General features: G+C 37.8%; 6 protein-coding genes across 10 annotated transcripts; 5 read left to right on the top strand and 1 right to left on the bottom strand.

Moving 5' to 3' along the window:
- Positions 1 to 12,358: 12,358 nt before the first annotated feature.
- LOC113526232 (uncharacterized) lies at positions 12,359 to 16,381 on the bottom strand. 3 transcript variants are annotated; one of them, XM_026913102.3, is made up of 6 exons: positions 16,244 to 16,381; positions 14,738 to 14,895; positions 14,436 to 14,544; positions 13,523 to 13,574; positions 12,780 to 12,830; positions 12,359 to 12,647 (listed from the first exon to the last, which is right to left on the bottom strand). In XM_026913102.3, exons 2-6 carry the CDS (start codon positions 14,850 to 14,852, stop codon positions 12,591 to 12,593), a joined length of 384 nt encoding a protein of 127 aa, XP_026768903.3. In that variant the 5' UTR covers positions 14,853 to 14,895; positions 16,244 to 16,381; the 3' UTR covers positions 12,359 to 12,590. The 3 variants fall into 3 exon arrangements, with proteins under 3 accessions (XP_026768903.3, XP_026768901.3, XP_034160678.2); XM_026913100.3 differs by having other exon boundaries at positions 14,738 to 15,049; XM_034304787.2 differs by lacking the exon at positions 12,780 to 12,830 and having other exon boundaries at positions 14,738 to 15,049.
- A 32,073-nt stretch (positions 16,382 to 48,454) lies between these two features.
- Positions 48,455 to 57,193, top strand: LOC117596663 (nectin-3). The gene is made up of 7 exons (XM_053233859.1): positions 48,455 to 48,552; positions 52,637 to 52,978; positions 54,720 to 55,025; positions 55,262 to 55,370; positions 56,403 to 56,539; positions 56,954 to 57,065; positions 57,163 to 57,193. Exons 1-7 carry the CDS (start codon positions 48,495 to 48,497, stop codon positions 57,191 to 57,193), a joined length of 1,095 nt encoding a protein of 364 aa, XP_053089834.1. The 5' UTR covers positions 48,455 to 48,494.
- An 8,295-nt stretch (positions 57,194 to 65,488) lies between these two features.
- On the top strand, positions 65,489 to 73,703 carry LOC113524398 (nectin-3-like). 2 transcript variants are annotated; one of them, XM_053234056.1, is made up of 8 exons: positions 65,489 to 65,693; positions 66,958 to 67,167; positions 69,050 to 69,355; positions 69,592 to 69,700; positions 70,885 to 71,030; positions 72,857 to 72,968; positions 73,064 to 73,112; positions 73,205 to 73,703. In XM_053234056.1, exons 1-8 carry the CDS (start codon positions 65,630 to 65,632, stop codon positions 73,211 to 73,213), a joined length of 1,005 nt encoding a protein of 334 aa, XP_053090031.1. In that variant the 5' UTR covers positions 65,489 to 65,629; the 3' UTR covers positions 73,214 to 73,703. The 2 variants fall into 2 exon arrangements, with proteins under 2 accessions (XP_053090031.1, XP_053090030.1); XM_053234055.1 differs by having other exon boundaries at positions 65,493 to 65,693; positions 66,958 to 67,299.
- Positions 73,704 to 75,598: 1,895 nt separating this feature from the next.
- LOC113524408 (uncharacterized) lies at positions 75,599 to 92,433 on the top strand. The gene is given in 8 exon segments (XM_053234054.1): positions 75,599 to 75,969; positions 78,063 to 78,302; positions 78,305 to 78,391; positions 81,059 to 81,364; positions 81,601 to 81,709; positions 82,942 to 83,087; positions 83,484 to 83,595; positions 83,711 to 92,433. Coding segments are annotated over 8 exon segments (2,079 nt in total). The 5' UTR covers positions 75,599 to 75,923; the 3' UTR covers positions 84,744 to 92,433.
- An 18,414-nt stretch (positions 92,434 to 110,847) lies between these two features.
- Positions 110,848 to 174,136, top strand: fstl1b (follistatin-like 1b). Of its 2 annotated transcripts, XM_053233862.1 has the most exons (12): positions 110,848 to 110,986; positions 111,152 to 111,208; positions 113,511 to 113,546; positions 156,585 to 156,686; positions 158,575 to 158,704; positions 162,157 to 162,189; positions 163,316 to 163,446; positions 166,402 to 166,520; positions 167,665 to 167,777; positions 169,015 to 169,125; positions 170,023 to 170,114; positions 172,476 to 174,136. In XM_053233862.1, the coding sequence occupies exons 2-12, from the start codon at positions 111,152 to 111,154 to the stop codon at positions 172,515 to 172,517; spliced, it is 966 nt and encodes a 321-aa protein (XP_053089837.1). In that variant the 5' UTR covers positions 110,848 to 110,986; the 3' UTR covers positions 172,518 to 174,136. The 2 variants fall into 2 exon arrangements, with proteins under 2 accessions (XP_053089837.1, XP_026802955.1); XM_026947154.3 differs by lacking the exon at positions 113,511 to 113,546 and having other exon boundaries at positions 110,849 to 110,986.
- A 141-nt stretch (positions 174,137 to 174,277) lies between these two features.
- Positions 174,278 to 195,782, top strand: lrrc58b (leucine rich repeat containing 58b). Its single transcript, XM_026947142.3, has 4 exons — positions 174,278 to 176,106; positions 189,729 to 189,857; positions 190,714 to 190,991; positions 191,859 to 195,782. Exons 1-4 carry the CDS (start codon positions 175,649 to 175,651, stop codon positions 192,050 to 192,052), a joined length of 1,059 nt encoding a protein of 352 aa, XP_026802943.2. The 5' UTR covers positions 174,278 to 175,648; the 3' UTR covers positions 192,053 to 195,782.
- Positions 195,783 to 222,778: the final 26,996 nt, after the last annotated feature.

Here is a 222,778-nt window from a genome sequence, read left to right on the forward strand (position 1 = left end):
AGCCAACAGGAAGCATGCATTTTCCAGGAGAACCTGATCACATTTATCAGATTGTTTGATGCATAACGGGTAACTGCAATAAGACGTTGTTATCTGCTTTTGGGTTTTGTAATTAATCTTGACTAGCTATAGTGTCTGTCAGCCATTGCTCAATAGACTCAAGGTTATGCTGTGCACTATTTTAGTGAAGTGAAGTGACTTGTGGCCAAGTATGGTGACCCATACTAGGAATTTGTGCTCTGCATTTAACCCATCCAAGTGCACACACAGTAGTGAACACACACACACACACACACCGTGAACACACACCCGGAGCAGTGGGCAGCCTTTTTTTTTTTGCTGCGGTGCCCGGGGAGTAGTTGGGGGTTCGGTGCCTTGCTCAAGGGTCTCACCTCAGTCGTGGTATTGAGGGTGGGAGAGAGCGCTGGTCATTCACTCCCCCCACCTACAATCCCTGCCGGACCCGAGACTCGAACCCACAACATTCAGGTTCACCTTCGGGTTGCGAGTCCGACTCTCTATCCATTAGGCCACGACTGCCCCCATTTTAGCAGCCATGGGATGGTCCTGCTCTTTATAGTTTTATATAGCTGTGCTGTTAGGTGTAACCTGGGGGACAGGGTGTAAGAGGAGGAGGAAGGTGGTTCTGTGGGGAAAAAGAGATGTTCCAGAATAGCCATTACCTCCACCACCACCACCAACACCCCATGAAGACTATAATCAATCCTACCTCGCAGATGAGGTTCTTGCCATGGAGAAAAGACTCCGTAACCTGGAAAACAAGCTGCAAAACAACCTTTGCTGTGTTGTAAGTGCTGCAGAGTTGGCAATCTATGGCAGATGACTGAGCAGCTAAATTAGAAAGCATGAAACACTCACAGACATGGTCACTGATATCGAAATAAAACAGCTGGGGCAAAGAGTGCTATATTGTTCAAAAGGAATGACACGTACCTGGAGTCTTCAAAAAAAGAAGAAAGGGAACTGCTATGGGCCATCTTTAGGAACTACCACCCACATTTGACATGTCTTGAAGTCCGTGGATGAGCTGGTGAGGAATGGCACACTGGTGGAGGGGGCCTCTCTGCTGCAAAGAGGTACTGGAACAAAGCACAGCAACCTCCCGGGTGGAAAGACCGCAATCACCTTAGTCTCCAGGCCAGAGACCTGGCTTTCTCATTGTGTTCCAAAACAGCTCAAACCTCAGGCTAGGACATTAAATCTTCTACTTGTCATCTGAGGATAGGAGTACTCAGTCATAGTAGACACAGGTAGCAATTATTCATTGGTACAAGAAGCATTCTGGGAGTCAATTATAGAGGATAAAGGGAAGTGGGAGCCCAGCAGAGGACATATCTTCTTCGTTGCTAATGAGCAGTGTCAGGTTACAAAAGGCTTGGTCGAGCTTGACTGCATGCTGGATAATCACTACATTCAACAATCTTTGTACTTCATATTCAACCATGACTTGGCATTCCTAGTTATGGTCTTTCTCTACTTGTCATGGATCAACCTGGATTTCCTGAAGGTCACCCACAGCCTCCCGGGAGAGTATAGTGCCCACTCCCTGTAATGGATGACAAAAAGTATATCTAACCACACCTCTTGGCAAACATGTAGCTAAGTGGAAAGATTTGGTCAAATCAGTGGAAGGATAAGTAGGCAACGCAGATGCAGCTGGTAAGCTCTTAAAAGATTGGCCATCAGTGTCTAAGAAGGCAATAGATGGCATGCTAAAAAATGGCAACAGACAGTCTGAAGTGGGACTGACCCTCAACTTGAAAAACACAATCTGCTTCAGAGCTGCCCAGTCATCCTAGACCCATGTTTTGCAGAAATGGCATATGGACAGAATCAAGCAAAATAAAGGCAGTGCAGATCTTCCCTGTCTTGACAGACCATTCTGACAAGGATGTGCAGATTTTCTTAGGGTTAGCAGGCTGATATCACCAGTTCATCTTACAAGTTTCTGGGCATGGACAGAGAATGTAAGAGAGCATTTGAGGACATTAGGACAAATAGACACTGATAGCAGCTCCTGTCCTGATTGCACCTGACTTCATCGAACCTTTTCAGTTCTAGACTGATGCCAGTACTCTGGGCCTAGGGGCCATAACTTTGACTGGTTACAGTCTGTCTGTCTGTATGTCTGTTTACCTACTTATTTCATATCTGATTCATATCTCATGTAATAATCACAACTTTCCCAATAAAAGAACAGAGAAAATCAGAGCAACCTGAGAGGTCAGACACATTTGTTTGTAGGAAGACTGTTTGACACCATGCTGGAAATAAAATGAACATGTTCCATCAGTTGGCCTTTACACAATAAGTGACACTAACAGTCATGTTTCCTGTTCACCTCATAGCAGATACAGACACATTTTAATCTACATTTACTACTATCAATCTGTTGATCTGTCTGAGTGTGTGCATGCCTACACATGGGTTTGTGTGTGTGCATGTGTGTGTGTGTGTGCATGTGTGTGTGTGTGTGTGTGTGTGTTTATACTTCTGCAAAATAATTGCTAAGTAGTTTCTTTTACAGTATGGTGTGACCTTTTAATAAAACACAAATTATTAAAAGAGAAATGGTAAAACTGGCGTCAGTATAAAAGCCGGACCAACGTTAAATTATGGTAGTGCTGATTGCTCAGGATCCAAAATTGTAGCAGATAACAATGTTGTGGTGTTGACCGGTAAAAAAAAACAAAAAAAAAACAACTAAATATACAGTAAATTACCAAAAAAGTATAGCTTGACCACATTACTCTTTGACTTGATTTAACTTGCTTATTAAAGTACTGTAGGACTGTATGTCCGTGACAGTTTTCTGAGGAACAGCAGTGTTTACCACATCCTGAGGAGAGGGGTTTCACATGTTCTACCCCACCTACAGTGTTAACGCACAGTATATGATTTGCATTCAAGCCTTTTTGCTTCTATAATATTTTGTTAATGATATATTATTGTTTTATTGTTTTCTTGCATTCAGTAGAAGGAGACTAGCCTGTGTAGAGTAAAGTCAGTGGAGGCTGAGTTTGCCATCTCTGACCTAATTTCATGAATGTTAGAGGATTCAGTGTAGTGCTGTCTTTGCCTGGAGCTATTCTTTTACAAAAGTGCAAGACAAAGCAAATGAAACAGCACACACCACCTGTATCAGAATGGGTTAAATTAAAAAAAATAATAAATACACAATTGTATAATCCAACACATACAAAAAAAACTTTGACTAATTGCATATGTTGGTAGGCTCCATATTTGCTTGTTTTTATGACCTGCTGTCCCCTAGTGGCTCTCCTGCTACCTGAACACATGTAGGATATGAAGATCTGAACATACCTGTAGTAGCAATAATTGTGGCAAAAATAACAGGAGGTCAGGTAACACTCTCCAATATCAAGTGTTATGTGACAGCAAATGAATATTTAAAAAAAAATTACAACCATTGAACATAGTTCTGTACCTCCAAGATGCTGGAAGATGCTGGATTCTTTTGCTGAATATTTGCTTAAAATTGGTGATATTTTTGTGTAGGCTTCAACTATATAAATAAATTTTTGTATAATTAAAATAAAAAAATTAAGTTTATATTGGATATACTATATGTTAATGCAGTGTATGAGCAACATAAATGTTTTTTTTTGTATATAAATTGCATAAAAATAGTATTTAATAATAAATATTTAGAAAACCTTATCATCCTCATTAGATATTTTCTATTTTAGTCATGTAAAGCCACAACATTTCAAATATTTCAATATTTCATATACATTCAAAACACATGACAGACATTTACTCCTTTTTTAATTTTTTTATATTGTTTTTATTTTTTTAATGGGCATTTGACTGAATTATATTTGAGCAATTAAACTTAAATACAGAAATTTCACTTTTAACACAATGAAAACTTTAAAACAAGCATGCAAGAATCTGCTTCCTAAATGACAAATAGAGATTTCACTGTACGCTGTAGAGGCCAGTCAGTATATATGCCCTTTCAGTATGAGCATCACAGGGACTTTTCTTCAGTTTCTTTTGTAAAGCAGAGACAAACTGCACAGGATCTAAAATTTTAGCCAATAGCAATGTTACCTGAGATTGTCTTGGTGTAGACCTGTGAGAAAAAGGTAAATAAAGATAAAATAAAATAAAATAACAGTATAGCTTGACCTCATGACAGTTTGAGTTGATTTAAATGCTCAGTGAGCGTAAGTGAAAGGGTGTGAGTTGGGTGAGTGTGTGGGTTAATGCTGAGAAACTTACACAGGAAGTTATTGTGCCACTGTGATGGTGAAAATCTTTATGTGCCTTTGCGTTGTTACACGGATAACAAAAGAAATACTATTGTAAGTTCATTTTTACAGAAATCTTTAATGAATATATGTTAGAAAACCACAGTACAAATGCCTTATTTATTTATTTATTTATTTTATTTTATTTTTTTTAATTTAATATTAGCTATATTAGCTGAAATGTTCGGGAAGACCAAAGATTACATTATTTTTAAGTTTATCCAAATCTTTGACAAATGATTACTCTCTGAGATACTTTTGTCCATTGCACTAGTAATCTGCTTATTAGAAATTATTTTTATTGATGATATATGAATATATGTATATATGTATATATATATATATATATATATATATATATATATATATGTGTGTGTGTGTGTGTATATATATATATATATATATATATATATATATATATATATATATATATATATATATATATATATATATATATATATATGTATATATATAGTATACACAATATAACCAGACATGCCTATATATTTATTCAAAGTAAGAACTCACAAGCTCTTCACCAGTTTCTCTTTGATTAGAGGTTCCTCTCTCTTCCCATTTCCTGTAATGAAAAATAAACAATGAATGAATTTCAATTTAATTCAATTAAATTCAATTTTATTTGTATAGTGCTTTTAACAATGGACATTTTCACAAACCAGCTTTACAGAAATATATAAATTCTGTATAATATATATAACAGCTTTATGTGGATGGACCAAACAAACCATCATGACCAAACAAACCATCATGTTAATACAGTCTAAAACACAAAATGAAAATCTTTTTCCTGTTCTGATAAAACTGTTACACCGTTTAAATCACTGGTATAATTTCTGTGTGCCTGTAGCATGAATGTGGTAAGTGCTAATTAAAAATGGGGAATGACAGATGTTGTTCTCAATCTCAACCCAGACAGGATTAAAAATTCTCTATGAAGACAAACACCAACTTTGACGACAAAAGAAAATTTTAACAGAAGTTTATTATGTTCTGTTATGCCTTCTCCCTTGACTACAACAAGTAAAAATTCACCTCAGCACACACAACATTACATATCATCTAATAATTAGCTTCATCTGGAACCTATTAGCCTAACACATTATATTTCAGTCACTGCAGCAGTATAATCATTTTGTTACTTTTGCTCTTTTTCATGATTTTTTTTTTAATTATTCTTTTGATTGAGGACTGATTCTGTTTTCTGAACTTGACTCTTATGCCTGAGTTTATACACAATCCCCAATGCGTAAAGATTGGGATTGTGTGAATAACCTGTATATTCCTGCGTACTTAGCGTACACTGCCCTGTGAAATTATTACCCTGTGTATTTATTGTAATTTTTTGCATTTATATCACACTGTTGTGTATTTGCATCATGCCGCTGAATTGTTAAGTATATATATATATATATATATATATATATATATATATAGGTCTGGAAGCAAGCAGCAACCTTTAAAAATATTTTACAGTTAAGTACAATTTGCTGACAACCAGCATAATACGTATTTACTGACATCTATTCAAGTTCAATCGATGTCTTGAATATAATCCTGTTACTGCAGAATTTGTGTAAAAAGGGTTTGCTAGCCAAACCCTGTTTTATGTTAATAATGTGAAAATACTTTACTTTTTACAAAGTTGGAGCTGCCAACTATACTTTGAATGTATCTAAACCTTTTCAATGTAATGCACAACACAAAATGCTTGCTTGTTCATTTTGATCATTGCTTAGTTTATTCAGCTATATCAGACACGTTTATCATATAAAAGTATCTACTCAAGACTGAAGTGGCATAGATTTTAACTGGTTAAAAATGACAAATTCATGTTCATAATTTATGTTTAAATTCTGTGGTCTTATAACCTAATACAAATTACTTACCTAATTCAGCTTACTTTAAGTATGTATACCAATCGGAAATTATAAATAAAATATCATACAGGCTGACAGGCTGCAGTATTCTAGTGAAATCTTCACTAATGATTATGTAATACACTCCTGAAAATTGACTGAAATAGAAAACTGGATTTAAAGAAGGGTTAAACCACAAAGAAGAGTAGATGGAAAGCTTGTTGAGAACAATGCAACAAAGAGAATATCATAATCCACCAATGTTCAAAAATGAATAATGAATAATTCTCATAATTTCTGATTAAAACACAAATACAATATCTTGAAGATGTCTGTAAATGAATCATTTGCTAATTTACTGTTTAAAAAGGACTTAAAATCTGATATTTAGAATGTAGTGGAAAAAAATATACCAAGGCAATATACCTAAAGAAAATACAGTATGTAGCTGCTTTTGCTTTCTTATTATGTATTATTTCTATCAAGGCCCAACTTAATTATAGTTATTTCATTAAAAGAAATCTCTGCATTAGCAGAGATATTGTTTTTTTTTTTAAAACAGAAATGCATATCAAATTTTTATCTCTTTTTAAATTTTAATAATTATTTTTACTGGAGGTAGTTGATCATATATTTTATAGTTTTGTAGCTTCATATGAGTTGGCATTCACAAATTCTTTCATATGTGTAAATGCATGATGTGGTAATGGTGTATCTGTTGTAATTGTGTTAAATGCTTGAGGGGTCTAAATGCTCAAGTTGCAAACAGGCCTTTATTGTTAATATAAAGAGTGTTCAAATGGAGCACGAAGGGTGATGACAAAACTGAGATAGCACAAGGGCTTACCACAGTTTTAACCTTGACCTAAAAAATGGTTCCACTGACGTTCCACTAGACCACACACAAGGTCACACTGTTGTCTCACATGTGAACACATCTGTGAAACAAAAACTCTTCCATCTATACTGTATGTGTGAAATTAGAAGATGTAAGATGGGCAGAGGTAATTTTGTATTTTAAATTAGAAACTCACTCAGGTTTGGTTTACAGCAAGAAGACCTTTCATCAGATGCTATTTCATTGGATGCTGTTGAAAGCAACATATTTAACATGTATTTAAAAAAATGTTCAAATACCTTCTATGATCAATATCCACTGCATGTCTAATGGAAAACATGAGTATAATCCTGCATCTGAAAGCTGTATATCAGATATCTGTAGTTTTCTTGGATTTTGAGGATCAACCTGCATCCTGTTTGATGTGTAGTTGATCACAGTTTGGTTTTTAACTGGGCTGTAGTTAAAAAGAAGATTCCCGTCTTTACGCCAACCAATGTCTATATTTCCACTAGAGAGAGTTCCATTGCAGTGTAAAATAACAGTTTCCCCCTTAACAGCAGTTCTGTTCGTCTGGTGTAGAATATTTCTCTCATATGTCTTGGTACAATCTGCAATTAAAAGTAAACTGATGCCAGATGTTGCCATGAATGTCAAAAGTTTCAACATAATAGATGGTAGTTTGCACTTTGAATAAGACTCTTCTCTGCGTTGACTCATGACAGAGCATGAATTAGTTACACAGACACATTAGCATATTAGTAACATGACTAATAAAATGACTACAGTGGTTCGACCTTTGACCTTCAAAGAGTTTAACTTGATTTATAAACCTGGGAAATATTGCAAAATAATAATTTATCCTTGTTTATGCTTTTTAAATATTTTCATGTTTGTTTTTACAAAGTTAATGTCAGTGCTAAATTTTCTGACCATAGTATACAATAAAATATGACAAAAACAAAAAATACCTGATTGTTTTTTATTTGCTTCATTGCTTAATTGATTTTAAGTTTGAATAATTGCTTAGTTCATGGTGCTTTATTAGACTTATGACAAAATAGGCAGATGAAATATCCACTTGATTAAAAATAACCAGTTCATGTTTAACCACAATGTTAAATTGCATGCCCTTATCACCCAATACAAATTAATCTTATTTAAGCAGGTAGACCAATCAGAACTCATAACCAAGTCATTCAGGCTGCACTATGCTAGTAATATCTTCATTAGTGAGCATGAAATACACCACTCGCTCAAATTCTCCAAGGCAATCACGTCAGACTCTCAGAAAGAGAAACAAGCCAGAACAAGTACTGAAAACTGAATACCTGCACAAGATAAAAGAAACCCAATGACTACCAAACACAGCATTCTGATCTGATGATGATGATGATGATAATGCTGTCAGTGTGATTAGAGACGAGGCTTACACGCTCTGTAGTGGCTGAATTGTTTTAAAACGGAGTTAAACCGCAGAGAAGAGCAAGCAGAAGTTGCAGTTGAGAAAAAAAGTTTAACAGATAGATAAGAATCTCCAAAATTGCATAATAATACTCATCATTTTTGACTAAACCACAAAACAAATTATTTGAGATATCTCTCTCAATTAATTATTTTGTTAATTCAACAGTACAAAAGGACTTTGAATCTGCTGTTTCTATGTGAATAAAATGTAGTGAAAATCATTAAAGAAATAAATAATACTACCATGTACTACTAATATATAAAGTACTATGTAGATGATTTTATGTGACAACATGATGAATTCTAAGTGTGACACACATACCTTCCAATCTGTAGATCCAAATGTTTTCTGTTTCTTAGTTAGTAGTTAATAGTAAAGATTATTTTGTAGGTCTTTATCCTGAATAGTCATATGACCAACATTTAGTGAGTAATATGTCCACAAGAATTTACAGCTACTTTTGCTTGCTTTATTGTATTGCTTCTTTCAAGGCCCAATTATATCATTTGTATGGTGGCCTGCAAAAACAATTCACATTGTGAAATTTTCTACTATAGTTCCGAAAATTACACACTTTCATGAACTGACATCTGCTTCTCTTTTGCATGTATTACAAGTAAAGTTGTAGCATTTTAAAATCTGGTTACTCTCAAAAGTGAAAAGGAGGAAATCGCATATAAAGAGACATTCTATTTCCACTGAAAGTCGTCCTGCCTTCCTCTACATTTATAAACTATTCTACTTATGGAAAAACAGTTGCCCAATTGTAATGAATTATAAGTTTTTGATTATCAGCATCATCCACACCAGTCTGTCTGATCACCCGAGGTAAAAGTGACTCATGACATTTAAACAGGAGAATCATCATCTTTTGACTTGACCGTTTCTGTTCATACTGAGTGTGTAAGCGCTCTTCTTTGTTTTGATGATGATCTGACAGTGCAAACACATGGCAGATATTTTAGTTGCTGGTATCTGAATAAGAACTAAAATTATTCCTCTTATTTACATTTAAATATCTTAGGAGTCTAAATGTTCACGTAGCAAACAAGCCTTTATTGTTTACAAAAACAAGTCTTTATAAAAACTGTTCAATCTGACCATGAAGGGTGATGTGGAAAATCAGACAGCACAAAGACAAACCACAGCTTTCAACCTTAACCTACTGGTGATGTTTAAATGAGCCACATGCCAGGTCACGCTGTACTCTCACATGTGAACACAACTGCAAAAAAAAAAAAAGTCCATATGTACAGAGTATGTTTATGATTAGAAGACCTAAGATGGACAGGGTTAATATTGTAAGTGAAGCTCCCTCACATTTGGCAAGAAGAGCTGAGTTCCTGTAATTTAAAGACAGTGTAAATCATAGCATAATAGTGATTATAATAATGATGAAATAATGCAGTTTTACTTTTACTTTGCTTATATATCATCCTGGCAGGTGGATTGGTAGGCGAGTGTGAGAATGTGTGTGCATGATGCGTTGTGATGGACTAGTGAGTCCACTCAAAGAGTGTCCCCACCTCAGACCTCACAATCAAGCATAGTACACAATGTTTGAAACAGGGGGTATCAAACTAAAAAGACTTTATCAAAACTTATGCATAAAAATTGCTAAACCAACTTTATATTTCTACATGTCCAAAACAGTTTTCTGAGTGACATCATTGTTTACCACATCCTGAGAAGAAGAGTTTCACATGCACTCTATCAGTTACTGCATTAAAGCACAGTATATGATCTGCACTAGCGGCTTATTGCTCATATATTTTATTAATGATAAATTGTTTGCTTGCAATTTATGGAGAATTTTGTGGAGAGATTTTGCTATTTTTGACCTCCGTAGGGAGCCTGTGGTCTTTCATGGATTTCATGAATAATAATGTCCCATGAAAATGTATTTGCCCCCTTCTTGATGTCTTCTATTTTTGTATATCTGACACACTTCAAACAAAATTTTATTGAAGACAAAGACAACCTAAGTAAACACAAAATACTTTTTTAAACAATCATTTCATTTATTGAAAGAAAAAGGTTATGCAACACCAATATCACCCATGAGAAAAAAAATCCCCCCTTGAACTTAGCAACTGGTTGTGCCACCTTAAGCAGTAATGATTGAACTAGATGCTTCAGAAAAATGGAGATCAGTCTTTCACATTGCTATGGAGGAATTCTTTTCTTTGCAGAATTGCTTTAATTCAGCCGCAATTAAATTCAGTTTAAGGTCCTGCCACAGCATTTTACTGGGGTTGAAGTCTGGACTAGGTCACATTAAAACCTTTTTTAGCCATTCAGAGGTAGATTTGCTCTTGTTCTTCAGATTGCTGTCTTGCTGCATAACCCAACTGTACTTGAGCTTCAGATCTCTTCAGATTGATGATTGGACCTTCTCCTTCAGGATTTTCTGGTATAGAACAAGATTCATGGTTTTGTCAGTTATGGTGCTCAGGCCCTGAAGCAGCTTAACAACCCCACACCATCACACTACCACTACCATATCTGACCTTCGGTTCCTTAGATGTTCTGCTGGGTTCTCTTGTGAGGATGAGTCATCAATACGTCCTTTGAGAAACTTTGGTAGGCCAGGAAGTTTTCTCCATAGGAAATAACAGCTCTCACTGTGGCTTGATGGAGTCCCACAGCCTTAGACATGGCTTTGTAATGCTTTCCAGACTGATATATTCAATTTCTTTTGATATCTAGAATTTCATATGATTGTGGCATAGTGTGCTTCTTGTTGAGACTTTTTAGCCTACTTCACACTGCTGGAAAGGTTCTGTTTTAGTGATGTTTAGGTTCAAAAGGGTTGACAGTAATCAAGCCTAAGTGTCTAGTCTAATTGAACCCAACTGTCAATTACATTTGGTTAATAGGTAATTTGAGTAGCTAAGGGGGCATTTACTTTTTCACACAGGGCCAATTTGTGTTGGATAGCTTTTTTTCATCAGTAATTTAAAAAAATCTAATCCAATAATTTAAAAAATATATCTTGTGTTTACTCAGGTTTTCTTTGTCTTATATTAAATTTTGTTTGAAGATCTGAAACCATGAAGTGTACAAAACTAGCAGAAATCAGGAAGGGGGCAAATACTTTTTCACAGCACTTTAGATGATCAGTGTACTGATGGTTTTACCTGGTGCTGTTCTTTTACAAATGTAGTACACCACACAATGAGGCAGCACACACCACCTGTCTCAGATGGGATTCAGAAATAGGCCACCTGGTGAAATATACAGAATCATGTAATACAGTGCATATAATAACTTTGGCTAATTGTTCATGTTGTTTTTCCCACTGTTTGTTGATTTTTATGATCTACTGTCCCCTAGTGGCTCTCCTGCAACCTGAACATGTAGAATATGAAGATCTAAACATATGGATAGTAGCAAAATGCACATCACAAAATACAACATTTGAATGTAGTCCTGACCCTCCAAGAGGGCACTGGAGTCTTTTGCTGAATATTTGCTTAAAAGGGGTGATATTTATGTTTTAATCTACACTGTATATACTGTATGTAAACTATTTTATTCTTAAAAATGTAGTTTATATTGGATTATGTGCTACTGTATACCTTGACACAGTGTATGTACTATTTCATCATTATTAGATCTCTCCTGTTTAAAAAACTAGTAAAAATAGTATTTAATATTCTACTTTTAAAATAACTTAGAAAACCAGAGCACCCAGACTCACTAGATAGTTTCTATTTTAGGTATGTAAAGCCACAACATTACAGTTTTTCCACTAATCTAATTAAGGGATGCTTCATTTCAAATATTTTAAGTCTATCAATAGATGTGACTGAGACATTTATTCCTTTTTATTTTTTATTTTACAAATTCATTTTAAATAAACATTTGACTAATAATTTCAGCAGCTAAACATAAATACAGAGATTCATCTTTTAACACAGTTATTAAAACAGTTGTATAAAATACAAGAATCTAATTCCTAAAGAACATGCAAAGGTTTTAAAATCCAGATTTCACTGTACATTAAAAAGACCCGTCACATTATTTACCCTGTCAATATGAATGTTATAGAAATGTTTCTGCAGAAGGAGGTGATGGTGACCCTGTAAAGCAGTAACGGATGTTGCTCAGGATTCAAAGCTGTAGCCAATGGCAAAGTTATTTGAGCTTGTCATGGTGTAGACCTGTAAAAAAAGTATAATAATAATAATAATAATAATAATAATAATAATAATAATAATAATAAAACCATATAGTTTGGCTACATCGTAATTTGAGTTGATTAGCTCAGGGTAGGTTCATGGTGGGAAACTTACACAGGTTGTTATTGTCTCACTGTGATGGACAGAATCTTTACATGCCTTTGCCTAGTTACGCAAATAAGAAAATAAATAATACTCTAAGTTAATTTCATTGACCATTTCATTGACCACCAGTAATCATTAATGGACATGTTAGAAAACATATGTTCATTAATGAGAAAATTAATGAACTGAGATTCTCGTTAGCCCAATAACTCAAGAACAACTGATTGAATGTTTATAGTATTTATATGAAATTATCATTGTAACCAGCAAATGAACTGATTAGACTTTGGAATTGATCCAAAAAGGGTCAAGGTCACAGCAAGGTCAAATGGCAGAAATAGGTTTTTCTTTAGTAGCTGAGGCCCAAAGATTTTTTTTGGGAGGCCCAAAAGTTTACATTATTTACAAATCCTTTCTAAATTTATAAATGATGAAACTTGCCAGTTAAAGTAGAGTTGATCAAAATATCACACTGAATTCATCAGCTAATAAAGGACATTTTGATATGTGCATACAGTTCCAATTTTAGCACATGAATGAAAAGAAGGTAACACTCAATTATGTCTCAGTATAGAAGAAAGTAAAACATTATTACTCAAATTTTTAAATTTTCAAAACTCAGTTTTTGCCATCAATCAAAGTTTCTCCATTACCATGAGATTAATTTAAATATACCAGTATATAGTATTCCTAATATTAATATTAACCCACCATTCACATGCGTACATATTTATGTTAAAAAAAGAACTTACAAGCTCATCGCCAGTTTCAGTTCGATCAGAGGCTGCTCTTTCTTTCTGTTTCCTGTAATCGAAATCCAAATTGTCTACTCAATGAATCTTTTTTTCCAGTCCTGATCAAGCTGTGATAATGTTAATGTAATCCCTGTGTGTAAATTGCATTTATGTGCTAATTACTAATGAAAATGGGGTAACCACAGATGTTGGAAATTTGAAATGGAGAACAGGATTAAAAAATTCTGTATATGGACCAACACTGACTTTGAGGGCAGGGCAAAAGAAAATTCTAACTGAAATGTATTATGAATTGTTATGACTTCTGCCATAAATTCACCTCAGCATAGAACTAGTTTCAGCCTAACACATTCAATTTCAGTTTTTGTGGCAGTATGATGATTTTGTCTTTTCTTCCTATTTTGTATTATTATTATTATTATTATTATTATTATTATTATCGACAACAAAAACAACAACAACAACAATAATAATAATAATAATAATAGTAATAATAATAATAATGATTCTGTTTCCTGAATTTGAATCTTATGCCTGGGATTATAGACATCCCCAATGCGTAAGGATTGGGATTGTGTGTATAACCTATATATTCCTGTATACTTAGTGTACACTGTCCTGTGTATTTATTATCCTGCTCATTATTGCCTTGTATTTTTTTGCACTAATATATATTAATGTATATTTGTCCTTAATGTAGTAATTTGTATCATGTTGCTGTATTGTTAAGTGCTGAAACTTTGTGCTCTGCTCTTCAGGTAATGTTGTTTCACAACAGTTTATATATTTTGAAAAGATGAATGCAATATATACTATATACTATTTATTATTTAATGGTTAAATAAAAACTATGTTATTTAGAATGCATTAAAATGGTGAACTTTTTATAAAACCTCTGGTGGTCACTCACCTGTGAAAACACACAGCACAGAAGATGAAGAGACCCACTGCGACACATGCTGTGGTTACTGAGAAAACTATGTAGAATGGCCTTCCTTGTTGTAGTGAGTGTTCACTCACTGTGTTGCCAAAAGATTAAAAATACAAATACAATACAAAATGAAGAGTAATCTGTATTCTCATAAAATATTATATATGCTGTAATTAATCATTTAAAAAAAAGATCACTCATTAGATGCTATATGATGCCATTTCATGTGATGATACTGAAAAAGACATATTAAATGCTTATTTAAAACAACAATTCATTACCTTCTATGATCAATATCCACTGCATGTTTAATGGAAAACATGAGTATAATCCTGCATCTGAAAGCTGTATATCAGATATCTGTAGTTTTCTTGGATTTCGGGGATCAGCCTGCATCCTGCTTGATGTGTAGTTGGTCACAGTTTGGTTTATAACTGGGCTGTAGATAAAAAGAACATTCCCGTCTTTACGCCAACCAATATCTTTATGTTCACCAGTCAGAGTTCCATTGCAGTGTAAAATAACAGTTTCCCCCTTAACAGCAGTTCTGTTCATCTGGTGTAGAATATTTCTCTCATATGTCTTGATATGATCTGTAAGAATAAAAAGTGAAGTCATCTTTGATACTGTCTTAACATTTAAGTTATTAAGGTATACATTAGTATCAGAGTGGTTTACCTTTTTTTGTTGAGGAATTCACAGTATTTATACAAGCTGATGTTCATATTAATGCCACTAATACTGATATGTTAGATGGCAGTGAGAATTTTGCATAAATACTACAGTACTGCAGAACTAATCATGGAAAAACTATATTACTGTGAGCACAAACATGCTAGATTTTAAATTAATAATAATGAAATAATTTTTTTTAAAAATTAGTTACATAACCGCTACAGTAATGTGAATAATGAAACTGCTGAAAGGATCATTATCTACACTGTGGTCCAATCCAGAAGCTATTTGTCTGTTTGTGCATGCGGACAGTATAATACATAACGCTACATTTAATTTGTATATGTGGATCATATTTGAATTATGTTATTGATTTATATTTAATGATGCATAATATTCACTTAATTTGTCACCTTACCTTAGCTACAAAAGTCTAAAATCTATAGCAGTGTATTCATAGAAAACTGAAAAGTATTGCACTTTACAATTAGACCAAATTGCTGACAACCAGAATATGGTTGCTGATAACCAGAACACAATATTATCTGACAACTAGTTAGTTTGTACAGCAGAAAATAGATGCCTCATGTTTCAACTATACAGTAATTCTGTTCATGTAGAATTTAAGTCAAAACAAATAAAGAATTTGGTATATATACCTAATTGCTACATTCTAGCCAAAGGCTGTTTAATGTTAATCTAAATAATGTGGAAATACTTTCATTTCTTTTTGCTACGTTGGTTTTGCCAATTATACTTCTAAACTTTAGGACTCTTGATTTTCTGTTAATTTGTGATAATCACTTTGTTTATTCAGCTATATCTGACACATTCATAGATAAAAATATTGACTGAGCACTAAAATAATTTTAGATTAAAAATACAAAAGTTATGTTTAACTGCATTGTTAAATTCCTGTGCTGTTATCACCTAATAAGAATTAAATTTTATTGAAGTATATGTACCAATCGGACATTATAACCAAAATGTCATTTAGGCTATGCTGTGCTAGTAAAAAGTTATTAATAAGTGTGACATACACTTCTCACATAAATACTCGCCAGACCCTCAGTTAGCTAAACACACTAAAACAAGTATTGAAAACTGAATACCTGCACAAGATAACAGAAACATGATGATCACCAAATACAGCATTCTAATCTGATGATGATGATGATGATGATGCTGTCAGTTTGATTAAAGACGAGGCTTTCATACTATAGTGGCTAAAGTAGAAGACTGGCTGTAAAAGATGGCTGGCTTTAGAGTTAAACCGCAGAGGAAGTGGAAGCAGAAGTTGAGAAAAAAGTGCAATAGAGAGCAGATAAGAATTCATGTGTCCAAAATGAATAATAATTCTCATACTTTTTGTTTAAACCTGCAATTACCAATGTGTTTGTTGAATGGGCTGTTTAAATAACATGATCTTTGTAGGCAGAGGCCAAGGCAAGATTAGAAAGTAACCTAAATAAAAATATTACTACATCATTTTGGTAAAATATATTTATGTAGAGATTTATTCAGTAACTGCTTTATCCTGGTCAGGGTTATGGTGGATCCTAGGGAAATCCCAGGAACACTGAGCTTAAGGTGGGAGAATTCACACTGACTGGGAAGCTAGTCCATTGCAGAGTTAAAGCAGAGATGTCAAATTACATTTCTGGCACATTTAGCTGTACAGACTTCTGACTGATTTTCCATTTTAATTAGGGTATCTTTGTGTTTGTAGAAACCAGGATATTGCTTTTTCAACTTAGAGTTGTAGATGAAATTTTTCATCTTTGCTTCATGAGAGTAACTAATCACATAGTGAGGAATATCAAACAAGGATCATTTTTAACTTTTTATAACTTCTTATGATTATTTAATCCGCCAATCATGTAGCAGCAGTGCAATGCATAAAATCATGCAGATACAGACCAAGAGCTTCAGTTAATGCTCACATCAAACATCAGAATGGGGAAAAATGCGATGACTATGACTGCGGCATGGTTGTTGGTGACTGGCTGGTTCTCCAGGGACCTCAAATGCAAGCAAGCAATAATATATCATTAATAAAATGTTATATATACAACAAGCCTCTATTGTAGATCATATACTGTGCTTTAACACTAGAGGTGGGGTAGTGCATGAGGGGGAGAGGCCCTCTCTCCTCAGGATGTGGTAAACACTGCTGTTACTCAGAAGACTGCCATGGACATACAGCACTACAGCAGTTGAATGTTGGTCTGGCTTTTATACTGAGGACTGTTACTAATTTTATCTTTTTTTTATCTTATCTAATTTTATCTTTAATCTAATCTTTTATATCAAAGAAAATCATAAAATCCATCCATAAAATCATGCAGATACAGGTCAAGAGCTTCATTTAATGTTCACATCAAACATCAGAATTAGAAAAATGGTGCAAAAAAATATCCAAAGACCAGGTAATATTTTTCTAATCTTCAACTGCCCAGTTTCAGTAAGTCTTTGCCCACTGTAGCCTTAGATTCCTGTTCTTGGCTGACAGAAATGAAAACTAATGTTGTCCTCATTTTCCTCTGACCTCTCTTATCAACAAGCCATTTCCACCCACAGAACTGACGCTAACTGGATAGTTTTCCCAGGAGATCAGCAGTTTCTAAAATACTAAAACTAGTAGTTATGCCTCCGCACACACCACCACAGCCCGTGTTCGATTCCCGGGCAGGGAACCGACCCCAGCCACTGGGGCTGCACAAGACAGTGCACTCCCAGTGCCGGTTCCAAGCCCGGACAAAATTGGGGAGGGCTGTGTCAGGAAGGGCATCAGGAGTAAAAACTGTGCCAAATAAAATATGCAGACCAGTGATCTGCTGTGGCAACCCCTAACAGGAGCAGCCAAAAGAAGAACAACAACACTGTTTGCTTGCATTTAATGGATGTACAGGCCATGTGAGAGCAGTTGATTTTGCCATCTTGGACCTTCATTGTCTTTTATCAGTTTCATAAATAATAGATAATAGGTATCAGTGTAGTGATGTCTTTGCCTGGAGCTATTCTTTTACAAAAGCACAATACAAATAAAGCAGCACATACCACCTGTATCAGACTGGATACAAAAATAGACCACCTGGTAAAATAGAAAACAGATAAAATAGATTTTTTGCATATGTTGGTTGTCTCTGTATCTCTTCATTTTTTATGATCTGCTAACCCCTAGTGGCTTTGCTTCTGCCTGAGCATATGTAGGATGTGAAAATAGCAAAAAATAACATGTAGGAGGTCAGGTAATACTCTATTAAGTAAGTGCTATGTGACAGCAAAGGCATATAAAAAATTACAGCCTTTGAACATAGTACTGAACCTTTTTCAACATTATTATATCGTCTGTGTATTATATCTTCTATGTCATATTTAATTCTTAGAAAACCATATCAGCCAGACTCATTGACAGTTTCTATTTTAGTCATGTAAAATGACAGGACTGCAGTTTTTCCACTAACCTAATTAAGCATTTTTTTAAAAAACTTTATTCCTTTTAGTTTTTTTTAAAATAAGCATTTGACTGATTTGTATTTGAGCAACAAATATACGTCAAACCTGCTTCCTAAAGGTTTTAACCAAATTTAATTATCCAGATTTCACTGTACAGTAAAAAGGCCAGTCAGTTTATAAGCCCTGTGAACATGAGCCTCATAGAAACATTTCAGTGGAAGGAAGTGATGGTGACTCTGTAATGCAGAAAAACATGTTGCTCAGTTGTAGCCAATGGCAACATTATTTGAGTTTGTCATGATGTAGACCTGTGAAAAAAATCAAAAGTAAAATAGTATAAAACAGTATATCTTATCATATATTTTATTTTTATATGACGTATATTACATGTATATATATTACATATATTTAAGCATATCTTGAGTACATCATAATTTGAGTTGATTGACTCAGTGAGAGTAAATGAAAGGTGGGAGTTGTGTAACTCGGTGGGTTCGTGGTGGGAAACTTACACAGGAAGTTATTGTCTCACTGTGAGGGAGAGAATCTTCTTTTGCCTTTACACAGATAAGAAAAGAAACAATAATGTATGTTCATTTTTACATGAATCTTTAATGAATCTATTAAAAACCCACAATAGCAAAGGTTTTTATAGGTTTTTATATCTTTAAATTAGTTGTAATCTTCAGGCTGTATTTATGAAACCCTTTTAAATTTAATAAACAATGAAACTTGACACATAAATTTTTAACAAAAATTTGCATCACATCTGATTGCCACTCACACTGGAGAATCCTTCCAAAAATGCTAAATAAACATCATCTTACAGAAAACTTCATCAACAATTTTACATGTTCTTTATTAAACAGTAGCATGTTATTTAATCTTTTTATTATTTGATTTGACTTAGATTATGTGGACTGTCCACCATACAAGGTCCTGTGTGAACTTAATATAGAAAAATAACGTATTAGAACAAGCACATTAATATAAACATGTGATATGTCAGAGCTGCTTTTACAGAAAATTAATCAACACCTTCTGACCAACCAGAATCAAAAATTTAACAGCACTTTGATGTAAAGTTGTTTTTATTTTAAAAAGTCTTGCCTTAGACGTTTGTGTCTCCTGAATTACTACATCAGTACAAAAGAGCAAGGTCTGTAGAGAAACTAAGGCAGGTTCTCTAAAAGACAAAAATGACCATCTGATTTCCTCATAACACTGCGCAGTATAGTCATATTTTAGATGTGGAAAAAGTCCTTTTTGTTATCTAATGGAATTTTTTTTTTTTACAATAAGATTTTTACAAAGTACTGTATGTTAAAATATCTGTTAAGTGAAATCTTACAAGATCATTGCCAGTGTCCGTTTGATCAGAGGCTCCTTTCTTTTCCCATTTTCTGTAATGAAAAAGTTTTATTCTATTATTTGCAGTGTAACATGAGTTGACTTAACAAAATAAAGTGGCTTACAAACAGTTGTTCTTGTTCCAGTCCTGATAAAGCTGTGACACTTTAAATCACTGTTGTAGTTCCTGAGTGCATGTAGCATTAATATGTTAATTACTAATGAAAAAGGAGCATGACAACTTCTTGTTACCTTTGTTCTTCTTGCTGTTTTTAATATGGTTTTTGATTGTATTTGTACTAATTCTATACACTTTACTAACTATGTACTAATTCTATATACTAATGAATTAATGTGGTTGTATATATGGTATTTAGTCGTTGAAAGGTCAAAAAACTTAGATGTTGTTTAGAATGCATTAAGGAGGTAAACTTTTTCTAAAAGTGTTGAGGTGGTCACTCACCTGTGAAGACACACGGCACAGAAGATAAAGAGACATGCTGCGACACACACTGTGATTACAGAGAAAACTATGTAGAATGGCCTTGCTTTGTGGAGTTGTAGTTCACTCTCTGTGATGGCAAAAGATTAAAAATACAAACAGAAAAATAATCTGAATTAATCAATAAATGACTTCTAAATAAAAAATGTTATATGATGCTATTTAAGTTGATTCTATTAAAAATAACATATTAAAAACTAATTACAAACCATTATATATATCTTCTATGGTCAAAATCCACTGAATATTTAATGGAAAACATGAGTATAATCCTGCATCTGAAAGCTGTACATCAGATATCTGTAGTTTTCTTGGATTTTGAGGATCAACCTGCATCCTGCTTGAAGTGTAATTGATCACAGTTTGGTTTTTAACTGGGCTGTAGTTAAAAAGAACATTCCCGTCTTTACGCCAACCAATATCTTTAAGTCCACTTGTCAGAATTCCATTGCAGTGTAAAATAACAGTTTCCCCCTTAAAAGCAGTTCTGTTCATCTGGTGTAGAATATTTCTCTCATATGACTTGGTACAATCTGCAATTAAAAACACAAACAAACAAAAACCAAAAACCAAAAAAAACAAACAAACAAAAACCAGAGAAGTCAGACTTTGAGAGTGTTTTTTTTTGAGGATTTAACAGTTTATGTAAACTGATGCCAGATGTTACCATAAGTGAATTAGTTACACAGACACATTAGCATATTAGTAACATGACTAATAAAATGACTACAGTGGTTCGACCTTCGACCTTCAAAGAGTCGAACCTGATTTATAACAATGGGAAATATTGCAAAATAATAATTTATCCTTGTTTATGCTTTTTAAATATTTTCATGTTACAATAAAATATGACAAAAACAAAAAAATGCCTGATTGTTTTTTATTTGCTTCATTGATTAATTGATTTGTACTTTATTACACTCATGACAAATTAGGCGGATAAAATATCCACTTGATTAAAAATATCCAGTTCATATTTAACCACAATGTTAAATTGCATGCCCTTATCACCCAATACAAATTAATCTTATTTAAGTAGGTAGACCAATCAGAACTCATAACCAAGTCATTCAGGTTTATATACCTTCTATGGTCAAAATCCACTGAATATTTAATGGAAAACATGAGTATAATCCTGCATCTGAAAGCTGTATATCAGATATCTGTAGTTTTCTTGGATTTCGAGGATCAACCTGCATCCTGCTTGATATGTAGTCGATCACACTTTGGTTTATAACTGGGCTGTAGTTAAAAAGAACATTCCCGTCTTTACGCCAACCAATGTCTTAATCCAACCAATTAATCTTAGTTAATTGCGTAGACCAATCAGAACTCATAACCAAGTGATATAAATGTCATTCAGGCTGCACTATGCTAGTAAAATCGTCATTAATGAGCATAATATACACCGCTCGCTCAAATACTCCAACATAATTATGTCAGACTCTCAGAGAGAGAAACAAGCCAGAACAGTTACTGAAAACTGAATACCTGCACAAGATAAAAGAAACCCGATGACCACCAAACACAGCATTCTGATCTGATGTTGATGATGATGATGATAATGCTGTCAGTGTGATTAGAGACGAGGCTTACACTCTCTGTAGCGGCTGAAATGGAAGAATGGTGTTAAAACAGAGTTAAACCGCAGAGAAGAGCAAGTGGAAGTGGCAGTTGAGAAAAAAGCGCAACAGAGAGTAGATAAAAATTCATCAAACTCCAAAAGTGGATAATAATACTCGTCATTTTTTACTAAATCACAAACACAAATTATTTCAAATATCTCTTTCAATGATTTATTCTATTAATAAATGATACTAGGATATACTACTATATAATGTACAATATAGATTGTTTTATATAAAAACATAAAGCATTCTTAGTGACAGGCCTAGCTACCAATCTGTAGGTTCAAAAAAATCTTCTATTAAACATGAACCTCATCATCCTCTCTTTACTAAACTGATGTCTTTTCACACCAACACTGGTGATATACAGAATGTGTACTGAAAGCTCTCTTCTCTGTTTTGACAGCATATGCACATGGCAGACATTTTATCAGCCAGTTTCTCATTACAAACTGAAGCGATTAAGCTTTCTATTTAAATGTTGCAAACAGGCCTTCACTGGAGCCCTGCGATTCAGCTTCAGACCTCAAAATTAAGCATAGTACACAATGTTTCAGGTAGTTTCAGACTAAAGTTCTTCATCAGCTGTGCAAGCAAATTGCTTTTGAGGCTGTAGGTGTTAACCCCCTTCACTCACCACCACCTCCACCACCAGCCTTATCTATCTTAATGGGAGAGTAAGGAGTGAGTGAGAGAGGGAAAGAGAGATAGAGAAAGAGAAGAAAACCTCAACTAAACACAAGACACTTTGAGCTACGACACTTCTGCATAAGAATTGCCAGACCAGCATTGTATTTCTGTATTGCTGTGTGTCCATGACAGTTTCCTGAGTTACCACATCCTGAGGAGAGAGGGGTTTCAAATGCACTATATCAGTTAAAGTATATGTGTTAAAGCACAGTATATGATCCGCACTAGAGCTTTATTGTTTATATACTATTTTATTAATGATATATTATTGTTTGCTTGCATTGCTTGTGAGTAGAGTAGAGGTTGATTTTGCTATCTCTGACCTTCATAGGGAGCCTGTGGTATTTCATGGATTTCGAGAATGATACAATTCAATGAAAAATATTTGCCCCTGACTGATTTCTACTATTTTTGCAAGTCACACTTAATTGTTCTGCTCTTTAAACAAAATTTAATAATATAAAGACAACCTGAGTAAACACAAAATTCCAGTTATGTGAAGCAAAAAGGTTATATTTTATTTTCACCTATATTACCCATGTGAAAAAGTAATTACCCCTAAACCTAAAAACTGGCTGTGCTACCTTTAGCCGCAAAACTGCAGAAAACTGCAGCCAGATGCTACCGAAAACTGGTGATCACTTTCACATTGCTTTCAGCACACTTTGCAGAATTGCTTTAATTCAGCCATAATGGAGGGCTTTCAAGCATGAACTGTCCGTTTGAGGTACTGCTACAGCATCTCTGTGGGGTCCATCTCTTTGACTAGGCCACTCCAAAACCTTAATTTTGTTTCTTCTGAGCCATTCAGAGATGGATTTGCTCTTGTCATTTCGATTGTTGTCTTGCTGCTTAATCCAACTGAACTGCACTTCAGTTCATGGACTGATGGCCGGACATGCCCTCACTGTGGTTCCCTGAAGTCCCAGAGCCCTAGAAATAGCTTTGTAACCCTTTCCAGACAAGTACATTTCAATTAATTTTTTTCTTATCTCTTTTGGAATTTCTTTTGCTTACAGAATAGTGTGCTGCCTGCTGAGACCTTTTAGCCTACTTCGCACTGCTGGAAAGGTTTTATTTAAGTGAAGTTTAGATTTAACTGGGCCGACAGTAATCAAGTCTGGGTGTGTCTAGTCTAAGTGAGCCCAATTATCACTTACATTTGCTAGACTGAATAAACAAGGGGACAGTTACTTTTCACACAGGGCCAGTTGGTGTTGGATAACTTTTTTCCCTTCAGTCAGTGATCATTTAAAAACTGCATTTTGTGTTTACTCAGGTTGTCTTTCTCATACCTTAAAATTTGTGTATTTTTTGGTTCTCATACCTGAAATAATTAAGTGTAAAATAGATGCAAAAATAGAGTCAGGAAATCAGGAAGGGGCAAATACTTTTTCAAGACACACTAGATGATTTATTGTACTGATATTTTTGTTTTGAACTATTCTTTTACAGAAGTGCAAGACAAATAAAACTGCACACACCATCTATAGCAAATTGGATTAAAAGATAGACCACCTAATAAATATACAGAATCGTAATAAAATTGATAAAATAGCTTTGGCTAAATGCACACATTGTTTGTCCCCACGTTTGATTTTTTTTTTATGATCGAACATGCATGACTTTGCTTCCTAAAGGACACTGAGAGGTTTCAAAATCTAGATTTCATTGTACATCATAAAAACATTTTTTCAGAAGAATGTGATGGTGACTCTGTAAAGCTGCTCAGGATCCAATGTTGTAGCCAATGACACGGTTATTTGAGCATATCTCAGCTAGAGTTAATTTGCTCAGTGAGAGTGAACGCAAGAGTAGAAGTTGTGTAAGTGGTTTGGTACATGGTGAAAAACTTACACAGGAAGTTATCGCTTCACTATGAGAATCTTCTTTTGTCTTTAGACAGATATACTACTACTACTACTACTACTACTAATAATAATAATAATAATAATGTATGTTAGTTTTCACAGGAATCTTTAAGGAACATATGTTTGAAATACCTTATATTTTTATATTGGCTGGAATCTTTAGGAGACCCAAAGATTAGGCTATTCAGGAAACCTTTCTAAATATAAAAATAATGAATAATATAATTTATTGAATATTGTTTGGAAGCATATTCACTTCCATTTGCTAATTTACAAATGTTTAATGTTTAAATGTTTAAATGTTACTTATATTATTTATTAGTAATATTTCTAGCAGACAACAAATTTATAGTTTGTATAGTTATGTAATAAAATTTTCTCCAGTTCTTTGCAGTTCTTTATTTCATTAACAATAAGTATACAAAATTCCAGTATTTCTAATATAAAAATTTACCCAAACAATCACATGGCTATATATTTATGCTAAGTGAGAACTTATAAGTTCATTGTCAGTTTCAGTTTGATCAGAGCCTCCATTCTTTTTCCATTTCCTGTAATGAAAATTACATTTTATTTGCAGTGTAATGTAAATGGTCCAAATAACCATCATATTATTGCAGTCTAAAAGACAAAGTTGCTCACAAACTGCAGTGAATATTTTTCCAGTCCTGATAAAACTGTGATGCTGTTTAAATCACTGCTGTAATACCTGTGTGTATTTATCATTAATGCATCAGTGACTGATGAAAAGAAGGGGAATCACAGATATTGAAATTTGGTGCACTTATAAAGATTGCAGTCAAGAATAGGATTAAATGTTTTAGATGCTTACAAAAAGATCATTGTAACTGAAATTTACTATGTATTGTAAATATATATTCACCTCAGCACCACAACACCACACATCATCTGATTATTAGCTTCACCTGGGTTTTCACTCTTTGTGGCAGTATAATGCCTTTGTCACTTTTGCTCTTCTTCCTGTTTTTATTATATTTTGCTTTTATTTGGAATCATTTGATAGTTTTCTGAACTTGACTCTTATATTTTACACAACCCCAGTGTGTAAAGACTGGCATTGTGTATAAACTGCATATTCCTGCCTACTTAGTGGGCACTGTCCTGTTTTTTAATTGTCCTGTGTATTTATTCTCCGAGTATTTATTGTAAAATTTTTAAATCTGTTTGCCAGTATCTTCAATTAAAAACTCTTAACTGAGTGTTTATTGTCCTGTGCATTTACTAATCACATAGCGAGGAAAAAGGATCACTTTTAACTTTTTATAACTTCGTATGAGTTGTTATTTGCAAATTCTTACAAATGTGTAATAAGAGACTGTGATAATTGTGCATCTATTGTGAGGTGTATTAAATGTCTGAGGAGCCTCTTTTGTAAAGAGGCCTTACATGATAATAAACACTGTGCTTGAGCTGGGCATAGAGGGTGATGTGGAAATTCAAACAGCGCTAAGGCATACCACATTTTCTAACCTCGACCTCGTTATATACTGGTTATGTTCCAGTAACCTACACACAATGTTACACTGTACTCTCACATGTGAACAAAACTGCAAAAACACTTATACATCTATAAGTGTAAGATTCAAAGATGTAAGCTAGACAGGGGTTATACAGTGAGAGAAGAACCCTCCCATTTGGTTTCTGTAATTTAATGAAAATGTTAATCACAGCATTGCAAAGCTGTACACTTCTTTATAGATTTTTACCTGCTGTTTATACATTTGATCATTAAAACAAAATGTATTCATGCAGAGGAAAGTGATAGGCTTTAATATCTTTGCCTGAAAATAATCAGATCATATTTGGCTATAATTTTGATAAGCTTGGTATGGTATCGATGTTAAGGTGTCCACATAATAGAAAAAGAATATATTTTATGTACATAGTGCTTTTCAGTAAGCCAGAGATTAAATTTAATGCATATTTAATGCATAGACATAAACACATAACCATGAAACAACAGAACAGTGCAGTTTTGAGGAAGACAGAGGTTATATACACTTCCTGGCCACTTTAATAGGAACACCTGCTCATGCAATTATCAATCAAACAATCATGTAATAGCATAGCAATGCATATCATGCAGATACAGGTCAAAAGCTTCAGTTAATGTTCACATCAAACATCAGAATGGAAATAAATGGTGCAAAAAAAAAAAATCATCCAAAGCCCAGGTGATATTTTTCCAATCTTCAACTGTTCAGTTTTGGCGAGCCTGTGCCCACTGTAGCCTTCGATTCCTGTTCTCGGAGTGGACAGGAGTGGAGTCTGATGTGGTCTTCTGCTGTTGTAGCCGATCCACCACAAGATTCAATTTGCAGTGTGTTCTGAGATGCTCTTCTGCTCACCACAGTTGTACAGAGTGGATATTTGTGTTACCATAGCCTTCCTGTCAGCTTGAACCAATCTGGGCATTTTCTTCTGACCTCTCTTATCAACAAAGCATTTGAACCCATAGAACTGCCAGTCACCGGATAGTTTTGTTTTTCATTCCATTCTGAGTAACTCTAGAGACTTTTCTGTGGAAAATCCTGGGAGATCAGCACTTTCTGAAATACTCAAACCAGCCCATCGCCAGTCAATGATATCACATTTTCCCCACTTTCTGATGTAAAAGAACTGTTTCTGTATGATTTAATGCATTGTGCTACTGTCTCATTATTGATTAATTGAATATGAAAGATAAATTGTAAAACTGGCCTAAGTATAAAAACCAGACCAATATTAAATTACTGTAGTACTGTATGTCCGTGCCAGTTTTCTGAGGAACAGCAGTGTTTACCACATCCTGAGGAGAGAGGGGTTTCACATGCACTACCTCACCTACAGCATTAAAGCACAGAATATGATCTACAATAGGGGCATGTTGTTTAGATAATAGTTTGTTAATGATATATTATTGTTTGCTTGCATTTAATGGAAGGTGATCAGTCTGTGTAAAAAGCAAGTGGAGGTTGATTTTGCAGTCTCTGACCTTCATCATGAGCCTGTGGCCTTTCATCAGTTTCATGAATAATAGATGATTCAGTGTAGTGATGTCCTTGCTTGGAGTTATCCTTTTACAAAAGCACAAGACAAATAAAGCAGCACACTTTCATATGTTGGTGGTCTCAGTTTCTGTTCATCTTTATGATCTGCTGTCCCCTAGTGGCTCTCCTGCTTCCTGAACATATGTAGGATATGAAAATAACAAAAATAACATGAAAATGTCAGATAAAACTCAAGTAAGTGTTGTTTTAATTTTTTGTATTCTTTTATTTATTTATTTTTATTTTTATTTTTTTTTCAAATAAGCATTTGACTGAGTTATATTTAAGCAACAAATATACACTATGTGGTCAGAAGTTTGTGGACGTCTGAAAATCACACTCATATGTGCTTGCTGAAAATTCATCCTTTCCACATTTAGTCCCCCTTTCCTGTTACAATAACCTCCACTCTTCTGAGAAAGCTTTCCCTAGATTTTTGGTGCTTGGTTGTGGGGATTTGTGCTCATTCAGCCACAAGAGCATTAGTGAGGTCAGACCTTGGTTTGTGCACAGGGGTCGTGTCATGCTGGAAGTTTGGGCCTCTTAGTTCCAGTGAAGGGAATTTGTAAAGCTACAACATAAAAAGAATTGTGTGCTTCCAAATTTGTGGCAACGGTTTGAGGAAGACCCACATATGGGTGTGATGGTCAGGTGTCCACAAACTTTTGGCTGTATAGTGTACAAGAAATTGTTTCTTAAAGGTTTTAATAACCAGATTTCAGTGTACATGACAATGGTTACATCAGTTTAAATGCCCTGTCAGTATGAGCATCTTAGAAACATTTCTGTAGAAGGAAGTGATGGCGACTCTGTAAAGCAGAAACACATGTTGCTCAGGAGTGAAAGTTGTAGCCACTGGCAACATTATTCATGCTTGTCATAGTGTAGACCTGTGGAAAAGGAAAAGGAAAACAATAAAAAAGTATAAATTGAATACATCATAATTTGAGTTGATTGGCTCAGTGAGAGTAAATGAAAGATGGGAGTTGTGTAACTGGGTGGGTTCATGGTGGGAAACTTACACAGGAAGTTATCGTCTCACTGTGAGGGAGAGAATCTTCTTTTGCCTTTACACAGATAAGAAAAGAAACAATAATGTATGTTCATTTTTACATGAATCTTTTACATGAACATATTAGAAAACCACAATCGCAAGTTTAAAAAGTAAAAATGTAATCTTTCAGCCTTATTTATGAAACCTTTTTAAAGATAATAAATAATTAAACTTGCCAGGTAAATAAGAGTTTAATACAAATTTGCATCACATCTGATTGCCACTCACACTGGAGCATCTTTCTAAAAATGCTAAATAAACATCATCTTACAGAAAAGTTATACAGAACATTTTTCTTTGTTAAATGGTAGCAACTTATTTAGTCTTTTTATTATTTGGCTAAATTTTTATAAAACTTACCAGCTGATTTCCGTATAACAGTGGACAAGAGTATACTCATATTTTATATATCATATATATAGTATTTTATATATATGTTTATTTCCTTATTTTTGAAGTCATCTCTGGTTAAAAGAACTTACAAGCTCATGATTAGTGGCTCCGTTCTTTTCCCATTTTCTGTAAAGAAAATACATTTAAAAAAATTATTTTATTTGTAACGTGAATAGACTTTTCAGAACTTGTTGGCATGCACTGTCTTGAGTATTTATTGTATTTTTTGCCCCTGTATCACACTCAATACAGAATATTTGTACTTAATGTAGTCCTATGCTCCAGGGTTTGCAAGTTAAATAGATTAGAGACAATAAGAAACCCAGCTGACTTCAATTGTTAATTGAAAAATTAACAATTTTTAATTGTTAATTGAAAAAAATAAGAAATGTCCAGACTGGATCAAGCTGGCAGAAAGTCTATGGTAACTCAACAGTGGTCTGCAGAAAAGCATCTCAGAAAGCATAACACATCAGCTGTGGCTTTTTTTCTTTTTTTTTTTTTTACATAGTGCATTTAGTGGTGAAGGGGTCAAAACCAAGTATCCTGTTTAGAATACATTAAAGAGGTGAATTTTTTGTAAATTTATTGTAGTGGTCACTCACTTGTGAAGACACGCGGCACAGAAGATAAAGAGACACGCTGCGACACATGCTGTGATTACTGAGAACACTATGTAGAATAGCCTTCCTGTGCCGAGTTGTATTTCACTCTCTGTGTTGGCAAAAGATAAAAATACAATGAAAAGAGTGATCTGTATTAATCACTAAATGAATTATTTTAAAAAAACAATCTTTCATTAAATGCTATCTGATTCTATTTCATTTTATGCTATTCAAAACAACATATTAAACACTTATTAAAAACTTTATCTTTAAATACCTTCTATGGTCAATATCCACTGCATGTCTAATGGAAAACATGAGTATAATCCTGCATCTGAAAGCTGTACATCAGATATCTGTAGTTTTCTTGGATTTCGGGGATCAACCTGCATCCTCCTTGATGTGTAGTTGATCAGAATTCGGTTTTTAACTGGGCTGTAGTTAAAAAGAAGTTTCCCGTCTTTACGCCAACCAATATCTTTAAGTCCACTTGTCAGAGTTCCATTGCAGTGTAAAATAACAGTTTCCCCCTTAAAAGCAGTTCTGTTCATCTGGTGTAGAATATTTCTCTCATATGACTTGGTACAATCTGCAATGAAAAAACAAACAAACAAACAAACAAACAAAAAAAACAAACAAAAACAGAGAAGTCAGACTACAAGAGTGTTTTTTTTTTTTGAGGAATCCATGTATTTCTTTAAGCTGATGCCAGGTGGTGCCATGAAAGTCAAAAGTTTCAATATACTAGATGGCAGTTTGTTTTTCACATAAAACCACAGTACTCAAACTGAACATCGAGGTCATGTAAGACTGAACAAAAGACTCTTCTCTATGTCCACTCATGAAGACTGATAGCTAGCTACATAGACATGTTAGTAATATGAATATTGAAATTATGACTGGTTGGACCTTCAACTACAAGAGTCTAACTTGTTTAGTGCTGTATTTATAAAACTGGGAAATATTGCAAAAAAAAAAACAATAAAATAAAAAAATCCATGTTTAAGCTTTTTTTTCAATATTTTCATGTTTATATTTACAAAGTAAATTTTGTTGCCAAATTTTCTGTCCGTAGTGTACAATATAAAATGCCTGATTGTTTTTTTTTTTTTTTTGCTTCAGTGCCTAATTGATTTTAATTTTTCTTAGCTCTTTCTGCTTTATTAGACTAATGATAAAAGAGGCAAATAAAATATCCACTTAGCACCAAAATGTTCTGAATTAAAAATAACCAATTTATGTTTAACCACAATGTTAAATTGTGTGCCTTTAATACCGATTACAAATTAATCATATTTAAGAATGTTTACCAATCAGAAATCATAACCAAGTGACAGAAATGTCATTCAGGCTACACTATGCTAGTAAAATGGTCATCAATGAGCAAGAAATACACTTCTCACATAAATACTCCAACACAAGCACGTCAGACCCTCAGAGAGGGAAACACAGTAAAACAATGAATGAAAAACTGAATACCTGCACAAGATAAAAGACACCCGATGACCACCAAACACAGCATTCTGATATGATGATGATGATGACGATGATGATAATGATGATGATGATGATGATGCTGTCAGTGTGATTAGAGATGAGGATTACACACTCTGTAGTGGCTGGTACAGAAGAATGGTTTTAAAACAGAGTTAAACCACAGAGAAGAGCAAGCGGAAGTGGCAGTTGAGAAAAAAAAACTTTAACAGAGAGTATATCATAATTCATCAATGTCTGAAAATAAATAATAATTCTCACAATTTTTGACTAAAGCATAAACACACATTATTTAAGATATTGCTTTCAAAGATTTGAAAGTTGCAACAGGCCTTCATTGATAATTAAAAATTCAATCTGGCCATGAAGGGTAAAATGGAAATTCAGACAACACAAAGGCATACTACTCCTTTAAACCTTGACACTGTACTCACACATGTGAATGCAACAGCACAAAAATTTAAATTTGTACATATATATAGTATAATTGAGAAGAAAAAAGATGGACAGGATTATCAGTGAAATTATCAGTGAAAAACATGTTTGGTTTACGTGAATAGTAAGAGGCGCTAAGTTCCTGTAATTTAATGAAAATCTAAACCATATCATCACAAAGTAGTGTTTATAATAATGGTGATGTAATACAGGTTTACTTTTGCTTTACTTTATGCTTTTATTCTCAAATAGTACTTTGTTTCCTTTAATCAAGGCAACTGTTATTATTATACAGTATGTATATAACATGCTGGTAGGTGGATTGGCTATGCTAAAAGTGGCATAGGTGAATGTGTGTGCATGGTGCCCTGAGATGGACTGGAGACTCATTCAGAGTGTGTCCCTGCCTCACACCCCAAAATTAAGCATAGTACACAATGCTTTCAGAGAAATAGGCAGTTCCTGACAAAAGTCCTTTATCATCTGTGATGCAAAGTTCTGAGGCTATAGGAGGTGAATCTCTCTCTCTCTCTTTCTCTCTCTTTTAGATAGATCTTTACAACCTCAGGTCCCACACTAAACATAAGATGCTTTGAGTTTGAGAATACTTTTGCATAAGAATTGCTAAACAGAAATGTCCCCTATACATTAAGGTATACACTAAGGTAAGACCAGCACCTTTTAATAAATTTGCTATAAGAGAAATGGTGAATCTAGCCTCAATATAAACGCCAGACCAAAATTACATTTCTGATGTGCTGTATGTCCATGGCAGTTTCCTGAGTGACATAATTGTTTACCACATCCTAAGGAAAGGGGATTCACATGCACTACCTCAGCTACCATGTTAAAGCACAGCATATGATTTGCGCAAGAGGCTTATTGCTTATATAATATTTTGTTAATGATATACACTATATTGCCAAACGTATGTGGACACCTGACTATCACACCCATGTCTGCTTGTTGAAAATCCCAGTCCAGATGTAGTCCCCCTTTGTTGTTATAATAACCTCCACTCTTTTGGGAAGGTCTTCCACATTGTTTTTTTAAATGTGTCTGTGGGATTTGTGCTCATTCAGCCACAAAAGCAGTATTGAGGTCAGGCACTGATGTTGGGTGAGGAGGCCTGGGTGCAATCGGCGTTCCAGTTCATTCCAAAGATGTTGAGGTGGGGTTGAGGTCAGGGCTCTGTGCAGGACACTCAAGTTCTTCCACTCCAAACTTTGCAAACCATGTCGTCATGGAGCTCTCTTTGTGCACAGGTACACTGACATACTGAAACAGGTTTGGGCCTCTTAGCTCCAGTGAAGGCAAATTGTAATGCTACAGCAAGCAAAGACACTCTATACAATTGTGCACTTCCAACTTTCTGGCAACATTTTGGGGAAGAACTACATATACAGTTGAGGTCAAAAGTTTACATACCCCTTACAGAATCTGCAAAATGATTATTATTTTACCAAAATAAGACGGATCATACAAAATGCATGTTATTGTTTATTTAGTGCTGACCTGAATAAGATATTTCACATAAAAGATGTTTACATATAGTCCACAAGAGAAAATAATAGTTGAATTTATAAAAATGACCCCGTTCAAAAGTTTACATACCCTTGATTCTTAATACTGTGTTGTTACCTGAATGATCCACAGCTGTGTTTTTTTGTTTACTGATAGTTGTTCAAGAGTCCCTTGTTTGTCCTGAATAGTTAAACTGCCTGCTGTTCTTCAGAAAAATCCTTCAGGTCCCACAAATTCTTTGGTTTTCCAGCATTTTCTGTGTATTTGAACCCTTTCCAACAATGACTGTATGATTTTGAGATCCATCTTTTCACACTGAGGACAACTGAGGAACTCATATGCAACTATTACAGAAGGTTCAAATGCTCACAGATGCTCCAGAAGGAAAAACCATGCATTAAGAGCCAGGGGGTAAATTTAACTTATTTTGTCTTCTGGGAAACATGTAACTATCTTCTGTAGCCTCTGAAGGGCAGTACTAAATGAAAAAATACGATATTTAGGCAAAATAAGAAAAATGTACACATCTCCATTCTGTTCAAAAGTTTTCACCCCCCAGCTCTTAATGCATGTTTTTTCCTTCTGGAGCATCAGTGTGCATTTGAACCATCTGTAATAGTTGCATATGAGACCCTCAGTTGTCCTCAGTGTGAAAAGATGGATCTCAAAATCATATAGTCATTGAATTTGTGGGACCTGAAGGATTTTTCTGAAAAACAGCAGGCAGTTTAACTGTTCAGGACAAACAAGGGACTCTTGAACAACTATCAGTAAACAAAAAAACACAGCTGTGGATCATTCAGGTAACAACACAGTATTAAGAATCAAGGGTATGTAAACTTTTGAACGGGGTCATTTTTATAAATTCAACTATTATTTTCTCTTGTGGACTATATGTAAACATCTTTTATGTGAAATATCTTATTCAGGTCAGCACTAAATAAACAATAACATGCATTTTGTATGATCCGTCTTATTTTGGTAAAATAATAAACATTTTGCAGATTCTGTAAGGGGTATGTAAACTTTTGACCTCAACTGTAGGTGCCCAAGAGCTCCTAGTGCTGCGTAGAAACCCAGACGCTGCTGCCGTCCCCCTCGCAAACCCCTACTGCGGGGCCCAGCACTTTCTCACGAGATTGATGGCTGATGACCACGTCAAAGCCTTTCTGTACACCATTGAAAGGGCCGCCCAGAGGGAGGGCTGTCCAAAGGAGGACTGGCCCCACGCCCTCGCTCCCTTTCTCACGGGAGAGGCCCAACTGGCTTACCATGCCCTCACTGCCAAGAAAGCAGTGCAGTAATACGTGGTGAAGAGTGAGATCCTCCTGAGCTGTGGCCTCTCCCCTGCCAGCGTGGCGGCAGAGCTCCACAGGTGAAGCTACGACCCAAAGTCCACCCCGCGCAGCCAAATGGTTCAGCTGCTGCAGATCGCCAAGTGGTGGCTCCAGCCAGAGCGCCTTTCGGCCATCGAGGTCGTCGAGCAGGTCGTCATGGACCGCTTTCTTAGAGCTCTGCCGCCCGAAGAGAGAAAGGTGGTGGGTATGCAAGGAGCCTGCAACCCCTGAGAGATGCTGGAGACTCTGGAGCAAGCAGTAGCCACACTGGAGATCGGCAGGAGCGACCAACGGGAGTTCCCTTGACCTTCTCCAGCTAGATGTCTGGATCTGCACACCCAAGGGAAGGGGAAACCCAACCACAGCTGCCTACGGGACACCCCAGGATGTGTCCATGCCGATCGAGCCAGACCCCACCGCCCCGAGACACATAGAGAAGCCCTGGCTCACCAGATGCGCCCTTCATAAAGTGACCCTGCCCAGCCTGCCCACGGTTCCTGTCAAAGTTAATGGCAAATCAGTCTCAGCCCTCCTGGACTCCGGGAGCACGGTCACCCTGGCCCGATCCTCTTTCCTGATTCACCCCAAGCCAGCGGCTTCCTGACGGTTTCCTGTGTTCATAGGGACGTCAGGGAGGTCCCAGTGGGCCATGTTTCTGTCCTCCTGGTAGGCCTTATCCCTGAGTGCCCTGTACCCCTACTTCTGGGCTGAGACTGGCTGGGATTCTCTACTGCCAGAGCTTCATGGTCCACGAGGAAGAGGAGGACCAAGACAAGGCGGTCAAGGGATGGACGCCGAGGTTTGGGCCCTCTGACCCACCTGAGGACGTCCATCTACCACCCCCAGATGGACAGGCTGGTGGAGAGGTTTAACTAAACACTGAAGAGGATGCTCCGGAGGGTGGTAGATGAAGAGGGGAGAAATTGGGACCTTCTTCTCCCTTACATCCACTTCGCCATCCGAGAGACAGTGCAAGCATCAATCAGCTTTACCCCCTTCCAATTGCTCTTCAGACGGCAACCTCGGGGATTGCTGGACGTGGCCCGGGAGGCTTGGGAGGAGCAGCCCTCCCCTTATCGCTCCCTGGTGGATTATGTCCAAGAGATGCAGGAGCACATCGACAAGGTGATGCCGATCGTCAGGGAGCATATGGAGGCTGCTCAGAGGGAGCAAAGAAGGGCCTACAACTGTCCCACTCAGCCTCGCGAGTTTCAACCTGGCAACAAGGTCCTCCTCCTCCTGCCCGACACCACCTGCAAATTCCTGGCTCGATGGCAGGGCCCTATCACAGTCCTCGATTGCCTCTCCCCTCTCAGATCTCACCAGGAAAGGCCAGCTGGACCAGGTGCAATGGAGTAGTGAGGCCGAGCAGGCATTTGAGTAACTAAAACAGGCCCTAACATGCTCCCTGTTGCTGCAAAACCCCGACTTCAGCCTCTCCTTCATTGTCCAAACAGATGCCTCTGAGACGGGACTGGGAGCCGTTCTCTCACAGATGGGGAGGAGCACCTGGTCCTCATTGTGAGCCGAAAGTTGACCCCCGCAGAGAGGAACTACGCTGCTGTGGAGCGAGAGGCCCTGGCAATCAAGTGGGCCGTGGAGGAGCTCAAATACTACCAGGCCACCCTTCACTTTGATAACAGACAATGCCCTCCTCCATTGGATGGCCAAGGCCAAAGATACCAATGCCAGAGTAATGCGGTGGTTCCTCTCCTTGCAAGATTATCACTTCACCATGCAACACCGAGTGGGGATTCGACACAGTAATGCATATGGGCTCTCCTGGCGCTATTCACTCTGGGCCCATCGCATGCCAGCAGTAGGCTCGGAGCTGAGGGGAGGGTACCGTGACGGCGGGTTGGCCATCACTCCTCACGTGACTGCCAGCGGGGTGCTGAAAGGACAGCGCCAGTTCAGCACCCCCATTGTTTAGGATAGCCAGAGTGCGCATGGCTGCGAGGTGGAGCAAGTTAATGCAGCGTGTCTGGCAGCCAATGAGGACAGTACCAATCATCTGCCATCACCGAGAAGACGGAGGGATAAAAAATGAGCCAGCGGCTGCTCTCGGTGGAGGTAGGAGAGTTGTATGACTAGTCTAAAGTGTGTCCTTTTTTCCCCCCACCAGACGGAGATCTAAGCACAGAAGACAAGCCTCATCCTCTGCATGCCGATGGCCCAGCCCACTGAGAGCACCCGCCGTGCACCCTCTGTCTCCCTGCCACGCCGCTGCAGCCTGCTCGCCGCGTTCAGCCATGGGATCACACTGCATCCAAGCCTTCACCTCCAACTCACTCCCTTGCACCAGCTTTTAATTCCTGCACTGAAAAAGTAAATTTTCACCAAATAAAGAGCACATTCCCCCTTATGCCTGCCTCTAGGTGCTTGTGTTCAGCCTCTGTGTGGTTTCGCTGGAACACTTAAATAGTGTTCAACAACCACATGGGTGTGATTGGTCAGGTGTCCTCATACTTTTGGCCATATAGTGTATATTATAAGGGTATTTCAGGCATACAAATTATAACCTGAAGCACTCAACTTTTATGTGGTGGGTGCATGCTCATAGACGTTATTGGCATCGAAGTTGTACTTGTTCATATCGGCTGTAAAAGTTGGGAGACCCAAAGATTACCTTATTCAGGAAACCTTTCAAAATTTATGAATGATAAAACTTGCTAGTTAAAGTAGAGTTTAACAAAACTTCACATTGAATTCAACAGTTAATACATGCAATTCTGATATGCACATACATTTGTGTTTTGTGCACACAATTTTAAAATAACATTATAAGGTCACTTTCAATTATGTCTCAATATACAGTAGAAAGCAATAAAACATAATTACTCAAATGTTGAAATGCTATATTTATTATATTATTATATACGATAGTTCTAGCAGACAACAAATCTATAGTTTGTATAGTCATGTAATCAAAGTTTCTCCAAATCCTTGGCAAAGTGTTACTATCTGATATAGTAAATGTACTAATATATATGGTTATAAATATAAAGCTCAAACAATTACATGCCTATATATTTATGCTAAGTGAGAACTTACAAGCTCATAGTCAGTTTCTGTTTTATCAGAGCCTCTGTTCTTTTTCCATTTCTTGTAATAAAAATCATAATGTCCATTCTTTGATTTGCAGTGTTACATGAATTGACCAAACAACCATCATTTTGATATGGTCTAAAACACAAAGTTGCTTACAAACTCTAAGGAAACTTTTTTTCCAGCAATTTCTGATTTAATTTCTGTGTGAGAACATGAGGAGCTTCCCCTCCCAAACCTGTTTTTTCCCTGATCTCTTCTTTCAATCTTTCCAGTTTTCTACCTCTCTTTATGTTCTACAGGTCAGTGGCTAGGAAGGCATGAGTGCAGAGGTAAGATTCAGGCAGGGTGGTTGCCAGTGCTGTGAAGAATCTGGGCACTTCTAAGACTAATGTCCAGTTATAGAAGTTGGAGCATTAGTTCAGCTCCTTGACATGCCACAGGCTTCCCCTGATCGAGCTGCAACACAAGTATCTGCTGGTGCTCATTACCAGTTTCAAAAGCATACAAAATGGCAACTGGTAGATCATGATAAGACACTAAGCCTGTCTCATGGCCCTTTTCTACTGGCAGGGCATGTACACAAGTGGTGTACAGCATGCTGCAAATGTCAGCTGGTGAATCCTCCTGCCACCACAAAAGTGCCATTGCACCCACTTCCATTGATCTAAGTTCCCTTTGAAAGAGTTAGTACGGACCTTGTCGGACAATTAGAACAGAGTGCATGAGGGCATTGAATTTGTATTAGTTCTGATGGGTTATGCAATGCAATGCCCAGAAACCATGCCTCTTCTTTCAGCATGCAGTGTTGCAGAGGCACTCTTGTGTGTAATTGTGTATTGGAATCCTGAAATATATTCTGACTGACCAGAGCACTACTTTTATGTCACACACACTTTGCAAACTTTATGAACTATTAGAGAGTACGTCAATTTGTACCAGTGCCTACCATCCGCAAAGAGATGGACTGGTCAAATGATTTAATCAAACCAAATATGAAAAAAAAATTGTAAGTTCATGGAATAGGGATAAAACGCTTGGAATAGCGATAAGTGGCTTGTACCCATGCGCAGATCATTTAAGCCATTTGAGGTGGTCCGCAGGCCGGGGTCACAGATGGCTGTGGTGGAGTTACTCTCTTGTCAGGTGGCCTGAGTATGGGAGAATAAGTAATGAATATACACTCCCACGTATTTGTTATTAATGCTACTCTATTTTTACTGTGTGTTTTTCTGCAGTGAGGGCAAAGGTGGGAAGGTGGGAGAATTCACCCTGGATGGGACACCAGTCCATCACAGGGCATATGTGAACTCACACGTTCATACCTAAGGGTAATTTAGTGTAACCAATCCTACTACTTGCATGCCTTTGGTACAGTGAGAGGAAACCGGAGAATTCTGAGGAAACCTACATGAACATGTGGAGCTCAGGATTGAATTCAGGACCCCAGAGCACTGAGGAGTCATCCCTATATATGTAACAGTTTATGTTAATGTTTTATAAATACGAAAAAGTATACTGTAGATTATGCAGTGTTATAAATGGGATTTAATGCCAGAGAGGTTGTTATAAAATTAAGGAACCTGGTTTTTAAAAATGTTGTGTGAGTCACTCACTTGTGAGGACACACTGCCCAGAAGAAAAAGAGACACACTGCAACACATGCTACAGTTACTGGGAAAACTGTGAAGAATAGCCTTTCTATGCCTAGTTGTATTTCACTCTCTGTGTTGGCAAAAGCTAAAAACAAAAATCAAAGAATAATCTGTATTAATCACAAAATCAATTTTAAAAGAGCAATCTGTCATAAGAAGGTTCAGATGTATGTATTTGATGCTATTCAATATAACAAACATTTTTAAATACATTTTATGGTCAATATCCACTGCATGTTTAATGGAAAACATGGGGGATCAACCTGCACCCTGCTTGATGTGTAGTTGAGCACAGTTTGGTATATAACTGGGCTGAAGTCAAAAAGAAGATTTCTATCTTTACACCAACCAATGTCTATGTGTTCAGTAATCAGAGTTCCACTGCAGTGAAAAACAACTGTTTCCCCCTGAATAGCAGTTCTGTGGGGTAAAAGAAAAAAAGCATTGAGACAATAAAAAAGAGAAGCAAAATAAAATGGAAGTGAGCAGAAAGAAAGGTTTAGAGAGAGTGAAAGAGAGAGAGAAAACAGAGTTAAGCAGAGAGAAGCTGGCAGTATGATTATAAAAGCTGATTAGCTGGTTAAACAGCCTGTGTAGATCAAAATGAGGAAATTCACTTACACATACAGTGTATACATGTATATATATATACAGTTCTACAAAGACATGCATACACATACATAAAGAATACGTGTTTGCAATATATTACACTATTTGCTATGTATTTTTGTATTTTTAGTATTATAGAGGTATATATATAATATATAATAGTATAATAAAACAACTGACAGGTGAAGTGAATAACATTGATTATCTTGTTACAATGGCACCTGTCAAGGGGTGGGGTATATTAGACAGCAAGTGAACAGTCAGTTCTTGAAGTTGATGTGTTGGAAGTAGGAAAAATGGGCAAGCGTAAGGATCTGAGCAACTTTGACAAGGTCCAAATTGTGATGGCTAGACAACTGGGTCAGTGCATCTCCAAAAACAGCAGGTCTGGTAGGGTGTTCCTAGTTTGAAGCGTTAAGTACCTACCAAAAGTGGTCCAATGAAGGACAACTGGTGAACCGGCGACAGGGTCATGGGCGCCCAAGGCTCAATGATGCGCGTGGGGAGCGAAGGCTAGCCTGTCTGGTCTGATCCCACAGAATGATGCTCACGTAGCTACTGTAACACTGCTGAAAAAATTAATGCTGGTTATGATAGAAAGGTGTCTGAACACACGGTGCAATGCAGCTTGCTGCATATTGGGTTGTGTAGCCGCAGACCACTCAGAGTGCCCTTGCTGACCCCTGTCCACCAACGAAAGCACCTACAATGGGCACGTGAGCATCAGACCTGGACCATGGAGCAATGGAAGAATGTGGAAGCGGAAGTGGTTGTTGAGAAAAAAAAAAGTGCAAAAGAGAGCAGGTGGTGGGATTCAAAGTACAAAGAGGCACAACATGAATTCATCACAAAAATTAATTAGAATTCATACAGTGTAAGCCACAAAAGATAAAATATTTGAGATATCTGTCTCAAACAAAGAGGACTCAAAAGAGTGGTGAGGAACCATGTGCAGGAGTTTTAATACAATGAGTATCCACAATCCAAATATCATAAACAGTAGGCAAGTTTGGGTCATGCATAATATAGGCTCTGAGTAACACAATCCAAAAGACAGATCCAATCTAGCCAGTAAACACAGGTGTGAGCATGGTATGAGAGATAACTGGAACAAAGGACAGTCCTAGGTGTGAAAACTAGACAGGCAAGGTCACACACAGATCAGCCGGGATAACTGTGACTCACAATTTACTTGAATGAACTAGCAAATGGCAAGGCTTTTCATCTAGCATATTGTCCATATTCTGCTTTTTATATGCTCATGGCAGGAAATGAGTTTAAGAAGTGACAGAGTTTAAAAATTGGGGGCGGTTGCCCTCTAGTGGTGTGGTGGTGAATTGTCTGTGGCTGGTGTGACTGTAGCTGATTCGGTCAGTTCTGTCCTGTAAATTTCATTTCTTGCTATTAATGTTTTTTATTAGGTCACTTAAACGTTGTAAAACTTTGTCTGCTGTAATCTGTACAGAGTGTATAAGCTCTGTTCTCAGTTTTGATGAGGATGTGATGACTCAGGAGCATCACAAACCATTTGACAGCCGTTCTCTGATTACAAACTGAATTTATTAGGCCTGTTAGGCCACAGTAACTATTCAACAATCTGATTGTGAAAAATTGTGAGAAAAGTATTCTTAGCTAACAAGGTGTTAGACATCTTTAGGCAGACTATTTTACCACTGTTTTTACAAACTGGCTCTTTACCCAGCATGATCTTTGCAAGCAGACACCAAGATCAGAAAGTAGCATAAAAAAACATTTTCACATAATTTTGGTAACACACATTTATGTTAAGGATATTAAAGTATATTATTGGTGGAAAAAAACTTATTTTCCAGAATTCAGCCATAGCAGCTCCAACAGGTTTTAAGGGACTGCTACACATTTCATTAGAACAAAACTCTTATTTGTTAGCAGAAATCAGGATATTGTATTTTCAACTTGGAGCTTCATATCAAACTGACATGTTTAATTCATGGGAGCTAACTGATCATAAAATAAGAAACAACAACAACAAAAAAAGAATTGCATTTAATGTTTTTGTAATCTCATATGAGTTTGCATTCACAAAAATGTAATGCAGGAAAAGGTTAAGGTTCTAATTCAGGCTGCCAAAGGGTATGCTTCAATATTACGAGCTATGTGTGAACAGCAAGAGAAGCATTAAAACAAACAAACAAACAAACAAACAAAAAAAATGGATATATTTCATTTAAGATTTTGAAGTGTGTTTCGTTTTCTTTGAGGGGAAGAGGAAATTTTAAATAAGCTATGCTAATATATTTTACAGTGTTTTTATCAAATATGTGAACTAATTTATATCTTAAAATTTGACAAGGGTACTTAAACTGTCTTATGTGTTTGTTAGTACAATTTTCCTTCTTAAATTTAATATTACCAACATATAAAGAGGGAAGAACTGCAGTAACTTTAGAATATGAAAGGGAACATCTCATTAACATTTTTATTCCAGAAGGTATTGCATTTATCACACTAAAGAATTGTGTTGAATGACAGGCAAATCCATGTTGCCATAATCATCCATTAAGTCCATGACAGACCAGATATTTTTACTTAAGCAATCCTCATAAAATAAAGATTTATTTACATATAAAGTATATTTATTATTCCAAATAAGGGTATTGTGGGGTGTAAAACTGTGTGTATGTGCCAATTTCCAAAATAATAACACTTGTTGATGGAATGCTGATAGTTTCACTGGAAGTTATATATTTTAGTCACAAATGAGAAGAAAATTAATATCACCCAATTTTCCAAACAGCACTGATGGAACTATAAACTACAAGCTATCAACATTAAGTAAGATAATTTGCAGTCACTAAGGTGTGAGTGGCTGATGAAGAGGTGTGAGGTTGGTGTCATCTCGGGGTTGAGCGCAGGAGAGACAGCTGGGCTCAGCGGCTTGGAGGTCAGCGTGCAGAGGGTGAGGCTTGTCTTCCTCACTGCCATCTCTGTCTGAAACGGAAACAACAATTAGTTGTTAGTTAGCCAGCCAAGTAGTACTTCAGCTCCTCTACAGCCCACTTGATGGCCAGGGCCTCCCTCTCCACAGCAGCATACTTCTTCTCCGCGGGGGCCAGCTTTCGGCTCTTGTAGAGGACCAGGTGCTCCTCCCCATCGAAGATCTGCAAAAGGATGTCCCCCAGTCCTATCTCTGAAGCATCAGTCTGCACGATGAAGGGGAGTCTTGGGTACTCTCTCACAGCTTCTACCTTCTTCTCCTGCAGCATCAGGAGCCCCCGGCCGATGGGGCATCCCAGATACTGTGCCTCGGTGAGACCCAGGTGGCATTTCTTGCGGTTGGCGGTCAGCCCAGACTTCTGGAGCCCCCCCAGGCCCTCCCTGAGATGGTGCAGGTGGTCGGACCAGATGGAGGAATGGATAACCACGTCGTCTATGTATGCAGCGGCGTACTGGGGATGGGGCTGCAGGACAACATTCATCAGTCGCTGGAAGGTGGCTGGCGCCCTGTGCAAGCCAAAGGGGAGGACCCGGTACTGCTGCGGGAGGTGGAGAAGGCCATTTTGGGTTTGGCCTCCGGGCTCAAGGCCACCTGCCAGTACCCACTTTTTGAGCAGGTTCACGTGGTATATTTATGTGTCTACACGCTTACCTGGCTGCTGCAGGCGGTAGTTGACAGGGCTCACCTTCTTGAGGACTGTGAACGGGCCCTGCCATTGAGCCAGGAATTTGCAGGAGGCATCGGAAAGAAGGAGGAGGAACTTGTCTCCAAGCTGGAACTCACGTGGCTGAGCGGGACAGTTGTAGGCCCTCCTCTGCTCTTGCTGGGCAGCCTCCATGTGTTCCCACACAAGGGGCATCACCTTGTCAATCTGCTCCTGCATCTCTTGGACATAGTCGACATAATCGAATTTCTTCTGTGCATGGGCTGCCAGCCCACCATCACAATGAGAAACCACTTAGTCTGTTGTAATTTGTCTGGTATCACATGTATTCACATATTTTATTTGTATTATTATTGAGTTGTCCTTTTAAAATCATTAACAGAAGAGATATGTATGTTAGTGGGGGCAAAATGAAACAACGATGCTTCCCTCCAAACTGTTTTGCAACTTGATCCTGGACTTCTTGACTAGGAGGCCTCAGTCAGTCTGGATCGGGAACAGTATCTCCAGCACCACCACACTGAGCACTGGGGCTCCCCAGGGCTGTGTGCTCAGTCCATTGCTGTTCACACTATTCCAGTTGACTCACCGTCCACTTTATTAGGAACACCTGTACACCTGCACATTCATGCAGTTATCTAATCAGCCAATCATGTGGCAGCAGCACAATGCATAAAATCAAGCAGATACAGGTCAAGAGCTTCAGTTAATGTTCACATCATACATCTGAATGGGGGAAAAATGTGATCTCTGTGACTTTAATTGTGGCATGGTTGTTGGAGCTAGATGGGCTGGTTTGAGTATTTCAGAAACTGCTGATCTTCTGGGATTTTCACACACAGGAGTCTCTAGAGTTTACACAGAATGGTGAGAAAAACCAAAAACATCCTGTGTGTGGAAGCTGAGACACCTTGTTGATGAGAGAGATCAGAGGAGAATGACCAGACTGGTCTAAGCTGACAGGAAGTACTGTCAGCCAAGAACAAGAATTTGAAGCATCATGAGCATAGACTCACCAAAACTGGACAGTTGAAGCTGAGTAACCCCAGAGTGTGGAAGATGGGGCAGGGTGATACTATTTCATTCTCCCCGCCTTTGACCTTTTACTCCAATACAGTAGGGGTAGTTTGCACTTAAACTAGGGGAGCAAATTAATATTTTGCAGCAGTAGAGGAACATGATGATTGCACGAGGTGAGCAAACTTGTAGGTGTGAAGCTAGGTAATTATATTTTAAACGTTTACCATGATGTTCAAGAATCGACTGTGGCGTAATTGCTTAAGCATAGCTCAGTGTCTTTCGGCTTTTTAAACTAGACTGTTCTTTGTTTTGTTTTGTTTTTTTTTACTTTAGAAACTGTTAGATTCCAAGCCACTACTGATTAACCACATCTATTACAGCAAACGTGAAGCACCATACTGTCTTAACCAAAACAGAATATAAAGGTTTTCTGAAGTCCACCTTTAAACAGTGCCCATTTTTCAACATTAGAAACGCTATTCCTCACAGGCTACAGATCCATGTGCACAGACATTTGGAAGCTGCCATAAAGTACAGAGGTTTGTTTTTCCAAACTGACAATTTGTTTTAATTCATTATTACAGGTATATTATGTTATTGTTATGTTCACTTGGTTTGTAATAATGTGCATACATCAAAATTTTTTAGATTTCGTCATTGTCAAATGTAGCGGACAGTGCTGGGAAAGGGCTCAACATGCCTGGTATGTTTACCATAAATTTAAGTTTATACACTTTATATAAAAAAGTTTTAGTAGTATATTTAAATGTTTATTTATATCTGAATTTCCTTACAGATGGATTCACAAAATCATTGTATTCTGTGATTTTGCTTTTTAAAAATATTTCCTTAACAAAATTTCCATAAACTTAAAATTATAAAGACAGTAATGAAATTTGTCTAAAAAGCAAATTCTCAAAATAAGATGATAATGAAAATAGTCTAATCTGAGTGTATCCTATTTTCATGAACTAAGTTTTATTTGTTTGTTTATTTATTTATATATTTATTTATTTATTTTGTAGTGAGTGAAATCGACCCCCCTCCACCAGACTATGATGGCCATGTGGATATTGAGAAGTTTGGGAGGCTGTTACAGTAGAGATGATGAGTCTAGGTTTTTATTCAAGCATGTCTTGCATCACTTTCAGACATCTTTTGACCAAGTTTATTTCTTTACTTTTTTATTAATCATTAGGAGGGATGAGAAAACCATTCATTGTGCACCCAAGCAACAGCTTAGTGATTATACTAGGGCATCAAACATGGTTCTTAATACAGAGTATGCTAAGCTTCATGTTTCACAAGACTCAGCTGAGGATGATGTACCACTTACAGAGGAAAGTTTTTTTGTTTGTTTGTTTTAATTTTTCATAGTTGCTATCCAGTAGCCATGTGAAGAACTCAGACATCAGTGTGACCACAAGCTTTACATGTTTCAAATCAAACAGAACATTCTGGGCAATGAAGGATATGCTCCCAAATAAAGCAGGGTGGGACCAACCAGTACCACGTCTTTAGAAAATAGCAATCATTTGTTAGTGGTCATGCTAAAATTTTAATACTTGATCATAGTTTATGCTTATGTAATTTTTTTGTCATTTATTTTCAGGTTGCATATGTATTGGATTCTAACAACCTAACAACGACCCAAAGGAACATACTGTTTCTGTGGGATCATCTGTGTTGATGCGTTCGGATTTTTGTTCCTTAGGATTGGCAGAAGAAGCTGAAGCAACGGTAACAGTAATAACATTTTTTATAATTAAAATATCATGAGAGTATTTATTTACTTATTTATTTATTTAATTTAAAAAATATAGATTTTGAACTGTTGCCTTAGAATTGTAGAGTACATCGCATTCTGCCTGGTAAGGTTGCAGTCGCAAAGCTTTTATTGAAAACAGGATACATTTGTATGTATCTGATAATTATTCCCTTGTTACAGGATATCATTGTGTATGTTGCTGATCCCTACAGAGTTATGAAATGTTTCTCCATAAATTCTAGGCTAATGTCAGCCAGAGAGATATTTTTGGCTGTGCCAGCTTGCGTACCTGCACACTAGCTGCTATGTGTAAGTAATGTAATTCATAAGAGAAATTGTTAAATTATAATTTTAGCAATATCCAATAATTCTATGGTTTTAAACAATAATAATTTCTTTTTTTTTTTTTTTTTTTTAAATATGTACTATACAATGTGCTGTTGAATCACATAGTGTAGTAGTACATTACGGTCAATAAGTATTACCATTAGTTATTTAGACACCATTACAGAGATGTTTGTGTAAAGCATTACATGTGCGTTTTACAGATTATGCAACCGAAGACAAGAGAAATGTATTTTCTCGATCCTATGCAACGAGCAGCATTTGGACCATACATTGACACATTCAGGTTTTAGAAATGGTCTCAATGGGTTCAGAGATTACAGTGGTTCTGTTTTATACTATAATCTTTTTTCCCAAATTTTGTGTGTTCGTGAACTTTTATTTTGTGTTCACTAAAATGTTTTTTACATTCACAGCTATGCATTGATGAGCACAGATATGACACTTGTTTGCAAATGAGATATAAATAGATTAATTGACTTTCAGAGGACAAAATTCTTTAAAAAAATGGGCATAATTTTTTCTTCACAGGAGCTTTGTAAAGCTCATTGTCAGCTGAAAGTGGACAAAGAAAACTGTGATTACTTTTGAACAAAAATATTTCATTCAAATGCAAAAGTTTATTTCATTATACAAAGTATAACATTCACAGTAACTGATGTGATGGGAACCTGTGGAGGTAAACCTACGAGCTTGTGTTTTAATCCAAACCTAACAGGCAATCTCGAAGCAGATAGGTGGGAACAACTGCATATTGTACGTACTGATTGTAGGTTAATTTAGAATATAATTATTGTAATTCAGTGGTTATAACCTGCTCATTTTCTCATTCTTTGTGGATTCTAACAGTACACTCTGTGTATGGCTTTGGGGCTTAGATTTGATTTTAGAGAGGTATGTCTTTACCTCATTACATTACATCTTTCAAGTTAAATATTGAACAGGCCTCCATGGTTATTAGATAAATTAATTAATTTCTTTTTTATTTTTCAGGACGACATGCCCTTGATCAGGAGGTGGTGTGCTCTTATACTAGATAACTTCACTCTGCAAGTGTATGTAGCTGTTTGCATGTTTGCTTTCTACATTAACCGTTACTCCGCATTGTACCTACCAGTGTACCTATCTCTTGTCTTCAGGGAGAGTCAGATGAAGCTGATAAATTCATTTTGCACATACATTCATTAAGAACTAATAATTACAAATGTGTGTACTTTTTTATTTTATTTTTTTTTCAACAGGGGGCAGCAGGTATTTTTACTTTTCTCTTAAGCTGTTATATCTACATAGTAGTAGTTGTTATCTCTTTATCAAATATACTGTATTGTTCATCCACTTGTGTTGGAGCTACATATTACTAAATATTTCTTTGCAGTGGCAGAACACACAGCTATGACAACAATATTTCAGGTTTTTCTGCCAAATGCCATAAATGTAAAATGTAAAATCTAATCTAAAATCTAGTCAAAACAATATTTATATTGGTAGCTATAACACTTTAAAGGAAAGTGTATGTCTAAGGAAAGTGTTCACTGTAACACTTTTTAAGAACACCACAATTTATTATTTTTTTTTCCATAGCTTCTGCCTGGCATCCTCTCAGTGATCCTGAAGGAAATTATTTTAACAGCTGGCGATTCTGCATATTTGACCCTTTATACAGGTGGTTCAGGGACGTGATCATGGATAAAGTTACACTAGACACACTAGTCACCAATAAGCTGTAAAAGCATCACATTTCTCTACTGTATCATGAACCAATAAACGTAGAAGTGGGCGGACATTGTCCAGATGGCATACCAGAGTACTTGGGTACTTATAGCTTTGTCACAATAGGCAGGAGACTGAGCAGACGAAGCTGCTTGTTGCTGGATGAAGGACAGTGATGGACATGTGGCATGGGCTGGTTTGTGTGGCGGTTTTATTTGCTGCTGAAATCGGAGGTAGGAGCTCTTTCTGTTTATACAGCCAGCCGTTATAACATTTCATATCTTACGATGGCCGAGAAGTGCAAAACAAATCATAAATCTGAAAACAAAATAACAAATCCAAAAACAAAACAGCAAATTATGATCAAAATAACAAGTCAGAAAATGGTCACCGTAATATCTGGTAATGTTACCGTAATAATATGCAGTGTCTTTATAATATCCTTCCTCTGATAAAGCTAATCTAAATGATTTAGTTCAGGTAATAGCTTCTCCTAATCTGTGCCATTATACAGGGTGTGCTAAAAGTCTCCATACATAGGGGAAATTAACACTTTTTAGCAAAATGTAAGTTTATTTACAAAACATTCTCTACATGATTGTCATTTCTTTGTAAACACACACGGAGTTTGACTCACAGTGTGGTGTGTGATGAGCTTGCAGTGTTTCCTGTTAAAGTCCTTCATAACCTTGTGGCTTCATAACCTTCATACTTAGTTATATATATATATATATATATATATATATATATATATATATATATATATATATATATATACATATATATATAAACTAAATATGAAAGTATTTTGGAAGACATTTTGCTAAAAAAAAAAAAAAAAAAGTGCTAATTTCCCCTATGTATGGAGGCTTTGCACATGTACACTGATCAGCCATGACATTAAAATCACCTGCCTAAACAGCTCTGACCCGCCACGGACTCCACAAGACCTCTGAAGGTGTGCTGTGGTATATGACACCAAGACATTAGCAGCAGATCCTTTATGGCTCCATGGATCGGACTTGTCTGTCAGCATATTCCACAGATGCTTGATCAGATTGAGATCTGGGGAATTTGGAGGCTGAGTCAACACCTTGAATGCGTTGTCATGTTTCTCAAACCATTCCTGACCAATTTTTGCAGTGTGTCAGGGCGCATTATCCTGCTGGAAGAGGCCACTGCCATTAGGGAATACCGTTGCCATGAAGGGATGTACTTGGTCTGCAACAATGTTTAGGTAGGTAGTACATGTCAAAGTAACATCCACATGAATGCCAGGACCCAAGGTTTCCCAGCAGAACATTGCCCAGAGCATCTTCCCATAGCGCATCCTAGTGCCATCTCTTCTCCAGGTAAACGATGCACACACACCCAGGCATCCACATGATGTAAAAGAAAATGTGATTCATCAGACCAGGCCACCTTCTTCCATTGCCCACAGTCCAGTTCTGATGCTCATGTGCCAATTGTAGGCGCTTCTGGCAGTGGACAGAGGTCAGCATGTGCACTCTGACCGGTCTGCAGCTATGCAACCACATACGCAGCAAGCTGCAGTGCATTGTGTGTCCTGACACCTTTCTATCATAGCCATCTTTCAGCAATTGTGCTACAGTAGCTGTTCTATGGGATCAGACCAGATGGGCTAGCCTTCGCTCCCCACGTGCATCAGTGAGCCTTGGCCATCCATGACCCTGTCTCCGGTTCAATGGTTGTCCTTCCTTGGACCACTATTGGTAGGTACTAACCACTGCATACAGGGCACAACGCACAAGGTCTGCCATTTTGGAGATGCTCTGACCCAGTCATCTAGCCATCACAATCAGGCCCTTGTCAACGTTGCTCAGATCCTTACGCTTGCTCATTTTTCCTACTTCTAACACATCAGCTTTGAGAACTGACTGTTCACTTGCTGCCTAATATATCCCACCCCTTGACAGGTGCCGGTGTAATGAGATCATTAATTTTATTCCCTGTCAGTGGTCTTAATGTTATGGCTGATCTGTATCTATATATATATATATATATATATATATATATATATATATATATATATATATATATATATATGTACATGTATGTCTGTTTATGTATTTATATATATATATATACTGTTTATATATAAAAACAGGTAGGCTATAACGTAAGTCTATAGGCTATAAACTATAACCCGAAGCAAAAAGAGAATAATATAAGATATATATTCACAAAATACTAATTGATTTTCAAATATGTATATGAAATATGTGCCCTGGAAATATGAAATGTAGTTTTATAAAACTGGCAACCTTACCCCAAGAAGCCCCCCACAGCTGCCATATGATTTTTAAAGAAAATATTAAATACATCTGATACAGGGTCGGAAATTAACGGGGGCCTGGGGCAAAATGCCACCTGTGTTAGGGAGGGGAGTATAATTTCGACAGGTGTAATGTTACCCCCTGGTAAACCCATCCTATTGAAGCTACAATCCAATGCCTTTGAGGACCCAGCCCCAATCACAAGATGTGTCAGGAGATGTTTATATCAGATATAACATTAAACTGTAAACAAAAGTGTGATTGTATGGGAGCGTGAAACTCAAACCTGAAGCAGGTTGGTTTGTGTTTCACTGAATAGACTAAGTTATTCTGTTGTATAACATTTTGAATTTTCTCTTGGCTTTACTGCACCTCTTAGTTATGAACTGTAGTAACTTGGGTGGGGAGTCCACCAAAGTGAGCTCATAAAAGCAGGGCATATTTGCATTAGTGTCGCTTGATTGCAACTGGGCAATCTGGGTTTATTGTGTTTTATCAACTATATCCGGGTTTAGTGTGTTTTATTTACTATATCCGGGTTTAGTGTGTTATTTCATTGTTTTGTTTTCGGGTAACTATGGCATCCATCACTTCGCTCACACACTTATTATTTCAGCATCAGACAAAGGTTTCTCGTGTTTGCCCAAGGCCCATATAACTCTAAGTGAAGCCTCCGTTGCTCGCTCTTGCTGTGGCATTGTTTAATCATTGATATAATGAATTTAGCTGGTTTATATATTTTTGTGGTTCTTACCTCTGTGTTCATTACCTCTGAGTATTTTTGTTCGAAATTTGCATACTTAATTTCAAATTAAGCACTTTGGCTTTGCTCTTCTCTCAGGGAGAATGAACGCATATTTTTCAGTTCATTCTTCTTTAAATGAGATGTTTTCACTGTCAACTGTCCTTTTCCTGGTACTGAGTGACTGTGAATATGCCATTTTACATTTTGAATGCAGTATTACTCAACCGATGTTGATTAGCTAAACAACCTATTAAACTAACCACCTCAGTCTCAGTTATATCTGTTGCCATAAGCCCTGAGCTGGATTCGTTTATCAGGGGGATGTCGATAATATTTTTTTCTCACATCTGGGCAGCAATAAAATGAACACAGGAGCACAGGTCACGTGATCAGGCTCTGTTTACAACACGGAGAGCTGCTGGAGTAGAGTAGAGTAGAGCAGAGCAGAGCTGCTGGAGTAGAGTAGAGTAGAGCAGAGAAGAGCTGCTGGAGTAGAGTAGAGTAGAGTAGAGTAGAGTAGAGAAGAGAAGAGAAGAGAAGAGCCGCTGGAGTAGAGTAGAGTAGAGAAGAGCCGCTGGAGTAGAGTAGTGTAGAGAAGAGCCGCTGGAGTGGAGTAGAGAAGAGCCGCTGGAGTGGAGTAGAGGAGAGCTGCTGGAGTAGAGTAGAGTAGAGAAGAGCCGCTAGAGTAGAGTAGAGTAGAGTAGAGAATGTGCACTTCAGCACGATACTAACAATCTCTCTGTAAAGGCAGTTCGTGGAGAGATTTTAATCGTTCGCGATCTAATATCATCATATTGTACACCCCTAAATTAAACCTATAACACAGTAAAATGTGCTAATTTCTGAACCCACTATGTAATAGAATAATATGATAGTATTTTTAACAGATTTTTTTTTCATCCATTTCTGGCATGGACTACACTTTCAAGAAGGAGTATTGAGCAAATTTAGACCCAGCCTATAGAATACTAGATGAAAGCACTATGTATTAAAAGAAAACCTTATTGTTTATACTTTATTGTTTACATATGAGATTTATTTTGGAATAATATTACTCTGAAACCTTTGATAAAACTCCCAGAAGAAAGGTAAATCTTACAGGGTACGCAACCAGACTCTTCTCCACCAACCAATCAGCATTCACCTGAAGGCTGGTTGGTCCATAGTAGACGTGCACAATACGCAGTTAGCTCTCTGGAGGAGAGCAACACCATCCTAAGCACCTTATTCAAATTATTATTTTCTGTTTTTTTTTTCATGTTCTTTTTTTTTCAGCCATAAGGGTCATTGGTCAGGATGTGACTGTGGCAGCAGGAGATGATGCACTTTTATTCTGTCAACTGGTTGAGACAGCAGAGCCTCTAACAAGTGTTATATGGCAAAGGCAAACAAAGGAAAAGGCAACAAATACAGACTTCTTTGCTATCACTTCAAATGGCAAAGAGGGACATATAAATGGATTGAGGGACAGAGTAAAATTCACAGGTAACATCTCGCGACTCAGCGGCTCAATTCTTCTAAGTAAAGTTACTGCTTTAGATGAAGGAATCTACACCTGCATCTTCAGCGTATTTCCAAGTGGACCGTATAAAACAGAAATTCGTCTCACAGTACTAGGTAAGATTTGTTACTGAAGTTGTGATAAACTTGAGGGAACAATGCAAGATTTACTTTTCAAATTATTTAAAATGATAACAGAGCTACAAGTCTACTCTGAGTCCTTGGGCTTCATTTGTTAAACGTTCTGTAGATGTCCACATGTCCAAATAAGTCCTGATTTATAAAACAGGGAGCACACTCTTCTCCATGGATGTTCATGTTTATAAAGTACAACCAGCTGAAAATTTGGTGCACAGGAACAAACTGCTACATTCCAACAATTATCACTTATTATTGTCCAAAAATCTAGTCAGCAAACTGCTTCAGTTCATTCACATCATGAATTCCAGCATGTATTCCCATTCGTTCTGACGGAACAAATGAAAAAGAATTTTCACATGTTGTTCATAAATGAGAACTCTGGACTGTTGGTACACAATAAACTGTGTATTAAAGCGTGATTCCATGACTATAGTTGAGAAATGCTCTACTAAATTAACTTGTTTTATTGCTGATTATTTTCAGGGCCCTATTTTCATCCTTGGTCATAGGAGAGCAGTGGACTAAGAAAACATTTTATATTTTAGTCCTACAAGGTCCACCAATAATACATTTCTCAAATTCACATATGATAAAAAAAATATTAACTAGGGTCATAACGATTCAATGTATCATATTGTTTATTAATAGTAATATAAAGTAAATCAGATACATTTAATTATTCATTTTACTTTGTTCTTAAGCACTGGTGGTCTGTGTCAAATTTAGAAAAATGAGGTGCAAATTCACTTCAGTTTTATTTGTATAGCGCTTTTAACAAAGCAGCTTTACAAAAATCCAGATGTAGTTTTGGATTCCTGATGAGCAAGGCAGTGGCAATAAAAATTCCCTGAGATGACATGAAGAAAATTTGAGAGGAACCAGGCTCAAAAGGGAGCCCATCGTCTTCTGGGTGAAACCCGGTAGTGCGATTATAAATCATTACAGTATGCAGTCATATAGAGTAAAGGGTAAGAGAAGTACTTGTGTCAGAAATATGTATTGGTACATAACAGCATACAGTGTTCTTTTTACACCTGCCTGTATGTGACATGATAAATTCAAATCACGATTTTAACACATAGTACCAGTATATTTTATTCAGTCATGGTAAATTGTGATTTGTGCATTTTGAGCATTTTTATTTCTAATGATTCTTATAGGTTCTGTTTAGTGAGTGAATAATGCAGTTTTCAAATTGAAAGAGAGAATCACTAATCACATAGTTGGGGTTAAAGTCTATTGTGTTCTACTGACTAAAGTTCATGATCAATTCACATGATTTGAAATTGCTGTTGCCTAAATATTTTAAATGGCTGATCCTAGTGAAAATACAAAAAAAAAAACCTGTTCTTAAACACTCATGCTGTTGAACGCAGACAGTTATAGATTAACACTGATTTGATTACTTGAGCACCTTGAGAACCTTGGCATCCAATGATTTTTGCATTTGTGTTTGTAACCACAGACTTTTCAGCCATGCAGAATTCAAAAGGGATGCAGAAGTACATTGCACTAAAGTCCAATTTAAACTCCACAGTCACTGGTAGCGATGAGGTCTACAATGCCTTCACCGTTCAATTAACAAAACCTGTGCTAAATCATATGAGTGATCAGGGCCTGACATGCATATTAATAATACCCATTATTGAATGTGGTTTTCTTAAACAATATTACTGATGCTGTTTATATGCTTGTTAATGTTTTTGTTTGTTTTTAGTTCCTCCTGTTGTCAGTGTAAGCACGAATGTGCCTTGTGTTGCTGGTGACGCTGAGGCGATTTTAGCAACCTGCACTGCAGCCAATGCAAAGCCTGCAGCAGAAGTGTTGTGGAGTCTGGGTGCTTTAAGTGACTCTGTCAAAGTACAAAGTAATGTCACTGTGGACTCTGAAGGAAGGTTCACTGTTAAAAGCAGCCTGATTGGTGTAGCATCCAAAGATCTAAACCAGAAGAAGGTTCAGTGTTTGGTCACACACCCTGGCCTAAAGGGGAAACTGGAACTGAATTACACATTGATCATTCACTGTAAGTTTCTCATTTTTAAGCAGACGTTTATGACCAGATTATATAAAGATTAATATGCAAGTGGCTCAGGGTGGATTTTTCCTTTAAAGCACAGTTCAACACAGTACAGTTTGTCTTAGCAAAATGGCTATGTACTTTTTTGCCCTACTGGCAATTGTCAACATTATACTTAATTCTGTTTCACAGAACATTACATTGTGTACAGTTTTGATTTTTCTTTTTACTCTTTCTCCCAGATCCTCCTGAGGTGGTTTACATTAATTCAGCAGGTGATCAAGGGAAAGCACTTGAATTTCAGTGTGAAACAGATGCTAATCCAAAACCAACAAACTTCATCTGGAGCAGGTAATAGAGCTGAATCTTCCGTGTATGTTTACCATAAAAGGCTGCAGTTTATATATTTACATGAGCCATATTATATGGCTTATCAAATTTAACAACATAGCTGTACCTGTTCATCTTTTAAATGATAAATGTGGAACCTGTGGAGACAATATTATTATATTGTTAGATTCTGAGTTTATCCTAATGTTATTTTGAAACAGTATGTTAATAATATAATAATGTAATCTGTGTTAATAATTTGGTCTGAACTCAGTATAAACTTGTACAGACAGACCACTCTGTTCTCTGTCTCTCCAGTGGCTGATGTAGTGTTACAAATAAACCAGTGTTAGCTCTCTGTATTTCTAGTTGATTGAGAACTGAGTTAACACTCATAGTGAGAATGAGGAGTGTTTTTGTTTGTTCAGTGTTAAATGTAGTCAACAGTGAGGTGGTAGACTGAGCTTGATGATACTGTTTGGTTAGCAGGAATGAAGAGCCACACAAACATGAGGCTAAACTCTGGCACTTAGATTGAGAGTCTGTCAGATTGGCTTCGTTCAAACAGTTGAAAAATTTCTACTCGCTGTAGTTTTAGTTTATTTGCCCCTAAACTCTACTTGCACTTGCACTCCAAGCTGTTTCTATGATTCAACTGCAGTTCACAGTTTTTCTGTAACACTTCTCATAAACTGTTGTTGTTTTAGCAGAACTAAAATTACTCTATGAAGGCTACTGCAAGCAGAAGAAACCTGCGTGTGTGAAAATAGCCCGTTCACAATGCTTTTTTAAAACCCAGATCATGGTGATATTTTGCGTGATATACTGTATTTGTGAAGGGTGTGTCAGCAGTACATAGCCTATTAGCATTACCTTTGCCTTAATAGAATTTAACAATAGAACAAAACGGTTTAAATGCTAATACATGCCTTGAGACATTGCAAATGTTATTAGTTAAAGCAAAATAAGCAATTTGAAGGCAGTTTGTAGTATGGTGTGAAGACAATCAAACATAAACTTTTAACATTAGTTAACAGATAAATTCCCTTTTAGACACTTTCCAGGGAAGGAGCTTCTTTCCAGCAGTGTTAATAGCTGTCAGCTGACCCCTGACAGTAACGGCCTTTACTATTGTGTGGTGTCTAACCAATACGGGAAAGCTGTAGGTTCCCTCTACGTGCATGTTGCATGTGAGTATATATATGATCTGTTGTTCACTGGAACAGTGAATAAATGTTCTTACTTGCAAGTTAGTTGAATCCATTGTGCATATTCACATAATATGTGGTTCACTTAATTGATGTACAGTTTAATAGATACACAAGTCATCAGCCTACATTTATTCAATTTCTTAGTCTTAATGTTCCAGTTTAGTCAAGTATACTGGAGTGCAGGGTCAAAAGAAAACTAAAAATGGTCACTTCCACTTAATATGCTCTGTACTGTGTGATTTATATAACATTTAACCTTCTTAGATAGATAAGGAGGTAGATAAGGATGTTGGCCTCAGTGACATTAAACAGTTTCCACCAGGGCTTCTGTCTGAGATAAGTCTTACAAATCCAGATGAAGTGTGAGCTAACTGTAATACTATCTCATTGCAGCGACAGAATCCACAGCTTGCTGGACTCTGTTCATCATAGCCCTCCTTGCTGGTGTTTGTGGTTTTCTCATTTGGAAATTTAATTTGCATCAACACATTACAAAAAGACTGTGGTGAGTTTAGTCATTTTACCAATCTAGTATTGAGAGCAGATTATAAGCATATAAAGAGTTTTATAAGTGAGTTGATTATTTTATTTTATTGTATTAGTCATGATCCTGTGCCCACTGTATCTTCATGAGGTCAGTGTGAAATCCTTTATTTAAATCCCCATGGTTTTGTTTTGCTCACTTATCGTGTTAGTGATTAAATCCAAGATGTTTACTTTTTTCTAGGAGAGTTGATGTATGGGTGGTTCAGACCTCTGTACTGGGACCATACCTTGCCATGGTGGAGGGGCTTATTCTTCTTACAGTCTCCTTCTTTCCAGGAACTTAAGAGGAAACCAAATGGTCCCATAGGTTTTGTAACATAACAATCCAGTTTGGGTCTCCCTCTCGCTACATATCGTTATTAAAGGTGGCCATAACGTCATATGGTTCTGTTGACTTGTCTGCCGTCAGGAACATGATTTCCAACAGAACTACAAGCAGCTCTTAAAGATCCCTGCAATCAGAACTAAGAGGACATCACCAACATCACTTTTGGGGTGTGGTTGAAGTCTTTTTTTTTTGTGTCAAAGTCAATTAAAACTTTTTTGTCCCTGTAATCAACTAGCTTTTTGTCCTTGTCATTATCGCTTTGTTGATTTGCTGTTTCAAGTTGTCTAAATCTGAATGAAATTGCTATGTTTGGTTTGTATGCTATTTAGTTTGTTTTCATTTCACATGGCACATTAATTAAATGAAACAAAAAGCAAAAGTACAAGTTGGCTGAGAGGTGTGCAGGACTGAGAATGTTCTCGTAAAACTATTTCTTTTATTGGACAGAAAAACAGCAACAGAGAAAGACAAATGAACCTTTGCCTGGTGCACGTAGGAATCACAAATATTACCCAAGCACAGAGAACAGAGAGCTAAATAAATGATTGGTTTAGATGATTAATAATATAACTAGTTTACAACATTTTATGAATACATCCATCATGTGTGCCACCGTGGGTGTCACCCAGGGAGTGGACGTCACTGCGTGGAGTGGGTGTCACGGCGTAGAGTGGGTGTCTCTGCATAGAGTGGACATCACTATGTGGTGTGGCGGTAACTGGGTAGAGTGGCAGTCACTGCATGGAGTGGGTGTCACCACATGGGGTAGGTTCTACCACGTGGCGTGGAAATTACTGGCTATTTTTTACACGCAATTTTGATTTCACCAAACCAAGGTAATTAATTCCGATTACAGATTCCGAATAAACTCTTTATATGTATCCTAAACTGGGCAGTGTGTAGTCTTCATGTATATGCAGGTTACATGTAATCCTATCCAAAGTTATGCACATGCTATAAGCAGTTAACTTGACCATAACAGCAAAAAGCATGTGTCTGATCAGCACATTCAGCTTGTTAATCTCGCTACGTTAGTTTTTTAATGAGATTAAATTATTCCCAACTCAGAAAAACATTATCAAAGTGTAATATTTAAAGGGACCATGAGAAGAAGAGCTTGTGATATAGTCACTCAGCATTTCATATTTCATATTTTCACCCAAGGATGCTCTGGTTGAAGAAAATAACAAAATGCACATATTATCCATCAGTATAATTCTCAGGATATACCCGACTCGGAGACAAAGGTGAGAACCTAACACAAATTTCTCAGTATTTCTCTGATGGCATATACTAGCTGGTCATCCAGGATCATCGGAAGAGGAGGATCGTTCACAGGATCAGGCTCTGTGGAGGAATCAGAAATAGGAGGGTGATAGGGTTTGAGAAGAGAGACATGGAAAGCAGGATGAATTTTGTATTGAGGGGGGAAGTTGTAACCGATATGTGACAGGGTTTATCTGTTGCACTATGGGGAAGGGACCAATGAATCTGGGACTTAGCTTTTTGCAGGGCAGGCGCAAACTTTTTGGAAGTTGGGCGTTTCACTCCTCTGAGCATCAGCGTGGACTTTCTGACGGCGCACTGCCCGCTGCAGGTGGTGATGAGCTGCTTCCCAGACCCTCTCGCTCTCCTGGAACCAATGGTTTCGCAGTCCGTGGGAAAAGAGGGGGGTGGAAGCCGAGTACGCATTGAAATGGGGTTGGGACCATGGCAGGTTGACGGAGGGAGTTCTGTACGTACTCGGCCCAAGCGAGGAACCGACTCCAGGAGGTCTGGTGGCTCTGGCAGAATGTTCACAGGAAGCGGCTGATTTCTTCGATCTTTCTCTCGGTTTGGCCGCTGCACTGGGGATGGTAGCCAGAGGACAGGCTGTCGGTCACACCTAAGAGATTGAAAAAGGCCCTCCATGCCCTGGAAATAAACTGGGGGCCTTGGTCAGAAACAATATCTTCAGGGAGGCCAAAGTTCCTGAAAACATGGTTAAACAAGAGCTCTGCTGTTTCCAAGGTGGAAGGGAGGCCTTTTAAGATGAAGTCGACAGGCTTTGGAGAATCGGTCAACAACTACCAGGATACAGGTATAACCACTGGAAGGAGGTAAGTTAGTTATAAAGTCTACTCCTAAGTGTGACCCTGGACGATGTGGAACCGGAAGGGGAAGGAGTTTACCTGACGGCAGATGTCATGGGGTCTTGGACATAGCGCATTCCTGGCATCCCTGGACAAACCGCTTGATGTCCTGTGCCATCCTGGGCCACCAGAAATGTTCCTGAAGCAGCGTGAGGGTCATCTCGGTCCCAGGGTGGCCAATGCCTAGGGAGTCGTGCACGGATTTGATTAGTTTATTTTGTAAGGAACTGGGGACATACCTGCGGTTTTCGGGACACCCTGGTGGAGCTGGTTCCGTGGCTGCTGCCTCTGCTATTTCCTCGTCCGGGGACCAGTGTACGGGACTCACCAATACCTCTAGGGGCAAGATGGGTTCTGGTTCACAGGAAGGTTCCTCTGGGGCATGAAGATGAGAGAGGGCATCTGCTTTCACGTTCTTGGTCCCTGGATGATAAGAAATAGCAAAGTTAAATCGGGTAAAGAAGAGGGCCCACCTGGCTTGTCTAGAATTCAGCCTCTTGGCCTCACGCAGATACTCAAGGTTTCGGTGGTCAGTGAGGACAAGGAAGGGATGCTGAGCCCCCTCCAACCAGTGCCTCCACACTTGATGGCCAGCAATTTACGGTTCCCGATGTCGTAGTTCTGCTCCGCTGGGGTGAGTGTTTTTGGAAAAATAGGCACATGGGTGGAGATGTGAGGGATTCCCCTGCTGCTGACACAATATGGCACCCACTCCAGAGGTCGAGGCAACCATCTCTACCACGAAGGGCTTACTGGGGTCTGGGTGGTGCAGGAGGAGTGCCGTCGTGAAGGCCTCTTTCAGGGCTTCAAAGGCCTTGGTGGCTTCTTGGGACCAGGACAGGGATTTGGGCTTTTGCTTGAGGAGGGCTTGACGGCTTGGACCTTTCCCTCATCCATCCGGAAGCCTGTGGCACTAATCTGATAACCAAGGAAAGTAGTCATGGGTTGGTGGAATGTGCACACCTCTGCCTTAAGGTAGAGCTGATGATCCCGGAGTTTCTGGAGGACCTTCGACACGTGCTGGAGATGTTCGGCCATATCCCGGGAGTCGACTAGGATGTCGTCGATATACACAAGGACAAAGCGGTTGATGTACTCCCGGAATACCTCATTTATGAATCCCTGGAACACAGAGGGGGCGTTGACAGGACCATAAGGCATAACATGGTACTCATAGTGGCCAGTGGGGGTAATGAACGCAGTCTTCCACTCATCTCCCTCTCGTATCCGGATGAGGTTGTACGCACTTGCAAAGGTCCAACATGGTGAATATCTGGGCACCCCAGAGTTGTTCCAATGCTGCTGGGACAAGGGGAAGTGGGTAACGGTATTTAACGGTGATCTTGTTGAGTGCCCGGTAATCTATGCAAGGCCGGTTATAACAGGCAGGAATATCCACCGACTGTTGCTCTATAGGGCTTTCTATGGATGTGGTACAGACCAGGAGGGGCTGAGGATGGAGAGGGAAATGTTGTGGACCACGAAATTATATGATTGTGTCTTACTAACCAAGGCCGTCCCAGCAGGAGATCAGAGGTGGCTTCTTCCAGAACCAGGAGTTCAATGGATTCGGAGTGCAAACAGCCCACTTGTAATTGTATTGGCCCGACCCGGTGTCTGATGGCTCTCTGACTGAGGGGAGTTCCCGTTATGGAGTGTGCTTGATAGCTTGCCGGGTTTTGGCTTTTCCTGAGCTGCGTCTGACAGCAGAGTTCTCCGGATATGAAATTGCCAGCTGACCCAGAGTCGATGAGGGCTGCAACCGAAACAGAGTAATTAGCAGTACTCAGAGTTACGACCGTGGTGAGAGGCGACACACAAACTTGCGGACAAGTTATATAACTCACCAGCGGTCGAAGAGGGCGAATGGGGCACTTGGCAATTACGTGCCCACTGGCTGCACAATATAAGCAGAGCCTCTGGGTCAGCCGACGATGTCGTTTCGCCGGAGTGAGGTGTGTGGAGTCAATGTGCATGGGTTCCACTCCTGGTTCTGGAAGAGAGGGAGTTGAGGACTGAGGAGGGACCTGGGGAGACAGCACGGTGCTGCTCTGGGAGCAGCTGGCTAAGCGGCGAGCCACTTGGATGGATAGTTGTATGAAGCGCTCGAGCCCCATGGTGTCATCAAACGCGGATAGGTGTAGACAAAGGAAGGGTCCCTGTCTGTAGGTGGTTATGAGGGCTCGTACATTCCACCCGCTGGCAGCGGCTAGGGTGCAGAACTGCAATGCATAGTCAGACACAGAATTATTTCCTTGTTTGAGGTGATATAATTGTTCACTTAGAGATGAGTCGCCGTCAGGACATCCAAACACCTCCCGGAAGTGATCCGTGAAGCTCTGGAAGGATTGCGTTGCTGGTCCCGCTTGAAGCCACAGGGTATCTGCCCATTGCAGCGCTCTGCCTGTAAGTAGAGAAAGTGTGACTGGTGTGGATCCGGAAGTGGCGAGAACTTGGCAGAGATTATCCACCAGCACTGCAACTGGATCTGATGTGGTTGGGTTCATGATGTTGTCTAGGTCTGGCCTTTTGTCAGGATATACCAGACTCGGAGACAAAGGTGAGAACCCAACACAAATTTATTAAAGGATTTGCCAAACAATAGGTATGCAAAGACAGGGTAAACACAAAGATAAGTACTGCAGGCTAGTGGGCAACACAGATAGACACTAGGTAAATGACTAAGGGAAAGGAGCACACACCTCACGTGTCTTGGAAGAGAAACGCTGGAGAAAACGTAGGGAGACATAGAGGAGCTTTAAAGGAACACAGGTCCTCACAGAGAAGAGGTCTATTCCTAGTTGAGGCCAGACAAAGAGTGCATGTGAGGTGTGTGCTTATATGGAGTCCTGATGAGTGTGGTGATTGGAGACAGGTGGTGCTGATTAGAACTCTGGGGAGAGAGGGCGCTGACTGTTGGTGACAGAGCCTGGTGTTCCTGTGACAATAATGAATTTATTCATCTTTTAATATTACCAATATTAAACACTATTTTTAGAACACAAGAAATAAGGGTTTTCATCCTCACTAAATGTCTGGCAAATATTAAACTCTAAACTTTACTGAGGTAAATTCCCGTTCTGAATCTAACTCAGTTTGAAACTTATTCCTCCTTCCATTCAGCCTCACAATTAATTTACATAAATTAATGTGATTTGTTTGATTAAACCAAGAACAGTTGTTTCTTTACAGCACCTTATTTTTGCACAAGGAGCTTGTCATGGCACAAACAGGCATGTGCAAAATATATACCGATTCTGATAGTAATCAGATAGGTTTACATGGCTATTTTTCTTCCATTTAATGGATTTTTAAATGATTACACACTTCATTCATTTGGATAGAACTTTCATTCGGTTTGGCCTCTGTCCTTGGGCTCGTTTTGTGCCTCGTAGCTCAGTTTAGCAGCTCATTGCTACAAAAAATGTTGTCCTGTAGTCAAGGCTGATTTAAGGTCAAAGCACTTTCCCACAGCAATCGAATTGCCGAGACGCTTTCTGATCGGTTATTTTAGTCCATATCTAAGTGAAATTGCTGTGTTCTCAACTGCCTAAACAAACCCCACCTGGGGGAAAAACACACCAGGGTTCCATTAAACGCTATGTATGTGAAAGCACCCTAATTCATATACTGGATACTGGTAATAAAAATATCTACTATACTTATACTGTAAACTATGGGGGGCAGATCAAGTCCATATTAATGCCTATGGTTTTGGAATGGGATGTTCAACAAGTACAAATTGGTGTGATGATCAGGTGTTCACATACTTTTCGCCATATAGTGTACATTTTGGTGACATATACAATACTGTGCAAAAGTCTTAGGCACATGCAAAGAAATGCTGTAGAGCAAAGATGCCTTCAAAAATAATGAAATTAAATGTTTCTACATAAAAAAAATACTATAAAGAGCAGTAAACAGTAATAAATGAAACAAGGTCAATATTTGGTGTGACGATCCTTCGCTTTAAAAAAAAAAATAGTAGTCTCAGGTAGAATTTGTTCAGTTCTTTAAGGAAATAAGCTGTTTTACTGAGCATCTTGCAGAAGCAGCCACAGTTCTTCTGGAGAGTTTGACTGTCACACTTGCTTCTTATTTTTGCAGCAAAACCCAGCAGCCTTCATTATGTTTTTGTCTGAAAAGTGTCTCTTATGTAATATGCTGCTTTCTTTACTGACATACAAACATTTTTCTGTAACATTTAATTTTGTGCTGGAAAACTAATGTTTGGAAATCTAAACTGTTTTTGTACTGAATCAATAATGTAGAAGTCATAAAATAAAAATCTATAACAAAGCTTGTGCTAAAAAAAAAGTACTGTATATACATACAGAGAGAGAGATTTATTTTTAACTTTATTTAAAAATATTATTTAAAAATCATATTTTAATTAGAGTATGTGAAAAGATCAAGATTTAGTGTTCTGTTTTTAGTCCACATAGGGTTTAATATAAAACTAACAGTTGTGTACTGTGTTCAGCGGTCTCAAGTTTATTACTGCTACAGTTACTGCAAACCACACAGATGTCACTCTGCTCTCTCGTTCAACATAAACTTAAATTAAAACTCAGATTAAAATTTAGAAACTTTAAGGATTGTGAGGTCAACCCTCTGGGGGAACCCTTAAAGGTGGAACCCTTTTTTGGATGCTAAGCACCCTTAATTATCCAAAGAACCCTAAAGATCATTTGAAGACCGTTTTTTGAGTGTAAACTGTTAGTTTTCAATGCCCAAAACCTTTGGATCTTTTATTGACACAATGAAGGAATTTTTACAGAATATATTACTCAGTTTGTTAAAATACAGGAAAAGCTTGAGCTACCTGTACTAGAAATATATTTAAAATGTTTCACATCATAAATTCACCCTCAATTCAGTATGGATTTTATGTATTAATCTCTGATTCTGCCTCTGAATGCCACAAAAAATGAATCTATTACACTCTGTTCCTGACCATTTCATCTTCTTACAGCAAAGTTTAGCAGAATTCTAGTTTTGTCAGTAAAAATGTGAAGACTTTAGTCATTAATAAATTCAATACTATTTATCACCTAGTCTGTATGTGCAAGATTAATTGACTTGGTGTTATAATGTAATGATTAAGTGTTCCCTTATTTCTTTATTTTTTTTGACCAGTGTATATTGTGTGATGAAGGCTATATAAAGCCTACTTTGATGAAAAAAAGGTTTAAGATTATATGTCAGATTATATGTAAAATTATGATTATGTTATATTATAAATATGGACGTAGTTCCTGTTTTAGCTATACTGTTTAAACTATACTGTTTCTTTCTTTTTTAATCAATAATTTTGTGCTATCGTTTCCATCTGCTGTATTTGTTGTGTCCATTCTTGATTCAGTAGGGGTCAGTCAGAATGTAATAGGACCCACTCATAGTGGTGGTCACACGCTTGACTTAATACTAACATTTGGATTAAATATAGAAAATATAGTCACATTTCCGCAGTCTGAAGCTATCTCAGATCATTACCTCGTCTCATTTAAAATGTATCTTAATCATAATATATGCACCTTGCCTACTGCGTCAAACATACTTACACGTCAGCAACTGCACAGAGTTTTATCAGTACCGTTTTATGTCCCAGGGCGTCCTCATGTCTGTGTTACCTTCTGGCTCTCTCTTTTAGTTATGCTGTCATAGCTAGTCTTGCCGGAGTCCCTGCTTGTACTCTCTGCACGCAGTGTACATTGTCCTTAACCATTACGGGACAAAAGCTTACCTAACAATCTCTCCCTCTCTCTGTCGAGCTACACATGCTACACCTGAGACACCAGTGATCCTGACCCCTTCTGCTCTCCGGACCTGCCTGATCCATCCTGATGCTCTACTTCTGGGTGGAGATCTCATCGCTTGAGGTCGCTGTCGCTCGCTGCTGCTGAGGTTGGCAGAGTGTCAGCTGCCCGATGCGCATGCGCGTGAAGGGGATTTCCGAGTCAGCCTGCGGTACCGGATGTTTGTTTACGTGGTGCTGTGCGGCTCGATGCGGGAAAACAGTGCTGTCTTGAAAATTAACTGGTGTATTTGATGTATTAACTGATGCATTCCAGCACGGGATTAACAGGGATTTGTGTGGTGCTCTTATTTTTGACCGAAATTAAAGGTAGGAACTCTTTCTATATCTGTTTACACAGCAAGCTGTTATAAAACTTCATAATTCGATGTTTATATCATATATAACATTAAACTGTAAACAAAAGTGTGATTGTATGGGAGCGTGAAACTCAAACTTGAAGCGGGTTGGTTTGTGTTACACTGAATAGACTAAGTTATTCTGTTGTATAACATTTTGAATTTTCTCTTGGCTTTACTGCACCTCTTAGTTCTGAACTGTAGTAACTTGGGTGGGGAGTCCACCAAAGCGAGCTCATAAAAGCAAGCTTAGTGACTTAGTGAAGTCATGTGACCATGGTGTAGTTTGTATATAGCCTAACTTTAGCTTTTTACTAAACCTTTGTTGGACACAGAGGTTATTTTCTGCAATAATCCAAAAGCCAATGGAGAAAAAGTTGTTAAGGGAACCAGGGTGATGCTAACTTCCGGGTTAGTCTTCAAAAATGAAGGTGCATCGAGTTGGTTGTTGGGACGGAGGCACCAGCAACTGATAGAATGTGCACTTCAGCACGATACTAGCAATCTCTCTGTAAAGGCAGTTCGTGGAGAGATTTTAATCATTCGCGATCTAATATCGTCATATTGTACACCCCTAAATTAAACCTATAACACAGTAAAATGTGCTGATTTCTGAACCCACTATGTAATAGAATAATATGATAGTATTTTTTAACAGATTTTTTTTACAGCACGTTTTTCATCCGTTTCTGGCATGGACTACACTTTCAAGAAGGAGTATTGAGCAAATTTAGACCCAGCCTATAGAATACTAGATGAAAGTACTATGTATTAAGACAAAACCTTATTGTTTATACTTTATTGTTTACACGTGAGATGTATTTGGAATAATATTACTCTGAAACCTTTGATAAAACTCCCAGAAGAAAGGTAAATCTTACAGGGTACGCAACCAGACTCTTCTCCACCAACCAATCAGCATTGACCTGAAGGCTGGTTGGTCCATAGCACGGTCCATAGTAGACGTGCACAATACGCAGTTAGCTCTCTGGAGGAGAACAAGACAAGTATGTAAATATGCATCAACGCAGAAGTATAAACCAGATCTAATGATTTTCAGAAAGGTTTCTTATGAAGCGTAAACGAGATCATCAACAAAGACCCTAATAAACAAAATCCAGTGTCTACCCTTATTTGTGGGTTTGCCCATTCTTATGGTGTGAATGTATTCAAATTATTATTTTCTGTTTTTCTAATGTCCTTTTTTTTTTTTATGTTCTTTTTTTTTTTTTCAGCCATAAGGGTCATTGGTCAGGATGTGACTGTGGCAGCAGGAGATGATGCACATTTATTTTGTCAACTAGTGGAGACGAGAGAGCCTCTAACAAGTATTACATGGCAAAGACGAACAAAGGAAAAGCCAGCAAACACAGATTTTGTGGTTATCACTTCAGATGGCAAAGAGGGACATATAAATGGATTGAGGGACAGAGTAAAATTCACAGGTAACATCTCGCGACTCAGCGGCTCAATTCTTCTAAGTAAAGTTACTGCTTTAGATGAAGGAATCTACACCTGCATCATCAGCGTATTTCCAAGTGGACCGTATAAAACAGAAATTCGTCTCACAGTACTAGGTAAGATTTGTTACTGAAGTTGTGATAAACTTGAGGGAACAATGCAAGATTTACTTTTCAAATTATTTAAAACGATAACAGAGCTACAAGTCTATTCAGACTCCTTGGGCTTCATTTGTTAAATGTTCTGTAGATGTCCACATGTCCAAATAAGTCCTGATTTATAAAACAGGGAGCACACACTTCTCCATGGATGTTCATGTTTATAAAGCACAACCAGCTGAAAATTTGGTGCACAGGAACAAACTGCTACATTCCAACAATTATCACTTATTATTGTCCAAAAATCTAGTCAGCAAACTGCTTCAGTTCATTCACATCATGAATTCCAGCATGTATTCCCATTCATTCTGATGGAACAAATGAAAAAGAATTTTCACATGTTGTTCATAAATGAGAACTCTGGACTGTTGGTACACAATAAACTGTGTATTAAAGCATGATTCCATGACTATAGTTGAGAAATGCTCTACTAAATTAACTTGTTTTATTGCTGATTATTTTCAGGGCCCTATTTTCATCCTTGGTCATAGGAGAGCAGTGGACTAAGAAAACATTTTATATTTTAGTCCTACAAGGTCCACCAATAATACATTTCTCAAATTCACGTATGATAAAAAAAATATTAACTAGGGTCATAACGATTCAATGTAACATATTGTTTATTAATAGTAATATAAAGTAAATCAGATACATTTAATTATTCATTTTACTTTGTTCTTAAGCACTGGTGGTCTGTGTCAAATTTAGAAAAATGAGGTGCAAATTCACTTCAGTTTTATTTGTACAGCGCTTTTAACAAAGCAGCTTTACAAAAATCCAGTAAAAAAAAATTTAGTTTTGGATTCCTGATGAGCAAGGCAGTGGCAATAAAAATTCCTTGAGACGACATGAAGAAAATTTGAGAGGAACCAGGCTCAAAAGGGAGCCCATCGTCTTCTGGGTGAAACCTGGTAGTGCGATTATAGATCATTACAGTATGCAGTCATATAGAGTAAAGGGTAAGAGAAGTACTTGTGTCAGAAATATGTATTGGTACATAACAGCATACAATGTTCTTTTTTACACCTACCTGTATGTGACATGATAAATTCAAATCACGATTTTAACACATAGTACCAGTATATTTTATTCAGTCATGGTAAATTGTGATTTGTGCATTTTGAGCATTTTTATTTCTAATGATTCTTATCATTTCTGTTTAGTGAGTGAATAATGTAGTTTTCAAATTGAAACAGCGAATCACTAATCACATAGTTGGGGTTAAAGTCTATTGTGTTCTACTGACTAAAGTTCATGATCAATTCACATGATTTGAAATTGCTGTTGCCTAAATATTTTAAATGGCTGATCCTAGTGAAAATACAAAAAAAAAAACCTGTTCTTAAACACTCATGCTGTTGAACGCAGACAGTTATAGATTAACACTGATTTGATTACTTGAGCACCTTGAGAACCTTGGCATCCAATGATTTTTGCATTTGTGTTTGTAACCACAGACTTTTCAGCCATGCAGAATTCAAAAGGGATGCAGAAGTACATTGCACTAAAGTCCAATTTAAACTCCACAGTCACTGGTAGCGATGAGGTCTACAATGCCTTCACCGTTCAATTAACAAAACCTGTGCTAAATCATATGAGTGATCAGGGCCTGACATGCATATTAATAATACCCATTATTGAATGTGGTTTTCTTAAACTATATTACTGATGCTGTTGTCATGCTTGTTAACGTTTTGTTTGTTTTTAGTTCCTCCTGTTGTCAGTGTGAGCATGGATGTGCCTCCTGTTGCTGGTGACGCTGAGGCGATTTTAGCAACCTGCACTGCAGCCAATGGAAAGCCTGCAGCAGAAGTGTTGTGGAGTCTGGGTGCTTTAAGTGACTCTGTCAAAGTACAAAGTAATGTCACTGTGGACTCTGAAGGAAGATCCACTGTTAAAAGGAGCCTGATTGGTGTAGCATCCAAAGATCTAAACCAGAAGAAGGTTCAGTGTTTGGTCACACACCCTGGCCTAAAGGGGAAACTGGAACTGAATTACACATTGATCATTCACTGTAAGTTTCTCATTTTTAAGCAGACGTTTATGACCAGATTATATAAAGATTAATATGCAAGTGGCTCAGGGTGGATTTTTCCTTTAAAGCACAGTTCAACACAGTACAGTTTGTCTTAGCAAAATGGCTATGTACTTTTTTGCCCTACTGGCAATTGTCAACATTATACTTAATTCTGTTTCACAGAACATTACATTGTGTACAGTTTTGATTTTTCTTTTTACTCTTTCTCCCAGATCCTCCTGAGGTGGTTTATATTAATTCAACAGGTGATCAAGGGAAAGCACATGAATATCAGTGTGAAGCAGACGCTAATCCAAAACCAACAAACTTCATCTGGAGCAGGTAATAGAGCTGAATCTTCCGTGTATGTTTACCATAAAAGGCTGCAGTTTATATATTTACATGAGCCATATTATATGGCTTATCAAATTTAACAACATAGCTGTACCTGTTCATCTGTTAAATGATAAATGTGGAACCTGTGGAGACGAGCCAGGTGCCTGGTTTAAGGTTTCTGTTTCATGTTTGACATTCATGTTTCCCAGACTGCCTTCAATGTTATTTCTAATTTTATATGGCTTTAACAATAGTAATAAATAAAGATAACTTTATAATATATATATATATATATATATAATATATCTATATAATACTTTACTATATTGTTAGATTCTGAGTTTGTCCTAATGTTATTTTGAAACAGTATGTTAATAATATAATAATGTAATCTATGTTAATAATTTGGTCTGAACCCAGTATAAACTCGTACAGACAGACCACTCTGTTCTCTGTCTCTCCAGTGGCTGATGTAGTGTTACAAATAAACCAGTGTTAGCTCTCTGTATTTCTAGCTGATTGAGAATTGAGTTAACACTCATAGTGAGAATGAGGAGTGTTTTTGTTTGTTCAGTGTTAAATGTAGCTCGATGCTACCATTCGGTGAGAAGGAATGAAGAGCCACACAAACATGAGGCTAAACTCTGGCGCTTAGATTGAGAGTCTGTCAGATTGGCTTCATTCAAACAACTGAACAATTTCTACTCGCTGTAATTTTAGTTTATTTGCCCCGAAACTCTACTTGCACTTGCAGTCCGTGCTGTTCATAGTTTTTCTGTAACACTTCTCATAAACGGTTTTAGACTCAACTGTCGCTGTTTTAGCAGAACTAAAATTACCCTATGAAGGCTGCTGCAAGCAGAAGAAATCTGCGTGTGTGAAAATAGCCCGTTCCCAATGCTTTTTTAAAACCCAGATCATGGTGATATTTTGCGTGATATACTGTATTTGTGAAGGGTGTGTCAGCAGTACATAGCCTATTACCATTACCTTTGTCTTAATAGAATTTAACAATAGAACAAAATGGTTTAAATGCTAATACATGCCTTGAGACATTGCAAATGTTATTAGTTAAAGCAAAATAAGCAATTTGAAGGCAGTTTCCAACAGTATATTTATCTGTGTAGTATGGTGTGAAGACAATCAAACATACACTTTTAACATTAGTTAACAAATAAATTCCCTTTTAGACACTTTCCAGTGAAGGAGCCTCTTTCCAGCAGTGCTAATAGCAGACAGATTATTCAGCTGACCCCTGACAGTAACGGCGTTTACTACTGTGTGGTGTCTAACCAATACGGGAAAGCTGTAGGGTCCCTCTACGTGCATGCTGCATGTGAGTATATATATGATCTGTTGTTCACTGGAACAGTGAATAAATGTTCTTACTTGCAAGTTAGTTGAATCCATTGTGCATATTCACATAATATGTGGTTCACTTAATTGATATACAGTTTAATAGATCCACAAGTCATCAGCCTACATTTATTCAACTTCTTAGTCTTAATCAGAATCAGAATCAGAATTAGCTTTATTCGCCAAGTATGCGCGCAGACACACAAGGAATTTGTTGTGGTTTTCTTTAAGGTGCTCTTGGTACATACATACATATCTTACATGAGAACAAAAAACATTTAAATAGTAAGACTTAACAATAAAAAAATAAAAATAAAAAAATAATAATGTGTATGAATCTGGAACAGAAGATTTATGTACAGATTTGTGCATTATTTACTCTATATACAGCTGTATAAATAAAGAGATATGCATATGTATTTACATAATACTTGAGAAAGAGGTAGTAATTAGAGATGGAGGATGAATTACAGAAATGAATTATAGAATAAAAAAACACAGGTAATGATTCCTGTGTTAGCTGTTTAAGCTGGAGATGGCATGGGGGAAAAAACTGTTTTTATGCCTAGATGTTCTAGTGCACAGAGATCTGTAACGTCTGCCTGAAGGGACGAGTGTAAACAGGTTGTGGCCGGGGTGAGAGGGGTCTGTGATGATGTTAGCTGCCCGCTTCTTCACTCTGGAGTTGTACAAGTCCTGAAGGTTGGGCAGGTGCACACCAATGATCCTTTCTGCTGTCCTAACAGTCCGTTGCAGTCTTCGTATATCTGATTTGCTGGCTGACCCAAACCAGACAGTTATAGAAGAGCACAGAACCGACTCAATAACAGCTGAGTAAAACTGTGTCATCTGCGCCTGTGGCAGGTTGAACTTTTTCAGTTGACGAAGGAAGAACAACCTCTGCTGGGCCTTTTTCACGATGGAGTCAATGTGAATGTCCCACTTCAGGTCCTGAGAGATGGTGGTGCCCAGGAACTTGAATGACTCCACTGCAGCCACAGTGCTGTCCATGACGGTGAGAAGGGGGAGAGCAGGGGGGTTTCTCCTGAAGTCCACTGTCATCTCCACAGTTTTGAGCGTGTTCAGCTCCAGGTTGTTGTGACTGCACCAGACAGCCAGCCGCTCAACCTCTTGTCTGTAAGCAGACTCGTCGCCGTCCTGAATGAGACCGATGACTGTAGTGTCATCTGCAAACTTCAGGAGTTTGACAGAGGGGTCCTTAGAGGTGCAGTCATTTGTGTAGAGGGAGAAAAGCAGTGGGGAGAGAACGCAGCCCTGAGGAGCTCCAGTGCTGATGGTGCAGGTGTTGGATGTGAATTTTCCCAGCCTCACTAGCTGCTGCCTGTCTGTCAGGAAGCTGGTGATCCACTGACAGATGGAGGTGGGTACAGAGAGCTGTGTCAGTTTATTTAGAAGGGTATCTGGGATGATGGTGTTGAAAGCGGAGCTGAAGTCCACAAACAGGATCCTTGCATAAGTCCCTGGTTTGTCCAGATGTTGGAGGATGTAGTGCAATCCCATATTGACTGCATCATCCACAGGCCTGTTTGCTGTTAATGTTCCAGTTTAGTCAAGTATACTGTAGTGCAGGGTCAAAAGAAAACTAAAAATGGTCACTTCCACTTAATATGCTCTGTACTGTGTGATTTATATAACATTTAACCTTCTTAGATAGATAAGGAAGTAAATATGGATGTTGGCCTCAGTGACATTAAACAGTTTCCACCAGGGCTTCTATTTGAGATAAGTCTTACAAATCCAGATGAAGTGTGAGCTAACTGTAATACTTTCTCAATGGCATTGCAGATACAGAATCCACAGCTTGCTGGACTCTGTTCATCATAGCCCTCTTTGCTGGTGTTTGTGGTTTTCTCATTTGGAAATTTAATTTGCATCAACACATTACAAAAAGACTGCGGTGAGTTTGGTCATTTTACCAATCTAGTATTGAGAGCAGATTATAAGCATATAAAGAGTTTATAAGTGAGTTGATTATTTTCTGTTTTCACTCAGGTGTATTAGTCGTGATCCTGTGCCCACTGTATCTTCAGACCAGGACGAGGTCAGTGTGAAATCCTTTATTTAAATCCCCATGGTCTTGTTTTGCTCACTTATCATGTTAGTGATTAAATCCAAGACGTTTCTTTTTTCTAGGAGAGTTGATGTGTGGGTGGTTCAGACCTCTCTACTGGGACCATACCTTGCCGTGGTGGAGGGGCTTATTCTTCTTACAGTCTCCTTCTTTCCAGGAACTTAAGAGGAAACCAAATGGTCCCATAGGTTTTGTAACATAACGATCCAGTTTGGGTCTCCCTCTCACCACATATTATTATTAAAGGTGGCCATAACATCATACGGTCTCTTTTCATGAACATGATTTCCAACAGAACTACAAGCAGCTCTTAAAAATCCCTGCAATGAGAGGATGACACCCAGGCATCAGAACTAAGAGGACATCACCAACATCACTTTGTGTGCTTGGGGTGGGGTTGAAGTCTTTTTTTTTTTTTTTTTTTTTTTTTGTAAAAGTCAATTCAAACTTTTTTGTCCCTGTAATCAACTAGCTTTTTGTCCTTGTCATTATCGCTTTGTTGATTTGCTGTTTCAGGTTGTCTAAATCTGAATGAAATTGCTATGTTTGGTTTGTATGCTATTTTGTTTGTTTTCATTTCACATGGCACATTAATTAAATGAAACAAAAAGCAAAAGTACAAGTTGGCTGAGAGGAGTGCAGGACTGAGAATGTACTCGTAAAACTTTCTTTTATTGGTCAGAAAAACTGCAACAGAGAAAGATAAATGTTACCCAATATTACCCAAGCACAGAGAACAGAGAGCTAAATAAATGATTGATTTAGATGATTGATAATATAACTAGTTTACAACATTTTGCGGATACATCCATCATGTGTGCCACCATGGGTATCACCCAGGGAGTGGACGCCACCGCGTGGAGTGGACGTCACCGAGTGGAGTGGGTGTCACAGCGTGGAGTGGGTATCACCCAGGGAGTGGACGCCACCGCGTGGAGTGGGTGTCACCGCGTAGAGTGGGTGTCTCTGCGTAGAGTGGACATCACTATGTGGTGTGGCGGTAACTGGGTAGAGTGGCAATCACTGCATGGAGTGGGCGTCACCACATGGGGTAGGTTCTACCACGTGGCGTGGAAATTACTGGCTATTTTTTACACGCAATTTTGATTTCACCAAACCAAAGTAATTAATTCTGATTACAGATTCCGAATAAACTCTTTATATGTATCCTAAACTGGGCAGTGTGTAGTCTTCATGTATATGCAGGTTACATGTAATCCTATCCAAAGTTATGCACATGCTATAAGCAGTTAACGTGACCGTAACAGCAAAAAGCATGTATCTGACGAAATGAAGCTAGTCCTCCCGGATACAGTTACATACACAGCCCCATCTAACTGGCAGAGGAAGAGGTGTCGCAGTCATTTATAATGAAAATCTAGGCGTCACCCAAAAACCTAGTCATAAATTCAAATTCATTTGAAGTTCTTTATACTAACATAACATAAGTAGCCGCAAAAAATAAGTCTACCCAGGTGATTCCACTAATTATTATTTACAGACCCCAAGGGCCATATGAATTCCTTTGTGAATTTGCAGATTTCATCTCTAACCTGGTTGTTTCTTTAGACAAGGCATTAATTGTTGGAGACTTTAATATTCATTTTGATAATCCAGAAGACCCTCTGAGAACAGCAGTTGTGTCCATTCTTGATTCAGCAGGGGCCAATCAGAATGTAATAGGACCTACTCATAGTGGTGGTCACACTCTTGAGTTAATACTAACATTTGGATTAAATATAGAAAATATAGTCACATTTCCGCAGTCTGAAGCTATCTCAGATCATTACCTCATCTCATTTAAAATGTATCTTAATCATAATATATGCACCTTGCCATCCTACTGCGTCAAACATACTTACACGTCAGCAACTGCACAGAGTTTTATCAGTACCGTTTTATGTCCCAGGGCGTCCTCATGTCTGTGTTACCTTCTGGCTCTCTCTTTTAGTTATGCTGTCATAGCTAGTCTTGCCGGAGTCCCTGCTTGTACTCTCTGCACGCAGTGTACATTGTCCTTAACCATTACGGGACAAAAGCTTACCTAACAATCTCTCCCTCTCTCTGTCGAGCTACACATGCTACACCTGAGACACCAGTGATCCTGACCCCTTCTGCTCTCCGGACCTGCCTGATCCATCCTGATGCTCTACTTCTGGGTGGAGATCTCATCGCTTGAGGTCGCTGTCGCTCGCTGCTGCTGAGGTTGGCAGAGTAACAGCTGCCCGATGCGCATGCGCGTGAAAGGGATTTCCGAGGAGACAACATTGTAGTACAGTGGATGTTTGTTTACGTGGTGCTGTGCGGCTCGATGCGGGAAAACAATGTAGTCTTGAAAATTAACTGATGTATTTAATGTATTAACTGATGAATTCCAGCACGGGATTAACAGGGATTTGTGTGGTGCTCTTATTTTTGACCGAAATTAAAGGTAGGAACTCTTTCTATAATCTGTTTACACATCAAGCTGTTATAAAACTTCATAATTCGATGTTTATATCAGATATAACATTAAACTGTATCTCTCTCACGTTCCTCCATCCTCGGGATGCTGTTCTTTTTCTTCGACTGCTATTCTTCTTCTACTTGTTTTATTGGCGGATGCCGTTTGAGTGAGTTCTGTAGCTGTTACAGCTAATGTTCTGTATACTGCCACCTGCTTTACCGGAAGCGAATGTAGCAAACATATCAATTACACCCAGTGGAGATTTTTTTAATAGAAAGATTAAAAATACGGGAGAAATACGGGAAAATATTTAAACGGGATGATAGCGGGATAGAATGGTAAAATACGGGAGAATCCCTGGAAAAACGGGAGGGTTGACAGGTATGTAATTACTGCACCTCTTAGTTCTGAACTGTAGTAACTTGGGTGGGAAGTTCACCAAAGCGAGCTCATAAAAGCAGAGTGTATTTGCATTAGTGTCGCTTGACTTCTTCTGTTGACTGTCCTTTTCCTGGTACTGAGTGACTGTGAATACGCCATTTTACATTTTAAATGCAGTATTACTCTACTGATGTCGATTAGCTAAACGGTTTTTGACAAAGACAGTCGATTAAACTAACCACCTCAGTCTCAGTTATATCTGTTGCCAGAAGCCCTGTTTGAATATTTTTTCTCGCATCTGGACAACAGTAAAATGAACGCAGGCAGAATACACTATGGCAGAATATTTTTTTCCTGAGTATTGTTTCAGCCCAAAGCTACTGCAAAAGCACAAGGTTTACCAATAAATTTCATCAAGCTAAGCTAAATTGCCATAGCCTCAGCCATAGCCTCAGTTGAGTGAGATTGTCCAGAGATTGTAGACAAGGCCTTTGTGACTCACTGTTCTTCAGAAAAATCCTTCAGGTCCCACAAATTCTTTGGTTTTCCAGCATTTTTTGTGTATTTGAACCCTTTCCAACAACGAATGTATGATTTTCACACTGAGGGACTCATATGCAACTATTACAGATGGTTCAAACGCTCACTGATGCTCCAGAAGGAAAAACCATGCATTAAGAGCCGGGGGGTGAAAACTTTTGAACAGAATGGAGATATGTACATTTTTCTTATTTTGCCTAAATATCATATTTTTTCATTTAGTACTGCCCTTCAGAGGCTACAGAAGATAGTTACATATGTCCCAGAAGACAAAATAAGTTAAATTTACCCTGATCTTCAAATTCAAAAAGTTTTTACCCCCCGGCTCTTAATGCATGGTTTTCAGTGAGCGTTTGAACCTTCTGTAATAGTTGTATATGAGTCCCTCAGTTGTCCTCAGTGTGAAAAGATGGATCTCAAAATCATACAGTCATTGTTGGAAAGGGTTCAAATACACAAAAAATGCTGGAAAACCAAAGAATTTGTGGGACCTGAAGGAATTTTCTGTAGAACAGCAGGCAGTTTAACTGTTCAGGACAAACAAGGGACTCATGAACAACTATCAGTAAAAAAACACAGCTGTGGATCATTCAGGTAACAACACAGTATTAAGAATCAAGTGGATGTAAACTTTTGAACGGGGTCATTTTTATAAATTCAACTATTATTTTCTCTTGTGGACTATGTGTAAACATCTTTTATGTGAAATATCTTATTCAGGTCAGCACCAAATAAACAATAACATGGATTTTGTATGTTCCCTCTTATTTTGGCAAAATAATTAACATTTTGCAGATTCTGAAAGGGGTATGTAAACATTTGACCTCAACTGTATTAAAAAAAATTAAAAGCTAAAATCCCTCATTTAGAGAAGTATTCTGACCCTTGGCTAAAGGCACTTCAGGCTGAGCTCAGGTGCATCCTGCTTTGATTATCTTGAGATTTCTCTAGAACTTAACTGGCGTCCACCTGTTAAAAATTAAACTGATTGTATGATTTAGAAAGGCACACACCTCTGTTTAAAAGGCTCCACAAGAAAATCAAAACAGAGGAATTTTCTGGAATGCGAAGTGAAAGTTGTGTCGGAAAATCAAGACAAAAGGACACAATTGCTGCTATTGAAATCTTTACAAATGAACTAAAACAAATAAAGGGGATCATGTTCAAAATACCATTTACATTAAATGAGCTTGTTAAAACATATATAGTCAGCATTCACCAACCAATCAGCATTCACCTGAAGGCTGGTTGCTCCATAGCACAGTAGAGGTGCACAATACGCAGTTAGCTCACTGGAGGAAAGCAATAGCATCTAAGCACCTTCCTGCGTCACAAGTATGCAAATATGCATCAACGCAGAAGTATAAACCAGATCTAATGGTTTTCAGAAAGGTTTCTTATGAAGCGCAAATGGGATCATCAACAAAGACCCTAATAAACAAAATCCAGTGTCTACCCTTATTTGTGGGTTTGCCCATTCTCATGGTGTGAATGTATTCAAATTATTATTTTCTGTTTTTTTTTTTTTATGTTCTTTTTTTTTTTTTCTTCAGCCGTAAGAATCATTAGTCAGGATGTGACTGTGGCAGCAGGAGATGATGCATATTTATTCTGTCAACTGGTGGAGACAACAGAGCCTCTAATAAGTATTACATGGCAAAGACGAACAAAGGAAAAGGCAACAAACACAGATTTTGTGGTTATCACTTCAGATGGCAAAGAGGGACATACAAACGGATTGAGGGACAGAGTAAAATTCACAGGGAACATCTCGCGACTCAACGGCTCAATTCTTCTAGTAATGTTACTGCTTTAGATGAAGGAATCTACACCTGCATCTTCAGTGGACCGTATAAAACAGATATTCTTCTCACAGTACTAGGTAAGATTTGTTACTGAAGTTGTGATAAACTTGAGGGAACAATGCAAGATTTACTTTTCAAATTATGTAAAATGATAACTGAGCTACAAGGCTACTCTGACTCCTTGGGCTTCATTTGTTAAACGTTCATTTGTTAGATGTCCACATGTCCAAATAAGTCCTGATTTATAAAACAGGGAGCACACACTTCTTCATGGATGTTCATGTTTATAGAGCACAACCAGCTGAAAATTTGGTGCACAGGAACAAACTGCTACATTCCAACAATTATCACTTATTATTGTCCAAAAATTTGTCATCCTTGGTCATAGGAGAGCAGTGGACTAAGATAACATTTTATATTTTAGTGCTACAGGGTCCACCAATAATACATTTCTCAAACTCACGTATCATAAAACAAATAGTAACTAGGGTCATAACGATTCAATGTAGGGCCTGAATTTCGTTTTTTTTTTTAACTGGGGGGAATTTCCCCCTTACACGGGTCACATGGGGGGGATTTAAAGATTATAGGGGGGAGAATAAATTTTGACACATCGGGCTGAATTAATAATCTTCATTTATTTATGTCAACAGATTTTAATGTATGGTGGTTTTCAAAACAGCTTAATAACAAAATTTGTCATGCTCTCCTCCAAACTGACATTAAGAACTGTACTAAAACTATATATTAATGCCTTTCAGGGAATTTCATATATTCCAGTTTCAGTTCAATTTCTTTGTTTTTGTGAATGAAGAAGAAATGTCTCAGCTTTCTAAGATATAGCCTAATTATTTTTTTTTCTAATATTTAAGCGTTGTGAAATAATCTAGTCAGAGTGTCAGATTTTTTTTATTTAAAAAAAAAAAGCTCTCTAAGATTAAAAACCATTTTAGTGAATTATGTTTATTTCGACATAAATTAAATAACAGTTAAGGAAAAATATATTGCATACCAAGCTGTTGGTGTCTCCTTGCGGTTGAAACATGGGTCGTTACGTGAGAGATGATGAATATCAGTAAGCAGGAGACTATTTTTACATACTGTCTTATGTTCATTCATGTTAACTTTCGATAAAACGCGCATTTTAAGACAGGGAGATGATGATTTACTCGCGCTTCGTTGCCGCTGTGTTGAGGCGCGCTCTATCCGCTCACACACTATAAAGAGCAAAACAGCATTTAATGTTTGAATTTCGGGATTAAAATACTATAATTTGGAAGCCGATACTATCTTCTTCAGCGCTGTTTGTGGAATTCAATTCTAAAATAAAAACAGACTGTTTCAACCGGTGATTTCTTTTTTCGTGCCTGTTGATGTATTTCATAATTTGATCTGAGATGAAGCAAATACAGTTGTGCGAGAATTTCTCGCATTATAAAAATTAAACTTGCGGGAATGGTTTAAATTATGCGCAATCCCCGCAATCCCCGCATAATTTCAAGCCCTGCAATGTATCGTATTGTTTTGTTCAATACACAAGGCTCTTCACTGGATACATCGAACAACATATCGAACAACACATTCCACAGACTCTGTAAAATAAAGTAGACTATTCATTCTAAAATGCAGCTTATATTACCTGAGGTGTAATAATTATGTTATGTAATCAAATCCACACTCTGCTTCTCTGAAAAAGTAACTTCCACTTTATCTCAATTCAGGAGACACTGCAAAGGGTTAGCTGGTTCTGGTTCTCATTTATCAAATGAGGTGCAAATTCACTTCAGTTTTATTTGTATAGCGCTTTTAACAAAGCAGCTTTATAGAAATCCAGATGTAGTTTTGGATTCCTGATGAGCAAGGCAGTGGCAATAAAAATTCCCTGAGACGACATGAAGAAACCTTGAGAGGAACCAGGCTCAAAAGGGAGCCCATCGTCTTCTGGGTGAAACCTGGTAGTGCGATTATAGATCATTACAGTATACAGTCATATAGAGTAAAGGGTAAGAGAAGTACTTGTGTCAGAAATATGTATTGGTAGATAAGAGCATACAATGTTCTTTTTTACACCTGCTACATGATAAATTCAAATCACGATTTTAACACATAGTACCAGTATATTTTATTCAGTCATGGTAAATTGTGATTTGTGCATTTTGAGCATTTTTATTTCTAATGATTCTTATAGGTTCTGTTTAGTGAGTGAATAATGCAGTTTTCAAATTGAAACAGAGAATCACTAATCAAATCGTTGGGGTTAAAGTCTATTGTGTTCTACTGACTAAAGTTCATGATACGTTCACGTGATTTGAAATTGCTGTTGCCTAAATATTTTAAATGGCTGATCCTAGTGAAAATACAAAAAAAAAACCTGTTCTTAAACACTCATGCTGTTGAACGCAGACAGTTATAGTTTACCACTGATTTGATTACTTGAGCACCTTGAGAACCTTGGCATCCAATGATTTTTGCATTTGTGTTTGCAACCACAGACTTTTCAGCCATGCAGAATTCAAAAGGGATGCAGAAGTACACTGCACTAAAGTCCCATTTAAACTCCACAGTCACTGGTAGCGATGAGGTCTACAATGCCTTCACCGTTCAATTAACAAAACCTGTGCTAAATTATATGAGTGATCAGGGCCTGACATGCATATTAATAATACACATTAATGAATGTGGTTTTCGTAAACAATATTATTGATGCTGTTGTCATGCTTGTTAATGTTTTTGTTTGTTTTTAGTTCCTCCTGTTGTCAGTGTGAGCACGGATGTGCCTCCTGTTGCTGGTGACGCTGAGGAGATTTTAGCAACCTGCACTGCAGCCAATGGAAAGCCTGCAGCAAAAGTGTTGTGGAGTCTGGGTGCTTCAAGTGACTCTGTCAAAGTACAAAGTAATGTCACTGTGGACTCTGAAGGAAGGTCCACTGTTAAAAGCAGCCTGATTGATGTAGCATCCAAAGATCTAAACCAGAAGAAGGTTCAGTGTTTGGTCACACACCCTGGCCTAAAGGGGAAACTGGAACTGAATTACACATTGATCATTCACTGTAAGTTTCTCATTTTTAAGCAGATGTTTATGACCAGATTATATAAAGATTAATATGCACGTGGCTCAGGGTGGATTTTTCCTTTAAAGCACAGTTCAACACAGTACAATTTGTCTTAGCAAAATGGCTATGTACTTTTTTGCCCTACTAGCAATTGTCAACATTATACTTAATTCTGTTTCACAGAACATTACATTGTGTACAGTTTTGATTTTTCTTTTTACTCTTTCTCTCAGATCCTCCTGAGGTGGTTTATATTAATTCAACAGGTGATCAAGGGAAAGCACATGAATATCAGTGTGAAACAGATGCTAATCCAAAACCAACAAACTTCATCTGGAGCAGGTAATAGAGCTGAATCTTCCGTGTATGTTTACCATAAAAGGCTGCAGTTTATATATTTACATGAGCCATATTATATGGCTTATCAAATTTAACAACATAGCTGTACCTGTTCATCTGTTAAATGGTAAATGTGGAACCTGTGGAGACGAGCCAGGTGCCTGGTTTAAGGTTTCTGTTTCATGTTTGACATTCATGTTTCCCAGACTGCCTTCAATGTTATTTCCAATTTTATATGGCTTTAACTATAGTAATAAATAAAGATAACTTTATCTATATAATACTTTACTATATTGTTAGATTCTGAGTTTATCCTAATGTTATTTTGAAACAGTATGTTAATAATATACTAATGTAATCTATGTTAATAATTTGGTCTGAACTCAGTATAAACTTGTACAGACAGACCACTCTGTTCTCTGTCTCTCCAGTGGCTGATGTAGTGTTACAAATAAACCAGTGTTAGCTCTCTGTATTTCTAGTTGATTGAGAACTGAGTTAACACTCATAGTGAAAATGAGGAGTGTTTTTGTTTGTTCAGTGTTAAATGTAGTCAACAGTGAGGTGGTAGTCTGAGCTCGTTGATACTGTTTGGTGAGCAGGAATGAAGAGCCACACAGACATGAGGCTAAACTCTGACACTTAGATTGAGAATCTGTCAGATTGGCTTCGTTCAAACAATTGAAAAATTTCTACTCGCTGTAGTTTTAGTTTATTTGCCCCTAAACTCTACTTGCACTTGCACTCCAAGCTGTTTCTATGATTCAGCTGCAGTTCACAGTTTTTCTGTAACACTTCTCATAAATGGTTTTTGACTCAGCTATTGTTTTAGCAGAACTAAAATTACCCTATGAAGGCTACTGCAAGCAGAAGAAACCTGCGTGCGTGAAAATAGCCCGTTCACAATGCTTTTTTAAAACCCAGATCATGGTGATATTTTGCATGATATACTGAAGGGTGAAGGGTGTGTCAGCAGTACATAGCCTTGTAGCATTAACTTTGCCTTAATAATGGAAGTCTCAACATCCTTGGGGAATAGAACAAAACAGTTTAAATGCTAATACATGCCTTGAGACATTGCAAATGTTATTAGTTAAAACACGAAGTGCAAAATAAGCAATTTGAAAGCAGTTTCCAACAGAATATTTATCTGTGTAGTATGGTGTGAAGACAATCACACATACACTTTACTACACTTTAATACACCATAATTGAACAAATAAATTCCCTTTTAGACACTTTCCAGTGAAGGAGCCTCTTTCCAGTGGTGCTAATAGCAGACAGATTATTCAGCTGATCCCTGACAGTAACGGCGTTTACTATTGTGTGGTGTCTAACCAATACGGGAAAGCTGTAGGTTCCCTCTACGTGCATGTTACATGTGAGTATGTATATGATCTGGAACAGTGAATAAATGTTCTTACTTGCAAGTTAGATGAATCCATTGTGCATTTTCACATAATATGTGGTTCACTTAATTGATATACAATTTAATAGATTCACAAGTCATCAGCCTACATTTATTCAACTTCTTAGTCTTAATGTTCCAGTTTAGTCAAGTATACTGGAGTGCAGGATCAAAGGAAAATGGTCACTTCCACTTAATATGCTCTGTACTGTGTGATTTATCTAACATTTAACCTTCTTGAAAGAGATGGATAAGGATGTTGGCCTCAATGACATTAAACAGTTTCCACCAGGGCTTCTGTTTGAGATAAGTCTTACAAATCCAGATGAAGTGTGTGCTAACTGTAATACTTTCTCAATGGCATTGCAGCTACAGAATCCACAGCTTTCTGGACTCTGTTCATCATAGCCCTCTTTGCTGGTGTTTGTGGTTTTCTCATTTGGAAATATAATTTGCATCAACACATTACAAAAAGACTGCGGTGAGTTTGGTCATTTTACCAATCTAGTATTGAGAGCAGATTATAAGCATATAAAGAGTTTTATAAGTGAGTTGATTATTTTCTGTTTTTCTGTTTTAACAAACATTTGTGAAAGAATGGGCCGCTCTCAGGAGCTCAGTGAATTCCAGCGTGGAACTGTCATAGGATGCCACCTGTGCAACAAATCCAGTCGTGAAATTTCCTCGCTCCTAAATATTCCACAGTCAACTGTCAGCTTTATCATAACAAAATGGAAGAGTTTGGGAACGACAGCAACTCAGCCACGAAGTGGTAGGCCACGTAAACTGACGGAGAGGGGTCAGCGGATGCTGAAGCGCATAGTGCAGAGAGGTCGTCGACTTTCTACACAGTCAATTGCTACAGAGCTCCAAACTTCATGTGACCTTCAGATTAGCCCAAGTACAGTACGCAGAGAGCTTCATGGAATGGGTTTCCATGGCCGAGCAGCTGCATCCAAGCCACACATCACCAAGTGCAATGCAAAGCGTCGGATGCAGTGGTGTAAAGCACGCCGCCACTGGACTCTAGAGCAGTGGAGACGCGTTCTCTGGAGTGATCAATCACACTTTTCCATCTGGCAATCTGATGGACGAGTCTGGGTTTGGAGGTTGCCAGGAGAACGGTACATTTCGGACTGCATTGTGCCGAGTGTGAAATTTGGTGGAGGAGGAATTATGGTGTGGGGTTGTTTTTCAGGAGTTGGGCTTGGCCCCTTAGTCCCAGTGAAAGGAACTTTGAATGCTTCAGGATACCAAAACATTTTGGACAATTCCATGCTCCCAACCTTGTGGGAACAGTTTGGAGCGGGCCCCTTCCTCTTCCAACATGTCTGTGCACCAGTGCACAAAGCAAGGTCCATAAAGACATGGATGACAGAGTCTGGTGTGGATGAACTTGACTGGCCTGCACAGAGTCCTGACCTGAACCCGATAGAACACCTTTGGGATGAATTAGAGCGGAGACTGAGAGCCAGGCCTTCTCGACCAACATCAGTGTGTGACCTCACCAATGCGCTTTTGGAAGAATGGTCAAAAATTCCTATAAACACACTCCTCAACCTTGTGGACAGCCTTCCCAGAAGAGTTGAAGCTGTAATAGCTGCAAAAGGTGGACCGACATCATATTGAACCCTATGGGTTAGGAATGGGATGGCACTTAAGTTCATATGTGAGTCAAGGCAGGTGACCGAATACTTTTGGTAATATAGTGTAGGTTGCCTGGTCAACCTAAATATGCTAGGTTTTTGTGGTAATATTTTTTGGGGGGAGGAGTTGGCTTTTTTGCCTCTGGCTTCTTGTTAATCATTTATATTTATACTTTTACTTATACTTTATAGTCCTTTATGTTTTCATTTTATTACACACACAAAACATAGTACACACACACACATATATATATCTTGTTATTTATATATATATATATATATATATATATATATATATATATATATATATATATATATATCATCTTGTTACTATGGCACCTGTCAAGGGGTGGGATATATTAGGCAGCAAGAAAACAATCATCTCGTTACAATGGCACCCTTCAGTCAGTTCTCGAAGTTGATGTGTTGGAAGCAGGAAAAATGGGCAAGAATAAGGATCAGAGCGACTTCGACAAGGGCCAAATTGTGATGGCTAGACAACTAGATCAGAGCATCTCCAAAACAGCAGGTCTTGTGGGGTACCTACCAAAAGTGGTCCAAGGAAGGACAACCTGTGAACTGGCGACAGGGTCATGGGCACCCAAGGCTCACTGATGCGCATGGGGAGCGAAGGCGAGCTATATGTAGTTATGCCTTGCAGAATCTGCAAACTGTTAATAATAACTGAATTTAAACAAATGAACCAGTTCAAAAGTTTACATACGCTTGATTCTTAATAATGTGTGGTGTTACCTGGATGATCAATGACTGTTTATATTTTTTGTGATAGTTGTTCATGAGTCCCTTGTTTGTCCTGAGCAGTTAAACTGCCCACTGCTCTTAAGAAAAATTGTCCAAATACGGCACATTCTTTGATTTTCGAGCATCTTCTGCATATTTGACCCCTTTCCAACAGCGGCTATATGATGTTGAGATCCATCTTTTCACACTGAGGACAATTGAGGGACTCGTACACAACTATTACAAAATGTGCAAACATTCACTGATGCTCAAGAAGGCAACACACTACATTAAGAGCCAGGGGGATGTAAACTTTTGAACAGGATGGTCGGTGTAAATTGTTTTGTGTTATTTTTTTGTTTAAAGATCTTTTTTTTTTCATTTAGTACTGCCATTCAGAAGCTGCATAAGATATTTATATGTTTCCCAAAAGACAAAATAATAATAATTTAACAATAGCAATGGACTATATGTAAACAGCAGCTGTGTGAAATAGCTTATTCAGGGCAGTACTAAATAAAAAACAAAATGCAATTTTTATGATCCCTCTTTTTTTTTATTATTATTATTGACATTTTGCAGATTCTGCAAGGTGTATATAAACTAATGACTGCAACTGTATATTCAGAATATTTAGAACTTTATCCAATTAAAAAAAAAAAAAAAAAACAGACCTTAACCTGGTTTAATAGTGTGTAAACTGCTCTTCTTCACAGAGTTGATTATATAGTTCAAAGACTAGTTTCCGTTCAGCCAAATTGGCATTATTGAGAATTACATTATTAGAATTAAACAGAATACAACTTTCTTAGAAGAGCAGAGAGTATCAAAGATGTAGAAATTGTGTTGTGTACAAGATTGGTAAGCATTACAACAATGTGAGCAGCTGTCTAAGATGGCCGGCTGCTAAACACTACAAACTATAGCCTGTAAATTGCCACAGTATTGAATCAGCACCACTGTAGCCCAGTAAAAACTAAAGGTGGTAAGTTACAAAGTCATGATTTATACATTTTTGCCTCTAGGAAACATTTTATTCCAGGCCAATGCAAAAAGACATGAACTGCTGTAAGGTAAACATAAAAAGCAAGAAAACCACTACACTGAGCAATAGAGGAAAGGTCATATGATCTAGACTAATGTGACAGTGATCTAAAATGAAAAGAAGGAACAGGAAACCACCCAGCATAGCACATTTGACGATACTATTCTATAGTATTGTTTATAAATTCATGAGACAAGGCCATCATCACACTGACTAGTGGTTTCCTAGTAGCTGGGTGGTTTCCTGTTCCTTACTTTCATTTAAGTTTTCATTATTTTATTTTCTTTTTATTATTGTGAACAGGTCTTTCTATAATTGAATAATGAAAGATACTAAGGTGTTGTATAGAGAAGTAAAACTTGTAAAATTAAAAATAAAATGGCCAAAAACAAAATTATCTACAAAATTATTTAAGGAACTTGAATATGGGCTTGACTGAAAAATATTTTCATTTCAAATATTCTTGTTACATCCAATATAGCCTCTTTCTCACATTTACTGTTTTCATGCTCATCTAAGGTTACTGTCTAATACTGTCAAGATTTGGACTAAACAGCTATGTGGCCACAAGAAAGCCATTTGTTAGTGAGGCTAATTGGAAAAAATGACTTCAATTTGCTAGGGAGCATAAAGATTGGACTGTGGAGCAATGGAAAAAGGTCATGTGGTCTGATAAAATCAGATTTAGCCTATTCCAAAGCAGTGGGCGTGTCAGGGTAAGAAGGGAAATGCATGAAGTGATTGACCCGTCATGCGTAGTGCCTACTGTACAAGCCTCTGGAGGCAGTGATATGATCTGGGGTTGCATCAGCTGGTCAGGTCGAGGCTCAGCCTCATTGTGTGGCAATAAAATGAAGTCAGCTGAGCACCTGAATGTACTGAATGACCAGGTTATCCCATCAATGGACTTTTTCTTCCCTGATGGCACAGGCATATTCCAGGATGAAAATGCTAAGATTCATCAGGCTTAACTTGTGAAAGAGTCGTTCAGGGAGCATGAGGAATCATTTTCACACATGAATTGGCCACCACAGAGTCCTGACCTTAACCCCATTGAAAGTCTTTGGGATGTGCTGGAGAAGACTTTACGGAGTGGTTAGACTCTCCTGTCCTCAATGCAAGATCTCAGCCAAAAATTAATGCAACTCTGGATGGAAATAAATGTTGTGAAGTTGCATAAGGTTGTTGAAACAATGCCAGGACGAATGCGTGCCGTAATCAAAGCTAAATGCATTGCAACAAAATATTCGATTGTGCGACTTTTTTTTTTTTGGCCAAGCAGTGTATCTGCATGTTGATTGATCTAAAGCAAATACTTCTACTTCTTATACAGAATAACTCATTTAAAAGTGAGAAGTGCTACTTTGTTTACTGTAGATGCAGTGGGCAGCCATGTTGCTTTGATGTCACTTGTTGAACTTGGGGTTGAAGACCTTGCAGGAATTCTAAGTTGAGGGTTTTCTATGGTTTTCCCTGGTCAGAGGTCAGAAATTCTGAGTTATGAGTTTTAGTCAAATGCAGCATAAGCTACATGCAGACAGGTGACATGCCAGCTCAGCCTTGCCTGACAGCTGCCTAAGACCAAAAGTGGAAGCAAGAGGATGCTTTAGTCCACCAACACAAAGGCTTTTAAGGCAGCAGAAAGTTTAGGTCTTTAACGTTGCTTTCTTTAATATTTGTCAGTACTTAGGTTTTACAGTGTGTAATGAAAAATATTTACTAGGAAGCAGGAAGTTCAATTTTATTTGTTTAGGTTTCTTTCAACAATGTAATTATGGGGTTTTAGATTTTGGTCACAAAGTGGATTTAGATCTTAATAGCTAAGTTTTCTGTCTGTGTGGATTTTCACCTATAAGTCTAAGTGTGTTGTCTAGTGAAGATTTCTCCTAGGTTTGTGTGAATGTGTCCATAGTGCCCTGCAACAGATTCGGAAACTGAAAACATGGAGAATATCAGTAATACACTGTCTGTGTGTCACAAGGTTGAGGCCTAGACGATTAGGCAAGGACAAGGTCTCACACACACGAAAAAAATTCTGGGATTCCGGTATTTTAGGGGATTTTTTTTTTGCTGTGTACTTGAGCTGGTTTTACTTTTACAATACAGTTGTATTTTACAATATGCTAAGTATACTTGCAGCCAGACTAATTGTCAGTATAGTTTAAGTGTGTTAATGATTAGTTAACTTGAAGTGTGCTATTTTGGAACAACTAATTTTGTGCTAAGTATATTTTAGTTGTAATTAAATTATAGTAAAGCATAACTTTAAGTGTATTTAGTGTACTTTTATGTGCTAAATTGGAACAACTTCAAGTATACCTAGTACACTTTAAGCATATGCCTGTGTAAGATAATTGCATGCTTGATTAGTGATATTAAAGTGTACTTTAATATCACTTTTTTTTGTATTACAAGTACATTACAAATTAATTAAGAGTGTCTTCAAAACACACAAGCAATATACCATAAATATATTATTTTTGAGTAAAAATATGCTAATTTTTTCCCCCAATGCTGAATGCACTTGTTGTCAGGGTCATTACAGTAAATAACATACTTCAATAACAGACAGATACACATAATGAACAACTCAAACAGTGTTTATTAAAACCTCACATGGTTTTAGCATTGCAAAACAGAACAAAATGCACCATGTTTTTAAATAAAAAGAATGCAGAAAGAAAACAAACATAAAAAATAGAAACATTGTGGAACAGCAGCAAACTTCGTTTTTTCCTGCTGAATTGCTCATTGTTGCACGTGCGCCTGATGGCCGCTCGCACATCAGACGCACTTGTGTGTGGAAACTCCACAAGAACAGCATCTGTTAACAAAGTTAAAGGGATAAGGTCAGAGAGCATGTTCATACAACTTTTTCTTTGCACTACATCAAACAGTAAACATCATGTATTAAACCCAAACTACTTAATAAAAGTACATCATGATTAGCAGTATGTCATGTCAATATTGCTTCCAGTGTATTAATCAAACAGAGTATACAAAAGAAGTACGTACACCTACGTAACATCACAGTATAAATCAAATGATACAACACCATTCAAGTTGAAAAGTATAGTATTTATAGTACAAATCAGGCTAAATTGTAATGTAGACATATACATTTTCTGTAAAGCTGCTTTGAAATGGTGTGTATTGTGAAAATCACTATACAAATTAATCTGAATATTTTATTTTATGAATCGTCAAAAAAAAAAGGTTAGAAAGTCTATTGGAAACACAGAAAGAGGGAGTATCAGGCTATTATTATTTTTACATTTACACACGTGTATGACACATAGAATAATAATAATAACTAAAAGTAATAATTCATTACATTTACATTGCGCTTTTATTGGCACCCAAAGCGCTTTACATATGAAAGGGAGGAATTTCCTCAACCAACACCAATGTGCAGCATCCACCAGGATGATGCAACTGTAGCCATATTATGCCAGAATGCCCACCAAACACCAGCTTATTGGTGGAGAGAAGATGGAGTGATGAAGACAATCAGTATATATGGGGATGATTAGGAGGCCATAATGATGAACAGAGGCCAATGGGCTAATTTGGCCAGAATGAGTAAGAAAACTAGTTGCCATAGTTGTTGGCACCGACATACAGCGCAACTGCGCTCACGGCGTCCCGAGTTCGAATCCCGGCTCGTGGTCCTTTGCCGATCCCGCTCCCCTCTCTCTTCACCCAAAGCTTTCCTGTCTACTCTACACTGTCCTGTCCAATTAAAGGCATAAAATGCCCATAAATAAATCTTAAAAAAGAAAACATAGTTGGGGTGCAGAGATGTTCTTCTTAGGAAAAGAACTGACAAATTTTACTGGTATTTAAAGTTTTCATATGACAGATATCTTTTCAGCAAATACTTGATATATATTTAGTCCAGTACTGACAAATATGTGTCATGATACGTATTGTGACTTTGTTGCCGATACACAGCCCCATTGTTTACTTAAGGCATAATTGATTGTGTGTACTACTCGCCAAGACAAGCATTTTGACATAAATTTGTGTGTATTTGTCCATTCAAGCACAAGAAGATGTCTGAAAGAGAACTCAATTTGGGAGTTGCAGGCTTGCTGAGACCTGGCTTTATGTACATGCCTCAGATATGTGCGCAAAGAAAACATCTCACACAGTGCAACTACCTAATTGAGTTCTCTCTTGCATCTTCTTGTACTTGAGTGTTTCAATTGGCAAGGCTTAAAAACACACAAAAGAGCAGTAACTGTAAAATTAATTAATTAAGAAAAATGTTCACTTCAGTTATAATAAGATAGTAGTGTCATTATTCAGCACAATTCTTGTCAAGTTTTTCTCGTCCAATAGTGTTAGAGCAGTCAAATCAACAATATTGCTAAATGTAATTTGTCCCTGACTAACTAAGCCAAGGGAGCACAAACCCCATTAGGTGACAGAAATGGATAAAAAAAAAAAAACATTGGAGAAAATCAACTTGCCTTTCTCTGGGTTGAGGTTAGACCAAACTCTTCATCTGAGTCACTGGCCTGAAACTTTAAAAAAAAATTAAAAGAGATGTGTGAAAATCAATAGAGAAATAATTTGTGTATGGGGGAGTACATAGATAACAGATAAGAAAAAAAATATGACTTACCATTTCAGGACTCCCTATGTTTGTAGCATCATCAGAACTGGTGTGATGATCTGGACGGAGTGGGCTTGCTATGTTTGTGGCCTCATCAGAACTGATATGATGATCGGAAGTGAATGCCAGGGGTCTGGCAGCCTTCTTAGTCTTTGCTTGCTTTACCTGGACAAAAATGTTAATAAGGAAAAAATAAAGAAAAACAGGATGCTAGGTTCACAAGCTGTGGTTGGGGAGAGACTCCTGATATGATTGTAAAGCACTTTGGGTGTAAATTAGTACATATTAAACTGCTATGTTACATAAATGCTTCATTTATTCTGATCAAATTAAGTACAGTTCTTTTTTTTCAGTCAGGTCCTGTTTATAAAACATTCAAACTCAAAATCTAGCCAAATCCTCCATAAGACAGTATGCATTACATTATGAAGACATTGTGGAACTTCATCCTCAGAGCTGATGCATTGATCTTGTGTGTCTCGGGCCCTGCTCTGAGAAAGGGAATTCTTCAGTTTTTGTAACATCTGGTCTCTGGCTGCCTCTTTGATCTTGGTTTGCTTTGCCTGAAAAAAATGTAGGGGGTAATATATAAAAAAATTGTTAACATCTTCACAATGTCACATTCATGCTGATATACTGAAATTTGATGCAATTTGAAAAATTTGATGAAATTTTTTTTTCTAATTAGAAAATATTTTGGCAGCAGTCACAATGAATCTTTGTCTGGCCAATGCTTTATTTGATAATTAAAGCTTATAAATAAAGTGTGTCATGCTGCCATCTCCAGCAAAGCAGTAATCTCTGTAATATCTGAGATTACTGCTTTGCTGGAGATGGCAGCATGACACACTTTATTTATAAGCTTAATGTGATTAGAACAATGTGAATAAAAATGCTGCATGTCTTGTCACGGTTCATGGGTTCACCAGCCTCTTCTGGCCATGTTGTGCACTACTGCTGATTAGTTCATTAGTTTCAGCTGCCACTCATTTACTGCTCTATTTAAGCCTCAGTGTTTGTCCTGTCTTTGTCAGTTCGTTATGTCGTGTCTGTATTCTGTGCAGCTTCCACGGTCGCTCTGTTCCCGGTACCCTGCACCCCGGTGGATTACTGTCTGCTAGCCTGGATCATAGGACTGTTTATTCCCCGTTGCAGCCGAGTGCTACTAGGAAACCTGCCACCACCGCACCCACGTTTGTCCACCCACAGTACTCTGTCTGTAGCTCTCTCTCCAGCTCTTTAATAAATATTTCACTCGCACTTGAATCCGCCTTGTATTTCCTGACATGTCTTTCATGAAACTCATAACTTCATATTCTTTGGCTTTTTATGAAATGGCCTTCCAATGAAAAGATACTGTATTTTTTTGAATACTGTAATTTTTTTCCTTTACTTGTGTAAGTCTTACTTGTGGACTTTCTGCATGAGAGAGGTCTCTATAGCTTCGACTATGAATGAAACATATATAGTGTTTATTGCTCCATAATGCATACAATACACCAATTTGAGTACAAATAGAGAAAAGCGAAGTACTACTCTTCAGGAAAGAATTTTAAAAATGAACATGATAATCTGTTTTTTTTCCAAATGAGCACAGTTGTGAACTACCTGAGGTACAGAGTTTAGTTAGGGACTCTGATGACAAGTGTATAGGAGATTTTTCCTCAATGGATATGTAGATAGGCTCATATTTAATATTACATGCATGGAATCAATTTTACATTTAGCATATCTTATGGCAAATTAAGAAATTAAGAAATTACTATCACTATGAGATCAAATTGTCAATATTACATAAAGACTTATCCATATCCACTCACCAGCCTGGCTTTTTTAGCCTCCACCTCGTTGTTGGTGTCCAACATTTTCTTTTTGACGCGAACACACCTGCTTTCATCCTTGTTCCATATGTCCTTTCCCTAAAGAAGTAAGTTTTTATTCACGACGAGGTCTTTGAACGAATCTGATATAACAAGTGCAAAAAAGTTCAGCCTACACCTGCTACCAAAAAAAGCAACACAATAGCGCAATAAAACACTTGAAAGTGTATACAAGAAATAAAAAACAGACAGGCCTCCAAACAGCAGGACTTTTGCAGGCACCGTCTTCTCTGGTCCTTTACGTTTAGGCCACTTTATTTCTAGCCAATTATCATCTCCATCAAGGTCAGGTTTTGACGTAACTTGACTAAGCTGGTCTATATTAGCTAGAAGGATTGATGTACTCTCCACTTTTAATGACTTATCAAATAAGTAATAAATTGCAAATTGGAACGGCATCGTGTCTTAGTAACATCTCCTGCTGCAAAACGTCGCGTAGCGCGGGATCGTCAAGCGAAGTGAGTACCATCTGCTGCTCTGATTGGCTGAATGCAACACTAAGACACTTGATTGGTCACATACCTTGGCGCCGATTTTCTCAAAATCAAAGCTGTAGAATCCAGTAGAGAATACCCTGAAATCATCATGGCATCAAAACGACAGTATAAGACACTTTTGAATTCCGATGGGACTCAACCAGATACACCAAGAACCTCAAAATATAGAAAACTTCAACAGAAACAGGTAAGCAAAAAACATTATTTTTTCTATTGCAGTATTATTAATCTTCATTATTCTCATATCGTCCTGAGACCCAGAAAAGTTTTTTTTTTTATTTAGTATTTTTTCCATGTTATTAACATTACATTGTTTACGGCATAAAAAAACATGTTAAAAAAGACCACTTTAAAAAAAGAAATATATATATATATATTATTCATATGTTATAACATATGAATAACATATAACATATAACATAACATATGAATAATATATATATATATATATATATATATATATATATATATATATATATATATATATATATATATTATTCATATGTTATGTTATGCTTACTGAACTGGACACCAGGAATTTTTATTAATTTATTTATTTTTTATTTGTTTTGATCACCTATCAATTTGTTGGTTTCAAGTTGTTTTTTTTGTTTTTTTTAAGAAAACCTTGTATAAAAATGATTATTATCCATGTTGTGAAAGATATAATGGAATGAATTGATATACTATTTTAATTTATGCAATATGTGGGAAAAATGGCTATAAATGGGCAGACTCATTCAATACAATGTATCTATAAACTGTATCTAATTTGCACATTATTGTGTTCTTGGGGCAACATGTAATGAAAAATGATGTGTAATAATGGGAGTAATAATTTACAACATTTTCATAATAATATGTAATATTTCATAGGATTGATATATAATTACTTTCCCTATTCACTTGTTGTGTCCTCCCAAACTGCCTGGTAATGATTTACATCCTGCATAAACTGCTAAGACTAGTCATACTAGTTAGTCATCACATTTTTTTCTATGTTTATAATTGTTTTAAGTCAGTTACATAAAACCAGAGATTGGTCTAATTTGATACTATAAGGTTAAACTGATTGCCCTTTGATTAACCGCTAATTGGTCATACTGTCACTTAAGACACTGTCTTAACATAACGGCTTTGTTTATGCAACTGGCCCCTGGTGTCCTCTACAGTGGCCCTGTTTTGTAACATAAAGTCATATTTGGATTAAAAACTCCACAGCATTTTCCTGAGATGTTGATTTATGACAAACAGTTTGAAAATGAGTCAGAATTAAATGATAATTACAAAATATTGTTATATATTTCTACAAGAGTGCTTCATTTAATCTTTAAATTAATTCAGTCATTTTTAAAGACCAAGGAGAAGTTTTTGTCATGGTAAAACCTTCAAACATTTGGTATCTTTGAAAGTACCCAAATGTGCTCTTTACAGGACATCCACTTGTCCTGTAAAACTGTTACATGTGTGGTGTCAGAGAAATTCACTAAAATATAATGTCTACTACAGTGGACAAAAGTCTATTCCTGGGTCCCAGGAGGATATTATTATTTAATATGTTTTAACTTTTGTGTACAAAAATACACTTTTGCCTAGACAACAGATGCATGGATTTGAAAAGTTTACTCTAGCTCACTGTACTTCAACAATGTTAAACAGGAGACATCACAAGTACTGAACTATTAGATAACAGTTACTTTAAGTTATTTAATTTTGTTTGTACTGTATCCACAGAAACAGATGAAATTGTTATATAAGAGACTTCATAATACATCTCCAATTTCCCAAACAACTAATTACAGAAGAAAAGTTTACAAAAAGATACGTAAATGTGAAAAACAATGTTATGTATAATAAAACATTTTATGATAACCGAAATGTTCAACCAGATGTTTGTGTTTGGATGGGCCTCGCACAGCTTCTTTGCCCCAGACTGTGTTGGTGGGCTGTCTATTTATTGATATTTTGATTTGATTACATTCAGCCTGTATCGAAATACTGCTGTTTTGTTTTCCATTTGTTTTGTGAAGTTGCACTTATCTTTGGTGTACATTTGTTTCTGATTCCTCTTTCAAATCCTACTGAAGAGAAGAGCGAACTTGAAAGCACAAAAGAAAGTGAACAAGAGGAGAGACAGATAGATGATGTAAATGCTAATTGAGGAAGGAGAGGATGACGATGGAAATATAAATGAGGAAGGAGAGGAAGACGATAGAAATATAATTGAGGAAGGAGAGGAAGACGATGGAAATATAATTGAGGAAGGAGAGGAAGACGATGGAAATATAATTGAGGAAGTAGAGAAAGATGATGGAAATGGAAATGAGGAAGGTCAGGAAGATGATGGAGATGGACAAGAGGACAGAGACGAAGATGATGGAAGTGGACAAGAGGACAGAGAGGAAGATGATGGAAGTGGACAAGAGGTATACATAGAAGGTGATGGAAGTGGAAATGAGGAAAAAGAGGGAAATGAGCAAGAGGACAGAGAGATAGATGGTGAAAGTGAACAAGAAGACCTTGAAGAAGATGGAAGTGGACAAGATGAGAGAGAGAGAGGAAGAGGATGGAAGTAGACAAGGACAGAGACCAGGAAAAGAGAGGAGCCAAGGAAATGAAGATTTAAACCAAAGGAAGGTGCGTAGCTATCTATACACATGGTGTTAATTTATGTTGACTGTGTAAGCCACCTGTCTTAAATGGACAACACTGTTAGTGATATTTCTGCTTGTGTTTTATATTTTTTTTGTAGTAGTTAATGTGATCAACCTTGTCTTTTTTCACAGAAACAACATGAAGATGATCCTGTATACCCTGGTGCTCCTCTCACAAAGGGACGGAGTCTGCTCTTACTCATGTCATATGTACTGGGCCACAATTTGACAGAAGTAGCTCTTCAGGATCTTCTTACTATGTTCAATGAACATTTCCCTGGCTTGGTGCCAGCAACTTCGTATCTTTTCCATAAATGGTCATTTTCAGCACACAGTTAAAAATAATACTAAAATATATTTACATAAAGTGCAAATAAATATGTTTTTAAAAAATAAACAAAACTTTCAATTCAAGTATATTTTTGTAAAATATATTTTTAGAAAATATACTAAATTACAATTATTTTAAAGTGTGTTAAAAGTTGTATTGTAAAAATAGGTCAAAGCATGGTGGTAATACACTTTTTATATATTTAAAGTTAGTACAATTTTTTGTTAGTATATTTGCAATGTACTATTGAAACAGGAAATATATTACAAATACAGTAAAGTATACTTTTTTTCAGTAGGGTGGGCAATGTTTGCAAGTGAGAAAGACTGAGGTCCTCTCAAAACCAGCATATTAATAAGTTCGATGGACTGGTGTCAGGGAGTGTTTTTTTTTCTGCTAAGTAATAGCAGTGTTTACATGTTTACTGGGATGTGGGTGATGCACTACCCCACCTACTGTGTTAAAGCACAGTATATGATTTCCACTAAAAAGCCAGTAGAGGTTGATTTTACTTTGACCTTCATAATGAGCCTGTGGTCTTTCCTGGACTTTCATGAATGATAGATGATTCAGTGTAGTTATGTCCTTGCCTAGAGCAATTCTTTACAAAAGCGCATAACAAAAAAAGCAGCACACATCACCTGTATCAGACCAGATTTTAAAAAATAGGCCACCTGGTAAAATATACAAAATCATGTAATCAAAAGAATAAAATAGCTTTGGTTACTTGCAGATGTTGGTTTCTGCTCATTTGATGATCTGCTGTCCTCTAGTGGCTTTCCTAATTTGCTAGTCGATTTGACTCCATAAGAGGGCACTGGCGTCTTTGCTGAACATTTGCTTAAAACAGGTTATTTTTGTTGAGTTCTTCAATCTTATACAGTAAACTTATACATGTATTACTGTATTTGTATTCTTGTATTTGTTTTGATTGGATTATACTGAAATTTGTATGTTTATATAAGAATATGTTTTTTTTTTTTAGATGGATGGACCCATGTCGTACTTCTGAGTTCATACATTTCCATCATCTGTAAGGCTCACTGGATGAAAGTGGGACTGAATAAATAATACACATCCTCCCAACTTCAGTGTAATCCAAATCAACCAGCTGTCACCAAATGTTAGTGTACATAATCCATACATACATGTGTAACTATACAGCATATCTCTTTGTGTGTATGGACACATGCTATATTCAATTCAATTCAATTTTATTTATATAGCACTTTTAACAATGGACATTGTCATAAAGCAGCTTTACAGAAATATATAAATACTGGATATAAATTTTAAATTTGTAAATTTATCCCTAATGAGCAAGCCAGAGGCGACATGGCAAGAAAAAACTCCCTGAGACAATATGAGGAGGAAACCTTGAGAGGAACCAGACTCAAAAGGGAACCATCCTCATCTGGGTGACACCGGATAGGGTGATTATACATAATTCCCTTCTATAACTGTGTGCTACATGGTCAAAAAGTGCAATTGTGTAACCAGGAAATTCATTATAGTTTTAACATGAAGTCTATTTTGTTGAAGTTATCAGCTGTTCACTGATGGAGACTTAAGTGCAAAGCTGTTCGTGGCAGTTGCAGTCCAAAAGCTCTCATAGCAATTGCAGTCTAAGCCAGTGTAGCAAAACTGTTCATATCAGTTGCAGTCCAAAGCCAACTTCATGGTTTCTAAGTGGTACCATCTACGGTAATCTCATGTGTCTTTAGACTGTCTGTGTGGGGCCATCCTCAGCAGCAGCAAGTGCTTTCCATGTGACTCCAACCAGAAGTAGGGCATCAGGATGGATCAGGCAGGCTGGAGAGCAGAAGGGGTCAGGATCACTAGTATCTCAGGAGTAGCTAGACAGAGAGAGGGAGAGAGAGAGGATTAGGTATGCACACTGTCACATAATGGTTAAGGACAATGTGTATTGCGTGCATATATGTGCTTGGCTTGTTTTTTTTAATTTTTTTATTTTACAAGAATGCATAGAAGAGTAAAATGCAATAGAAGCATCAAATAGAAACATCAGACAGAACTCATTCTAGCCCAGGTAAGTGTAGAAGGGAACTACAATCACTGAAGACAGACCACTGAAACACTAGTGTGAATCAGACCTCATGCTGATTCACACTGACCCCTTGCTGGACCCCCTGTAGTTAGCTTATCGAGCCAATATGTCTGTTGATGATGCACTCAGCATGGGGTTACATTATCTTCTCCAGCACCTTGTCTGCCCGTGGACTTGTGCTAGGATTTTTTTTTTTCAGCTCAGTGTTCAACATTTTATTTTTAGATCTGCTCCACTCCAGATTCTGCCAGCTCATCATGCCTGTGTCTATTTTTCTGTGTATCACCAACTCTCTCACTTTTAGTAAGTTGTGTCAGTGGTGTCACCAAAACTCAATGTGTGAAATTGTCCCCTAAATTTTCCTTCCTGATTATACAACAGCCATTAATGGAAAACTCAATGCTGAAACATAAAAGCAAGAGATTCTTTCCTCACTCACTCATATTAATGAGAAATCCAACATAGAATTACAATTACGACTGAGACTCGGCTCAGCTCACCTACCAGGTGATGAGTACGATGCCTCGGATGGTGGTATTAGCATGAAAGTTGAAGCTTTTGAAGCTGATCTGTTTGAGCAGAGTGTGTAGATAAGGAGGTGAGAGAGCTAGACAGACTAAAGGACTTAAGGATTGAAGAGAGTGCTACATCCTACTGGCACCACTATCAGCAGGTAGTCAAATGGCATTGTGGGTAATGAGGGAAAACAAAGTAAAATTATACCAAGACTCACAACTGCCCAGGAAAATAATCTTCCAACTTCAGCCTAGTTCTAGTTCTGGTTATTCACTTCCTGTGCCTGTTTTGTTTTGATTTCCGGGTCATGGGCTATAAAAGCAATTCTCATACACACACAGCAGGAAGACGTGCCTCTTGCCAACATTTTGATGAAAGAAGTTTAAAAGATCGACTAAGAATTTCATTATAATATAAGATTGTCAGAGCTCTCCAATGCCCTTGAATATCATGTTAATAATAAATATTAATATGCAAGTCATTCAGGGTGATTCTTTTTCCTTTAAATGCTACTTCAAACCATAAATGAGACACCTTGTATCACTGTATCTTTATGAGCATCAGAGTCGACATGGCTAGTTACATTGTGTAAATCAATATAACATCAAGCTGAAATGCACAAAGGTTAAATCAAAGACAGTTATCAGAAATGCAGTAAAACACCAGTCAAATACCTCAACACTGCAGCCACCAACAGATGCATATTTAATTACAGTAGGTCCGATAGCTATTGAACCATGTCGTTTATGGGATTTGGAATAGTTTACTAATTCTTCTACATTCTACACATACTTGTTTTTTTAATTGCTACTTATTACATATTGCCCCAGGGCTCTCCCTATTGCTTCTTATTGCTTGTACACTAAAGACTACATTCCCAATGACCCCCTGTCAAATTCCTGAAGTTTGCAAATGCCACAACAGTCTCATCAAGGGTGTCTGTATACAAACAGGAAGTTAAACAGCTGGCCCTATGATGCAGCCATAACAACCTACACCTGAACACATTCAAGACCATGGAGCCGATGGTGGACTACAGGAGGAATCCCTCATCACTGCCTCCACTTCTCATATTTAACTAAACTGAATTAGCTATGGAGCCCCTCAGTTCCCTGGGAACTACTTATCACCTGAAGTAGGAAGCAAAACAACTGTGTGTTGCTAAAAAGGTCCAGCAGAGGACATACTTCCTTCACTAACATGCAGCTGTGGTTTAACCTGCTCCAGTAGCAATCCCTGATTCTGTCCTTACCCATGTGCAGAACATGACACATGAGTGGAACCACTGTCAGTTCAGCAGAGCTGAATGTGACCAGTGTCCAGGACCAGATTACCTTCCGATTCAGGAAACAGGTAGTAAACCTGGCCACTCCTCCACCAGGGCATTGGATGAAGGTACACCAGAACCAAAATATCTTCTTCCCTCACCTCATGACAGCAGTGGTATGTGGTTAAATATGTAGTTCATATCTGCAGTGCAGCAGTATATGGGATCCTCTCCTGTACACAGAGCTTGTGTGTACATTATCACTATTGTTCTTATCTTTCTTTATATGTTGTTCTAACAGGCAGGGCTGTTTTTTTAGCAATATCTAAGTGATATCTTTCATACATCTCAATTTGCAGACCACAAGGGGACCCCTTGCAAAACCCTGAAAGCCTGAACAATGGAAAGAAATATGAGTTAACAGGACATTTTGGACAGAAGTCAGATGTGTAAGAAAAATAGTTCTAAGGATATATGATGATGTAATAGTGTTTGCCAAATCATGACAACACAGTGGCAAGAATGTACTGTATATTTTTGTAATATTTGTGGCATCATGTTGTAACTATGCGTTGGATGGATTGCTCCTAAGAGTATAGATGAGCTTCTTGTTCTTATGTTTTGTGCTTTCATTGATCCCGTAACAAAATCTAGCAATGGAAACAGAAATGTCATTAATGTTATGTCCATTGCTGTGAAGTGTCTTGCCTTGTCTTGCCAAGGAGATGTACATTCTAATGGTACAAAGGTGTTTGCAAAACTAATTAGCCAATCTCCTCTTATTTTTTTCAATAATTGCTTAAGCATACTCTTACAGAGTCCAAATACATTTATGTGCAAGTGCATTTGGCCAATAAACCCTGCTTTTAATTCTGACTCAGAATCAACGTGTATACTACTCAATAGCATTCAGCGTGAGTTTAATCAATACTGCAGAAACACTGCTAAATTGAGACAGCTAACATGTGAGAGCCTGGAAAGAGCAGTGGTGTCCCAGCAGTTGAGGATCTGGCCTGCTGATCAGAAATTTGTGAGTCTAAATCCCTCTGCCATCAAGCTGCTGCTATTTGGCCCTTGAGTAAGACTTCAACCGGGTCGGTTTGATTGTGCTGCTTTGGGTGAAAGTGTCTGCCAAATGAATAAATGAAAAATGGAAATATAAACACTAAAAAAGGATGAATACATCCTGATTACTATGTGTTCTCCAAATTGCAATGCAACTGTGTATACACTATGTGTATATAGATATGTGTGTATGCATATATTTGTTTATTCAGTATGATAAATATAAGTGGTATTGCCATAGCCATAAGCACAGTGCTGACTGCTTGGAATATCAATGCAGTTTAGCCCAACAGCATGGCTTTTTTAAACAAATAAAAAGTCTCCCTCATTACCATATGGAGTATGGTATAGGGATTTGATGTCAGGATCACAGTATAGAGGAAAAGAAGATGCAATAATCCACTTGTCCTTTGCAGATATAGCAAGGGATATCAAACTACATTTTATACAGTACATACTGTACATTTCTATTGATTCAGCTGATTTATTTCCCATATAAATATATTCTACCTTGTTACAAACTTCACTTTGATTTGACTACAGAGCATGCAAAATTCAAATATCTTTCAAAGCTGCTTTATGTTTTGCTCCCTATGTTAATGAAAGTTCGTTCATTTAAATTTCTTTAGTAAATCTGTAGTGGAGCCAGAGCTTATTCCAGGAACACTGGGCACAAAGCAGGAATACTTTCTGGCCAATTCTCCTACCAGCATGTTTTTGGAAAGTGGAAGGAAACCAGAGAACCCAAAGACAACCCACATGGACACACAGAGAAAATGTGAAATGCCACACAGACAGTAACTGGAAGCTCAGGACTGAACCCCAGGCTCTGTAATATTGCATACACTACTTGAAAGCCCTCTTTACAATTTAAAACATTGTTATTCTCTATCAGGCTGTGCACCACATGTCCTCTATTATAGAGTCTCATCTACCACATACAGCTTTGAATTAGTCTCTTCACCATGTCTCTGCACCTCTCAGTTTAACCAAATACATCATGGTTTTCTTTGTGCCACAGTTTTATTGACAGGTAGTCTAGATTAATAAAACACATTGGGACAATGTGTCATGGTTCGTCATGTCCATCCATCCATCCATTTCCTGTACTGCTTATCCTATATAGTGCCTGTGGTGCCAACCCATTGCAGGGCACAATCACACACACACACACACGCACACACACACTCACACACCCATTCACTCACTACTGACAATTTAGAAATGCCATTCAGCCTACAACGCATGTCTTTGCACTGGGGAAGGAAACCAAAATACCCAGAGGAAACCCCTGACGGGGAGAACGTGCAAACTCAACACACACGGGGCGGAGACAGGAATCGAAACCCCAACCCTGGAGTGCAGTAATAAAACATAGCTGAGGTAGCTTGATGGAAAAATGATAACTGACAAACTGGAGTGTGTGAAAGACATTGAGTTCATTTTGCAGATAGAAGTGAATAGAAGGGAAATAATAATCTGTTGCTAGATACTTCAATAACTCTGTGACAACCAATTATATGTCATATATGACATGGCAAGTATGCCGTGAATTTCACATTCCACATGTTCAGTGCTTGAATAAATTATTAATTATTTATTGAATGCAGTCTAGCAATTTAAAACACAGTGTCAAGATCTATCACTTCTGGTTCCACTGGTAAGTCATTACGAGCCACCTGTTCACTGTGAGGTGTAGAATGGGAGATGACAGTATGTCAGGGGCCAAGGCTTTAATTACTAAACCTGGTATTAATTATGGTGTATGGCACACACACACACTAAATCAGCTCCTTTGTAGTGTGACTGGCAATAAAAATGTGTGCTACCATTGTGAGCTTTTCGATAACACTCAATCAGCTTCATGTTTGTAAACTGCATGTATGATTGCTGCATACACTTTGAGTATTTCAGATTATTTTAGATATTACAGGCCAAATATTTGCATCTATAAAATTCCTAAGTCTTGTCAAGAACTGTGAGGAATCAAACAAGGCTAAGTTCTCTCTTTACAGTAGCTAGCAGTCTGTATGTGTGAGCAGCATCACTAGAGATAATCTCCATAAAGCAGATGTGTCTGTGATATAACGCCAGCAGGTATTTCTTTAATGGCAGATACATGTGTCTTTCACTGACAGGCAAGCCAACTTCTTTTTACCATCAGTGCCAGTGACAGAAACATAATTTCTACCATTAAAAAAGTATGGAGAAGAGTAAGTGTATTATAATAGAGTGGAATACATATACTGCCTTCATGCCTATTGTCATGTGAACCATCCATTTTACAGCCATTGTGGCAATACAGAAAATCACAGTATGATAAGTGAATGTAATCTCATTTATAACATCAGCTTTACTGCAAATTTCAATATTACCCTAGAAAAAGAAAGGCTGTAAGCCTAGTCTTTTTTTATCACCTCCAGATTGTTCACTTAGCTCTTAATGTACCCACTATTATTGGATTTCTATGGAAATTGTATCTTTTATCTATCTATCTGTCAATTATGAAGGATGCTACCAAAAACGAATTGTATGTTTTTCATCCGGACATTGCACTACACCATTTTTAAAGGATCAAATTGTTTATACAAGAATTAAGAACGCAACCATAAATGACACAACTGTAAAGAACTGTCTCATATTACAGACATGTACATCTAAACAATCCTTAAGCAGTTAGTATACAATCACCGCCGAAAGCTTGAATACAAACATACTAAGTAACCTGTGAAATGTGTAGATTCATGTAGAATTGAAAAGAGGTTGCGAGCGATTTATAAAGTCTGTGAAGGATTGTTTCCATACGCATCACATCCATAATACCCGAGTTTTCTTGGTAAACTATACCTCCAAAACAGGGCATAATTTTTCAAGGTAGTATATACATTTTAAAATAATTTTTCATGTTTATTTCCCTCTCTTTCATGTTATATATGTAAAGTCTTTAAAAGTTCAACAAAACAACTTTTTTCAATGTTTGTTAAAAATGTGTTACTACATAAAACTACAGAAAACTACATAAGGATTTTTGTTGTTGCTGTTGTTGTCTTATCTGTGTATTTCACTGATACGTAAACTGCAATATATATATATATATATATATGAGATATATAAATTAATATCTAGTTTTTGAGTTATTTTGAGTCTGCATTCTTCCTAAAACTCTATCAGTGATGCTAAGCTTGTGTGATGACTTCAAATAGCGCATACATACTGGTGGAACTGCTAACATTACATTGTGAATTGTTTGACATTAATTACAATTAGATGTATTGTGTTATATTTTATATCACATCATTACTGAATTCTCGATTCTGATTGGTCAGAATGTGTCGATTAATTTTCTCTAACAGCAGCTCTGACAGTAGTCCTGGCTGCAAGACATATCTCAGGTTTATATTAATGGACATATTCTGATACGTTTCTATAGTAACAACTTACACAGGGACTTGTACGGTGGAGGCAACATAGATTTAAAAATGTGTATAATTGTGATGTTTTCTGTTCATTTAGCATTTTTGGAAGGAGTCTCCAGTTTCTGTGCTTCATACAAGTCAGAGATAAAGCTGTAACTTAGGTTTTCTGACAAAGTCTTCAGGTAACACACCAAGCTGCATTTCTTTATCTTATTAAATACAAAAGGGGAAAAAGGAGGCTAGTGAGGGAATGATTGTTTATAGCTGCTACAATGTAATGTGGAACTTGTTTCATGGACGTTCCACAATGTTAAATGTAAATATAAGTGGATAAAACAGAAAATGTAATTCATTAATAAATAAAAAATTGTAATCATTGGTAAATTGCTGTGGAGGAATAAAACACTTCAGGGCATGATATTATTGGAAAATAATGGTAACAGTAACTCACCACATTACAGCACCCTGCCACTGATTATTTTCCTATAACAGCACACCCTCATGTGTTCTATTCCTTGCCTAATATTCATTTAGTTTTTTATATTAAATCATATTATTTACTGTAGCGTATTCATCTGTAAGTAGAGTGAAACTAATAGGAAAGGTATGTAGATTTGTACTCAGAATTAAAGGTGTTATATTAAGTATCAATCTTACAGAAATGTCAAGAAGGTGTGTTAGTGGTATTTATGTATGTTTGCATATGTAGTGTGTTCATATGAGGTGATATGTATGTGTTTACTGGGATATTATTGCTATCATGCATTGTTGGACACAGATATACAAATTAATCATGAAGTATGATTTCTGCGTGGGATTGGGTTTAAAAATACTACTGGATGTTCTCTCTCTCTCTCTCTCTATCCCTGTTTCTCTCCGTATGTGTTCTCTCTCTCTAGTCCTTGCCGCTCTCCCCCAGCCTTTCTTTTTATCTGTGTCCTTTTTTACCAAAACCGCCTCCATTTCCTTTCCCTACCTGCCTGACAGCCTGGCGTGTGTGCAGCATGGCAGACAGAGATAAAGTGTGAAAAACAGAAAGGTCCATCTCTGCCAATATCACTATACTTTTTGGGAAAGAGTTAACAAATGGTGGTGTTTATCAACTTGAATACTTTGTAAGATGCTTATCTAACCCTAAACTATTCTGCTGGAGTTACTTTAGAATTGACTGATCACTCAACCCTAATCTCTGTCTTTACAGATAAAGAGAAAAGTAGAAGGCCACAGGGTTTACATTTCCCCTTTGGGTTGGTCCATTTTTAAACGCAGAGAATGCACATGTCTGAGCCAAACCTTTCTGTTTGCACTTGTTATAGAGTGTGAACTCATTAAGATTAAATCTGGCATGCAGTAATCAAGTGGAGCCTTGAAAATGAGATTATGCTGAGAGCTCAATATGTAGCTGATTTTTAGCACAAATCAATATACTTGAATGAAGGGAATGAATGTGGTCAGACAGGGAAATTGTTTTATTATGCTGACACCTGATCCCTGAGCATATTGCTTTAACATTGTTCTGTAGTACAGGGGTTCTCAAAGTGAAGGCTGTAATTAATTTTTCAACGTTGTTACAGGAGTGGAAATCACAAGTCAACATTCCACAAGTGTATTATTATGTTTTTTTGGTTTTTTTTTGTATTTTTCTAGTTTCTTAAATTTGACAATTTGACTGGGCATTTGAATTGAATGGGTTTCATTCAAACCACAATAATGCAAACAGGGGTCAAGTCCGAGATGAGGACTAGCGGAGATAGAGTCAAGACCGAGTCGTAAAGGGGTCGAGTCAAGAAAGAGAGAGAAAACCATCAAATCCTTTTACTTTAAATAGTTAGCTACATTTCTGCCTTGCGCCTAGGATTAATCTGTTTTTGAGAAATCTAATGCATGCAGAAAGGAAAGACAACAGGAATGCTTTTTTTTTTTTTTTTACAAAGTCTCCATTGAGACCAAGACCAACGCCTGAGACTGAGACAAAGTCTTAGTCCAAATGCCAATAAATCGAAGACAAGTACAAGTCGATACATCTTAAACATCTTGAGACATCTTGAGGTAGTCTTATAAATAATGTCAACTTGGATCTAATGTGTTCTGTGGAAAGAAATTTTAGGAATATAAAGCTCTGGTGCTCCAATAAACAGCCAAAATATTATTGTATTCCATTTTTATATAATGAGCCTAATATTTAAGTAGTCAGATTATATTCATAAATGTAATCAGTGCTGAGGGGGTCAGTGTAATTTATTTAACAGTTAAAGGGATCTCTTACTGCAAAAAAAAATGTGTTATAGTAAACACTGGAACAACTGTACTTGTCTACTGAAAAGCTGAAAAAGTAAAACAATAGTGAGTATTTCATGGATGCAGGCTTCATCCTTAATCCATGATATGATTAATGTGTGTTTTCTCTGTGTGTGTGTGTGTGCATATGTGGGTGTGTGTGTGTGGGCGGATGGTTGTGCACACAAGATGAAACTGTTAAGATAAGTTTATTTATTTATTTGTGTTAATCAGAGTAAGACTAATCAGTGCATCACAACATCTCTTGCTAATGGTGAATGTTATGAAGCACGTTTTTTGACTACGCCTTGATTATTCATTACTTTGGTGGATTTGAGATACATTTGCATATTTAATCATCATTCATTGTAGGATGGTTTCCCCCTCACCACCCTGCATTTCCCCAAAAATGAATCAAAATTCAATATTTCAGAATGTTTCGGTTGATTATGAGATAAAAGCACCAGCTGCAACAGAGCCTGTATTTGCATTTTAAACATACTTTATTGCTTCAAGCATTTGTGCTGTTTTGCTTTTTGGAATAAGGAGACAGTGGGTTACATTTGCATTTTCTTATCACAGCCAAACTTAATTACAACATGCACTGTGCCTTGATGTTTACTTTTTCTTATTGTAATGCATAAAGAGAATCTAACATAATTTTACTCAGCTTAATGCTCGCAGGAGCATTGTATTAGACTTTCTGCTGATGCTCTATTGCATCAGTTATGATCATTCTTGTGGAAAACATTGCTTATCTGAGTGTGTCTGTACATGTATATGTATTTGTGAAGGCACTGTTTTTTTTCTCATATTGCAAGAACATCACTAATAGAGACACTGTGACAGCTATAAATCAATGAACAAAGTTAATACTAATAAATTTTTATCTATTTGAAAAATATGAGGTTCATGATAACACTTTAAATACTTCCTTTAGTTTATTATTCAAACTATTTTCATTGATTTCATGATTATCTTATAATTTCAGTTGTTGGATTATGTCCACTGATGTGAGTTGTGAGTTTGAAAATGTAAATATAAAAGTAAACATGTATATATATAAAAATGTAAATATAAAAATATTAGGCCATGCCCAGATAGCTCTTAGAACAGAACAGTGAATTCAGCTGCTTTTATAGTGGTTTTTATCAAATTTCTCCACAACCACATAAATAACCAAACAAGAGTTTCATTTTTAATACACTAGACTACTGGTTCTCAACCCTGGTCATCACGTACGCCATGTACATTTAGTATTCTCCCTGCTGTAATACACTCACTTTAAATCATGAAGGGCTGTTAATGAGCTGATTTGTACAATTAGGTTTGTTTGGCCAAGGAAAACAAAAAATAGTTTGGAGTTAGTTTACTTCTGGAGCTAGTGTACAACGTGGTGGTGGTGGTGCAGTGGGTTTGGCTTTGGGCTGCTGATTTGAAGGCTGAGTTCAAATCACACTGCCATTGTTAAGCCTTTGAGCAAGACCTTTAACCTTCATCTGCTCAACTCAATTGTAAGTGTGTTCGGATAAGAGTGTCTGCCAAATGAGTAAACGTAAATGTAAAAATATACACGAGAGCAGCTATCATGTGTGGAGCGAACAAAGATGTCTGCCATAGTGGGCGCCATTTTGAAAAGCAAACCCCAGGACAGGCTGTACCCCCATGCTGTCAGACTCATTAACACCAGCCACCCACTACCACCTCCACCTACATCTTCCCCTCACACCAACACACTGAATGTATAAAACCTACTGTTCACTTTACAGCATGTACCGGACCATACCAGGTCCACCTTAATATACAATTTGCCTCTATTGCACAATACCTTATGTAAATACCTTTATTCAACAGACTACCTCAGACTACCTCATGAACTAGATCGACCCTTACTGTGAATACACTATATGGCCAAAGGTTTGTGGACACCTGACCATCACTCCCATATCTGCGTCTTCTCCAAACTGTTGCCACAAAGTTGGAAGTACACAATTACATAGAATGTCTCTGTGTGCTGTAGCATTACAATTTTACCTTCACTGGAACTAAGAGGCCCAAACCTGTTCCAGCATGACAATGCCCCTGTGCACAAAGCGAGCTCCATTGAAGACATGGATTGCCAAGGGTTGGTGTGGAGGAACTCAAGTGTCCTGCACAGAGCACTAACCTCAACCCCACTGAACACGTTTGGGATGAACTGGAAAACCGACTGCACCCCAGACCTCCTCACTCAGCATCAGTGTCTGACCTCACCTATACTTTTGTAGCTGAATGAACACAAATACCCACAGCCACGCTCCAAAATCTAGAGGAAAGCGGAGAGTGGAGGTTATTACAACAGCAAAGGGGGACTCTGTCGAGCTACACGTTACTTCTTAGATGCCAGTGATCCTGACCCCTTCTGCTCCTCCTCGCTGCCTGACCCATCCTGATGTCCTACTTCTGGTTGGAGTTCTCATCAGTTGAGTTCTCTCGCTGCTGCTGGGGGTGGCCCCATATGGACGGCCTGAAGAACCATTTGGTTTGCTGGGGATGGTTCCACCTGGGGGCTGTGGAGATGGCTTGAGAATCACATATGGTGAGCTGTACTGTAATGGCTTGGGACTGCGATTGCTGTTATGGATTTGGGGCTGCAGTTGCCACGAGCACCTTCGTACCCAGGACTCCATCAGTGGACAGTGGATAGATTTTAACCAACCAGACTTGGTGCAAAACTGTGATGAATTTATTGGTTGAACAATTGCACTATTTGTCCATATAGTACACAATAATAGAAGGGATTTATTATAATTGCACTATCCGTTGTGCCTAGATGAGGATGGTTCCCTTCTGAGTCTGGTTCCTCTCAAGGTTTCTTCCTAATATCATCTCAGGGAGTTTTTCCTTGCCACCGTCGCCTCTGGCTTGCTCATTAGGGATAAATTCACAGGGATAAATTCACATATTTACAATATATTTTTTGTGAATCCATTTATTTCTGTAAAGCTGCTTTGTGACAATGTCCATTGTTAAAAGCGCCATACAAATAAAATTGAATTCAATTGAATTGAACTAAATCTGAAATGGGATGTTCAAAAAGCAAATATGAATGTGATGGTCAGGTGTCTGCAAACTTTTGGCCATATAATGTATGTACAGTATACAGTATTTATATGTACTGTACATCTATAATGACCACTGTTATTTATACCAGTAGTTATACATTCAGATTTCTTCTTCTATACTGTCATCCTGCTTCATCTCAACACATCCTGCACTACATCTCAAATAATAAATAAAAACACACTATGTTTTTATTTATTATTTCTTTTATTATTTGTACCCTTATGCTTTATACATTGTTTCTAAATGTATTTTACTGTCTTTATTATTATTATTATTATTATTATTATTATTATTATTGTTGTTGTTGTTGTTGTTGTTTTCTTTTCTATATGCAAACTAACAAATTACAAATCTCATTTTACAAGGAACCACATATTAGAATCTGATATAATAATTATAAACTAATACTGAAAATATAAATTAAAATGAATAAACTATAACTGTTCAATCTAAAAAATAAGACTGCATTAAAATGTTTAAGTTAATTGTTTGTAATAATTAGTAGACCCAGTGAATGCAGTTAAAGCTAAATTGTTGTGTATTGTGGGGATTTGCGCGCGGGCTTCAGTTCAAGAGAGCTTGCATGGTCACGTGACGAAGGGGCGGGGCTGAACGCTTCGTCCGGATTCCTGAGCGCGAGCCGAATTTCCTGTCCACTCGGTGTGTAGAGCCGCGCGTGAAGCGGAGCTTTTCTCTTTCCTCCATAACCGGAGCTGCTCTCAAACAAACAAACAAAGAAAAAGGTCAGTAGTCTTAACCGGAAACGCTCCACACATTCTCCTACACCTAATATACATTTATTGTCCTTAGTCACGACACTTGGGTTTAATTCTAGAGTCATTTTGCCTCGTTTTTCCTCTTTATTCCCTCTCTTCCTTCTCTTCCATCCTCCTCTCCGTCCTGTACAGATGTTCCGAAGTCTTGCAGCTGTCGTTCTGCTGGCTGCAGTTTGCTGTCATGCTCAGGTAAGTCATTTTAAATGCAAATAATAATAATAATAATAATAATAATAATAATAATAATAAATTGATTTCTTATTAGAATGATTAAGGCTTGGTAGAAATGACAAAACCAGAAATGAGAAAACCATCTCCCATTTGAACTCAGTAAGAACTCACTAAGAGTCGCTGTTTTTTTTTTTTTCAGCGCCTCTGTGTGAACCCTGAATTCTTTAGGTTTAACCCTATTAATGCCAGTGCAGTGAGGAATTAACTCCCCTGTACTATAAACAGGGACATGATCAAACTGAGCTGTAGGATAACCCATTCATTCCAACACTACTTGTGGTTCTAAATTTTTATTTTTATTTTTTTGACTTATTGGAGTTATTCAAGTTCAGGTCCGAGAAATAAGTGGACACCAAATGTTTTTTTTTTTTTTGGCCTGTTTACACCTGTGTGTCTTGAATATCAGAATTATATCTGTATATGTATTTATCTACATAAAATGCAGGTATAAATACATTTATTCAACAGCACACATTCTTGTTGAATGCTTTATTCTGATTGGACAGAAACCTAAATAATTAATTTAAAAAAAAAACAACAACAACAAAAAAGAGATGTTCATGCATGTGTTTGTGTAAATGCTATAAGAATATGAGTAGACAGTGTTCTTAATGAAAGATTTTACCTACGTCTTTAATGCTCATGTAAAACCTGGGTCAAACTTTTCAGTTTTGCATCGTTTATTGCAAATAGGTGTTACAACGGTAATTTTTTAAAAACGTAATCTCCATTTTATTCAGTGCAAGTGTTCCAATGCTTAACAAGTGTCTGGATTCCGACAAAACATTTTGGTTCAATTTTAATTTATGTCGCACTTTTGAGGTTTTCATTTGACTCATCCTCATAGAACGATTGTTAATATGCCTAATAATTAATATTTAAAAGCACGCTTTTTGTACGCAGATGTTTATTTCACATTTATGGAAGGTGTCTTGAGTGTCAGCACTTTATAATGCTCAGTTCAATTCATATTTATTTATATAACACTTTCAACAATGCACATTGTCACAAATGCACATTGCAAGAATGCACATTTCTCCCATGGGAGAGTCTTCACTACAGAGGACTTTCTGCACTTTCTGTTTTTTTTTTTTTTTTTTTTTTTTACTTTTTTGTTGAATGTAATAGAGAACAAGGTAGAGAGCTTGGTGAGGGAGCAGCTGTTAATAGTTGCTATAACGTGCATTGTACATTGTAATTACTGGTAAATTGTTGCAGTATAAGAGGAATAAAAAACACAATGGGTTTGCTTTTATAGGAAAATAATCAACTTTGGGGTGATAGCAATAAATGTACTTTGTACATTGTGCTGCATCATATCACCATACCATTGTTGATTAATTTTTATAATAGCACGTTGTGTTTCATTCCTTAAATCTGAATGTTTAAAAATTTCAGGGGGTCTGAGTCCCTGTTTAAACCTGATTACATAATGAGTTTTGTATCTGGATTGAATCCTGATAAAATTTTAACCATAATTTTAAGCCTGTCTTCTCATCACATATTCAAATCACCTCATAACAATATATATATATATATATATATATATATATATATATATATATATATATATATATATATATATATATATAGACACAGAACCACCTGTATTTCAAGCTGTTTTATGCAAAAGATGGCTGTGGAATCAAATATGATGAAATTTTCTTCATGCATCACCTGCTTTGTGATATTGTATATTGTGAGGGGGTTGGGTTGTCACTGGGTCTATCCTGGGTGCATTTACATGTGAATTTTCAATTTAATAATCCTTAATCTGGATATAATCCTAATAGCCAACATGCATGAAACAACCAGGTGTAAAGTGGTACCCAGAAAGCCATCTCTTTTCAACCAAAACCCCTCCTAATATATTACATCAAAACACACAGATCCAGTGTTGGTGAAATTGGCACCTTTAGAGGGACATAAAATCACAAGACCTGTGACAGTGTCAGCATCTTTTGCATAAAACAAATAAATAATAATGCACAGCGCTAAAATCGGATGATCGAGGTTTATGAGAAGATTTGCATAATATGTCTGATGCATCAGTCAGGATTACAGTCTGGCTATCTAGAGATACATTTCACTATAAGTGTAAATGTGGTTAAAATCTTATTAGGACACAACTCTGATACGGGACTCCAAGTGTAAACAGGGATGTTTTTTGGTATGGGATGTGGTTTTGATGCTGATGGTGATAAGGATGATGATGGCATTTGAGTGTTTGCATCTTTGTGCATCTGTGTTGGGTAAACAGAGTGAAAGACGGACGGCAGATAAAGACGACAAACTGGTGAGTGTAAAGTGTAGAAGGAAGGATTGATTGGGTCGTGTCTGATTTTATCACTCAGATGCAGCTTTTCAAACTGCAGAACAGAAACTAAACATAAAAACTCACTCTCCAAATCTAGCTGTGGTTTAGTTATAGAGGGAATGTGTCTTAATCCTACAGCTTTGGGTTTCTCTCTCTCTCGCTTGCCAACATGTTTTTTTTGTGTGTGTGTATGTGTGTTTGTGTGTGTCTTTTTCAGTACTCCTGGGTTAAAACCTCATAATCTGTATAAATGTATGAATTTTTTTTTATTTCTGTGCCTATGAAAGTGGCATTTCATGCTGAAACATGCACTAATTATAAAGAATCAGATCTAAGTGGTATACCATGTAAGATTAAGAGAATTTCAAGAGCTCATGGCTCATTCACCAGATTTCATGCATGAAGTGTGAAGGATGGTGGAAGGATAAGTTTTATGGAATAATTCTACAGTTTTTAAACCTATTCTCTACCACATCTGTGGGGTTTGTGTGATTACACTGGACAAGAACTAGTACTGAGAAAAGTAAGACATTGTCTCATATGTGTCTAATCTTAAGCCCTTTGTTATTAGAGGATATCAGAGATGTAATTGAATACAAATATATTACTACCTGATGCATTTACAGGATTCTTAGTAACTACCTGCTAGTTTGTTTTATTCTGCTAAAAAGAGCTAACTAGATTTGTTACAAAATATCATGGACAGGTACAAACAAAAGTAACTTAATGTAGCTGAGGCTGAGGAACTGTCAGAGCCAGAATTCACACATTGCTGGCATTTCTAGATTTGGATTTTTTCCAGTGTTTTGCAGGGCATAGTGGTGGGGTTCATATTTAATTTAACAAAAAAAAAATACATGAAAGAAATACATTTAGGCCACACCCACTCAGGTTTAAATCCAAACCCAGATAGTGTCGTAGTCTTCTATTATAAGTCAATTTAGAGTCAGTACAGGAAAAAGTGTTGAAATATTTGTCTGTAGTAATTGCACATATGCTACAGATGTGGTTAAAACCTCACCTTTAATGGGTGTCAATTCAGTAGTTAAGGCCCACACACACACACACACACACACACAGTTCTTAGCGATGTGTTCTCTCTACTTTGCCTGGGAAGGTGCACCGTTAGATTCCTATCTCCCTAAGATGCCAAGGAATGATAGGTTGCTTACATACTCTGAAAGGGTGTCGGCCCAAATTAAAGACCACTGCTTTCCCCTCTGTGAGCTTAAATGCCCCGCAGCTTTTCCACACACATCAGTATTGGGAAAGATCAGTCAGTATTGAAAAAGACCAGTCAGTATTGGGAAAGACCAGTCAGTATTGGGAATGACCAGTCAGTATTGGGAAAGACCAGTCAGTATTGAAAAAGGCCAGTCGGTATTGGGAAAGATCAATCAGTATTGGGAAAGACCAGTCAGTATTGAGAAAGATCAGTCAGTACTGAGAAAAAACAGTCGGTATTGAAAAAGACCAGTCAGTATTGAGAAAGATCAATCAGTATTGGGAAAGATCAGTCAATATTGGGAAAGACCAGTCAGTATTGAGAAAGATCAATCAGTACTGAGAAAGATCAGTCAGTATTGAAAAAGGCCAGTCAGTATTGGGAAAGATCAATCAGTATTGAGAAAGATCAGTCAGTACTGAGAAAAAACAGTCGGTATTGAGAAAGACCAGTCAATATTATGAAAGGCCAGTCAGTATTGGGAAAGATCAATCAGTATTGAGAAAGACCAGTCAGTACTGAGAAAAAACAGTCAGTATTGAGAAAGACCAGTCAGTATTGAGAAAGACCAGTCAGTATTGGGAAAGATCAGTCAGTACAGAGAAAAAACAGTCAGTATTGGGAAAGATCAATCAACATTGAGAAAGACCAGTCAGTATTATGAAAGACCAGTCAGTATTGGGAAAGATCAATCAGTATTGAGAAAGACCAGTCAATATTATGAAAGACCAGTCAGTATTGGGAAAGATCAATCAGTATTGAGAAAGACCAGTCAGTATTGGGAAAGATCAGTCAGTATTGGGAAAGATCAATCAGTATTGAGAAAGACCAGTCAGTACAGAGAAAAAACAGTCTGTATTGAGAAAGACCAGTCAATATTATGAAAGACCAGTCGGTATTGGGAAAGATCAATCAGTATTGAGAAAGACCAGTCAGTATTGGGAAAGATCAATCAACACTGAGAAAGACCAGTCAGTATTGGGAAAGATCAATCAGTATTGAGAAAGACCAGTCAGTACTGAGAAAAAACAGTCGGTATTGAGAAAGACCAGTCAATATTATGAAAGACGAGTCGGTATTGGGAAAGATCAATCAGTATTGAGAAAGACCAGTCAGTATTGAGAAAGACCAGTCAGTATTCGGAAGGACCAGTCAGTATTGAGAAAGACCAGTCAGTATTGGGAAAGATCAATCAGTATTGAGAAAGACCAGTCAGTACTGAGAAAAAACAGTCGGTATTGAGAAAGACCAGTCAATATTATGAAAGACGAGTCGGTATTGGGAAAGATCAATCAGTATTGAGAAAGACCAGTCAGTATTGAGAAAGATCAATCAGTATTGGGAAAGACCAGTCAATATTATGAAAGACGAGTCGGTATTGGGAGAGACCAGTCAGCATTGGAAAAGACCAGTCAGTATTGAGAAACATCAATCAGGAATGAGAAAGACCAGTGAGTACTGAGGAAAAACAGTCGGTATTGAGAAAGACCAGTCAATATTATGAAAGATCAGTCAGTATTGAGAAAAACAGACGGTATTGAGAAAGATCAATCAGTATTGAGAACAGTCAGTATTGAGGAAAAAAAGAAATCCAGGACAAATGGGTTTGTGTGCTAACTTTGTTGGTCATCTGCATCACTGCTCTGTGTAAGTCTATGATGCGTTTGTGTGGGTTTGTGAATATCTGTCATATAATCTTGTTTGGGAACTTGCATGTAGCTGGTAATGATTAAAAACTGAACACCATTCCAGGAACTTAATAATATTCTGATGGTTGGTGAGTCACAAGGATTACGATGTTGCTGTTGTTATATGTTTGCTTTATTTAATCAGTCACAGCTTATAATATTAAAAAAAAACAACAAAAGCACACATTGTTACAGTATTTAGCCAAATAAAAGAAAAGTTCATCTAAAAATGAAATGTAGACAGATTTCTCGTTACGCCAAGAGCAGTCGAATAGTCAAGAGATATTTGGAGTCCAACATTTGTATATTCAGTTCTTAATCCAGAATATCACCTAGAATCTTTTTTAGACTATACTACCTTCTTCAATTGAACAAAACTGTGTAAAATAATTGCTTAAAGTAATACAGTAGGGGCCAAAACACAAACACTAGCTTCCAATTAAAACTGACCAACAGGAAATAACCAGGCGTATTATATCTAAGGCACTCAATCAGAAAACACCACTGTAGCCTACAATTATATACAAGGATGAATAATGGCTACATTCTGCATCTTGTGAATGCAGTCCATTGTAGTGGATCCTACAATATGACATCTGTTGGTGTTCCAGGTAAAGAACTGTCGTGTTTGCCAAAACAGAAAAAAATTCTGAATGGCCTTACTCTTGCTGAAACATATGCGAGTAGAATAGATGGTGTCTACTGTATTCTTTGCACCGATCGTATGGATAATTGAAAGACAAATATATATTAAGACATATACAGTGCAGTGTGTGTTTGTTTTTGTGACTTTTCTGAAATTATACATACGTAATGTAAATATTGTATGTATATAACTGTCTAGTACAGGTACAATAAGACATTTCTACACCTAATCCTGTATCTAACCCTAACCTCAGTAAACACAAAGAAATGTTTTTTTATGCATTCAGTTCTGAAAACAAAAACAAAAACACATATCTTGTATGAAAAGCAATTTACACTGTCAGGACTATCTTTCTTGTCCTCACAAGGTATGATACGCTTGTATTTTTCTGGTTTTCCTACATAGTCAGGACATTTTGTTTGTCAGGATAGTTCACAAACACACACACACACACACACACACAGAGAGAGAGAGAGAAAACACTGTGAGAGAAAAATGTGCATGCCTGTCAGTTTTTTTTTTTACTAGGATGTCATGTCATTCCCTAATGAATGACTTGGAGGGAAACTAATACAATTGTATTATTAAATTTCAACCTGAGAGAGAGAGCATGTGTGTGTATGTATATGTGTGTGTGTGTGAGAGAGAGAGAGAGAGAGAGAGAGAGAGAGAATGTGTGTGTATGTATGTGTGTATGTGTGTGTGTGAGAGAGAGAAAGAGAGAGAGAGAAAATACTCATCTATTCCACACTTACTCATGCTCCTACTAAAAATAGTCTTTTCCACAGAGTGTGAGAGACGAAGAGACGGACATAAGGAGAAAAGAGAGACATAAGAGATAGAAATGAGGGATACAAGTGCAACAGATACAGGAAGAAGTTAGGTGAGGGAGTGGAGCAATAGATGAGAGAAAAGAGTAGGAAGTATAGAGTGAGAAATGTGAAATATAGAGTGAAACACCTAAGAGATAGATATGGAGATTAGAGAGAGAGAGAGAGAGAGATAGAACAAGCACTTTGAGGTCAGTGTGCTCTGATTCTGCTCAGGTTCAGCTCTCGTGATGAATAATGACCTGCTGTGTTCAGAGTGTATGAGCTCTTATGACACTCTGACAATTAACCTTAGTCTGGACACAGGAGGAGCATCATGCTGGCTCATACAAAAATGAATTGCACCAAAATTCCCTGTGAGCCTTCCGAGACATTTAACCCAGTTTATACCGGCTAGTGTAATGCATCTTGAGTAGCACGATTAAATCTACACCCACATAACAATGAGGGGAAATCCACCCAAGGCACATTTAAATCTGATTAAGCAAACCACTTCAGGAGGTCTGAGACACATTTCAAACAGATGTTTGATAAGTACAAATATATATTTGTTCCTATAAGCCACATTAAACAGCCAAACCCACTCTCAATACATGACATTATAACACACAAAGTCCATCACTGTTAAAATTGGCACCTTTAAGCAACTTAAAAAATGCATTACAGATATTGTGCAACCATATTTTGAACTACACAGAACAACTGGAATGAAAAACAAAACAGGAAGTTGGTTGTCAAGTGTTATGGTCTGGCTAACTAGTGACATATTTGATCACATGTGTGAGTAAATCTGGTTAATATTTTATTGGCCTATAGTGTATATATGGCATAAATGGACATAAGGATATGCTTCTAATATACAATATCAACATGACAATATATTTTCATTTATTTATACATGATAAACATGTTAATACATTAACATCTGTATTAATATTTTACTTTAATTAATGTATTTTGAAGGTATGTAGTAATTCTTTATACCTTATAGCATACTTTTAGTAGTCATTACAAGGTTTATATATATTAGAAAAGAGGATAGTCAAAACTTGGACAAGATGAACACGGTACATAAAGAAAGCTTTTAATGTTTTTTATTTTATGACAAAGGCTCTTGGGTTTCAGTTGTTTTGGCTATAATGTGGCTGAGAAGCAGTTTTTTTTTCAGTTATATTCTGCTTTTACATTTACATTTATTACAAATAATAAAAAAATAGAAAGTTTTATGCATTATTACTATTTCAGTACATATTGTAGTATGTGTTGTAGATAGGGTGCTTGAAGGACATTCCTATAGTGGTTTTAAGTCTGTCTCCGCTTTGTAGTACATACTTTGTTTCACTAAAGAATGTGTGCAGTTTGACTGATAATCTGTTTAAGGCGGTGTTGAAGAAGATGCTCTAGCGGGGGAAGGAATGCGTTCCCTCAGGCTGTCTGCTCTCAGAGCAGTTGGACAGGGTTCGGGTCAGGCTGGAGGTGATGATGCACTCTGTTACAGGGCACTGCCTAATTATATAAACTGTTCACTTAGAGGGGAGCAGAGTGCTTATAAGTGTGTTCATAAGTGAGAAATTAAAAAATTTATGTCCCAGGTGTTTGACTACTAAATTGTTGCACACTTGAACACTATAGATCTGCATGGACTTGCAGGAAGGGAGTACAGTAGAACGCCATGTGGACTTGGAAAAGTGGCGTTTGGGACAGGGCCTTTGACAGAGTCAGCTAGCTGATTTATATTTTTGAATACTGCTGAGATAGTGAGAGCTGTACACATTCAGTTCTGTTCTCCTCCTTGGTTCAGTTCTACCTCCTTGTTGTATTTTCAGCCTGTAATAAAAACACGAGGCCTTTTAAAACACTTTGTTCTGAAACGAAGATTGAGCTTTTGGCCTGAGAGAATTAATCAGAATATTTTTATCTGGTCTTGCTCAAACATGTTCTCATGGCAACCTTAAAAAAATTGCTCAAGGATAAGAGTGGGAAAGAAGAAAATGTATGAGAAAAAGGAATAGATTAGCAGAAATCTAATCTGACTCTGAAACTCTGAGGAATAAACCCAGCACATTTTATATTCAGTGCAGCATGATTCAGGGCTGTTTGGATTGTTCATGTGTCTCGAGGTTAGAAAGCTTCTGGTGTAGAAGGTATAATGAAGAAATCTGTAGTTATTCTATCTATCTATCTATCTATCTATCTATCTATCTGTCTGTCTATCCATCTGTCTGTCTGTCTGTATCTTACCCCCACTGTGCACACTCTCAGAAAATAAAGTTCCATGTGGCACCCATTCTTGAAGGAACCCTTTAATGTTCTAACTAAAACCCCAGAACAGAAGGTTTTCCTTTCAGAGAGGGTTCCCATTAGAACCCCTTTGGGAAGCTAGAAAAGATAGAAACGCTAAAGTATCAAAGCACTTTTAAGGGTTTCTGGCTTCCCAAAGGGGTTCTATTGGGAACCCTCGCTGAAAGGAAAAACTTCTGTCTCTGTCGCTGTGTACATACTTTCTCTTTCTCGCTGTCTGCGTACTCGACCTGATCTCTCTCATGTGCTTTCTGTTATATAAATGAGTTTTCTATGAATTGTCCCTCCTCCGCACTTATAGCACCACTCCTTGACCACCTGTCACTTTTATCTCTCCCTCCTTCTCTCTCGTTCTTTATAGCAGTGCACTTGTCCTGTCATTGGCTTTGTGCTGGTGTTTTATGGTCCTGATTTTGTCTGGCCAGTCCTGTCCATTTACCTTGAAAGAGCCTCATAATGAGAGGGAGAGAGCTCAGGATGAGCAGATGGAGGTAAATTACCTAATGAAAAAGAGAGTATTTCTGCTCAGTTTGCTGTTCCTGATCGTGAGAGATGGAGGTCTGGAGAAAAGGTAAACAGGCAGAAACAAAATGTTTTTAACAGCTACTAACTCAGAGTTCAGATATACAATTACTGTGCTTTTGTCTTGGCTTTCTGTCTCTTTTTAATGTCGAGAATCTAATCTAAATAAAAAAAACAAATAACTTCAGACCCATTATTCTAAATAACATTTCCGATTGTTTAGAAGCTACCAGGAAACAGCTCAATGTCTCATTAATTACATTACCATAATATGCAGCTAAAGAGGTGTAGATGATTACTCAGGGAATAACAGTGATGCTTCAGGCATTCACACATTTACAGTGCCACAAGAGCTGTTTAGCAGAGAGGTCCTTGACTCTTCTGTGATTTGCAGTGTGAAGAAAAAGGGCATTGTGGGAAATGTGGGTCTGGAAATAAGCACACTTCCTTCTGCAAACACAGCCATTAGCGAGGCATTCTCTGAATGCGACTCCCTCCTGAGAAAACCGCTGTCTGGAGAGCTCACAGCAAGACCCCAACCTCCACAAGGCCTGGATCAGAGCCCAGAGAAAAAAGTGAGAAGAAATAATGTGGGAGAGAGATAGATATAGGGTGTGTTGGTAGAAAGTAGAAGGTGGAGTGCTGTTGAAAAATGAGACAATGAAACAAAAGACAGAAAGGATAAGGGCTAATAGAAAATGCAAGAGATTAAAAGCATACCAGTGAACTTGGAAAAAATGTAAGGGAGGACATAGTAAAAAAAAGAGTGTGCAATTAAGCAGGCTGGGAAGAAGGAAATACTGACAGAAAGATAGTGTCTCATTAACAGCCTCCACTTTGGCTGCCTGCCCTTTGTTGGCATGCTCAATCAAACCCCCAAACTCAAACCCAGCCCTGATGCACGGCCTGAAAAATGGCCTCCAGCTGGAGGATTGAAGACTTTGAGACTCAGTTTGGGACACTTTGTGAAGAGTGTGTGCACTCATATTTTTTCTTCCACTGATTTATTCTCTTCTGGCAGCAGCTGTTCCATTTTTATGGAGTCTGTCGGCGTGCTCTGCAGTCCTGATCAGAAGAAACAAGCAGTGAACCCTTTTGTACCCACTCACCATGCTTTTCTTGTCCTAGATGAGGGTTAATCTACCATCTTACTGGGCATTGTGCCACCTGCTCTGTAACGGTTCCCCTACACATTCTCTGTCTTTGTGCCACTGTTCTTTCCAAGTGCTCCAGTCAGAAAGGGTGTGGTATTAAAATGAGATGACATCATTGTGTAATGGTTTTGTTTTCAAATAAAGAACAGACATGCACCAACAGAGGATCACCTCCCGCTAATGTTCTGTTCCCCTCACAGACACAGAAAAGATATCTTTTCCAGACATCAGTGGTATGTTTCCATTTTGGAAAGAGTGAAAGCTTTCTTATAAGCACGTACAAAAGGCAAATATTGTGGCTGTATGCAGGTCAGTCTGGATAAGAGCATCTGCTAAATGTCTAAATCTAAAAGTCAAACAAAAGGATGTACGTAAAATGTCTGACAATTTAGACTTGGACCAACCTTAAACAGATTCCTAATGTTCTGAAAGTGGTAATAGAAATCAGACTGGCTCAATAATGGACCCATTGAACCCCAGTTGACCAGAGACATCCATAGCTGTCCTTCACTGGGCCAGTTAGGTCTGACTTAAGGCTGAAACATACCCTGTGTATCTACGGGAACACAAACAACAATACCTATTCAAAGTTTTGCTAATGCACATTCCCGTTGTACATACTCAATGTGCTTTTTTACTCAAGAAGGCAAAAAAGAGTCTTTAATACTGAAATGTATACAGTAGTTAAACTCAGTAGTATGGCGCTTTATAAAATCAGAGACCCGTCCAAGCATTTCCAGACAAGCAGTATAGCCATAGCCACTTTCAGTATCCCAGATACAAACATCCTTCCAGTGTTTCCTGTCTTGGACAAATCTGTCCCGAAGATGTTTCTTTGTCAGAACTAACAGAACATGCAGTTTCTTGTCAGGTATATTCTATAGCTCTTCAATCGGAGTGCAGAGCAGAGGACATATCACATACAGAACATGTTTATAAGAGCAAACTAGCTCTGCAAGAGACTGATCAAACTGGAGGTCTTGGTCTGCCATGACACTTGACAGGGAGAAACTAGCCTCTGCCCTTAGCTGACTATAATGACCCTTGCTCAGAATGCAGAATTATAAATTTTGCCATGACACATTTCTGAATGTAACGACACATGAAACAAGCCCTGAGAAGAGTCAAGACTCAAAATATGAGCCCATTCTCTGAATGACAAGAGCTGTAGTAGATTTACTGTGATCCCCTTAGTAGAACGGCATTAAACAGAAGTAATCGGATTATACAAGGAGCAGATAAGTCCTTTGTGAAACGACATTACTGATGATGTTAGAGATTTCCTGCCGTTAAACTGTATTTAAAGCCAACTAATGTAATTCCATCTATACAGCTGACACAGCATTTTTACTTTGCTCTGCTAGCTAGTTAACAAGCCATTATCTGTACATGGCTCGAAGGAAATCGAGCATGCAAATCTCCAAGGACATGTGCATTCCTTTTGAAAAATCCACCCACCATAATACCACTGAGTTCCTGGGCTGCTCTGAGAAAATGAGAGAGAGAGAGAGAGAGAGAGAGAGGGAAAGAGAGAGACAGAGAGAGCAGCAGGGGTACGCTAACAGGATTTTGCACAGGTGTGCAAAACGACAGCTTTGCAGCAGTGATTGGTCTGGTCCTGACAATGTTATTCAGAAGTGCGCTGGATGCACAGTTAGCCTCTGACGCATTTGCATGAGCGATTTTCACATGCAAAAAGATCTTTCTGAGAGGATGCAGAAACGACCTTTAATGCCTAATTATTTAGTTAGTTATTTGCACACGAAAGAAACAAAATGCACATTGTGCTCTCTTTTGTGCAAATGTATGATTTAAAGGGACATATACAGTGTATGTGTATAAAAAAGCACCACAGGAAATGTGAAACAATGCTGAATGGCATGCACTAAAATAGTCCAAAGGTGATACCCTATATGGACAAGAGTTTGTAGATGTCTGGCCATTGCACCCATAAGTGATTTTTGAACATCCCATTCAAGATTTAATCTCCTATCTTCTGGAAAGGCTTTCCACTAGATTTTGGAGCATGGCTGTGGGGATTTGTGCTCATTCAGCCACAACAGCATAACTGAGATCAGACACTGATGTTGGGTGAGGAGGTCTGGGGTGCAGTCAGTGTTCCAGTTCATCCCGAAGGTGTTCAGTGGGGTTGAGGTCAGGGCTCTGTGCAGGACACTCGAATTCTTCCACTCCAACCTTGGCAAACCATGTCTTCATGGAGCTCGCTTTGTGCACAGGGACATTGTCATGCTGGAATAGGTTTGGGCCGCTTAGTAACAGTGAAGGGAAAGAGCGTGATAACAGAGTTATGCTTGAGCCCCTTGTCCATGTGGATTCCTTCTGGGTTCCCCAGTTTCCTCCCACTGTCCAAATACATGCAAGTAGGTGATTTGGCTACACTAAATTGCCTCAAGGTGTGAATGAGTGTGTGAATGTATGTGTGAAAGCATGTGTGTGTGCACTGGCATTCCCACCACTAGATCCAGGTCGATCCTGTCCAGGATATAGCGATTTGAGGACAAAAACAGTTTTAACAGTTTTAAATGAACACAATTAGATGAAATTAAGATAAGAGAGATGTCATTACTTAGGCTACTTGTCAGAACCAAAATAATATTAGAAAACTTTTATACAACCTAACCTCATCTATCTAGCTGGTTTATTCTTAGCTAACAGCCCCATTTCTGTCTGCTATTAACAGTTAGCTGGGTTCACTGGATTTAGAGCAAGAAGATCTCAGTTGTAGTGATGATTATAATTCAGTAAATTGCAAATGAATAGACTGTTATTTATCATGTTTTTAGGTAAACTGTGTTTTAGCTACAGATGGATCAACTGTCACTGCCCACTATGTTTCACTAACCTTAGTTTTCTTGATAAAAACAGAGTTTTTGACTCTGGCAGTATCTCAGCCTCATATACTCTTCCTACATCTCAAATTGCATTTAATATCTTTTGTATGCAAGCTTCAGAATCGTGAAGGTGTGACATAAGGTTTCAAATGTATTCATAATAAGCTTTTTGGAGCAAAGTAATGTGGAGTCACTTTGTTGAAAAAAGTTCAACGTAAACATCTTTAATAGATATTAAATGGTTCTGTTCTGAAACTGGCGAGTAATCGTAATTGGCTGCTTACAACGTCAGTCAAACAGCCTTGTCCTGTGAAAGTTACATACTGAGGTAGTAGTGCTCAAAAAATGGAAGACAGCATGTGGTAGACAGCCGAGTTGCTTATGTGTTGCATCCAGGATAAATTCAAGGTCATAATGCAGACAGTTTGTGCCTATTCCTGTTTTCAGTGCTGGAGATTCAGGGTTTATCAGTCATTCGTCTGGCCCACATAACCAAGAGGTCTGGCATAGCATGAACCCAATGAGAATCCATGAGCCCAGAGATATTAACAAAGGATTTCACACACACTCTCTCTTTCACCATCCTCTTGTGTATTTGTTTGCATGAGCATCTTGTTCTCTGTCCTCTTTCTCCTTCTTTCTCTTTTTTTGTCTTCCCTGCTATTCTCAATAGGAAGCATATGTGTTATGTCGGAGCAGCATTTTTGTGGAAGTGACTCACTGTGTAGTTGGGCCATTAGCTGTAGAAGCTGGAAAGGATCTCAGTTTGGTGGTAGAAGACAGAGAAAATAAACCAGGGGAAAAAAGACGAAATTCATGAAAAAGATGCTTGGAGAATGAAAAGAAAACACATGATGTCATAGCTGTGCCCTGTACAACATACAAATGAATGTACTCATTAGCAGTGACATCATCCTTTTTAACATTCAACATGGGCTTCCCCTCCAGCCCTATAACATACACAGACGGCTCTAATTTCACTGTTCGGGGCCTCTTGGGGAGTGGGGAAGAAAATGGCAGCTCTGCAGGACACTGTGAGCTTACTGCTTGTACTGTTAGAGTATTAGACCTGTTTGTAATGTATTATCCTAGATTTATTTAGTCCCATTTATAACTAAACACCTGTGAAAGGAAAAGTTGAGGTCCCAGATACCAGTGATGTTATGAACTCTCCACTGAGATGAGATTACAAATTTACAAAATTATAAAACTCTCGTAAAACTCACAGCTGCCTTTTCCACCCTTTTTTGGAATAACGCCATTATACTGCTTAAGAGATTTATAATGTAAGGAATAAAACATAATGGGACGTGCTGTTATAGGAAAAAAAAAGTCAATGACAGGGTGATATGATGCACCCCAATCTGAAGTGGAGTTCTTGTTACCATCCCCGAAGTTGATTGTTTTCCAATAGTGTGTTATTCCACTTATATTTAAGCCAATGCTTAAAAAATGTAATTTATTACATAACATGTCATACATTTTATCTGTTTATAGTTATGTTAAATATAGCAGCTATAAAAAGCTATATATAACCTAGGATTTAATAAGAAAAAACATGCAGCTTGTCATGTTACCGTGAAACCCCTCCATCCTGCCGATTTTCCCAAATTGGAACAATTTACAGCTTGACCTCTTACTGTTACAAAGCACTGACCCTGGAGACTCCTTCCAAGAATGCTAAAACAAACCATATCGACAATTATGCATTTATCTGGAGCATCCGTCATATAGGTCTCTGAGTAAGTTTTTAACTATAGAAATTATAATGTTTTACAATGAGCTCTTTAAAATTTGCCTTACAGGAGCTCTAGGGAAGTGGTAGCTCAGTGGTTAAGAAGTTGGACTTCTAAGCTATAGGTTGAGAGTTCAAATCCCAGTACTACCAATCTGTACTGCTGGGCCCTTGAGCAAGGTTCTTAACCCTCGGCTGCTCAGTTAAGATAATTGTAAGTCCCTCTGAATAAGGGTGTCTGCCAGATGTTGTAAATGTAATGTAAATGATACTATTGTCAGAGCCGCTGTTATAGAAAATTAAGTCAGACCAGTGAAAAGCATCCACAGTTAATGAGGAAGTACATTTGAGGCAGTAAAATTGTCACAAATTGCAGAGTTGTACTGGTAACCAGTAAACTAGTAAGATCTCTAACTGATTAGCTAACTCATTGGTTCGTATGGGTTTTTCCTGCATAGCTGCATTTTGCCATCTAAGACTGTTAGCTCTAATAATTCTTAAATGCACCATCCCTTTTTTTTTTTTTTTAACAATTTGATCACCACACACCCATATACACACATACAAACACACACATGGTCTCCTGTTACAGCCTGAGTCTGAGACACTGCTTCCTATTGTACTCCCTGGTCTATCAGCACTGCTGCTCCCTCTCCCTGCTTATTCAATAACATTATTCAGCATCTGTTCACATTCAGCTGCCTGTATTTAATACCTACTATCTCTTCTATGTCACTAGCACTCATTTTCATTTCACTTATCTGTTTTACTTGTTTACATGATTTTTTGGGGTGGGGGTGGGAGTGGGGTATTGACTTCTGTGTCATGATGTTCCATTCTCCTATCTCCATTGAGCTTTTGGTGAGTAAATTAAATCTCCATCTGTCACTTGTTTAAAATAGAAACCTTGTGTTGTCTTGTTTTTTTATTTATTTATTTATTTTTTTTGCATGAACACACACACACATATCAAATGACTACAGTGCAGCAGCACTCAGTCAAACCACACTACCGATGAAACTGACATCAAATGGTCATTCTCAAAGTTTGATCTGAGTAGCGTCATGGCATTGTTAGGATTTGAACTTTTGTCTCTCTGGAGTATTGGGTGAATACTTTTCTGTTGCACCACTCATGAGCACAGATTAGAGGTTTATTCCCCCTGTGTAATTCATGCAGGTGTAACAAATCATATCTTGCTCATTTTGATTTAAATTGCTGTAGTATTGCAGTTGAATCCCTTGAGTAGTAAGAACTGTGGAGCACCTATGAAGCCAAGAAATTAATGTCAAAATGTGGCTTTTTGGCATTTACTTTACACCAGGGGTCTTCAACTGGTAGGCTCTGTTACTTGGGAAAATACTGAAAAACATGAAAAAAAAAAACAACTGGCCATAGTTTAGTACTTTTCTAAAAATGCACCATGAAGGCCCTGTAGCAGATCCTCTGTTGCAATCAATCACATGCATTTATGTAAATTGTTTGGACCAGAGACTAGCTACAGGACTAGAGACATTACATCAGAAAGGGGAGAGTTTTCACGGACTTTCATAGATTTTTCATTTTATTTATGCTCTCTGTTCTGATTAGTGAACTGATGACATGGCTTGTTTTAAAAAAAAAAAAAGTTGGTGATGAAAACAAAATGGACCTTTTATTCTTCCCACACTCAAAACACGTCTCATCTGTTGAATTGTGAAGCGCTGTTATGAAACAAAACATAACCACTTCGAATTCTTATTTACAGCCATAAACTAATCATTACTGGTTAAGTGCTAAAAGGTAACTGTTGTCGCCAGTCAGTCATGTTACTTGTTTACCCGATCCTTTGTAAGCAAGGAATATTATGTAACTGTATCTTTATACATTTTAGCTGAATAACCTGCTTTACACCAAGGAACAAATGAGATATTCTGTGAACTTCATAATTAGGTGGTGTTACCCCTTTGTGTGGTTTGCCACCATGTCTCTAAAAACCTGGACACTAATCAGTGTCAGTGAGGCATCACCACAAGTCTAATTCTGTATGACAGAGCCGTGTGCTAAGCTAATGGGCTGCAAGCTGTGCAGATTATAAGCTTGGGACAGAAAATGCAGAATGTGCAATTTCGAAGCCCAGCAGCGAGTCAACAAGCTCATAAATCAGCAGGTTCTCCATCTCTATTTGTTGCCGCATCCCTCTTTCTTTTTTTCTGCTAGTCATTTACCTTGAGGCAGTTTGTCTTGCCTCCTGTTCCTTTGCTTGTTTGTTGTGTTTGACACTACCCATGATGTAAGTATACATGTGAATGGCTCTGAGACAGCATGTGTGTGTTCGAGCATTGGGCAAGTCAATAAAATGAAAATGGGTCTCTGTCTGCGCGAGCTTGGCTCAGCTCTGCATTGCCGTGATTGAATTCCCCGACATTAAGCATTTAGTCCTTAATGGAACAGAATTGAATTTCTGTGTTTGTGTGCGTGTGTGTGTGTATGTGTGATTGTGACTGTGTGACTGCAGGCTATATTATATGTACTATAGTCAGTGGAAGAGCATGCACTTTCCTCCCTACTGCCTGATAAGGTCATTTCTACTATTTTCTGCTGAAAGCCTTAGGGGGAAAAAAAAATTATGTTTCATAAAAGGGGCATTTTAAATGTTTCGGAAGTAATATTAATTAAACACGAATGACCACTCTTTTATAGACCTATGCAGTTTTAAATACTTCTCACTTAACCTTAAGTGCAGTATATTTGTTAACTAAAATAGAATTTGTCCCTTCTCCTACTTTGATAAGTTAAATTTACAACTATTTGACATGTTTATCACCTTAAGTGCATATTAATATTCTTTTCAAAGAAATATTTTGTAAGTCATGTTTAGTTTATTTTTGAAGCTTGATTTATTCATTATAACAAAAAGCAATTATTTTTGCTGATTAAATTAGATTAGATAAAAACTCCTGCACAACAGAGTGGGCAAGATACTGCATTAACAATTAAGTTATTTTACTAACATTTTCATTGTAGATTTATGCAGCAGTAACTTTATTATAACAGTGTCACAGGGTGATGTAAACCAAATAAAATAATTGCACCTATTCATTAAAACTACTAAATGCAACCAGACTAGCTGTCAAGATAAGCATTCACTCTATCGCCCAGAGAATCCTGACAATGCCAAAGCCATCTGTGCCCAGGAGTCATGAGAGCAAAACTGGTTGTGCTGTCTGGGTGGAAGGGATGGGATACTCTGTCAATTACAGCAACACTAGCCAAAAATGGGCATCTGTGAGCTCATGTACGTGGAAGACAGTGGATAACGCTATCCTCCGAGTGTGTTACGCTGCCCTGTGACGCAGCATGAGCAGCAGTTTGAATATATACACACACATACAGTGTACATACATACAGTACTGTGCAAAAGTCTTAGGCACATGCAAAGAAATGCTGTAGAGCAAATATGCCTTCAAAACAATGAAATTAAATGTTTCTACATAAAAAATAATGTAAAGAGCAGTAAACAGTAATAAATGAAACAAAGTCAATATTTGGTGTGATGAACCTTTGCTTTAAAAAAATATAATAGTAGTCTCAAGTACAATTTGTGCAGTTTTACAGTCAGGTCCATAAGTTGGACAGTTTTTCATAATTTTTGTAATTTTGCCTCTGTTACACCACCACAATGGATTTGAAATGCAGGAATCAAGAAGTGATCAAAGTGTAAAACTTCAGCTTAGAATCCAGGAGATTAACAAAAGTATTTCATTAACCGTTTAGGAATTACAGCCATTTTTTTACATAGTACCTCCATTTTTACAGGCTCAAAGGTAAGTGGACAATTGACTGATAAGCAGTCTCATGGCCAGGTGTGGCCTATTTCCTCCTTATTTTATGACAAATTAAGGTGATAAAAGGTCTGGAGTTAATTCAAAACATTGAATTTGCATTTGGTAGCTGTTCATGGGAACTCTCAATATGCGGTCCAAAGAGGTATCGATATAAGTGAATGAGGCCATCATTAGGCTGAAAAAACAAAACAGACCAATCAGAGAGATAGCAGAAACTTTAGGAGGGCCAAATCAACAATTTGGTACATTATTAAAAAGAAGGAATGCACTGGCGAGCTCAGCAACACCAGAAGGCCTGGAAGACCACGGAAGACCACGGAAGACAACTAAAGTGGATGATCACAGAATTCTTTCCTTGTTGAAGAAAAACACCTTCACAACACCTAGCCAAATCAAGAACACTCTGGAGGAGGTAGGCGTATCGTTGTTAAAGTCTACAGTCAAGAGACGCCTTCATGAATGTAAATAGAGATGGTTTACCTTAAGATGCCAACCACTGGTAACACTCAAGAACACAAACGCCAGATTAGACTTTGCTAAAAACTCTACAAAAAAGCCTGACCAGTTCTGATGCAAGATTAACTTATACCAGAATGATGGAGAAGGAAAGGAAGGGCTCATGGTCCAAAGCATACCACAACATCTGTCAAACATGTGGAGGCAGTGTTATGGCATGGGCTTGTATAGCTGCCAGTGGAACTGGGTCACTGGTGTTTATTGATGATGTGACTGCTAATAGAAGTAGCAGGATGAATTCTGAAGTTTATAGAGCTATACTTTCTGCTCAGTCAAATGCTGCAAAACTGATAGGATGGCGCTTCACAGTACATATGGATAATGACCGAAAACATACTGCGAAAGCAACCCAAGAGCTTCTTAAGGCAAAGAAATTAAATTTTCTTAAATGTCCGATGACCTCAACCCAATTGAGCATGCTTTTCATTTACTGAAGATGTGACTGTGAAGGCAGAAAGACCCAGAAAGACCCGCAAACAAGCAGCAACTGAAGGTGGCTGCAATAAAGGCCTGGAAAAGCATCTCGAGGGAGGAAACTCAGCATTTGGTGATGTCCATGGGTTCCAGACTTCAGGCAGTCAGAGACTGCAAAGGATTTGCATCGAAGTATTAGAAACAATCCTAATATTTATGATTATGTTAATTTGTCCAATTACTTTTGAGGCTGTGAAGATGGAGGGACTCCAAATGGAGGGCTGTAATTATGAAATGGATAATGCTATATTTTTGTTAAACCCCTTGAATTAAAGCTGAAAGTCTACACTTCAATCACATCTTGATTGCTTCATTTCAAATCCATTGTGGTGGTGTACAGAGGCAAAAATATAAAAATTGTGTCTCTGTCCAAATACTTATGGACCTGACTGTGTAAGGAAGTTAGCTGGTTAGTTTTACTGAGCATCTTGCAGAACCAGCCACGGTTCTTCTGGAGTTGTTGACTGTTGCACTTGCTTCTTAGTTTTGCAGCAAAATCTAGCAGTGGAAAAAGTGGTCTCTTTACTGACATACCAACATTTTTCTGTAACATTTAATTTTGTGCTGGAAAACTAATGTTTGGAAATCTAAAATGTTTTGTACTGACTCAATAATATAGAAGTCATAAAATAAAAATCTATAACAAAGTTTGTACTAAAAAATTATCAAGATAATTGATAGTGACAGTTCTACAGTGGACATGCCAACACCACTACACTTAACTAAAGTGAAATAAAATCCATTAAAAAAGTGGAATAAATCAGTGATCATTTTGGGATTTTTTTTTCCATCCTGTTTGTGATGTAATTTTACAAAATAAATGTTTATATAAAAGAGATCAGTTATAAAGGGTGATTATTATCTTGATGGACTTGACGAGAGAAAAAAACATTGTTAAGTATAACTATGAAGAACAATATACAGTTTAGAAGATATTTACTTTATCCTGTTTAACTTATCCCACTATTTCTCACAGTATCTGTATGCACAGCTCTAGGGATGAGATCTGTAGTGTTTGGGTTAAAATATATACAGTTCATTTCTGAGAGAGACTGCTTTGTATTTCACCTGTTGCTGAAATGCTATTGTTAATCTTTTACATGATAAATACAGCGACTTGTACATGGACGTGTGAAAATCACTGTCATGTAGGAATGACTCATAAGCACCCAGGCAAATAAGCTAGCTCATTAGTCCCTTGTTAAGCACATACACAGACACACACACACACACACACACACACACGCCAAGCCAGGAAAGAGCTTTCAAAAGAACTTTATCACAGTTGTGCATTTACACCAAAATTACATTAGCCGTGGCATTTTCAGCCCCCAGCATTTTCTGTCATGCACATACAGACACTTTTCCTCTCTGACTGATGTAAATCTCCCACACAGGACCGCTGATGTATTCGGCGTGTCATTGTTTTTGCAGACAGTATGACATTTGCGCTGCAGTAATGGATATGTAAATAACCCTGTGGGTTTTGGACGGGGGTGATCGATGGAAGCTCTCTCCAACAATCTGAGGCGAAAAGAGAGAAGAAAAACAATAACAGAAAACAAACAGACTCCTGCTGAAGCTCTGCCTCTGGTCTTGGGGGGGTCTAAACTCCCTGTGTGTGTCTAGATCTCTTATCACACTGGACCTTTAGTGCATATTATTAAAGAAAAACAACCCCATGGCTGCTCAGTGCTCAGCACTGCATATGAAGTCTTCAACTAAACACACTTTGGGGAGAAAGAGAAACATCCGGCAGTTGTTTGAGTAAGGAAACTAGGCAGGCTTTAGAGTTTCCCTTCATTTTGTTTTGTGTTCTATCTCAAGTCTATGGACTGTTTGTGTGTGTGTGTATATATATGTGGGTTTGTGTGTCAGTATTGGAGCACATGCCCTATTTAAAACCAACTCCTCTAGTTCGTTACTTCCTGTTTGCACTCCTCTTAGTATGCTAGGTAGGCTGAGAGACTAGACAGTGCAGCTTGGCTCAGCAAATTACCCATAATCCTTCATGTTTTCACTGTTTCCACCGCCAAGCGAGTCATGCTGAACTTAAGCACCCTTGCTGAATTTGGCCCTTTTGCCAGCCGTATAGGTGGAGTTAAAATAGTTAAGACATCCTGATTAATGTCTCTGGCTGGAGTAGGACAGTGTAGCTTCTGCCAAAGTTTCTTATTCTTTCCAAAATTCATTTTTCTGGCAGATTTAAGAGGCAGATTTATATATTTTAAACTATTTTAAGCAGCAGTTTCAGATTCAGATTTGTTTTTATTTTCTTACCAGACGATACTAAATCTCTATTACACTTGAACTTGTAATTTGCCATCTTCTACAGCAAATCCCAAAAGGCTTCCTATTCATTTTGTTTGCACCTACATAGAATATAACACACTGTAGCTGAACACGCTACCTAGTGCCCTCACAAATAGTGTAGAAAGACATTTTTTGATTCAGCCCCAGAAAACACACAACTGCTTGTATGTTTTTTTTTATTGTTTTTTTTTTCATGTTGTCTGCTAAGATTTTCACTCATACTCCTATGTATTTTCACAGTTGGGTGTGTTTGTGAGTGTGGAAAGCCATTAAATTTCACTAATCATCGTCACTGTCAACGAAAAATATTGCCATTTTGACAAAAGTATCATTTCAAGATGGCATTCCTACAATACATGATATGTATCATGAGGTACAAGTTTGTGGACAACTTGTAAAACAATACACTAAAAGAAGAAAAAAAAAATCATATTTTTTTACATTTTAAAAGATTAAATTACAAAATTTTAACCTCATATCACCTGCTTCCAGTTAGTTTGTACTTATTGGAAAAAAACTACAAAAATATATCACAGTATCCACAATATTTTAGAAGAGCATATTATGACACCATTTATCATGATTTCAATATTATATCATCATATTGCCCAGCACTCCGTGCAATTAAAACTCGCTGTCTCATGAGTACTTTCACTCAGAGCGAAATGCAGCAGAGCCACATGCATTTTATATTTCATGACATAAGCCAACTTCATTTTAAAATTTATTTGAATTTTGAGTAGTGTATCACTACATGTGCCTGTCAAGTCATCACCCGAGTGATACAGATAGATACAATGGGAAAGCGACACACACTCAGACAGGATCCAGATAGTTTGCATTTGTAGCCGAGTCATGCTGTTCGGTGTTATTAGTGTTCTCGCTGCCTCTCAAAGGGGGTGTCTCGGAGCTCGGCGTCCTTGTGCAGTGACCTGTAGATAGACCTGGCATGGAGTATGTGAGTAGACTTTATGCGTACAGCTTTCTAATCCAGAAATACACACTTTCCACACATGAGCAGCTGCTTTGACCTCATTCTCTTCTCTCCACACAGACTTGCTCTTTATCTGACTCTTTCCACCTTGTGCAGTCTGCCTCGTACTCGCACGGTGTCACTCTCTCAACCTGTTATCAGCATACCTTTACTGCTAGAGTATTTAAGATTTACCTCATTTATCTCGAAGTACTCATTTACATTTGAAATAAGTGAATTTGGTGGAATTTATGCGTACCTTCGTTTTTGCTCAGCATTGTGTTGAAATGCGAGGAAATGGTGCACTTCACTATTAAGCTAAGGAGCTCTAGATGCTGATTGAAGTTGTTACAGTATGCTACTATGTTAGCGGATTATACACAGGATTCAACAATCACTGCAAGCAGGCTTGATCCTGAGAGACCATCACAAGCATGCCAGAGATCAGCACATGCCTCCCACCTCCAACTATGTTAAAAACTTTTTTCTCATCCCAATTTGGCAACCTGCCAATTCCCACCCACAAGCCACGTCTGCCCAGTTATACAACAGCTCCTCATCATACACCATGCTTCCACTGAGATACCTGAAGCCAGCTAATCACATCTTTTTGAACTGCTGCTCATGTTGCATCACACACGTAACACACGCTTCAGAAAGCACGATCTGCCCTAATCCACATTCATGAAATCACAGATACCCAGTGGCTAGTGTTGCTCTGATTGACAGGGGTGAGAGAGTATGCGATCACTCCACCACAACCACAGATGGCTGTAGCATCATCAGGATTCAAACTCGCAATCTCCAGACTATAGGCTAAGTGCCTTTGTGTTTAAATCACTTTTTAAAATAATTAAAACCATTTTAAAACATTTTGTTTTTATTTGCTTACCAGACAGTACTAAATCTCTATTACACTTGAACTTGTATATTTATATTTCAAATTTGCCATCTTCTCCAGCAAATCTCAAAAGGCTTCCTATTCATTTTGTTTGCACCTACATAGGATATAAAACAATAAAGCTGAACACGCTACCTAGTGCCCTCACAAACAGTGTAGAAAGACATTTAAGATTCAGCCCTAGAAAATGCACAACTGCTTGTATGTGTAATGTAGTCTGCTAAGATTTTCACTCACACTCCTGTTTTTTTTTTTACAATTTAAAAGATTAAATTACAAAATTTTAACCTAATCTAACCTGCTTCCAGTTAGTTTGCACTTATTAAAAAAAAAAAAAAAGTGTCTTTGTGTTGCACCACTCGAGAGCGCAAGTTAAAAACTTCTGACCCGAATATTGCATCAGCTTTGTCCAACATTTCTAACATTTGGTAACTATTGCTAACAGACTTGGCTGCTACATGAGCAATGATATGAGTATAAGTATGATGGTACGTTGTGTAATTCTTCTCAGATTTTTGAACCACCATTAAGACTGTTCCAGATCTAGCATATGTTCTGAGCTTTCATCCTTGGAGAGAGACGAGTTGATCAGAGAGTCATCTGCTGTGAAATTAAATAAATAAATAAATAAATAAATAAAGTCAGAGTAGTAGGCTACTCTGGTCAAAATCTAATCTTTCATGTGCGGTCCTAAGTTCAAGTTCTGCTCTTTTTTTTTTTAAACACTTGACCGTAGAGCCCTGCTCTTATAACTGAAAACTGTCTGTTCGAGACATGGCATGTCTAATATTATACTGAAGTTTCAACCTTCTGTCTGTGTTTACAGAATCCTTTTTGGTGTAAGTACAGAGGAACCTAATCACAATTAGGGAAATTAAAGTTAATTCCAGAGTCTTAATTAAACCAGTTCCCCTGTGGAGATTGGTGGCTTTGTGATTGTAAGTGTCTGACAGGTGTTTACTTCAGTGTGCTTTGTTTGGAGATAACATGAGCTTCGGTTTCTTCAGGAAAGACTTTGTAATTAGGATGCTTTAATTAACTCATCTGCTTTGAAGAGATGCACAAACCATAAAGCTGCATTTCACTTTCTCTCTCGCTTTCTCAATACCAAAGCACTTCATCCTTTACACGGAGGCATGTAATTTTAATAAATGGGGTCCGAAAGGTCAGGACCCAACGAGAGTGAACCTACATATACTTAATTTTGTGTGTATTGTTTACAACATACGCTCTGCGTGTTCACCCTTACTCTCCATGCATGTTGTCAGCTGCTGTATTTTGTTTTTGCAGATTTTGCTCAACATATTCGGATCAACATATTCCAATTGGTTCCTGACTTTTTGGACACTCTGTATAATTCCCAATACCAGCACTAATGCATATTCCTTCTGACTACTGATCTCAGAGCAGTGAGGTTCCTGCTAAGCTAGTGCAGCTTATTGTATCAGTGTGTCTCAGAGCTGTTCTAGGATCAGTGCTAGGGATTTTGGAGACCATTAAGCTCATTATAAGTGTGATCGAGAACAGTCTGAGCACTGAAACACTCATGCAAGGCTTAATTCCCAGTGGGACATTATTCATTGCTCACTTAGTGATTGAGAGAATTTTTGTTCTCTCAGTTTCATATGAAGCAATTATTCTCGCTTCCACGGTTTCACTTTTTCTCTTCTTTGTAATTTATGCACTATGTTTCCAACTTTGATTAGGAGCAGACTTATTATCATGGTGTTATCCAAGACTGCACAATGAGTCATGTTTTAATTGTGACCTAATTAAATAAAACAAAGATGGCAATATTACCATTTGCCATTTGACTATTTTCTGGACCATGCTTTCCAAACATTGTTTTTATATGTGCTATATTTTGAATCATTGACTGAAGATTCTTTGCTATAAGTGGACCAAATTGGTTAACATTTGGTAGAACATGTATAGTTTTCTAATTTTGCAACAAATCCTCTGTAGAGAATTTGTGATATCTCATGACTCTTCTGATAGCAGTAACAAAAGTACTCATTTAGTATGACCAAGATTCAGTCTAATTTTGATTGAAGTAGTGACACATTTAAAGTTATACAGGTTTATAATGAAAGATAAGATGTATAAACAAAAAGGAGGTATAAGAGGTTGTTTTCTGTTTTATCCAATGTATTATCCAATAAAAGTCACAAACAATTATGTTGACACACGTGAGTGGCGCAACAGAAAAGCGTTCCCTGATTCCTGATTTTGAATCCCTACAACTCCAAAGACATCCATGGCCAGGAGTCCTAGAGAGGAAAACTGGCTGTGCTCTTTGGGAGGGAGGGATGTTATGCTCTCTCCCTTGTCAATCACAGTGATATTAGCTAATCACGAGTGTCTGTGAGCTCATGTATGTGGAAGAGGGCGGATAGCACATTCTGTAAGGAGACAGTTTAACAAACACGGTGGTAGAAACAGTCAGGCTGCCTAAAAATGTCTAAATCCTTGCTAGTTAAGTGTGAATTTTTCACACAGTGAATATCAGGTTTTGATCAAGTTGTTGAAGAGCTACATGCTGTAGTGAAATAGATGTAAACCTAATCAATTCAGCTTGTGCTACAGTCAAAGTGGTATATTTATCTATAATTTTCTGGTTTGGGGGTAACCAGATTTTATTTGTGGTTGTGTTTCCAGACCTATGTATAGTAGAAAATGTAAAAATTTTACCATGTGAAGGTGTTTTTCCTGACTCCCACACAATTGCAATAAATAACTGTGATTTTGTTTTGTATTGTAGAGTATATAACAATTGAAATTTTATAGTATAGATGATGGCGCAGTGATGATGATGTTGTGATAAGGTGGTGACAATGATGTTGTCTGCTTTAAATCAATGGGGGGCTATTTTTCTGTGAAGATTGCTTTAGGGTTCAAGGTTTTTTTTTTTTTTTTTCATTTTTTATTATTATTAAATTAGTTTACAGTGTGATGTGAAGGACCTAGTATGCCAGAAAGACCTCCTGGGGTCTGCAATGGCTGAGAAGACAGAATCATTGTAAAGAGATGAGAGAAAATATAAGCCTGACATTTTTACTGCACTGCCTACTTGAAGGTCATAACACCTCCAGAAAACCAGATTCAATCCCTTCCTCCACTTTTCTCCATCCACACTCAACCGTTAATTACTTTCAGTCACTTCTCCACCTGATTCTAGGTGCTGTGTCTCAGTCTAAACAGCTGTTTCATTTTCACCTAACTCTAATCCTGTATCTCCTGGTCAGCAGTGCAGAGAAGCCTGCTGTCTCGGGTCTAATTTAGAATGGAGAAGGACGGGTAAGAACAGGTACTGAAAGAATTGAAAGTGTGAGAAAATTATAGACAGGACCTAAGAAAGAGTCAGCAAGGTGCCTGAGGGGAAAGCATGATGCGATGAAAATTGTTGGGTTCAATTTACGAGAGAACGTTAAGGAATGTCATTAAAGGTCTGGAGATGTCTGGGTAATAAGATGAAGAAGACACAGACAGTGAAGTGTTAGTGTCTGCCTGGGAAGAATATGTCTCTCATTTCTTTTTGGGAAAGGAAAGAAAAGCAAAGATAATAGTGATGCTGATGAGCTCAGCTCTGGTGAACATTCTGCTATTTGTTAATATAATGATATAACTATTATTATACTATTATGCTAATATATAAAATAATAATATAACATGCACCGTTTGTCTTTTCATTATAGCTATATGTCTCACAGTATGATCAATGTGGTATTATTAATCCATATATTCATCTTCGGACTGATAACTGCGCAGCCAACCAAACTAGAAAAAGAAGAGCAATAACCTGATATGATTTATAGTGTTTTGCTTTATTGATCGCTGCTACCTATTATATTATGTGATGTTGAGCTTGCACAATGACTTTGCCGGAGTAAGATGAGCCAGATTAATTTAATTTGCTTACCACCTTGATTGTTTGCATAAGATGCACATGAGATTTTTAATCAATTAGCAGTGGGTTACGCTCATGATTGAACTGCACTCTGCATCGAGCGGGGATAAAAAAGCGAATGAGCAGGAGGACGACTGAAGTTTCAGTTTCTCTCAGGCAATGTCATTTCATTTGCGCTCTCTACACTCCCACTGCACAAAGTCAGTCTCGCTCTCTAACCTGCTTTTCTGTCTCTCACTTATTTTCCTCTAGCTCGTTTTCGTCTTTTATAAACTGCCTCTTTTTGCGCCGCGCACTTTGTTCCTTTCTTTCTTTCATCTCTCCTTCATCTCTTCTGTAGTCTCTGGGATCTGTGCAGATCTGGCTTGTTGTCTGTCAGAGGCAGTAGAGCTCTCAGGAAGCCTGACATGGAACTGACAGAGAGAAAGAGAGAGAGTTTTAATTTGAATGGAAGTTTTATCTGAAGAATACTTGATGTTCTTTACTGAGGTATCTGACAGTAGTAGCATGGTTTTTAACATGGTTATTTCTCCTGGATGCTTATACTGTATATAAATGGGCCATATTTAAGGAATAACACACTTGTATTCCTATAACATGCTTGGGGTGTGTGCTGTTATAGGAAAATAATCACGAACAAGGTGACGTGATGCAGCACAATGTGAAGAGGAGTTACTGTTACCACGCAATGTTGATTATTTTCCAATAACGGTGTTTTATTCCTCGTACACCACAGCAATTTGCAAATGATTACAACTTCTTTTATTAAAGAATGACATGTTGAACGTTTTATCCATTTATAGCTTCATTAAATGTTGTAGAACATCCACAAAACAAGTCGCACTGAATTAAGGGGCGTGACCAGCAACAAAATTGGCTCGGATAGTTAGTGATCTACGAGGTATCCAGCACGATGGCTTTGATGACGACAGCAGTAATGGAAGCTGATCTGTTTGAGCAGAGTGTACAGATGAGGAAGTGAGAGAGCCAGACACACTAAAGAACTAAAGCACCGCTGCATCGCTCTCTTTATGTAGAGATGAAGAAAGAATAACTCTGAATTTCCGAGCTACGACTAGGAAAAACAGAAGAAAATACCCCTTCAACTTGAAATTCCTACCCGGAAAGTTGGGAAAGTCACCTCAACTCTGAGTTCAATCAACATGGCTGCCCAACATCAACCGTAACAAAGGAGCACTTCTTCACTTTTTAATGAGTTGTGCTGTATAAACTAGTGTTTGCTTTTTATCAGTCAACATACAGACATACTAGCTTATTAGATCTATAACACTGACTATACACTTCACTGTTCTGAGGAGGAAAATATACAACACTCATCACAGTTAGCTGGCTAGACAAACATGGATGTGGAGGCATCCATTTTTTTCCCCCACATTGTAGCTTTGATGATATAATTCATGATGATAGCAGCAGAATGAATTTAGAAGTCTACAGAAACATCCTGTCTGCCAATTTACAGAGAAATGCATCCAATCTCATTGGGAGGAACTTCATCACGCAGCAAGACAGTGACCCAAAAAACACACTACAGACACAACAAAGGACTTCATCAGGGAAAAAAGTGGAAGGCTTTAGACTGGCCAAGTCAATCACCATACTTTAACCCAATTGAGCAGCATTTCACCTCCTGAAGAGGAGACTGAAGTGAGAAATCCCCCAAAACAAACAACAACTAAAAGAAGCTGCAGTAGAAACCTGGAACAGCAACACAAAAGAAGAATTTTGGTGATGTCAGTGGGTCACTGACTTGATGCAATTACTGCAAGCAAGGAATATGCAAACAAATATTAAGTGTAATTTACTTTAATATACTTTAAGACTGTCTGTTCCAATACTTTTGCTCACCTAAAAATTCTGAAATTCTGATCTATCGTGTCATATTCATTCATTTGATCTCAAACCCAAATGTCTTCAGTGTACAGCAAAAAAAAAAATTGGCCTTGCCATTCCAATCCTTTTGGAAGGGAATGTATGTCATCATTAGCAAGATTAAGTATGTTGTTGGAAGGAAAGTGACCAATTCTCTGTGATGTGAAGTCTAGAAACTCTGTCCTACATACCAAGACTGCTGGGAATGTTTGCTCTCTGCTGTCTCTCTTTCGTCCTCCCTCCAATACTCACTACATCATCCTCTCTCTCTCTCTCTTGCTGCCAGAACAGCCTACAGGATAAACAACAGCAGGACTGCGCACAGTCCTACACAGGGTGTGTTTTGGCAGAGCAAGTCTGTGTGTGTCAGTATTTCCAATGCACAGACTGCCTATCCTAGAAAGCTACTGGCTTGTGAATACAGTTTTAACTCTGAAAACTGACAGGGGCATGAAATTTAAATGCCAAAGCAGCTAGGATCCTTACGTCTCTCAGCTTCTGGACCTCTGGACCTTCAACATTTGGGGTGTAATGAAGTGTTTTAAATTGGGTTGCTGTGCTACTTTGATTTATTGTGCTCTCACTTTTTTTGCTGTCATCCAAGTCGAAACTTTTATTATGTTGTGAACTCAACTGACTTTAAAACCTTTACATCGAGAAACGAAATGGGATGGAGCAAGAAAGGGCTGTGCTTGACATGTAGACTTATTTCAACTTTAATTATACATGGTAGGGTCATATATTTAAGTTATCACTGGCTTTTAAAGCGGGTGTGCAGAGGCCTGGGGGAAATTGCGGGGGGCAAAGAGCAGCACTCATGAAACACCTTGCTGTTAAGTACCTTGTTCTGGAACAAAATGAATAATAAGGCTGAAATCAAAGAGGAAATACAGAAAGGCAGTGAAAGCTACCAGTTTAATATTTCATATACAAAAAGTAATTGAACCTTCTTGTATCAATTTCCTTGTATTTCTTATGGATAATATTATTCATCTCAAAGTATTCATCTGAATACTTCTCTTATTCTCCACCACACACTGATGCAAAAAGCAATATATCCACTATTTTTATCTTGAAAAGCTTTGACAAAATGTATAACTCATTACTTTTCTGTTAACTTTTTAAAAGCAACTTTTACGTTTATTACAGCGTGAAGTTATTCAGCATAGCCTCAAAATAGCTATAGCCGGCCTGAACAAGACACATTTTAACCACTTCATACAGAGACTTATGTTTAAGTTCTCATTTTTCTGTTTAAGTAATCTTTTTTTTTAAATTTTCTTCCCTAATTTGGTCTTGCCAACTCCCACCCAACAATCAGCGAGTGAGAGGGCTAACACGTGCTTCTTCCGAGATGCGTGAACCCGGCAAACCTTTTTTAACCGCTTCACTGGGCAGCAAAACGCACTACAGGGAAAGCACTGTCTGTCCTCTTCCACATACATGAGCTGACAGACACCTATGATTGGTTAGTGTCTCTGGGAGAGAGTGTATGTATGCCATCCCTCCAACTCAGGGAGCTCAGCCAAATTTGCTCTTTCGGCCCCCCCACCTCGGATGGCTGTGGCGTTGTCCAGATTTGAAGGACGATAGGGCGAATGCTTTTCTGCCTCACCACTCAGGAGCCATGGTTCAATAATCTTAATGGTTTGTTGTTGTTGTTTTTTTCAGTCTTGATTTGAGCCCCTCTATAGCAACTGAATGTGTACTTCTCAGGGTATTGAAGGTTTGGGAGTTAGAAGAGACTCAGGAAACCTGACTTGATTTATTTTTTTTTTTCATCTTTAAAACTTTTATACAGTTTATACTACTACATATTATGGGTATTTCTGCTTCTGAGATAATAAGACATTAACATTTAAATGTGCTCGCCATTAAAATGAGCAAAACTGGATATATAAAAATTATAATATGTGCAATAACACATTTTTTTCCAAACCTAAAATGTTTTTGTAAACAGTGCAATGTTTTTAAAAAAAACACTGGTTTTATAATTAGACTTAATACTCCCCTGGAGAATATAACAGCACAGAGGTTATTCTTGTCTAACCAAGGATTCAGTGCTATTTAGAGCTGTTTACTTGTGAAATAAGGTGGTGAAATATGATAAAAATAAACAGGATCCAGCATTGTGAATACTCTGATTTGAAATGTAAAAGCATGGGAGAATAAGCTTTCTTTACTTGGACTAATAGGAACAGAGAAGCATAGAGGTGAAGAGAGAAAAATGTACAAGGACATTTAATTGATAGCACTTATAAAAGAAATACAAGTTGTATCATGCTTTACTGATACAGAAGTGTTGGTACTGCATCCTGGTGTTTGACTGATTTTTACACAGTGTTTTGAATGGGTGAAAAAGTATCATACATATTGAGATCGGTGCCCTGATTGTAATCAGTCCATTTTTACATCCCTTACTGGTCCTTTGTTAAAGTCTTATACTGGTTCTTATCTACATAAAAGTGGTCATGAATGCTGCAAAAACCAATATGTTTCTAAGCATCCTGAGGAATTCTCCAAGGCTTGATTCTGGGTCCATTTTTTATGTGTGTCCACTAGCTGGTAGGATCAATAAATATAATGTTTTCATCAGTAGGTGCAAACAACACATATCTCTCCTTGCTGCTTCTCGTTCACAGGTCCATCAGCAACCTGTTTGCCTCCATAGATGATATTTAGCTATGAATGTCTCACATTTCCCAGCATTTAACCCACAACTAATTATTCAGTTATTGTAACGTATAGTGTGTAGAGAGTGTGGCATGATGCAAGTGCATTAACTCAGTAATGATTTTATTTCCAAAATTGTAACATGAGTCCATAGCAAGAGTTAAAACACAAGCAGGCAGAGTTCAACAGGATAATCCATAATCAATGTCGAAATAAAGGCATGAGTCAGAAACCAGAATGAACCAGGAAGCAAGAAAGCTAGGCTTGGAAATACTTGATATAAAATGCATGGTAAGACTTTGCAGCTAACGGTGACACAAAAAAAGGAACACTAATCAAGAACTAACACAGAACAGGTGAGCACAGTCTGATAGCAAACCAACGACAGGACAGGGGCTGAGGCATGACTAGAAAAGAAATCAAAACAGATTTTCATCAAATATTCATCTTAAAGCATATTATTCAGTAACTACAGTGAAACTAATAGGAACAAACATAAAACCAGTTATTGCAAAAGAAACACAGGGTAATGGGAAATTGTCATATTTATACTGTCTCAGAGGTTGTTATGTATCTATGAGTCATTTTTGCCAGTGATCTTCTTGCCAGCTTCAAGACCTATGTCTCCAGAACAGCATACTACAACTAGACTCAACTCTCTGCTATATGGCCTACGGCAGGTTTCAGCAAACGGCTTCGTACACACAACGAGCCCTTAAATCCCATTGCTGGTGATCTGTATCTTTTAGAAGTGATTTTAGATTACGATATTAATTATTAAATGTCTTCACGGTCCTGAACATTAGTGAAATGATATGTTAGATAAGCACCAACTCGATCACTCACATCATTAAACAGCAATATGCAGGTCATTTATTAAAAAAGCAGTGAGTCAGCTTTTAGTTCTCATAGCCCCAAGCTAAGGAGCGCTCTCCCTGGAAAATATGAGAGATAATGTCATGCTAAGCACGTATATACACACTCTCAAGATGAATATGTTTTTTTAAACTTTTTTTTATTATTCAGTTACATCTAATTGGGGTTTTTATTTATAAGCCAATTGGGTTTCTCCATAGCAAATTTTCATTTTGTACCATTTATGTTAAATATTGACTGCTCTTTATTTTATTACATAAACTTCATTAAATAGATAGATAGGTTTCTTTTTAATAAGGGTTTCTCTTACTTTACTTATTTTTACTTTAGAACGTGGTACCAAGTCAGCATTTAGTATGTTTATATGGGATAATCTGGTAGCTGAAAAAAAAAAAACTTGATACTCTGATAATGATTAGACTCCTGCTCTCCATGAGTCAATTAATAGTCAGTTTTCTTTTTAAATTATGTTCTCTACAGGTTATGGTATCATGCCCCAAAAAAAGTTGATGGCATAAAAGTATCTTTCCTGGTAAATGGTCAATGGATATTTCCTGGTCAATGTTACTTCTTCATTCAGAGTTGCAAATTTATTATAATGTTTTCCTTTGAGCCATGAGGCCTGTGACGTTTTTAATGATTGATGTCAATCTGGTTATGTTTACACACGTGTGTAGAATGTGTGTAACAACAACAATGCATGGTAGGAATTTGCAGTGAACAATAACACAAAAGATATAAAAAGGAAAAACAATCAAGAACTAACACAGAATAGGTGAACACAATTGGGCAGCAAACGAATGGACGGGGCAGATACATGACTAGAACAGAAATCCAAAACAAACATGAGCACATAGTGTTTGTCAACATGGGAACTGTAACACAAAGGGGGAAACTGACAGTTATTCATTGTAACTCATATTATAGATGGAAGGAAAAAATTGACAATATACATATGAAGAATAGCCTGATTATCTAGATCAAAGAATAGCTTTGGTACAATTGTAGGATACAGTTTACATGATCTCTTGAATCAGAATCTGACTGACTTACTTATTTGTCCTGTTAGTGTTGGTGTAATATTAGATGGACAAAATAATGCAAACACAGTGCACGGTGCAAATACAGATAATTGAAACAGTACAGCAGTGTAGATATGAACAATACAAACAGTACAGATAATAACAATGTACATACAGATCCTGCAAATATATACAGATAATACAGTAAATACAAAGACAATGAAAAAGAATCACAAAGTAATTGCCAAAATCTGCTAATGATAATGTTCATGTAAACACACTAATTAATAGATAAAACCAACAAACCACTGCTTTGGCTATGCATTACAGTCTTCAGGGTAGCTCAGCTGGTCCACGTTTATTTACCTCTATACCGACTTTCCTCTGTACAGCTTGATCTCAAGTTGGGTTACAATTTATTCTGTTTTAGCTCCACACACCTGAGCCAGGTGATAAAGGTTGTAGAATACTGATTACTCTGGTGTACTGGTGTATTTGGAGCAGGAACTGAATAAAAATGTGAGCTAGCCAGGGTTTCTGAGGACTACACAGAGAAAACGAGGTGCAGAAAAGATGCCGATGTCGACTATGGTCAAGGTTCCTTCCTCATGATGTCTCAGGGAGATTTTCCTTGCTATAGTCTCTTTAGGGATCTAAATCTACATCTGGATTTCTGAGAGAATTTTGGATGAAAAGAAAAAGGTTCCACATATTCACTTCCTGTATTCTCCTTGGAATTCTTGCATCACAACCAAATTCATCTAAAATACACTGGCTTATCAGATTGTCAGTTGCTTATAGTGATTTTGACATCCAGCTGCTGGTTTGTAATTGGCCATTTGAAATCAAGTCATGCATTCATCCATCCAAAAGTCTAGAAGCTTCTGGACAACAAAGCCAAACTGTTCTGGGATTTATTCTCTTGTGAAAAGTCTGACCAGAAGTGAGAGAATACTCTTGTCTTTCTGGTAAATTGGACACAGCTCAGATCCATGGATTTCTGTGCTGATTCTGTAATCCTGTTCTTTGTGGGGCTTAACCTGCTCCGCAGAAATGCTGGAACAAAGCAGCTGAGTTAGAGTTCAGTGGCCCCAGATCGATCATTCTTTCTCGTTCTTCATCGCTCCATCTGTCTACCATCCACTTTCCAGCCCCCGCCTCTTCCAGTTGCCATGGAAACTCTTGCGGTTCAGGGTTTTTGATTTGGTATTTGGTTGAGCTAAAGTGTGCCACACTAAATGTCAAATAGACTGCCCCGTTTCAGCAGAGAAAGTTTGTCTAAATGGTTCTCTCAATTTTGCTTATGGTTTGATCGCTAATGCAACTCCGGCTAGATTCTAACATCCAGTAATCTAATAGAAAGCCATGTTGGAATGAGATCTTGGTGGGATTTCAATAGTCGTGGCTTGCCTTGATTCAAGTTTTCACACCCTGTTGTTGCAGTGTATGTCTGATGATTGTCAATTAGCACTTGTGTGAAATAACCACCATAATGTATTTTCTGTTTCTTTAAGCACTTCATTTTTGGTTTTCTTGGACAAACATAAAAATCTTTCCAGTGGAAAATTCAGTTACACAGCATGAGTCATGGATTACACAGCAGGGATGGGAAAGGGTGGACATGGCAGAATCCAGATGTGGAAACAGCCCTTGTGGAAAACACCCCCACACAGCCATACAGGCACCTCCTATCACTAATAGTAATGCCATTTAGGGAGAAATGACTCAGACAGACAGTGAGAATGAAAATGTGAGGACGCTGAAGACAGACGGAGGTCAGTGTGACTCTAGACATCTAAACATGACTCTAGACATCTACATTCTGCTACGCTTAGTTTAATGCCAACTACAGGATAGAGAAAACTTTCTCTCTAACAGGAGGGCTGGACACAAGAAACATTTCAGAAAAGACGAGGAGGGGCACGGGGTAGGGTGCAGTCAGGGTGTGTGTGTGTGTGTGTTGTGGTAACCTCTTTACTTCAGACTCAACTTGGCAGCAGCTGATTGGCCAGTCTGCTGCTCACATGACCAGTACAGTGTGCAGTGCAGTGGGGGTCGTTTGGTCTCGAGAGAGAGAGAGAGAGAGAGAGAGAGAGAGACTAACTTTTGTATAGGCTTAAAGTAGATACAGGACCACTGGTAGAAGTGGATGAAAAAAAGTATGCATGGAAGGTAGCCTCGCCTCAGGAGAGAACGAGAAGAAGGTAGAAAGAAAGAGAGGAAGATGAAAAGAAAGGGAGAGGGAAATAAAAAAGGGGTGTTAACTTTTGTGCTGGCTTGAAGTTACAAAAGAAATGCAAAATGTGTCTGAGAGGCAGTACAATATACAGCAAGGGTTATCCCTCTTCACTTAAAGGAAAGAAGGAAGGAAGGAAGAAAGAAAGAAAGAAAGAAAGAGGGGCCTTGACTTTTGTGCAGGTTTGAAATAGATTGTGATGCAGAAATGTGTGTTAGAGATGAAAAATAATTTATGAAATGACGAAAAGAAATGCAATAGTCTTAGCGCATTATGCAGCGAGGCTTGGGCCACCTCAGGGAAGAAAGAGAGAGATATATAGAAATTATAAAAGAGAGATATTAAGACGGCATCATGCACAGAAAGAAAGAAAGAAAGAAAGAAAATGGAAAAAAGGGCACTGACTTTTCACTTGAAATTTTAAAAAAATGACAAAATGAAATTAAGTAGTCTGATAATACATTATATAGTGATGAAGTAAGGAAAGAAAGAAAGAAAGAAAGAAAGAAAGGGGTTTTATACAGAAAAGAACAGAAGGGGTTTTATACAAAAAGAAGCCTGTCAAGAAGAAATGAAATTGTCTGAGAGTACATTATACAGTGAAGGTTGGGCCGCCTCAGGGAAGAAACAGAGAGATAGAAATTAAGAAAGAATATTAGATAGAAATAAAAAAGAGTGATAAAGGGGTAAGGAAAGAAATGGCAGCTTTGCTTTTGTAAATCATAAAGTGAAAAAAAATGTATAGTAGAAAAGCAATGATGGATGGATGGATGGATGGGGGTTTAATACAGTCAGAAAATTCAAAAGAAATGTGGAAAAAGTCTGATATTATAGTGCAGAGAGAGCAGCCCCTTTCATTTTATAAAGCTGAAGCCGGTGTTTTACTGTTGCACAATCAATGATATTTATGTAAATAAGAACAAGAATAGCAATTTATTAATCAGCAGATGGACAAAGCAGCAAAAACTTCCAGACGCTGCCATTAATTATATTCAGAAGCTAAATTTCCAGAGGCAAACAAATACAAATACACGAGCTAACAGATGTTTCTGAAGGTAGTGATAAAAACCTGACGTGAAAGCTACTTATTTGCTGCAGCACTGCTTTCAGCTGCTTCTGTTATTTTAGTTAATATAATTCTTATATTACTAAACAATGTTTCTTGCTTGGACTTGACCTACATTTAGTCTCATCTGTTTTCATTCAGGATAAACACACCACAAAGGATCTCTGTTATTTCTTTCAAAAACGACAGTTCGGAAGAGTGCTTTAAAGGTGTATTAGCTAAGTTTACTCAGAATTTGGCAAGATTAGGTCTCTAAAGTTTGAAAAAGTGGAGTTGAATAACATTTGAATGATTTTTTCTGACTTCTTGAGCCCATGCTTCAATCCCGCCCTGTACACAAAGCTCCTCCCCCAGAACTTACAGTGGTTCAACTAGAGTTAGTTGAATTTTCAAGCTCATTCCGATGTTCAGCTGCTTGAAAGCTGAGTTACAACTCTATAAAAACGCAGAGTTCGCCTCATAATAGTTTATGGAAAAAAATATTATCTACTTGATTCTGTTTGTAAAGCAGGTCAGCTGAACAATTCAACGCTTTATATAGATTGCCTTTACATACCTGTCGCTAATTCCATGTCCAGCTTCATTTCCTTCACCAGAAATAAATCACTCCATCAAAGCACTACCAGGGTGTATTCTGGTTTTACCGTGTTTCTTTCCATTGAGTTTTTCAAAGCACTGAGTGATTTTTTTTGCTCACAGGAGAATTATCTGGCTGCACTGAGCGCTTGCTGATTTGAGAGGGAGATGGGGGTGGAGTGACGGGGCATTGGAGTGTGTGTATAAAATGATTAACAAGAGGCCCATCCAAATACAGACCACATGGCAGTTTTAAAAAAAGCATTGTTTAAAATAATTTCTACATATTTTCCCAAGTTTTCTGGTACTACTAGAAAATTTTTAAAAATCATCTATTGCACATTTAATGTAAAGGCTTTTCATCACTTGAGTTTGGAATGAGGAAAGAAAAGAAAAGGAGCAAATCATTTTTGTGCAAATGCAAATACAAAATGCAGATAGTCTGATAGCCAGTACAGTGCGCAGAGAAGCAGTGAAGCTCTCACCTCTGGAGAGAGAGAGAACGCACGATCAAACGGAAGAAGGAAAGAAGAAAATGGGCCTTGACTTTTGTACAGACTTTAAGTAGAAGCTGGAGCAGAGATGTACGTGAAAGAGAAGTAAATGTATGTTAAAAAAAAAAGAAAAAAGTCTAAGGGGTGCAATGTACAGTGAAGTTCACCACAACTAAATGGGAAGGAAAAATGTTACCTTGAGTTTTGAAAAGGTTTTATACACATTTCCACCAGAATTAATGGGACTGTGATGACAGAGAATTAATAAAATACAAAATGAGAGAAGAATCTGAAGTGAAGGTGAGGGTAAGGAAGGCAAAAATCCTGAATAGAGGAAAATGAATTGATGGCTCAGTGCTGCCCTCTACAGTAGACCTCTGTAGGCATGACGACATGAACATCATTAAAGCACCATTTCCCAAAAGTCTCACAGCCGGTTTGTCATCTAGTGAGAGAAAGCTCAGAATTATACTCACTCCATCATATTACATATTACACTGATGGTTATGCTGTTAATATTTGGGGATATTTTGCCCAGAAGGGTGGAAATAATAATAAAGACATGACTGATCACCTAGTTTGGAAGGGAGAATGTATTGGAGAAGAGGTGGGATGAAGTTATAGTGCTTTTCCAAAGAATCAGTGTGTTTGCCTGCTGACAAATCTGAAACTAGAGCTATCCATCCTGGCTGGGTTTGTATGAAACATAACTCTACCTGTGAAAGCAGAGATGCCAAGATCTATGGTTTAGCCATAGTACACGGCTCAAAAGAATTACGGGAACACTTAAATCACACATTGGATCACGATGAACGAAATATTCAAGTTGAAAATCTTTATTTATATACATTGTGTAATTTGTTGAGAACAAAATGAAGCCAAAGTCATCAGCACACTGAGGGCTGGATTCAAAATCACACCGAAAATCAAAGTAAAAAATCTAAATTACAGGCTGATCCAACTTACATTATGAGGCAGCTCATAATGTAAATCAGTAGTGTGTATGGCCTACACATGCCCGTATGCACTCCCGACAATGTCTGGGCATGCTCCTGATGAGATAGCGGATGGTGTCCTGGGGATCTCCTCCTAGACCTGGATCAGGGCATCAGTGAGCTCCTGGACAGTCTGTGGTGCTACTTGGTGGCTTCGGATCCCCACGATACATAACGTTCCAGAGGTTCTCAATTTGATTCAGGTCTGGGGAATGTGACATCAATGCCTCCATCATCCAGAAGCTGCCTACACACACTGGCCACATGATGCCATGCACCAGGAGGAACCCAGGGCCCACTGCATCAGCGTAAGGTCTGACAGTGGCTCTGAGGATTTCATCCTGATACCTAACAGCAGTAAGGGTACTGTTGGCTAGCACATGGAGGTCTTTACAACCCTCCAAGGATATTCCTCCCCAGACCATCACTGACTCACCACCAAACCGGTCATGATGGATGATCTTACAGGCAGCATAACATTCCCCACAGCATCTTCAGACTCTTTCACGTCTGTCACATATGCTCAGTGTGAATCTGCTCTCATCCGTGAAGAGAACAGGGCGCCACTGGTGGACTTGCCAATTCTGCTGTTCTCTGGCAAATGCCAATCAAGCTGCACAGTGCTGGGCTGTGAGCACAGGTCCCACTAGAGGACATTGGGCCCTCATGCCACCCTCATGGAGTCTGTTTCTGGCAGTTTGGTCAGAAACATGCACACCAATAGCCTGCTGGAGGTCATTTTGTAGGGCTCTGGCAGTGCTCCTCCTGTTCCTCCTCACACAAAGGAGCAGATACTAGACCTGCTGCTGGGTTGTTGCCCTTCTACAGCCCTGTCCAGCTCTCCTCCTGTAACGGCTCGTCTCCTCCTTGCTCTTGCTCTGATTGGGTTGCAGGTGCTGCCTCATGCTACAAGTAGTGATAAGGACCCTAACAAAATACAAAACTAGAGACAAATCAGTCAGGAAGGATAAGGAGAGAGCAATTGTCTGTGGCCACCACCTGCAAAACCATTTCCTTTTTGGGAGTTGTCTTGCTGTTGCCTCTCCAGTGCATCTGTTGTCACTTTCATTTGCACCAAAGCAGGTGAAACTGATTCACAATCACTTATGCTTCCTACTTGGACAGACTGATATCCCTGAAGTTTAATTGACTTGGTGTTATACTGTAATGATTAAGTGTTCCCTTTTTTTTTTGAGCAGTATATTTACATTTTTTGACCCTTTGCTAAAGTGAAAGCACCTGAAAACTGCACTTTTCTCAAATAAAGCAGCAGTCAGACCAAAAACAGAAATGGCAAGTACAGGATGTGAAAGACATTCATTTGCTTTTGGTTGCAGTTGCTTTATCTAGGTCAAATTTGACCTGTGAATTCAAGTGAGCAGGACTGTGGTGTCTTTGGTTGGTAAAAAAAAATGGATGAGCTAATTATTAAGTAACAGTAACAGTGACTTTTGTCTCACTGTTTTCTTACTGATGCTTGGCACACATCTGGGAAAAAAAAGTGTCATCCCCTGACAAATGGTAAGGTTTTTTCAGTGAAATTCTTTTGTTGCTTTTTTTCTGTCTGCCTAGGATCTATTCATTTGGCAGATGCTTTTATCCAAAGCGACTTACAGTTGAGCTGAAGAGATGAGAGTTAATGACCCAACAGTGACAGCTTGGGATTACAGTACTGGAATTTGAACTCCCAAACTTCCAATCAGTAGTCCAGAGCCCAAACCGCTGAGCCAACACTGAACTGATAGGCAGAAGTAGTGAAATGATACTCTAAAATCCAGGAAATTAAATTAGGAGTCTCTCATTTGATAGTAGCCTACTGCCTTTCTCTCTCTAGTAAACTACCAAACACAAGACACAGTGAGAATGAAAGCATGCAAACTCCAACTCTAGTGTTCACTTGTGCTTTTAGTGAATATATATACATCAGGAAACTTTTGCTTAATAGCTTCCCAGGTGCATGAACACAGCTAAGTTCCAACTGTTATTGAAAATACATAGAGGTTTGAGTGAAAAGCTTACCAGACCATGTTTAAAAAGCTAAAAATAACAGAAGCCGTACATCTGTGGCTGAATAACAAATGCCATTCTGCATTGAGATCCATCATTTTAAATCATATGCAGCCCGCAAACAAAGTGAATAAGAAGGGATTTCTGGATTTGCTCCAACTCAAAGATGGCAGATTTTCCTCATTCTTCAAAACTGTGAAACTGTAGTGTTGCCTCTAGCACCTCCTGAATTTTGTGCTGGTGGAGATTTGACTGTGTGTGATCAATCGGTGGTCTGCACTAATTTTAGCTCCACTAATAAGCCTAAGTCCCAGCTCAGCTCACATGGTACCATGGCACAAAGGCATTTTCATGATTCCTAATACAGTATGTGTGTTGTGACATAATTCACTGTGAAACTGAATAAAACACTTTGGGGTGGGCTGTTACAGGAAAAATAATCAGTGACTGGGTATTCTGCAAAGTCCCCCGAAGCTGATTATTTTTGAATAACAGCATGAATTGAAGTATTTTATTCCTCTTAAACAACAGCACATCTTACTTTTCATCAGTTTATAGCTAGATTTATTGTCCATGAAACAAGTTCCTGTTCTCAATTACGTTATAAACAGTCATTTCCTCACCAGCCTCTCTTTTTTTCTCTTTCTTGAAGATAATAAGACAAAAAAAAAAACCCACACAGCTTGTCATGTCACAGAGAAAAAACAATGTGTAATAGTGGAAATGTAACACTTGACACTTGACCCTTGAGACTCCTTCCATAAATGTTAAATAAACATCTTCTTAAAGAAAACTTATCTTAATGATGAAAAGTTTTCCTTTGTTAAATAATGGGTTTTTTTAATCATTTATCATTTGCATTAGATTTTTGTGGAGCATTCGCAAAACAAGTCCTTGTGAATGAGTTGTTACTATAGTAACGATAAACTATTAGAATGGGCACATTATAAATCATTATATTGTTAATAGCTACGTGAAGAATTGCTTCGTTATGTCTTCCATTATTATTAATGCACAAATCATCTAAATACATCAGGTAGGAAAGCTTTAAATAAGAGAATCTATCATTGTTGTTGATTTACAGCAGCAGCAATAAGGATGTTGGGGGATGTGTGTGTGTGTGTGTCTATTTTCTGATATTTCCTTGCTGTAATTCTGTTTTTTTTTGTTTTTTTTTGCTGCGGTGGCACTTTTCTAACTCTGACTTGCGTCAGTGAGTTTTGATAAGTCCGTCTCCTGCTTCACTAGCTGCTGTGCTCCAGTTGAAGGCTCATCCATGCTGTGTGTGAGCCCAATATACCCCCCCCCCCCCAAACACACACAGACACACACACACACACACACATACCCCACACCCCCCGGAGGAGTGCCATTTGTTATGGAGCAGGAGGGAAGAGCTTTATACCCCACGTGCCCTTCTTTTCAAGGAGAACATCCTGTTGTCAGGGTAACAAGAGGCAGGCGGCCTGATGGGAGTTTGTGGGAAGCGGAGAGAGTTCTGCCATTTATAGAGAGTGATATTTATCCTCCCTCCTGAGACCCTGTGTGTGTGTGGTGTGTGTGTGTGTGTGTGTCAGCACTATGTGTGTGGGTTTCCTGTGCTTTTGAAATGACTGGCTTTTCGACTGTATTATCAAACCCTCATATCCGTCAGGTCGTGCTTTCAAGTAGCTGGACTATAAAGACAGAATACACTGAAGTATTTCCTTCAAGATGTTATTTGTGAAGTGGAAACAGTCATAAAGCATACAATTTAATTTGGTTCATGTTAATTAGACTCAGTGTCAGAGTTCATGAGTGAGTGTGTGCATTAAGAGCTACTGCTTTTATCACTTCCACCGTTTATTTTGGCTTATTCTATATATATAAAACTATTCTTGTAATAATTGATGCACAAACATTTGCATACATTTTGTACCTCTTTAGTGCTTTTTGTACTCTTTTCTGAGCACTCATTTTTTTCATTATGTTCACTGAAATGTAGATTTTACTTAAATGTTGTAGAATAATAATTATTTATTATTTATAATTACAAGAATAATGTGTTAAAAAGTATTTAGTTTTCATTCTTACTACAAAATTTATAAAGGAAATAATGTGTATATATACACATGTATAAACGTATGATATGTACCATATAACCCATTGCAGCCTTTTTATTTTGTCATCGCATCACCACAGAAATGTTAACCAGAATAAGTGTAAAGAGTGAAGTGCTACTTATGTTTGGCCGTACACATGGGGACGTAGCAAATGCTGACTATGAGTTTGAGCTGTTTGGTGAAGAAGGAAGAAAACTTGTTAGGTCATCTCCTAAAGGCCCAGTGTAACGAACACACTCGATCCCAGCCTTGCTTTCACTAACAAGCTCTCCAAGGGAAGCTTATTGTGGTGCAGGTCTGGGGAACACATCTAGTCCTGAGATGACCAGCTTTCAGTGGAGTTAAAGACCAGACCAATTGTTTTATGCAATCACTCCATCTAGTGTTGAGCTTGTGTAATGGAATTTAATTTAAACTCCTTTGCAACATGCATAGACTGGGTGAAAATTATGGGCCAAGCAAAAAGTGCATGAAATTTAATATTTTAAATGCATCAATGTATAAAAAGTTAACAAAGAAATAAAGACTGAAGCAACATGCAACATAATTTAATATGGAATAGCTTTTACTTTTTAAAGATTTAAACACTTACAAGTACTTACAAGAGCACTATATCTACATAGCTTATTAAAAAAATGACTTGTACTGTACTTGTACTTTCTTTGCTGTAACTTCCACATTAACTCTTATATAACAGTTTTTTAGCCTTATGGTATGGTATCCATTGCTTATTTGTGATAGCATGAGGATATGTTTCTGACTTCAGTGCACTTCTGTAAATGCTGTTAATGTAAATTTACAAATAATTGTCAAATAATGAAGGGGAAACTGCAGCCTTTTACACATGGATGTCAGTGTTGCTCCATTCAGTTTTATTAGCCTCCAACTGAAAGATTCACTAGGGGAAAAATCGAGCAATAAACTCTGGGCCATAAATTCTGCTACTGACAAAATGTGCTAGTGAAAAGTAGTTGTTTTTATAATCCTAATTAAGTCCATTTCTGTTCAAATTGTAACACTACAAAAATGTGAGAAAGTTCAAAGGGGGTGAATACTTATGCAAGACAATGCATGACAAAACCATCATTTGGAAATAAAACCTTTTGTGACAAAAAGAACTTTGCCCCATTTTTTTTGCCCCAGAATATACAGTATTTATAGATATATCTGTATAAATAATGTGTGTGTGTGTGTGTGTGTGTGTGGTTCTCTGCAGGAACCTCAGAGCAAGTCGAAGGTGTGTGCTAATGTGTTCTGCGGTGCAGGGAGAGAGTGTGCAGTAACAGAGAAAGGCGAGCCCACCTGCTTGTGTATTGAGGTAAGGAGTAGACAATATTTTATAAAATGATCATATTGCGATAATTTAAGACATCTTAATGATGGAGAACATGTGTCATGATAATTATTTTGATACTTAGCATCAACTCAACAATGGAGCTTTATTATGAAAAGCTATAGGTTCATGTATATTTACAAAAACATTTAACAAAATAGGCAAAGCATAAAAAACTGAAATGATTGGTACAGAAATAGATTTTACGATTCAATTACCTATTGCAGTGTGAAACAGTAGAGGTAAAAAAAAACAAGATTGCGTGATTGCGCTTCTTTTTCTGATACTTTTTCTCTTCTGAAATCTGGAGTGTCAGCTGTTACCAATGAATGATTATTAATTGTATCAGTTAAGATAGCCATCTAAAATATGTGACACAGAACCACAGAACCAAAACCACACAATAAATAAAGAAATAAATACAACATAACATAAATATAATGAAATTCATACAGTTCAAGATACAGTTCAAGAGCTTCAGTTAATGTTCACATTCAATATCAGAATGGGGGAAAATGTGATCTCAGTGACTGACTGTGACTTGTTTGAGTATTGAGTATTGCTGATTGCTGACACACAACGGTCTAGAGTTTACACAGAATGGTGCAAAAAACAAAAAAACATCCAGTGAGCAGCAGTTCTGCAGGCGGAAACACCTTGTTGATGAGAGGAGTCAGAAGAGAATGGCCAGACAGGTTCGAAGCTGACAGGGAGTAACTCGTTCTACTCTTGACAACCGTGGTGAGCAGAAAATGCACAAAATGTCGAACCTTGGGGACGAGCTACAGTACAACAGCAGAAGAGCACATCGAGTTTCACTCCTGATAGCCAAGAACAGGAAACTGAGGCTACAGTGGGCACAGATTCACCCAAACTGGGCAGCTGAAGATAGGAACAAAGGTTTTCTATCAAGAAGAAGAATAAAACAAAAGAACTGTGGAAAATAAATACAATGGCCCTGTATACCTTTAACAGGAAAATAAATTATTTCCACTAGAAAATATAATCTGCCATCTGTGTGAAATAAACCAAACATTAAATAGATCAAAAGCTCACATGCTTAGCCATATAATACACTAATAAATGGATGTGCATGAAAATTCTCTGACAGTCTATAGCTGTACCAAGAACTTACACAAGGTGAAAACTAATACAGCAGTTTATTGGCTTCTTTACACTTGGAAGTTACTTTCTAGCAATCGAACGCAGAGGAATTAATAACCATTATATCATTAATAGGAAATTGGAAAATTGCCAAATTGTTTTCTTTCAATGGATTGATAAATATAATGCTTTTATTGCTATGCTGTGTTTTATGGCTGAAATGTACTTGTGTGTTCGTTAATATACCTGTGCTCAGCTCCAAACTTTCACCTTGAGTTTGTGAAAAACACTGATCATTTATTTGTACTGTATGTGTTCCATATTTGATTAAATCATTCCAGATCACTGATTTAAACCTTCAGTGTTTAGTGCTTGTTAGCATTTTCTGCTCTGTCAGTCACTGAAAGATTAAATAACTAGAGATTTTTTTACCCTTGAAAGAACATGGTATGTTATTGATGCAGAAGGTTTTTCTCATTTTGACTCTAATTTCCCATAATCTGTAAAAACAGTACAGGGCTGTAAGCTGTGTTTTATCCATTATCTCTTAACTAAAGAGACACAGAGGGGGTAAAATATAGTTTTTTTATTGTTATTGTCACATTACAGTGAGAATTAAAAACAATTAATGGCAGAAAGTTGTGTGCAAATAAAATGCATACAGTATGTATGTATGCAATACACAATTTATGAGGACACTTTTAAAAACCCGATTTAAAAAAAACACGCTGAACATTTTTCTCTCTGTGTCTGTCTCTTTGTCCCTCAGCAATGTAAACCTCACAAGCGCTCTGTGTGTGGCAGTAACGGGAAAACATACAGAAACCACTGCGAGCTTCACAGAGACGCCTGCCTTACCGGACTCAAGATCCAGGTGGCACATGACGGCCATTGCAGAGGTGAGAGAATAGAGCATGGGAGAGCACCATGAGGCAAAGGGCACGTAAATAAGTGACTGAAGTTACTACAGTTAATAAAAGTTGTATAAGCCACATGTAATAAATAAACACTGTGCAAAGTACGATTTATGGAAATGTTTTGTGCATTACTGCAGAGCTGGAGTGGAGACTGGCTGTCTGCAGGGCAGGGGCAAAACAATAAAAAGGGCAAGAGCACCTAGAGGGCACTTCATCTCATTTTCTCATCTATAGAGGAGTGTATAGGGCACTGCATCTCGTTTTCTCCACTGGAAGAGTGCCCAGTAGGGCATTTCCTCACATTTTCTCACACATAGCGGAGTCTATAGGGCACTGCATCATGTATTCTCCATGTAATCTCCATTCATTATGTATAGGGCACCCTATAAAGCACTTCATTATGTTACTTTGCACATAAGGGAACCCTAGAGGGCACGTCATCTCATTTTCTCATATACTGGGGAGCTTACAGGGCACTGCATATCGTTTTCTCCACTTGAAGTACACCGTAGAGGGAACTTCATCATGTTTTCTCGCATGTAGGGGACCCTATAGGGCACTGCATCTCGTTTTCTGTCCTGAAAAGGCATCCTAGAGGCCACTTCATCATGTCTTCTCATATGTAGGGGCACCCTGAAGGGCACTTCATCACACTTTCTTGCAAGAGGGCATTTTAACATGTTTTTTTTTTTTTTCTTTTTGATGGGCAGCCATTAGGGCACTTTATCACACTTTCTCAACTGTAAGGGCACCCTATTGGGCACTGTATCATGTTTTATGTACCACAGGGGCACCCTAGAGGGCACTTTATTAAGTTTTAGCTTCCATAGGGGCACCCTAGTGGGCACTTTCTCAGTGTTTTTTCTCCCAGTATATATACTGCTTCCTTTTTCATCTTCCTGGTTTCATCCAGGGCACCTATATCCTTGTGATATTCAATATATGGCATCCACAGAAAGAAAATAAACACTGTGCCTGCTCTGAACAGGATTCAATGCATGAAGAGCTTGCCGAAGGCATGGGCTTAGACATGGATTAAGCCAGCCGTGACTAGGCTTTCAGAATATGGAGGCTAAGGTGCAGTTCTGAATCTAATTTGGAAAATATTTTTTTTTAAGGAATAAGCTTTCCTATGGTGCCATGCTGTTTCTGTTATAGGTAACAAAAAAACACCTGTATCACTTTTACATAAAATTGACTGATTAAAGAATCATTCTAGAATCCCTAGAATGATTTAAAGCTATGGTTCACAAAGATCAGGGACCCTCAGGGGTCCAAGACTTTTTAATGTAGTTACAGTAGTGGAAATCACCACTATCCCACCATTATCAAATTTATAATTATAAGCCAATTTGACTGATCACTTGAATGAAATGTGTTTAATCCAAACCTCAATACACAAGTAACCTATAAATAATGTCTTTAATAACTTGAATTTAATTGAGCAGTTTTAATACAATGTGTTATGAGTGAAACATTCAGAAATAAAAAAAATTTTTAATAGTTATTATTTATATTTGTAAAAGAAATCTGTACTGAGTCCATAGAATGTTTCCTTTTTTATTTTAAGGAGTTACTGGCTACAAAAAGTTTGATAACCCTTGATTTAAAAGCATGTATTATTGTACTTGGAGTTGCTTTCACTAAAGAAGGTGTATAGTCTGATCTTTATAACAGAGTTATCTGTTTCCTGATAAGCCTGCACTTATTATGGTGTGGAATAATAACTAAACTCTGACAGTCAGCTGGCTTTAGACAGGGTGTTTTCTCATATTTTTATTCTCAAATATAAATTTATATTTGTGTCCAATCTTAATAATATAAAATGAGAATCTCCACTGACCATGATATTGTATTAAATAGTCTAATTGTGTTGTTACTTGAAAAGTTGCAGTGGTAATGTCTATTTGATGTCATGGACATTTGCTTGATATCTACTTTAAAGCTTATCATTGATTAGTAGTGATTATTGTAAACGTTTTATTTTTTTTTTTATGGTTTTTATGTTATCTCAAAGCCAATAGCAAAAAAATGCCAAGGGTAAGCTCAGGCGATGACTGCCGATCTGGATAGATCAGAGAATTATCAGTGAGCTGAGCTGGGCAGATATAACAATCAGCTGCAAGTGGCGTGAACCTGCTGGACTGATTAGCATGAACTCATTACCCGAGGGTTGAACACTGGCCAAGCTGTTCTATCAGATCACAGACAGATAGCACATTATCAGACCAGTCTGTACCTTTCTCAGATGGAGTTCCCTGTCTCCAACGTTCCTTTATAAAGTATGGTATTTTATAATTGAATTTTTTTTTTCAACAGTATAGGCAATACAGTACAATACAGGGCTGTCAGCTGTGTTATTTAAACTGTAATTCATTAATCAAAGAGACATAGAATGAGTTAAACAGCATTTTTAGTGTTATACTTTACTGTTATAGTCTTAACACATTAGTGTTAAGGGGACTTCTGGTCTCATGTGGCTGTTAGATAATATATAAGTTACTGCTTTCCTGCATGAGTGCTGACTCACAAAGTGGTAGTCTACATGCCTTGGAGAAAGCGTATTAGCTCTCATCCTCCCAAATATTGTGTGATATTTCTGTGGCAAATTGGTAGAAAATTGGGAACACATAATACTACTAGAGGTGTTCTCGGAATAGTCTAGGAGTACTCCCGGAAAAAGTCTAGGGCTGCTCTCGGAAAAGTCTAGGAGTACTCCCGGAAAAAGTCTAGGGCTGCTCTCGGAAAAGTCTAGGAGTACTCCCGGAAAAAGTCTAGGGCTGCTCTCGGAAAAGTCTAGGAGTACTCCCGGAAAAAGTCTAGGGCTGCTCTCGGAAAAGTCTAGGAGTACTCCCGGAAAAAGTCTAGGGCTGCTCTCGTAATAATCTAGGGGTGCTCCCGGAAAAAGTCTAGGGTTGCTCTCGGAAAAGTCTAGGGGTGCTCCCAGAAAAGTCTCGGCATGCTCCTGGAAAAGTCTCGGCGTGCCCCCGGAAAGTCTAGGGGTGCTACCGGAAATCTCTCATTATTTAAAAATAAAAATAGATCATACAAATTATTCTAGTGGCTTAGTGGCCTGTTATTATTCTAGTGGCTTAGTGTACCTGTTTCATACAGCACTTTGTTCATACAGCATTTTAAATAAACTACAGAAATTGCATATTAATGCAATTAATAATATTAATGCAATATTAATGCAATTTTTGTAGTATGTTTAAAATGTGGTTTCTTGGTTACCGAGCTCTGCTACACAATCTTATTTAGCAAATATCAGTGGCCACATGCATGTGAGTCACTGCTCTTTATCATGGTCATGGATATTTGAGTCATTTAGTTTAAATGCATTAAATGCATTCTCAAGTCAAGCCTTGAATGTAAGCAGGTTTGTTCCATTCTGCAGAAATTAAGGATGAAATTTCTCTTTTTTTCTGTTGCAGAGAGGAAAACAGAGAAAGCTGCTGCCAGTCCAGGTGAGTGTAGAGTCTGATATCTCTCCACTTCTACATAATAACCGATCAGTTCATTTGTTGCTGATCAGCAGAATGAGCTCACAGAGTAGATCAGATTCGTCTTAGTCAGCATGCTGCTTTTGTTTTATATCAGTTACACGTGGGCAGCTTCTCTTCATTCTGTTTCACTCCTATTAGAAAATAATGAAACAGTGTTACAGTCTTTTTTACTCTGTTTGTAGTGAGAATTTTACGTCTGTTTATAGTTGTATATTGTTACAGACTAAGGGTTGCATTCACAGTTGAGTTAAGCATACATAGCGAGGTGTTGCACACAGTTGCTCTACAGATGAAATTACAGACTTACACGCTATTTAAACAGTTGCACACAGGGAGGAGTTCACTGAAAACAGAGGGGTGTCTCAGTCACGTGTGATCCCAAACCTTGAACTTAAGCCGAATTTTCTTGCACAACATTGGCTCAAGCAGGGAGTAGCATTATAGCCTGTCCCACTATCTGAGAGTTTGTAACCACAATTTGTCAAGCACAAATTAACCAAAGCATGGGCACAATTGAGTAATTCTAAAACTCAAAATAGCATAATGAAATAATTAAATAAGTACATTGCATGCACACATTACGATATCATGATCTCGATTTTGTTATCATATCGCAATATTATCATGAGGCACAATATGCTTATTGTGCAATATTTGCTTTTCTAAGCAATGTGCTGACAAAACAATAGTGCTACATTTAATCAAACCTACAAGAAACATTTCATTTCATTAGACTTAGACTTAAAGTTTAAACTAATATGAATATCTAATGATATAGTATGTAATAAACAGTAGAAGAGAAATGATTTATAATCGCACTATTCGGTATCATCCAGATGAGGATGGGTTCAGTTTTTAGACCGGTTCCTCTCATGTTTTCTTCCTCATGTCATCTCAGGGAGTTTTTCAACAGATTTGGTTGGTGTTATAAAAGTATTGACACCTGATAATAACCCACTATTCTCTCAGAAAAATATATTTTGCCAATCTCTAATGTAAGCAAATAAAAAATAGATCAGTGTGTTTATTTGCATGTAGTTTCTTTTTTAAGAAATGAATGTGTGTGTGTGTGTGTGTGTGTCTGCAGTGGTCTGCTATGTGGGTGACCGTAACGAACTGCGCAGGCGTGTGATTGAGTGGCTGCAGACTGAAGTCGTGCCAGACGGCTGGTTCACCAAAGGCTCCAACTTCACTGACATCTTGCTCAAGTACTTCAAGGTGAGTTTAAAGACATTTAAGAGACCAAGCTTTCACATTGATTTCCTATGAGTAGAATTATTTGGATTTTGTTCTTCCTTGCTCAGATACATCATGGTAGGTAAAAATATAATAATAGACATTAACTGTATGATGCTGGGTATTTGAGACACCCTGTATTTCAGCTCAGGAAAAATGTACAAACATTTGATCAAATACGCTAAAATAATTGACGTTTAGCCACTGTTGCTCTCTTTGAGCATTCATAGGCTGAATTGATTAGGCTTCTGTCTGTTTCACTACACCACATAGCTATCCAACAACTTGATTAAAGTGTGACATTTGCAGCATGAGGAAATCACACTTAGCTCTCAAGGTTTCAGACCTTTTTAGGCAGACTGAGCTCATTTATTGATGTGTTTATGAAACTGGCCCCTTACACAGCATGATCTTTGCAGGAAGATGGCCAAGGCACAATTTAAAAAATTTCCAGTTTTTTTTTTTTTTTGTGAAATATGTTTATCTTGTCTTAAAGATGATGAATCAAAATACGTTATAGGCAGAAAAACTCTAGAATATCAAGATCTGGGTGACAGGTGTGATCTAGGATCTGTTATCTAGCAGTCTACAAATAAAGTATTTATTTTATCTTTATTTTGTCAATTTTAGATTTGGAACTTATCTGGGCTTGCGTGTTATTCTTATATGGTTGTTTTGTTGTATTCGCTGGTTTACATTTCTAATTCTAAATGTCCATATGCTTAGAGAGTCAATATAGTAAAGAACAATAATGAAGCAATCAACAATCACTAATGAACTGATTATATATCAAATATGAAAAATAAATTTAACAACATTTAAAAAACTTTTTTATTATTATTATTACTTTGTATGTAATATATTAAATTTGTGTGTATGTGAACCCTGACTTACCGTTGCATGACAGTGTTTACAGTGTTTACTGATTAAGGAACGGTTGAATAATGGGTTGAAGAGTTAAGTGTTAAGTGAATTCAAAGCACTGAGATAGAGAGATAAAGAAGAAATTCAGGACTTAGAGGCACACAAATACAAAACATTGTTAGAAAATGTATTCATGAGTGATTTTTACCTTCATAATAAATGCCATGATGTAAAACCGTCTCTAAACCAGTGTTTTTGCAGTTAGCATTTACAAGGCTATATCTAGCTTTCTGTGGTCTTTAACCTCAGTCACTACTGTTTTTTTCACACCGTCCTCAGTTGCTGCATGCAAGATATTCCAGTAAATAATGGCTTATCAGGCTCAGGTGCTCTAATCGAACCTCATTACACTGTAATACTTGTGAATGATTAATGATCTGGATGACCTATTTATGTCTTGTGTGTATGAAACTATATACATAATAATCAAAATCACAAGCCCATGTTATTCCTAACACTGCTTTCTCAAGGTTTCTTCCTCATGTCATCTCAGGGAGTTTTTCCAAACCTCTGTCACCTTTGGCTTGCTCGTTAGAGATTTTAATCTAAAGTACATCCAGGTTTCTGTAAAGCTGAAAAATAAATTGATTTGAACTGAATATGTGTCCCTACATGGGTTGGAACAGCCTTTAGCAAATTAGATTGTCAAAGAATAAAATGCGACAGCCTGTTGTTATATATATGGTGTGATGCAGCCTGTTAGTACTGTTAGTACTGTAAAGTTGATTATTTTCCTGTAACAGAATGTCCAGTAATGTTTTATTGCTCTTATACCACATCAATTAGCCAACGATTAAAATCTTTTAATTTATTAAAGGATATAGTTACAGTGAATGTTGTTTAGTAAATTTACTTCAATTAATGTTTCGATTTCTCTCAGATTTTCAGTATGAAATCCAGCTAATTAACCACGAAGACATTTTTTGCCAATTATGGCATTAATAATTAATAACCTAAATACCTGACTGGTTCACGATTAGGTAATTATAAAGTAAAAGCTTATAGATGTCTTGAACTATCATTATTATAAGATGTTATATTAGTGCAAACATAGAAATGAATAAAGGAACTATATGTAATACATAGATGTATAATGATACACTCATGTCATGAATCAATTCAGTTTGATTCTCAGAATATTTTGAGCAAATTTTGAAAGAAGAAACATTATGACTGAAAAGACTCCTTTTTTACTTCTGAATCATAACCAGTGAAATAACAATATGTGCTTTTTTCTCTATAAAATTCAATAACACTAAAATTGCCATGAGCAGAGCTTTAATATTGTAAAAAAAAAAAAAAAAGTGCTACAGGTTCAGCATATCTTAAAAAATAAGTTCTCTCAAAAATTTGATTCAATAAAACAAAGCCTCTGACGTGGGGAAAATGATCGATTGAAACACAGTGAGCTTCATCGCAGTGTCTGAGGCATCATTTTAACCAGAAATAGAGCCCCAAAGTCGGCTAAAATGCCCGACTTCCATGATTATATAACTGTTATAACGTGGGTATGTAACCGTATGACCTATAATGAATGTCGGTAATTGTTAGCCGGAACTATCGGTAAGAGTACTGTCTATATGTTTTAACTGGGACCTCTAGTGTTCAAACAGTGCAGGTGCATTAGCTACATAATTAATGTAATGCTGATATATATTATATGGACATTTCCACAATGCACATCGTCACGTTTTTATTTGCATTATTAGTGTGACATGATTAACTAATCTGAAAGTATATCCAAAAGGGTGCCAACAGTGCATTATTGTAATTTAATGTCAATATATTTTGCACCTGGAGAAATGCAATTTAGCATAAAAGTGTATGTTCAGTTGTTAGCCACACTCTGAAGTGGCCTTTTGCGTTTCACATCCAAGCAGAACATGACATTGACACTGTAAGGTGCATAAGGCCTAGTCTGTAGTCAGTAAGCATGCTGAAACACTGATACACTTTGTCTGAGCGTATTTGACACATTCTGAGGTGTGTGTGTGCACTCGGGTTATGTTGTAGAACTACGATAACGGTGACTCACAGCTGGACTCGGCCGAACTTCTGAGCTTCATCCAGCACAACGAGTCAGCGGTGGAGCTGCACTCATACGCAGAGGAGGAGAACAACCGCCTGCTCAGGTAAAAACACGCCCATGCACTCACACACACACACACACACACACACACACAAATACAAACATTTCAACAATACGAACAATCAAAGTCTATTGTACTTAATTTATGTTCATGGCTTATTTAAATCTTGTAAGCAAGAAATTTTATGTATCTAAATATTTAACACATTGCATTTGCTGAACACTAACTTTTGGGCCATGAGCCTAAAACTTTTAGGCCATGAGAGTCATGAGCAGCCTGGAGTTTTACTGGTGTGATAATTATAGTGTTTACATGCTGTTTAGCACATACAGTATTAAGAGTAGGGTATAATTATTGGTTTAATGTCTGAAACTTTAAGAGAAGGATTTCTGCTTCTATTACTAACATAGAAGGTGAGAGACTCCAGTTAGGAGAAAGTAGTTAGGGCTTCATAACTTGTGCCATCACTGAACTTTGACTGTTATAATTTATTATTAAAGGAAAACATGTTTTTGAATTACAATCAAAGGATGACAGTGCTCACAGGAGGGAAAAAGTGCACATGAGCACAATCAATGCCTAACCTTTATCACAGTTTACAATATTATTTAAAAATCACTGCATGTTTAAAGATAAACAGACGAAATTTGAAAAGCGCCTTAAATACATGATCATTTCACATCGAAATTAAATTCAGCACGTTAATAAAATTCAGCACGTAAATAAGAAATCAAATGAGACGTATCTTCCATGGCATTGTTAAATATAATGCATGTAAATATGCATATTGATTACTGCTCTATTCCCAAAGCTAATACAGTCTGTGTGTTGAAGTTACAGTCAGGGTCATGTGGGTGCACTTGGCCTCTGTTTTGCCTGTGTGAAGAGAAATAGACGGGGAAAATCCTCGCCAACAATCACTCCACACAGCGGCCAGACATTCCACTGCTGCACTGTCGCTTCCTGTGTGTGTGTGTGTATTCAGCTGGATACAGAGTTTTCATCCTGCACCATGGAAAAATTATATCAGTAATAACTGAGATGAAGATATATTGGGAATTTTATTATTGTATTGCTATAAAGTTAATGCTGCATTCTAATTTGAATGTAATGACCAAAGCAAAGTGCGGTATCACAGAGAGTGTGTGTCTGTGTGTGTGTGTGTGTGTGTGTGTGTGTGTGTCAGGAGTCTGTGTGTGGACGCATTGATCGAGCTCTCGGACCAGAATGCTGACTGGAAGCTGAGCTTTGATGAATTCCTCAACTGCCTTCGTCCAGGATTCAACCCTCCAGAGAAGAGTGAGACCGTGCACACACACACACACACACACGCATACTCACACTCAACAAACAAAACTCCAGCACACACACAGAAACACACACAGACCACACACACTTCACCCCAACATTCATACACTTTTGTCCAAACACATAAACACACAACACTGAACCCCAACACAAACAAACACACACACACACAAACACACAGCATAGAAAGGCCATTTCATAGAAAGCCCTGCTGTAGCTGCTGCTGTCTCCCTAGCACTAGCTGCACTGGTAGAAGTAGGTGAGAGTTCAGGGGGAGGGGCAGTGTGAGCGCTGTGTCAGGCCACAACTCTTTATACACACACACCCAGTCCTAGATTTGGTTACTAAAGAAAACTCAATAAACAAGAAAAGATATTAAATCAGCGAATGAGCGAAGGAGAGAGACAGATAAGATGGAAGGAGATAGGTGAAACTGTAGTTAGGTAAAGGGACTAGGTGTGATGTCATGTGCAATCCAAACTTCACTCTGTAAAATGAATAGCTGCTTTCTTGGAAGGATGTTTGCTGGAATAGTAGCTGTATATAGCAGTTCTCCATAGATACTGTACATCTGATACAGTTACCTGCAGTCAGAGGGTTCATAGCAGTCACTTAACGTGTGCACAATATATAATGTTTCATTTGGCGTTATATACTCTTTGCACAGCTGTAAACAGCATACATGCAGATAGAAGATATTACACACCAAGCTGATTGTGTGATTGTGAAGGTCTGCATGTTTGGAGATAGCAGCATTTCCTGTGCTAGCAACGCTGTGAATTTCAAGTCAAGTGGCTTTATTGTCATTTTAACCATATACAGCTAGTTAGTACACTGTGAAACGAAACAACGTTCCCCCAGGACCAAGGTGCTACATAAAACAAAACACAGAACTACAGTAGACATTACATGTATTTACATAAGACATGGAGAATTTAAGAATTTACATAATACATAGAGAATTTAAGTAGGTTCCATGGTTTTGGAGGATGGGTGATTAGTGTCTTTAAGAGAATCGGTGATTAGAATGTTGTGTGTTACAAAGTGTGTTTTGGAGGATGTGTGATTAGTGTTGTTTGTTTTAGACGATATGGTGATTAGTGTGTTGTGTGTTTTGGAGGAGGGGTGATTCATGTGTTGCACATTTTGGAGGATGGGGTGATTAATATGTTATGTGTTACAGAGAATGTTTTGGAGGATGGGGTAATTAGTGTGTTGTGTGTTTCAGAGTGTGCTTTGGAGGATGAGACGTATGAAGACGGAGCAGAGACTCAGGTGGACTGTAACCTCTGCGTCTGTGCATGTGGCAACTGGGTCTGCACTGCTATGACCTGTGATGGTAAGACATTACACACAGTCAATTAGAAATGTAAAGTCATTCTGAAAACCTAAAAAGCTGGTAGAACCGACCAGGGAATAAAGCTTGACTTAACCAAAGATTTAATGCAGTGTCAGTGAAGTACTGAGACCTACTGTGGAAAAATTCCCTCTCACATGAACATATAGGGGAACTGGTTTGATAACTAGTGAAATAAACTCTACTGTACACTGCAAACACTACCATGTATAGATAACAAGGGTGTGTTTGTGCTCTTAAGTGTTAAAAGCATAGATTTCAACCTGTGGCATTCCAGTATAGAGTGTATAATCCATGTCCAACACTTCCTAGCTTCCTACAGCTTCCCTGAACCTGTAGCCCTTATCACTATGCTAACAATTCTCTAAAGATATCAGGGTCAAAGATGAAACATGTTCTTAAAGTGTGAATCAGCTGGACATTTGGATGTTTTGTCATATTTATTCAAGAAAATGCATTCAAATGCTTTTTCTAAAGAAAGACAGCACACTGAAATGTCATTCTGTATGTTATTCGGTATGTAATGACATGAGCTTTATCACCATTTATTCTTTTTATATCTTTGATGTAATAAAGCTACAGTTGATGGCAAAAATATGCATCCCTCATGAGTTCTGGAGTATAAAAAGAATTTATTACAAGAAGTTTTATTTATTACGAGATGTGGTTTCAGACCCTTATCTGAAGAAGGCAGTGCGTGATATCCAGGAGAGTTATAAAATGTCAGGAAGAGTGGGAGAAGAATCATACTAGTGTTTTATTTTAGTATCAAATACTGCTGTTATGTTGTATGGCAGTGCAAACCCTTTTTTTTATCATCAAGGCTTTTTTAGTCTTTAAATGAAATGCTAATTATTGTAATTAAAATTCTGTCCACAGAGAAAACCCCAGTTCTCGAGCCGGCTACTGGTGATGAGGCGATGACGGAGGAGGAGTGGAGTCTGCGTGTGGCCGAACTCAACAAACATCAGGTTCCCTCACTGGATCTGATCATCGTACATTAATCCCATAGATTAGTCATTATATATATTACAAACTTTTTATCTTTCTTTCTAAGATTTAACAAGTTTTACGATTTAACAAGATTTAACAAGAGATCTAACAAGTGTCAGACAGAATTTTCACAAATTCATATTACAGAAGGAAATCTTAATTTATGAATTATATATATATATATATATATATATATATATATATATATACATATATATATATATATATATATATATATATCTTATTTTAGAAGTTAGGAAATCCTAAGCTAGTTAGTAATTTTTGTCTGTTGCCTAGCAACCACTGACTTGGCCTGAGGACATGACCTGAACACTTCAGCAGTGGTTAAGTCCTAAAGTGCTCCCTATACTTAAATGTTGTCCACTATAAAGGATGTAAAAGACATTACTGGAAGCCACATATAGTGCATTACATGGATTATATGGATTATATACTGTATGTTGTAAAAACAGGAAAGCAAATCTGCTTATCGGCGTCTCCAGTGCTGGTCAGCTAACTAAAGACTCTTAGCTCGTGGGAGTCAGGGTTAATAATAAGAGTTTTGTTATCGACTCATATTATTTTGAGCTGCTTTTGCAGATCTTTCAGTCATTTAGTGTCTATTTTCAGCACCTGCAATGTAAATAAATGTAAAGCCTTTATGCTAGCTGATGCCATTAAACAGGCCAAAGCCAATGGAAGATAAACTATAGAAGAACTGAAGGCACCAGTGGGGTTCTCCTAATGACATGTTTTAGGAGATGTCTTGGTAATCCTCCATTCCTGTCTGGAGTTCACAATCATGAATTTATGAACAGTTATTCTGTATTGTACCACAGAACTGTTGAAGTCTCAGATGTGATTGGTAAGAAAGTCTTATTTATAACAGCAGCTTTGACAGTAAAGTCGATTGCAGGGCAAATCACAGATTAATATTAATACACTCACTCAAATACATTATTGCTTCTGTAGTAACAGCTAATTCACAAGGATGTGTATGGCTCATAATTGTAATCTCTGGCTAATAATAAACAGGATAAAGGTGTTATTTAACAAAGAAAAACGGATAATCATCAGTATGATGAAGCTTTCTCTAAGGAGACGTATATTTAATATTTATGTGAGGAGTTTCACGTATCACTGCTTTGTAACGATCCGTATGTTTTCCGATACGGAGTCTTCAGAATGGACGGCTTTGTGGTTTCTCAGTAACATAATGACAAGCTGTGTTTTAGTGTCTTATTAACTTCAAGAGCGAGACAAATAGGCAGGTGCAGGAAAGACTGTTTATAGCTGCTATAATGTAAGTTATAACAGGATCTAACTTTTTTTGTGGACATTCCACAACATTAAAAATAACTATGAATAGATAAAAAGTAAGTTACGTTGTTCATTAATAAATAGAAAATTGTACTCATTGGCAAATTGTTGTGATCTAAGAGGAATAAAACGCTTTGTGATGTGGCGTCATTGATTTTTTCCTGTAACGGCATGCCCCAAGTGTTTTATTCCTTATCTGGCTGTTTGTGTAGATGCTTCCGTAATATGGCTTATGCTCAGCACACTCTCAGAGAAAATGGTTCTAAACTGTACCTTTCTTTGTCACTGGAGTGGTACCATCAAGGTTAAATCTTTTGCACCTACAGTATGTATCTTTTTACTCAAAAGGTGAATATAGTAATCATGGTCAAATTATGTCACTTATATCTATGTTTGGTAGACTATATCCACATTTCCAGGTGAAAGATACTATTATTAACTATCACTATTAATAGTTAACAAGTAATAACTATTACTATTATTACTATTAAAGGTAAAAAAAATAAATTAATAAAAGGTAAGGGTAAGCAAATAAAGAAAAGTACAGTTTAATATCCTTTTTAAGAACGTGTAACTGGAAACTATAAGGCTTTTCTATTAGTTTAATTAAAGTCAGCGAATAATAAACCTCTGATTGAAGAACTAAATAATAAACTGGGACTTTAAGGGGTTAAAAGCAGTTTCAAAAGCTTCAAGACAAACCCATATAAGGGACTAACTTTTTTCCTGCAATTTTATTAAACTAGTGATAAAAAAACAGATTCATGCTGACTTAAGAGTCAAATGAGGTCATGTCCTTGATGTTGTTACACTCCCAGCTACTATACAGAGCTATAACTTAGAGCCCTGATGAGCAGATGGTTTAGATAGCACATGTCCTCGTCCTTTGCTGCTTTTTTATAGTTGGTTCCCAACATACAGTATAAAAATTTTGTTTAAAGTCCAATACCAACTAGATTAGTATTAGGTGCACAAATAATAAGACCAAGAACTTTTTTTTTTTCTGTTAAACTCTACAGGAGACTGTGGAGCAGATGAAGTCCAGCACAAAGGAGGTTTAACGAAGCAGCGAGGAGGAAGAGGTCACAGTCAGGACTCCTGAGATGACACACTATTACTGGGAGAACCACATCATGTATTGTTTTCTATCTTTGACTATGTTTATCTATCATTGCTTTTCCGTGTAACGTCATTATAATCGTTTTAGGTTGACGTGTACTTTATGTCCGTGTTTGTGTGTCACTAAGTGCTGTCCATTGTTTTTTATAGCATGATGCTAAGCCTTGTCCAAGGCACCCCAGCACTATTTTTGTATTTTGACTTTTCTTTTTTTACTCTGTGTATCATTCCTTTTTTTTGTCTTTTTAGATTTAGATTTTGTTGCATATGTTTGAGACAATGGCAGTAAATGGAGAAGAAGAGTGAGGCAGGGAGACCGGCTGGACTGACTCAGCACACCACATCAGTAAAAAAAAAAAAAAATCAAGATTATAGTGTATGCTGTTATCGTTATCAGTGTATCAAGCCACGAGATAACGTAAAGTGAGAAAGCAGATTACGTCACAAGTGCAATGTCAGCTAAGGTCTCCTTTCACACACTCTCTGTTTCCATGCAGACAAGGCAGTCATAGTCTTGAGACCTTTCAAAAAGGTGCTAATATGGATTTCTTTCTTTCTTTTTATTTTTGCAGCACAGCTTTCTTGAATCAGCATGCTCCTAGAGTACGTCTAGATCATTAGGTAGAATTAGAAAACCCTAGATTTGTCGACGTGTAGACCTGTATAGGAGCTTCACTCCTCCGTAAGCTGTGATTCTTCAGCTATCTTGTGAAAAGTGAGTGATTTAATCTCCAAAAATGACAGGAAGACTTTCACAGCATGGATGCTCTGCTTTGCTGCTGCTTGCTCCAGCAGAGTTGCTTTATGTAGAAGTAGTTCATGTTAAAGCTCTGTTGCTGTGCTCATTTCTGTCCGAGGGAACAAGGACAAAAGTGTAAAAAAATTACAAACAGAATGAGAATGAGTGTTAATGTGCTGATTGGTGCAGAATGGAACGGAGTTGTTTTGAGCAGAGGCAGTGTAGCCCCCCCCAAAAAAAAAAAAAAAAAAAAAAAAAAAAAAAACCAAAGCCTGATGTTTAGAATGTTTAAATGTTGTACAGTTCCTCCAGGTAAACCACTACTCTGGACCCAGCAACAACATCATACCTTTTATTTCATACAGCTGTCAGATTGAAGATTAGATTATTAGATTCATTGTCACCTCTTTAGCTTTGATGCTTTCTTACTGCATGTGTGTGTGTGTGTGTGTGTGTGTGTGTGTTGCTGCAGAGGTGTGTTTGTATTTTCATGTGTGTCTGAGTGAGTGATGGAGAGCATACGCGCTCGCTTTCTTTTCTTCTTTATTCCATTAATATCGCATTTTTATGATACTGAGTGCCTTAAATATACATCCGCAGATAGAATGGCCTTCTCTCGTGTCTAATGACAGATTGTAGGAGTCCATGAAGAACTTTGCAGTGTTATGGTAGTCATGCAGAAGTTGTCCTGAGTGACGGACTGAGACAGAATTCAACCATTTCAGTGTAAAGACTATCTTGTTAACTTTTAATTGTATTTGAATTTACTTGTATTATGACTCTGTACTGTATGTCAATAAAAGAAATACACACCACAGTTAATCATTTTAGTTTTTTTTTTTTTAAATATTCGTCATTTAAAGGGGCAAGTCCGAAAATTATGACAAATTTTTGACAAATTATGACAAAGTTATGACAAATTATGCAAAAACTGACAAACATATGTGAATGTAATTTAAATTTGAATCTACAGTGATAATAGTGTGTAATAGTGTAGTAAAACCTGATGATCCATCAGGATCAGATCCATCTGAGTGTCCTCTAACCACATGCTTCAGTGGAAGAGATAAGACTCAAGGAAGATCTGACCTTTTGTACATAGGTCTTAACATGGTCAATATTATAAATTCGCTTAAATTTAAATAGAAATAGTGCAGAATATTCAATAGTCAAGATCTTGAACATTTCCCTGCTTTTTCTTTCTTTGTTTTAAATTTCTCAAAATTCAGACAGTTTCAGTAGTGACCAAGAAATAGCACAGAATACTGAATATTCAAAATATAAAATACTGAACATTTTCTTTTTTTGTTTTAAATTTCTCAAAATTATTTCCTGTTAAAAAAAAAGAGACTTTCTGTATGCTGAATTCATTGTGAATTCATGAAGTGTGAATTTCATAAAAAAAAAATTTTAGTGAGAATATTTTGCAACAAATTTCAGTCTAAAAATCCAGGTTGTAATGTTTAAGTCACCCTAAAAGGTCCAAGGATGGTCCCCTGGATAGACTGTGTAGGTCTCCTGGCTAGGGGTTAACCTAAAATTTCTTCAGGCACTCTCTGGGCTTGAAGGGAAGTCTATACCTCTTGGGTGCAAATCAGCCTTAAAGTGCATATCAGTACCTATATAAATCAGACAATTTTTAGGTGTCATTGCATCATTTTAATAGCAACCTGTATGTCAATAGGTTAGCCTACTGACAGATAAACATTCACACCATATTTGTAAGTATTTATCTGGATATAACATTGCAGAAGAGCAGTGTGTAACATATCAGGCTCTTACAGCAGAAAGCATGAGCTAAGCTTCAGGACATATTGCATAATGAAATCTTAGAAGCACGTGCTGTCACATAATCAGCAAAAGCATGACTCTCTAACAAACTTTTACATATACAAACAGAACAGATTTATAGACAATATACACTTCCTGCTTATGTTTAAGCTTATTGCTGAATCTTAGCATGTAAAGAAATTAGAAGTGAAAAAGCTGTTCGTGGTGCTAAGTGAAAGGGTTAATGAGCTTGTGGGCGTGGCCACGGAGTGAAGTCAGAACCCCGGAACCTGAATTACACAATGTTTCCCATTGAGGTGAGTGGTGTGTGTTGTAGTTATACAGGTTTCGGCTGCTGTAAGTCAAGTTACACAGTTTAACACTGGTGTATGCAGTGTGGAAGTGTAGTGTTTGGAGCTTGTAGGTGGGTGTAGATGTTGGTGTAGGAGCTGGACAAAACTAATCATGTTTTAAAAGGCAGCTAGTCGAGTTAAAGGTTTTGCACAAGGGCTTGTTTTATTATTATTATTATAATTTTATTATTATTTATACATATATAAAACAATGGATGCTTTGGAAGGAGCTGAAGGTGGAGAAAGCGTGTTGGATTTGTCCCATTTAAACTTAAACAGTGTGAACTTTGAGACTCTGAGTGAAAAACGGAGGACAGAAACAACCCAGCTTCACCTCTGCTACAACAGACTGGCGGCACTTCCGGTCTCCATCAGCCGCTTCACGAGCCTCGAGTTCCTGGACGTGAGTAATAACGGACTGTCGGTCCTGAGCGACGCTGTCACCGGTCTGACCAGACTCAAGACCCTCATCGCCAAAAACAACCGCCTGGATGAGTTCTCTCTGCCCAAAGACCTCAGCTCGCTACAGAGCCTCGAGGTGGTCAACCTCAGCGGGAACCGCTTCGAGGAGATCCCCAAACAAGTGCTCCAGTTACAGCGGCTTCACTCACTGTCCTTCGGGGGAAACCGCCTCAAACACATCCCTGCTGAGATAGACAGCCTCACCAGGTGTGTGTCTCAATATAATATACACTACATTCATATCTCACACTCATACACATCCCTGCTGAGATAGACAGCCTCACCAGGTGTGTGTCTCAATATAATATACACTACATTCATATCTCACACTCGTACACATCCCTGCTGAGATAGACAGCCTCACCAGGTGTGTGTCTCAATATAATATACACTACATTCATATCTCACACTCATACACATCCCTGCTGAGATAGACAGCCTCACCAGGTGTGTGTCTTATATATAATATACACTACATTCATATCTCACACTCATACACATCCCTGCTGAGATAGACAGCCTCACCAGGTGTGTGTCTCAATATAATATACACTACATTCATATCTCACACTCGTACACATCCCTGCTGAGATAGACAGCCTCACCAGGTGTGTGTCTTATATATAATATACACTACATTCATATCTCACACTCATACACATCCCTGCTGAGATAGACAGCCTCACCAGGTGTGTGTCTCAATATAATATACACTACATTCATATCTCACACTCAAACACATCCCTGCTGAGATAGACAGCCTCACCAGGTGTGTGTCTCAATATAATATACACTACATTCATATCTCACACTCATACACATCCCTGCTGAGATAGACAGCCTCACCAGGTGTGTATCTTATATATAATATACATTACATTCATATCTCACACTCATACACATCCCTGCTGAGATAGACAGCCTCACCAGGTGTGTGTCTCAATATAATATACACTACATTCATATCTCACACTCAAACACATCCCTGCTGAGATAGACTGCATCACCAGGTGTGTGTCTTATATATAATATACACTACATTCATATCTCACACTCGTACACATCCCTGCTGAGATAGACAGCCTCACCAGGTGTGTGTCTCAATATAATATACACTACATTCATATCTCACACTCATACACATCCCTGCTGAGATAGACAGCCTCACCAGGTGTGTGTCTCAATATAATATACACTACATTCATATCTCACACTCATACACATCCCTGCTGAGATAGACAGCCTCACCAGGTGTGTGTCTCAATATAATATACACTACATTCATATCTCACACTCGTACACATCCCTGCTGAGATAGACAGCCTCACCAGGTGTGTGTCTCAATATAATATACACTACATTCATATCTCACACTCGTACACATCCCTGCTGAGATAGACAGCCTCACCAGGTGTGTATCTTATATATAATATACACTACATTCATATCTCACACTCATACACATCCCTGCTGAGATAGACAGCCTCACCAGGTGTGTATCTTATATATAATACACACTACATTCATATCTCACACTCGCACACATCCCTGCTGAGATAGACAGCCTCACCAGGTGTGTGTCTCAATATAATATACACTACATTCATATCTCACACTCGTACACATCCCTGCTGAGATAGACAGCCTCACCAGGTGTGTGTCTCAATATAATGTACACTACATTCATATCTCACACTCATACACATCCCTGCTGAGATAGACAGCCTCACCAGGTGTGTATCTTATATATAATATACATTACATTCATATCTCACACTCATACACATCCCTGCTGAGATAGACAGCATCACCAGGTGTGTGTCTCAATATAATATACACTACATTCATATCTCACACTCATACACATCCCTGCTGAGATAGACAGCCTCACCAGGTGTGTATCTTATATATAATATACATTACATTCATATCTCACACTCATACACATCCCTGCTGAGATAGACAGCATCACCAGGTGTGTGTCTCAATATAATATACACTACATTCATATCTCACACTCATACACATCCCTGCTGAGATAGACAGCCTCACCAGGTGTGAGTCTCAATATAATATACACTACATTCATATCTCACACTCAAACACATCCCTGCTGAGATAGACAGCCTCACCAGGTGTGTGTCTCAATATAATATACACTACATTCATATCTCACACTCGTACACATCCCTGCTGAGATAGACAGCCTCACCAGGTGTGTGTCTCAATATAATATACACTACATTCATATCTCACACTCATACACATCCCTGCTGAGATAGACAGCCTCACCAGGTGTGTGTCTCAATATAATATACACTACATTCATATCTCACACTCATACACATCCCTGCTGAGATAGACAGCCTCACCAGGTGTGTGTCTCAATATAATATACACTACATTCATATCTCACACTCATACACATCCCTGCTGAGATAGACAGCCTCACCAGGTGTGTGTCTCAATATAATATACACTACATTCATATCTCACACTCATACACATCCCTGCTGAGATAGACAGCCTCACCAGGTGTGTGTCTCAATATAATATACACTACATTCATATCTCACACTCATACACATCCCTGCTGAGATAGACAGCCTCACCAGGTGTGTGTCTCAATATAATATACACTACATTCATATCTCACACTCATACACATCCCTGCTGAGATAGACAGCCTCACCAGGTGTGTATCTTATATATAATATACATTACATTCATATCTCACACTCATACACATCCCTGCTGAGATAGACAGCCTCACCAGGTGTGTGTCTCAATATAATATACACTACATTCATATCTCACACTCATACACATCCCTGCTGAGATAGACAGCCTCACCAGGTGTGTGTCTTATATATAATATACACTACATTCATATCTCACACTCATACACATCCCTGCTGAGATAGACAGCCTCACCAGGTGTGTGTCTCAATATAATATACACTACATTCATATCTCACACTCATACACATCCCTGCTGAGATAGACAGCCTCACCAGGTGTGTATCTTATATATAATATACATTACATTCATATCTCACACTCATACACATCCCTGCTGAGATAGACAGCCTCACCAGGTGTGTGTCTCAATATAATATACACTACATTCATATCTCACACTCATACACATCCCTGCTGAGATAGACAGCCTCACCAGGTGTGTGTCTTATATATAATATACACTACATTCATATCTCACACTCATACACATCCCTGCTGAGATAGACAGCCTCACCAGGTGTGTGTCTTATATATAATATACACTACATTCATATCTCACACTCATACACATCCCTGCTGAGATAGACAGCCTCACCAGGTGTGTGTCTTATATATAATATACATTACATTAATACACTATATTACCAAAAGTATTCGGTCACCCATCCAAATGATCAGAATCGGGTGTCCTAATCACTTGGCCTGGCCACAGGTGTATAAAATCAAGCACTTAGGCATGCAGACTGTTTTTACAAACATTTGTGAAAGAATGGGCCGCTCTTAGGAGCTCAGTGAATTTCAGCGTGGAACTGTCATAGGATGCCACCTGTGCAACAAATCCAGTCGTGAAATTTCCTCGCTCCTAAATATTCCACAGTCAACTGTCAGCTTTATCATAACAAAATGGAAGAGTTTGGGAACAACAGCAACTCAGCCATGAAGTGGTAGGCCACTTAAATTGACGGAGAGGGGTCAGCGGATGCTGATGCGCATAGTGCAAAGAGGTCGTCGACTTTCTTCACAGTCAATTACTACAGAGCTCCAAACTTCATGTGACCTTCAGATTAGCCCAAGAACAGTGCGTAGAGAGCTTCATTGAATGGGTTCCATGGCCGAGCAGCTGCATCCAAGCCACACATCACCAAGTGCAATGCAAAGCGTCGGATGCAGTGGTGTAAAGCACGCCGCCACTGGACTCTAGAGCAGTGGAGACGCGTTCTCTGGAGTGATGAATCACGCTTTTCCATCTGGCAATCTGATGGACGAGTCTGGGTTTGGAGGTTGCCAGGAGAACGGTACATTTCGGACTGCATTGTGCCGAGTGTGAAATTTGGTGGAGGAGGAATTATGGTGTGAGGTTGTTTTTCAGGAGTTGGGCTTGGCCCCTTAGTTCCAGTGAAAGGAACTTTGAATGCTTCAGGATACCAAAACATTTTGGACAATTCCATGCTCCCAACCTTGTGGGAACAGTTTGGAGCGGGCCCCTTCCTCTTCCAACATGACTGTGCACCAGTGCACAAAGCAAGGTCCATAAAGACATGGATGACAGAGTCTGGTGTGGATGAACTTGACTGGCCTGCACAGAGTCCTGACCTGAACCCGACAGAACACCTTTGGGATGAATTAGAGCGGAGACTGAGAGCCAGGCCTTCTTGACCAACATCAGTGTGTGACCTCACCAATGCGCTTTTGGAAGAATGGTCAAAAATTCCTATAAACACACTCCTCAACCTTGTGGACAGCCTTCCCAGAAGAGTTGAAGCTGTAATAGCTGCAAAAGGTGGACCGACATCATATTGAACCCTATGGGTTAGGAATGGGATGGCACTTAAGTTCATATGTGAGTCAAGGCAGGTGACCGAATACTTTTGGTAATATAGTGTATCTCACACTCATACACATCCCTGCTGAGATAGACAGCCTCACCAGGTGTGTGTCTCAATATAATATACACTACATTCATATCTCACACTCATACACATCCCTGCTGAGATAGACAGCCTCACCAGGTGTGTGTCTTATATATAATATACACTACATTCATATCTCACACTCAAACACATCCCTGCTGAGATAGACAGCCTCACCAGGTGTGTATCTTATATATAATATACATTACATTAATATCTCACACTCATACACATCCCTGCTGAGATAGACAGCCTCACCAGGTGTGTATCTTATATATAATATACATTACATTCATATCTCACACTCATACACATCCCTGCTGAGATAGACAGCCTCACCAGGTGTGTGTCTCAATATAATATACACTACATTCATATCTCACACTCATACACATCCCTGCTGAGATAGACAGCCTCACCAGGTGTGTGTCTTATATATAATATACACTACATTCATATCTCACACTCATACACATCCCTGCTGAGATAGACAGCCTCACCAGGTGTGTGTCTTATATATAATATACACTACATTCATATCTCACACTCATACACATCCCTGCTGAGATAGACAGCCTCACCAGGTGTGTGTCTTATATATAATATACACTACATTCATATCTCACACTCATACACATCCCTGCTGAGATAGACAGCCTCACCAGGTGTGTGTCTTATATATAATATACACTACATTCATATCTCACACTCATACACATCCCTGCTGAGATAGACAGCCTCACCAGGTGTGTGTCTTATATATAATATACACTACATTCGTATCTCACACTCATACACATCCCTGCTGAGATAGACAGCCTCACCAGGTGTGTGTCTTATATATAATATACACTACATTCGTATCTCACACTCATACACATCCCTGCTGAGATAGACAGCCTCACCAGGTGTGTATCTCAATATAATATACACTACATTCGTATCTCACACTCAAACACATCCCTGCTGAGATAGACAGCCTCACCAGGTGTGTGTCTCAATATAATATACACTACATTCGTATCTCACACTCATACACATCCCTGCTGAGATAGACAGCCTCACCAGGTGTGTGTCTCAATATAATATACACTACATTCATATCTCACACTCATACACATCCCTGCTGAGATAGACAGCCTCACCAGGTGTGTGTCTCAATATAATATACACTACATTCATATCTCACACTCGAGGCATGGACTCCACTAGATCCCTGAAGGTGTGCTGTGGTATCTGGCACAAACACAGCAGATCCTTTAAGTCCTGTAAGTTGCAAGGTGGAGCCTCCATGGATCGGACTTGATGGCCAGCACACCCCACAGATGTTCGATTGGGGAATTTGGAGGCCAAGTCAACACCTTGAACTCTTTGTCATGTTCCTCGAACCATTCCTGAACCATTTTTACAGTGTGGCAGTGCACATTATCCTGCCGGAAGAGGTCACTTCCATTAGGGAATACCGTTGCCATGAAGGGGTGTACCTGGTCTGCAATAATGTTTAGGTAGGTGGTATGTGTCAAAATAGCATCCACATGAATGCCAGGACCCAAAGTTTCCCAGCAGAACATTGCCCAGAGCATCACACTTCCTCCGCCAGCTTGCCTTCTTCCCATAGTGCATGCTGGTGCCATCTCTTCCCCAGGTAAACAATGCACACGCACCCGGCCTTCCACATGATGTAAAAGAAAATGTGATTTATCGGACCAGGCCACCTTCTTCCATTGCTCTGTGGCCCAGTTCTGATGCTCACCTGTCCATTGTAGGCACTTTTGGCAGTGGACAGAGGTCAGCATGAGCACTCTGACAGGTCTGTGGCTACACAGCCCCATACGCCGCAAGCTGCGATGCACCGTGTGTTCTGACACCTTTCTATCATAGCCAGCATTAACTTTTCAGCAATTTGTGCTACAATAGCTTTTCTGTGGGATCAGACCAGACAGACTAGCCTTCACTCCTCATGCGCATCAGTGAGCCTTGGGCGCCCATGACCCTGTCGTTAGTTCACCGGTTGTCCTTCCTTGGACCACTTTTGGTAGGTAATAACTACTGCATACCGGGAACACCCCACAAGGCCTGCCGTTTTAAAGATGCTCTGACCCAGTCATCTAGCCATCACAATTTGGCCGTTGTCAAAGTATCTCTAATCCTTACGCTTGCCCATTTTTCCTGTTTCCAACACATCAACTTCGAGAACCGACTGGTCAGTTGCTGCCTAATATATCTCAACCATTCACAGGTGCTATTGTAAAGAGATAATCAATATTATTCACTTCACCTGTCAGTGGTCATAATGTTATGGCTGATTGGTGTACATTACATTCATATCTCACACTCATACACATCCCTGCTGAGATAGACAGCCTCACCAGGTGTGTATCTTATATATAATATACATCACATTCAGATATAACACTCAAACATATCCCTCCTGAGATGGAAAGATTCATCCCAGACACATCCCTGCTGCGATAGACAGCCCTGTCAGGTCGGTATCGTATACAGTCATGGGAAAAAGAAAGTACACCCTCCTTCAAGTCTATGTTTTTATTTATCAGGGCCTAAATAACAATTGTGTGGTTCTCACTAACTTCAATAAAGCAATAAATAATCTGAACAACAACAAAAAAAAAACACAGCAGATTTTAATATGTAGTTATTTTTCCCAAAAAATAAACCAACATTCAGAAACCACATGGGAAAAAATAAGTACACCCTTCCTACTTCCACAATCATTAAGAGAGCAATTAGCAGCCAAGTTTTACTAATGAAATGCACAAGATTAGTTTATCATCAAGAAGTGTGACTACCTCTATAAAAGCAGACCTTTTGGCAGTTTGGTGTTCTGGAGCACTCAGGTGTGTGTGTCTACATCATGCCAAGAAGATTAAGATATCAACCATGACCTCAGAGAAGCATTTGTTGCTGGTCATCAATCTGGGAAGGGTTATAAGGCCATCTCCAAACAATTTGAAATTCATCATTCTACAGTGAGAAAAGGTTTATGTTCATGACGGCACAATCAGAAAAAGACTGAACAATTATGGCTTTCATGGAAGGGTGGCTAGGAAAAAGCCCCCTCTCTCCAAAAAGAATATGGAGCATGACTTAGGTTTGCAAAATTGCATCTGAACAAAACACAAAAGTCCTGGAACAATATCCTTTGGACTGATAAGACCAAGGTGGAAATGGTCATCATGCAAGGTGCCATGTCTGGTGAAAACCAAACATTATTATTATTATTATTATTATTATTATTATTATTATTATTATTATTATGATGATGTCTGAGCTCATGTTAGGTTTTGGATTTAGAAATCCATCTCCAGAATTTCTTCCTGTTCCAAAACAGCTAATCAATGACCTGTCACCATGCACAGAGCAAAAACATCCATTTTTAATGAATTTGTGCTGCTGTAGTAATAGTCAGAGCATAGTATGCCATTAAGACCTACACTGTTACAATAAGAAATCATTAGACACACTGAGAGTTAATCCCACAGTCAGTGTGTTGCTGTGTGTGCTACTTGGCATTCTGCTGCTGCTTCCTCTGTCTCCTCAACTGCCGAAATAAAAAGCCTCGGCTCGACACGAGAACTTTCCTTACAGCCGTGGAGAATCAGGAGCATGCACGCACATAGCTGAATGACAAATCCACAATTACAGTATTTTGTGCAGCCTTCATTCATTGCTGTTGAATTCCCGAATCTGATAACAGCAGTTCTGACAATAGTGTGGTCTGCAAGAAAAATCACAGGTTTATATTAACCCTCTGGCTGTATTAGAGTGAGTATCTAATTCTGTGTTACTCATTTTATCCCATTTCTTTCTTGGCCATTATCACGCATTTTTTCACTTCTTTTTGGAATTTGTAGAATATAGACCTCACTTACCCAAAATCACACCACCTGTTTATGAGTAAAATAATCAGATTACAGTAAAGACCAGAGGCAAACATATTGAATGATAATCAAAGACTGTGTCAAAGTTGTGCCAAAATACTTGTTTTGACATCATTTCAAAGTTTGCAGGGGTCTCACCAAACTACATCTGTGGTGTTTCTGGTCAAAACTGACCAATATGATTTAACTACAAAGAAAAAAAACAGACCCAAAAAAAATTTACTTGGCAAACATCAAACATTCTGTCAGGTTAAAAGAAAAAAAAGATCTCATTTTAATAAGCCACATGTGTGTTCATACAAAAGAGTGGCATTGTGTAAGGATGGTGTGTGCCTTGCAAAAATATTTCCCGAGTTTGTGGCGCACAATGCTGGTCTACACATTCCTTGGGGCCAGAGCTGGCACCTCTTTCTGTTCTTTTCTTGGGGGCAGCTGCTCAGGAGGCAGAGCATGCATCCTATACATCCCTCACCAAACTGGCAGAAGTTGGTGTACAACGGAGTTGCTGCCTTCTTTCAATATAAGGAGTCACCATAGCTCTCTCTAGCTCTTCCAGGAAGAGCCTTGTCCTGTAGGACTTTTCCTGGTTCCAGGCTGTCCGCACTACGAATGGGCCCCAGTGGACCCTTTGGGGGGATGAAGACCACAGTAAATTTCTATTCTTCAACAAGAATGTATCATCCACCTCAGGAGGGTCCACTTCGTCATCAGCTGATTTATGGTTTGGATCATATTCAGTGTGGTCTTCTATTTCAGACATGTCCTCTTCCACTTCTTTAGGGTCATCTAGGCCTCCTTCATCCTCATCCAACATTTTGATTAAATATACACAGTGAATTGTTTGCTCGTTGTGGTGGTGCAGAATGAAACATGAGCATGGCAACCCCAACATATTTATAGCTCAGAGCTATGGGGAAAAAATACTGGTTTTTATAAAACAAAATTTTCCGACAGCAAAAAGTTTGTAAGGTGAGGTTCCTGTGGTAGGGTATACTAGAATAGAAAGACTGTGATATAGGGTCAGACTCACAGTGTAGTGTGTGTGTGTGTGTGTGTGTGTGTGTGTGTGTGTGAGAGAGAGAGAGCGAGAGAGACAGATGTAAGCCAAATCATTTTCCCTCCACGAGAGCAGCATGTGAATATTTCTGACTGCCCTTAATAAACCTTATCTTAATGTCTCAGTGTCACACTGACACACACACAAGCTCTGGCTGGCTTCCAAATCACCAAACTTTATAGCCCATCAGTGATTCAGGAGATGTTTTACTTTTATCTTCAGATGTTTCTCAACAGCATGTCAGGACGTCTGTGATTTGTGTTATTGATTTATGAAGTAGGAATCGCTGAGTGCAGGTTCCTGACATTTTGGATAAATTTAGTTTGATTCTGCACAGAGAAGGTGACTGTTAATGTTTGCAACAGACACACAGCGCTGTTGAGAATCAGCTTTACTCACATACAGGACACGTACGTAGGCTGTGTGGAAGAGGGAGAAGCAGAAGAGAGGGCTCACTCTTATCCTCTGACCTCTGGTCTGCCTGGTAGGAAGTACAAACATCCAGGGACAAAAACATTTCAGGTAAAAAGGTTCCTGTTACAGATCCACATTGAGAAGGACTTTGCTAACACTTTGGGTGTGTCTGAAATGGAAAAAAAATACTGCTTACTAAGGCTGTATTCTGAGACAGGAAGTCATGTCAGAATTAAATGTTTGCGTAGGATACCATCTGGCTGATTTTTGACACTGCCCTACCAATACATTTTTACAGATTAGTATTTTTATTTTTTTTTGTAGACACTGTAAATCACTGAACATTAGGGGTATAATGATACACTACACTCATGATTTGATTCGATTCACGATACTGACTACTGAAAATAATTTTTTTCTGGATTTCTGGCTCATAAACAATGCAAAACAATGTGCATTTTTGTCTGTACAAAACTAAATAAATCAATTTAATATTTAAATTGAAATAGATTTAATATTGTAAACTGAATGTACACCAGGTTCACCATATCTTATAAATTCTCCCAAAAATTTTGATTGAATAAGCAATGTTTCTGACCTGGAAACTTTGAAAATGATTGATTGAAACATAATGAGCTCCATAGCAGTGCCTGAGGTGTCATTTTAATTGGAAGTAGAGCTCCAAGTCAGCTAAAATGCTCGATTTCCTCAGCCTCTGGTGTTGTTTGAAAGCCAGTGAAGAGCTCTCTAACTGTTATAACGTGGTTGTGTAATCGTATAACATACAAACTGTGTTGGTTATTGCAAACCAAAGATATCGGGCTATTGGACTTGACAAGCACAGATCTTGCAGGCTATCCGCGATCGATCGCGATCACGTGACCACTTTATATTTTAACTTTATGAGTTGTGCAGATTGTGACCTGTGGTGCTCAAACATTGCAACTGCATTACATGCGTAATTAATAGAATGAGTTCAGCAGTGTGAACTGCACATTTCTGTAATGCACATTGTCACATTTTTGCATTGCGATGCATCGTGTCATGATGCATCATTACACCACTACTTGAATTTTTTTTTAAATGCAACACTACTGTATTTCTGGCAGTTTGTGATCAAACCTATATAATACATATTGTGTATTGTAGAAATGCTTTTGAGAATTGTGATATGATATTTCTGTCATTTATATCACCCACCCCTACATACAGTTGTCAATAACTGTAGAGGAAACAAGTGCTGTTGTAATAGTGCTAAAGTGATGTTGTAATAGTGTTAAATAGTGTGAAAAGCACTGAAAATAGATTTAAAAGATTTCAGTGAAAAGTGAATTTGTCTGAAAACAAATTTGTTTTTTAATTTATTTACAATGTAGGTTTAAACTTAAACATTTAATCATTTTTATCATTAAAATGTTGGTCATGCAAAGTGTGCTGGGAAAAATTGCACTCTCAGCACTCTGGAGGAGTATGTGAAGTATGTGCTGAGTGAGAAAATCCACATCATTCCAGCTGATTAGATAAGAAAAGACTTCTACTTTGATTCTTAGAAATTATTAAGTAAATTTTAGACTTTTTTTTTTTTTTAACCAGGATCACAACATGGTCCCTGAGGTGGTCGTAAGAGTTGTGCTAAAATAGATAAGCAAATCATTTTGATGGGTGTGTGTGAAGTCTGCCTAATGATTCAGATTCAGATATTTAGGTAGGTCAGGAAGATATGTCGAGTTACAGCCGAACAAAGTACGACGGCTGTTCAGGGGTAACGTACTGGGACGACTTTACAACAGAGGTGGGGGTCATGACATTTTTTTGATCCCAAAAAGGATCGCACTTATTTATTTAAAATATATTTCTTTTTTTAAAATAAAAACATGCTCTTTCTATTATTTTTTCCAAATAGGTTTCACAAATAAGTGTATAATTTTTCTACATTCGCTCCATTGCATTTAATGCAAGTGTTCCAGTGCTTAGAGTGTCCGGATTTCTCTTGAAAATCATTTGATTCAATTCTAATTTGTGTTCTGCTTTTTTTGCGGTTTTTATTTGACTCAGCCTCGTATTAGTATAACTACTGTATATGTTAGTGAAATTTAATAGGCTTTTTTTTTTTTTTTTTTTTTTTTTTTTTTTTTACAGTGTATATTATAACATGGATTTTTTTACTTTACGTTTTCAGATGAAATTGGCATTATAGGATAAAAAAAAATACCTTTACGTCTGTCACTTGAATGAATGAGAAGCTTGTAGGGGGTGTTTACTTTTGCACTTGCAGTAGTGCGCCCTCTGTTGGTTCTAACGTGTATTGTATGTGTATGGTTTATATGAATCTTGATCCTTAGCTCTGAATGGTGTTAATAATTGTAATAATTGTAGTGAGGAGACATTTTGGCAGCTGATTGTTTTTTTCTGTGAGTGTCAGACAGCGGTCTCACCCCACATGTAGTCTTTACTCTGATAGTAAATGTTCAGGTTAGTGTTCAAGCTCTGCAGTGGTGGAAGTGCAGCGCTGAGTTTGGGTCAGAACACACACACGCGTTTGTCCCTTTGGGCCATATTACACTCTGGGTCAGTCCATTAGAGAGACCTGCCCTATTTCTATTCCTGTGTGTGTGTGTGTTTCTGGACCAGTGACTGTGGAGACCAGTGACTGTGACTGGCCTCTGCAGGAGAATGGGTCATTGATGCAGAAATGAATGGCTGCGTTCAGTGAGAGTAATGCTGCAGGCTCGGGAGAGTAGAGAAAGCAGGATGGCTCATGGCCCCCCAGCCCCAAACACATCCTTTTCTCTTCCGTTCTCAGACAGAGAGAATGGTGTGTGACATGGTGGACTAAACAGTGATATGATGCTGGTCTGAACTTTAGATATCTGATGTCTGCTGTGTGTGTGTGTGTGTGTGCGTGCGTGTGCGTGTGTGCGCGCGTGGGGACATACATACATCACTCACTCACACACACACACACACACACACAAGTTAAATAGCAGCATCCCTGAGGAATATTACAAGCTTCTACAGCTTCTCCGCTTTCCTCATTCCAGTTCAGAATGTAGCTACAACTCGAGACAAGTCCTCTAAGCGCCTCACTGGTCGATGGAATTATAAAATAATTCTTAATGCGATTTATCCAGATCTTTTATTATTATTATTATTATTAGTAGTAGTAGTAGTAGTAGTATTAGTATTATTATTATTTCTATAGTGTGCATTAAGATTTTCCTCCAGTGTGACCTGCTTTTAAAACAGATCATTTTTATCCATAATAAAAAACACTATGATTAATACATTTCCATTGTCTTTTAGCAAAATAGAAGACTTAACAAACAGAAGTGTGCTAACAGATGCATGCTGTTATACAATAAATAATGATACAATGAGACCAATAAATCATGTAATTTCACATGGTATCACCCAACATCATGTTGCATAGAAATCGTATCATACTGCAACATTGCCTGGTTTAAATTTAAATTAAAATCGTTATGTTTTTATAAAAGAGAGTGAGTCAAATTAAAACCTTAACAGTGCGACATAAATTAGAAATGAATCTTATTTCCTGGAGGAATCCAGACACGCAAAATGGAGATTATGTAGAAAAATGATATTTATTCACAATAAATGAAGCAAAAAAATTAAGGTTTATTTATTTGAGTCCGCCTCGTACATCATCTCTGATCACGTCTCAAAGTGCACTGTGTATGATCTCAGAAGGAGAGACACACACCATTAGTCATTTATAATAGTATACAGTTCTAATATTGTCACTGATCGTGTGTGTGTGTGTGTGTGTGTGTTTTCCTGCAGTTTGGAGCTGCTGTATTTGGGAGGAAACATGATCTCTTCAATCCCAGTGGAGCTGGCCAACCTGCCTATGCTCAGCTACCTGGCCCTGTGTGATAACCGCATCCAGAGCATCCCACCACAGTTCACCAGGTACACACACACACACACACACACACTCAAACACACACACCCTTTTTGATTTCTGTAGTACAGTGCATAGTGAAAGGCACTTGGTTATCATGGTTGTCTTTTGTCATCATGTTTTCATTTTTTTTCTCCGTCATTCATCCTCGTCACATTTTCTTTTGTTTCCAAACCATTCTTTCTCCACTCTCTCTGCTCCTGTCTCTCTGTCTTTCTCTCACTCACTCTTTCTGTCGGTTTCTTTCTGTTTCTCTCTCTGTCTGTCTCTCTCTTGCTCTCTTTCTCACTCTCTTTGTCTGTCTGTCTCTCGCTCTCCTTGTATCTGTCTCTCTTTCTGTATCTATTTTTCTGTCTGTTTCTCTCTTTCTCTCTCTGTTTATTTCCGTTTCTTTCTCTTGCTCTCTCTCCCCTCTCTCTGTCTGTCTCTGTGTATCTCTTTTTCTCTCTCTGTTTCTCTCAATGTCTCTCTCTCTCTGTGTCTCCCTTCCTCTCTGTCTGTTTCTTTTTCTTTTTCTCTCTGGGGTTTTCAGTCTCTCTCTAACTTTTGCTGTCTCCCTCTCTCTCTGTTCAGTCTCTCTGTCACACCGTCTCTCTCTCTCTCTCTCTCTCTCTCTCTCTTCCTGTGTCCCTCTCTGAGAGTTTGTCTCTCTCTGTCTTACTCTCTCTCTGTTCAAGCTTTACAGGCATGACCTTATGCAGTTACAGCACTGTTATTAACAATCACATTTAGTTTTGAATCGAATTGTTATAATAAAAGTAATAGTAATGATAAATAATAATAGTAACAATCGTAAAGATGTCGAATAAGACCTCTCTCTCTCTCTATCTTTCTCTCTATCTCTGTCTTATTCTTTTTCTCCAGGCTCCACTCCCTGCGTTCTCTCAGCCTTCATAATAATCTCCTGACCTATTTGCCGCGTGAAATCCTCAGCCTAGTGCAGCTCCAGGAGCTGAGTCTCCGCGGCAACCCACTGGTCGTGCGCTTCATTAAGGACATGACCTATGACCCCCCGTCGCTGCTGGAGCTGGCAGGTCGCACCATTAAAACGCGTAACTTCCGCTACTCAGAGAAGGACCTGCCTGCGAACCTCGTCAAATACCTGGACCTGGCCAGCAAGTGCCCTAACCCCAAGTGTGGAGGTGAGACACAGGGACTGAGACATGAGATGAGGAACAGTATCCAGTGTACAAACTGCAAAAAATTAAGCACAAAGTGTCCAGAGAAACAGAGACAGAGAATCAGTACATACAGTACATCAGTACATACAGTGACTTTTTTTCAGTGTATTTCCCTGATTTTTTTTATTTTGCGTTGTTTATTGCAATCAAGTGTCACAAAAGTGTATCAGGTTTAAGTTAGCTGTAGAAGGGGCTATAGAGAACAATGGACCCGTAGCACATTTTTTACTTTTGCAACTACAAATTTAATGTCCTGTTCCTCTAGTGTATGTTGCATTATTTCAGGTTTTCATTTGACTCACCTTCATAGTACACACAGTGGACTGAACATGCATTTCACGTCAAAAATATACACCGCACATACAGAGATTACTCTTTATCAGGTACGGAATCATACAAAATAATATACCCCATGTCCATGCGGGTTTATTCCGGGTTCTCCGGTTCCCTCCTTCCTCCCAAAATCATGCAGATAGATGGATTGGCTATGCTAAATTGCCTCTAGGTGTGAATGAGTGTGTGTGTTTGATGCACTGTGATGGATTGGCGTCTCATCAAGGGCGTATTCCCACCTCACGCCTAAGGGACACACTCCTGATCCACCTCGACCCAGCCCAGGATAAAGCGCTTACTGAAGATGAATAAATGAATAAACATGGGAGAAATTGGAAAAGTATTAAAAATAAATAGAGGCTTTGAGCTCAGTTCAAATCTAAGCTGTACTGGAATTCCTATATATAAAGGTCAACTGCATCTGAGGAGATTTCTCTCAGAGGTGTATAAGTGTATTAGATAAATAAAGGTATGTCTGTGTCACTTCCTCTGCAGGTGTGTACTTCGACTCGTGCGTGCGCCACATCAAGTTTGTGGATTTTTGCGGGAAGTACCGGCTGCCGCTCATGCACTACCTGTGCTCCCCAGAATGCACCTCTCCCTGCAGCTCCAACCCTCAGAGCGACGCAGACTCGGACGACGACCAGACCGTCCCACCCGATCGGCTGCAGAGAGTGCTGCTGGGATAGTGCACACACACACACACACACACACACTCACAGTCTCTCTCTCTCACCGGTGCTGCTTCTTCAAACGCACTGAATTTCGTAGCCCAGCTGATTCACTCTGTCAACTAACGCCAAAAATGCTTTTTATTTTAGCTCTAGTACGCTGACGCTGCCTTTCAGTACCGTTCTTAACAAACCCTCTGCGACTGCTCCATCTCAAGAGCCGTTACGGTACTCATTAGCTCCCGTGAAGTTTGGTAGATGAGCCATGCATGGCGTGAATGTAAAATAAAGTTACTGCAGTCTGATGACATTCCTCTTTTTCCTAAAAAAAACCTTTAAATTGCTGTATTAAAAGTGCTAGCTGGATTTAAAAAAATGTACAAATCAGTCTCAACTATTATGCTCAAAGGACAAAAAATTTTAATGGATTTTTCTTCCTCATATTTGATTTAAAGTTGTGATATTTTTTAGTAACAATAACACTGAGCCTCATTTATCAACCTGTATATGAATGAATTTATTCGTAAATCATTCGCACGCGCATTTACAAAAGAAATTTGGTATTCATGAAAATCCCGTAAACTCTGAAAAACATTCGTATCTTACTCGTGCTCCTGAGTGTGTGTAAATGCATACGTAACTAATGTAAACTTCAACTTGATCGACTTCAAATGATAAAATAAGCACAGGTTACTTTGATTATTTTTATTAAGGTTACAGCATTTAGCACACGCCCTTATGCAGAGCGACTTATAGAAGAGATTTGGAGTCTCTATCAAAAACACATCCTCATGCTTGTTCACCAGGTCGGGGACTAAGAGTACCATCAAAAACAACACAAACCCATAGATTGAGACAAATAAAACTAATCATTCAATGATGACAAAAGAAATGGCGCTGTAAAACAGAGGACGCTGCCGGTCTGTCTGCGCATAGCCATAAGCCGTAAAGAAATGCCTCAGCTGACAGAAGATTTAGTGCTCGCTTATTATTATTATAAATAATATATATTATTAAATATTTTTATTGGCATACAAGTTAAAATAACTTCCATTTCTTCCTTTCAGGCTTTACCCTTTTATGGAGTTTTGTGGGTGTCACTACATGTAAATGAGCTGTGTCGGGAACGCGATATGCACTTTACCCGTGATCAACATCACACACACTTGTGCGTACGAAGAAAATCAGTCTTTCTGAAACTTTTGTAAATCTGGCAGAAACATTTTGTTCCATTTAGCTTCCACAAATTTACACACAACTTTACTGTAAGATTGATAATGAGGCTCAGTGTTCAAACCCATGGCAGTCTTCACATCTTCTTGTAACTGTAGGCATGTCTGTCATTCGAGATGCTCCAGTTGTCATGGCGATGAAATGATGTTCTTAATTTCAAGAGCAGCAGCACGTTGGTGCTGAAAACGCTGGCCGTAGGTTTGGTAATCGAAACTTATGTGCAAACGTTTTCGGGAATACACTCCAGCTTGCATACACTCCGAAGTCATGTCGGCGAGGGTGTGTTAAAAACCGTACTGAAACACCATTTGAGAGAGCTGTCCTACACACACCTGATATCTCTGTGTGTCTTAACAGGAGGGACATCCGTTCCCCTTCACTTTCCTCACCTGGTAACTCTGTAGCTTTGTGTTTCAGACTGAAACCTAACAGACTGCAGGGTTTTCTTGCTTTTTTCTGCCTGCTGATGTTTTCTTACACCACTAGGGTCCACGTGGTGCTAAAATCGTGTGACACTGGCAATAAAGAATCATTAAAATCGTTAGGGATGCATCAATACCATTTTTTATACATGTTTTTTTGGTACTCGTTAATACTTATACTGATACCAGAATGACTAACCGACTTCTTACTAATAATCAGGAGTGTTGTATAACATTTGTATACGTTGGTGTTGTATAACATTATTTAGCTCCGTTTATGTTTTCTGCTTTAGATAGTGGCCGTGAAAAGCGCACAAGTGTGTATTCATGCACTTACACTACTAGCCTTGGTCTTAATAACGTTAGATAGCTAGCCAGATTTTAAATGGAGTGTTGTTAGCTAGCTACAGTAGTTACCTTGGCTCTAGTAGGGTTTCAGTGGAGAAGAGTGGGATTTGTTTCACTTTGGAGAAGCTCTTCTGTACAGCTGTTAGAAATGTATGGTTAATTGTTTTATTGCGTCAGAATCCCTCGTTGTCAGCGGCTGATCGTCAAGAGCAACATACTGGCTAAGGGCTGTTATTTTCACTTTTTTTTCTCAACTAACTAGTGTTTGCTGCAGTTTTGGTTACTCCTCATGCTACATGAGTTTACTTGTACTGTAGGAAGATGCTGTAGTTTCTCCTCTTGATATTTTACACCCAGTTTGCAGTGCTTTGCTTTGGTCGCCGTCAGTATTCATGAAATACGTTCAGATCGCTGTCTTCTGTGTCATCTGTTCATTAGTGCGATAATGTACACTCAGAACATTTTTCAAATACAAGTGAACAGGCATGGAATCAGACGGATACCAGCACTGGTATTGATGCATCCCTAGTTTAGTGTTTTTTCTTGTTTGTTTGTTTGTTTGTTTAAATCCTAGGTAGTAGTTTATACCAGGGTGCCTTGGTGTATGCGTAGGAAATGAGGAAATGAAATGTTTGCTCTTACAGACTTTTTCCTGCTCTGTGAGAGTCTCTGTAGTTGATGATGATTGTATAACGCACATACCTTTAGATTTTTGAATCTAACTATTAGACTGTGAATTTAAAAAAAATACTATTTGAAGTAAAATTTATAATATTGCTAATAATATTAATATTGATATTGATACAATATTGGTACTTTGATATATAATATATCAAAAGTGAGTGAGTGTTTTGCTGTGTGTGTGTGTGTGTGTGTGTATTAGACATCAGAAAACCCCTGTGGCCTTGTATTAACTTCTCTGAGGCCTTTAACAGCTTATGGTTGCAGGCATCTTTCATTAATGTCACTTTTCCTGCCTTCGCTGTCTTCTAAGATAGCTGTTACATCCCTTTCACAAGCTAAACCTATTAACTGAGGTGAGACAAAGTAGAATATGTGGAAGAACTCTGTTTCTGAGGTCACCATTACCAGACAGCAATGTAAGGGGTGAGATTCTCATCATAGTATTATGACTGTCTGACTTTTATTCAGTGTGAAACTTCTTTAACAATATAAACTGCTATTACTTTCACCTTCAGTGTATTTGCATAGTCAAAAACCTGGACAAGTCATTTAAATTTCATTTCAAAAATACAAAACATTTCAATACATGAGACATGTTAAAGGGCATGTTTCTTTAAATATGTATTTAATGGTACTTACTGTCCATTTGCTTATCTTGTACTACTCAGTAGTCAGACTCAAACATTATGCATTATTTTAAATGGTTTGAAAGTCAAGATTTTTGGCTAAAAACGTAGATCGAATGTAGCACCTTAAAATTTGGCTCATTACACGTAACGTTGAGCTCCTTTTTCATTTTATTTCACAGGTGATATTAATGACTATGCAACCGAGCGTGATTTAAATCTGGAACTGTTTAACTCACTGTGCGTTGCTTTTGCATCATATAACCCTATTATCACTTGTTCTGCATCTTCCTGATATAATAGAGTATATTTTATTTAAAATGATGAAGGCAGAATTCATCATCACTACACTTTCCTCTAATGATTAGTAGAAATGCACTTTGTCACCTAATATAGTAAAAGCATAATAAAGTGTTTTATTAAAAAAAAAAAAAAAAAATGAATGAATTGTTTTTTTGTTGTTGTTGTCGCCTTTCCCTTCAGGAGAATCTAAGTCATCTAATTACTTTACCAGCATGAGCAGAAATGACCCCAAATACATTGCAATCTTGTGCAACTTTTAAAAAATAACAGTTTTAAACTTTTTAAACTTTTAAAAAGTCTCAAGTCCAATAATATGAATTTAAAATGTCTTAAATACGATTTTGACAGGTCTTAAAAATTGTTTGGATTATGAAGTTAACATTGCTTTTATAAATTTCTAAACTTCAGTCTCACTTTTACATGTGTTTTTGTGAAAAAATTTTTTTACTGATTAAGCTGTTACAAAATGGAACAAATAACCACTCATGCAAACTGTGCAGCCAGTCGGAATTTATCGGAGCGCGCCCAGTGTGTCATGATGTGGTACGTGGGCTAATGTGGCGCAAAAAAAATATCTACTTCTAGAAGTAATAATTTAAAATTGTTTCTGTTAAAGTTACTTTCATCTAATATGGGTAAGTGCAATGAGAGCTGCCTCGAGAACAGTACATTTAGTGCTTGGTTGAAGCCTGTTGAAAATAACGAATTTGAAGCCCGCTGCACATTGTGCAAGAAAACGCTCAGATTAGGAACTTTGGGTATAAAGGCATTAGAGTCGCGTAGGAAGTCAGAAAAACTTAAAGCCACCGTTAAAAGCCACCAGCAAACACCTGCCGTCACCCAATATTGTTCTGTATCCACACCGGGAGCATCACCAAAGTCCGGCCCCAGTGCGACCCACTCTGCACTAACAGCGTTATCTCCTGCAAGCCCGGTAAGCCACCTCCAGACAGCGCTTGGATCTATGCCAACATTACAAGCGGAGGTGCTCTGGACTTTACACACGGGAGCAAAACATCAGTCATATAAAAGCAATGAAGACATAGGGGAGATGCTTCAAACCATGTTCCCCGATTCTGATATCGCTAAAACCTAGTGTGGAAAGGACAAGATGTCTTACATTATGTGATTTGGATTGGCAGGTTTCATAAAGAGAGAAGGAAGCAGGAGTCTGATGCACAGGGCCAGAAGAGAAAGACTACAGAGGATTACCTGGAGGTATGAAAAAAGAAAAGGAAAACCATCCAAGAGGTTTCTGAAAGTCTGGCCAGAGACGCAGACAGGTTTACAGAAGAGGCTGAGGGCATGTCTGGCCCTCTCATAACAACATGGCCCAGCTCATAACAACATCAAATCCTCTGACCAGAGGCTGCAAGGAGAAGTTAGCTGAGCTCAAGACCATTGAGGAGCAGACTGCAGCCAAGAGAGAAGAGCTCAGATTAATGTAGCCTAGTTCTTGTGTACACACAAACACGCACACACACACACATTACTCCTGCGTACATCCAGTTCTGTGTAGTCATGTTCAGTTGAATGTTCATGTTGAATATGAATAAATTCATTTATTTTGCAAGTAATTCTGGGATTCCAATTTTCCTTCATATCCTTCATACTTTGTTTGCCAGTAAGGACGTGAAACAGGTCTTAAATTGCATTCATAATGGTCTTAAAAAGGTCTTTAAAAATCTTGAATTTAACTTGCTGAAACCTGCAGAAGCCTGAATAAGCTGAGAAGCTGTTTCTACAGTAAACGTACGAACAGTACATTCTGATATAAAAGCCGCTTTATTGAAATGGATACCTTTAATGTCTAGATCTGAAAGCTGTTATTACTTCTGTATATATTGTACATGTGTATATTATTATAGCCTTCTAAAGAGAAGTGGATTAAGACTCTAGATCTGTGTTTAGATTGCAAAAACTCCCAGTAAATGTGGCTGTATTAGTGATGATAATTGATGATAATTCAAATAGATAACATAACACAAAGAGTTTTATGACTCAAAGAGTCGATTATATATATATATATGTGTGTGTGTGTGTGTAAAAATCCCAGGTTTTGGCAAAAGGTGATATAATTGAATATGTTTATATGGTGCAATTATACATTACTTCTGTCTGAGAGTAAAGCTGAATTTTATGTACACTTTATGGTCAAAAGTATGTAACTTCCCACAAAACTACTACTACTACTACTACTAAGAATAAACATAATGGGGGCTTGGTGGCTAGGTGGCTTAATTTGCCTCATACCTCCAGAGCTGGGGTTTCAGATCTTGGGATGTTCAACAAGCACTTATAGGTGTGATGGTCAGATGTCCACAAACTTTTGGCCATATAGTGTATTTGTTCTTTCTAGGTCTGTTGTTTTTCCAGAGAAACTGAGAGGCTTGTCAGGTTGGAGTAGTGTAGTTCAGTCCACTACGTGTGTGCTTAACACTGTGTTTTCTGAATTAGCACATGAATACCAAACACATCAATGCTACTGAATATAGCGAGCTCTCCTTTTCACTTCAGTTCCCAAACCGTAGTTAATTATAGCATGCTCTTTCTCTCAGCTGAGAATCCTGCCAGGAGCCACTAACACACTTTTCTTCTCATCTTTTCTTCCCGCTGCACAGAGACAGTTCTGATGACTGAGGACGAAGCTGTTTTAAATGTCTTTGTTGGACAGATGTGTTGTTTGAACACTTTTTAGATGTTTGTTTGGAGCTCTAAGCCCCTGTGGAATTTTTGTATCCACTTCAATTTGTCTTTGTGTGGTTTAGTGAGGGTCCCAGATATTTAGCCAACATTGGCACAATGTAACATGCTAACATGTTTGAAGTGGGGCCCCCCAAGTGGCAAGACAAAAAAGCAGGTGCCCTATCATCAGTAGATCACAAATTCAAATCCCAACAATGCCACAGCTATCCATGGCTGGGGGTGCAAGAGAATTGGCATGTTCTCTGAGTGTCATTCTCTGTCAGTCACAGTGACACTAGCCGATCACTAGCATCTGTGACCTCAACTATGCAGAAAAGGGTAGATAGTGCTTTCCTCCAGGTATGTTACACTGCCCTGTAGTAATCTTTATCCTCCCTGGTTAGTAGCTGCCTGATAGAGGAGAGGTAGAGGGTGGGAAATAGGTGGGGACTAAATTGTGGAGGAAATGAGGGAAAATCTCCACAAAAACAAACTTTTCTAACTACTGTTGACTTTTTTAATCTCTTAATGTATACATTTACTATGACACTTTTTCTTGTATACAGCCTCTAAGGTGACATGGTGGTTTATTTTTAAGGCCACAAACCAAATATCTTATGGCATGAATGATTATGTTGTGGCCATGAGATACCAAAGTCATGGCCATGAAATGATGTAACTTGAGTTCATGATTTAATGTGTTGTGGGAACATATAATTAATTATTTGGCAAGAACGTTGGCTAATGGGATATCCATGTTGAAATGCCTTTTACATTTATGTTACATTTAGGTTTATGGTATTTGGCAGAAGCCCTTATCCAGAGCAACCTACAGAAGTGAGACACAGCCAGTGACTCAGCTTTCAGACATCCAGGGGAAGGTCCTTCCACCACCGAGGCACCAGAAGGTAGAAGAGCCTTGATGCATGCCTTACTTGTACCCTGAGAGATGGTGGGCCCAATCGAGCAGTGCTACAGGATCAGAGGGTGTGTGGTAGATGGTCCATTTTTGGCTTTGTAGGCAAGCATCAGTTTTTTAAATCTGGAGGGAGCAGTGCAATGGGATGGAGTGGGAGCAATGGCAGAGACTCCAGTATACATTCAGGTCCGTAAGTATTTGTACAGTCACTGGCTGGAGATTTTCATAATTTTGCCTCTATACACCACCACAGTGGATTCAAAATGAAGTAATCAAGATGTGATTGAAGTGGAGACTTTCAGCTTTAATTCAAGGGGTTTAACAAAAGTATTGCATTAACCGTTTAGGAATTTTTTACAAAGCCATTTTTTACAAAGTCCCTCCATTTTCTCAGGCTCAAAAGTAATTAGACAATTGACTGATAAGCAGTTTCATGGCCAGGTGTGGCCTGTTTCCTTGTTATTTCATGACAAATTAAAGAGATGCTTAGACAACTCAGAAGATTTGTTTTGTTGCTGTCTGTAGTCAGTTGTTTCCCCAGATAAACAACAGCGCTCAAACAATAGTCCACTATGTCATTGAAACACAAGAGGAAAGGTGTGTCTCATGAAAGCAACCTGAGATTAAGCTGCGTATCACATGGTGAGAAAATTACTGCTACATAATCCTGGGAAGGGAAGAAGTACATTTGTATCCAGGGCTGGAACACAGGCACACTTTTTAACCAAAATATTTTGAACAAATGTCCCCTGGGTCCCTAAGACAATAGGTGCATAGAAGCTGGATGTATAGGAGGAACATGATTTAAAAAAAAAGCAATGTTGTGGTAGAGATTGTAGACTTGTGCTGCTGTAATCATAAAGACAGTCCTGTGCTCATCCCAGGACTGTTATTCACAATATGTTCATTCTTTCAACACACTTAGTACTGTTTGACTTTATAGCATACAGTAGTGGAAGAATAATGACTCATAATTACACTATCCAGACCTTGAGTCTACATCCGGGTTTCTCTAAAGCTGCTTTGTGACAATGTCTATTGTTCACAGCGCAATACAAATAAAACAGAATTGAATGAATGCTCTACATCCACAAAAACAGACAAAACTATAAGCCTGTACTTGCACTGGATTTTGAACACCACACCTCCTGTTCCACCCACAATCACCGCAATCATTTCTGACCACGAAAATGGCTTATATCCAACCAAATTAGTAATACACTGGCATTATGTCACTAGGTTACTCTTGTGCCTGTAAAACAAATTAAAGCCCTTGAGATAATTTATTAGGTTGGGAGTGTGCGTGCAAAGGTTTTGAATTAATAAGGTTATATTTAGGCATTCATGTTTTTAAGGCAAGTATTTGTTATTATTTATATCTTGTTCTCCAAGTTAACTGCTTATTATCAGATCCACCTCTTAATGAGATAATTGGCTTCGGGTCTAGCTGGGATAATAATAGTGTGTGAAACAGAGCTGGAAAGAGTTCACAGAGTTCTCCTTAGCTTGTTTTGTGGGATTTAGTGAATAAAGTGTAAATTACGGATTTATATACAATGCTGTGTAATTGAGTAGTGATTTAATTGACTTACTGCCTCAAACATGATTTGGCACTGGTGATTTTGCACCAGTTTTTGCTCTTATAGTCAAAGTATTATAAATGTATGGATGACGGAGCTGATCCCTGGAGTGATGTTGGAGTTTATCAGCACCAGGTAGGCGCCCAGCTTCCCAAAACAAGCATCACATCACTCGCCATCACTATCAAACAGGAGAACAAACACATCTTTAAAAGCTCTGTCTAAACGTGTAGATGATATTAACACCATGATGCTTTTTGTTTCTCGAGTTATTGATATGGGTCATGTCTGGGACAAAGCTAAAGGACTTTCTAACATGTTTTAATTCACTCATGTTCACACCTTATCATCGTGCTGTGCATGCAACTGCCTGTACACAGCAGACTGGAAGCCTGACCACAGGAATGCACAGCCAGACAGTAATGTGGGTAAACACGAGCCGCTCTTTTCATTGTTTTAGGAAGCTGTACACTTGAAAGAAAAGAGGAACAAGCAGAGGCAGAGATGGTGGCTTTTCAATTGAGTTTACAATTATATTCATGTACTTAATGTGTTAGAGAGCTGTTGTACCTGTTTTTATTTCCCCGGTCGTTAACGTCACCTTCTTCAGTGAACGCTGTTAGTGGACACACCCAGTTCTATAGCGGAGAAGAGTGCGTCTCTGCTCAGCAGCCAAGGTGCTGTGGGCCTCTGTGCAGAATGAAAACCACCAAGCAACACCTAGGAGTGTGTGTGTAAGCATATGCACGTTTGTGTGTGTGAGCCTGCTATCAGTTGCAACCTGAGCCAGGGAGACACGTGGAAGACGCCAGGATGAAACCGAATCTTTCACATTTAAACAGCAGACAGAGGAGAGCAATAAAGTAAGTGAAGTGTGCAGTGAAGTGATGTTTCCATCAGCAGGAGAATTATTTTAAACCCCAAATCTGGAAGTGGATTTAACTTGTGTGCTTGGGAGGATGGAGTACATCCTGATGTGCAGCAAAAGAGTCTGAAAGTCATTTAGGACACATCTGTCCTCCTCATGCTGATGTTACACTTGGTAAGTCAGATATACCTAGCTTCCCTAGGTAAAAAAAAGTAGAGACCTTTATAATAAATTTGAATTTATTATTTTTGGTAGATTTTTATCCAGAGTAACTTACAATCCAAGCAATTAAAGGTCACTACTTGTTGGAAAAAACACTTAGCAAATAAAAAAATTCCTTAAATATTGACAAATTCAGCTAGTGTTTCTCTTTACTGGATTGTTTTTATACAAATATAAGATTAGTAAGTCTATTTCTAGATATTTTTATTCATTTGAAACTAAATCTTGTCATTCTATTGGCATTCTATTCTATTCTATTTCAATAAGTTAATCTCTAAAAAAAGCAAAATTTCTAGACCATTGTAAGCTTGAAAGTAATAAATATATCTAGAAATAGGTTTAATGATGTCATATTTGTTCATATTTAATTAACCATTTATTTATTTATTTATAACTAGAAATATTAGATAACCTTTCCTTTATTTAAGATATCTTCACTTGGTAAGATATCATTTTTGTAGAGTAATGGAAATTTACCATCATGATTTTTAATTGTAAATGGAAACCACTAGGCTTGTTCTCACTGGGAAGTCTTTTTAGCAGTGGTAGGGGACTTGCTCAAGGACTCCGGTAGTCCCGGGAAGACAAAGTCAGCTTTATAATCATTAAGCATATGGGTATCATTGCCGATTCTCGGCTCCAAGTTTTCCGGTTCGATCCTGAGCTCGGGTTACTGTCTGTGTGGTTTTGCGTGCTTGTCCACTTGGGTTTCCTCTGGATTCTCCGGTTTCCTCCCATCTTCCAAAAAATACAGGTAGGCGGATTGGCTATGCTAAATTTCACCAAAGTCCGATTAGTAGTAGTGAGCTTTTGAGTGATAAATACATAAGTCATAAAGTCATAAACACTGAGTCATAACCACTGAGACACTGTTATTCTTCTACTGCTATTTTACTGTCACTCGTGTCTGCTATTATCCAAACTGACCTTTGACAGCTTATTAGGGAACAAATTGATTGGCATCAATGTCACACACTATGTTTAATTCATTAGACCTAAGCAAAGGCTTAAGTTAAACTAAACCAGGTTCAGAAAGATGTTTCTCCTCAAACAGGCCTGTATATGAAAGATGTCATTGTTCCTTTTGCTGCAGGCATTTAGGCAGTGTGTTAGCTGATCATCACCACAGCCCTGGTTTTAGAAATGGTATATTGTGTATATTGTTTACTTGAAGAGATGGCAAACTAGTGTATGCATATTCCTAAAAGGGTGCTGCACATGCTGTTTTGTAATTCTGTCTGTGCAAATCCACAAATACCTTCATGCTAAGAGATTTAGTGCTTTTGTTGTTTGCCTAGAGTTGTGTAATGGCATAATATCTGTAATAGTTTCCATAGAGATTCTTTGTGTATAGTGAAAAATTGTCTATCAGAGGTATGCAGTGCAGCTCTTCGACAACAGTTCAGTCCCGTTCCTAAAATACAATGGAGTAGGAAATGGTGGGCTTCCTTAGACCCTGAACCCTACAGGAAACCGTGAAATGTTCTGGCATCCTCTGTCAGGGTTTAAACACGTACGGATGTATCAGTCAGTGCAAATTCAAGATGTCAAGTGAAGTCAATTTTTAATTGCCATCCATCCAAGTATACAGTGAGCCAAAACAATGTACAGGAAAAATAAAAATGGTGTAACATACTAAACAGAAATATATATTGCACAATATACTCCGAATATAGCGTCAGTGTTATATACAGTGGGGTCCAAAAGCCTGAGACTACATTAAAATAAATTTATCTTTAATTTCTAAATAAAAGGTTTTAGAATTTTGAAATATTTTAAACAAAGAAAGTAAATGTTCAATATCTTGAATATTTAATATTCAAGATTCTGGCTATTTCTAGGTCTCTATTAAAATGTAAGCAAATGTGTGATATTGAGCATGTTAACTGCTTTGTACAAAAGGTCAGATTTTCCTCATGTCTAATCTCTTCTATTGAAGCATGTGATCAGACGACACTCGGATGGATTTGATCTGAAACAGATCATAAGGGTTTTTTGTGAACTTGGAGTCCGTGCCAGCTCGAGTGCACACTGTCATTACAGCAAAAAGGAGACGAACCAAATACTAAGAAACTCTGAAATTCATGTAAATATGAAAATATTCTACTTTTCACTCAAGTTGTTGTCAATAATATAATTAGTAATGGAAATTGTTGTATTAAATCAGAAAAGAATGCAAACTAGAAGAAGCATTTTCACTAGTGCTCTCAGACTTTTGGTCCCCGCTGTATATTTATCAAAATATATCAGTTTATCGATTTTTTAAATGTATTTACACACTTACGAATGACTGTAAAAGTCATAGCATATTATTTACATAATTTTCACCCTCATCAAAATATTCAGTTGTGTGAATGGGGGCGGAGTCATCCAGAAGAGACCACTCCCATCAGGATAGAAATGTTACATCATAGAATAAATATTTACTGATTTGCAGTGACACTTCTCTCTAATTGAAGCCAAAACATTACAGAAAAATAAATACATGCCCCCCCCCCCCCCCCCCCCCAAAAAAAACCACACACAAACACACACACACCTACAATAAGAAAGCTTACAGTAAACCAATACCTACCTAAAATGCATACATATGTGTATTATTCCTATGTATTATAAATGTTATACACTTTCAATATATTTAAACATATATAAATTACACTATATGAGAAATAGAAGATCCTGCTATAATCCATATATTGTCCCAAATATAAAAAAAAAAAAAACAGCAATTGTCTGAACATTTTAAAAGATATTTATAATATCATGACATCATACAATATATTTAAAAATTAAAACAAAATACTTTTAATTTTATTATTACTGATTACATAATGGTAACTTAAATGTTATTGGTGTGATTTCTATTTCTGTTATAAATGTTATTTGTTTTGCATACTGTAATATAGAATAAGATGAAATGGAGCCAGTACAATGCGTAGACAAAACATAATTCACACTAGCTATGCTGAACAACAGAGCAACATCAGCCTGAGGCAGACAGTTTATGTAAATTGCATATGATGAAGACTGGCGTAAGTAGTAACATATGAATGCAGCTGCTTAGAAAAAATACACATAAGTACCTAAATGCAGTGTGGAGCATCGTAATTAGAAGGCTGTAACAGTGGAAGTATATAAAGAATGTACATAAATAACCCCTGAATCTGGAAAGACAGGCCTGTGACGTGTTTAAAGTGATGAATGAACAGTTACAGAGAAAAGTGATATGGCTTTGGCTGAGGTTTTTGTCAACAAGCATTTGTTATTACAGACTAGAAGATTATGGAGAAAAAAGACAAAGCACTTCTTCTAGTCTGTACACGTTTGTCATACAATGTTTTTTTTTTTTTTTTTTTTCCCAATTGCAACTGACAAGCATCTATTGATGGCTGCTCACAATCAAATATTTAACATGTCTTTGCAACTTGACTCTGAAAGCATTACACCTGCTCTGGGTCTAACCTGATCTCAGCTATAGGCTCGGCAGGGCACGTTTACCGCATGGTGTTATATCCAGAGTGTATATAGCTACATCAGTGTTTCTCAAATGGGAGTACTCATAACCCTTGGGGTACCTGAAGCTACTACAATGGATACTCCCTTTTAAGGGAAATAATGTAATTAAAACTAGTAATATGAATAAAAACCGATAATAGGTCGAATTACTGAACACTGGAATCAGCTTTATACCTGAATGAATGTTGTTGTCATGGGGTTGAACATACTCACCATTGAGACACACAGAGACAAAAGCAAAATGGACAATTGGCTTAAAAACCTGATTCTCAATACTACCACTGATTAAAACAGATTGAAGGAATATGTAGGAACGTCCATTAAACTAGTTGTCGCCTTTTTTTTTTTTTACTTCAATATTTATCGATCCAGTTTGGGTGAGCCTGTGTCCATGATAGCCTCAGATTCCTGTTCTTTGCTGACAGAAGTGAAACCTGATGTGCTCTTCTGCTGTTATAGCTCATCCACCTCAAGGTTCAGTGTCCAGTGTTGTGCCTTCTGAGATGCTTTTCAGCTCACCACAGTTGCAAAGAGTGGTTATTTGAGTTACTTACTGTAGCCTTCCTGTCAGCTTGAACCAACCTGGCTTCTTCTCTGACCTCTGTTTGTGTGTGTGTGTGTGTGTAAATCCCAGGAGATCAGCAGTTTCTGAAATACACAGACCAGCCTGTCTGGCACCAACATACCAGGCCCTGTATATGCTACTACAGGAAATGATAACATATTAGAACAAGTGCTTCGCGTGATTTGCCTTGGAGCCAGCGCTGCTGTCAGAGGTACTGTTATAGAAAATGAATCAACACTTTTTATCCAATCAGAATCGAGTATTCAACAGCGCTGCTGTAAAATAATAATAAATAAGCTGAAGGGGCAGGTGCCTTCTAAATGAAATAGCTTTCATTGTGGAAATGCTGCTGTATTGAGCCCAAATTTAAGTCTTTGAGGTTACCACTGAAGGAATGCCCAATCTGACATTGATTTCAGCGTGAGACTGAATGCCACTGAATATGGACAGTCACATATCTTTAATAATGTCAGGCTTTAATAGTAAGCTATAAATATCTTAAATATTGGTGATACACTACACCCGCACACTGTGGATGCATCCAAAATGGCAAACTACTAAAGAGTGTTGCGCAATAGCATGCCATTATAGATTGTAAATGTAGCCTGTACCCTGTATGCGTCTAGCATCAGTCACTGTGTCTGAAATTCCACACTTCTATGTACATAGTGTGCTGAAAGAGTACTCCAGAATGATTAACATGTCCAAAGCTGTAGTAATTTATCTGGCCAAACTGTGCAAACCATAAAGCACTTCTGAAATCTCTTCACCCAGTTCCACTTCCCAAAGGCATTTTACAATATTAAGGCAATCTTAATAAAGAAAGCACTGTTTATAACCCAGTGTTACACTTTTTCTAGACTATAAATTTCCAGGTTTTTCAGGTTTTCCAGATTTTCTAATACATTCAGTATATAAAACCCTACCAACCCTAACCAGCAGATCTCATTCTCATTAAGTGTGTACGAACTACAAGGTGCAGATGGACATACAGCATACCACGCATGGTTTAGTGCTCTTCATTTATCATATGAAAGTTTTTTTTGCATTATGAGAACATCTGATTTGCACTGACACTTCAGGTATTAACCTGAATGACTCCCTTGCAATTTTAATGCATTTGTTTGTTTGATGACTCATAAGACCTGTAAGCTACTTTATGGAGGGAGTGGGATGACACTCCCTTCGGAAGAAGAAGCCTGGCATGGAGTCATAAATCCTTGTGAAGTGTTAATAAAATGTTTAATCTCTCAGAGGAGGGACAGACGCGAGCTGAAATATGCAGGATCAGTGGGAGAATAGATGGCACTTCCAGAGAATTGTGAGACTTTATAATGGCTATTGAGGCTGGTGCATGTTGACACACTCATTTTCATGCACAGTAGCACACACACACACACACACACACACGCACACACACCTGCTCGTAATGGAGCCGGTGTCACAAACATGTATTTCTTTCCAGCTGTGAGCCCAGCTGTGTATTATGATAGGAGGCTATTTATTTGAACAGTGATCCTAAAACCCATTACTCACTTGGTGGCCCCCACCCTGTCCCATGATACACCTCTCCATGGGAACTCTCTTCTATCACAGAAATCATACGCTGAAATAAATACATAACCAAATACTATCTAAACTATAGGAGAGATTGTAAAACAGAATAACAATAATGCCCATGATGTAACTGGTGTATGTTTTGTCCAATAAACAATCAAAACCAATCAAGATAACAAGATAAATTTAACAAATTACTTTAACAAGATAACAAAAATGTAGTCTGTTTTACTGTTATGAACTTAAATGAATTATATAGCTATCATTAATGCCTTGGTTTACTGCCCACTAACTAGCTAACATTATTCTGATACTGGCATTGATGGATTTGGACTTTCTAGCTATCAGTCCATAGCAAAGCGTTGGTAGTTAACTTCAACTAGCTAACTTTAGTCCATCTGAACACATAATTTGGTCATGAATAGCAGACAGGGCTTATATGGCAAAAACAGACTTTTCCTTGTTTTTTGGTTGGTTGTTTGTTTAGGAGTTGGTGAGGAGTCAGGTTTCTACGAGGGATGTAATAATCAGATGATTTGGATAGATTGAAATGCATTATAAATCATAAATGGGTTATTATTGATTATAATTTATAACAAATCAATTATTTTCAAAAAAAGGACAGACAAGTGACATGCAAAAAGAAATTAATATTTTTAAACTGATGTGTAAATAATTTAATTTAATTTAAAATAATTTAAACACATTAACAAATCAAAACACAATAGCAAAACCAAAAACACATCAGCTTATTGAACATCAAACGCTCATGCTTATTGAACACAGTATTTACACTAGGTAAGCCTAGTGAAAACAAGTTAATGTAAAGTTACTTTGAGGTAATTTCTTCTCCCGAATAACCCAGTTTTCGTTCGCATACTTATATTAATGCTGTGCAAAGTTGACAACATATCTAAAACAACATCATGTGAAAGCTCTTGATGAAAATAAAAGCAACAGTATATACATTCTGTAACTCTTTGTTTTCCACTATCTCTCAGACTGACATGTGCTACAGCCAATCAGCATCGAGGATGTGATGCTGGACCTCCCCTTTTTGTTTAGAGTTAATGTTGATATGTTTCCAGATTTGCTGTTGTGTTTTTGTTGTTGCGTTTTTGGTTTGTTAACATATTTTGTGTTTACAGGCCACCACAGAAACCAGATTTTACCTTTAGATTTGCTGTTGTGGTTGCTGATTTGCTGTTGCATTTTGGTTTTGCTGTTGTGTTTTTGGTTGGTTAAGGTGTTTTGCATTCGGGCATTTTCGGGCATCAAAAACGTTCCCTATTTTTACATAAACATTAAAATCACTGATTTGATTCAGGTTACACACAAGGTGCATTTGGCTAACTTACTCACGATGGCGCATGGAAGCCAATCAACATACAGCACAACTGAAAAACAAGCCAAACCACATACTATCATTGTAAGTACATGGCTAGAGTGTGTAAAGTAACAGCTGATCTGAGTGACACCCATCTCAGTGGTGATACCACAAACTCTAAACTCCGCCCCTTTCTGCAGGGAGGGATTCTCTAAAGCCTGTAATATAAACCTGTAATCATGTGTGAGTGTGTGTGTGTGTGTGTGTGTGTGTGTGTGTGTGCATATATATAAGTATATATACACACACATATATATATATATATATATGTTTATAGTTGTTTTTTTCCAGATCTACTCACTGTTATTTGTACTGTATCAGAATGGTGAGTAAATAGAACCTGGAGAAATGTGGAACTCCCCATAACCTTTTGGTGAAATATATTTTGCTGATCCTCCAACTGATGTCTTATGACCGCATTGAGAAAACAGATGAGCAGCACTGCACACATGATTTCTCTCTCATGATTAAATAATATTCAATAACAAATTAGCATAATCAGCATTAAATAATGAACCTGCTCAGGTTTGTAACAGCAACAGTTTACAAGACATGTTTCTGCTTGTAGTGACTTGTAAAATGCTTCTGTCTTTATTGTGAAAACTACAGAATATTGAGCAAGCTATTGAATATTAATAATATTGAATATTAATAAGTGTTGGTGTTGGTGGTGGGGGTGGGTGAGTGGTAGACTGTTAAAACCAGAGAACAAGGAATAGCACTCTGCAGCATATAGGCTATTAAAATACACTGCCAGTCAAATGTTTCGAACATTTGGAGGTTTTCCACATCTTATTACAATTGATTACATGTGATATTACAGTTGCAGTGCCACATACACACAGTCTTTGTTTGTCCTGCAGGCTTCATATCTGACCGCTCACTCGCACCCACGTGAAAGTAAAAACGTCCTGCCCGTTAGACTTTTCCATTGCGTCCCGCAGTATCCCAGTCCTGATCCATCAGGCTCAATCAGATGCCCTGTGAACCTTTCTGGCAAGTTTTCATATCTTTATTTGTACATATTTATTTGTCTGCTTTTCAGACTGAAATCACCAGAGGTGTGTTTAATAGTCATCCTCAAATAATACAAAATATCAGGTTTAACATGTAACCTAGATTAATCCTGCTGTGTGAACAAAGCTAATGTGTTTTTTTTCCTGTTCACACTGTTATGAAAGAACACATCTGTGTCACATGTGCAAAAAAAGTGATTTAGGTCGCCTTTGTCTTCATTGTGAATGTGGTTAAGTGACTCAACAAAAGAAATGAGTCAGTTGGTCAGTCAGTTAGCATGAGATGAGCAGGATAAGTCTTGTATCAGATGTTTTGTGAGATTTGAGGGTAAAAGTAAACTCCCGCCTACTAATCACCTCCACGCGCCCCCTCCCTCCCTCTCTCTGTCTCTCTCTCTCTCTCTCTCTCTCACACACACTCTCTCTGCTTGTCTTTCGTTATCCACTCCTCTCTCAGGCTCCACGGAGTGCACATGGAGTTGCTGTTACTCAGAGATTAACCTGAAGGTTCCTGCATGTTGGGTTTGTGGTCATGGACGCGCGTAAACTTGACGCCTTTTTGACTCTCCGAGGATGGAGAAAGGAAAAACAGAAAATAATTTGGGATTAGCTGATACTGTTCACGCCTCTGACACAGGTTTGTACTCCGTCTTTCGTGTTAGTTTAAGCTACAGGTCACTGTACTGAAGTATGCGTAAACCGCGCGTAAAGAAAAGCCTTATCCTGCGTTTTTACGCAAATCCATTACATTAAAAAACACACATTACAGTGTTAATGAAGTCTTCCTCTGTTTAATTAATCCTTGTAAAGCTGTACCTTTCCTTTACCAACTCGAGTTCATCTTTTGTACCTTTAGTGCTACCTGCAAAGGTAGAAGAAGTGTACCTTTACAGTATTGCTCTAAAAGCTGCTCAGTGGTACGAGTGCTACCTAATGTTCCTTAAATCAGGTCTCTGATGAACACAGCATGAACATTACCATGAAAAAGCTACTGCACATACAACAACTAAAATGTAGTCTATTCTAAAACGTTTTGCAGCCAGGGATTATTAACTTTAAAATCCATTCCACAGACTCCCTCAGTACAGATTCTTTTTAAAATAAAAATAATCTCTGACAGAACACACTGCGGTCCATTACAGTATTTAGTTTTGAGTTATTTGAGAAATTTGGATTACACCCATATGATTCAAGTGATCTGGCTGGCTAATAAGCACGAAACATCAATAATAAATATAATAATTTGATAACAGTGGTTTGTAATTTCCGTCCCTTTAAATAAATAAATCACACACCCCCTGGCTATGTGTCACAGACCCCACTTTAAGAACCACTGTTCTAGATGGTACCACTCTTTACCCTCTAATATACTCACTCTGGTTGTGTGTATTATTGGTTAAACATCTCTGACTGCTATGAATCGGTTTATTTCATGCTATTTAGTTTTAACTTTCCTTTTTTTTTTACTCAAACTCTAGCCTACTCAATTACGTTGTGATATTCTTGCATGATTGCATGAGTTCATTCATCATCATTAAGTGTATAAAATTATTTTCAGGCTCCTCCGTGTATAATCACTGAAACTTTTATTGTTAACAAACCCATAAATAATAGGATACATTTTCACAGAATATGAACTGCCAGTCAAACCATATGTGGTTTTGGGTTGCATGTAATAAGCCTACCATGTGCATCCATCGCCTTTCTTTTTCATTCTGTGTACTGATCCACTTTCTTCGCTCGGTAGGGGTTCACCAATAACTGCATTCTTTACTTAAATCAGCTCAAGTGCTAAAGAGATTACAAGGTGAAAAGGAATGTTTCAATATAGCTGTGCTTTGTCTCCATTCATTCCTCCAGATTTAAGATGCGAACGTTTAGACGGGTCAGAAGAGTCCAGGAACACATTATGATTGTGGCAGGTAGCTTGAAATGGCAGCACTTTAATTTTATGTAAATGTTTGCTCAAGCCTTGACAAGTACAATTTGTCTATCTGTCTATTAACATTTCAACCAATGAAACTAAAAGGGAAAGTCTAAAACAAAACCTAACAGAATGAATCTATCAAGGTTTTAAAAGTAGTTAAAATTGGCACTGCTTTTCCATTAGATGTGTGTGCTCTCCGCCCAAGGCCACATTTGTAGCATTGCTCTTTAACGACGGTTAAATCCACTTCAAAAGGAAAAGACACACCTCTGTCATCTTGGACAGATTCCATCAATACCATTGTGTAGGCACAGGTGCACCAACACCTCCTACTGCGAGCTTCACAAATTTTTATGCCCAACATTTAGGCGTTTACTACTGACTTTTTGACCAAAGTAGCAAAAGACGAGGTTTATGACCAGTATGACCATAACGGATAATAAGATAAGGTAGGACAACTCAACAGAATACTGGCACTTTCACATCACCCTTTCACTGTTTCTTACAATGGCTACAAATTAATGATGTGAATTATTCCACACATCAAAACACAAGTTATGTCATGAAGTCAACACTGGAGTGAAATGTAATGTGTGTGACTTTGGTCATAATGTTGTTGTTGTTGTTGTTGTAACATTGTCCACCATTTTCCATCAAATGTGTTATTAGTCTAAATGAAGTGATGCAGTGGTTCCTAACATAGACTAACTGATCAGAAATGAAATTTGCCACCAACTATTTTTATTATCAAATTTTATTAATTTTGCTGATTAGGTGTTGCAGCCCTATTTTATATGGTATCTGTTTGATACATAACACAATTTCTGTTGCATTACATTACGATGATAGCAAGTCAGGTCCAGAGTTTCCCAGTCTAATCCATGACTCCCAGATTTTCGCTCTGCCTCAGCTTTCCACACTGAATCACTTTTATAATCGCATTGAGGCTGAAACCCGGACAGTCTGCTTGTAGATTGAAGGACCCAGAAAATTGACTTAAGCATGCGCGTAACTCATCTCTGAATACACGTAACTTTCCCCATGTAAATACTGCTGTAACTTTTGGACTACAAAGTTGTCGACTCTTGGAACTTAGACTCAGCAAGGTTTGTCCAGAGGACCCTTACCAAAAAAAGTATACATTAAAGTATACTACACATTTATCCAAGCTTACTACAAAGATAATAAAGTACAATAAGTGTCTACTTACGTTTACATTTAATAGGAGTCAATAGAAAGAACTATACAAGGTGTGCAGGTAACCTGTTAGTTTACCTTTAGGTGTACCAGTAGTTATATGGTTGTGAAATTATGGTACCTGTTTGATAGTTAACAGTATTGCTGTTGTCATTGCGTTAAGTTTATTGACCAGACCAGATTAGGATGCTATCATGTCTGGGTCAGTGTTTCCCAGTGCAATTCTCAACTACCACTAGAATTTTTCTCTACCTCAGTTTTCAACACTGAATCATGATACATTTGCATTGGGATCTCAAATTAATCTCGGTTTGTTTGTCTCTGAGGACTGGGCTCCAGGCAGTTGACGAACGACCTTTGGAGACCCTTTCCTCTCCACTGCGTAGCTGAGCGCATGGCATGTTGGATGGCCTGAGTGCTGGTGAAAAATGGTCGGAAATGCCTTTCTCAGCAGGAAACCGTAAACTGTGGCTCTAAATTTGGGAAAGTGACGACAGCATTTTGTAAAAGGAAGCGCAGGAATTTCAAAACCACCCAGAACAGAGAAATCAGATGTATTATAGATCATTAGACTGTGTCAATTTTACACTATACATTTTTAAATGTTATACAGCAGATTGAACAATAGATTGGATAATGCTAAACTATAAACAATTAAAAATTAGTCACCTAACAGTATACTAAAATCAAAAAAGCTGGTATCAAATACCAGGCTGTGGATTGTCCAGCAGTGAGCGTAGTAGTTAAAAATACCTTTTTTGTGGTTAAACTGCTTACAGTGTTTAAGCTAAATACAGGTTTACTGTGAGGCCTTTGTAAACTTTCATGTCTACTATTTTACACTAAAGATGACACGAACCCACTGCAGTTAAAATGTACCTGCAGACGGCTATGATTAGCTTAGCGTCTTATTTCATGAACTGAAATGCAGGAGAATTTGGTGATTTTAATGGACTTCATATGAATGATGAGTGGGGACAAAGCTCACAGATTTGTTCCTATGATCACAAATGTAATCGATCAGGTGAGAAATGTCTGGTGTCTGAAATTGGTTAGCTTGTTTAGTTTTGAGGCTATGCAGCTCACAAGTAAGGGAAGTAGGGCTACCAGTTTAGCATTGTGGAAAATGCATGCCTAGATCATCACACATTTGCACAAAACTGTGTCGAATTTGTTGAGTGATTTCAAACAGATCTCAAACGGTGATCTCAGACTGACTTTCTTTTTCATTTCTAATGACCGGACATGTGAACATTAGTGGCTATGAGTGATTGCAGGATAAGGAAGTTAGGGTGTAGGTACTGTTCTATGCATTTTTAGGAGTAAGATACCAGTTAGACTTTCCTGTATTTTCAGAATACTGTAGCAAGCCGTGATGTCTAGGAGCTTAGACTCAACCAGACACGTTATTTTACTTGAAACAAACAAATTATCTAAGTAGATGACAGTTGACGGTTTATCCACATTTACTACAACTATAGTAATGTATAATTGAACAAAGGTACACTTAATGTCTGTATTAATTTATATTTGCCTGTTAAGAGTCATTAAAAAGGACTACACTAGGTCACAGTTAACCTATGAGTTAACTTTTAGAGATACGATTCTGAAATTTTCTGAATATATTAAATATTTGGGTCTATACTTTTTAACCTCTTTTTACATTTAAAGTTTTGAGACAAGATAGTTCCTATTATCACTTATGTTATAGCAGCTATAACATTTATATTTACATTTACCTTTATGGTATTTGGCAGACGCCCTTATCCAGAGCGACTCACAGAAGTGCTTTGAAGTCTCTATCAATAAATACATCCTGATACTGGTTCACTGGGTCATGGACTAAGAGTACCATCAGCTGAAAAACTCTCTTGGGGAGGTAATATAGTAAGAAAAGCACACAGACAACACATTCTTTATTAAAGTGCTAATTTTAGTACTTCTAGAAGAGATAAGTTTTTAGACATTGTTTGAAGACTGCCAGTGACTCAGCTGTTCAGACATCTAGGGGAAGTTCTTTCCACCACTTGGGTGCTATAACACAGAAGAGTTTTTAATGCATGCCTTCCTTGTACCCTGAGAGATGGTGGGACCAGTCGAGCGGTGCTAGAGGATCGGAGGGAGCGTGGTGCAGTGCAGGGTGTGATAATGCTTTGAGTTAAGTGGGTGCTGGTCCATTTTTTGCCTTTGTAGGCAAGCATCAGTGTTTTAAATCTGATTCAGTAGCTACAGGAATCCAGTGCGGGGAGCGTAGCAATGGGGTGGTGTGGGAGAGCTTAGGAAGGTTGAAAACCAGTCATGCAGCTGCATTCTGGATGAGTTGCAGAGGACGAATGGCACTCAGAGGCAGACCTGAAAGGAGCAAGTTGCAGTAGTCCAGTCTCGAAATGACTAGGGACTGAACAAGCGCATGAGTGTGGATAGAAATGGACGAATCCTTCTGATGTTGTAAAAGAGAAATCGACATGAGCATGTCTGATGAGAGATATGAGAGGAAAAGGAAAGTTGATTGTCCATGGTTACCCCAAGGTTGCACACAATGAGATCAGAAAGTTGTTCAGGCAGATCACAAGATCCTGACATGGGGATGAATCACCTGAGAAGAACAGCATTTCAGTTCTACTGAGTTTCAGTTAAAGTTTCAGCTATATCGTCATTCCCTGAATGTTTTTCTCTCATTTGAATTTAATAAGCCAAAAACATGTTAACAGCTTGTCATGTTACAAAGCGCAAAGCCCTCTTGTAGACCTTACTGTCTGTTACAATGAGCTGACATAGGAGTCTCCTTCCATAAATGTTAAGTAAACTCTCCATACAGAAAGTTTATCCATTTTTCTTTGCTAAATATCACCACATTCTTAAAATCCATTTATTATTAACCTTAATTTGGAGTGTCCGCCATACAAGTCCCTGTGAATGAGCTGTTAGTATAGAAACAATAACATATCAGAATAAACCTCATCATTTGAGTATCAGAGCTGCTGTTATAGAAAATTAATCAACACCTTCTGACCAATCAACAGCGCTATGGTATACTTAATGTAGTACACTGAAGAATACTATATAATCATATGAAGTAGTGTGTGTCGGTGTTTTGGACGTTTTTGACTTGAAGTTAGTGTTTTAGTTTACATCACTTTTTTTGAAACTAGTTTGTCTCTATATAAAGACTGTTTACTCGTATCATATAAGGAAAGTGTTAGCACTGTACCAGACTAAATATATGTGGGACAGAAATCTTAGACACTTGGTGAGTAACACTGTTTTATGAATCCTCCACCACTCACTTGTAGTGATTTCTTCACTCCGGCACACCTGATTCGGCTATACAGACATTTTATGAGTTGAGTCATGTGATTGAGTGAGGGTGAAGAATGTATTCGGATAAATAGTGCTCAGTTGAACGTCATACTTCACTGCGTCAATATATCCGAAGAATGAGCTTTCCATATGGGACGGACACACACACACACACACACACACACACACACACACACACACACACATTTATGTCATTTGGCAGACGCCCGTATCCAGAGCGACTTACGATTATCTCATTTATACAACTGAGCAGTTGAGGGTTAAGGGCCTTGCTCAAGGGCCCAGCAGCGGCAGCTTGGTGGTACTGGGTTTTGAACTCTCAACCTTCCGATCAGAAGTCCAACGTCTTAACCAATGAGCTACCACACGCACATATTGCTGTTCAGCAGTCTTAATTTCTTGGTGGTTTTATTTCATAATGATGTCATGTGTATACATGTCTTAGTAAGGTGTTGGGCCACCACAAACTGGGAGAACAGCTTCCACGCACCTTGGCACAGATTCTACAAGTCTCTGAACAGCATTCTTAGTCCCTCAGTTGGTGTTTCGATGATGATGGTGGTGGAGAGCACTGTCTAACACTATCACTCCGAAATCTCCGATCTGGCAAGATGTGGTGACTGTGAAGGCCATAACATATGATTTACATAATTTTCATCCTCATCAAACCATTCAGTGAGCCTTTGTGCCCTGTGCATGGGGGCGGAGTCATCCTGGAAGAGACCACTCCCAACGGGATAGAAATGTTTCGTAATAGGATAAAGGAGCTCAATCAGAAAAACTTTGGATTGATCTGTAGTGACTCTTCCCTCTAAAGTTACACAGTGATTTGTATGGCAGATGTGCCGTATAATATAAGCCATTGTAACAGTCCATGGGAAAGTGTTCAGGCTCTAAAATGACTGTTTATAGCTGCTGTTTATGATACAAGCAATAACAGGAACTAACTTGTTTCATGTCCATTCCACAGCACTAAAAGCAACTATAAATGGATTAAATGTACAACCTAATTTTTAATAGTTAATAAATTGTTAGTGTTTGCAAATTGATGAGGTATAAGAGGAATAAAACACTTTACTTTTATTGGAAAATAATCCATTTCAGAGTGGTAACAGTATATTGGGCTGCATTTCCCCCCCACGTGTTTTATTACTTATTTAATCAGCTATAAGGGAAACAGTCCTTTCATTGTACATGTGGCCTGTCACCTAAACAATGTGTCTGTTCCATTGTTCACATCAACCAACAGCAGTAATGTTAGCTACCTACATTTCTTTAATATAGCTAGCTCGTGTTAGGTAGACTGTGTGTTAAAATTGTAAGAGCAGTTTCACATATCCATCCTTGGTGTGTTTTCTGGTGTTTGTGCAGAGACCAAAACCATCGGTGTGAGATCAGGAAGAGAACCCTGAACAGTGAGAGCTCTGATTGAAACCAACTACAGGAAAAGAACCCAACTGTGTACTGCTGTGTAGTATGGGTTGCATTTTTTGATGTACAAGCTGGCTATAAGGTTTTTTGGCATGTCATTATCATATTTCTGACTAATGCATGGAAAAATTTTTGCAAGGATGCTCACTACTCCCACACACACCCTCAACCAGGGATTTTTTTTTTGTTCTCTTGTCTGTTTAGTCACATGGGACCAAATGAAAAAACAAACGTAAGTATTCATTTCACTCTGATTCAGTCTGAACCAACAGGTTTGAAAGCGTCGTAAAATGGATTAATAAGCTGCTTTTCTGCGTTCCTGTGTATAGCATAACACTAACAGCACTTTTTTGTCTCAGATTGCGTCATGATTTCTAGAACACCATGCTAAGAATTTAGCTCTGGCTATTAGCTAACATTACAGCAAATACGCTTGTGTGGGTTACTTTAAACATGGGTTCTTTGTATTCATATACACATTTCATATTCCCTACAGTAGTTTCTCACTTCACTAATTAGCTTGGTGCTTCACTGTAATGAACAAAAACTGCTTGTATTCCTTCCCTTCTTTTAGCAATTTTATTGCTTTATTAAATATAATTATGGGGATGATTATTATTATTTAATATCACTAATTTATTATTTCATAGTCCAGAGATTTATGAGCATGGTTTATCATACCTGGACTTTAATAATAGAAACACTTTGAGCACTGTTGGTATAATTTCACAAGCAATTAAGAATATTATTAAGAGAGGTCATTATTAAAACTCCCTGACTAAATTAACTGAAATTAAAAATATATAATACATAGTAGATTATATAAGGGTATTCTTTTTATTGTGTTAATGTTGATAGTTATTATTGTGTTAATGTTGATAGTGTTGATAGCTGTTTTTCAGGTAGGTAGGTTATGTGTCTGTGGTGATGTGTGTGTGTGTAACTGAGAAAGAGAATGCCTGAGGCTTTAAAACAAATGTTGAATATCTGTTTTAAAGCCTCAGGCATTCTCTTGCTCAGTTACACACACACACACACATGCTTAGTCATGCACAGAGGTGACACTTGTTCAGACTCTTTACAATCATGAAGTCATTTGATCATATTAACACTTTCTGAGACGTGTTTTTTCCACATACATTGAGACATTAAACTTGCGATGAACATACGTCTACTGACACAAAACAACTCATGCATGGAGAGTGTCATATATTATGTAAGGGGTGAAAGATGACGGGGTGTGGTCTTATAGGAAAATAATCAGTTAATACCTTGAAGTTGATTATTTTCCATTAGCAGCACATCTCAAGGTATTTTATTCCTCTTATAGCACTGCAGTTTGCAAACAGTTATGTTTGTTATTAATTAAAGAATAACACATCACACTTTTTATCCGGTTATAGTTACAGTTAATGTTGTCTGCGAATGTCTGTGAACGTCTTCGAAGCAAGTTAGTTCCTGTTATCAGTTACATTATAGCAGCTATAATGTAGCAGTTTCCTCATTGACCTCCTGAAGTTAACAAGACCAAAAAAATGCCACTTGTCATGTTTTTTTTTAGAAACCACGAAGCATATACTCCTCTGTTCTGAAGACTTTCCCATGGTGGAAAAATTTAGAACACTGGAGACTCCGTCCATAGATGTTAAATAAACTCCTCACAAAAAAGTTTATCATATCAACAATTCTGCAGTTTTATTTCCTAAATAACAACAGTTTTAATAAATCTGTTTATTATAATTTAATTTAGATTATGTGGCACGTCCACCATAAAAGTCCCTGGATATGAGCTGTTACTATAGAAACGATACCATATTAGAACGAGCGCATTAATATAAACCCGGCCCTGTTGCAGGAGCTGCTGTTATAGAAAATCAATCAACACCTTCTGAGCAATCAGATTCAAGACTTCAAAAAAACCGTGTTATAAAAGGATACAAAAGTATATTTAGCTGTGTTTAAGGTATTAACATGGATAATGTACCATTAGATTTCTGAATTAATTGAGTTAACCTGAATGAAAAGACTGCTGTGTAAAAGAATACGCTACTTCTTAAGGAAGTGTGTAATTAACCTGTGTTTGAAATGATCAACGTGTCAGATAAGAAATCACTGAAATCTGTTACACTATTGAAAGTGTTGAGTGGGAACAGGTTTTTATATTACATGAGAGTAGTAATAGCATGACTGAGTAATCCGTACGTTTGATTTATTTAGTTATTTATTTATTTCTGGGAGTTAAAATAGCGTTATTCTATTAGCAAGCATTCTTTAAGATCATGTTTACTAACTCGTACCAACGATTCAAAAGTAGACAGTTACGTGTGACAAGTTCACACATGGCAACACTGGATATAACTGCTTCTTCTTGGAATTCTACTTTTTCCCATCCATCCATTTTCTGAGCCTGAAGCCTATCCCAGGGGACTCAGGACACGCCCTGGACAGAGTGCCAACCCATCACAGGGCACAACTGCAAACGCAATTTGGAAATGCCAGTCAAAGCATGTCTATGGACTGGGGGAGGAAACCAGAGTACCCGAAGGAAACCCTTGAAACACAGGAAGAAAATGTAAACTCCATGCACACAGGGTAGAGTCGGGGTTCAAACCCCAACCCCCAGAGGTGCAAGGCAACTGTGCTAACCACTAAGCAACCATGTCCCCTGGAGTTTGCTTTTTGTTAAATAAAAGAACAAAACATATAGGGAAGGATTAAATGTTAAAACTACAGTAGTGAGTTCTAGGACAGTCTTCCTCAGGTTCACTCAGAGTTTATTCCAGGTATTTCCAGGGCATACAAACAAAAGCCCAATATCCACCATATATCCACCTTATTCATTTTTACCCTTGACATGTTCAGTAATGTTGTGATCAGCCCCACACACACAAACACACACACAAATGTGTACAGTTAAGCTCAGAGGATTTTGCAGTCTATAGAAACATGATGGTGTCATCTCCACAACAAGTCCATGCAACATTTAAACTTTAACACCATCACACAAGCTGCTCCTGAATCCACACACACCAGCTCTGCAGACGTGTTCACGTGGGATCACGTTTTTCCCATGATTCTTTTACCAGTTTGAGGTGTACGCTGCATGTGTGCGTGTGATGAAGCAATGTTTGTGAGATTTAGCACAGTGTACTAGAGACAGGCTTGTGCTTTTTTCCCCCCTCTACTCTCTCATTTAGGATTGAGGAGTGGAGTGTTTATGTATTTTGAGCAGAGGTGCTATTATGTAAAAGGGTGGGTTCCCAATAATTACTCCTCTTCACTCCGCTTCATTTCTCAGGGCTGTGAATTTCTGTGTGAATGTTTAAAGTGATAACACACTGTTTTTCCTGTTTTGATGAACACTGTAAAACAGCACTTCAGGGGATTCTGGATGTTGAGGCACCAATCAGATTGACTTGTCTTAAATGAATGAATATTGCACTGCCCTCTGGTGGTGAGTTTGTGCAGTATATAGGTCCAGTTTTGATGAAAATTACATGCTAAAGGCGGAGGTGAGACATACCTTTCAGTGTTGTAGATGAACAGAAGGATCAGAATGAACAGATTATGTCTAAACAGATACAAACTTGCAGTGCAAGTGTAGGCGTGGGTTTTTTTTCTGTCTTTTAATGGCATTTTCTGTGGAACGGTCACATAAAAAACATAATAGACACCACAAAATGTTCAGGAAAGTGTAAAAAGAATTGCTCAAGCTGAAGCCTGAAATGAGTTTGAAAAGAGACCAGACAGCGTTTTTCCAAACCACTCAGTTTTGGGGAAAGCCGGATGATTCCTGTTCTTGGCTGACTGGAAGTCGATGTGTTCTTCTGCTGTTGTAGGCCATTCGACTCTTTGACATGCATTCTGAGATGCTTTTCTGCTCATCATGGTTGTAAAGAGTGGTTATTTGAGTTACCGTAGCATACCTGTCAGCTCGAACCAGTGTGGCCATTCTCCTCTGACCTCTCTCAGCAACAAGGCTTAGAATTGCCGTTCACTGGATGTTTTTTGCACCAATCTGTGTGGCCATGGAATAGAGATGGAGGTGGATGCAAGTACAGATAATTTATTATGTAAAGTGCAAACAAAACAACCAAAACCATGAAAACAAGGACCATAAACATGAACCATGGGAACGAGGCAAGAGACATAAAGACTACGTCTTTGCTGTAGATGTCGTGTGGCGCACACACAATATCTACAGCAAAAGCTTGGCATTGACCATGTTTACATGCACATCAGATTCTGTTTAAGGTCTGTATTCAGGTTGCAGCCATATTCCAAATATGATGTTTATATGCGTACGGGCATTAGAATATTCCTGTATACATGGTTGTTGTAAGTGTGCTGATCTACACATGCTCTTTTCCTCTCCTGCTGTTTCCCGGGAGATTCAAGATGCTGCCGTTGGTTATAGAGTATGCTCAGTTATTAGTTTTATTACTACTTTTCCACATTAATTTAATTAGGACTCTAACACTCTAACACTTCTCACCATCAAAAATGCCCGACAATGCCGCCTCCGAATGAAAGGGTCAGGTAAGCATCTGTTAAGCTAAGCATCTGTTAGCACCCACAATTCCTTGCAAACTAAGCATGTGTATATATCTCCTTTCAGGGGATTTTCTGAATAAGGTGTTTACATGCAACAAATTTCCAGTTAAAACAGACATATTCCAGAAGTGGGAATCAGAATTTAGGGAATCAGAATATTGTCTTAATCTGAATCGGGCAATCGGATTGTGGCGTTTACATGACTCAATACTAATCATAGTATTGCCAAATTCCGATTAATATCAGAATATTGATGTTCATGTAAACGTAGTTAGACAGACTCTGAGAAACTAGAACTTAAATAGTGGTGCTAAACAAGGCATAACGAGACACAGGTGAGAGTGATTAGTGAGGCATGTGACGTGCTGGGGCTGATGGGTAGT

Source organism: Pangasianodon hypophthalmus, chromosome 5 (assembly GCF_027358585.1).
Source record: "Pangasianodon hypophthalmus isolate fPanHyp1 chromosome 5, fPanHyp1.pri, whole genome shotgun sequence".
NCBI classification, from domain to species: domain Eukaryota; kingdom Metazoa; phylum Chordata; class Actinopteri; order Siluriformes; family Pangasiidae; genus Pangasianodon; species Pangasianodon hypophthalmus.

Coding starts and splice junctions, on each gene's coding strand:
- fstl1b (XM_053233862.1), top strand. CDS start 111,152: ATGTTCCGAAGTCTTGCAGCTGTCGTTCTGCTGGCTGCAGTTTGCTGT. Junction 163,447..166,401: donor TCTTGCTCAAGTACTTCAAG/GTGAGTTTAAAG, acceptor GTTATGTTGTAG/AACTACGATAACGGTGACTC. Junction 169,126..170,022: donor CACTGCTATGACCTGTGATG/GTAAGACATTAC, acceptor TTCTGTCCACAG/AGAAAACCCCAGTTCTCGAG.
- LOC113524398 (XM_053234055.1), top strand. CDS start 65,630: ATGCATTCCAGCACGGGATTAACAGGGATTTGTGTGGTGCTCTTATTT. Junction 69,701..70,884: donor ACAAACTTCATCTGGAGCAG/GTAATAGAGCTG, acceptor ATTCCCTTTTAG/ACACTTTCCAGTGAAGGAGC. Junction 72,969..73,063: donor CACATTACAAAAAGACTGCG/GTGAGTTTGGTC, acceptor GTTTTCACTCAG/GTGTATTAGTCGTGATCCTG.
- LOC113526232 (XM_026913100.3), bottom strand. CDS start 16,286: ATGCTGTATTTGGTGATCATCATGTTTCTGTTATCTTGTGCAG. Junction 12,831..13,522: donor CTGAAACTGGCGATGAGCTT/GTAAGTTCTTTT, acceptor TTGCGTAACTAG/GCAAAGGCATGTAAAGATTC. Junction 12,648..12,779: donor GTGAGACAATAACAACCTGT/GTAAGTTTCCCA, acceptor CTTTTTTTACAG/GTCTACACCATGACAAGCTC.
- LOC117596663 (XM_053233859.1), top strand. CDS start 48,495: ATGGACATGTGGCATGGGCTGGTTTGTGTGGCGGTTTTATTTGCTGCT. Junction 48,553..52,636: donor ATTTGCTGCTGAAATCGGAG/GTAGGAGCTCTT, acceptor TTTTTTTTTCAG/CCATAAGGGTCATTGGTCAG. Junction 55,026..55,261: donor TTACACATTGATCATTCACT/GTAAGTTTCTCA, acceptor TCTTTCTCCCAG/ATCCTCCTGAGGTGGTTTAC.
- lrrc58b (XM_026947142.3), top strand. CDS start 175,649: ATGGATGCTTTGGAAGGAGCTGAAGGTGGAGAAAGCGTGTTGGATTTG. Junction 176,107..189,728: donor GAGATAGACAGCCTCACCAG/GTGTGTGTCTCA, acceptor GTTTTCCTGCAG/TTTGGAGCTGCTGTATTTGG. Junction 189,858..190,713: donor ATCCCACCACAGTTCACCAG/GTACACACACAC, acceptor CTTTTTCTCCAG/GCTCCACTCCCTGCGTTCTC.